A 288358-nucleotide genomic window follows, 5' to 3' on the forward strand; every position below is an offset into this window, starting at 1 on the left:
TGGAGCTTTATACCAGGGTTAGGGTCAATTCTAAATTGAGTTGAGAAATTGCTCTTTAATTCCAATTCAATTCTTGAATTTGAATTTAATAAAAATTGGCCACAGAATTTGAATTGAATTTGAGTTAAAGGAAGTAGAATTTAATCCAATGAAAGTCAAATGGCTTATTTATTCTACACATCACCATAATAATGTTTATTTGACCATCCTGTATGGTTAACACTACTATCTAGTTCAGTTTTAAAACTCATTCTCCTAAAACCATTTTAAATAATTACAGTGGTCTGGAAATATTCTAAGATTATGTTGTGGGTTGTCTATAATAATTCATAATCCTCTTAATGTTTTTTAACATCAGAAAAATACATTTCCGATAATGCATTAGATTCATTGTTTGAATTGAATTACATTCTGAAATTCTGAATTGACCCCAACCCTACTTTATACAGTACAGTATGTGTTCAGTGAAAGAACAACGGGGGTTTATTTACTCTGGGAACCAAACGGAAGCAAACAGGACAAAAAGGGGAGGCACTAACTGAATTTGTCCAATAAGAAACCCTTGTTTCAGTTGCAAAACATTTTTCTACAGTGTGCATTAATGAATATACTCCTGCTGTTGGTTCCTTAGGATTGACCTCCGGCCACACCATAGATTCTAATGTAGGTTCATTTATTTGATAGTGTGCACAGACATGGTGACATGCAATTCCAGGATCTCAGGACCAAATGATATGAATAAAGGTGCCTGGGGTCCCCTGAGGCCAGAGAGGACAGTACAACAGAGATTGGCTCACATTCATTTGGAATAGTTTGTGTCAAATCAAATCAAATCAAATTGTATTTGTCACATCCGCTGAATACAACAGGTGTAGAACTTACAGTGAAATGCTTACTTACAAGCCCTTAACCAATAATGCAGTTTTAAGAAAAATACCCCCCCAAAAAGATTTGTTTTATTTTTTTATTTATTAAAGAGCAGCAGTAAAATAACAGTAGCGAGGCTATATACAGGGGGTACCGGTACAGGTTAGTCGACGTAATTGAGGTCATATGTACATGTACAGTAGGTTCTAAAAAAGCTTAAATGAATCAGTTGATGGTTAGGGTTTTCGGATGATAATGACATGGTGATCATTTGAATTAGCTTAGCCTATCCTGGTTTATCTTGATTGCGTTATCTCTGCCTTGATTCTACTACAGTTATACTACATGTGCAACCTATTTCACTACTGCTTCCCTGTTTGGAATGAAAAGACACTAGTCAGAAATATACAGTAGCCCAACTTGTATCACTTTATTATTTTTTTCCCTTTAGTTTATTGAGTAAATATTTTCTTAACTCTATTTTCTTAAAACTGCTTTGTTGGTTAAGGGTTTGTAAGTAAGAATTTCACCAGAAGGTCTACACCTGTTAATATTCAGCGCATGTGACAAATAACATTTGATTTAATTTGATTAATGAGCTCACCAGCAGTAGTCTACAGAACATTGGTTCAACTTCAAACAGTAGAAGATGAACCCATAGAGTTTCACAGAAATACTCTGCCTCAAATGAGTGCTAGTTGAGATTGGAGCAAAAGATTGTGCCCAGAGCCTCTGAAGCGGAATAACCATGGGCCTCGTCCAAATGGCACCATATTGCCTATAAAGTGCACTACTTTTGACCAGATCCCTATGGACCCTGTTCCATATGTAGTGCACTACATATGGAATAAGGTGCCATTTGGGACATAGCCCATGACTCAGCATGCCAATAAACTGAGCTGGTATTAAAATCACACAGATCTCTTGGGGGATAGGAAGGAGGACGCACATATTGGGTAGTTTTGTTTCAGACCACCTCATTACAGTAGAGGCTGCCTAATGAAGTGTGAGGGGCCATTCTCATTATAACAAGGAGTGAGTCCCAATTATCGCTCCTTTCTCCCAAAGTGTGCAGCTGTTCGCGTCCCTTCACTGATTTGAAAGAAAATGACTGGTATAATTAATATGGTGGAAATTCCCCTAGCCAGCACCTTACCTAAACAGGTGTGTGTTTCCAATGCTTTTGGATTTGTGGGGAACAAGTAAACAAGTGCAAACTTTGGGAGAAAGGAGATATTATTGCAGGGATCATCAACTAGATTAAGCCGCGGACCGATTTCTTCTTGAGCCGACGGTCGGGGGGCCAGAACGTAATTACAAGTAATTTGTAGACTGTAAATTGACTGCAAGAAGCCCAAACAGATGTAATATTTGACTAAAACATAATAATTTCAAACCTTGCTTACATTTGTATATAATCATGTGTCTCTCTATTATGGAAATACTTAGAAACAGATTTAGCAAATTAAAATTACTTGGAGCTGATTTCCTGGTGTTTTTACAGTTTTTTATGTCCAACAATGAATTATTATTTTTTTGCTCAGAAAACTTGGGGGCCAAATAAAACCACCCGTGGGCCAAATTTGGGGAGCCCTGTATTATTGGGACACACGCTGAGGAACCTGTCTGCAGTTCTGTGTTGTTCTGAGTGTCCTTACTATTTAACGCTGTATGAAAAGGTTAAAAGATGGCTAGAGCTTTCCGTCAGAGACTTATGAGGACACAAATGGATCAGATTCTCACTAGTGTCCCTTTTAAAATGTGTTTGTGTGTGTGGCTGTGGAAGGGCGTCCTGATTCTCAGTCTTATAACAGCCTGGTATAGCTTCTTATCTGGGTCTCCTTAGCCATCCTGGGACTGAAAGCCGACATCACATGGTCGAGTCAGACCTCAGTCTAAATAGACATGCGTTTAATTGATCACATTTAGTGTGTTATTTTTGTAATAAAAAATATAATAAAAATAGGGGGTAGATCAGCTTCAATATTGCAGATAGAATCTGGCTTCCATCAATGTAATTGTCTGCATCATTTCCAATGCCCATATATATATTTGCCAATATATATGTATCATATATACACTAACGTTCAAAAGTTTGGGGTCACTTAGAAATGTCCTTGTTTTTGAAAGAAAAGCACATTGTTTTGTCCATTAAAATAACATCAAATTGATCAGAAATACAGTGTAGACATTGTTAGTGTTGTAAATGACTATTGTAGCTGGAAATGGCAGATTTGTTATGGAGTATCTACATAGGCGTACAGAAGCCCATTTTCCGCAGCCATCACTCCTGTGTTCCAATGGCACGTTGTGTTAGCTAATCCAAGTTTATAATTTTAAAAGGCTAATTGATCATTAGAAAACCCTTTTGCAATTATGTTAGCATAGTTGAAAACTGTTGTTCTGATTAAAGAAGCAATAAAACTGGCCTTCTTTAGACTAGTTGAGTATCTGGAACATCAGCATTTGGGGGTTTGATTACAGGCTCAAAATGGCCAGAAACAAAGAACTTTCTTCTGAAACTTGTCAGTCTATTCTTGTGTTCAGAAATGAAGGCTATTCCATGCGAGAAATTGCCAAGAAACTGAAGATCTTGTACAACACTGTGTATTACTCCCTTCCCAGAACAGCGCAAACTGGCTCTAACCAGAATAGAGAGAGGAGTGGGAGGCCCCGGTGCACAACTGAGCAAGAGGACAAGTACATTAGAGTGTCTAGTTTGAGAAACAGATGCCTTACAAGTCCTCAACTGACAGCTTCATTAAATAGTACCCGCAAAACACCAGTCTCAACGTCAACAGTGAAGAGGCGACTCCGGGATGCTGGCCTTCTAGGAGGAGCTGCAAAGAAAAAGCCATATCTCAGACTGGCCAATAAAAATAAAAGATTAAGATGGGAAAAAGAACACAGACACTGGACAGAGGAACTCTGTCTAGAATGCCAGCATCCCGGAGTCGCCTCTTCACTGTTAACATTGAGACTGGTGTTTTGCGGGTACTATTTGGTTATTTACGTTGTACACGGAGGATATTTTTGCAGAATTCTGCATGCAGAGTCTCAATTTGGTGTTTGTCCCATTTTGTGAATTCTTGGTTGGTGAGCGGACCCCAGACCTCACTACCATATCGGGCAATGTGCTCTATAAATGATTCAAGTATTTTTATCCAGATCCTAATTGATATGTCAAATTTTATGTTCCTATTGATGGCATAGAATGCCCTTCTTGCCTTGTCTCTCAGATTGTTCACAGCTTTTTGGAAGTTACCTGTGGTCTTATTGAGATTTACTGTCAGGGCCCAGGTCTGGCAGAATCTGTGCAGAAGATCTAGGTGCTGCTGTCGGCCCTCCTTGGTTGGTGACAGAAGCACCAGATCATCAGCAAACAGTAGACATTTGACTTCAGATTCTACTAGGGTGAGGCCGGGTGCTGCAGACTGTTCTAGTGCCCTCACCAATTTGTTGATATATACAGTGAGGGAAAAAAGTATTTGATCCCCTGCTGATTTTGTATGTTTGCCCACTGACAAAGAAATGATCAGTCTATAATTTTAATGGTAGGTTTATTTGAACAGTGAGAGACAGAATAACAACAAAAGAATCCATAAAAACGCATGTCAAAAATGTTATAAATTGATTTGCATTTTAATGAGGGAAATAAGTATTTGACCCCCTCTCAATCAGAAAGATTTCTGGCTCACAGGTGTCTTTTACACAGGTAACGAGCTGAGATTAGGAGCACACTCTTAAAGGGAGTGCTCCTAATCTCAGTTTGTTACCTGTATAAAAGACACCTGTCCACAGAAGCAATCAATCAGATTCCAAACTCTCCACCATGGCCAAGACCAAAGAGCTCTCCAAGGATGTCAGGGACAAGATTGTAGACCTACACAAGGCTGGAATGGGCTATAAGACCATCGGCAAGCAGCTTGGTGAGAAGGTGACAACAGTTGGTGCGATTATTCGCAAATGGAAGAAACACAAAAGAACTGTCAATCTCCCTCGGCCTGGGGCTCCATGCAAGATCTCACCTCGTGGAGTTGCAATGATCATGAGAACAGTGAGAAATCAGCCCAGAACTACACAGGAGGATCTTGTCAATGATCTCAAGGCAGCTGGGACCATAGTCACCAAGAAAACAATTGGTAACACACTACACCGTGAAGGACTAAAATCCTGCAGCGCCTGCAAGGTCCCCCTGCTCAAGAAAGCACATATACATGCCCATCTGAAGTTTGCCAATGAACATCTGAATGATTCAGAGGACAACTGGGTGAAAGTGTTGTGGTCAGATGAGACCAAAATGGAGCTCTTTGGCATCAACTCAACTCGCCGTGTTTGGAGGAGGAGGAATGCTGCCTATGACCCCAAGAACACCATCCCCACCGTCAAACATGGAGGTGGAAACATTATGCTTTTGGGGTGTTTTTCTGCTAAGGGGACAGGACAACTTCACCACATCAAAGGGACGATGGACGGGGCCATGTACAGTCAAATATTGGGTGAGAACCTCCTTCCCTCAGCCAGGGCATTGAAAATGGGTCGTGGATGGGTATTCCAGCATGACAATGACCCAAAACACATGGCCAAGGCAACAAAGGAGTGGCTGAAGAAGAAGCACATTAAAAAAGGCCCTAATGATTTATGCTATACAACGTTTGACATGTTTGAACGAACGTAAATATATTTTTTCCCCTCGTTCATGACGAGAAGTCCGGCTGGCTTAGATCATGTGCTAACAAGACGGCGATTTTTGGACATAAATGATGAGCTTTTTTGAACAAAACTACATTCGTTATGGACCTGTGATACCTGGAAGTGACATCTGATGAAGAGAATCAAAGGTAATGGATTATTTACATAGTATTTTCGATTTTAGATCTCCCCAACATGATTTTTAAGGTTTTGAAAATCGCGCCACAGGCTTCAAGTGGCTGTTACGTAGGTGGGACGAATTCGTCCCGCCTAGCCCATAGAGGTTAACCTGTTAGGGCTAGGGGGCAGTATTGACACGGCCGGATAAAAAACGTACCCGATTTAATCTGGTTACTACTCCTGACCAGTAACTAGAATATGCATATAATTATTGGCTTTGGATAGAAAACACCCTAAAGTTTCTAAAACTGTTTGAATGGTGTCTGTGAGTATAACAGAACTCATATGGCAGGCCAAAACCTGAGAAGATTCCATGCAGGAAGTGGCCTGTCTGACAAGTTGTTGTTCATCTTGGCTCTTTTTATTGAAGACTGAGGATCTTTGCTATAACGTGACACTTCCTACGGCTCCCATAGGCTCTCAGAGCCAGGGAAAAAGCTGAATGATATCGAGGCAGCCTCTGGCTGAAACACATTATCGCGTTTGGCAAGTGGCCGATCAGACTACTATGGGCTTAGGCGCGTGCACGAGTCGACCCCGTGCTTTATTTTCTTTCCTCTTTTTACCTAAACGCAGATTCCCGGTCGGAATATTATCGTTTTTTTATGAGACAAATGGCATAAAAATTTATTTTAAACAGCGGTTGACATGCTTCGAAGTACGGTAATGGAATATTTAGAATTTTTTTGTCACGAAATGCGCCATGCTCGTCACCCTTATTTACCCTTTCGGATAGTGTCTTGAACGCACGAACAAAACGCCGCTATTTGGATATAACAATGGATTATTTGGGACCAAACCAACATTTGTTATTAAAGTAGAAGTCCTGGGAGTGCATTCTGACGAAGAACAGCAAAGGTAATAACATTTTTCTTATAGTAAATCTGACTTTGGTGAGTGCTAAACTTGCTGGGTGTCTAAATAGCTAGCCCTGTGATGCCGGGCTATCTACTGAGAATATTGCAAAATGTGCTTTCACCAAAAAGCTATTTTAAAATCAGACATATCGAGTGCATAGAGGAGTTCTGTATCTATAATTCTTAAAATAATTGTTATGTTTTTTGTGAACGTTTATCGTGAGTAATTTAGTAAATTCACCGGCAGTGTTCGGTGGGAATGCTAGTCACATGCTAGTCACATGCTAATGTAAAAAGCTGGTTTTTGATATAAATATGAACTTGATTGAACAAAACATGCATGTATTGTATAACATAATGTCCTAGGGTTGTCATCTGATGAAGATCATCAAAGGTTAGTGCTGCATTTAGCTGTGGTTTGGGTTTATGTGACATTATATGCTAGCTTGAAAAATGGGTGTCTGATTATTTCTGGCTGGGTACTCTGCTGACATAATCTAATGTTTTGCTTTCGTTGTAAAGCCTTTTTGAAATCGGACAGTGTGGTTAGATTAACGAGAGTCTTGTCTTTAAAATGGTGTAAAATAGTCATATGTTTGAAAAATTGAAGTTTTTGCATTTTTGAGGTATCACGCCACGGGATTACACTGGCTGTTGAGTAGGCGTCCCACCTAGCCCATCGATGTTTAGGTTCTGGAGTGGCCTAGCCAGTTTCCAGACCTTAATCCCATAGAAAATCTGTGGAGCTGAAGGTTCGAGTTGCCAAACGTCAGCCTCAAAACCTTAATGACTTGGAGAAAATCTGCAAAGGAGTGGGACAAAATCCCTCCTGAGATGTATGCAAACCTGGTGGCCAACTACAAGAAACGTCTGACCTCTGTGATTGCCAACAAGGGTTTTGCCACCAAGTACTAAGTCATGTTTTGCAGAGGGGTCAAATACTTATTTCCTTCATTAAAATGCAAATCATTTTATAACATTTTTGACATGCGTTTTTCTGGATTTTTGTTGTTGTTATTCTGTCTCTCACTGTTCAAATAAACCTACCATTAAAATTATAGACTGATCATTTCTTTGTCAGTGGGCAAACGTACAAAATCAGCAGGGGATCTGATACTTTTTTCCCTTACTGTATGTTGAAGAGGGTGGGGCTTAAGCTGCACCCCTATCTCACCCCACAACCCTGTAGCAAGAAATGTGTGTGTTTTTGCCTATTTTAACCGCACACTTGTTGTTTGTATATATGGATTTTGTAATGTTGTATGTTTTTCCCCCAACACCACTTTCCATCAATTTGTATAGCAGACCCTCATGCCAAATTGTGTCAAAGGTCTTTTTAAATCAACAAAGCATGAGAAGACTTTGCCTTTGTTTTGGTTTGTTTGTTTGTCAATTAGTGAATACGTGGTCTGTTGTACGATTATTTGGTAAAAAGCCAGTTTGACATTTGCTTAGTACATTATTTTCATTGAGGAAATGTACGAGTCTGCTGTTAACAATAATGCAGAGGATTTTCTCAAGGTTGCTGTTGACGCATATCCCACGGTAGTTATTGGGGTCAAGTTTGTCTCCACTTTTGTGGATTGGGGTGATCAGTCCTTGGTTCCAAATATTGGGGAAGATGCCAGAGCTAAGGATGATGTTAAAGAGTTTTACTACAGCTAATTGGAATTTGTTGTCTGTATATTTTATCATTTCATTGAGGATACCAACACCACAGGACTTTTTGGGTTCGAGGGTTTGTATTTTGTCCTGTAGTTCATTCAAGGTAATTGGAGAATCCAGTGGGTTCTGGTAGTCTTTAATAGTTGATTCTAAGATTTGTATTTGTATTTGATCATGTATGTTCTTTGTTATAGAGCCAAACATTTTGGAGAAGTGGTTTCCCATACATCTCCAATTTGGATAGATAATTCTTTGTGTTGTAGTGATTTCCAATTTTCCCAGAAGTGGTTCGAGTCTATGGATTCTTCAATTACATTGAGCTGATTTCTGACGTGCTGTTCCTTCTTTTTCTGCTGTGCATTTCTGTATTGTTTTAGTCTCTCCCTCTCTCTCTCTCTCTCTCTCTCTCTCTTTCTCTCTCCCTTCCTTTCTCTCTTTCCCCATCTATCACCTTCTTTCTCTCTTGTTCATTTCTCCCTGTCTTTTGCTCTCCTCCCACCTTCCTGTCGTGTCCCTCTCATAATTCAAACCAATGACTAAAAATATGATCCTACTTCTAACAGACCACAGATACATTGAATGTGTGGTAAATTTGGACATTTGATAGACACAGTGACTAGCACCCCTGTTTACAGTGCCTTGCAAAAGTATTCATCCCCCTTGGTCTTTTCCTATTTTGTTGCACCTGTAACCTGTAATTTATATTTGGATTTCATGTAATGGACATACACAAAACATTCCAAATTGGTGAAGTGAAATGAAAAAAATAACTTGTTTAAAGAAATTCTAAAAATAAAAAAACTCAAAAGTGGTGCGTGCATATGTATGTCCCTTTGCAATGAAGCCCCTAAATAAGATATGGTGCAACCAATTACCTTCAGAAGTCACATCATTAGTTAAATAAAGTCTTCCTGTGTGCAATCTATTTGTCACATGATCTCAGTATATATACCCACCTGTTCTGAAAGGCCCCGGAGTCTGCAACACCACTAAGCAAGGGGCACCACCAAGCAAAAGGCACTATGAAGACTAGGGAGCTCTCCAAACAGGTCAGGGACAATGTTGTGGAGAATTACAGATCAGGGTTGGGTTATAAAAAAATATCCCAAACTTTGAACATCCCACGGAGCACCATTAAATCCATTATTAAAAAATGGAAAGAATATGGCACCACAACAAACCTGCCAAGTGAGGGCCGCCCACCAAAACTCACAGACTTGGCAAGGAGGGCATTAATCAGAGAGGCAACAAAGAGACCAAAGATAACCCTGAAGGAGCTACAAAGCTCCATAACGGAGATTGGACTATCTGTCCATAGGACCACTTTAAGCCGTACACTCCACAGAGCTGGGCTTTACGGAAGAGTGGCCAGAAAAAAGCCATTGCTTAAAGAAAATAATAAGCAAACACGTTTGATGTTCACCAAAAGACATGTGGGAAACTCCCCAAACATATGGAAGAAGGTACTCTGGTCAGATGAGACTAAAATTGAGCTTTTTGGCTGAGAAAACCTGAGAAAAAGATTTGTAGAATGGTTTGGCCATAATGACATTCGTTATGTTTGGAGGGAAAAGGCGGAGGCTTGCAAGCCCGAAGAACACCATCCCAAACGTGAAGCACGGGGGTGGCAGCATCATATTGTGGGGATGCTTTGCTGCAGGAGGGACTGGTGCACTTCACAAAATAGATGGCATCAAGAGGATGGAAAATTATGTGGATATATTGAAGCAACATCTCAAGACATCAGTCAGGAAGTTAAAGCTTGGTCGCAAATGGGTCTTCCAAATGGACAATTACCCCAAGCATACTTTTGTGACAAAATGGCTTAAGAACAACAAAGTCAAGGTCTTGGAGTGGCCATCACAAAGCCCTGACCTCAATCCTGTAGAAAGTTTGTGGGCAGAACTGAAAAAGCATGTGCGAGCAAGGAGGCCTACAAACCTGATTCAGTTACACCAGCTCTGTCAGGAGGAATGGGCCAAAATTCACTCAACTTATTGTGGGAAGCTTGTGGTAGGCTACCTGAAACATTTGACCCAAGTTAAACAATTTATAGGCAATGCTACCAAATACTAACTGAGTGTATGTAAACTTCTGACCCACTGGGAATGTGATGAAAGAAATAAAAGCTGAAATAAATCATTCTCTCTACTATTATTCTGACATTTCACATTCTTAAAATAAAGTGGTGATCCTAACTGACCTAAGACAGGGAATTTCTTACTAGGATTAAATGTCAGGAATTATGAAAAACTGAGTTTAAATGTATTTGGCTAAGGTGTATGTAAACTTCTGACTTCAACTGTATCTACCTCAAATACCTTATTAGTATCTATCCAGATACCTAGTCACTTTACCCTGCCTTCATGTACATATCTACCTCAAATACCTTATATGTATCTATCCTGATACCTAGTCACTTTACCCTGCCTTCATGTACATATCTACCTCAAATACCTTATTATTATTGATGCTGATACCTAGTCACTTTACCCTGCCTTCATGTACATATCTACCTCAAATACCTTATTATTATTGATGCTGATGCCTAGTCACTTTACCCTGCCTTCATGTACATATCTACCTCAAATACTTTATTATTATCTATCCTGATGCCTAGTCACTTTACCCTGCCTTCATGTACATATCTACCTCAAATACCTTATTATTATTGATGCTGATGCCTAGTCACTTTACCCTGCCTTCATGTACATATCTACCTCAAATACTTTATTATTATCTATCCTGATGCCTAGTCACTTTACCCTGCCTTCATGTACATATCTACCTCAAATACCTTATTATTATTGATGCTGATGCCTAGTCACTTTACCCTGCCTTCATGTACATATCTACCTCAAATACTTTATTATTATCTATCCTGATGCCTAGTCACTTTATCCTGCCTTCATGTACATATCTACCTCAAATACCTTATTATTATCTATCCTGATACCTAGTCACTTTACCCTGCCTTCATGTACATATCTACCTCAAATACCTTATTATTATTGATGCTGATGCCTAGTCACTTTACCCTGCCTTCATGTACATATCTACCTCAAATACTTTATTATTATCTATCCTGATGCCTAGTCACTTTACCCTGCCTTCATGTACATATCTACCTCAAATACCTTATTATTATTGATGCTGATGCCTAGTCACTTTACCCTGCCTTCATGTACATATCTACCTCAAATACTTTATTATTATCTATCCTGATGCCTAGTCACTTTACCCTGCCTTCATGTACATACCTACCTCAAATACCTTATTATTATTGATGCTGATGCCTAGTCACTTTACCCTGCCTTCATGTACATATCTACCTCAAATACCTTATTATTATCTGATCCTGATGCCTAGTCACTTTACCCTGCCTTCATGTACATATCTACCTCAAATACCTTATTATTATCTATCCTGATACCTAGTCACTTTACCCTGCCTTCATGTACATATCTACCTCAAATACCTTATTATTTCATCCTGATGCCTGCACTACCGCCTCAGCCCCCTCACTCCTGTGCCAGTCACCCTGCCTTCATGTACATATCTACCCTCCAAACTACCTGTACCTGTCACTTACCCGCCTCTGCCCCCATCCGGCTGATACCTAGTCACTTTACCCTGCCTTCATGTACATATCTACCTCAAATACCTTATTATTATTGATGCTGATGCCTAGTCACTTTACCCTGCCTTCATGTACATATCTACCTCAAATACCGTATTATTATCTATCCTGATACCTAGTCACTTTACCCTGCCTTCATGTACATATCTACCTCAAATACCTCGTACCTCTGCACATGGATCTGGTACTGGCACTCCCTGTATATAGCTCCACATTGATCTGGTACTGGTACTCCCTGTATATAGCTCCACATTGATCTGGTACTGGTACTCCCTGTATATAGCTCCACATTGATCTGGTACTGGTACTCCCTGTATATAGCTCCACATTGATCTGGTACTGGTACTCCCTGTATATAGCTCCACATTGATCTGGTGCTGGTACTCCCTGTATATAGCTCCACATTGATCTGGTACTGGTACTTCCTGTATATAGCTCCATTCTTGCGTATTTTATTTTATTTGTTGTGCTACTATTTCATTTGTATTATTATTTTGAAAATCTGCGTTGTTGGGAAGGACTAGTAAGCAAGCATTTCACAGTAAAGTCTACACCAGCTGTATTCGGCACGTGACAAATAACATGTGGTTTGATTTGATTTGATATTGAATGGATGCCTTGATGCGGATGCGTTAATAAAGACTGAGAGGTGCACAGGTTCCACGACAACCCATATGAAAGGGGCTGCGCTGAAGGAGGATATTTTTAGAACGGTCAAGTGGTTTGTTCTCCCTGGAAACCAGCCTGCTGCTGCTTCAGTGATTGGGTACTTGACGTCAGCCAAGCCAAGCCGTGGACCAAGGCATAGAGGCCTAACTAGCTCCTGGAAGGCTTATCACTATGGATGGGCTGGAACCCAAAGGTTTTTTTCAAGGCAGAGGTGTTGTACGTAGTAAATGCCCCTTCTGTTTCAGAGTAACCTGGGTTTGGTTCATTAAGCACCAAACAGAAGAAAACGGACTGAAACACGGAGGTTTTAGCTGGGCTTGTCGAATGAGAAATGCTTGTTTTCATTTTATTTATTTTTTGTATTTTTTTGTGCCGCAATGAACACAACCCAGGATGATGTTGTTAATCACAGCACAATCAACTCAGCATTATCCTAGTGTGTGGGGATGATTCACACTCATGAGACTTGGAAATCCCTTTGGTTGCATCCCAATAATCTCTTCTTCCTCCTGAAGTGTGCACTCGTTCACTACTCCCCACAAGGCTAAAAGCATTGGACCGACGAAGGCACGGGCTAGAAAGAAGGCCTTTTCATATACCGGTCAAGTGAACAAGTGCATACGTCGGGAGAATGGAGAGGTTATTGGTATGCAACCAGTGCTTCCCCTACCCCTCTGCTTCAAGCACAGCGGTTGACAGACCATATTCAGTACAGTTTATCATGTGATGCTCTTGGCTCTCACAGAGGATATAAAACAACACCAATTACACATCTGTATGAGAACTTACACTACCACTACACTATTTGGGGTCACTTAGAAATGTCCTTGTGTTTGAAAGAAAAGCACATTTTTTGTCCATTAAAATAACATCAAATTCATCAGAAATACAGTGTAAACATTGTTAATGTTGTAAATGACTATTGTAGCTGGAAATGGCTGATTTTTTTAATGGAATATCTACATATGTGTACAGAGGCCGATTATCAGCAATCATCACTCCTGTGTTCCAGTGGCACGTTGTTAGCTAATCCAAGTTTATTATTTTAAAAGGCTAATTGATCATTAGAAAACCCTTTTGCAATTATGTTAGCACAGCTGAAAACTGTTGTTCTAATTAAAGAAGCAATAAAACTGGCCTTCTTTAGACTAGTTGAGTATCTGGAGTATCAGCATTTGTGGGTTCAATTACAGGCTCAAAATGGCCAGAAACAAAGAACTTTCTTCTGAAACTCGTCAGTCTATTCTTGTTCTGAGAAAGGAAGGCTATTCCAATGCAAGAAATTGCCAAGTCATTTACAACATTAACAATGTATACACTGTATTCTGATCAATTTGATGTTATTTTAATTGACAAAAAATGTCCTTGTCTTTCATAAACAAGGACATTTCTAAGCGACCCCAAACTTTTGAACACGAGTGTACATTTCAACAAGGTTACTCGTAAATTTGATTTGAGACCTTACTTGTTGTAGTCTCAGTTGATTCAATCCAATACATTTACAGTAGAGTAGGCTATATGACATTGAATATCAGACAGATCCATTTAATATCAGACAGATCCATTTAACATCAGACAGACCCATTTGATATCAGCCAGACACATTTAATATCAGACAGACCCATTTAATATCAGACAGACCCATTTAATATCAGCCAGACCCGTTTAATATCAGCCATACCCGTTTAATATCAGACATACCTGTTTAATATCAGAAAGACCCAAGGTCGAAGTCACTTTGCCTGAGGAAAGAGAGAAAGAGAGAGAAAGAAATAGGTGAATCAACATGGATGTCCCTATCTAATAAAATGTGAAAAATGTGTCACTACATTTCCCTGATACAACCACCCCCCTCCCAAACACACACAAAACATCAGGTCTCTCGCATCATTGGTCACTGTCCCTCAGAAAGGAGGCTCTAGCATATAGGAAACACAATGCAGTATGTCATTCATCGGAGGACAGATAGCATCTTATCTGCAGGCTTCCTCCACAGTGCAAGGACAGCATAGGAAATATAATACAGGCTCCGGCCTCTGTTTATCCTGCAGATTAGCGGGCTTTTTATGCTGGTGGGGGAGTTATTGCCCTCTGTATTGGAAAAGTAGCCTACAGAGAGAAGCCCTTCGGTCGGCACAGTGATTTTAGAACAGACAGTACTAGCCGACCCACACACCACCAAACCTGGGTTCGAGTAGTGTTTGTTGTCGATCAAATACCCTGCTCAAAAAAATAAAGGGAACACTTAAACAACACAATGTAACTCCAAGTCAATCACACTTCTGTGAAATCAAACTGTCCACTTAGGAAGCAAAACTGATTGACAATAAATTTCACATGCTGTTGTGCAAATGGAATAGACAACAGGTGGAAATTATAGGCAATTAGCAAGACACCCCCAATAAAGGAGTGGTTCTGCAGGTGGGGACCACAGACCACTTCTCAGTTCCTATGCTTCCTGGCTGATGTTTTGGTCACTTTTGAATGCTGGCGGTGCTTTCACTCTAGTGGTAGCATGAGACGGAGTCTACAACCCACACAAGTGGCTCAGGTAGTGCAGCTCATCCAGGATGGCACATCAATGCGAGCTGTGGTAAGAAGGTTTGCTGTGTCTGTCAGCGTAGTGTCCAGAGCATGGAGGCGCTACCAGGAGACAGGCCAGTACATCGGGAGACGTGGAGGAGGACGTAGGAGGGCAACAACCCAGCAGCAGGACCGCTACCTCCGCCTTTGTGCAAGGAGGAGCAGGAGAAGCACTGCCAGAGCCCTGCAAAATGACCTCCAGCAGGCCACAAATGTGCATGTGTCTGCTCCAACGGTCAGAAACAGACTCCATGAGGGTGGTATGAGGGCCCGACGTCCACAGGTGGGGGTTGTGCTTACAGCCCAACACCGTGCAGGACGTTTGGCATTTGCCAGAGAACACCAAGATTGGCAAATTCGCCACTGGCGCCCTGTGCTCTTCACAGATGAAAGCAGGTTCACACTGAGCACATGTGACAGACGTGACAGAGTCTGGAGACGCCATGGAGAACGTTCTGCTGCCTGCAACATCCTCCAGCATGACCGGTTTGGCGGTGGGTCAGTCATGGTGTGGGGTAGCATTTCTTTGGGGGGCCGCACAGCCCTCCATGTGCTCGCCAGAGGTAGCCTGACTGCCATTAGGTACCGAGATGAGATCCTCAGACCCCTTGTGAGACCATATGCTGGTGCGGTTGGCCCTGGGTTCCTCCTAATGCAAGACAATGCTAGACCTCATGTGGCTGGAGTGTGTCAGCAGTTCCTGCAAGAGGAAGGCATTGATGCTATGGACTGGCCCGCCCGTTCCCCAGACCTGAATCCAATTGAGCACATCTGGGACATCATGTCTCGCTCCATCCACCAACGCCACGTTGCACCACAGACTGTCCAGGAGTTGGCGGATGCTTTAGTCCAGGTCTGGGAGGAGATCCCTCAGGAGACCATCCGCCACCTCATCAGGAGCATGCCCAGGCATTGTAGGGAGGTCATACAGGCACGTGGAGGCCACACACACTACTGAGCCTCATTTTGACTTGTTTTAAGGACATTACATCAAAGTTGGATCAGCCTGTAGTGTGGTTTTCCAATTTAATTTTGAGTGTGACTCCAAATCCAGACCTCCATGGGTTGATAAATTGGATTTCCATTGATTATTTTTGTGTGATTTTGTTGTCAGCACATTCAACTATGTAAAGAAAAAAGTATTTAATAAGATTATTTCTTTCATTCAGATCTAGGATGTGTTGTTTAAGTGTTCCCTTTATTTTTTTGAGCAGTATAGTTTAGCTGCTCTCAATTAAGCTTGCCTGGCTGGCCGAGCAGCTCCAAATGTGCAAATCGGCTAAATGGAACCAATAGAGTAGTCCCAAAGTGGCAAACCCCACCCATCTGGCATCACTCCAGACATATTTTATTAAACACTTAAAGTATTTGGAAGACAACAAATACTACTTGAACCCAGGTCTGGAACACTTACGTCACCCTGAGTTTGAGTTTCTATGAGAGTTGGAGGGTGTGTTTTGGCTATGTTTTGGTTGTGGAGCTCAGTGCTCATTCCTGCTCTGCCCTTGCCTGACGATTCAAACTGAATTCTTCCCCTGCTCTATGTTCGCTACATACTTCAGTCTGAGACTGCCATCATTGAAGTAATTTGTGGTGACGTCAAAATGAGGGATATTGTACAAAACAAAGTCATCAGCGATAGTATCATCTCTAACCAATCACAGTATCAAAGCCAATGACGAATTTGCTAGCTACAGTATATCACACACACACACACACACACACACACACACACACACACACACACACCACACACACACACACACACACACACACACACACACACACACACACACACACACACACACACACACACACACACACACACACACTCTCCAGAGAAAATTGGCTTGTATATTCCAGTCCAACACGCATCATAACATCTGTCACCGGCAATGGCGTCTGCCACTTAATTGGGCACACATTCGAAAATGCACCAAGTTCATTATACAAATGTCAGTGCCGTGCTGCCAGGGGATGGAGGGAGGGTGGAATGGAGGAGTGGGAGAGTGGAGCTGCTGGACTCTTACAGTTTTTTTACAATCACTTTGGCACTAATTTCGGAACCTTGATGTCATTTTTCAAAACTCTAGACACATAACTCACAACCAATGGTCAAAATGCAAATTTTTCAAAACTCTAACACTTTTTCCAATTGCTTGGATACAATACGCATAAAGCAAAGATAATTTGTTCATTGAACTAAAATCACCTGTTCAAAATGACACAACTTAACATCAAAGTATTACCATTTCAAAATGCAATTCACACATTACATCTGAGATGACTGTCTATTCATTTCATTACAATGATCTAACTATCAATTGATACAACTGCTCAAAATTATAATTAACGTTGCATTACTCTTAATGATAGTTTTATGGAAACTGACAAAGAATATTCCATGTTTAGATCATGAAAGTTTCAGGATAACGAGATCCATTGACACCAATTACCGTGGAACATGAACCAATTGGACTACATTATCTATGGATGTAATATTTCATCATCATTCTTTATCAGACACTGTTTCTATGGTCCCATGTACCACTTTTCCAGACCATGTTTTCAGATTTGACATTACTGTACACTCACCGGCCACTTATCTAGTACTGGGTAGGACCCCCTTTTGCCTCCACAACAGCCTGAATTATTCACGGTGTTGTACGTTAAGAGATGCCCTTCTGCACACCACTGTTTTAAATAGCTGTTATTTGAGCATTTGTGGCCTTTCTGTTAGTTTGAATGAGTCTGGACATTCTCCTCTGACCTCTCTCATTAACAAGGTGTTTTGCCCACAGAACTGCCGCTCACTGAATGTGTTTTGTTTATCGCGCCATTCTCTGTAAACTCTAGAGACTGTAGTGCGTAAAAATCCCAGGAAGGCAGCTGTTTCTGAGATGCTGGAATCACCATGTGTGGCATCAACAATCATACCACGGTCAGTTGCTTAGATTACGCATCTTGTCCGTTCTAATGTTTGGTCGAACAACATCTAAAGCTCTCTACTCTATATACTCTATATATTGAGTTGCAGGCAGCCACATGATTCGCTGTTCGAATGTAACCTTCCTTGATGAGCTAAATCAGGTCTGTAGAGCTGATGGCATGACCTATGTCATTGTGTGGGATAATGTCAGGTTCTACCATGCACAAATGGTGCCAGGCCCATCCACAATTTACCACCCTGTACTCACCCCCGTACTCTCCTTTCCTTAACCCGATTGAGGAATTTTTCTCCACATGGAGGTGGAAGGTATATGATAGGCGCCCTCACGAACAAGCCACCCTTCTCCAGGCCATGGATGACGCATGCAATGACATCACGGCAGACCAGTGTCAGGCCTGGATTCGCACGAAGATTCTTCCCAAGATGTTTGGCTAATGAAAACATCCATTGTGATGTGGATGAGAACCTGTGGCCAAATCCACAAGACAGGGTTGATGGAAATATAGAAGTACAGTAATCAATCTATTGTTTTGCTTTTTACAGTAAGCCAGGTGAGGAACACTGCAGTTGACCTTTAAATGTTTTTAATTTTTTGTAGCTAATTATTTTTGCTTTGATTCAAAGAAACCTATGTTGTAATTTTATTGTATTTCATCAATAAATTTCATATTTTGTTCAATGATTCCACTGTGTCTGTAGTATTCTCTCTACTAGTCCTTTGACAGTGATATATTTACGTGTAATAGCATAATGAAACATGTATCACATATTTTGAACTACAATATTTAATGATTGTACAAACAACTACACAGTGAAACTATCAGTATCTTGTGTGTGGGTGATCTAAATGAATTTTCCTACGGTATTTCATGATAAATTAGTTATTTGAACATATGATTCTGCAAGTGCAAGGTTTCTTTAAAGATATGAATGCACAATGCAATGTTTTGAGCATTGGACAGCCTGTGCTTCAAGTGAGGACCGTTATGAGTTTTGTGTCTAGGGTTTTGAAAAATGACCACAAGGTTCTGAAATTAGTGCCAAAGGAATTGTTAAAAACTGTAATGGAGGAGTGGGAGAGTGGAGCTGCTGGACTCTTAATGGAGGAGTGGGAGAGTGGAGCTGCTGGACTCTTAATGGAGGAGTGGGAGAGTGGAGCTGCTGGACTCTTAATGGAGGAGTGGGAGAGTGGAGCTGCTGGACTCTTAATGGAGGAGTGGGAGAGTGGAGCTGCTGGACTCTTAATGGAGGAGTGGGAGAGTGGAGCTGCTGGACTCTTAATGGAGGAGTGGGAGAGTGGAGCTGCTGGACTCTTAATGGAGGAGTGGGAGAGTGGAGCTGCTGGACTCTTAATGGAGGAGTGGGAGAGTGGAGCTGCTGGACTCTTAATGGAGGAGTGGGAGAGTGGAGCTGCTGGACTCTTAATGGAGGAGTGGGAGAGTGGAGCTGCTGGACTCTTAATGGAGGAGTGGGAGAGTGGAGCTGCTGGACTCTTAATGGAGGAGTGGGAGGGTGGAGCTGCTAATAGGATTTCATCCAGCCGAAAGGCTTCTCAGTCAGACCTCACGTCCAGTGTGTGTGGTGTGTGTGTGTGTGTGTGTGTGTGTGTGTGTGTGTGTGTGTGTGTGTGTGTGTGTGTGTGTGTGTGTGTGCGTGTGCGTGCGCGTGCGCGTGCGCATGTGCGTGTGCGTGTGTGTGAGCGCAGTGGTGGATTTAGGTATAGGTGACATGGGGCATGGGGGGTGGGGGTGGTTGAAGGGGGGGGGGTTCGCCCAGGGAGCCATACAAGCTAGAACTGTCACGACTTCTACGGAAGTTGATGCCCCTCCTTGTTCGGGCGGTGCTCGGCGATCGACGTCACCGGTCATCTAGCCACCATTGATCAGTTTTTCATTTTCCATTGGTTTTGTCTGGTCTCCTTACACACCTGTTTCTTATCCCAGTAATTACATGTTGTGTATTTAACCCTCTCTTTCCCCTCATATCCTTGTCGGTGATTGTTTGTTATGTTATGTATGTGTTGGTGATGTATCGGTGTGCGACGGGTTATTGTTTACCCGGATTATTTTTCTACGTTGGTTTTGGAGTTAGTTTTGTTATTAAATATTCAATGTTTTAACCACTCTGGTTTCTCCTGCGCCTGACTTCCCTGCCACCTACATACACAGATTATGACAAGAACCGCCACTGTGTGTGCGTGTGTGTGTGATTCTAGCTGCCTGGAGAGAACCCACTCACTCACCTCACCTAAACCGGCAGTTGCATATATCTAGTTTATGAGTAATGGAAATATCCACCATCACATGTAAACAGCGTGGTTGTGGACAATAAGGAGAAAAGGAGAAAACAGGGAAGTGAAATGGAGAGATACTACCTGAGCTTGTTCTCTAAGAACACCGATTTTCATCTTCTGATGCAAAATGGTTTGCAACAGTTTACCCTACTGAACACGACTCAGGTTTTGATTTGGGGTCGATTTATCTATATATTGAGGGCCATCACTGTCCTCACTGGTATGACAATCCGCTCCTCAATGCGACATTTCCTATGGACTTCATTTCCCATGCAAATCCGCCTGAAACCTACTTCCTGTTTATAGGGGGATTGTGTGATAGGTGTGATCCATAGGTGTGAACAGGAAATGACAGCTCTTGTCTGATTCCCCTGAGGCGAGAGGGAGACAGGGTAGCCTTTGGGCGCTTCCAGCAGATCACTTTTGTCAAGACGTTGACCAACGTTGGTCACCGCCTTTCCAAGTGTGCTGCATTATGGGTATAAAAATTGTCGACTGCATGACCTTTATAACAACCATGTGATCAAAGGTCATGAACTTTCAACTGCAATAGACTGGACATTTCTGCAGTTGCTCCTCACCAACTGAAACTTGAAGTCGGAACCAAAGCATTGTGGCAAAGATTTGTATAAATAAACCAAGATAGACCACAGTTTATCGTTTACAATGGGAATAAATGAGTCATAGTGGGCTGAACAAGCAAGGAGGTGGGCAGAGCCAAGCACGAGCTATCGAGATCCTATTGGCACATTCTAGTATATATCTGCATATTTCCATTAGGGAACGCAATAAAGAAAAAAAATGCAATGGGTAAAGTTGACAAACCTTAGTCCACTCTGTTCATAAAATATTCTAGTTTTTGGAAGAGAAAACTGTATTGAGATCAAATGTTTCATTGATGAGAAGATTTGCAGAATGTCTGCCAAAATCCATCTCGTTCCATCTTCTCCCACTGCAGGCTGTGGGCTTCCTCTCACTACCATATTTGGTAGTGAGTAGAAACGCCAAGCGGATACTTCACATTTATACATCCGGTGTAATGTCTGTCTCATTCTTCTATCTGTGACTGTGGGAGACGACCTTCATTTTTTTGGAAGTAAAAGGCACAACTGTACATGCTCATAAATGGTTGATGTCGCCACCTATCATTGGTTATTATCAATGCATGTTTACTGTTTTGGATAGATGACTATTTAGAGCTTAAATACATCTTTCTCCTTACACCCTTATGATCTAATTACATAGGAATACATGTGATCCAAATTTCTAACACAAATAAATGATATATCCTACTTACGACAATATAGCTATGTATTTATCCAGATGTTACTGTAATGTGGTGTCCCATGTTATAGCCTACAATTTGTCTTGTCTGTAATATTGTTGTCAACAAACAAACAAATATACATTTGTTGATTGTCTATTAAAATTGAAATCATATTGTAGACTACACATGGATTATTGTAGAAATTGTAGCTTAATCTGTGTCTGGAAAACCGTCCCTTAATGATCAAGTACCCTAGACACCAGTCGTGGGGTCAATACCAAGTCTATTTGACTGCTTGGCATATTTTTACATAGTCTAATTATTTTCATATTGTTTATCCAATAACTTATTTGAACTGATGTACACGTGTAGGCTAATTATTTTCTGGACAGCGAGTGTTTTGTCCTTCATGTGTCATGCCCTGACCTGAGAGGGACGTTTTATTTCTCTATTTTGTTGGGTCAGGGTGTGGGATGGGCATTCTATGTGTTATATTTCTATGTTGTTTTTTTCCTTTGATTGGCCTAGTATGGTTTCCAATCAGAGGCAGCTGTCTATTGTTGTCTCTGATTGGGAATCATACTTAGGCAGCCCTTTTTTCCCCCCCCTCCTTCAGTGTGGGATCTTGTTTTTGTACAGTTCAGTTAGCCTGTAGAACGTGACGGTTGTTTTCCGTTGTTTATCGTTTTGTTTTAGTGTTCTGAGTTACAATAAAGAAATATGAGCACTTAACACGCTGCACCTTGGTCTACTCCTTTTGACGACCGTCACATCATGTGATTGAGTTAAAAACAACATGAAGGTTGAGAATTAAAGCAATAGACCGTAGACTGTAGTGATGCTGACATCAATTAGTATACAGTAACACTCTTTGTGTTCTCCGTTTAATCACATCTGTTACAATTCCATGTTGCACAATCACAAATAATAATGAGGAAGGTAAAAGGGCATGAAGTAATGACAAACAACAGAGCTGCAAAACACCCATGTGTTCTCATTCTAGAAGCCTCTGCATTCACTAACTGGTAATATTTTGAGAAAAGCATCGCAAAAATACAATACAAGTCTTGTGAATGCTAGGAAGAGCTTAGGCTGGTATTTAATTTCCTTATCATCAGGATATTCATTCCTTGGACCATGTTGATCATGTTCTGCTTTGTGTAGGAGAAGTGGAATTCTGATTTACATCAACTTCCTTGGCAATAACAACGGTGAATGCCATGTCTACCATAGTTGTGTTTCCTAGAAACAGCAGAAGTTGTCTGACTGCTGTCGGTGCACATGTATTGTACCTCCCCCGACATTACTCGTCGACTTTCGTCAACAGTCGGCTACTTTCGGCTTACCACTCAAACGCACCCAATGTGTGTCTGAAAGCAATACCTCCTGGGTATGTGATTTGGGCAAACATTAGCCCTATTATTTGCCATGAAACAATAAGGGCACAATGCTATGCCAGGTGCTATGCCTGTCAGTTGTTGGAGGGTCTGTTAGTGTTGATATAGTGATGAGTGAGATATCTTTATCTCTGATGGAAGAAACCAGTATCTCAATGGTTTCTGAGACCTATAGTCATTGCAGCTGCTGTAAAGAGGTGTTTACGGTGAATACTTGAATGAGTCTTTGATACAGCGGCAGCTGGTGACTTAAAACATCATACATTTTTGAAGAGCGAAAACTTTGTTGTCAATGGTGTAAACAGATGCATCGTTTTAATTACATGGACGACATTTAGATATTTTAGTGTTTCATTGTTTGTATTGTTTATCATTTTCCCTTCCTGGAGGAGCCTCCTATGCTTTGGTATCCAACAATTACATCAGGAAAAATACATTTATACTCCAATGCTTGCTTGGTGGGTTTCATGTGTATGAGGAGTGAGGTGTGGTTCTACGCTGGAGAAGAGCAAGTGTCTCCTCTAGCTACAGGACCATGCAGAATGTCACATGGACCAGCCAATGATGCAGGACAGCCTGTGTCATGGACGTCTGAGATGAGAGCAGAGACTGAAGAAGGGGATAACAAAAAAAAATGATAGGAAGAGGGGGATGATGTGGATGATATAAGCCACTTCTGCACTTTATCACTCATTGTGGTTCTGCAAGAGTTTTCACATTCCCAAAATACTTTTTATTCTGAGAGCTGTAACTAAGGACAAGTGTTTTTATGACAATGTTGGACTGGGGCATTTCTGACGGAGTAGTGGGCTCTTGTTTGTGGATTGGGAGTTTGACTTATCTGATCAGTATTTTAATATTCATTTGCTTTATCAACACCTAGTGGCAGATTGATATAGGGAAAGAGAGACACTTCCTTTTCCTCAACCTGACCCACAATCCCATGGGCTGATCATACACAAACACACACCACCATACTGACAAAAACACTGACTTCATCCTTGCTGTGTTTTTGTTTATATACTGTAAATATTTGTTGGTATAGTTCAGAATAGTCAGGGTGCCATGCTGTTTTGTGAAAAATATATTTTCTGTCTGGAAACATGACATTTGTTATGTGGTATTTCAGTACTTGAAAATGTGGTTGATTGTTTATTCCAGGTCAGTAAACTTGTCATTTACAGTAATTAATTAATAATTTCTTATAATGAGGCAATATCATTTTCTACAGTATGAATGTATGTTTTATCCAAGTGTGCATGCCAGACTGGAGTGTGCTGTTTTGGGAGCTGTCCTTGACAGGTAAGGAGAGTTTTGGGAAACTTGTGTCATGTTTATTTTATCTTTATTTAACTAGGCAAGTCAGATAAGAACAAATTCTTATTTTCAATGACAGCCTAAGAACAGTGGGTTAACTGCCTTGTTCAGGGGCAGAACAACAGATTTTTACCTTGTCAGCTCAGGGATTCGGTCTTGCAACCTTTCAGTTACTAGTCCAACACTCTAACCACTAGGCTACTTGCCGCCCCATCTGACAGAAAATATTTTGCTACAGAAAATGGAAATGAGCATTTCTTATTGGACAAGTCCAGGTAGTCCCTCCCTGTTTCAGTCAGTTTTCTTCCTTTTGGTGTTTAATGAACACAACCCTGATGCCTGCAGATGGCGTCTGGTAGTCAACAGTCATTGTATTGAACAGTCATTGTACTCAAGTATTATCCACATATACTTTGTGGGTTTCTGGCTGAGCCAGCTTAAATATATCCTGGTTAAGCCAAACTGAACGCTTAGCTGGCCACTCACCATTGTTTCAAGAAGGCACAGCTTTCAGTCTGGTTTTGCCAGGCTATGGTAGCTCAAACGGCATCTTTCGCCACACTCCCCAGGCAGTAGACAGAGTGGGTGGAAGCTATTCTCAGCAGCAAACAGGTGGCTTCAGGTGGCATCAGGTGTCCTTTCAAAAGGTCAGGAATAGAAAAGAGATGAAGCCGGAGCTTGTCCTAGATATGCTGTTACTAGAACAGATGCTCTCAGAGGACAAGTGAGCAGTGGATCTGGGTTCAAATAGTATTCAAAATATTGAAAATACTTTGAGTGTTTGCTCTAGCCTGCCTTATGTGCCGTTTTGGGACTTTCATATTGGTCCATTAAGCCAGGCAAGCTCATTCAAGCATAGATAAAGTATTTGAAATGATTTCAAATAGTATTTGAAACCAGGTTTCGTCAGCAGGGTATAGAGGCACTTCGCACAGGATGGTAGCCATGGTGTAAATCTGGGATGGAAGCTGATTTGTTCATAAGAAATGAGGTTAGCCAAGTGGGTTTCATCACTCCTGTCATTTAACCCTCCCGCTGTCCTCGTGTCAAAATGACCCGCCACTGTGTTGAACCAATTTTCTTTTTTTGATTTATTCTGTTTTGTGAGAAGGAGGCAGTGAGTTTTGTGAGAAGGAGGCAACTTGAAATGTGATGACCTGTCCTAGACTGACCCCAGTAGTACAAAAGTGAACTGTTGCCTTTATTCATGTATCTATGTAAGCTGTAGGAAACAAAAGATACTAATATTGTCATGGGTTCACGTCCGTACATGTCCAGACATGTGGTCTTCCCCAAGGAGCTGAAGCCATTATTGTGTGGTTCACTGCTGAACAGGTTCTAGAACAGATTTTTTCAAATGTCCAGCAAGACTACTCTGATTCTGAAAAGGAAGTGGAGGATGTGTCAGAAGATGAAGATGGGGAGGAATACAACCCAGAGCACAATGCATCATCTTCAGAAGAAGAGGAAAAAGAAGAAATCCCTCAAGCTGAAAGCGAGACTTTCCTGTCAAAAACCGGCAAAATCAAATGGTCCTCAGTAACATATCACAACCAGGGCAGGATGGCAGAGCATAAGGGCCTGTAGATGACCCCGGGACCCACAACATATGCCGTTTCCCATGCCCATGACATGGCCTCGACATTCTACCTGTTCATCACACCAGCAATAGAAAAAATCCTCCTGGACATGACAAATCTGGAGGGGTTTCGAAAAAATTGAGACAGCTGGAAATGGATGGATGAGACTGACCTGCATGCCTACATAGGGCTGCTAATCTTAGTCTATGGGAGCTAGTCTATGGGATGCAGCGAGTGGAAGGGCGATTTTCCGTGCCACGATGCCACTCAAACTCTTTCACACTTACTCAAGACTGCTACGATTTGATGACTGTGAGTCGAGACCCACAAGACGTGCAACAGACAAACTGGCAGCCATAAGAGAGGTCTGGGACAAGTGGGTGGAGTGGCTGCCAGTCCTCTACAACCCAGGGCCTGACGTGACAGTGGATGAGCAACTGGCTCCATTCAGAGGTAGTGTATATAGGTTATCTAGGTATATCTGGGTTTCTTCCTAGGTTCTGTCCTTTCTAGACACCGTGCTTCTACACCTGCATTGCTTGCTGTTTGGGGTTTTAGGCTGGGTTTCTGTACATCACTTTGAGATATCAGCTGATGTAAGAAGGGCTTTATAAATAAATATCAATTGATATATATATAATAAAAGTGATTTTCACCACTGACTTCTGTGACTGTTTCTGTGTGACACCGATACTAATAATTACCGATGATGCTAATCTCTTCTTGCCAAAGGTCGTTGTCCTTTCTGGCAGTACATGCCCAGCAAGCCAGCAAAACATGGGATCAAGTCATGGGTGGCCTGTGACGCCAAATCCAGCTACGCTTGGAAGATGCAAGTCTACACCGGGAAGCCGACTAGTGGAGGCCCAGAGAAGAACCAGGGGATGCGGGTTGTGCTTGATGTGACAGAGGGACTGAGGGGTCACATGTCACATGTGACAATCCCTTCACCTCTTATGAACTCGGACGGCAGCTCCTGAAGAGGAACGTCACTATGGTTGGCACGGTTTGAAAGAACAAGTCTGAGCTCCCACCTGCACTGATTGGTTCAAAGGAAAGAGAGGTCTTCTCATCAAGGTTTTCCTTCACGCCCACCACCACTCTAGTTTCCTACCTCCCAAAGAAAAATAAGAATGTGTTACTTCTGAGCACACTGCACACAGAGGCTGAAATGAGCGATCGCCAGGACAGGAAGCCAGCCATCATCCTAGACTACAACTGCAACAAAGAAGGTGTGGACAACCTAGAATGGGTGATTGGAACATACACCTGCAGAAGGATGACTGCCCGCTGGCCCCTGGTCATCTTCCACAACATCATTGATGTTTCCTCCTACAATGCCTTTGTCATATGGAGAGAGATCAACCCTAGCTGGATGCCTCGTAAGCGGAACAAGAGGAGGGTGTTCCTGGAGCAGCTGGGAAAGGCACTTGTAATGCCATTCATCGAATGAAGGGAGCATCTCCCCCACACAGATGCATCTGCAGCAGTTGTGAAAGCTGTTCAGAGGGCTAGATCTCGTGATAAACCTGAGGAGCCAGCTGCCCTAGCCACTGCCCCAGCTACTGCCCCAGCTGGGGCAAGTAAGAGGAAGAGGTGTCAGATCTGCCCACCAAAGAAGGACTGTGAAACACATACTGTGTGCTGCAGGTGTAAGAAATATATCTGCAAAGGCTGTGCACATGCATACTGTCCCAAATATGCTCATTGGGGGTTTAGTGAAGGTGAGAGAGTTTGACCCGGAGGACATGGGGTGTATACAGAATATGAGGACAACGGGAAGGTTAAACAGGTCAGGGGGGGGGGGGGTGTGTGTGTGTGTGTGTGTGTGTGTGTGTGTGTGTGTGTGTGTGTGTGGTGTGTGTGTGTGTGTGTGTGTGTGTGTGTGTGTGTGTTTGTTTATCCATCAGAACATTACAGCCTTGTTGAAGCTGAAAGAGAAAAAGCAGGTGGAGAATTTAATATGGCGGTTAATTTTAATCAGTAGCCCCTGATCGTATGTATCCAACCAAACCAAATTGACATTGGAAAAATCCAAATGAGTTTTTCTTTATTTGAGAAAAACATCTTTTGTAGTTACATGGAAGGATTATATGTTATGATATGTGAGATGCTCTGGTCTGAGCTGAGGTAAAATACCCAGAGTCTCTCTGCTGTTTAACCCAGTGACACACACAGCCAATCCTGAGGCAGCTGTCTAGGATGGCCGCCTACAAATATTTCTCCTGTCTGGTCTCCATGGTGATAGCGGTTGCATGATGTGAATGAGAAAAATTGTTGGTGGTCGTAATGGAGCAGTTTAGAGTCATAGTTAGCAAAGAGTATGTGATTTTTGTGAGTTTTACAAGATTGAAAACTCTCCATCAAAAGTGCCTAATCCAGGAATAGGCTTCATCTGATTTTTGGGAAACTGTCCCTAAATGTCTACAGAGCAAAATCTATTGACAAGTGCACATCAAATCAAATCAAATCAAATCAACGTTTATTTGTCACGTGCGCCGAATACAACAGGTGTAGACCTTACAGTGAAATGTTTACTTACAGGCTCTAACCAATAGTGCGAAAAAAAAGGTGTGTGTGTGTGTGTGTGTGTGTGTGTGTGTGTGTGTGTGTGTTGGTAAGTAAAGAAATAAAACAACAGCAAAAAGACATTTGAAAATAAGACTAGCAAGGCTATATAGAGACACCGGTTAGTCAGGTTTATTGAGGTAGTATGTACATGAATGTATAGTTAAAGTGACTATGCACATATAAGATAAACAGAGAGTAGCAGCAGCGTAAAAGAGGGGTTGGGGGGCACACAATGCAAATAGTCTGGGTAACCTATTGTTCAGGAGTCTAATGGCTTGGGGGTAAAAACTGTTGAGAAGCCTTTTTGTCCTAGACCTGGCACTCCGGTACCGCTTGCCATGCGGTAGTAGAGACAACAGTCTATGACTGGGGTGGCTGGGGTCTTGACAATTTTTAGGGCCTTCCTCGGACACCGCCTGGTGTAGAGGTCCTCGATGGCAGGCAGCTTTGCCCCAGTGATGTACTGGGCCGTACACACTACCCTCTGAAGTGCCTTGCGGTTGGAGGCTGAGCAATTGCCGTACCAGGCAGTGATGCAACTGGTCAGGATGCTCTCGATGTTGCAGCTGTAGAACCTTTTGAGGATCTCAGGACCCATGCCAAATCTTTTTAGTTTCCTGAGGGGGAATAGGCTTTGTCGTGCCCTCTTTGCGACTGTCTTGGTGTGTTTGGACCATTCTAGTTTGTTGTTGATGTGGATACCAAGGAACTTGAACCTCTCAACCTGCTCCACTACAGCCCCATCGATGAGAATGGGGCCGTGCTCGGTGCTCCTTTTCCTGTAGTCCACAATCATCTCCTTAGTCTTGGTTACGTTGAGGGAGAGGTTGTTATTCTGCCACCACCCGGCTAGGTCTCTGATCTCCTCCCTATAGGCTGTCTCGTCATTGTCGGTGATCAGGCCTACCACTGTTGTGTCATCTGCAAACTTAATGATGGTGTTGGAGTCGTGCCTGGCCATGCAGTTGTGGGTGAACAGGGAGTACAGGAGGGGACTGAGCACGCACCCCTGGGGAGCTCCAGTGTTGAGGATCAGCGTGGCAGATGTGTTGCTACCTACCCTGTCCACCTGGGGGTGGCCCGTCAGGAAGTCCAGGATCCAGTTGCAGAGGGAGGTGTTTAGTCCCAGGTTCCTTAGCTTAGTGATGAGCTTTGAGGGCACTATGGTGTTGAACGCTAAGCTGCAGTCAACGAATAGCATTCTCACATAGGTGTTCCTTTTGTCCAGGTGTGAAAGGGCAGTGTGGCGTGCAATAGAGATTGCATCATCTGTGGATCTGTTTGGGCAGTATGCAAATTGGAGTGGGTCTAGGGTTTCTGGGATAATGGTGTTGATGTGAGCCATTACCAGCCTTTCAAAGCACTTCATAACTATGGACGTGAGTGCTACGGGTCTGTAGTCATTTAGGCAGGTTGCCTTTGTGTTCTTGGGCACAGGGACTATGGTGGTCTGCTTGAAACATGATGGTATTACAGACTCAATCAGGGACATGTTGAAAATGTCAGTGAAGACACCTGCCAGTTGGTCAGCACATGCCCGGAGTACACGTCCTGGTAATCCGTTTGGCCCCGGAGCCTTGTGTATGTTGACCTGTCACGTCAGCTACGGAGAGCGTGATCAAACAGTCGTCCGGAACAGCTGATGCTCTCATGCATGCCTCAGTGTTGCTTGCCTCGAAGCGAGCATAGAAGTGATTTAGCTCATCTGGTAGGCTCGTGTCACTGGGCAGCTCGTGGCTGTGCTTCCTTTTGTAGTCTGTAATAGTTTGCAAGCCCTGCCACATCCGACGAGCGTCGGAGCCGGTGTAGTATGATTCAATCTTAGCCCTGTATTAACACTTGCCTGTTTAATGGTTCGTCGCAGGGCATAGCGGGATTTCTTGTAAGCTTCCGGGTTAGAGTCCCGCACCTTAAAAGCGGCAGCTCTACCCTTTAACTCCGTGCGAATGTTGCCTGTAATCCATGGCTTCTGGTTGGGGTATGTACGTACAGTCACTGTGGGGACGACGTCCTCAATGCACTTATTGATAAAGCCAGTGACTGATGTGGTGTATTCCTCAATGTCATTGGAAGAATTCCGGAACATGTTCCAGTCTGTGATAGCAAAACAGTCCTGTAGTTTAGCTTCATTTGACCACTTTTGTATAGACCGAGTCACTGGTGCTTCCTGCTTTAATTTTTGCTTTGTAAGCAGGAATCAGGAGGATAGAGTTGTGGTCGGATTTACCAAATGGAGGGCGAGGGAGAGCTTTGTACGTGTCTCTATGTGTGGAGTACAGGTGATCTAGAATTGTTTTCACATGTATAGACATAGAGAATAAGGGGAAGCTTAGTCTGTCCAACAACAACAAGAACAGTTTTCTTAACAGGAGAGCAGCTAAAAACAACCGAATCAGTGAAAAGGCTCCAGCCATTTTGCAAGAAGTCCCCTTCAGCAATGCATTCTGGACCTTATCACTGAAAGATTTATGCTGTAATTCGTTCCCTCAACTTTCACTCAATGTTCCACCAACATTCAAGGAAGGCACCCATGATTCATAGACTATTTCCTCCCAACCTCTTACAATATAGCAACTGTAAACCCACCAATCAGCCTGACTACTGAAGTTCATGTTTACATTTAGTCATAGGTCACCATACAAAGTACAAGGGGGACATGTACGTCTGTCTGGCTGCTAGTCAGAGAAGAGTGAAGTTGGCCCTGGACGCTGATCTTGGTTAAGTTTAGCATTTTAGGATTGGGGACAGGAAGCTGATTTTAGATCTGTACCAAGAGGAAACTCCCCCCTTGTAGCACACAAAAAAGGTCATCCTCACAATGGAAAGTTTGCAAAACTATTGAGATCCTTGGGGATCTTTGCAAATCTTGGAGTCTGACATCTTGGAAATGTGTAAATCCATGCAAATCCAAAGTCCCCTGAGTCGGCTGTTGTGTTCGCAGAAGAAAACATGTTGTTTTTTATCTTTATTTGAATAGCTTTGTTTTTCCTACAAACAAACCAAATTAAACCTGGGGCCTGGTCTACCATTTGTCATGTACATGTTTAGTCATTAAGCAGACGCTCTTATCCAGAGAGACTTACAGTCAGTGCATTCATCTTAAGGTAGCTAGTTGAGATAATCACATATCACAGTCATCTTAAGTACATTTTTCCTCAATAAAGCAGCACTGTCAGTTTCATATCAGACTATCAAATGATTCATATCAGATGATTCAATTATATTTAATCTCATTGAAATGTTGAAATCATGCCAGTACTTTTACAGTTGCAATGTGATAAAAACAAAAGCAGAACAATTATTACAGAAACAATGTCAAATATTCGAAATCTATTTTGACACATTTTCTTTGGGAATAATAAATGACCAAAAATGTAATTGTGAAAAGTGATATATAATAAGACAAGAAGAAGCCCTGTCCACACGAATAACCTCATTCAACAACTGATTCTGGCTATTTTTCACAATGTTCACTACATCCAAGAATGAACCCTTATAATGGTTAAAGATGGTTATGTGGACATGTCTAAAGAATATTGTAGTGAGGATAATATCAATTGTTAGCATTTCCAATTTTTCCAACACCAATAACCAACACCAATACATTTTTGTTGTTGTAACACAATGCTCAGCCCTCCCCTACTGCTACATCACTGCCAGTGATGCTGACCTCCGTAATCACACACAGCATGGTGCATCGTTTACAGAGCAAACACAGTGATTGTTCTGTCTTCCTCTCCACCCTCCCCACAGCGCACCTATGACCAACCCCTAGGCTCTAGTCCTGTTGTAACGTTTTTTGTTTTGTTTAGGCAAATTAAGATAAGGGTCTAAATGGCTGATAAGTATTTGTTTTGTTTTGTGCTCTTATCTCCCCTGAATGGTGCTTTTGCCATATTTCCACTGAAGATTTACCCCATTGTTTTAGTCCAAAAGGCTCAGACTTTACTGTTTCTATCTACGCGGGCCTTCACTGTGGCACCAGTTGGCCTGCTCTGACTTGGAGCCAAAGCAAGGCTACTGGTACTTTTCAGCTGGTATTTGCATAACAACGGCTGACTGTGGACTTTAACACCTTCTCACAAAGCAACTATTGAGGTTACTTGATTCTGCTCATCTTAAGTGTCACACTCCTGATGGAAATACAACAATACTACAATCTTAGAAAAAAGGGTTCCAAACGGTTCTTTGGTTATCCCCATAAGATAAAAGTGTCAAACACATTCCAAGGAGGGCCGAGTGTCTGCGAGTTTTCGCTCCTCCCTTGTTCTTGAGTGTTGAATTAAGGTCACTAATTAGTAAGGAATTGGTTTTCTAGGCCTTAATTGAAAGGAAAAAACAAAACCCCACAGACACCAGACCCTCCATGGAATGAGTTTGACACTCCTGCCATATGAGAACCCTTTTTGGTTCCAGATAGAACACTTTTTTTTGGTTCCAGGTAGAACCTTTTGAGTTCCATGTAGAACCAACCCTCTGTGGAAAGGGATCTAGCAAACTTGTGGGAAAAATCATGTTTGACCAAATATAAATTTATTTTACAGAAAACGAATTAACAACAGACTTTCAGCATGCTTATAGAGACGGGCACTCAACATGTACTGCACTGTAACAAATGACTGATGATTGGTTGAAAGAAATAGATAACAAGAAGATTGTGGGAGCTGTACTGTTAGATTTCAGTTCAGTCTTTGATATGATTGACCATAACCTAGTTGTAAAGAATGTATGTGTTATGGCTTTTCAACCTCTGCCATATTGTGTCAACCTCTGCCATATTGTGGATGCAGAGCTACAGTATCTATCTAATAGAACTCAGTGGGTCTTCTTTAATGGAAACTTATCTAATGTCAAATATGTAAAGTGTGGTGTCCCGCAGGGCAGCTCTCTAGACCTTCTGCTCTTTTCTATTTTTACTATTGACCTTCCACTGGCATTAAACAAAGCCTGTGTGTCCATGTATGCTGATGATTCAACCATATACACAACAGCTAAGGAAGTCACTGAAACACTCAACAAAGAGTTGCAGTCTGTTTTGGAATGGGTGGCCAGTAATAAACTGTTCCTGAACATCTCTAAAACTAAGAGCATTGTATTTGGTACAAATCATTCCCTAAGTTCTAGACCTGGTAATACAGTTTACAATACAGTTTACAACCTGGTAATGAATGGTGTGGCTGTTGAACAAGTTGAGGAGACTAAGTTATCCTAGATTGTAAACTGTCATGGTCAAAACTTATAGATTCAATGGTTGTAAAGATAGGGAGAGGTCTGTCCGTAATAAGAGATGCTCTGCGCACACTCCACAAAGCAAGTCCTGCATGCTCTAGTTTTATCTTATCTTGATTATTGTCCAGTCATGTGGTCAAGTGCTGCAAAGAAACACCTAGTTAAGCTGCAGCTGGCCCAGAACAGAGCGACACATCTTGCTCTTCAACTAAGAGTTGAGGAAAGAATGACTGTCACTTCTTGTTTACATAAGAAACATTAATGTGTTGGAAAAGCACTGACACACACACACACACACACACACACACACACCACACACACACACACACACACACACACACACCACACACACACACACACACACACACACACACACACACACACACACACACACACACACACACACACACACACACACACACACACACACACACACACACACACTTCCCCGACCAGACATGCCACCAGGGGTCTTTTCACAGTGTCCAGGTCCAGAACAAATTCAGGGAAACGTATAGTATTATACAGAGCCATGAGTGCATGGAACTCCCTTCCATCTTATATAGCGCAAGTGAACAGCAAACCTGGTTTCAAAAAACAAATAAAGCAACACTTCAGGGCACAATGCCTCTTTCTCATGTCACCTACTTGTTAAGTGTATGTACTGACATGTATGTGTTAAGTCATTTGTCTGTAATGTCTTTTTCGTTATGTGTCGGACCCCAGCCATTGGCATCGGCTAATGATAATCAAATCAAATCATCAAAATGACAATGTCCCATTCAGATACTGTAGGGAAAATATATGGACATGGTTGTATTATTTAAAATTCTATTACAGTTTTTTGTTGACATTAAATTGAAGGAAATTGCTGTTTTGTGTTGTTGGTTTGTGGTATAAAAGTCTTCTCTAGTCTTTTCTAGACTCGCAGAGAAAGTACAGTGGATTTGTCGTTCGTTAAAAAATCAGACACCATTGAAGACTTGATCATTGGAACCATAGGGAGCCATCCCAAAGTGCACTACTTTAACCAGAGCCCAATAGTGAATAGGGTTCTATATGGGACGCATGCCATAAGTTAGCAGCTGTGCTTCACTGTAATTGTCAGATTTTTTGGAAACCTGTTCAAGCCTATTGGCCTCAGTATCCTTCAGCCTTGGGCCTTTCCTCCAATTCCTCCAACACAGAGGGGGAGCTTCCAGGTGCTAGGCAACAGACTATGCGTTGGGCAGGTGTGTGACACAGAGATACGTGGTAGACAAAGATATGTTCTGGATTATTCATGAGCCTAAACCTCACCTCATTACTGACTGACCTGCTGTTACCTGCACGTATCATAACCAAGTGCTTGGGTTACAAACCTACAAATTAACATATTTGTTGTGAAATTTTAAATAACATTTGAAGTACTATTTATGAGCTTACTTTTTTGATTGAACATGATTCCAGTTTACTTGAAGGTGAAATACCTGAAATAACTTTTCTGTTTCTATTCAGTGTACAGTACCAGTCAAAAGTTTGGACACACCTACTCATTCAAGGGATATTCTTTATTTTTTACTATTTTCTACGGTGTAGAATAATAGTGAAGTCATCAAAACTATGAAATAACATATATGGAATCATGTCATAACCAAAAAAGTGTTAAACAAATCAAAATATATTTTATATTTGAGATTCTTCAAAGTAGCCACCCTTTGCCTTGATGACAGCTTTGCACACTTGTAGCATTCTCACAACCTGCTTCATGAGGTAGTCACCTGGAATGCATTTCAATTAACAGGTGTGCCTTGTTAAAAGGTCTTTTGTGGTATTTCTTTCCTTCTTAATGAGTTTGAGCCAATTAGTTGTGTTGTGACAAGGTAGGGGTGGTATACAGAAGATAGCCCTATTTGGTAAAATACCAAGTCCATATTATCGCAAGAACAGTTCAAATAAGCAAAGAGAAACAACAGTCCATCGTTACTTTAAGACATGACGGTCAGTCAATCTGGATAATTTCAAGAACTTTTAAAGTTTTTTCAATTACAGTCGCAAAAACAATCAAGTGCTATGATGAAACTGGCTCTCATGAGAACCGCCACAGGAAAGGAAGACCCAGAGTTACCTCTGCTACAGAGGATAATGTCACACCCTGACCTGAGAGAGACGGTTTCATTTCGATGATCTACGGTCCGGTTCCTCCTCCTCCGATCCACGGTCCGGTGGCACAAAAGTGGAGGGATCAGTGGGCGGAGCGGGGGCTACGCCCCGAACCGGAGCCGCCACCATGGGTAGATGCCCACCCGGACCCTCCCCTATAGGTTCAGGTTTGCGGCCGGGAGTCCGCACCTTTGGGGGTTATTTTGGGGGGGTTGCATGTTTTGCATCTTATTTTGGCATTAATATATGTCACATATCACTTTGCAACAATGTAAAAAAATATATATAATCATTGCGTTAATAAAGCCGCATACAAACATGGTCTCTTTTTTGTGTTCTTGAGTAAGGAAGCTCCAAAATGTAGGTGTTTCAGCCTAGCTCAGTGCTTTCTGTGGTTGTTGTGGGGCAGCCAGTGGTAAATGCGGAGTGTAGGAGTTGATAATGTTCTCTACTTGCGCCGTGATTGGGTAATGTTCTCTAGTTGCGTCGTGATTCTGTCACTCATGGGGACACTAAGTCACTTATCTAAGGGTAGAGCTTGAAAATTCAAACTCCTTGGGTGCTGCCGTAGAGTTACATTAGAAGTGCCATCCAATAAATCTCAAGGTCATTGGCCACAGATAAAATGGAGTCAAATCACATTATATCTACAGTAGCTTTGATTGGACTGAGGATGATCAGTCAAATGAGGATAATGGCGCCGAAGGAAATGGCCACTGTTTTACGATCCCGTAACCAATTGTGTATATTTTTTCGTGTTATTTGAAACTTATTTTGTACATAATGTTTCTGCCACCGAGTCTTATGACCGAAAAGAGCTTCCTGATATCACGGCAGCGATTACTCACCCCATACTGGAGGAATTCTTCTTCTTCAACGAGTCAGACGAGAAGGATTTACTCCAGACACCCGACAAGGCCCTCATCCCCGTCCTTCACAGGAGGAAAAGACGGAGGTATAGTGGACGACGGTCCGGGTGCCTTGTAAGGATGCGTCGCTAAGAGGGTAATCTACCTTTACCATCGGTCCTATTAGCCAATTTACAATCAATTGATAATAAAATAAACAAACTACGAGCACGTATATCCTACCAACGGGACATTGAAAACTGTAATATCTTATGTTTCACAGAGTCGTCGCTGAATGACGACATGATTAACATACAGCTGGCGGGTTTTAAGCTTTTCGGCGGGATAGAACAGCATCCTCTGGTAAGACAAGGGGCGGTGCACAAATTCTGGTGCACGAAATCTAAGGAAGTCTCAAAGTTTTGCTCACCTGAGGTAGAGTAGCACATGGGGGCGGCAGGGTAGCCTGGTGGTTAGAGCGTTGGGCTAGTAACCGAAAGGTTGCAAGTTCGAATCCCTGAGCTTGATAAGGTACAAATCTGTCGTTCTGCCCCTGAAAAAGGCAGTTAACCCACTGTTCCTAGGCCGTCATTGAAAATAAGAATTTGTTCTTAACTGACTTGCCTAGTAAAATAAATAAATAAGCTATAGATCACACTATTTACCAAGAGAGTTTGCGTCTATATTTTTCATAGCTGTCTATATACCACCGCAGACCGATGCTGGCACTAAGACCGCACTCAATGAGCTGAATACGTCCATAAGCAAACAGGAAAACACTCATCCAGAGGCGGTGCTCCTAATGGCCAGGAACTTTAATGCAGGGAAACTCAAATCAGTTTTACCTCACATCTATCAGCATGTTAAATGTTGCAACCAGAGGGAAAAAAACTCTAGACCACCTTTACTCCACACACACACACCTCGCCCTTCATTTGGCAAATATGACCATAATTCTATCCTCCTGATTCCTGCTTACCAGAAAAAACTAAAGCAGGAAGCATCAGTGACTCGGTCAATAAGAAAGTGGTCAGATGAAGCAGATGCTAAGATACAGGACTGTTTTGCTACCACAGACTGGAATATGTTCTGGGATTCTTCCAATGCCATTGAGGAGTCCACCACATCAGTCACAGGCTTCATCAATAAGTGCATCGATAACGTCGTCCCCATAGTGACCGTACGTACATAGCCCAAACAGAAGCCATGGATTACAGGCAACATCCTCACTGAGCTAAAGGGTAGAGCTGCCACATTCAAATGGTGGGATTCCAACCAGGAAGCCAATAAGAAATCCCGCTATGCCCTCCAACGAACCGTCAAACAGGCAAAGCATCAACACAGGACTAAGAGTGAATCGTACTACACCGGCTCCGACGCTCGTCGGATGTGGCAGGGCTTGCAAACTATTACAGACTACAAAGGGAAGCACAGCCCAGTGACACAAACCTACCAGACAAGCTAAATCACTTCTGTGCTCGCTTCGAGGCAAGTAACACTGAAACATGCATGAGAGCACCAGCTGTTCCGGAAGACTGCAATCACGCACTCCGTGGCCGAGGTGAGTAAGACCTTTAAGCAGGTCAACATTCACAAGGCTGCAGGGCCAGATGGATTACCAGGACGTGTGCTCCGAGCAGGCGCTTACTAACTGGTAAGTGTCTTCACTGACATTTTCAACCTGTTCCTGACTGAGTCTGTAATACCAACATGTTTCAAGCAGACCACCATAGTCCCTAAAGTAACCTGCCTAAAGTAACCTGCCTAAATGACTACAGACCCGTAGCACTCACATCTGTAGCAATTAAGTGCTTTGAAAGGCTGGTCATGGCTCATATCAACACCATTATCCCAGAAACTCTAGACCCACTCCAATTTGCATACCGCCCAAACAGATCCACAGATGATGCAATCTCTATTGCACTCCACACTGCCTTTTCACACCTGGACAAAAGGAACACCTATGTGAGAATGCTATTCATTGACTACAGCTCAGCGTTCAACACCATAGTGCCCTCAAAGCTCATCACAAAGCTAAGGACCCTTACCTCCCTCTGCAACTGGATCCTGGACTTCCTGACGGGCCACCCCCAGGTGGTGAGGGTAGGGAACGACACATCCACCACACTGGTCCTCAACACAGGGGGCCCTCAGGGGTGCGTGCTCAGTCCCCTCCTGTGACTCCCTGTTCACTCATGACTGCATTGCCAGGCACAACTCCAACATCATCATCAAGTTTGCAGATGACACAACAGTGGTAGTAGGCCTGATCACAGACAACGATGAGACAGCCTATAGGGAGGAGGTCAGAGACCTCGTCGTGTGGTGCCAGGACAACAACCTCTCCCTCAATGTGATCAAGACAAAGGAGATGATTGTGGACTTCAGGAAAAGAAGGACCGAGCACGCCCCCATTCTCATCAACAGGGCTGTAGTGGAACAGGCTGAGAGCTTCAAGTTCCTTGGCGTCCACATCACCAACAAACTATCATGGTCCAAACACACTAAGACAGTCATGAAGAGGGCACGACAAAGTCTATTTACCCCCCATCGAGAGCATCCTGACGGGTTGCATCACTGCCTGGTTTGGCCTCCGACCACAAGGCACTACAGAGGGTAGTGCGTACGGCCCAGTACATCACTGCGGCCAAGCTTCCTGCCATCCAGGACCTCTATATCAGGCGGTGTCAGAGGAAGGCCTAAAAATTGTCAAAGACACCAGCCACCCTAGTCATAGACTGTTCTCTCTGCTACCACACGGTACCGGAGCGCCAAGTCGAGGTCCAAAAGGCTTCTTAACAGCTTCTACCCACAAGCCATAACACTCCTGAACAGCTAATCAAAGCGCTACCCAGACCCTTTTTTTACGCTGCTGCTACTCTCTGTTTATAATCCATGCATTGTCACTTTAACTCTACCTACATGTATTACCTCAATTACCTCAACTAACCGGTGCCCCCACACATTGACTCTGTACCGGTATATAGCCTTGTCGGTATATAGCCCCTGTATATAGCCTTGCTTGTTATTTTACTGCTGCTGTTGAATTATTTGTTACTTTTATTTTCAATTTTTTACTGATCTATTTTCTACTTAACACTTATTTGTTATTTTTTTCTTAACTTCTTAAAGCATTGTTGGTTAAGGGCTTGTAAGTAAGCATTTCACTATAAGGTGAACCGGCACATGGTCCTTTCCCGTCCAGGATTTCCTCCCAAGTCCACGAATCCTGAACGCTCCTCTCCTGGCGCTTCTCCTTCCTCCGCTGCTTGGTCCGTTGTTGGTGGGTAATTCTGTAAGGGCTGTCGTCGGAAGAAGACCAAGGTGCAGCGGAGTTAGTGTTCATCTTGACATTTAATTCAAACAAAGAGAACACTATATAAAAAAACAGGAAAACCGACAGCCAAACAGTACTGACAGGAAACACACTGAACAGAAACAATTACCCACAAAACCCAAAGGAAAAACATGCTCCTTATGTGTGACTCCCAATCAGCAACAACGAGCTTCAGCTGTGCCTGATTGGGAGCCACACACGGCCCAAAACAAAGAAATACAAAAACATAGAAAAAGGAACTTAGAACGCCCACCCAATGTAACACCCTGGCCTAACCAAAATAAAGAACAAAAACCCCTCTCTATGGCCAGGGCGTTACATGTATACTGTAACTAAGATAGTAATATTAAGTCTATGTTGTGTAGTAAGCTGTTAGTATCCAATGTGCCTCACCCTAATAATTTGGTATATTTTCCCCTCTTAATTTCACCTACTGTTCTGACTTGGTGGTTCACATGTAGCCTGTAACCTGTTTTAGAGAAATGTAATCATCGAATATTGTAAGAGCTTTCATTGTCTGCTTATATGCCCCCTTTATTTACCCTACAGTTCTGACTTGGTGTACAGGGAGAACACTCTAAGAACTATGTCGCTGTACATTTCAAAAGTGCTGAACAAATAGTTATATTAACTACGTCTGTCCTAGCTCGCTCATTAATGTCTTAATCGAAATTACGGATTGCCTCTTATCCGCGTGTTGTCCCCTTATGCCATAGTTTGTACATCTCAATTGTCAGTAGAAACCATTTTGTTTAAGCAAGTCAGCCATTTCAAGCGTTTTTTTGTTAAAGGCAGTAAATGAGGCTGAATGAACTGTTTCGCTGCCAGACAAGGCTCCACTGATAGCCATGTGTAGTTAGTAGTGGTAAGGTGTTGGGACTGCTGTTGTGAACCCCTGAAAAAATTATATTTTTCCCACCAAGATTTACATGTTAGGATTAGGGGAAAGCTAACATGCTAAGTAGTTGCACCCTCTTTTTGTTTTTGCCTTAAGTAACCATCTGTAACCATACCAAACATATCATACCAAATTTAGGGTTTTGAATTAACGTACAGAATAATCCAAAATGCTCTGAGACCAGGTTGCATACACACATCCATTGTCCACACTTCCACACACACACACCCACACGTGTGTCCGTGCGTGTGTCTGCACATGTGTGTCTGTGCGTTTGTGTGTCTGACATCATGGTCACAGGCCCTGTAACAGGAACACAAGCAGCGGCATGAATAATTCATGGTGCCAATCAATGATTAAAGGTATTCATGCATCATACCTCACACCACACAGGGCTGGCTTTAGTGGCATTCAATGAAGACATGGAGGCCTGAAGGCCTGGATGTCTGTGTTTGTGTGTGTGTGTGTGTGGGGGGGGGGGGGTTGAGGGTGGAGGGTTAGAAAGAGGTGTGGTGCGGCGGGGTGGGTGGGGGTTGAGGTAGGGGGTGGAAGAGCGGGGAGTGTGGTAGGGGGTGGAGGAGTGGGGGGTAAGGTAAGGGGTGGAGTACTACTCAACAAATTGGATGCAGTCTATCACAATGCCATCCGTTTTGTCACCAAAGCCCCATATACTACCCACCACCGCGACCTGTATGCTCTCGTTGGCTGGCCCTCGCTTCATACTCGTCGCCATACCCACTGGCTCCAGGTCATCTACAAGTCTCTGCTAGGTAAAGCTCCGCCTTATCTCAGCTCACTGGTCACCATAGCAGCACCCACTCGTAGCATGCGCTCCAGCAGGTATATCTCACTGGTCACCCCCAAAGCCAATTCATCCTTTGGCCGCCTTTCCTTCCAGTTCTCTGCTGCCAATGACTGGAACGAACTGCAAAAATCACTGAAGCTGGAGACTCATATCTCCCTCACTAGCTTTAAGCACCAGCTGTCAGAGCAGCTCACTGATCACTGCACCTGTACATAGCCAATCTGTAAACAGCCCATCCAACTACCTCATCCCCATACTGTATTTATTTATTTATTTATCTTGCTCCTTTGCACTCCATTATCTCTACTTGCACATGCATCATCTGCACATCTACCATTCAAGTGTTTATTGCTATATTGTAATTACTTCGCCACCATGGCCTATTTATTGCCTTAACTCCCGTATCTTCCCTCATTTGCACTCACTGTATATAGAATTTTTTTTCTTTTTTTTCTACTCTATTATTGACTGTATGTTTTGGTTATTCCATGTGTAACTCTGTGTTGTTGTATATGTCGAACTCCTATGCTTTATCTTGGCCAGGTCGCAGTTGTAAGTGAGAACTTGTTCTCAACTAGCCTACCTGGTTAAATAAAGGTGAAATAAAAAAAAATAAAAAAAATAAATGCTTCACCATAATACAATTCTACACTACACTACACTACTACACTACTATGCCACACTACACTACAATATACTACACTACTACACTAAACTACACTACTAAACAACACTACTACACTACAATACTCTACACAACACTACTACACTCTACTACACTACACCACAATACAGTACAACACTACACTATACTACACTACCACACTACTACACCACACTACTACACTATACTACACAACACTATACTACATTACACTACAAAATACTACACTACAAAATACTACACTAAACTACCATGCTACACTACACTATACTACACTACTATACTACACTACACTAAACTACATTACACTACACTATACTACACTACTACACTACACTAAACTAAATTACACTACGGGATTAAGGTCTGGGGAGTTTCCTGGCCATGGACCCAAAATATCCATGTTTTGTTCCCCACTTAGTTATCACTTTTGCGTTATGGCAAGGTGCTCCATCACGCTGGAAAAGGCATTGTTCGTCACCAAACTGTTCCTGGATGGTTTGGAGCAGTTGCTCTCAGAGGATGTGTTGGTACCATTCTTTATTCGTGACTGTGTTCTTAGGCAAAATTGTGAGTGAGCCCACTCCCTTGGCTGAGAAGCAACCTCACACGTGAATGGTCTCAGGATGCTTTACTGTTGGCATGACACAGGACTGATGGTGGCGCTCACCTTGACAAGCTTTTTTCCGGATGCCCGAAACAATCAGAAAGGAAAATGACTTATCCCCAGTCCTCAGCAGTCCAACCCGTGTACCTTTTGCAGAATATCAGTCTGTCCCTGATGTTTTTCCTGGAGAGAAGTGGCTTCTTTGCTGCCCTTCTTGACACCAGGCCATCCTCCAAAAGTCTTCGCCTCACTGTGTGTGCAGATGCACTCACACCTGCCTGCTACCATTCCTGAGCAAGCTCTGTACTGGTGGTGCCCTGATCCCACAGCTGAATCAACTTTAGGAGACGGTCCTGGCGCTTGCTGGACTTTCTTGGGCGCCCTGAAGTCTTGTTCACAACATTTGAACCGCTCTCCTTGAAGTTCTTGATGATCCGATAAATGGTTGATTTAGGTGCAATCTTACTGGCAGCAATATCCTTGCCTGTGAAGCCCTTTTTGTGCAAAGCAATGATGACGGTACGTGTTTCCTTGCAGGTAACCATGATTGACAGAGGAAGAACAACGATTCCAAGCACCACCCTCCTTTTGAAGCTTCCAGTCTGTTATTCGAACTCAATCAGCATGACAAAGTGATCTCCAGCCTTGTCCTCATCAACACTCACACCTGTGTTACCGAGAGAGAATCACTGACATGATGTCAGTTGGACCTTTTGTGGCAGGGCTGAAATGCAGTAGAAATGTTTTTGGGGGATTCAGTTCATTTGCATGGCAAAGAGGGACTTTGAAATTAATTGCAATTCATCTGATCACTCTTCATAACATTCTGGAGTATATGCAAGTTGCCATCATACAAACTGAGGCAGCAGACTTTGTGAAAATTAATATTTGTGTCATTCTCAAAACTTTTGGCCACGACTGTACACTACATTCTACACTACTATACCACACTACTAAATTGCACTGCACTACTTCACTACACTACTACACTACACTAAACTGCATTATACTACACTATACTACACTACTACACCACACCACACTACACTACTTCACCACACTACACTATACTACACCACACTATACTATACTACACTACACTACTACACTACACCACTACACAATAATATGCTATACTACACGATACCACACCATACTACTACACTGCACTATACTACGCCACTACACTACCACACTACACTATACTACACCACACTATACTACACTACTACACTATACTACTACACTACACTATTACACCACACTACACTACACCACTACATTATACTACTACATAATGCTACACTACTACACTATACTACACTACATTATACTACACTACACTATATAACACTACACTATACTGCCACACCACACTATATTACACTACTACACTATACTACCACACTACTACATAATGCTACACTACTACACTACTACACTATATTACACTACACTATACTACACTACATCACCCTACACTACACAACACTAAACTACTACACTACACTTCTACACTACACTACACTACTACCCTGAACTACACTGAAGTACACTGCACTACTCTACCACACTACACTACTACACTACAACGCTACACTAAACTATACCACACTACATTACACTAAACTACTACACTACACTATACCACCCTACACTACTACACTACACTACACCACACTACACTACTACACTACACTATACCACACTACTACACTACACAAAACTAAACTGTTAGACAGCCAGACAGAAAACAGGGGTCATATACAAGTGTTTGGTTTTATGGGTGAGTGGTGGTTGTTTTAGTGCTTACTGTATATTGATTCTAGGATGATTGAACTGGAGCTGGACTGCACTGTTAAAGTCTTCAAAATTGCTCTCTGTGGGGATTATATAATTGAGGGTGGGGCAGTGTGGAGAGAGGGGTCAGAGGGATGCAGCATATACTGTATATGTAGGGTGAAGTTGCCCCTAAAGGCTGATTTTGGGTAATTTTTGCATTTCCCCCACTAATTCTTAAGGTTAGGATTGGGGGAGGGGAGGGGAAACTGATCTTAAGGCACAGACAGACCAGTAGTGTCGGCCATAATTTGCAAACCAAGTTTAAACCGATTCTACATGTACAGAAGTAAGATCATAATTTTAGCCAGTTTGCTACAGCAGAAAAATAATCCTGCAGCAACAGGAAATGGGAATAATTATGTGGATTATAATGATTGGACATTTTTGTAGGAGTTGATATATTTTTGGTTTGGGAAAATCAAGTCTGAAATGGAAATTAAAAACTTTAGACGCCCTTTTAAAACTAAAAGACAGTACAAGGAAAATTCTCAGCAAAAAAGACTGATCAAATTAAGATCCTACATCTGTAGAAATGGTCGAAAATGACAGCCGTCTGACGCCCACTGGCAGGTGTTCCTTAAAACATACCGCGCCATCAACAAGTGAACGAACAGCAGACCACCAATTGATGCGGTGTCCCATCATACATATTGGGCCCATGTAGGCTGCCAACAATGCCCCCAAGGCATTTGCCCAGTGTGGCCCAGTGTGGACACCCCATATCTGGTGATGGCAGCCCTCAATTTTCCATGAAATAGGCCCCTCTTTTCCCAGAAAATATGCCCATATTGCCACATCCACTTATTTTCGTTTTTTTTAAAGACTTCATCATTGGCAGTGTACTAGATTTTAAAAAATGGGAAACACACAACAGAACATTTAAACTGTAACAACACGCTCAGTAATGGCTGCACAAAATCTTCCTGTGTGCAACCACGCCCCAAACCACGCTTCTAGCTGGGCTTGGGGTGGGTTTGATGTGGGCTAGCCCGTGCCCACTTTGCCCAACGAATACCAACATGGGGCCAATGGGGTTCTGTTTGATGGGGTATTTTCACCATTAGATCTGTACCTAGCGATACAGTAAGGGCTAGGGTTAGAGGAAACTTCCCTCTGGACTGATACAGTTAGAGTTAGGGTTAGAGGAAACTTCCCCCTGGAGTGATACAGTTAGGATTAGGGGAAACTTCTCCCTGGACTGATACAGTTAGAGTTAGGGTTAGAGGAAACTTCCCCCTGGAGTTATACAGTTAGGGTTAGAGGAAGCTTCCCCCTGGAGTGATACAGTTAGGGTTAGGGGAAACTTCACCCTGGACTGATACAGTTAGAGTTAGGGTTAGAGGAAACTTCCCCCTGGAGTGATACAATTAGGGTTAGGGTTAGAGGAAACTTCCACCTGGAGTGATACAGTTAGGGTTAGAGGAAGCTTCCCCCTGGAGTGATACAGTTAGGGTTAGAGGAAACTTCCCCCTGGAGTGATACAATTAGGGTTAGGGTTAGAGGAAACTTCCCCCTGGAGTGATACAGTTAGGGTTAGAGGAAACTTCCCCCTGGAGTGATACAGTTAGGGTTGGGGTTAGGGGAAACTTCAAACCTTGAGTGATACAGTTAGAGTTAGGGGAAACTTCCCCCTGGAGTGATACAGTTAGGGTTAGTGGAAACTTCCCCCTGGAGTGATACAGTTAGGATTAGGGGAAACTTCCCCCTGGAGTGATACAGTTAGGGTTAGTGGAAACTTCCCCCTGGAGTGATACAGTTAGGGTTAGGGGAAACATCCCCCTGGAGTGATACAGTTAGGGTTAGAGGAAACTTCCCCCTGGAGTGATACAGTTAGAGTTATGGTTAGGGGAAACATCCCCCTGGAGTGATACAGTTAGGATTAGGGGAAACATCCCCCTGGAGTGATACAGTTAGAGTTATGGTTAGAGGAAACTTCCCCCTGGACTGATACAGTTAGAGTTAGAGGAAACTTCCCCCTGGAGTGATACAGTTAGGGTTAGAGGAAACTTCCCCCTGGAGTGATACAGTTAGAGTTATGGTTAGGGGAAACATCCCCCTGGAGTGATACAGTTAGGGTTAGAGGAAACTTCCCCCTGGAGTGATACAGTTAGGATTAGGGGAAACATCCCCCTGGAGTGATACAGTTAGAGTTAGGGTTAGAGGAAACTTCCCCCTGGAGTGATACAGTTAGGGTTAGAGGAAACTTCCCCCTGGAGTGATACAGTTAGGGTTAGAGGAAACTTCCCCCTGGAGTGATACAGTTAGGGTTAGAGGAAACTTCCCCTTGGAGTGATACAGTTAGGGTTAGAGGAAACTTCCCCTTGGAGTGATACAGTTAGGGTTAGAGGAAACTTCCCCCTGGAGTGATACAGTTAGAGTTAGGGTTAGAGGAAACTTCCCCCTGGAGTGATACAGTTAGGGAAAGGTTTATATGTCAGGTGGTAGTGTCCTGAAAGTCTCCTTGCTGACGTTGTATGTTATTTTTCTCAACAATCCAGCCCCACCGCCACGAGAGAGTACAAAATTGATTGATGTGAGAAATACATTTGTATAATTGTTACTAAAAGGTTTGACGTCTAGCAATTTCACATTTGTTACCAACAATTATAAACATCTATATTTGATATAAATCTTCTTTGTGTGATGGAACAAAATTAGCCAAATTAAACAATTTGCTTTTCTACGAGTGGTGTAGCTCTGCTCGTTGGTGACTAGTTTTTCAGGAAACTCACCCCAGAGTGGCGGCTGGGATAATGGAAAAGTTTGTTATGTTTGAAATAAAGGAAGATTGAACTTAAAGTCAATTTGGGGGCTAGATGGAGGGAGAGGGGGAAAAATAAGTGAAGAGATAGAGGAGATAGGGACAGGAAGGGAGAGGGTTTTGGGATAAGTAGGAACAAATACTGTGTGTGGATGAGAGGGGGGTGAGAGAAGCTGGGCAGGGAGAGATTAATATGGTGCAGGGAGAACATGGGGGGACAATAGGCAGGTGTAATGGCTCCTAAAGCCTGGCTATAGTGTTGCAGAGAGGGACTTCTCTCTTTCTCCACTGACCGCAGCATCACACACCGTGCTTACTGCTTACTCACTGTATTAATCAGTTTCACAGCATCCCCCACCGTGCTTACTGCTTACTCACTGTATTAATCAGTTTCACAGCATCCCCCACCGTGCTTACTGCTTACTCACTGTATTAATCAGTTTCACAGCTGATGTCATTCCACTGCATGCACAACAGGATGCACATTTACAACACATAGTGGTGGGAACTAATGTACTGCAGGTTTCAACATTTATGTGCAATTTGCGTTTCCTGTTGAATGGTTGAAATTGATTGAATGTTGTGGATTTTAATGCTTCCTTATATTGTTATAGGGGGAATTTGTTAAAGGGGAAGTTTAACCTCATATTATCTCCATTCCAGCACCATGTCAGTGTCTACACATGTTAAAACAAAGCCTTTCTGCGTTCTGTAGTTAAAAAGATGAGAAGAAAGGTCCTAAGAAAGTACCATGAGAAGACGTCATGTTCAAACCATGGAAACAGGATTTCAGAAGATTCTGATCACATTTCCTCTTTAGTGTGGTGGGACTCCGACAAGAGCTGTCTGTATGACAAACACCGTGTTCACCTGAGGCTGTTGATCCCTTCATTTTGCATGACAACCTGAAAAACCCAAGAGAGAGAAAAAAGATTTGTTTGGCAAAGTTTTTGAAATTAACATAGCAAATCAATGGACAAGACCAGGGTGATGACGCTGGACAAGAAGATCAAACCAAAATAAATTAAAAAATTAAATAAATAAAAGAACGCACTCATTTTGAGTTTTTCTTGTCTCTAACTTGGTGTGTCGGTTAATGAAACTTTATCCAAATTTGAATCACGTTGCAACAACAAATGGTTGATTGAATTTGCAGCATTTATTGGGTGTAATTTAACCTAGATTTCAAGCAAAAATCAGCAATAGGGTTTTAAGGGTAGAATTCATATTTGTTGACATCTCATACAAATGGACGTTGGATGTTCGTCTGACATCTAACCATGAAGTGGCATCCTTTCTAGCATGAAATCAAAGACTAGACAGTGTTGGGTAGACTTCAGAGCAGAGAGACAGGTCTAGTTACCTAATCAAATATGAAATCATTCACCTTTAGGGGATCCTCCTTTCCAACTCTTGGCAAGTGGATAAAAAACATGTGCGTAGCGTTAAATTGAGAAATGTGGCATTTTTCTTCAAAGGAGAAAAAGTTTAGGACCCGAGTTTAAACCTCACATCTGTAGAACATAGAGGTCACAGCTTTGTTGTACCCGGTGTGTGTGTGTGTGTCTGTGTGTCACTGGACTAGAGCCAGAGGAGATCTAGGGGGCATCGTGAAATGCTGAGTCCAGCTCGGGCCCATGCAGCAAGCTCAGCAGCTGCTGTATGTCTAGACTCTATGGCAGCTCAATACCAATTAATCTGTCTGCTGCACTCCTATAGCAAACTACATTAGGATTATGTTATGGACCGAGATCGATGTGGATTTCCAGGAGATGAGAGATCAAAGTACAGGTGACATTGACCAAGAAGGACGGTTTTAGATGGCTGGATCAATAAACCACCAAACAAGTTTCTTAAAACAAGATTTGGTAGTTTGTCATTTCAAAGGTAGTGAAAGTAGTTAAGCCACCAAAAGAGAAACCTAAATAGTGAATCTTAAACCTACAAACTCATTGGGGCGGCAGGTAGCCTAGTTAGAGCGTTAGGCCAGTAACAAAAAGGTTGCTGGTTCGAATTCCCGAACTGACAAGGTAAAAATCTGTCGTTCTGCCCCTGAACAAGGCAGTTAACCCACTGTTCCCTGGTAGGCCGTCATTGTAAATAATATTTTTTTCTTAACTGACTTGCCTAGTTAAATGAAGGTTAAGTAAAAGTTAAATTAAAACAAATTAAAAAAGGCATCCAGTGACAGTATAGTATCAACCAATGAAACACCTTTAAAACAGTAAGGAGGAAACATACAAAATAAATATTTTTTAAGTATAATTTATTGTACATTGTCATTCCTTCCCATTATTTCAGAAGAGTTAACAAAAACTAACATTGTAACATTGCTATTTATACAAAATATAAACTATAAGGGGGAATATAAATTTAACATCAACCCTTCCCACATGGTTACAGTACAGTCATTTTGTTAGGACCAACCCAGGCATCAAAAGGGAGAGATGCAGTTATACCCTCCTTGTAAAAGACCAGAAACTCTTAGAAATCACAAGGCATACCGACTCAAGCCCAGTATCAAACTTATTATCTCTACATACAACACATCTTCTGGTACATTTCCAATAACAAAACTCAATGCCAAATCGTGACCATTTAAAATAGTTTCATTAAAAGAGGCTTGAGTTTCTCTATAATAATCTATGTGCAACCTTCACTTTAGGCAGGGCACATACAAAACAAATTTAGAATTATTTCCCAGCTGAAATTAAAACTACAATAAGAACTTCTGTACACTCAAGTGGTCCAAATTTTTTTTCAAGAGACCTGACATGACAACCACGTCCCTGTAGGCCTACATACCCCAGAATACCCCAGACTGATAACCAGGATGTTGGTTGTGTTACTATGGAAACGCAGGTCTTGAGGGTTGGCAGAGTACGGTGCTGGAGCAAGAAGCCATGTTGATGTTCCGTAAGGGGTTTCGAAAGGGGGGAGGGGTGAAAGGGGTAGATGGTGGCGGCTTCCTCTCCAACTAACGTCCCCCCCCCGGAGGAAAAAAGTCAGCACTAGGATTTTATTTTTTCTGTGGGGGCGAACGAGTGGGTGTGGGTGATGTAGAGTCCATTTTGGCTGCTGGATGTTAGGATTGTGGTCTTGGTTCAGTGCGGTTGAGGGGAGTGGTGGTGGTTGAGGTGGTAACAGGAGGGTGGATCAAGGGTTATGGGTTCAACAATAGCAGTGCAGGAGCCAAGTCGCCATGACGATGGGGAGCAGGAGGGAGAAGTGGCTGGACTGCAGTGACATGCCCACTCCGGTAGGGGAGGTGGAGTTGGCCGAGCTGCTGTACGTGCCCGTGACCATGGTGGTGGAGTTGTCGCTGGAACCTAAGCCGGTCGCGTTGCCCAATGTGGTTGCTGTGGTGTTCAGAGAGACCACCTGCAGGCAAACAGGAAGAGGCTTGGCTTAGCAACATCTCAAATTTTATTCCACTGAATTGAGAAACTGAGTTCTTCATTTTTGAACAACCACATTCTAGCCAAAACACACATTCACATTTTAGTCATTTAGCAGACGCTTTTATCCAGAGTGACATAAATATGAAGGCATATCTAGAGGACTTTACATTTTAGGGTAGAAAAGGAAGGCTGTGAAGAACTAGCAAAAGGTTAAAAACCAGCTATGGTGGCATGGGGATTCTAGGCCCAACCTGAAAACAATCAATGGATTGAGATTTAGAATGGATGGATGTTTTACAATTAAAATGGCCATCACGGTTTGGGGAGACATCTTATTGAACATCAATAGGGTAGTCCAACTTGTCATGCCATATCCAAAGGAAAATCCTAGACTAGACCAAATCACTAACCTAAGCAAATTTCCACTGAATGCTCTTCCAACTGGTAGCCTAGCTAGCTTATAGTGCAAAATAGCAAATCGTGCAAATTAAACACAATGCACTTTTCATTTATACATCCGCTACACTGGAAAGAAAACATGAACAGGAGGAAACTTTTATTTTTTCCCCTAAAGATGTAGATTGTTCGTGTCTCTGTTCGGGTCACACCCAGTTATCACGTAGGCCTGTACATGTAACACCACACATAGAATGGACGCTAGTCCAAACAGGCACGCGCAAACGGATGGTCTCCGCTATTCGTTTCAGGTATCGTTTGGTGCGCAGCACTGAAAGGAACTTTATACCTTTGGTAGACTCAGGTGTACGTGGCTTTAAATCATTAATTTACCGAGATGTTTTTAATAAATTAAAGAAACGTGCATCACAACTATTAGGATAATTGCCAACAAGACAAGATGATAGATAGATGTTTTGAGAAACGGTCCCAAAATGTGCGCACACGTTAAAGTAAGTGATTGGCACCAATGTGAGGCTTATGACTTGGATCAGATCATATAATTACATGATTTTACCTGATTGGATCAGATAATTGCATGATTTTACCTGATTACTACCCACTGGGCAAAAACTGGTTGAATCAACGTTGTTTCCACGTAATAAAAAAGCAATGTGATGACATGAATCAACATAGAAAACGGATTGGATTTTTAAAAAGTAACTAACATAAGGGAATTTGGCTTTTTTAAACTTTAAACCTAAATCCAATGACATGATGACATGGTGAAATGTTTTGTTGAATTCAGGTTAGTTGGCAAATCAACCAAATGTAAATAAAAACTGGACGAACTGACGTCTGTGCTCGATGGGCTACTTTAAGTCCTATCTGCCATAGCCATATAACGTTAAAACCATATCACAAACAATTCATTATAGACTATCGAAGAAATACCCTACAACAAAAACACCTCACGCAAATAAAATGCGAATTACTTTACAAAAAACATGATTTTTTTATAGGAAAAATACTTCATATTAATAATAAATGTATTTGGCATACCTGTGTCGATAAACATATAGCGAACACAATCACTCCGAGATGGACAACCATAATTTTTGACATCCTGATGATGATGATTTGGCCAGAACTTCAAGCACAGACGCAACCAGCAGCCACAGTCCTTCTGAAAATGTGATCACTGAAATAGTTGGACCTACCTTCTTTATACCAGCATCATGACTGACGTGTGACGTGAGACTTGTCACATACCTACAGTAAACAACCAGGAAACAAAATAACCAATCAATGTCAAATCTTGCGATAAACATATTCAATTTATATTGGACATATGGGTCGTTAAAATCCATATGCATTTTGTATATTTTATAAGGGTGTGTCATCAGTGGGAACGCTACATTCAGAGCTACATTCGGAAGCTTTTTGCGGAATAAAACAAAATGTGGCTTTGGAACGGCTCCCATTGAATGAAAAGGTCTGCTACAGGGGCAACTTCAATTCAGGTATTATTAGGTTTCAACGTCCAAATGAATCCATTTGCAACGAGTTGCTTGGCCGCTATCTTCTGCCTACAGTTCGCAATGCATCTCTTCGTCGTCATTTTACTTGCGTCTTTGGTCTTTGTAAAGTTTCTTATTATATATATATAATGGTAAATATATATATATATATTTACCATTGTAGGCTATGGTCTATGGATAGGTTCCTATGAACAATACAGGAATCTCTAGATTTTCTGTCCAAGACTTATCTGTATAGAAATCTAATGGGCCAAATACAAAATGGGTATCATCGCCTGAGGTGGCCTAATTCCATATGCAAAAGCATCCAACAGGTGAGCCACCACTGCCTCAACAGAAAACAGGCTACTGTCGCCCTCTGGTGGCAAGTCAAAGTATCGCAAAATAAAATATATCTTACACCAGCCCTTTACAAACTAATCGGCGAAACCTTTTGTTTGTACTGCACCAACGTTTTCAATCATTTTCAAAACTGCCAGGGGTATACCAAATTGCCCTTTTTATGATTGGATCCAGATGTGGAATTGTACATTTTGGCCTATAAATACCATCCCTAGTCTCTTCGCTTTCGGTTAAGTGGATTTCTGAGAGAATAGTGAGATGGTCTGATCCCCTCCAGAGGGAACCCAAAGAGACAGCACTCCTTCGCTGCCTGCGCTCCCTGCAGAGGCACCAGATGTGCTCTGTTATTGAGACGGGGAGAGAGTGGGGGCCTTTTGTAAAGGCATCAGATAAGCCCGTTTCCCAAAGCTCAGGCTGATCGTGTATCACCAGCGGGTTTATGAGTGGAGCCAAACCCCAGCAAGCGAGTGCACCAGGATCGGGTTCCTGTTTAAACGAGCCGTGGTCCTGGGGGGGCTGAGAGACATAACATATAACATGATATAACATATAACATAACATATAACATATACTATAATATATAACATATAATATATAACATATAACAACATATAACATATAATATGTAACATAACATATAATATATATATATTTTTTTTTATTTCACCTCATTTCACAAGGTAGGCTAGTTGAGAACAAGTTCTCATTTGCAACTGCGACCTGGCCAAGATAAAGCATAGCAGTTCGACACATACAACAACACAGAGTTACACATGGAATAAACAAACATACAATCAATAATACAGTAGAAAAATCTATATACAGCATGTGCAAATGAGGTAGGATAAGAGAGGTAAGGCAATAAATAGGCAATGGTATCGAAGGAATTACAATATAGCAATTAAACACTGGAATGGTAGGATGTGGAGAAGATGAATGTGCAAGTAGAGATACTGGGGTGCAAAGGAGCAAGATAAATAAATAAATACAGTATGGGGATGAGGTAGATTGGATGGGCTATTTACAGATGAGCTATGTACAGGTGCAGTGATCTGTGAGCTGCTCTGACAGCTGGTGCTTAAAGCTAGTGAGGGAGGTAAGAGTCTCCAGCTTCAGAGATTGTTGCAGTTCGTTCCAGTCATTGGCAACAGAGAACTGGAAGGAGAGGTGGCCAAAGGAAGAATTGGCTTTGGGGGTGACCAGTGAGATATACCTGCTGGAGCGCGTGCTATGGGTGGATGCTGCTATGGTGACCAGTGAGCTGAGATAAGGCGGGGCTTTACCTAGCAGAGACTTGTAGATGACCTGGAGCCAGTGGGTTTGGCGATGAGTATGAAACAAGGGCCAGCCAACGAGAGCATACAGGTCGCAGTGGTGGGTGGTATATGGGGCTTTGGTGACAAAACGGATGGCACTGTGATTGACTGCATCCAATTTGTTGAGTAGAGTGTTGGAGGCTATTTTGTAAATGACATCGCCGAAGTCGAGGATCGGTAAGATGGTCAGTTTTACGAGGGTATGTTTGGCAGCATGAGTGAAGGATGCTTTGTTGCGAAATAGGAAGCCGATTCTAGATTTAATTTTGGATTGGAGATGCTTAATGTGAGTCTGGAAGGAGAGTTTACAATCTAGCCAGACACCTAGGTATTTGTAGTTGTCCACATATTCTAAGTCAGAGCCGTCCAGAGTAGTGATGCTGGCGCGCAGGTGTGGACAGCGATCGGTTGAAGAGCATGCATTTAGTTTTACTTGCATTTAAGAGCAGTTGGAGGCCACAGAAGGAGAGTTGTATGGCATTGAAGATCATCTGGAGGTTAGTTAACACAGTGTCCAAAGAAGGGCCAGAAGTATACAGAATGGTGTCGTCTGCGTAGAGGTGGATCGGAGAATCATCATACAACATATAACATAACATGTAACATAACATATAATATATAACATAACATATACTATACTATAATATATAACATATAACAACATATAACATAACATATACTATAATATATAACATATAACAACATATAACATAACATATACTATAATATATAACATATAACATATAATATATAACATAACATATACTATACTATAATATATAACATATAACAACATATAACATAACATATACTATACTATAATATATAACATATAACAACATATAACATAACATATCATATATAACATAACATATACTATAATATATAACATATAATAACATATAACATAACATATACCATAATATATAACATAACATATAATATAACATATAACATATAACATATACTATAATATATTATATATAACATATAACAACATATAACATAACATATACTATAACTTATAACATATAACAACATATAACATAACATATACCATAATATATAACATAACATATACTATAATATATAACATATAACAACATATAACATAACATAGGCTACTACTTCTATGAGAAGGTCCTTTACATCAGCAGAAAAAAAAGGATTTCAGTTCCGACACCAATATCAACTGGTTCAAAGTCATATACTGGTCACAGACTTCTGAGAGGAACATTCCCAATAAAGTAGTGTTAAACATTCATTGAATAGACATAGTTTTGCTGCCTGTGGATTTCATCAGAGCAGAATGATAAGGCATATCGAGTCTGTGTGTGGTATCACTGACCTTAAAGGGATGGTGGGTTGTAAGCTACTTTCCTCTGTTATTCTGTGTCCAAGGCTGTTATCCCACTGGGCACAAACAGTCCAACGTCTTGTTTTGATTTACATTTGGTTGAGTTGTCAATTAACATGAATTCAACATGAAATCAATCAAAAATGTCACCATGTCATTAATTGTAGGTTAAAAGTTGGGTGGAAAAAAACAAAATTCCCTTAGTTGATGACTTTAAAAATCCAATCAGTTCTCCACCTTGATTGAATATCATCACTTTAATTTTTTTTATGAAGCGGAAACAACATTGATTCTTCCAGTTTTTTACCAGTGGGATGTCTCTCTCTCTCTCGCTCTCTGTCTCTATCTATCAATTTTCCATTTTCAATTTAAGGGGCTTTATTAGCATGGGAAACATATGTTTACATTGCCAAAGCAAGTGAAATATATAATAAACAAAAGTGAAATAAACCTTCTTTTTTTTACAGTAGACATTACACTCACAAAATAAATAAGGGTTGTATTTACAATGGTGTTTGTTCTTCACTAGTTGCCCTTTTCTTTCCGCAACAGGTCACAAATCTTAATTCTGTGATGGCACACTGTGGTATTTCATCCAATAGAAATGTGAGTTTATCAAAATTGGGTTTGTTTTTTAATTCTTTGTGGTTCTGTGTAATATGAGGGAAGTATGTGTCTTTAATATGGTCATACATTTAGCAGGAGGTTAGGAAGTGCAGCTCAGTTTCCACCTGATTTTGTGGGCAGTGTGCACATAGCCTGTCTTCTCTTGAGAGCCAGGTCTGCCTACGGCGGACTTTCTCAAAAGCAAGGCTACGCTCACTAAGTCTGTACACAGTCAAAGCTTTCCATAAGTTTTGGTCAGTCACAGTGGTCAGGTATTTTGCCACCGTGTACTCTCTGTTTAGGGCCAAATAGCATTCTAGTTTGCTATGTTTTTTGTTTATTCTTTCCAATGGGTCAAGTATTTATCTTTTTGTTTTCTCATGATTTGGTTGTGTTTAATTGTGTTGTTGTCCTGGGCTCTGTGGGGTCTGTGTTTGTGAACAGAGCCCCAGGACAAGCTTGCTTAGGGGACTCTGCACAACGGGCCCGGGCCAACTGCGCAATGCCATCTCCTTCCAAGAAGCCTCCATTGGTAGGGACGAGGAGCTGCTTCATGGTCTTATGGAGAGGGTCCAAACTTTGGCTGAGCGCCATGACCGGGTGTAGGACATGCTGCTGGAGCACTTTTGCGGGTTGTCTGGGGGGCAGCCTGCCATGGTGGTAACCCCACCGCCCCTCAGTAACTTGGCGGTTAGCAGCTCTGCCCCACTGGCCACTCCACCTTCCCGGGAGCCCCGTTTACCTCCCCCAGAACGCTTTAATGGAGAGCCGAGCACCTGTTGGGCGTTTTTAGCTCAGTGTGCCCTAATTTTCGAGCTTCAGCCCTTCTCCTTCCCCTCGGATCGCTCCAAGATAGCCTACCTCATCACGCTGATATCTGGGAGGGCTCTCACCTGGGCTACCGCTGTATGGGAACAACAGCCTGCCCTGTGCGTGAGTCTGGAGGGGTTCGTGGGAGAGGTGAGGAAGGTTTTTGATGCCCCGTTCTCCGGGAGAGAAGCTGCCCAGAAGCTAATCCAGCTCCGGCAGGACACCCGCGGAGTGGCCGCCTAGGCAGTGGATTTCCGCACGTTGGCAGTGGAGAGTAAGTGGAACCAGGAAGCACTGTTCGACATGTTCCTGCACGGCATCTCGGAGGAGGTTAAGGATGAGCTTGCTGCTCGGGATTTACCCACGGATCTTGACTCCCTCATCGACCATCTGTATTGATGGGCGATTGCGGGAACGATGGATGGAGAGGAAATTTGATTTTGCTCGCACGTCCAGGGATTCCACCTCGCCTCCGAGTCATCCCAGAAGTCCCCGACGGTCCTGTTGCCGAGAGCACCCAAGGTTTCCCAACCTTCATCGAGAGTCACCAAAGACGACCAAGGCACTGTGTCCTGACCCTATGCAACTAGGCAGAGCTGTACTGTCGCCAGCGGAACGGCAACACGGGATCAACGCAAGGAGCTGTCTGTATTGCAGGACTTTTGGTCATTTTATGTCCTCTTGCCCGGTAAAAGACCAGGCTTACCGGTAGGAGCGAGTACTCTGGTGGGCCATATGGATACCTTTTCTGCTTCCCTTACTTGCACCCCTTTTCATGTCATTCTGCTGTGGGGAAACCAGTCCAAATCTCTCCAGGTCCTCATAGACTCTGGAGCCGATGAGAGCTTTTTGGACGCCACACTGGCTTCCGAGCAGAACATCCCCACTGAGCCCCTCTCCATTCCCATGGATGTTAGAGCGCTGGACGGGCACTCTATAGGTCGGGTCACCCATAACACCACTCCCATCAACCTACGTGTGTCAGGGAATCACAGCAAGACCATTAAATTCCTGCTCATCAAGTCCCCCCAGATTCCCGTGGTTTTGGGGTTCTCCTGGCTCCAGTGAGACAATCCCCTCATCAACTGGTCTACGGGTGATATCATGGGCTGGAGTCCATTCTGCCACACCCACTGTCTGAAGTCAGCGCAACCTGCCCTGGGACATCTTCCTGGTGGCTCGGAAGTTTTTCTGGATCTCTCCGCCATTCCCGCGGAGTATCAGGACCTTCGGGAGGTGTTCAGTATGTTCCGGGCCACTTCCCTTCCACCGCACCGTCCCTATGACTGCGGGATTGACCTTCTCCCTAGCACCACGCCGCCCCGGGGACATCTGTACTCTCTGTCGGGACCAGAGACCAAGGCCATGGAAACCTACGTTGGGGATTCCCTAGCTACAAGATTTATCCGTCCCTCTTCCTATCCCGCTGGTGCAGGTTTCTTCTTTGTGGAGAAAAGAGACAAGACCCTGCGCCCATGCATTGACTACCGGGGACATTACAATGACATTACTGTGAAGAACCGTTATCTGCTACCACTCATTTCCTCGGCCTTCGAGCCTCTCCAGGGGGCCACTTTCTCCAAGCTGGATACACGAAACGCCTACCACCTGGTGCGGATACAAGAGGAGAACGAGTGGAAGACCGCCTTCAACACAGCCAGCGGTCACTACGAATATCTGGTCATGCCCTTTGGCCTCACCAACGCCCCTGCCGTCATCCAGGCTCAGGTGAATGATGTTCTCCACAACATGCTGAACCTGTTCGTCTTCGTCTACACTGATGACATCCTCGTCTTCCCCCGCTCCCCCCAAGAACACATACTCCACGTCTGACAGGTTCTCCAGAACCAGTTGTTTGTTAAGGCGGAAAAGTGCAAGTTCCATCGCTCCACCATTCTCTTTCTGGGCTACATCATCTCTGCTGGAAGTGTCCAGATTGATCCCGAGAAGGTGAGAGCGGTGGTGGGTTGGCGTCAGCCTACATCCAGGGTGCAGCTGCACCTCTTCCTGGGGTTCGCCAACTTTATCGCCACTTTATCTGGGGTTACAGCACCCTGGCCTCACCCCTGTCTGCACTCACCTCTACCAAGGTTCCATTCACGTGGTCCTCTGCCACTGACCGGGCATTCTGAGACCTTAAGCACCGCTTTACCACTGCTCCTATCCTGGTTCATCCTGACCCTTCCCGTCAGTTCATGGTGAAGGCCGATGCTTTGGATGTTGGAGTGGGGGCTGTTTTGTCCCAACGTTCTGCCCTGGACCTTAAGCTACATCCCCGCGCCTTCTTCTCCCACCACCTCAACGCCACGGAGAGGAACTACGATGTGAGGAATCTGGAGCTTCTCGCGGTGAAGATGGTGTTGGAGGAATGGAGGCACTGGCTACAAGGTACGGAACATCCGTTCATTGTGTGGACCGACCACAAAAAACACGCACTGCCAAGCGCCTCAACTCCAGGCAAGCAAGATGGGCCCTGCTGTTTACCCGGTTCAACTTTTCCTCTCCTACCGGCCGGGGTCCAAGAACGTCAAGCTGGATTCCCTGTCTCGCCGCTATAACCCCACGATTACCATCCCGAAGCCGGAGACCATCCTTCCCACCTCGTGCCTGGCGATGGCACTCAGCTCAGGTATAGAGAAACAGGTCCAGGAGGCGCAGCGGTCCCAGCCGAACCCCAGTGGGGGGGGGGGGGGGGGGCAGATAACTGGATGTTTGTGCCTGATGCTGTTGACTCCGTGGTCCTGGAGTGGGCCCATTCCTCCAGGCTTGCCTGTCACCCGGGATTTAGTCGAACCCTGGCCTTTGTGCGACAACGCTTATGGTGGCCTACTATGGTTCCAGTTGTTGCCGTGTTTGTCGCTGCCTGCATGGTCTGCGCACAGAACAAGACTCCTCGGCAAGCTCCAGCTGGTCTTCTCCAACCACTGCCTGTCCCTCACCGTCCCTGGTCCCACATATCTCTGGATTTCGTCATGGGTCTCCCCCCATCTGAGGGCAACACTGCCATCCTGACTGTGGTCGACCGGTTTTCCAACGCCGTCCACTTCATTCCTCTCCCCAAACTACCCTCGGCCAAGGAGACGGACCAGCTTATGGTGCAGCACGTCTTCCGGATCTACGGACTTCCGGTGAACATGGTCTCCAACCAGGGTCCGCAGTTCTCATCCCGGTTCTGGAAGGCGTTTTGCACGCTCATGGGGTCGTCGGTCAGCCTGTCCTCTGGATTCCACCCCCAGTCCAACGGCCAGTCGGAGCGAGCCAACCAGGACTTAGAGATGACTCTTCGCTGCCTAGTCTCCACCAACCCTACCACCTGGAGTCAGCAACTGTTATGGGTTGAGCACGCTCGCAACACCCTTCCTTGCTCTGCCACGTGTCTCTCGCCCTTTGAGTGTTTGGGCAGAGGGTATGGCTCTCCACCTGGGACCTGCCTCTCCAGGTTGAGTCCCGTAAACTTTCCCCCTGTTTCATGGCCTGTTCCCCATCTCTAGAGTCATTAGCCCCACTGCTGTTCCTCTTTTGTTACCCCGTACCCTCTGTATTCACCCTACGTTCCATGTGCCTAGGATTAAGCCCGTGTCTCACAGCCCTTTGACTTCTGTTTCCAGGCCCACCCCTTCTTCCCGTGTCATCGATGCCATCTGGCATACACGGTGAGAAGCCTCCTGAGTGTTCGACCACAGGGCAGGGGTTTTAAGTACCTGGTTGACTGGGAGGGTTATGGCCAGGAGGAGAGGTGCTGGGTCCCCGCTAGAGACAACCTGGACCAAGCCCTCATCGCCGACTTCCACCGCCGGTACCCCGGTCAACCAGGTATGGCCCAGGTAGGATGCCAGATGGAGCCCCAAGAGGGGGGTACTGTCACACCCTGATCTGTTTCACCTGTCTTTGTGATTGTCTCCACCCCCCTCCAGGTGTCGCCCATCTTCCCCATAATCCCCAGTGTATTTATACCTGTGTTCTCTATTGGTCTGTTGCCAATTCATCTTGTTCGTGAAGTCAACCAGAGTTTTTGTGTCTCAGCTCCTGCTTTTCCCAGTCTCTCCTTTTCTCGCCCTCCTGGTTTTGACCCTTGCCAGTCCTGACTCTGAGCCCGCCTGCCTGACCACTCTGCCTGCCCCTGAGCCTGCATGCTGACCTGTACTTTTGCCCCACCTCTGGATTATTGACCTCCGCCTACCCTTGTCTGCATCTGGGTCTTACCTTCATACCCGATAGGTGTTTCACGTTGTACACAGAGGATATGTTTGAAGAATTCTGCATGCAGTTTCAATTTGGTGTTTGTCCCATTTTGTGAATTATTGGTTGGTGAGTGGACCCAAGACCTCACAACCGTAAAGGGCAATGGGTTCTATAACTGATTCAAGTATTTTTTGCCAGATCCTAATTGGTATGTTGAATTAATTGATGTCATACAAGGTCCTTCTTGCCTTGTCTCTCAGATTGTTCACAGCTTTGTGGATGTTACCTGTGGTGTTGATGTTTAGGTATAGTTAGGTATAGTATGTATAGTTTTTTGTGTGCTGGATGGAATTTGTATTTGTGGTCCTGGCAACTGGACCATTTTTGGAGCACCATTACTTTTGTTTTATTGAGATTTACTGTCAGGGCCCAGGTCTGACAGAATCTGTGCAGAAGATCTAGGTGCTGCTGTAGGCCCTCCTTGGTTGAGGACAGAAGCACCAGATCATCAGCAAACAGTAGACATTTGACTTCAGATTCTTTTAGGGTGAGGCCGGGCACTGCAGACAGTTGTAGTACCCTCACCAATTTGTTGATATATATGTTGAAGAGGGTGGGGCTTAAGCTGCATTCCTGTCTCACCCTGTGGAGAGAAATGTGTGTGTTTTTTGCCAATTTTAACCACACACTTGTTGTTTGTGTACATGGATTTTATAATGTTTTATGTTTTCCCCCAACACTTTCCATCAATTTGTAAAGCAGCCCCTCATCCCAAATTGAGTCAAAAGCTTTTTTTAAATCAACAAAGCATGAGAAGACTTTGCCTTTGTTTTATTTTGTTTGTCAATTAGGGTGTGCAGGGTGAATACGTGGTCTTTCGTACAGTAATTTGGTAAAAAGCCAATTTTACATTTGCTCAGTACATTGCTTTCACTGAGGAAATGTACAAGTCTGCTGTAAATGATAATGCAGAGGATTTCCCCAAGGCTGCTGTTGATGCATATCCCACGGTAATTATTGGGTCAAATTTGTCCTTGGTTCCAAATATTGGGCAAGATGCCAGAGCTAAGGATGATGTTAAAGAGTTTCAACATAGCCACTGGAATTTGTGGTCTGTATATTTTATAATTTCATTTAGGATACTATCAACACCACAGGCCTTTTTGGGTTGGAGGGTTTATATTTTGTCCTGTAGTTCATGTAATACAAAAATCGAGTGTGTTCTGGTAGTTTCTAAGATTCTAAGATTTGTATTTGATCATGTATATGTTTTTGCTGTTTGTTCTTTGATATAGGGCCAAAAAAGATTGGAGAAGTGGTTTATCTATACATCTCCGTTTTGGATAGATAACTCTCCGTGTTGTTGATTGTTTAGTGTTTTCCAATTTTCCCAGAAGGGGTTAGAGTCTATGGATTCTTCAATTACGTTGAGCTGATTTCTGACGTGTTGTTCCTACTGTATTATTTTAGTGATTCACCATAGTGAAGGTGTAGACTCAGGTTTTCTGGGTCTCTATGTTTTTGGTTGGACAGGTTTCTCAGTTTCTTTCTTAGGTTTTTGCATTCTTCTTCAAACCATTTTGTCATTGTGAAATTGTTAGATTTGATAGGGAAGCTGTGGTCAAATATACTGTTTAGGTTTTCTACTGACAAATTTACATCTTCACTATTACAGTGAAAAGTTTTGTCCAGGAAGTTGTCTAAAAGATTGAAGAAGTGATTTATCCATACATGTTCCAAGTGGGCTCTCGAGTGGTGCAGTGGTCTAAGGCACTGCATCGCAGTGCAATAGGTGTCCCTGCAGTCCCTGGTTTGAATCTAGGCTGCATCACATCTGGCTGTGATTGGGAGTCCCATAGGGCGGCGCACAATTGGCCCAGTGTCGCCGGGGTAGGCTTTCATTGTAAATAAGAATTTGTTCTTAACTGACTTGCCTAGTTAAATTAAAAAGGATTGAATTTTTGTTGCCTAATTGTTTTTTGGTAGGTTTCCACAATACTTTCCTTCCATCTATATCATTTCTTAATTTTATTCAGTTCCTTTGGCTTTGATGCCTCATGATTGAGTATTGCTCTGTTTAAGTAGACTGTGGTTTTGCTGTGATCTGATAGGGATGTCAGTGGGATGACTATGAACGCTCTAAGAGACTCTGGGTTGAGGTCAGTGATAAAGTAGTCTACAGTACTACTGCCAAGAGATGAGCTATATGTCACAAAGTTCGTCGTCTGAGGAGGAGAAATCATTGGACCAATATGCAACGGTGAAATTGCTCATCTTCTTATTTATTAAAGAAAGGAAAAATACTCATACAAACAAACGACGAAAAACAGTCCTGTAAGGTGCTCAGACTATACACGGAAACAACCACCCACAAACACAAGAGAAAACTAACCAACTTAACAATATGGCCTCCAATTAGAGGAAACGACAACCAGCTGCCTCTAATTGGAGGTCGTTCCAAAACCCCAACATAGAAATACAAAAACTAGAAAAACCACATAGAAATAGAAAACATAGAACATCAACCAAAAACCCAGAAACACACTAAACAAACACTCCCTGCCACGCCCTGACCAAACTACATAACAAACAACCCCTTTTACTGGTCAGGACGTGACAGTACCCCCCCCCCCCCCCCCAAGGTGCAGACCCCGGATGCACCGAAACACAAAAACCCCACCAAATAACCCCAAACTTAAAGGGAGGGAAGGGAGGGTGGCTACCGTCACCGATGGCTCCCGTGCTACACACCCCCTCCCAAATCCTCCAACTACGGAGGTGGCTCAGACTCCGGCTTTAGTCTCCATCCTAACCTGCCCACCCCCCTTGAAGGCTCATGGCTGTAGACCACTGCTGAAGGCTCTGGGCTAAGGTGCGTCGCTGGAGACCTCGGGCTGAGGCGTGTCGCTGGAGACCTCGGGCTGAGGCGCGTCGCTGGAGACTCAGGGCTGAGGAGCGTCTCTGGAGACTCAGGGCTGAGGAGCCGTCTCTGCAGGCTCTGGACTGTGGGCCGTCTCTGCAGGCTCCGGACTGTGGGCCGTCTCTGCAGGCTCCGGACTGTGGGCCGTCTCTGCAGGCTCCGGACTGTGGGCCGTCTCTGCAGGCTCCGGACTGTGGACCGTCTCTGCCGGCTCTGGACTGTAGGACGTCGCCGGAAGCACTGGACGGGGAACTGTCGCCGGAAGCTCTGGACGAGGCACTGTCGCCGGAAGCTCTGGACGGGGCACTGTCGCCGGAAGCTCTGGACGGGGAACTGTCGATGATGGAGAGGATGAACCGATGGGAGAGGAGTGGTCTCCTCCCTTCACCTCCGGCTCACCCGACGAGTCCACCTACTCCACTCCCTCCCCGTCTGGATCTGGGGCACTGCGTCTTACGCCTCCGAGGGAGTACGATGGAGCAGCGGCAGGTGCCAGGGGTTTCTGTTACAACTAGAGTTATACCTGGCTACCGTGAGGCCGACTCCATTGGGGGAGGAGAGTGTGAGCCTCCTCATCTCCTGCCTGACGGGCCGAGCATTGGAGTGTGCCAACGCTGTTTGGAATGGCCCAGACTCAGCGAGGGATAACTACCCTGAGTTCACCCGCCGTTTCAGGGCCGTATTCGATCACCCCCCAGAAGGTCGAGCGGTGGGTGAGCGACTGTTTCACCTTAGGCAGGAGATGAGGAGCGCTCAAGACTTTGCCCTGGAGTTCCGGACCTTGGCTGCTGGGGCTGGGTGGAACGACAGGGCCCTAATGGACCACTACCGGTGTAGCCTCCGGGAGGACGTCCACAGGGAGCTAGCGTGTCGGGACACTACACTCTCCCTAGATTAACTGATCGACATGTCTACACGACTGGACAATCTGCTGGCTGCCCGCGGGCGTTCAGGATGGGTCCTGTCAGTTCCACCTCCTAGCCTGCCTGCACCCATTCCTATGGAGCTAGGGGGGGCTGCGTCAAGGGGAACCGGAGGAGGGCGCCTCTCCTGCACCAATTGTGGTCGTCGAGGACACACGGCCGACCGGTGCTGGGGGGGTCCCTCTGGGAGTCGAGAAGGCAGGCAGAACACTCCTCGTTCATCCCAGGTGAGTCAGCACCACACTCACCCAGAATCCTTTGTTGGTCACATTTTTGTCTTAATTTTTTTTGTTGATTTTGCTCCCTTTTCCCAGCATAAGGCGCTAGTCGATTCAGGCGCAGCTGGGAACTTTATGGATCGCGGACTCGCCCTTAAGTTGGGAATTCCGCTGGTACCGATAGATTCCCCTTTCCCCGTGCACTCCTTAGATAGCCGACCATTAGGGTCAGGGCTGGTCAGGGAGGCCACGGTGCCACTGGATATGGTAACGCAGGGGATACATAAGGAACGAATTAGTTACTTTCTTATCGATTCACCTGCGTTTCCAGTGGTGCTGGGGGTGCCCTGGCTAGCCAGTCACAATCCCAGGATTTTGTGGAAACAGGGGATTCTCCAGGGATGGCCAGAGGAGTGTTCAGGTAGGTGTCTGGGTGTTTCCATCGGTGCCACGTCGGTGGAGAGTCCAGACCAGGTTTCCACTGTGCGCATTCCCCCTGAGTATGCCGATTTGGCTCTCGCCTTCTGTAAGAAGAAGGCGACTAAATTACCACCTCATCGACAGGGGGATTGTGCGATAGACCTCCAGGGTAACACTGCGCTTCCCAAGAGTCACGTGTACCCATTGTCCCAGGAGGAGTCGTTGGCTATGGAGACATATGTCACGGAATCTCTGGGGCAGGGGTACATTCGGCCCTCCATTTCACCCGTCTCCTCAAGTTTCTTTTTCGTGAAGAAAAAGGGGGAGGTTTGCGTCCGTGCATTGATTATAGAGGTCTCAATTCCATTACAGTGGGGTTCAGTTACCCGCTATCTCTCATTGCTACGGCGGTGGAATCATTTCACGGAGCGTGTTTTTTCACGAAATTGGATCTCAGGAGCGAGTATAATCTGGTGCGTATTCGGGAGGGAGACAAGTGGAAAACCGCATTTAGTACCACATCGGGCCACTATGAGTACCTCGTCATGCCGTATGGGTTGAAGAATGCTCCAGCCGTCTTTCAATCTTTTGTGGATGAGATTCTCAGGGACCTGCACAGGCAGGGCGTGATTGTGTATATCGACGATATCCTGATTTACTCCTCCACACACGCCGAGCATGTGTCTCTAGTGAGCAAGGTGCTTGGTAGACTGCTGAAGCATGATCTATACGTCAAGGCTGAGAAGTGTGAGTTCTTCAAAAGAGCCGTCTCCTTCCTGGGTTATCGCATTTCCACCTCAGGGATGGTGATGGAGTGTGACCGCATTAATGCTGTGCGTAATTGGCCAACTCCAACCACGGTGAAGGAAGTGCAGCAGTTTTTGGGTTTTGCCAATTACTACCGGAGTTTTATCCGGGGTTTTGGCCAGGTGGCGGCTCCCATTACCTCACTACTGAAGGGGGGGCCGGTGCGTTTACGGTGGTCGACAGAGGCGGACTGAGCCTTCAACCAGTTGAAGACGCTGTTCACTGATGCGCCCGTGTTGGCGCACCCGGACCCCTCTTTGCCGTTCATAGTGGAGGTGGACGCGTCCGAGGCTGGGGTGGGTGCCGTTCTATCACAGCGCTCGGGTACGCCACCAAAACTCTGCCCCTGCGCTTTCTTTTCTAGGAAGCTCAGTCCGGCGGAGCGGAACTATGATGTTGGGGACCGTGAGTTGTTAGCTGTGGTCAAGGCTCTGACTGTGTGGAGACATTGGCTTGAGGGGGCTAGACACCCTTTTCTCATCTGGACTGACCACCGGAACCTGGAGTATATCCGGACAGCCCAAAGATTTAATCCGTGTCAGGCATGGTGGGCCATGTTTTTCACCCGATTTCAGTTCAGGATTTCATATAGACCAGGTTCCATGAACACCAAGGCTGACGCGCTGTCCCGCCTCTATGACACTGAGGATAGGCCCATCGATCCTACTCCCATCCTTCCAGCCTCTAAGCTGGTAGCACCAGTGGTATGGGAGGTGGACGCGGACATTGAGCGGGCGTTACAGGTGGAGCCTGCGCCTTCTAACTGTCCTACAGGCTGTAAGTACGTTCCGCTTGGTGTCCGTGATCAATTGATTCGATGGGCTCATACGCTACCCTCGTCGGGTCATCCTGGGGTGGCGAGGACAGTGCGAGGCCTTAGGGGGAAGTACTGGTGGTCCACCTTGGCGAAGGACGTGAGGTTTTATGTCACTTCCTGTTCGCTATGCGCCCAGAGCAAGGCTCCTAGGCACCTTCCTAGAGGGAAGTTACAACCCCTCCCCGTTCCACAAAGGCCGTGGTCTCACCTGTCGGTGGACTTTCTTTCCGATCTTCCCCCGTCTCAGGGGAATACCACGGTTCTGGTAGTTGTGGATCGGTTTTCTAAGTCCTGCCGTCTCCTCCCGCTGCCCGATCTCCCTACGGCCCTACAGACTGCGGAAGTTCTATTCACCCATGTCTTCCGGCATTACGGGGTGCCGGAGGACATCGTCTCTGATCGGGGTCCCCAGTTCACGTACCGTGTATGGAGGGCATTTATGGAGCGACTGGGGGTCTCGGTCAGCTTGACCTCCGGTTATCACCCCGAGAGCAATGGGCAGGTGGAGAGAGTGAACCAGGAGGTGGGTAGGTTTCTGCGGTCGTACTGCAAGGACCGGCCAGGTGAGTAGTCTAGGTACTTACCATGGGCTGAGCTGGCGCAAAACTCATTCCGCCACTCATCCACTAACATGTCGCCTTTCCAGTGTGTGTTAGGCTACCAGCCGTTCCTGGCACCATGGCATCAGAGTCAGACCAAGGCTCCTGCGGTGGAGGATTGGGTGCAGCGCTCCAAGGAAACCTGGAGGGCTGTCGAGGAATCCCTGAAGCAAGCAGGAGGACGGCAGAAGAGGAGCGCTGACCGCCACTGCAGTGAGGCCCCCGTATTCGCACCGGGGGACAGGGTCTGGCTCTCGACCCGAAACCTGCCCCTCCGCTTGCCCTGCCGGAAGCTGGGTCCGCAGCGTGTAGGGCCCTTCAAAGTCCTGAGGAGAATAAACAAGGTGTGTTATAGATTAAAACTCCCTTCTTATTATCGTATTAACCCCTCGTTTCATGTGTCTCTCCTCAGGCCGGTGGTAGCTGGTCCCCTACAAAACGGTGTCGTGTCTTTGGGCACCATTAAACTGAAGACAAATTTATCAAATATCTCCCTGTAATTATTATTAAGCGATTAAACTGATTAATCGTTTAACTGTAATTAACTAGGAGATCGGGGCACCAAGGAAAATATTCAGATTACAAAGTTATAATTTTCCTAATATAACTTTCCTATATTATAATATAGTATCTGACTGATTATCTTCTGGTTTAAATGGTGTATTTTACCTCGTCCAGTCTCATTCCAAACATCGTAAATTGTTGTATCTGCACGAACCCAGTCTTCACTAAGTCATCCATACATCAACTGTCTTAAAATCATTTATTTACTAAACAAAGTAATTCACAGAAAGCATACAAACAGTAGTTATCGTCACAAAGAATTGGTAGAGTAATGTGCCCTAGTGGGCTAAACCGGCATGGCGGCTTGTTAAACAAACAAGGGGTTGGGGGCAGCGGAGAAGGCACAACAGAGTTGATAAATATTAACAATTGATATGCTAAGCCTTTGCACATGAACGCTCACTCATTTGGGAACAATTGCAAAAAAATCTATATATATTTATGCTCAGTCTGTCGTCGGGATCCTTGTTGGAGAGTTTTTGTCCTGTTGGAGAGTTTTTGTCCGCGTTCTCTCTCTCTCGGTTAGAATGGATCTTTCAAAGCGACATTCATTAATGTCATTATAGAATGGATGTTTCGTCAGTCTTCGCGTTCGATGATATCGAATTTCTAGCTGCAGACTATTAATTAATATCAAAGACTTGTTATTATTCTGTCGGTATCGATAGTCTAAAAGTTTAACCACGTGGTATGCTTAAACTTCAGTAGAGGAATGCATGGTAAAACCTTGACTCTCTCTTCTGAGGTAAGCTGGTCTGGTGAAAGAAACCCTGGGTGGGGGTTTTATTCGGAATGACAGAAAAAGCCTGTCACATGACGCCTTGTTCTGTCTGTGTCCCTGGGGGCGTGCCGATGACTGAGTTAAGCTTTATACAGAAATACAATTCTATCACGTTAACATCAGTACATAGCCTCTCAACATATTCCAAATAGCTTTAATCTTATTAAATCATTGTATACAGCCATTTAGATGTAAGTCTCATAGCTGAGGCTATTATATAAACATTATTATGGTAATATGGCAATATTGTCTCTAATGAGTATCACAAAATTGTACCAAGCGGACCAGTTCGTAGCTGGATTCTTCACCGATCTTTTATACCTTCTCCAGAACATAAATGTTGTTCGGTTCTCCAATTCTGTGAGTTGGAAGAATTCCTTTGTCTCTCTATGAAACCCCTCTCTGTCTCAAAACTGGGCCATGAGGCAGGACATTCTCCTTTGGAATTTTTCGACCCCTCTCACCACAGCAGTGTCAGAAGTATAGAGGTCGGGGATGGTGCATAGAAAAGGCCTGGTGCAGAGGGAGGGGGTTCAACTGTGTTCTCTGTACCCAGAGAGAGGGCAACGTCATGACAACGGTGAGGTGCCGGAGGTCCCTCCGCCCCCTCTGGACATCGAAGGGTCCCCGGCGTATACAGTACGCACCATTCTGGACTCAAGACGCCGGGTGGGGGGCCTGCAGTACCTTGTGGACTGGGAGGGGTACGGTCCGGAGGAGAGGTGCTGGGTGCCGGTGGGGGACATACTGGATCCATCACTGTTAGAGGATTTCCATCGCCTCCATCCGGATCGCCCTGCGCCTCGCCCTCCGGGTCGACCCCGAGGCCGGTGTCGGCGCGCTGCGGGAGCCGCGCGTCGGGGGGGGGGGTACTGTCACGACTCCTACCGAGGGTGGGTCCTCTCCCTGTTCAGGTGGTGCTCGGCGGTCGTCGTCACCGGCCTACTAGCTGCCACCGATCCCCTTTTCCTTTTTGTGTTGGTTATGTCTTTATTAGTTGCACCTGTGTTCAGTTAGGTAATTAGTGGTGTTATTTAAGCCCGCCTCCCCACCTGTTCTGTGTGCGGGCTTGTTACGTTCAGTTTCACTGTGTTTGTGTAGTGGATCGTGTTTTGGACTTTGGGTTTTGTTACACCCTGTTGTTTTGGGCATATTCTCTTTTGTGGTACTTATTAAAGAAGTATTGTACCAAACATTTTTCTGCCTCCTGCGCCTGACTCCACACCCACGACGTCCAAGCGTTACACAAACAAACGACGAAAAACAGTCCTGTAAGGTGCTCAGACTATACACGGAAACAACCACCCACAAACACAAGAGAAAACTAACCCACTTAAATATGGCCTCCAATTACAGGCAACAACAACCAGCTGCCTCTAATTGGAAGTCGTTCCAAAACCCCAACATAGAAATAGAAAAACTTGAAAACCACATAGAAATAGAAAACATAGAACATCAATCAAAAACCCCGAAACACACTAAACAAACACCCCCTGCCACGCCCTGACCAAACTACAATAACAAACAACCCCTTTTACTGGTCAGGACGTGACACTATAGGTGTACCTACCGTAAGCGTCCCCTCGACGCCTACCATTGACTATGTACATACCCAGCATGCGACAGAACTGCAGAATTTGTGACCTGTTTTTGTTGGTTTTGTTGTCGTAATTGTGCCTAGGGGGAATATGGGGGAGGGAAGGCTGTCACCACCAGGTAGGTGTTTGTTCCCCTGTGTGCTGAGGGTGTCAGGTTCTTGTCCAGTTATGGAATTTATGTCACCACAGACTAGTACATGTACTTGGCCTGAAAATGATTAATTTCCCCCTCCAGGATGGAGAAGCTGTCATTGTTTAAGTATGGAGATTCTAGTGGGGGGATATAGGTAGCACAGGAAGACATTTTTCTCTGTTGAGATAATTTCCTTTTTAATTTCTAGCCAAATGTGAAATGTTCCTGTTTTGATTAATTTAATAGAGTGAGTTTGGTCTGCTCTATACCAAATTAGTTTACCCCCTGAGTCCTTTCCCTGTTTTACTCCTGGTAGTTTGGTGGATGGGATTACCAGCTCTCTGTAACCTAGAGGGCAACCATTTCCTCTATACCGTGTTTTACTTGTAGGATGACAATGTTTGTATTTCTGATTTATTTGGTAAAGTCCAGGTTCCTGCCCCTTAAGCCAAAGGCAGATGACCTCAGGCCTTGGATATCCCAGAATTAGATAATAGACTGCTGAACAATTAATCAAATGGCCACCCAGACTATTTGCATTTTTACACTACTGCTACTTGCTGTTTATTATCTATGCATAGTCATGTTACAAATTTCCTCTTTATTGTTATGTAATTTTCTTGTGTTTTCTTGTGTTTCTTTTTTATTTATTTACAATTTTTTACTTTAGTTTATTTAGTAAATATTTTCTTAACTCTATTTCTTGAACTGCATTGTTGGTTAAGGGCTTGTAAGTAAGCATTTCACAGTAAGGTCTACACCTGTTGTATTCGGCGCATGTGCCAAATACAATTTGATTTGAAGACTTTGTGTTCCTCTCGCTCTGATCAAACAGATGTAATTTGAGAAACCCCAAAACATTCTACGGTGGTATCGTTTACCCACGCGGGATTTTCATCTCTTTTATTTAAATCCTGGAATATCATAGACAGTGTTGGTTCTGTGTTCCCCGCAGATAAAACAGTCCTCGCATTCCTCATGAAATGTATCTGTTGAGATTCGGGAGGGGTGGGCGCCAGGTGTTGGGTTACAGCGCGGAGGCCCCTCCCTGATTTCTGGGATTTAGAGAGAGGGAATTGTTCGTCGGCGGCGGTAGGGCGGCAGCAGCAGCCCACAGCGCGCAGCACCCATGCTCAGTGGAGAGTCAGTGGAAGGAGCCCCCAGATGACCGACGCAGACGTCTGGGAATGACAGCCGCTGTCACCGAGAGTGACAGCTTTCGCTCTCTGTCGCCGCACCTTGACTAGCCTTGACTAGCCCCGGAGTGACGCGCTCTATCAGTCGCACGCCAAAGAAGTGACACGGAGCCAGTCAGAACTATGCCAGAGATGGAGAAAGGGAGACCGCCGGAAAATAAACGCAGTAGGAAACCCGCGCACCCCGTCAAGAGAGAGATCAACCAAGAGATGAAGGTAAGGGGAAATTCGTTTTTTGGCTATTTTTTTTAGCAGTGTTCTGTTTGTGAATAGTCTTAAGTCATGCCATGCTATGTTGTTGTCTTAGGTCTCTTTTTATGTAGTGTTGTGTTGTCTCTCTTGTCGTTATGTGTGTTTTGTCCTATATTTTTACTTAATTTATTTTGATTTTTAATCCCAGCCCTGGTCCCCGCAGGAGGCCTTTTGCCTTTTGGTAGGCCATCATTGTAAATTATAATTTGTTCTTAACTGACTTGCCTAGTTAAATAAAGGTGAGATAAAAATAAAAGTGCAGATTGAGACTTTTGAGACGTTGGGAGAGAGCTCCGTGCGCACAAATCACACAGTTGGAGACATTCACAGACGCCATGAAAACTTCGATTTGTTCCCATTGAAACAATTAAATTTGCTTATAATTTAATGCCGTTATATTATTGAATACTTCCGAAATAAAAGGGATAAAGCAATTGTGTAACATAACATTATTCCCATATGGTGAAATAAGACAGCTATATTATATTACCTGGCCTTGCCATAATAAACCGACTGTCAGGAAATATACTTTTCTGAGGGAATGAAAAAGTGTGACTGTTATGTTATCCAATATTTGATGTCGTGTCCACTGAATGGTAGGTAGCCCTTCTGTAGTGACGCCATGTCAGTCCATCGGTAGCCTCGCACAGCAAAGTCCAGCGGTGTTCCAGATGTGCGTCACCACCAAACCGCAAGAACACTTCACTTCTTCCCCGCTTCGGATGTGCGCGCACTTGTTGTAGTAGGCTAAGCCTACATGTTTACAACAATGTAACGTTATAAAAAATAAATACATTCGAACGAACATACGAACATACATAGTCACATCACTTGAGAATATCCGCTAGGGTGAAGGATCAGTCGGGTCTATCCTAAACAGGTAACCGTAGTAACTGTGCCCTTGGAAAGTGACTCAGAATCAGTTTCATGGAAACTATGTCTACTGTTTGATTTGGTTATTCCAATTCAAAACCAAATTGAATATGATGGTATTGGTTTCAGCCCTACTGCTAGAGTACAAGCCTTGTAGTAGGCTAGGCTACAAGCCCACAGTTTGTCTGCCTTCAGTTTTATGAGTTCTGACATTGGCCACTAGGCACAGATGTCAGTTCAAAGTCTAGTTTTGATTTACATTTGGTTGAGATGTCAACTAAAGTGAATTCAACATTAAATTAAATGTAAAAAATCGGCTTGTTTTGTGAGAGGAAATGTGCTCTTTTTGCATAAGTGGTTTGGATGGTAGCTTTTGATATCCAGGGAGTGGTGTAGAATTGCAACTCATTTGAATGAAAACATGCTAAATGCTATCTGTGCTTGATGTAAGTCAGCCCGGCCTGGATCTGAGCTGGATCTGGGGGTCGGCCCTGCGTTGTTGCCTTTGGTCAGGGTTCTTTCTGTGGTTTGGGATTTGGCTTGTCACTCTCACAAAGCAAATGTTTGTCTGAACTGCCAATAAGAAACAATAACAACATTGTGGGAAGTAAAGCACAGGGAGGAGAAAGAAAAAATGCCTGTCTCTCCCTAATGAGAAAATAGTGAGACAAAACAACACTGAATTCAATGTGATATTGGAGGACATGCCCTGATGGAACCGTTGATGTAAAGGCTAGTCCCACGGGAGGCAGGCAGCACAGGCAGAGTAATACTTTGTGATTCTCAGACTTACAGGGAGCCACGTGGATCTACAAAACAGGCCTTGGGTGACCGCGGTAATGAACTGTGGCTGTTGGGCCTGAAGGTCAGTGGTATAAGTGTGTGATTATGAAATAGAGAAGGGTAGATAAAGAAAGACAGATGGACAGACAAACACAATTGAACTCTCACACAGATCAGAGAGAGAGAGCGAGAGAGACAGACAGACAGACAGACAGACAGACACAGTCAGAGAGACAGACAAACAGATACACACACACACAGACAGACACACACAGTCAGAGAGACAGACAAACACACACACACAGTCAGAGAGACAAAAAATAGATCCCTTGACTAAGACAACACTGGACTGGACCGGAGCGGAGCAGCCCGCAGACAGACAGACAGATTCTGAAATCACAGTCTATGTGTCTGTCTGTCTGTCTGCGGGCTGCTCCGCTCCGGTCCAGTCCAGTGTTGTCTTAGTCAAGGGATCTATTTCAATACCACAGTCAAACCCACTCCTTCCATGCCAGACCGTAGCACAGCGCGGACACCAGATACCTGACTTTATTCATCGTTAGGCATATTTAGCTGGATATGATACCTCTACGTACACACAAACACACCCGCATAGACACACACACACACTTGGGGACACACACAATTCCTTTTCTTTGAGGCCCTGTCAGAGTGAGGAAAGCAGAGGGAAGAATGTGTAGTCAGTACTACAGCCCTGGTGTAACACTACAACAGGCAGACTGTCCACGCTGGAAAAGGCTGAAACCCGAGAGGGAGTGCAGTGTCGGGTATCAGGGCTGGAAGGTGCCGGGGTGGAGGGGGCAAGGGGAGAGGCAGAGGGAGGAGAGGGCAGGGGAGGGAGGGGACACACAAAGAGGGACTGGGTAGTGCTGGACACTTGGGAGAGGAGCAGGGGAGGGAGGGACTGGGTAGTGCTGGACACTTGGGAGAGGAGCAGGGGAGGGAGGGACTGGGGATTGCTGGACACTTGGGAGAGGAGCAGGGGAGGGAGGGACTGGGGATTGCTGGACACTTGGGAGAGGAGCAGGGGAGGGAGGGACTGGGGAGTGCTGGACACTTGGGAGAGGAGCAGGGGAGGGAGGGACTGGGTAGTGCTGGACACTTGGGAGAGGAGCAGGGGAGGGAGGGACTGGGGATTGCTGGACACTTGGGAGAGGAGCAGGGCATTTCCGAGAACCGTGGGACCTAGCGGTGGTGTAAGGTGTCCAGATCGGATTTCTGCTCCAATCCCCACTCGCCCCAAAGCCACAGAGGAGAAGAGGTGGGCGGATGAAAAGAGAGAGAGACCTTTGTGTTGTTTTCTTTCATATGGTCGGAATTTTAAAAAAGCCAGGATGTTCACTTCACAACACATCTGCTGAGAACTCTTCTTCTATATTTTGTCTGTCTCTTTTTTCCCCAATTAAAAGAGCTAAACAAAGAATGATTCATATATTTTACACTGGTATTAGGTTGGAAAACTTTTCCGTCTCCAATTTAGAAAGAGTAAACAAACTGCAATACATCATGGAAAAATAGTCATACTGTACTCCTCTGGGTTCCCTTGCTCATTTCATCCAGTCAGGGCTGGTCTGGAAGTCTAAAGAATCAGCACATTGATTCGGGACTGGAAGCTCTGGTTACATTTAAAGAGTGGGATAAAAAGTTCCACTAACAAACCTCGGATGTAAGGTCACTCACAACTGAACTTCACATTGGCATAGCGTAGGCAAGCAGTGGCTCGGTTGTCCCGTCTCCCGCCATGTCCCCTGACTGACATAACCTATAATGTTGCTCAGTGATTTATTTTCCATTTTTCCTTTTAGACGTTTGCAGAGAGCACCATGAATGAGCTCCTAGGCTGGTACGGCTATGACAAGTTGGAGCTCAGAGACTCCGAGGCCACCGAGATAAGGAACTACCCCAACCGTGAGAGACGCCAGCAGCACGTTTCAGTTCTTAAAGGTGAGGGAAGACCAGGGCCCTGTTCACTAGGCCACACCGTAGTAAAACGCTTTGCAATGGAGAGTGGAAATCTGTGTTTTAATTGGACAAGTTCAGGTAGTACCTCCTTTTTCAAAACGATTCCTGCCTACTGAACACGACCCAAGGTAATTTGTTCAGGTAGTATCCTTGTTTTACTTCCTTTCTAAACGTTTATTGCCTACTGAACACGGCATAATGTAATTAGTTCAGATAGTATCCTTGTTTCACTCACTTTCTAAACGTTTACTGCCTACTGAACATTTGCTTCCTGCTGGGCATCTGTACAATACAGGTAACATACTTAACAGAGGTCAGACGGTATTCACAGGTAACCCAGTAACAGAACATATAGGTTGTTCAATCCAGACATATTACTTCACCCTTCTTATGTTTCACTTACTATCATTACAGTAAACCTGTGTGGATGGAGTATTATCTTTCTACATTTTTCAGTGTCATTGTTTTCTGTCCACGCCCTTTAGGCTAAATCTATATCTGTATTTAAATTGTGTGTGTGGAGTGGAAGTGGTGCCAAGAGAAACTGACTGAATTCTGATTCCATTTTTGTTGGCACTTTACATGACTTTATGTGTATGTTAAGAACATAAATTCACTCTGAAGTGACCCTAGATATCCTGTGCCTTCCAGAAAACTCGGTGCCCAAATCCAAGAGCCTAGACAGCCCCGTGACACTGGCCATGAGGGTTGGAGAGAGAGAATCATCCAGAGTCCCCTCTTCCTCCCCCGGTTCCTCCTCTCTGACCGGGGAGCAAAAGAGTGCCCCCGTAATTGTCCCGCTTATAAAGCCATCTGCAGGTAGGGACAGGCCTGAACAAATCTCTCTCTCTCTCTCTCTCTCTCTCTCTCTCTCTCTCTCTCTCTCTCTCTCTCTCTCTCTCTCTCTCTCTCTCTCTCTCTCTCTCTCTCTCTCTCTCTCTCTCTCTCTCTCTCTCTCTCTCTCTCTCTCTCTCTCTCTCTCTCTCTCACACTCACATCTACTGAGCATATGCAAACACACACCCTTTGTGTGACCAACTGGGTTAGAACCCAGGTCTCCTGCACGTCACAAAAGTGTTTTAGCCTGCCTAGCTAAAGTCTAGACATTATTCAGGAAGCTAAAACAAGTATTCAGGTCTCAGGCAAGGTTCCTCATCACACAGGTGTGGTTCACTAAATCACCCCTGTTACACTCACACATTATCAGCATCATCATCATCACTACCATATGTAGCCTACAGTTCTTCAACACTCACAAGCTCCTTAAATGCTCATCTTCATCATCAAACACACTTCACATGTTGGTGTTGATTCCTCTCCCCTTTGGCTCTGTCCGCAGTGGAAGACGTGCAGAATGTTCAGATAGTGTGTGTGTGGTGTCAGAAGGAAGGGGTGAAGCGCTACTCTCTCTGTATGGGCACCGAACTGAAGAGCTTCTGTAGTGAGAAGTGCTTCGCCGCCTGCCGACGGGCCTACTTCAAACGCAACAAGGTGAGGGATTCAACCTTGGTTCAACCTTATTTCAACTTGGAATCAATGGGACAATTTTAGGTCAGACAAAACTGACTTGTCAACTGCAGCAGTTCAGAAGGAGAAAATGATGCACGCACGCACACGCTGTGTTTTTTTATAGACAGGCCAGTGTTTCGAGGGTGGGAAGGGGTCAAAGTTTGCAGAGGACACTTAGTATCAGTTACGGCTTAATGGAGGAAGGGCCAGTCATAATGCGGCTTGGGTTCGGAGGACCGGGAAGCAACAGGGAAGCAGTGCCTATACACAACTCCACTCCTATACACATTACCACCATTTTTCACCCTCCATCCAAGACATGGATACCCTCTCTTAGAGGCGCGGGGGTGTCAGGCAAGGCTATCCCCTTTCACCGTTCCTGTTGTTTTGCCAGACTAGGTTTTATTCACACGACAACAGACAGGGGGGAAAGGGTGGAGGAGGAGGAGGGGGAGTCGTCTGCTGCCTACCTGCCTGGCTGCAACAAACCCTCTAGTTGGTGGAAGTGGGGATGGAACTGTGGCCTTTGGCTTGTCCCTGCTTGTTACTTGGAGGGAGAAGGGCAGAGGGCCTGGGGGTGAGGTGTCCACTTTCAGTGCATACCTTACCTGCAGCTGCTTCATGTTTCGTAACTCGACACAACTCAATGGGTCACAAAGAAGGGACCATTGAGAATAAAATGAGGGTTCAGGCTTGTCATCTACTTTATCTTACCAAAACATTCCAAAATGTTACCAAAACGTTTTTAAAAACGGTCCCTTTGTTTCAGTGACCTCAAAGCCCATAGGTCAATGTACTCTGTTACTTTGAACCCCTATGACAAGGCAAATTATGCAGTGGTTATTTTGGGATTGGTTATGTAAGTTTGTTTTAATGACCAACCACGGGAGCCTTGATGATTTAAAGCAACTGCTACTTCATCAACACTTGATGCTTAAATCCCATAGTGGATACTACTGAATCCAGGCTCTACTCTGAAACAGCTTTAACACAATCCAGTGTCCTGTTCGTTAGGGCACACAATGTTTTGCAACAGAGATCGAAAATTAATGTTTTGTTATTGGACAAATCCAGCTAGTCCCTCCCAGATTTTTTTGTTTCGTTTGGTGCCTAATGAACATGACCCAGCTCTTGATAGTTTGTTTTAAGTGTATAATGATGCAGCTTTGCCCCCCTCCGTCAGGCCCGGGATGAGGACCTCCATGGAGGGGAGAGGTCCCCCCAACACACCCATGCCGATGACTCACCACGACTGGTGCTGAAGATGAACAGTGGAGGTGCCAGAGTAAGAACAAAACACAATCCACTTCGTAGAAATATATATTTTGTAAATATAGCTCAAAAACTAGTTATGCATTACATGTTTGTCTTTGAGAGCTACATCAAAACATGTAGGGGCAGTTTCCAGGACACAGATTAAGGGGCAGTTTCCAGGACACAGATTAAGGGGCAGTTTCCAGGACACAGATTAGGGGACAGTTTCTAAGACAGAGATCAAAGGGCAGTTTCCAGGACACAGATTAAGGGGCAGTTTCCATTACACAGATTAAGGGGCACTTTCTAGGACACAGATTAGGGGGCAGTTCCTAATACACAGATAAAGGGGCAGTTTCCAGGACACAGATTAGGGGACAGTTTCTAGGACAGAAATCAAGGGGCAGTTTCCAGGACACAGATTAAGGGGCAGTTTCCAGAACACAGATTAAGGGGCAGTTTCTTGGACACAGATTAAGGGGCAGTTTCTGGGACACAGATTAGGGGACAGTTCCTAAAACACAGATTAAGGGGCAGTTTCTAGGACACAGATTAAGGGGCAGTTTCTAGGACACAGATTAAGGGGCAGTTTCCAGGACACAGGTTAAGGGACAGTTTCTAGGATACAGATTAAACCTAGTCCTAGACTAAAAATAATTATTGATGGAGATTCTCCATTGAGTTTGCTTTTTAGTCTACGACTAGGCTTAACTCTGGGTCTGTGAAACCGCCCTTTAAAGGGATAGTTCAGGGATGTTACATACAGTATTTCCATATTTGTTTCCTTACCTTGCCAACATTAGCTATGTCATTTAATCTCGTCTGTTTAGCATGGATTATTTTTCATGCCCAAATCAGCTCAAAATAACACAATCAATTTAATATGATTTGGTCATGACATTTACACATGCTGAACGGGGGAGATTGATTTACATGGGGAATTTGTCCCAATATGAATAAAGCAACATTTCACCATACTATCATATAGAATATTCCATATTTTATATTCCCATCTCTACTACATATAGACACCAGTCATTTGCTTTTTCCTTTTCACATGTCACTTAAGTAACACTTCACAGTCTCTCTCGCCTGTACCGCAGGTGTGCAACTGGTGCAAGCACGTCCGCCACACCAAAGAGTACCTGGACTTTGGCACCGGTGAGGAGCGGCTCCAGTTTTGCAGCACCAAGTGTCTGAACCAGTACAAGATGGATGTGTTCTACAGAGAGGCCAGGGCCACTCTCACCAGCTCCAGCCCAGGAAGACCAGCCCAGGAGGGGAGACCCGAGTCCACCGGAGGGGTCCAGAACCAGAAGCTCCTGACCCCTGAATCGTGGAGCAGCGACGCTGGGGACCTGAGGGGGAGGACCAGGTCGCCCAAAGGGCAGACGCCGATCAATGGTACAGCGGCACCAAGGACTGTTTCTCCATCCGAGGCGTCATCTTCGTCATTGAAGGTTAACATTTCAGGACTGAGGCACCTGGAGAGGCACGTCCTGCCACCAACCGTGCAGGTAGCGAGCCACCACCCTGCCCCCGCCCCTCCTCACCCACCCATGGAGCACCACAAGGCCATGCCTCAGATCCCGCTGCCCTTCATCCGGCCCCCTCTCCATGCCCAGGGCCTGAAGAGCCCCCTGGCCAACGCCCCCAGGGGCCACCCCGGCCCCCCTTCCAGCCCCATCCACCAGCCTCCCCCTCACTCCCCCCATCACCCCCACCAACCCCACCTCCAGCCCCCATCGGCCACCTCCATGAACCCACCCGGAATACACCCCTACTCGGGGGCCTACTTCCCAGGCTTGCACTCCCCCCCTATCAACATGATGGGGCTCCGTGGCCCCGTGCCCATGCTCCCTATGATGAACTTCGGGGGATGGCCATCCTTAGGCCCCTTCTTCCCCCAGCCCACGGTCCTGGTGCCCTACCCCATCATTGTACCAATCCCAGTCCCCATTCCCATCCCTATCCCCATACCCATACCCCCTAAATCTGCTCCTCCAGAAGCCCTAGGTGTCCCCCACAGTGGGGTCATCCAGCCTGTGCCGGAGGGGATAGAGGGGGGACGCTCCAGGGGTGTCAATTTGCCTTCTCCCGGGAGCTTGGCAGCCAACAGATTGGGTAGAACCACCAACCAGGGTCTCCCCTCGCCCTCAGACCACGCCAGAAGGGACATCACAGATTGGGTGAAGTCGGAGAGGCAGGCTCAGTCACCCATGTCGACCCCCCACAGTGCAGCGTCCTCCCCCAGGGCTCGCTACGATGCTTCCCCATCTTCCACCTCAGTGATTGAGGGGCTGTCAGACTTTAAGCTGGGCCAGCAGCAGCAGCCAGAGAGGCAGGTCATCCAGAGAGTGCTCCAGAGGACCCCGGTCAAGCTGGAGCCCAACCCCCACGGAGTGGTGGACCTGTCGGGTTCGGGTGAGCCCGGAGTGGGGCATGGCACCAGGCTGGTGGATACCAGAGTGGACCACCACAACCACCACCATGACATTATCAAACCCACCCCTCCACTAACCCAGTCACCCCCTCCTCTGCACAACACTGCCTACCCCCAGTGCCCTAACATACGACCCCCCTCAGACACCCCACCAACTCCCAGAGGGGAATGCAGCAGCCCTTTCTGCGATACCGCCACCCCCTCAACGCCCCCGGACGTCCCCAACCAAACAACACCGTCTTCATCCCCCGACCCTCCTCCCAACCCAGACTCCTCCCAGTCTCAGAGAGAGGCCCCACCTCTTGGCCCTGACTCCGCCCTCAGTGAGCTGGAGGCAGTCAAAGAGAACAGCTGCTCCAATGGCCAGGTCCAGGAGAGGGACCAGGGCCAGGTTCCTTCCCTCCCTACCAGCCAATCAGAGGGGCCCTCAGCCGCTGGCGACTCCGAGGATCCCCACGTCCCAGATGAGGACCATGCCTATGCCCTGCCCACCCCCAACCTTACACCCACCAGAACGGGTGGTGCCCCCACCAACACCCCCACCACTCTCCTCCTGCCCAAGCTTAGGGACAAGGGTGTTCTACTATGCCCACCGAGTGTGGCTGGGCCTGGGGACATGGAGCCTGCTCTGAAGAGACGGTGCCTCCGCATCCGAGATCAGATCAAGTAGGGAAGGGAGGTAGGTGTCTCTTGTTACAACAGGTTTTTGGGACACTGTAACGCAATGGAGATGTTAGCATACCTAGAGAGGAATCTGAATGAGAAAGACAGAAGATGTGAAAATTAGGTAAAGGAACTTCCATAAAGATGAAATAAGATTAGAAGGCACAACACACACACACACACACACACACACACACACACACAGAACCCCGTAGGAAACAAGCCGACATCCAAATAAAGCACTGTCACTGTAACAGGCCCTGCCTGATGAGGCGATGCCTTTTCAAAGTGATTCTCACTTTCTCTCTGCTCTGCCCCTTCCTCTGGCCTAGCTATAACCCTAGAACTAACTGTCTGTCTGTCTGTCTGTCTGTCTGTCTGTCTGTCTGTCTGTCTGTCTGTCTGTCTGTCTGTCTGTCTGTCTGTCTGTCTGTCTGTCTCTTCCTCTGGCCTAGCTATAACCCTAGAACTGTTTGTCTGTCTGTCTGTCTGTCTGTCTGTCTCTTCCTCTGGCCTAGCTATAACCCTAGAACTGTTTGTCTGTCTGTCTGTCTGTCTGTCTGTCTGTCTGTCTGTCTGTCTGTCTGTCTGTCTGTCTGTCTGTCTGTCTCTTCCTCTGGCCTAGCTATAACCCTAGAACTGTCTGTCTGTCTGTCTGTCTGTCTGTCTGTCTGTCTGTCTGTCTGTCTGTCTGTCTGTCTGTCTGTCTGTCTGTCTCTTCCTCTGGCCTAGCTATAACCCTAGAACGGCTGCTGTCTGTCTGTCTGTCTGTCTGTCTGTCTGTCTCTTCCTCTGGCCTAGCTATAACCCTAGAACTGTCTGTCTGTCTGTCTGTCTGTCTGTCTGTCTGTCTGTCTGTCTGTCTGTCTGTCTGTCTGTCTGTCTGTCTCTCCTCTGGCCTAGCTATAACCCTAGAACTGTCTGTCTGTCTGTCTGTCTGTCTGTCTGTCTGTCTGTCTGTCTGTCTGTCTGTCTGTCTGTCTGTCTGTCTGTCTGTCTGTCTGTCTGTCTGCCCCTTCCTCTGGCCTAGCTATAACCCTAGAGCTGTCTGTCTGTCTGTCTGTCTGTCTGTCTGTCCCTTCCTCTGGCCTAGCTATAACCCAAGCTGTCTGTCTGTCTGTCTGTCTGTCTGTCTGTCTGTCTGTCTGTCTGTCTGTCTGCCTGTCTGCCCCTTCCTCTGGCCTAGCTGTAACCCTAGAGCTGTCTGTCTGTCTGCCCCTTCCTCCGGCCTAGCTGTAACCCTAGAGCTGTCTGTCTGTCTGCCTGCCCCTTCCTCTGGCCTAGCTGTAACCCTAGAGCTGTCTGTCTGTCTGCCCCTTCCTCTGGCCTAGCTGTAACCCTAGAGCTGTCTGTCTGTCTGCCCCTTCCTCTGGCCTAGCTGTAACCCTAGAGCTGTCTGTCTGTCTGCCCCTTCCTCTGGCCTAGCTGTAACCCTAGAGCTGTCTGTCTGTCTGTCCCTTCCTCTGGCCTAGCTGTAACCCTAGAGCTGTCTGTCTGTCTGCCCCTTCCTCTGGCCTAGCTGTAACCCTAGAGCTGTCTGTCTGGCTGCCCCTTCCTCTGGCCTAGCTGTAACCCTAGAGCTGTCTGTCTGTCTGCCCCTTCCTCTGGCCTAGCTGTAACCCTAGAGCTGTCTGTCTGTCTGCCCCTTCCTCTGGCCTAGCTGTAACCCTAGAGCTGTCTGTCTGTCTGCCCCTTCCTCTGGCCTAGCTGTAACCCTAGATCTGTCTGTCTGCCCCTTCCTCTGGCCTAGCTGTAACCCTAGATCTGTCTGTCTGCCCCTTCCTCTGGCCTAGCTGTAACCCTAGATCTGTCTGTCTGCCCCTTCCTCTGGCCTAGCTGTAACCCTAGATCTGTCTGTCTGCCCCTTCCTCTGGCCTAGCTGTAACCCTAGAGCTGTCTGTCTGTCTGCCCCTTCCTCTGGCCTAGCTGTAACCCTAGAGCTGTCTGTCTGTCTGCCCCTTCCTCTGGCCTAGCTGTAACCCTAGATCTGTCTGTCTGCCCCTTCCTCTGGCCTAGCTGTAACCCTAGATCTGTCTGTCTGCCCCTTCCTCTGGCCTAGCTGTAACCCTAGATCTGTCTGTCTGCCCCTTCCTCTGGCCTAGCTGTAACCCTAGATCTGTCTGTCTGCCCCTTCCTCTGGCCTAGCTGTAACCCTAGAGCTGTCTGTCTGTCTGTCCCTTCCTCTGGCCTAGCTGTAACCCTAGAGCTGTCTGTCTGTCTGCCCCTTCCTCTGGCCTAGCTGTAACCCTAGAGCTGTCTGTCTGGCTGCCCCTTCCTCTGGCCTAGCTGTAACCCTAGAGCTGTCTGTCTGTCTGCCCCTTCCTCTGGCCTAGCTGTAACCCTAGAGCTGTCTGTCTGTCTGCCCCTTCCTCTGGCCTAGCTGTAACCCTAGAGCTGTCTGTCTGTCTGCCCCTTCCTCTGGCCTAGCTGTAACCCTAGATCTGTCTGTCTGCCCCTTCCTCTGGCCTAGCTGTAACCCTAGATCTGTCTGTCTGCCCCTTCCTCTGGCCTAGCTGTAACCCTAGATCTGTCTGTCTGCCCCTTCCTCTGGCCTAGCTGTAACCCTAGATCTGTCTGCCTGCCCCTTCCTCTGGCCTAGCTGTAACCCTAGAGCTGTCTGTCTGTCTGCCCCTTCCTCTGGCCTAGCTGTAACCCTAGAGCTGTCTGTCTGTCTGCCCCTTCCTCTGGCCTAGCTGTAACCCTAGATCTGTCTGTCTGCCCCTTCCTCTGGCCTAGCTGTAACCCTAGATCTGTCTGTCTGCCCCTTCCTCTGGCCTAGCTGTAACCCTAGATCTGTCTGTCTGCCCCTTCCTCTGGCCTAGCTGTAACCCTAGATCTGTCTGTCTGCCCCTTCCTCTGGCCTAGCTGTAACCCTAGAGTAGTGAGGAGTGCCAGGTTACTGAAATTCTCTCTCTTTGGCGCCATTCTGTTTAGTGACCATGCGCATATTGTGTGACCCGTGTGTGTGTGTGTGTGTGTGTGTGTGTGTGTGTGTGTGTGTGTGTGTGTGTGTGTGTGTGTGTGCGCATGCGCTTTTGGTACTAATCCATTGTCTCCATTGCACCGGGCAAGTTCAATAAAACAGTGCTGTATTCAAATCCGTTTTGAACCCAGGTCTGGTGAGAAAGTATGTGTGTGTGTCTGTGAGTGAGGTCCACTGGTCAGCAGCTCACCAAACACACCACGCTGTGATATTAGGTTCTCGTATGAGCCTCCACTCTTCTGCCCCAGCCGTCGTTCTGGTGTTGTCGTGGAGACGGTGGCGATCGTCAGACTTGGCGGCGCTGTGGATTTGTGTGTGTTTGTGTGCTGTGAATATGAGAGCCAGCCCTCAGTGATAGAGCTCTGGGGCTTCAGAAAACGGAGCAGTAGAACCGGAGAGATCCGGTTCCGTGTGTCATCATAATGACTGGCCCAGGCCCCGGCTCTCGGTCTAGTGGTGTGGAATCTTCTCCTCTCATTAAGTAGCATTCTCTCATCTTCTCTCTCCTCTCCTCCCCTCTCCTCTCCTACCCTCTCATCTCTTCTCTCATCTCCCCTCTCCTCCCCTCTTCTCTCCGCTCTTCTTCTCTCCTCTCCTCTTCTCATTCTTTTCTCCTCTCCTCTCTTCTCTTCCCTCCTCTCCTCTCCTCTTCTCCTTTCCTCTTATCTCCCATTTCCTCTCATCTGCCATTTCCTTCTCTCTACTCACAGCTTCTTCTTCTTCTTCCTGTGAACCAGATGTTCTATGGAAGACATACAGTACATTACAGTAACAACCCTAACGACCAATCAGATTGGAACCCTCCTTACTTTCGACCAATCAGATTGTTCTCCGGTTTCCCCTTTCCAGATTGTTCATTCAAATGGTCCTGTTGCCACCCAGAGCTGTGTGTGATTATGTGCTCATGTTTCAGTTTTACATCCTGGGCTTAATGTACACATGATGACAGAAAAGGTTTTCATTTCCAGTTACCTCTACTTACTCCCTTTTCCCATCGCATATCAAAAACCTCGAAAGGTCAAGGGTCATCTTAATAAAAGATGGCTATTGGCAGAGAGTGATACATAACCCCATAACTGGTTTTAACTGGTTTAACGTATACTCCTAACAGTGACATGCCAGAAGTATTAAACGATTTGCTTTTGCAGAGAACGATGTCCCTGCTTCACCCTTTGTCATTTGTTGTGGTTTTGCGCGGTCCGCCGGTCCCCTTAGTAACCAATACATATGAAAATCACAGTGTGTTGCTAGCATTGCGCAGACGGATTTATTGCTTGGTGTTCTATGTAAGGGGAGCCGGTGTGTGTGTGTGTGTGTACATACGTGCACGCGTGCCCGTGTGTAATGGGAGCTGGGCTGCGTTCATAGTCGACTGATTTTAGTTTAGCACCTCACAGCGCCGAGGGGAATATGGTTATCTAGTTCCATTGTGTTCACTGCTAAAAGTCTTCTTAAAAAAACATTGAAGTATTTTAGCTCTGACAGAATCAACAGGCCAACTGGAGGATTGGAGGATTTCACCTCAGGAAATAGGCCGGTTTCGGCTCAGTTTTCCCTGCCTTTATTTGGGCTATTTTATTGCCATGCGGAAATGGATCCCTCCACATTGGTTTTTGCAGAGCGTTTGAAACTAAAACAGAGAGGGTCACAGGGAGTAGAGTTAGGGAGTACGGAGAGCAATGGCTTCTTGGCCCCTCGTATGTGTGCGTGTGTGTGTGTGTGTGTGTGTGTGTGTGTGTGTGTGTGTGTGCTCTTGTCCGCCTGTGCATTTTTACTCCCCAAAAAGTCCTGAAAATTCACGAAAACAGAGCTGTTTGTGTGTGTGTGGTGTGTCTGTGCATATATGTATGTGTGTGTGTGCATGTGTTCAGCACAGATGTTCTTGGTTTGATAGTGCCCTAAACCTCATTCTCACAGTGACTGGGTGGATTAAGGAAGGGAGGATTGATAGACGGCAGATCTAAGACTGTAATATGGATGTAAATGGAACTGAAATTGACATCTTTCTCGCTCTCATCCCTCCCTCCCTCTCTCCCTCTCCCTCCCCGTTTCTCTCCGTTTCTCTCTCTCTGTATGTGATGAACAGGCTCACTGTATAGCCGTGGCAGATCCAGTGCCCCGCCCTCTTGGGTACATCACCAGCACCAACGCCCTCCCTCCAACCCATTACTCAGCCAGTCAGCCACCTGGGAGATCAACCCCACCCTTTTGACCACGAGGTGCCAATCAAGGAAGCAGCCCAATGGGAGAAGCAGTCCAAGAGTTCAATGTGGACTTCCAGTACATTCACAGCACAAGAGTGAGTGTGTGTGTGTGTGTGTGTGTGTGTGTGTGTGTGTGTGTGTGTGTGTGTGTGTGTGTGTGTGTGTGTGTGTGTGTGTGTACGCTGTATGTACCTTTATGTGGCATTTCTGGACCTTCCCAAGGGACAGACAATTCCATCTCTGATCTCTCCCATAGTCCAGGAGCTTATGAAGCCAGCCCAAAGAGCCCACTCAGCCCAGTTCCCAGATAAAATCCTCAGCCATAGTCAGGGGCTCTACACTCCACTAGATGGTAGGCTGCTAGGCTACGATCATCAGCCTTGTGTGGTCTTCTCCAATGGAGCCTGAACCTGATCTCTTTCCTGGGGAAACGGTTTGTTTTCTCTGCCCGGCTCCACACAAAGAGCCACATTGTTCCTCTCCCCCATATCCCACACTGACTCTCCTACTCTGGTTTTGGGTTACCTGGCTAACAGGGGCTCAGGCTTCAGGAGGAGTTTGTCTTTTTAAATTGTTCTGTCTGACGGAGGGCCAGGAATATGTGTGTACCCTTCTCCTTCTTTCCTGTCCTTTCCACCCCGCAGTCCCCTCTCCAATAGTACACACACTAGTCCTAAAGTGCGACTCTGACACCAATTGCTTGTTAATGTCCTCTTCCCCTCCTATTTTCCCCCTCTAGGGATGGAGTCCCTTGGGGCAATGAAAAATAACTAACTGTAAACGATGTAATATGATAATGAAAGAGAGAGGGCGCAAGTCCCATATATCATGAAATCCACTATTTGTGACTTGCCTGAGACCGGAAGACTTGTGTCAGCTCCCCAAAACTAATGCCTAGGTTTTGGCTCAAAGGGCTAACACAGTCTTGTGGTGCGCCGGAGACCCAGCTTTCGAACCCAGTCATATGATTTACAACACTGACTCGGCCATGGGACAGAGGTAGAGCATTTCAGTGTCCAAACCCACCCACTCTGTTGACACTTTATTTTACTCAGATGACTCCTTTTGGTGGGTTTGGGCAGTCATGTTACCAGCCATGGTATTATTTTGAACTGTCAAAGGCTGCAAAAAGCAGCTATCAGTATTACAGTTTCCCCTAGCCTGGGGGTTCATAATGATGATACTAACTACAAGCCTGGTCTCAGATCTGTTCATGCTGTCTTGCCCACTCTTCTGGTCATTGTCATGCCAAACAGCACAAACAGATCTGGGATTAGCCTGAAAACGATCTAGTGGTAGCATCATCATCTGGAGGCCTTGCCAACACTCATCGTCACATTGTGATAATTCACTTTTAGTTTTTGCTTTACATAGACTTTGACTTTATATTAATTTATGAATGATGCCTTCGTAGATTTCCAGAAAGTGCTTTATTGATTTTTATTTTGATCCTGATTATTATACTGTATTTCTTTTGTGAAGATCTTACCAGTGTCCAAATGTTTTGTTTAAATTTGTCCACTAGAGTGCAGTGTCTGTCTTTGGAACATAGCAACTGCCTGTCTCATAAACCTTCTATCAATAACATAGACAATTGTTCATTCAACCATACATTTAGTGCCAATTATAAGTCTTGTCTTTTTTCATGACAGCCCAGTTTCAACAATGCCTCGATCTATGCCTCGATCCAGCCACAGAACATCACCTATTGCCATCACTATAGCCAAAGTAGAACATTGCCACAACCATAGAAATACAATTCCTAGAAGGATGTCCCCATTCAAGTCAATGAGGCCATAATGGGTCATTCTATTTCTATGGCCACAACAACATTGCCAAGTCATTGGCTGGAAAGTGGACTCCTTGCTGCGGGGGAGTGACCACACTGGCTTTCCAGGGTCTTTCTATAGTCATGACCTCGAATAGCCTCCTGACACACACACACTCCCCTCTCTCGCACACCCACACACACACACCCACCCACACACACACACACACACACACACACACACACACACTCCCCTCTCTCGCACACCCACACAAACACGCACACACATGCCTCTGCCATCTCAAAACTGCATTCCAAAAAGCACCTCAATCAGCATGTGTAACCATGGTGAAAAGTAGCTCATTCCAGTCAACATGCTCACCTTAGGTTATACCCTGTAGTGTCATTATAATCTTAGTCTGGCCAAGGGACTGTGTCAACAACTAGTATATGAGTCAGCGGTGGCGTCACCTGGCATCTCTCTATACTATCAGTCTTGTGATATCGGGGGTACTCCCCTAGCCATACCTTAGTGCAGTGTTTCCCAACCCTGGTCCTCCAGGACCCCCAACAGTACACAGTTTAGTTGTAGCCCTTGACAAACACACCTCATTCAACTCATTGAGGGCTTGATGATTAGTTGACAAATTAATCAGGTGTTCTTGTCCATGGTTACAATAAAAATGTGTACTGTTGGGGGTCCTGGAGGACCAGGGTGGGAAACACTGCTTTAGTGGCCAAGAAGTGAACAAAAAACTGCCATGCTATATTGCACATCTGCCTATAGTAACTAACTCAAACCCTAACCATATAGTATACTACACCTACAATTACTGTCCCTTACCTGTTTATTTAATACTTTGGGGGAAAATTGGGAAGAACAAAAAAATGCTAAGTTGTCTGAAACACATAGATTGTGGACTAGGGACACTCATTGAACATGTAGGGCACCATATAATTGACAATTCACAGATTGTTTGTATTTAGGCCTAAATGAATAGGATCAACTGGGAGCTGTTTGGTGGAAACCTATTTGTAAAGTGAATAAAGGCTATTCTGAGAACAACAACATCATGTGTTTTTCATGTCTGTTGTCATCGTTTACTTTGTATTACAGAACAAATATACTTTTCAATATAAAATGGTCCAAGTATAGCAACCAAGGTCAAAACTATTCACTGAAACGTTGTAACATCTGGATGTGGGATAGATAACATTCTCTCTGCCATACCTTGGTTGTATCCAAAATGTCACCTTATTCCCTATACAGTGCACAACTTTTGATCTGAGCCCTATGCCCTACTGTATATAGTGCATTGCTTTTGACCAGAGCCCACAATAGGGTTCAACTTGGGATGCAAGCCTTTATCTCAGTTAATGAAGTTGTTACAATTAAGCAATAACGCACGACGGGATGTGGTATATGGCCAATATACCACGGCTAAGGGCTGTTCATAGCACGACGCAAAGCGGAGTTGGCCATATACCACAAACGCCTGAGGTGCCTTATTGCTATTATAAACAGGTTACCAATGTAATTAGAGCAGTAAAAATAAATGCTTTGTCATTCCCATGGTATACGGTCTGATATACCACAGCTGTCAGCCAATCAGCATTCAGGGCTCGACCTCACCCAGTTTATACTTTAACACATTTGGCAGAATGACAGAATATCTGGTATGATTTATTATATAAATGTCTAGCATACTTTTACAACCTTTGTTTTGAATACAAATTCCAGCTTTGATTTGATAAAAATATACTGCTCAAAAAAATAAAGGGAACACTTAAACAACACATCCCAGATCTGAACGAAAGAAATAATCTTATTAAATACTTTTTTCTTTACATAGTTGAATGTGCTGCCAACAAAATCACACAAAAATAATCAATGGAAATCCAATTTATCAACCCATGGAGGTCTGGATTTGGAGTCACACTCAAAATTAAAGTGGAAAACCACACTACAGGCTGATCCAACTTTGATGTAATGTCCTTAAAACAAGTTAAAATGAGGCTCAGTAGTGTGTGTGGCCTCCACGTGCCTGTATGACCTCCCTACAATGCCTGGGCATGCTCCTGATGAGGTGGCGGATGGTCTCCTGAGGGATCTCCTCCCAGACCTGGACTAAAGCATCCGCCAACTCCTGGACGGTCTGTGGTGCAATGTGGCGTTGGTGGATGGAGCGAGACATGATGTCCCAGATGTGCTCAATTGGATTCAGGTTTGGGCCAGTCCATAGCATCAATGCATTCCTCTTGCAGGAACTGCTGACACACTCCAGCCACATGAGGTCTAGCATTGTCTTGCATTAGGAGGAACCCAGGGCCAACCGCACCAGCATATGGTCTCACAAGGGGTCTGAGGATCTCATCTCGGTACCTAATGACAGTCAGGCTACCTCTGGCGAGCACATGGAGGGCTGTGCGGCCCCCCAAAGAAATGCCACCCCACACCATGACTGACCCACCGCCAAACCGGTCATGCTGGAGGATGTTACAGGCAGCAAAACATTCTCCACGGCGTCTCCAGACTCTGTCACGTCTGTCACGTGCTCAGTGTGAACCTGCTTTCATCTGTGAAGAGCACAGGGCGCCAGTGGCGAATTTGCCAATCTTGGTGTTCTCTGGCAAATGCCAAACGTCCTGCACGGTGTTGGGCTGTAAGCACAACCCCCACCTGTGGACATCGGGCCCTCATACCACCCTCATGGAGTCTGTTTCTGACCGTTTGAGCAGACACATGCACATTTGTGGCCTGCTGGAGGTCATTTTGCAGGGCTCTGGCAGTGCTCCTCCTGCTCCTCCTTGCACAAAGGCGGAGGTAGCGGTCCTGCTGCTGGGTTTTTGCCCTCCTACGGCCTCCTCCACGTCTCCTGATGTACTGGCCTGTCTCCTGGTAGCGCCTCCATGCTCTGGACACTACGCTGACAGACACAGCAAACCTTCTTGCCACAGCTCGCATTGATGTGCCATCCTGGATGAGCTGCACTACCTGAGCCACTTGTGTGGGTTGTAGACTCCGTCTCAAGCTACCACTAGAGTGAAAGCACCGCCATCATTCAAAAGTGACCAAAACATCAGCCAGGAAGCATAGGAACTGAGAAGTGGTCTGTGGTCACCACCTGCAGAACCACTCCTTTATTGGGGGTGTCTTGCTAATTGCCTATAATTTCCACCTGTTGTCTATTCCATTTGCACAACAGCATGTGAAATTTATTGTCAATTAGTGTTGCTTCGTAAGTGGACAGTTTGATTTCACAGAAGTGTGATTGACTTGGAGTTACATTGTGTTGTTTAAGTGTTCCCTTTATTTTTTTGAGCAGTGTATATAAAATCTATAGAATGCCATTAAAAGCGGTATAAATCAATAACTAATTCAAAGTTTGTCACAGAAACATAAAACTAGGTATGATTTATTCTATAAATGTCTAGTAAACTTTTACAACATTTTATTTGAGTAAACATTCTAGTTCTGATTTGATAGAAATACATAAAATCTATAAAATGTCATTTAAAGCTATATAAATCAATAACCTTTTCACAGATTTTGACAGAAGAATCAAACTAGGTATGATTTATTCTATAAATGTATAGCATACTTTTACAACCTTTTGTTTTGAGTAAACATTACAGTTTTGATTTGATAGAAATACATACAATCTATAAAATGCCATTAAAAGCGGTATAAATCAATAACTAATTCAATGTTTTTCACAGAAACATCAAACAAGGTATGATTTATTCTATAAATGTCTAGCATACTTTTACAACCTTTAGTTTTGAGGAAAAAAATTACATTTAGGATTTTATGGAAATACATAAAATCTATAAGATCGCCATTTAAAGCGGTATAAAGTGGCTGCTGCCAACATACTGACTCAACTCCAGCCACTTTAATAATGGAAAAATGGATGTAATAAATGTATCACGAGCCACTTTAAACAATGCCACTTCATATAATGTTTACATACCCTACATTACTCATCTCATATGTACATACTGTACTCTATACCATCTACTGCATCTTGCCATCTTGATGTAATGTATCACTAGCCACTTTAAACAATGCCACTTTTATATGTTTACATAACCTACATTACTCATCTCATATGTATATACTGTACTCTATACCATTTACTGCATCTTGATGTAATGTATCACTAGCCACTTTAAACAATGCCACTTTTATATGTTTACATATCCTACATTACTCATCTATGTATATACTGTACTCTATACCATCCACTGCATCTTGCCTATGCCGTTCTATTCCATCACTCATTCATATATTTTTTTTAATGTACATATTCTTATTCATTCCTTTACACTTGTGTGTATAAGGTAGTTGTTGTGAAATTGTTAGGTTAGATTACTCGTTCGATATTACTGCATTGTCGGAACTAGAAGCACAAGCATTTCGCTACACTCACATTAACATCTGCTAACCATGTGTATGTGACAAATAAAATTTGATTTCATTTGAAATCAATAACTAATTCACTGTTTGACACAGAAACATCAAACTTCATATGATTTATTCTATAAATGTCTAGCATACTTTTACAACCTTTGTTTTGAGTAAACATTACAGTTTTGAATTGATATAAATACATACAATCTATAAGATGCCATTTAAAGCGATATAAATCAATAACTAATTCGCTGTTTGACACAGAAACATCGTATGACTTATTCTATAAATGTCTAGCATACTTTTACAACCTTTTGTTTTGAGTAAACATTCCAGTTTTGATTTGATAGAGGGCATGTGGTCAAAGTTCTAACCAGTCTGTTGTACCCTATTAGAAGGGGCCTGGCATAAAATTCTGCATCTTCAGTCATATCAAATTAAATTACAGGAAAAAACTACGGGACGAAGGGGTCAGGCCTGACTAACAAAAAAGACAGGTGGATGGATTAACATGAACCTTCCACAGTGGAGATGAGGAAAACTAAGAGTGAACCACAACATACACTACCATTCAAAAGTTTGGGCTCACTGTTTTTGAAAGAAAAGCACATTTTTTTGGTCCATGAAAGTAACATCAAATTGATCATAAAGTGTAGACAATGTTAATGTTGTAAATGACTATTGTAGCTGGAAACGTCAGATTTTTGGGGGAATATCTACATATGCATACAGAGGGCCATTATCAGCAACCATCACGCCTGTGTTGCAATGGCACGTTGTGTTAGCTAATCCAAGTTTATCATTTTAAAAGGCTAATTGATCATTATAAAACCCTTCTGGACGAAATAATTCTGCCAATGTGAGCCTATGAGGACCTTGTGGATCAGATTTACCATTGTACCCACTGATCAAACATATAACAGACAGACACTGCTAAAAAGGGGTTGTTTGTGATATCTACACTCAGTTGCCACTTTATTAGGTTCGCCATCCTATTCCCGAAAAATAAATTGCTCCTACATACAGTTGAAGTGGGAAGTTTACATACACCTTAGCCAAATACATTTAAACTCAGTTTTTCACAATTCCTGACATTTAATCCTGGAAAAAATCCCTGTCTTCGGTCAATTAGGATCACCACTTTATTTTAAGAATGTGAAATGTCAGAACAATAGTAGAGAGAATGATTTATTTCAGCTTTTATTTCTTTCATCACATTCCCAGTGGGTCAAACGTTTACATACACTCAATTAGTATTTGGTAGCATTGCCTTTAAATTGTATAACTTTGGTAAAACATTTTGGGTAGCCTTCCACAAGCTTCCCATAATAAGTTGGGTGAATTTTGGCCCATATCTCCTGACACAGCTGGTGTAACTGAGTCAGGTTTGAAGGCCTCCTTGCTCCCACAACCTTTTTCAGTTCTGCCCACACATTTTCTATAGGAATGAGGTCAGGGCTTTGTGATGGCCACTCCAAGACCTTGACTTTGTTGTTCTTAAGCCATTTTGCCACAACTTTGGAAGTATGCTTGGTGTCATTGTCCATTTGGAAAACCCATTTGCGATCAAGCTTTAACTTCCTGACTGATGTCTTGAGATGTTGCTTCAATATATCCACACAATTTTCCATCCTCATGATGCCATCTACTGTATAAAGTGCACCAGTCCCTATTGCAGCAAAGCACCCCCACATCATGATGCTGTCACCCCCGTGCTTCACCGTTGGGATGGTGTTCTTCGGCTTGCAAGCCTCCCCCTTTTTCCTCCAAACATAACGATGGTCATTATGGCCAAACAGTTCTATTTTTGTTTCATCAGACCAGAGGACATTTCTCCAAAAAGTATGATCTTTGTCCCCATGTGCAGTTGCAAACCATAGTCTAACTTTTTATAGACGGTTTTGGAGCAGTGGCTTCTTCCTTGCTGAGCGGCCTTTCGGGTTATCTCGTTATAGGACTCGTTTTACTGTGGATATAAATGCTTTTATACTTGTTTCCTCCAGAATCTTCACAAGGTCCTTTGCTGTTGTTGTGGGATTGATTTGCACTCTTTGCACCAAAGTACGTTCATCTCTAGGAGACAGAACGCATCTCCTTCCTGAGCGGTATGACAGCTGCGTGGTCCCATGGTGTTTATACTTGCGTACTACTGGCTGTACAGATGAACGTGGTACCTTCAGGTGTTTGGAAATTGCTCCCAAGGATGAACCAGACTTGTGGAGGTCTACCATTTTTTTCTGAGGTCTTGGCTGATTTCTTTTGATTTTCCCATGATGTCAAGCAAAGAGGCACTGAGTTTGAAGGTGAGCCTTGAAATACATCCACAGGTACACCTCCAATTGACTCAAATTATGTCAATTAGCCTATCAGAAGCTTCTAAAGCCATGACATAATTTTATGGAATTTTCCAAGTAGTTTAAAGGCACAGTCAACTTAGCGTTGACTGTGGTCATCCCGCTCTTCAAAGGGGGAGACACTCTAGACCCAAACTGCTACAGACCTATATCTATCCTACCCTGCCTTTCTAAGTCCTTCAAAAGCCAAGTTAACAAACAGATTACCGACCATTTCGAATCCCACCGTACCTTATCCGCTATGCAATCTGGTTTCAGAGCTGGTCATGGGTGCACCTCAGCCACGCTAAAGGTCCTAAACAATATCATAACCGCCATCGATAAGAGACGCCACTACAGCCTGGGGTTTGATCTCAGGCTGTGTCATGGACGTGACCGGAAGTCTCATAGGGCGGCGCACAATTGGCAGTTAGGTGAGGGTTTGGATGGTGGGGCTTTCCTTGGATCATCGCGCTCTAGCAACTCCTTGTGGCGGGCCAGGTACCTGCAAGCTGACTTCAGTCGAACGATGTTTCCTCCGACACATTGGAGCAGCTGGCTTCCGGGTTAAGCAAGCAGCGTGACTTTGGTGGCTCCTATTTCGGAGGACGCATGTTTCGGAAGGACAGTACTGTGCAGCCGTATTCATCGACCTGGCCAAGGCTTTCGACTCTGTCAATCACCACATTCTTATCGGCAGACTCAACAGCCTTGGTTTCTCAAATGATTGCCTTGCCTGGTTCACCAACTACCTCTCTGATAGAGTTCAGTGTGTCAAATCGGAGGGCCTGTTGTCCGGACCTCTGGCAGTCTCAATGGGGGTGCCACGGGTTCAATTCTCAGGCCAACTCTCTTCTCTGTATACATCAATGATGTCACTCTAGCTGCTGGTGATTCTCTGATACACCTCTATGCAGACGACACCATTCTGTATAACTCTGGCCCTTCTTAGGACACTGTGTTAACTAACCTCCAGACGAGCTTCAATGCCATACAACTCTCCTTCCGTGGCCTCCAACTGCTCTTAAATGCAAGTAAAACTAAATGCATGCTCTTCAACCAATCGCTGCCCGCACATGCCTGCCCGTCCAGCATCACTACTCTGGACGGTTCTGACTTAGAATATGTGGACAACTACAAATACCTAGGTGTCTGGTTAGACTGTAAACTCTCCTTCCAGACTCACATTAAGCATCTCCAATCCAAAATTAAATCTAGAATCGGCGTCCTATTTCGCAAAAAAGCATCCTTCACTCATGCTGCCAAACATACCCTCGTAAAACTGACTATCCTACCGATCCTCGACTTCGGCGATGTCATTTACAAAATAGCCTCCAACACTCTACTCAACACATTGGATGCAGTCTATCACAGTGCCATCCGTTTTGTCACCAAAGCCCCATATACAACCCACCACTGCGACCTGTATGCTCTCGTTGGCTGGCCCTCACTTCATACTCATCGCCAAACCCACTGGCTCCAGGTCATCTACAAGTCTCTGCTAGGTAAAGCCCCACCTTAATTCAGCTCACTGGTCACCATAGCAGCACCCACCTGTAGCACGCACTCCAGCAGGTATATCTCACTGGTCACCCACAAACCTTTCCTTCCAGTTCTCTGCTGCCAATGACTGGAACAAACTGCAAAAATCACTGAAGCTGGAGACTCATATCTCCCTCACTAGCTTTAAGCACCAGCTGTCAGAACAGCCCACAGATCACTGCACCTGTACACAGCCCATCTGTAAATAGCCCATCCAGCAACCTCATCCCCATACTGTATTTATTTATTTATCGTGCTCCTTTGCACCCCAGTATCTCTACTTGCACATTCATCTTCTGCACATGTCAGGTGTGTGCATACTGGTAGCGAAGTCAGGTGCAGGAGAGCAGAGATTTGTGAACAGGCAACCTGGTGGGTGAGGCGCAGGGCGATCCGGCCGGCGAAACTCACGCAGCAGTTCAGGGTCCAATACATCAGCCACCGGAACCCAACACCTCTCCTCCGGACCGTACCCCTCCCACTCCCCGAGGTACTGAAGGCCCCTCGCCCGACGCCTCGAATCCAGGATGGAACGGACGGAGTACGCCGGGGCCCCCTCGATGTCCAGAGGGGGCGGAGGAACCTCCCGCACCGCAGACTCCTGGAGTGGACCAGCCACCACCGACCTGAGGGGAGACACATGGAACGAGGGGTTAATATGGTAATCGGGGGGAAGCTGTAACCTGTAATATACCTCGTTCAGTCTCCTCAGGACTTTGAATGGCCCCACAAACCGCGGGCCCAGCTTCCGGCAGGGCAGGCGGAGGGGCAGGTTTCGGGTCGAGAGCCAGACCCTGTCTGGACCGCAGAAACCTGCCCACATCCTGGTTCACTCTCTCCACCTGCCCATTACTCTCGGGGTGGAAACCTGAGGTGAGGCTGATCGAGACCCCCAAACGTTCCATGAACGCCCTCCAGACTCTCGAAATGAACAGGGGACCTCGATCAGACACTATATCCTCAGGCACCCCGTAGTGCCGGAAGACGTGTGTTAACAGGGCCTCCGCAGTTTGTAGGGCCGTAGGGAGACCGGGCAGAGGGAAGAGACGACAGGACTTAGAGAAGCGATCCACAACGACCAGGATTGTGGCGTTCATCCACCTCTGGCCTGCTCGCCTCCCTACCTCTGCGGAAGCACAGTTCCCGCTCAGCCCAGTCAAAACTGTTCGCTGCTCTGGCACCCCAATGGTGGAACAAGCTCCCTCACGACGCCAGGACAGCGGAGTCAATCACCACCTTCCAGAGACACCTGAAACCCCACCTCTTTAAGGAATACCTGGGATAGGATTATGTAATCCTTCTAACCGCCCACCCTCCTCCCCAAAAAAGATATAGATGTACTATTGTAAAGTGGTTGTTCCACTGTATATCATAAGGTGAATGCACCAATTTGTAAGTCGCTCTGGATAAGAGCGTCTGCTAAATGACGTAAATGTGAAAATGTAAACACAACAATAACGTCTAATGTAACTGGCCCCTCTAACTGTACAACTGGCCCCAGCTTGCCCCCCCCCCCCCCCCCCCCAGTTGAAATGGTCTAGAACCGCCACTGGTGCCGAACTGTTTTGCTTTATCTTGGCCAGGTCGCAGTTGTAAATGAGAACTTGTTCTCAACTAGCCTACCTGGTTAAATAAAGGTGAAATTATTTGTATTTTTTTTTAAAGTGTATGTAATCTTCTGACCCACTGGAATTGTGATACAGTGAATTATAAGTGAAATAATCTGTCTGTAAACAATTGTTGGAAAAATTACTTGTGTCATGCACAAAGTAGATGTCCTTACCGACTTGCCAAAACTATAGTTTGTTAACAAGAAATTTGTGGAGGGGTTGAAAAACGAGTTTAATGACTCCAAACTATGTGTATGTAAACTTCTGACTTCAACTGTATACCAAATCCATAAAGGTTATGTATTTCTATCAAGTCAAAACTGGAATTTTTCCCAAAACAAAGGTTGTAAAAGTATGCTAGACATTTATAGAATAAATCATACCTAGTTTGATGTTTCTGTGACAAACGGTGAATTAGTTAATGATTTATACAGCTTGAAATTGCAGTTGATAGATTGTATGTATTTCTATCAAATCAAAACTGAAATTTGTATTCAAAACAAATGTTGGAAAAGTATGATAGACATTTATATAATAAATCATATCTAGTTTGATGATTCTATGACAAACGGTGAATTAGTTATTGATTTTTACATTTGTAAATGTTTTTTGGCGAATGTCTGTTGAATGTCCGAATGTGTGAATATAAAACCAACTTTACCTCGGGTCTTTATGAGAACGAGCTGATCCAGTAGTCTAAAGCCAATAGCTACTAAAGACTATTATTATAGTCACCAATAAGACAGTGACTATAATAATTCGTTTGCACCGCAAATGTGTCATCGGCTATGTATAGGTTCGTCAGAGAAGACACAGGCTAGTTACATGGCGACATCAGCATTCCAAAAATACTGGAAGTTGTGGCGAGCTCGGGCTGCGACTGTAAAAGAGATCAATGAGATAAGAGGAGAGGAATTCATGTTTCACTGAGTGCTTGTGGGTAACGATGTTCTGGGTTGTTCAGAGGACTGAATGTATGTGACGGGTGAAGACACCGAATAGAAGTTCTCGGTGAGCCTATTTCAATGAAGAAACTTGACATTTACAGCGACAAAATCCACGAGTCATGCTAGCGGAGTTCAGGAGTTTGAGATCCGACGATTTGGAACAGCGCGCCTAACCTGGGATCTGGATGAGTCCGTTTTAACTGGGAGATTCTGTCGGCATTTGAGTAGGAAGACGCTCTTTAATGTCGAATAATATGCAGCGAAAACTCTGGCAATAAATTATTAACCAATTCATACCGTCAAAACAACGCTTGTTCAGCTTAGTTATCAGTTTATCGTTCAGCCAACCAGCAGCAAAATAGCGAGCGCTGCCCTACGGTGTTAAAGGGACACCGCAGGTATTGACCAAGTTGTTGTGACATTTAAAGTTACCGTCACATGCCATTGTCGGACCTGGACTGACGAAATTGCCATCATGTCGTCCGGAGCGGAGAAGAGGCTGGACACCCGGCTGAAAAAGTTGGAATCGCTGATCAGAGACCCGAAGTCGGCATTAAACTTGGAGATTTTACTGGTAAGTTTTTAACAACAGGACAACACAACTGTCAGAGAGGAGCAGCATGGATTTGCAGTAGCATATCGGCCATCTATGAGTAGCTGATCAGTCAAACGTCCAACTAATCTATTAGATGATGGTGGACATTTTTCCTCTTTATCTTGGCTATTCAGGGATTTTGCCCCCAGGGTTAATTCACTCTTATAACATCTTGTGGGTGTGTAAAGCACATGTCAATACTTTAGTCCAATACAGTACACAACCGTCACAAATGTTTTGCTATCAACCGATACAACTATAGTGATTTAGATTGAACAGAGCCTGAAGAAATAAGGTTCCCATCATCTTGCTCTCCCCTCATACTAGAGGGAAGATTGCACTTCGTTGCATCAGATGTATGGGACACAGATCTGAAAATCTGGATCCAAGAGTAGGCCTATTTGCTAAATCACCCTGTAGTAGGCTCAGGTGTTAAAGTACAAGAGGTGAGCAACCACCCATGTTTGTCTCCCTGACAGCTAGCAACCTCCTCTGCTTGGACAAGCCCCTTGTGACCACCTGGCTGGCGGCCATTTTAGAACTTGACCTATCAAGGAATGCACCGCCAATCTCTCAGAAAGCAACCTTGTGTGGATGCAGCTCATTGTTAGCTGTTGTCAGGCGATAGGGGAGTCCCTAGGTTTTTGTTCTAGCGTGTTATCAGTGCATTCATTTGATTTAACCTCAGCACACACCCCTTAGCCTCAGGCAGTGGCCTAATGCCCTGAATCTATGGTATTTTCAGGGTTTTGGATCATAAAAAACATGCTCAGTAGGCCTCTATAACGTCTCGACTATAATTTACCTATAATACAGTCAGGCATTTTTTTGTTTGTTGTTGGCACACTTCATTTGCTAACCAATGAAGCGCTTTAAAATAATTCACAGAAAAATGTCTAGACTGGATGAACATGTTTTTCTAGATGAACATGTACTCACTATCCATTCCCATCATTCCATGTCTATTTCAGTTCACAGATGTGACGCTTTACTTGAGGAAATGGTTTAGGAATACACCTCCGTTTTGGATTCAACCCCCCCCCCATAACTCCCATGAGCGGATTTAACAGGTTTTGAATAAACAGATTATGTGTAGGCAGATTACGGAAGAAACAGATTAGCTGTTGAATAAGACCTGATCCTAGATCAGCACTTCTACATAGAGTCCCCAGAGGATCTACTCTTGAGTGGTTGGTTGAGGTTGGTTGTAATTCAAAAAGTGTCATGTGCTGCCCAGACACTGATAACAAACCCATACTTTATCCACAACATCAGCATACTGCAAGTAGAGGGATTGGCAGTTTGTTGTGGTACACCCAGCACATATGATGATATAGTGTATGACCTTAGTAGCTACATGATAATGGAAGCTACCAGAAAGTATATCAGAGGAAGCTATTGAATGGATATGCCTATAAATCTTCTTCCATTTTAAAGGGACACGTCAGGATTTTTGCAATGAAGCCATTTATCTACTTCCCCAGAGTCAGTTAGCAACTTTGAAGGAAGCTTAATAAGGGAAAGGGGGATACCTAGTCAGTTGTCCAACTGAATGTATTCAACGGAAATATGTCTTCCGCATTTAACCCCAACCCCTCTGAATCAATGCGGTGCTAAGTGGTAGCATGCTAGGCATCCACTATAGGTTTCAATCATTGTGTAACTGCTGATGATGGAGATGCGGAGAAGAAACCACATTAGGCTATTTGAGAGTGACGCAACCTAATGGTCTTTTGTGAAAATGAGGACACATCCAAAAGTACCTGCTTAAGGGAATAATTGTGTTGTTATTTTGGGTTGTCATGAGTCACCGTGAGAGGAAGGCCAATTGAAACCCTCACAATAGACCAATAGTGTGAGCTCACTAGATCGTAATCTAGGACTGTCATGGATCCAAATATGGGCATTGTATTTTACACTATAGGCTTGTTGCTATTCCAACTATGCTAAGCCTCTCTTATTCAACCATTCCTAAATGAAGTTGTTTTTTTACAATGATAATACATGTTTATTGTGATCAATTAATCAATTATCCCTCAATCCGCCTCACTTAGTTAAAGGAATAGGTTGGGATTTTGGCAATTAAGCCAATGCTAGCTGATCCCTTAGACTTTCAGTCATTGTTTGGGGACCAGCATGCCTCATTGTTAGCCCTACAGAGCTGGGTCCTTTTCAATAAGGCACAGCATAGCAAAACATTTCACAACAGAACACTAAAATCGTTGTTCTTATTGGACAAGTTCAGATAGCAGTACATCCCAGTTTCATTCTTTATCAAAACGTTTTCACCCAACTAGCCTAAACACTAACCTGTTTTTGTATCGTCCAGTGCCCTCATATCACTAAGTTTACCCAACTGATAGCTTACCGCTCTTGTGATTTTAAAAAGATAGTTAGAAATTAAACTTCCTTCAAACTGCACGCAGAGACCTATAAATCGTATCCATGAGTTCATCTGACTCTGCCAAAATCTCAAACTATCCCTTTAAATCACAAGAGCGGTAGGCTATCAGCTGATTCAACTTAGTGATATGAGGGCACTGGATGATACCAAAACAGGCTAGTGTCTACGCTAGTTGGCTGACAACCTTTTGTTGAAAAGTGAAACTGGGATGCACTGCTATCTGAACTTGTCCAATAAGACCGCAAAATGTTTTGCTAATGTTTTGCTATGCTGTGCCTTACTGAACAAGTCTCTGTAGAAGGCCTAAAAGTGAGTCATGCTGGCCCCCGCTGCAGGGCACCACACCTCAGGAAGCTGAAAGCACATCCTGGCATTGAGCATGGAGATAACCCACCCTGACCACACAGTACTATTTCCTGTTTGTTTACGCTTGTTTTGGTGTAGTCGCTGGCACTCATCGTTTGTGAGGAAAACAAGCAGGAATACATTTCAATGAGATGTGTGTCTCCTGAGTAAGTTTACAAGTCTGCTTGTCCCTGTATTTGTTTTATATATTCATCTTGCATTCAGTCAAAATGTACAGACAGGCCTGGAAGGAGGTTTGTGAGGGAAATGTGATAGCGATAAAACTTGAAGGGTCAAATCCTAAAGCATGAAACGCACAGAGAATCTGACTGCCGATAGGTACTACCACAGAGACCTTTCCTTCTCTTGCTAGAACAAAAGACGTACCTGCTGCAAATCAGAGAGCACTTCAACCTCTACTTGGGGGAGATGACAAGAATGACAAGAAAAAGGAAGAGGGCACTTTTTCCGGTCTAAACCACCCACCTTTTCATCAGAATTATAAAACTATAAAGCTGCATAATGCATTTATTTTTTCTAGAACAAGTCTTTACATCTTTTTTACATATAGCTAAGGAGTTTTGTGCTCAAATAGTTTTTTTTTGTTAGCTTTGATAATGTGCCCTAGCTTATTAGTTAGCTAGCTAATGCTAGCTTGTTAACAGGCAGTCGCGCAGACTTTATATGAAACAAATGGGGTGGTAAGTGCAGCACATTGCAAACAATACTAAATGCTTTACCAAGCTAGCTATCTGGCCACTGTAGTAATATTATGATTAAATCTCAATGGATTTCCATGAAGCAGCTGCCCGTAGCCGGCTGCCGAGAGTCAATGAGGGGCGGCAGGTAGCCTAATGGTTAGAGCATTGGCCAGTAACCGAAAGGTTGCTAGATCGAATCCCCGAGCTGACAAGGTAAAAATCTGTCGTTCTGCCCCTGAACAAGGCAGTTAACCCACTGTTCCTAGGCCGTCATTGTAAATAAGAATTTGTTCTTAACTGACTTGCCTAGTTAAATAAAGATAAAATAAAAAATGCAGTGTCTTTTACTTTACCTAGCTAGCACATTAACCATTTAGCTAATGTTAGCCTGCTAGCTAAAAATGTATCTATGTGATGATGGAAGGTGAGATTGTTTGTCATCTTGCTAGCTAGTTACAGTGCCTTCGGAAAGTATTCAGACCCCTTCACTTTTTCCACATTTTGATACGTGCCTTATTCTAAAATTCATTAAATAAAACAATGTTCTCATCCATCTACACACAATACCCCATAATGACAAAGCAAAAACAGGTTTTTAGAAATTAACACATTTATTAAAAGCAAAAAACAGAAAAGCCTTATTTACATAAGTATTCAAACCCTTTGCTATGAGACTGGGAATTGAGCTCAGATTCATCATGTTTCCATTGATCATCCTTGATGTTTCTACAACTTGAGTGCAGTCCACCTGTGGTAAATTCAATTGTTTGGACATGATTTGGAAAGGCACACACCTGTCTATATAAGGTCCCACAGTTGACAGTGCATGTCAGAGCAAAAACCAAGCTATGAGATCAAAGGATTTGTCCGTTGAGCTCAGAGACAGGATTGTGTCGAGGCACAGATCTGGGGAAGGGTACCAAAGCATTTCTGCTGCATTTGAAGGTCCCCAAGAACACAGTGGCCTCCATCATTCTTAAACCTCTTCAGCGTCTGATCCCGTTAGCGGGATCAAAATCCAGCGAAAAATCATATCGCCAATTAGCATTAAAAAAAATCATAATTTAAAAAAAAATATATATATATATTTTTTTTTTATAGATACACCTCTCCTGAATCGACCCACGTCGTCCGATTTCAAAAAGGTTTTACAGGAAAAGCAAATCATTAGATTATATTAGATGAGTCCATCGTAAAAAGCAGCTTCATAGCCATTTTCCGACCAACCACTTGCATCACATATAATCAAAAAACAGCTAAATGCAGCACTAACCTTTTACAAACTTCATCAGATGGCACCCCTAGGACATCATGTTATACAATGCATGCATTCTTTTGTTCAATAAAGGTCATATTTATATATAAAAACAGCATTTTACATCTCTGTCTGAGGTTGACTACATAATTTCCCCTCAAAAGCGTCCCGGTAAACAATGCTACATTTCCCTAAATTACTATCCTATAACGATTTTTTAAATGTATATTGTCAATCTAACATTTATAGATGAATATCTCTTGAGAACACCCGTCATACCAGATTTTAAATTAACTTTACTGGGTAATCACACTTTGCGATAAAAGGAGATGCGATACTCAGAAAATTAGCCATCTTGGAAAGAATCGCATGTCACATCTCATCTTGTATAATATTGTCAATAATCGCCTACCTTTAGTTGTCTTCATCAGAAAGCATCCCAGGTCCACAACAGATGTATTTTTGGTCAAAAAGTCCATACTTCACGTTCCATTAGCCTGATGTTGGTAGCGCGTCCTATGGCTCTCTCCAAGCTCAGGTCTGAAGTTCAGAATAAATGCAATGCTCGCGCATGTAGGTTCGTTCAAACATGTCAAACGTTGTATAAAATAAATCTTCAGGGCCTCTAACACCAAGAGAGCCAATAAGATTCGAGGGGGATGATGTCATGGCCTTTAAAACCGTATCCAAAGGTGGGGGCAGACATGGCCGCCGGCGTCATAATGGTGATGGCCCATCCCCTGTGACCAATTTCAAACTCGTGTCATTCACTGAGTTTTGACTCTATAAGGCTCAAACCACTGTGAAAGGACTGGCGACATCTAGTGGAAGCAATAGGAAGTGCTCAATGAACCATTGTTAACGGTGTGATTAATAAGGAAAGATGAGAAGTCGAGTCCACAATTCAGAATTCCACTTCCTGTTTCAATCGGTCTCGGGGTTTTGACTGCCATTTGAGTTCTGTTATACTCACAGACACCATTCAAACAGTTTTAGAAACTTTAGAGTGTTTTCTATCCATATATAATAAGTATATGCATGCCCTATCTTCTGAGTTTGATTAGTAGGCCGTTGAAAATGGGAACGATTTTTTTTCAAAATGCGCTGTGGCGCCCCCTATCCTACGGTATCCTCAAGAGGTTTTAACCTGGAAGAAGTTTGGAACCAAGTTTGGAACCACCAAGAGTCTTCCTAGAGCTGGTCAAACTGAGCAATCGGGGGAGAAGGGCCTTGGTCAGGGAGGTGAGCAAGAACCCGACGATCACTCTGACAGAGCTCTAGAGTTCCTCTGTGGCGATAGGAGAACCTTCCAGAAGGACAACCATCTCTGCAGTACTCCACCAATCAGGCCTTTATGGTAGAATGGTCAGACAGAAGCCACTCCTCAGTAAAAGGCACATGACAGCCCGCTTGGAGTTTGCCAAAAGGCACCTAAAGGACTCTCAGACCATGAGAAACAAGATTCTCTGGTCTGATGAAACCAAGATTAAACTCTTTGGCCTAAATGCCAAGCATCACGTCTGGAGGAAACCTGGCACCATCCCTACGGTGATGCTTGGTGGTGGCAGCATGCTGTGGGGATGTTTTTCAGCGGCAGGGACTGGGAGACTAGTCAGGATCCAGGCAAAGATGAACTGAGCAAAGTACAGAGATCCTTGATGAAAACCTGCTCCAGAGTGCTCAGGACCTCAGACTGGGGCGACACTTCACCTTCCAACAGGACAACGACCCTAAGCACACAGCCAAGACAACACAGGAGTGGCTTCAGGACAAATGTTTGAATGTCCTTGAGTGTCCCAGCCCAAGTCAGGACTTGAACCCGATCGAACATCTCTGGAGAGGCCTGAAAATATTTGTGCAATAACGCTCCCCATCCAACCTGACCGAGCTTGAGAGGATCTGTAGAGAAGAATGGGAGAAACTCCCCAAATACAGGTATGCCAAGCTTGTAGCGTCATACCCAAGAATACTCGAGGCTATAATCGCTGCCAAATGTGCTTCAACAAAGTACTGAGTAAAGGGGGTCTGAATACTTATGTAAATGTTATATTTCAGTTTTTTTATGTATAATAAATGACCAAAAATGTCAAGCAGTTTTTGCATTGTCATTATGGGGTATTGTGTGTTGTGATGGGGGGGGGGGGGGGGGGGAAACAATGTAATACTTTTTCAAATAAGGCTGTAACCTAACAAAGTGGAAAAAGTCAAGGGGTCTGAATAGTTTCCGAAGGCACTGTATATATTTTATTTATTTAACCAGGTAAGCTAGTTGAGAAGAAGTTCTCATTTACAACTGCGACCTGGCCAAGATAAAGCAAAGCAGTGCGACACAAACAACAACAGAGTTACACATGGAATAAACGAGCGTACAGTCAATAACAAAATAGAAAAAGTGTGTGTATGTGTGTGTGTGTGTGTGTGTGTGTGTGTATATATATATATACACACACACACACACGTGTGCAAAGTAATTACAATTTAGCAGATTCACTCTGGAGTGATAGATGAGCAGATGATAATGTGCAAGTAGTGATATTGGTGTTCAAAAGAGCAGAAAAAGAAATAAAAACAATATGGGGATGAGGTCGGTGGATTGGGTGGGCTATTTACAGATGGACTATGTACAACTGCAGCGATCGGTTAGCTGCTCAGATAGCTCATGTTTAAAGTTAGTGACAGAAATGTATGTCTCCAGCTTCAGCAATTTCTGCAATTCGTTCCAGTCAGTGGCAGCAGAGAACTGGAAGGAAAGGCGGCCAAAGGAGGTGCTGGATTTGGGGATGACCAGTGATATACCAGCTGGAGCGCATGCTACGGGTGGGTGTTGTTATCGTGACCAGTGAGCTGAGGTAAGGCGGAGCTTTACCTAGCATAGATTTATAGATGACCTGGAGCCAGTGGGTCTGGCGACGAATTTGTAGCGAGGGCCTGCCGGCTAGAGCATATAGGTGGCAGTGGTGGGTGGTATAAGGTGCTTTGGTAACAAAACGGATGACACTGTGATAGATTGCATCTAATTTGCTGAGTAGAGTATTGGAAGCTATTTTGTAGATCACATCGCCGAAGTCGAGGATCGGTAGGATCATCAGTTGTACGAGGGTATGTTTGGCGGCGTGAGTGAAGGAGGCTTTGTTGCGAAGTAGAAAGCCGATTCTAGATTAGATTTGATTTTGGATTGGAGATGTTTGATATGAGTCTGGAAGGAGAGTTTACAGTCTAGCCAGACACCTAGGTATTTGTAGTTCTACACATATTCTAGGTCAGAACCGTCCAAAGTAGTGATGCTAGTCGGGCGGGCGGGTGCGGGCAGCGAACGGTTGAAAAGCATGCATTTGGTTTCACTAGCGTTTAAGAGCAGTTGGAGGCCACGGAAGGAGAGTTGTATGGCATTGAAGCTTGTTTGGAGGTTAGTTAACAGTGTCCAAAGAAGGGCCAGATGTATTCAGAATGGTGTTGTCTGCGTAGAGGTGGATCAGAGAATCACCCTCAGCAAGAGCGGCATCGTTGATATATACAGAGGAAAGAGTCGGCCCGAGAATTGAACCCTGTGGTACCCCCATAGAGACTGCCAGAGCTCCGGACAACAGGCCCTCCGATTTGACACACTGAACTGTCTGCGAAGTAGTTGGTGAGGCAGTCATTTGAGAAACCAAGGCTATTGAGTCTGCCAATAAGAATACGGTGATTGACCGAGTCGAAAGCCTTGGCCAGGTCGCTGAAGACGACTGCACAGTACTGTCTTTTATCGATGGCGGTTATGATATCGTTTAGTACCTTGAGCGTGGCTGAGGTGCACCCGTGACCAGCTCGGAAAACGGATTGCACAGCGGAGAAGGTACGGTGGGATTCGAAATGGTCAGTGATCTGTTTATTAACTTGGCTTTCAAAGACTTTAGAAAGGCAGGGCAGGATGGATATAGGTCTGTAACAGTTTGGGTCTAGAGTGTCACCCCCTTTGAAGAGGGGGATGATCGCGGCAGGTTTCCAATCTTTTGGGATCTCGGACAAAATTAAAGAGAGGTTGAATAGACTGGTAATAGTGGTTGCAACAATGACGGCAGATAATTTTAAAAAGAGCGTGTCCAGATTGTATAGCCCAGCTGATATGTACGGGTCCAGGTTTTGCAGCTCTTTCAGAACATCTGCGATTTGGGTGAAGGAGAAGCTGGGGAGGCTCGGGCAAGTAGCTGCGAGGGGTGTGGAGCTGTTGGCCGGGGTTGGGGTAGCCAGGAGGAAAGCATGGCCAGCCGTAGAGAAATGCTTATTGAAATTCTCAATTATCATGGATTTATCCGGTGGTGACCGTGTCGCCTAGCCTCAGTGCAGTGGGCAGCTGGGAGGAGATGCTCTTGTTCTCCATGGACTTTACCGTGTCTCAAAACTTTTTGGAGTTAGAGCTACAGGATACAAATTTCTGTTTGAAAAAGCTAGACTTTGCTTTCCTGACTGACTGTGTGTATTGGTTCCTGACTTCCCTGACCAGTTGCATATCACGGGGACTATTCAATGCTATTGCAGTCAGCCACAGGATGTTTTTGTGCTGGTCGAGGGCAGTCAGGTCTGGAGTGAACCAAGGGCTATATCTGTTCTTAGTTCTACATTTTTTGAAAGGGGCATGCTTATTTAAGATGGATAGGAAATTACTTTTAATGAACGACCCGGCATCCTCGACTGACGGGATGAGGTCAATATCCTTCCAGGATACCTGGGCCAAGTCGATTAGAAAGGCCTGCTCGCAGAAGTGTTTTAGGGAGCGTTTGACAGTGATGAGGGGTGGTCGTTTGACCGCGGATCCATAGCGGATGCAGGCAATGAGGCAGTGATTGCTGAGATCCTGATTGAAAACAGCAGAGGTGTATTTGTGAGGGCAAGTTGGTCAGGATAATATCTATGAGGGTGCCCATGTTTACGGATTTAGGGTTGTACCTGGTGGTTTCCTTGATAATTTGTGTGAGATTGAGGGCATCTAGTTTAGATTGTAGGACTGCTGGGGTGTTAAGAATTTCTCAGTTTAGGTCATCTAACAGAACGAACTCTGAAGATAGATGGGGGGCAATCAATTCACATATGGTGTCCAGGGCACAGCTGGAAGCTGAGGGCGGTCTATAACAGGCGGCAACAGTGAAATACTTATTTCTGGAGAGATTCATTTTTAAAATTAGAAGCTTGAACTGTTTTGGCATAGACCTGGAAAGTATGACAGAACTTTGCAGGCTATCTCTGCAGTAGATTGCAACTCCTCCCCCTTTAGCAGTTCTATCTTTTTCTTACCCCCTTTTTCTCCCCAATTTCGTGGTATCCAATTGTTAGTGTTACTGTCTTGTCTCATCGCTACAACTCCCGCACGGACTCGGGAGAGGAGAAAGTCGAGAGCCATGCGTCCTCCGAAACACAACCCAACCAAGCCGCACTGCTTCTTAACCTGTCTGGGAACCTGGGACACTTGCGTCCCACCCTAGTCAACAGCCAGTGGAATCGCGTCGCACGAAATACAAATACCTCATAAATGCTATAACTTCAATTTCTCAAACATATGACTATTTTACACAATTTTATAGATACATCTCTCCTGAATCGAACCACGTTGTCCGATTTCAAAAAGGCTTTACAGCAAAATCAAAACATTAGATTATGTTAGGAGAGTACCCAGCCCAAAAAAAATCACACTGCCATTTTCAAAGCAACTAGCATGCATCACAAATACCCAAAACACAGCTAAATGCAGCACTAACCTTTGACAATCTTCATCAGATGACACTCCTAGGACATCATGTTACACAATACATGCATTTTTTGTTCGATAAAGTTCATATTTATATATCAAAAGAGCATTTTACATCGGCGCATGACGTTCAGAAAATATTTTCCCTCAAATGCTTCCGGTGAATCAGCGCTACAATTTACAAAATTACTATTCGAAAACATTGTTAAAATTTAATATTGTCATTCAAAGAATTATAGATTAACATCTCGTGAATGCAACCGCATTGCCAGATTTAAAAATAACTTTTCTGGGAAATCACACATTGCAATAAACGAGGTGGTATGCTCAGAAAAATAGGCTAGGCGATACAGATTAGCGCCATCTTGGAACCATCTAAAATCAAATATACTATTGTAAATATTCCCTTTGATTATCTTCATCAGAAGGCAGGAATCCCAGGTCCACAAAAAATTTAGTTTTGTTCGAAAAAGTTAATAATTTATGTCCCAATAGCTCCTTCTTGTTAGCGCGTTCCGAAGGCTACTCATAATGTACTGTAGCGCGCGGGACTTGTCGCCACGAAAGAGCAAAACATATATATTTACGTTCGTTCAAACATGTCAAACGTTGTATTACATAAATCTTTAGGGCCTTTTTCAACCAGAGCTTCAATAATATTCAAGGCGGACGATTGCATTGTCTTACTAAACGTTTCGGAATGAGAGGCTTCCCATGGGCGCCCGCGTCATAGTAGTAATGGCCCTCCCCCTGTGACCAACTTTCCAAGCCTCTCTTTCGGTCGGTTTCTACCATAGAAGACTCAAACCACTTTGTAAAGACTGTTGACATCTAGTGGAAGCCTTAGGAAGTGCTAAATGAATCCTAACTCACGGTGTGTTTCATAGGCAAAGTGTTGAAGGTGATTCCACAAATCAGATTTCCACTTCCTGCATGGAATCTTCTCAGGTTTTTGCCTGCCATATGAGTTCTGTTATACTCACAGACACCATTCAAACAGTTTTAGAAACCTTAGTGTTTGCTATCCAAATCTACTAATTATATGCATATTCTAGTTACTGGGCAGGAGTAGTAGCCAGATTAAATCGGGTACATTTTTTATCCGGCCGTGCAAATACTGCCCCCTATCCCCAACAGGTTATTAACACAGCGCCCATCCAACCCGGAAGCCAGCCGCACCAATGTGTCGGAGGAAACACCGTACACCTAGCGACCTGGTCACGTGCACTGCGCCCGGCCCGCCACAGGAGTCGCTAGTGCGCGATGAGCCATCCCTAACCCGGACGACGCTAGGCCAATTGTGCGCCACCCCATGGGCCTCCCGGTCGCGGCCAGCTGCAACAGAGCCTGGGCTCGAACCCAGAGTCTCTGGTGGCACAGCTAACAATGCGATGCAGTGCGCTCTGGATAAGAGCGTCTGCTAAATGACGTAAATGTAAATGTAGACCACTGTGCCACCCGGGAGGCCCCTGGCAGTTCTATCTTGATGGAACATGTTGTAGTTGGGTATGGAAATCTCAGAATTTTTGGTGGCCTTCCTAAGCCAGGATTCAGACACGGCAAGGACATCGGGGTTGGCGGAGTGTGCTTAGCAGTGAGTAAAACAAACTTAGGGAGGAAGCTTCTGATGATAACATGCATTAAACCAAGGCTTTTTCAATTACAGAAGTCAATAAACGAGAGTGCCTGGGGACACGCAGGGCCTGGGTTAGCCTCCTCATCACCCGAGGAACAGAGGAGGAGAAGGATGAGGGTACGGCTAAAGGTTAGCAAAACTGGTCTTCTAGAGCGTTGGGGACAGAGAATAAAAGGAGCAGATTTCTGGGCGTGGTAGAATGGATTCAGGGCATAATGTGCGGACAGGGGTATGTTGGGTGCGGGTACAGTGGAGGTAAGCCCAGGCACTGAGGGATGATAAGAGAGGTTGCATCTCTGGACATGCTGGTTATACTGGGTGAGGTCACTGCATGTGTGGGAGTTGGGACAAAGGAGGTATCTAAGGCATGTAGAGTGGGACTAGGGGCTCCACAGTAAACTAAAACAATGATAATTATCCTAAACATCAGTATACAAGGCATATTGACATTTGAGAGAGGCATAAAGTGAGGCATAAAGCAATCACAGGTGTTGATTGGGAGAGCTAGCTAAGACAACAACGGGTAAGACAACAACAGCTAATCAGCTAAGACAACAACAACAGATAAAATGGCGATGAATGGGCAGAGAGGGTCGGTTAACTACACACAGGGCCTGAGTTCGGGGCTAGGGTCGACAGATAAACAAAGGTAAACAAAGTGGAGTGCCGTGATATATGAACAGATCAGCAGGCATCAGCCATGTAGCCAAGTGATCATAGGGTCCAGTGAACAGCAATAGATGGAACAGGGAAGCCGCGTGGTAGTCGTTGCTATGCTAGCACGCGGGAGACACAGCGTTTTAAAGTTAGCAGGCTGGGGTAAGGAGAAGCGTCTGCTCCGACGTCGGGCACAGCAGATGGAATTACGTCTCCGGATCAGTCTTGGTGGTACGGCGGGGCACCTTGTCGACAAAGGGACCGGGCCAGATGGCGAAGAGGTGTTGTAGTAATTTTGTTTGCTAGCCGGGAGATGCACCTGGCTCAGGGCTAGCTTCGGGGCTGGGTCACTCGGTAGCAGCTAGTTAGCTGTGATGATCAGGAGTAATGGTCCAGGGTTTATGGCAGGAATCCGGCATTGTAGTGGAGAAAAACAGTCCGATGCTGGCAGGTATTATCCTGGCTAAAAAACGTCTGGTGCCTGTGCAGAGGGTAAAGGCCGCTAACAATTACTAAATAGCTAGAAGCTAATTAGCTGCTTAGCTTCTGATGGCTAGCAACTGATGGAGGTTCTGGCTATAAGGTCTAAAAAAGAAAATAGCGGATCCGTGTCACATTGAGTGAGGCAGGTTACCGGGAGGTGTATTTAATTAAAAAATGTAAAAGAGATTGAAATATATATGAAAAAATACAAAAAGTAACGAGAGGACGACAAACCACGTCTGCACTGCTACGCCATCTTGGAATTTGGCTGTATTGGAATATAGCTGTGGCCATCTGGCTAGTATCAACAAGGGTTTTCTACAACAATAGCAACATTAGCGCAGCTACAGTAACTAGTAGGGCTGCAGGATTTGGACAAAATGTCTAATTGTGATATTTTTGGGGGGGGGGCATATATTGCAATTGCAATTTTTAAACACTTGAGTGTAAACTTGTTAATTCCATCAGACATGGTTAAAACAACTGTCACTTCTAAAATGAGATCATATTCTGAATACATACGGCTGCTAACCGAGTGAAAAATATTTTACATTTACATTTTAGTAATTTAGCAGACGCTCTTATCCAGAGCGACTTACAGTAGTGAATGCATACATTTCATTTAATTAGATTTTTTTTCTGTGCTGGCCCCCCGTGGGAATCGAACCCACAACCCTGGCGTTGCAAACACCATGCTCTACCAACTGAGCTACAGGGAAGGCCTATAACATTGTTATAGGCTGCATATGATAGCATTATTACACCTACATATTAACAAACATAAATGTTTAACATGATTATCAAAATATAGTGTGCTATAAGCGCAGTACTTATTAATTAATAACATTGAGTTCATATTTTATCATTAGGCCTATGATTTCTTAAATTAAGTTCATTATTTATTCAGGCAGCCATAGGCTGAAGATGGAATAGGAAGCTTATGATTGTGTATAAGTAAGCTCAGTCATTATTATAATTGAATTATAAGTCAAAGTGCCTTAACCTACCAGTTGCAAGGTGCAGCCAGTGTCCAAAACATTGTAGTCTGGTCCAGTCATTCAACGCTACATTCAATGTTTCAACTTCTCCCTTCATTTTGTTATACAGTGTTGGGATGGCGACTTGGGAGAAATATCTGCGAGATGGAATCTTGTATCTCCTGTCAGCTTGTTTTATCTTCTTCTTGAAGCTGACTGTGTAGATAGGAGCCATGTCTTTGGTTATGTTATAGGGATAGCCTCTGTGATTTCTATGTGTCTGTGGGATGTTTTATATTCAAATTATATAATACATTTGTAGTGTTGTCGCCGCAACTCTGAGGCACTTTTTGCACAACACCTGCATTTGGTCGCTTTGCCTATAGCCAAAATACTGCCATACTCCGTAGCAGTGTGTGGGTAAAATCACCAGGGAAGCCAAGCCACGTGGAAAAAATACATATTACAACCTATGTGTTGTGATAATTGCGTTGTTTGCTCTATAACCTGTTAGTTCAGTCATATGTTACAACAAACAGTTACATGACCTACAGCATGGCCAAGCAAGTTAACGTTTCCCACATTTTTGGACCATAAAAACAACTATTGAGTTACCGCAAGTCATAAAGAAAACAAGCACTGACTACATTATCCAACACCATTTCAACTTCAACATCATCTAGTCAACTATGCTTAGTCTCATACAGTAACAACTAAAAGATAACATGATTTAGTCCAATCAAAGTAAGCGGAATATGATGTGGAGTAATACATCTAGCTACATTTTGAAACTTCCATCCTCTCAGGCCAGGGGCACAATGTATGAATTTATGTTTGGATCAGAATTGCTGTTATAATCATTGGCCAGTACAGACAATTAAGTAAAACCACAAATCCCTATCTCCATCCATGGCTAGTTTAGGAAAGAGATGATTTTAGCTAGTTGTCCTCCGGTGGCTAGCCAGCAACGCAACGATTCAATGATGTTTGTCTTCTGATGTGATTGGTGTGAAGCCAAATCCAAACTGGCTTCCCTTCCCTTGTGCCAGGACCGTTCACAGCAGAGCTCACTCAGTTTAGGCACGCTACGGGCGGCAACAATGTCATACTCTTTTTGACCAGACCGCATCAGATACACATACTGAGACACGGGCGCTGTTTCGTTCGCTAGGATGCTTTTTCCAGTGAGATACATTCAGTATTGCCAATTGAGGGACATTTATGAAACCCTGAGAGACAAAATGATTTACCCTTTTATATATTTTTTTCCATGGTACATTTTTTGGGGAAGCCTGGCTCACTTTAGCATCCATGAATACATGCCACTGGCCATACCACTGAAGATGCGCCCTTCTTTAGCACTATATCAACGGTCTTGTTAGCACTAGCAGCACTCTTGTTTCCGACAAGCACTCTGAGGTATAGCCGCTCTCTCCTCACCAGCATCTAACTGCGCGCTCTAAGCAGGGACACTTGTAATGGGACAGCATGTGCATGCCATGCAGAGAGTGAGAGAAACCGCTTGTGATTGGTCAGCATCCTCTGCATGTAGAGAGGGAATGATGGGGTCTAGTTTATCTCATTGGAGGAGGTACCGTAGTCTAGTTTTTGTTGTTGTATTAACGGAGTGTCTAAAAAAAAAAAAAGGAGAAAATCACAGCCTACAGGAGGGTAGCTCTCCACGAACAGGCTCTCCGACCATCAAGTAACAGACAGACATGCATTGCCAAACAACACTACTGCCACCTTCTGGTTTGGAGTATTTTAACAAGGCTGAGTGGCTATTGACTTTAAGGTCATTGCTGTGTGAACACGAGATTAGCTGCCGAAACGGTTCAGAGTTGCTAAGTAGCCAAACGTTTGACAGTCCTACTGGTGTGTCTGAGCCATTTGATGAGTACTCTGGATGTAGATTTCGGATTCGTCACTATTACAAATAGAATACATGCCTTCAATGACAAAATGTACTCCGTCACAGCCGCTAAAATGAAATGGACCCTGAGCTCCTAGAAATGCTGGGTCAAGTCAGAGAACTGTTCAATAAACCATTATAGCCTCTGAGCCTCGGGTCTATTTCCACACACCCGGCCTGCACCAGGGGACATCTCTCTCGCTCCCTTTTTCTTTCTCTCACTCTATCTTTAGCTCTCTCTCTCTCTCTCTCTCTCTCTCTCTCTTTGTGTCTCTCTCTGTCTGTCTGTGTCTCTCTCTTTCCTCTCCCTCTCTTTAAGCCCCCCTCTCTCTCTCTCTTTAAGCCCCCCTCCCTCTCTATTTAAAGGCTAGGAATTGTTCCACATGCCAGGGAGAGCCATCCTAGACCTGGCCACTCACATGGCTGGAGTTAAGGGGGGACAGATGACGCTGTGAGGACACCCTCCCTTCCCCCTAGTTGACTCCACTTGACCCTCCCTCCACATTCCTGGGGGTAATAACTTGAAATGTTTCAAAACTTTTTTTTCCTACTAAACCCATGGTCTTAAGTAGCATGGAGTCCCTCACCACCCACACATCCCCCGTGTGTGTGGGTGTGGTATTTATAAACTACCCTCTCTCAATATACTACCAGCCGGCTGTGGTGGAGTGTAGACAGGGCCTGGAAAGGATAGGCAGGAGGTCTGCCTTATATCACTGTGACTTGTTTTGGAAGGAGATGTTGAATGACCATGCCCAGAAGGCCATCCCTCTGGGAGGTTGTTGAAATGTCATGCCCAGAAGGCCATCCCTCTGGGAGGTTGTTGAAATGTCATGCCCAGAAGGCCATCCCTCTGGGAGGTTGTTGAAATGTCATGCCCAGAAGGCCATCCCTCTGGGAGGTTGTTGAAATGTCATGCCCAGAAGGCCATCCCTCTGGGAGGTTGTTGAAATGTCATGCCCAGAAGGCCATCCCTCTGAGAGGTTGTTGAAATGTCATGCCCAGAAGGCCATCCCTCTGGGAGGTTGTTCAAATGTCATACCCAGAAGGCCATCCCTCTGGGAGGTTGTTCAAATGTCATACCCAGAAGGCCATCCCTCTGGGAGGTTGTTCAAATGTCATACCCAGAAGGCCAACCCTCTGGGAGGTTGTTGAATGACCATGCCCAGAAGGCCATCCCTCTGAGAGGTTGTTGAAATGTCATACCCAGAAGGCCAACCCTCTGAGAGGTTGTTGAAATGTCATGCCCAGAAGGCCATCCCTGTTACCCTCTACATCAAAGGCAGAACTCCACTAGTCATTGTGTCATTTGTTTGTTATTCTGTCTATTAGCAGACTCATCTTCTCTCCCAGCTGTGTTGCATTTGGGAGAACGCTGCTATGGAGGGCAATAAGAGATGTTGATTTCATTAGCCTTTTGACCTTTCCCTTTCATTATTATTATTTAATTTGATGGTATAAATCATTGGGTTGTTTGCTGGAGATCAGAAAGAAGACAGAGGCTATGTTCCATTGTCCATGCTAGCGTACGACTTAGAATGCATGCCCAGCCCAATACATTGCTTCATTCTAAGTAGTATGACTATTTGGATATCGGAACACAGACCGTTTTGGTTAAAAAGATTTTAAAACTGAAAGGGATATTTCAGCAATTTGACATATTTTGATCATGAGCTTTCAAGGTAAGTAAACAAATGTCTAAACATTTAATCACTGAACTTTCCCTTTAATCTTGTATTTAGCAGGTGAACTGAATTCTTGGCTTAATTAGATTCTATAATAACGCATGAAAACCATTTCAAACACATTCAATTGATTGGATTTCTTTGACTTTTTCCGCAGGATTCCATGAATGCCTTGGCCCTGGATTTGGACTACCCGGCGCTACGGAAAAACAAAAACATAGATGCCTTCTTAAACAGATGTAAGATATAGAATTGCTTTGAGGCAGACCTTGGTAATAAGATGCTTTGCATTATCTGAGGTAGCAAGAAAGAAGGAGATGGCAAAAGCAAGCAAGCGTGATGTATGCGTTGCTATGGTGATTCAGAAACAGTGCAAATCAACATCCAGTAGAAAACAACGCTACGTCAAAAGATTACAACTCAGGCGCCAAGTCCCATTGTACCGTGGCGGCTGATGGCATTCGATGCCAGGTTCAACGGCATTTACCTTCGTGCTCTCATTTACCTTGGTGCTCCATCTCGTACCATCTAAACGCAGCTGAAGCATAGAGATATCCAGGGCACATGAATGTTGCTATATGAGTTGGGACTGGTAAACTGAAGTGGTATAGAGTTAGCTCGACTTCACATCTCCTTAATTCCTGGCTACTTTCAACATCATAATCCATTGTCATCCTTAGGGTGCATTTGTAAATTCACTCGGCTGTGTCAGTGCGCTCTGGGCCATACATAATTCAGTGCGTTGTCAGATAGTCCTTGTGTAAAATCAGAGCGTTTCGCTCTCAGGAGTGTTCGGAGGAAAACATTGGACGCTCTGGCTGAGGAGTAGGGTTTATCCGAGCATTCTGACCTTACAGCAGCAGTCAAGTACCCAAGCTAACTGGCTAAAGTTGCTTAGCTTCAAGCAAACGTCAAGCAAATCAAATGGTATTTGTCACATAGAACAGGTGTAGACCTTACAGTGAAATGCTTACTTACAAGCCCTTAAACAACAATGCAGTTTAAGAAAAATAAGTAAAAAAAATTTAAAAAATAATTAAAGAGCAGCAGTAAAATAACAGTAGCGAGGCTATATACAGGGGGTACCGGTACAGAGTCAATGTGCGGGGGCACCGGTTAGTCAATGTAATTGAGATAATATGTACATATAGGTAGAGTTAAAGTGACTATGCATAGTAATAAACAGAGAGGAGCAGCAGCATAAAAGAGGGGGGCAATGCAAGTAGTCCGGGTAGTCATTTGATTAGCTGGTCAGGAGTCTTATGGTTTGTGGGTAGAAGCTGTTAAGAAGCCTTTTGGACCTCGACTCGGCGCTCTAGTTCCGCTTGTCGTGCGGTAGCAGAGAGAACAGTCTATGACTGGGGTGGCTGGAGTCTTTGACAATTTTTAGGGCCTTCCTCTGACACCGCCTGGTGTAGAGGTCCTGGATTGCAGGAAGCTTGGCCCTAGTGACGCACTGGGCCGTTCGCACTACCCTCTGTAGTGTCTTGCGGTCGGAGGCCAAGCAGTTGCCATACCAAGCAGTGATGCAAACAGTCAGGATGCTCTCGATGGGGCAGCTGTAGAACTTTTTGAGGATCTGAGGACTCATGCCAATCTTTTCAGTCTCCTGAGGGGGAATAGGCTTTGTCATGGCCTCTTCACGACTGTCTTGGTGTGTTTCGACCATGATAGTTTGTTGGTGATGTGGACACCAAGGAACTTGAAGCTCTCAACCTGCTCCACTGCAGCCCCATCGATGAGAATGGGGGCGTACTCGGTCCTACTTTTCCTGTAGTCCACAATCATCTCGTTTGTCTTATTTACATTGAGGGAGAGGTTGTTGTCCTGGCACCACACGGCCAGGTCTCTGACCTCCTCCCTGTATGCTGTGTCATCATTGTCAGTGATCAGGCCTACCACTGTTGTGTCATCGGTAAACTTAACCCTGAGGGGCCCCCGTGTTGAGGATCAGCGTGGCGGATGTGTTGTTACCTACCCTTACCACCTGGGTGTGGCCCATCAGGAAGTCCAGGAGCTTGTTTAGTCCCAGGGTCCTTAGCTTAGTGATTAGCTTTGAGGGCACTATAGTGTTGAACGCAGAGCTGTATGAGCTGTCGATGAATAGCATTCTCACATAGGTGTTCCTTTTGTCCAGGTGGGAAAGTGCAGTGTGGAGTGCAATAGAGATGGCATCATCTGTGGATCTGTTTGGGCGGTATGCAAATTGGAGTGGGTCTAGGGTTTCTGGGATAATGGTGTTGATATGAGCCATGACCAGCCTTTCAAAGCACTTCATGGCTACAGATGTGAGCGCTACAGGTCGGTAGTCATTTAGGTAGGTTACCTTAGTGTTCTTGGGCACAGGGACTATGGTGTTCTGCTTGAAACATGTTGGTATTACAGACTCAGTCAGGGAGAGGTTGAAAATGTCATTGAAGACACTTGCCAGTTGGTCAGCGCATGCTCTGAGTACACGTCCTGGTAATCCGTCTGGCCCTGCGGCCTTGTGAATGTTGACCTGTTTAGGTCTTACTTACATCGGCTAAGGAGAGCGTGATCACACATTTGTCCAGAACAGGTGGTGCTCGCATGCATGTTTCACTGTTAGTTGCTTCGAAGGAAGCATAGAAGTAATGTAACTCATCTGGCTCGTGTCACTGGGCAGCTCGCGGCTGTGCTTCCCTTTGTAGTCTGTAATAGTTTGCAAGCCCTGCCACATCCGATGAGCGTCGGAGCCAGTGTAGTACGATTCGATCTTAGTCCTGTATTGATGCTTTGCCTGTTTGATTGATTGTTCGTTGGAGGGCGTAGCGGGATTTCTTCTAAGCTTTTGGGTTAGTGTCCCGCTCCTTAAAAGCGACAGCTCTACCCTTTAGCTCAGTGCGGATGTTGCCTGTAATCAATGGCTACTGGTTGGGGTATGTACGTAGGGTCACTGTGGGGGACGACGTCATTGATGCACCTATTGATGAAGCCAGTGACTGATGTGGTTTACTACTCAATGCCATCAGAATAATCCCAGAACATATTCCAGTCTGCTAGCAAACAGATTGGCACAAATTCCAGACACAAATCGAAAGCTTGGGACTAAAATGGTGTTCTGCATTTTTGTCAATTTAATTATTGACATAGCTTTGTTCTGTTTAATGTTCTCAAACTATATAGTACTCTAAATACCCCAATTCATCTTAAGTTCAAAAGAATGCAAGATCAAAATTGCTGACTGGGGGAATGGACTCTACAAGGTGTCTAAAGCATTCCAAAGGGATGCTGGCCCATGTTTACTCCAATAATGTGTCAAGTTGGCTGGATGTCCTTCTTGATACACACTGGAAACTGTTGAGTGTGGAAAAACCCAGCAGCGTTGCAGTTCTTGACACAAACTGGTGCGCCTGGCACCTACTATCATACCCTGTTCAAAGGATCTTTTGTCTTGTCCATTCACCTTCTGAATGGCAGACACAATCCATATCTCAATTGTCTCAAGGCTTAAAAATCCTTCTTTAACCTGTCTCCTCCCCTTCATCTACACTGATTTTAAAGTGACAAGTGACATCAATAAGGGGTCATAGCGTTCATCCAGATTCGCCTGGTCAGTCGATGTCATGGAAAGAGCCTGTGTCCTTAATGTTTTGTACACTCAGTGTAGTTCCAAGCTCTCGTAATGAGAGAAGGACATAGTCTGCTCATTTTACTCACCTAGTGACTGTAACCATGCTACTGGCAACAATTTCATTCTGTTTTTACTGCTGTTTACTGACACCTGTCATTACAGAATTAAGTGCGTTCGTAAATTGATCAATTATTCTGCACTCGGGTGCACTGTCGAACAAGAGTGTTCTGCCATTGGATTGTTTTGCCAGTGTGAATGTACAACCTCTCCTTTGGTTTATAACAATTAACTACAGTTTCTGTATCAACCCTGCCTTGCACTATTTCATATCAGAAGACTATATAATAACCAGTATGAAACCCAACCCAAAACATATCACCCTTACTGTAGCAATTGGTGACACAACACAGGTAGACGAGCAAGTTAATGTAAAGTTTTACCAACCTCGCCTCTAACTAGCATCCACATGGAGGTAACTTACGACTGGTACAACTGTGAAGGTATTTGACCTCTGAGGCCCTTGCTGACCTCTCCTTTGAATGCAACCATTTGCGTGGGCCTCTGTTACCATGGTAACCCATTTGACCTCTGACCTCTCTGTCCTGTAGATGAGAAGGCCATGGTTAAGATGCGGGACCTGCAGTTGAAACCGGAGGACTTTGACAAGGTCAAGATGATCGGCAGAGGAGCCTATGGAGTGGTGCAACTGGTGAGAAACTCCCTCCGTGTGTTTGTGTGTTTGCGCCGCAAAGATACAATGATATACAAACAGATTAAGAACATTTAGATTCCTCACTGCCTGTGTGAGCTCTTGCGTTTGTGTCTCCCCCTTCCAGGTGCCTGCCTGTCTGTATGTTTTTCTTTGTGTATTTTTCAGGTTCTGTGTACCTTGTAATAAAGGCATGTTTAGACAGGTTGTGTGTGTTGGAAAGATTCATTTTGTGTCTTAAGTCTTGTGTGAAGAGGGGGGGCTGGTCGATCTGTGTGTACATGTTGTCCTGTGGGTGTATCTTATGTTTTGTGTGTGTGTTGTCTTGTTGTTTGCAGGACATTATGTTATCAAGGGCCTTCAATGGCATTATCTGCAACTTTGTGTCAAAGTGACATTGTATCTTGTGTCTACTGGTGACTGTTTTATGTTGTGAATGTGTGTTTATACTGCTTTCTTTTGGCGGTTTCCCTCGTAAAAGAAATCTTGTATCTCAGTAGCGTCTACTACTTGTATAAATAAAGTGTGTGGCCGCGTGTGTGTGTGGCCGCGTGTGTGTGTGGCCGCGTGTGTGTGTGGCCGCGTGTGTGTGTGGCCGCGTGTGTGTGTGGCCGCGTGTGTGTGTGTGGCCGCGTGTGTGTGTGTGGCCGCGTGTGTGTGTGTGGCCGCGTGTGTGTGTGTGTGGCCGCGTGTGTGTGTGTGGCCGCGTGTGTGTGTGTGGCCGCGTGTGTGTGTGGCCGCGTGTGTGTGTGGCCGCGTGTGTGTGTGGCCGCGTGTGTGTGTGGCCGCGTGTGTGTGTGGCCGCGTGTGTGTGTGTGGCCGCGTGTGGCCGCGTGTGTGTGTGTGGCCGCGTGTGTGTGTGTGGCCGCGTGTGTGTGCGTGGCCGCGTGTGTGTGTGCGTGTGTGTGTGCGTGGCCGCGTGTGTGTGCGTGGCCGCGTGTGTGTGTGTGTGTGGCCGCGTGTGTGTGTGTGGCCGCGTGCGTGTGTGTGTGTGTGTGTGTGGCCGCGTGTGTGTGTTTGTGTGTGTTTGTGTGTGTGTGGCCGCGTGGGTGTGTGTGTGTGTGGCCGCGTGGGTGTGTGTGTGTGTGTGGCCGCGTGTGTGTGTTTGTGTGTGTTTGTGTGTGTGTGGCCGCGTGGGTGTGTGTGTGTGTGGCCGCGTGGGTGTGTGTGTGTGTGTGGCCGCGTGGGTGTGTGTGTGTGTGTGGCCGCGTGTGTGTGTGTGTGTGTGTGTGTGTGTGTGTGTGTGTGTGTGTGTGGCCGCGCGCGTGTGTGTGGCCGCGCGCGCGCGTGTGTGTGTGTGTGTGTGTGTGGCCGCGCGCGTGTGTGTGTGTGTGTGGCCGCGCGTGTGTGTGTGTGTGTGGCCGCGCGTGCGTGTGTGTGTGTGTGTGGCCGCGCGTGCGTGTGTGTGTGTGTGTGTGTGTGTGTGGCCGCGCGTGCGTGTGTGGCCGCGCGTGCGTGCGTGTGTGTGTGTGTGTAATCTTATACCTCGTCATCTCAATCTCTTCATTTAAAGACTCAATCATGGACACTCTTACTGACAGTTGTGGCTGCTTTGCGTGATGTATTGTTGTCTCTACCTTCTTGCCCTTTGTGCTGTTGTCTGTGCCCAATAATGTTTGAACCATGTTTTGTGCTGCTACCATGTTGTTGTCATGTTGTGTTGCTACCATGCTGTGTTATGTGTTGCTGCCATGTTGTGTTGTTGCTTTGCTATGTATTTGTCTTATGTCTCTCTATGTAGTGTTGTCTCTTCATAATGTGTGTTTTGTCCTTTTAATCCCCGCCCCCGTCCCCGCAGGAAGCCTTTTTGGTAGGCCGTCATTGTAAATAAGAATTTGTTCTTAACTGACTTGCGTAGTGAAATAAAGGTGAGATAAAGAATGACTTAATAAAATGTACCTCCCCTCCAGGTCCGTCACAAGGCGTCTCAGAAGGTGTACGCCATGAAACAGCTCAGCAAGTTTGAGATGATCAAACGCTCTGACTCCGCCTTCTTCTGGGAGGAGAGAGACATCATGGCCTTCTCCAACAGCCCCTGGGTCGTCCAGGTGAGAGAGGGAGGGAGAGAGACGTACACACACACACACTCATACACGTACAGTACACACACCTCTCACATACTCCAAATGTCAATCAAGCTGTTATTGTTGTGATATGTGTGTTTTCCAGCTGTGCTGTGCTTTCCAAGACGACCACCACCTCTACATGGTGATGGAGTATATGCCTGGTGGAGATCTGGTCACCCTGACCATGAACTACGACATGCCAGAGAAGTGGGTCCGTTTCTACACTGCCGAGGTGGTGCTGGCTCTAGATGCCATTCACTCCATGGGTTTCATCCACCGCGATGTGAAACCGGACAACATACTACTGGACCAAAATGGCCACCTCAAGCTGGCTGACTTTGGCACCTGCATGAAGATGGACTCTGTGAGTTTGCAGGGGAGTTGGAGAATTGGCTGATGGTCTAGGGCAGTGCAACCCAGTCCTGGTCCTGGGGAGCCAAAGGGGTTCGCATTTAGTTTTTTGCACTAACACAGCTGGTTCAAGAATCAACTCGTCATCAAGCCTTCACTTGAATCAGGTGTGTGCACCCCTTTAGGTCCCCAGGACTGGGAAGCATTGGTCCATGGCCTAGACTGGGCTGTGGGGGTTTTCTGAGTGAGACTCCATCCTAATCTGAAATGGTCTTGTTATGGGAATTCTGTCTGAAACACCAAACTCAAGCCCTAGAGCTGACTTTTTTTTCTGCTTTCTTCTGTAACTTAATGCTAACATGAGCTAATTTTAGACTATTTCCAAGGCGATGAACTGTCTACTGCTAAAATCTGGGTTTGGGGAAATTTCACTGCTCCAGTGCACCACCATGTGGTCAGATTTAGAATTGTTTAGTGTCGATTTCCATGTAGAAAGTCCATCAGGTTAAGTTGCTGAATCATGACTTACAGGACAGGTAAGGTGTGCCAAAAAGCTCTTTGACAAATTTAATGGGCCGGTTTCCCAGACACAATTTCCTCAAAATCTGTAACCATGGGCACCCTCTTAGATATCATCCTGACCAACCTTCCCTCTAAATACACCTCTGCTGTCTTCAACCAGGATCTCAGTGATCTGCCTCATTGCCTGCGTGCGTACTGGGTCTGCAGTCAAACGACCTCCCCTCATCACTGTCAAACGCTCCCTAAAACACTTCAGCGAGCAGGCCTTTCTAATCGACTTGGCCCGGGTATCCTGGAAGGATAGTGACCTCATCCCATCAGTAGAGGATGCCTGGTTGCTCTTCAAAAGTGCCTTCCTCTCCATCTTAAATAAGCATGCCCCATTCAAAAAATGTAGAACTAAGAACAGATATAGCCCTTGGTTCACCCCAGACTTGACTTCCCTTGACCAGCACAAAAACATCCTGTGGCGTTCTGCATTTGCATCAAATAGCCCCCGTGATATGCAACTTTTCAGGGTTGTCAGGAACCAAAAAACTCAGTCAGTTAGGAAGCTAAGACTAGCTTTTTCATACAGAAATTTGCTTCCTGTAGCACTAATTTCAAAAAGTTTTGGGACACTGTAAAGCCCATGGAGAATAAGAGCACCTCCTCCCAGCTGCCCACTGCTCTGAGGCTAGGAAACACTGTTACCACCGATAAATCTACGATAATCGATCATTTCAATAAGCATTTTTCCATGGCCATGTTTTCCACCTGGCTACCCCTACCCTGGCCAACATCTCAGCACCCCCTGCAGCAAAGCACCCCCTGCAGCCAACACCTCCTTTGGCCGCCTTTCCTTCCAGTTCTCTGCCTGTACCTGTACATAGCCAACACCCGACTACCTCATCCCCATATTATTACTTACACTCTTGCTCTTTTGCACCCAAGTATCTCTACTTGCACATCATCATCTGCACATCTATCACTCCAGTATTAATGCTAAATTGTAATTATTTTTGCCTCTATGGCCTATTTATTGCCTTAACTCCCTACTCTTCTACATTTGCACACACTGTACATAGATTTTTCTATTTTTCTTTTTGTGTTATTGACTGTATGTTTGTTTGTGTAACTGTTGTTTTTGTCGCACTGCTTTGCTTTATCTTGGCCAGGTTGCAGTTGTAAATGAGAACTTGTTCTCAACTGGCCTACCTGGTTAAATAAAGGTGAAATAAATAAGTAAAAATAAAACACAGATTGGGCTTAGTCCTGGACTAAAAATCATGTAGAGTCACCATTAAAAGTGCTTCTTACTCAAGGACTTGGCTTAATCTGTGTCTGGCACACTGTCCCAATATGTTTCACTGTTTAGGTTATCTGCTTTAACGATGTCTCTGTCTGCCTGTTTCCCCGCCTGCCTCTCCGTCTGTCTCTCTCATTCCAGACGGGCATGGTCCACTGTGACACAGCGGTGGGGACTCCGGACTACATCTCCCCTGAGGTGCTCAAGTCCCAGGGGGGGGATGGCAACTACGGCCGCGAGTGTGACTGGTGGTCCGTGGGGGTGTTCATCTTTGAGATGCTGGTCGGTGAGTGAGTTTGTCTGATCCTGAATCAGAACGGTGTGCAGGATCTCAATCGGACCGTTGACATGCTAATGTTAATTCTCTTAGTTTTGTCATATGGATTGGCGCAAAGCTACTGAAGATGGTTTGATAAATCCCGCTCGGGTGATATGTAACCTTGCCTGAGACCTCAAGACTTGTGTTAGCTCCCTAAGCTAATGTCTTGGATTTAGCTCAGCGGGCTAACAGTCTTGTGGCATGCCGAACACCAAGGTTTGAATCCAGTGGTCACACTACTAGGCTATTTGTGTTTATTGAAGCTAGTTTAACCTCCCCTGTAAAGCCAAACAAAAGCCCCAAAACATTTAAATTTCACCTCTCTTTTTAGGCGAAACCCCATTTTATGCCGAGTCACTAGTAGGAACCTATGGGAAGATCATGGATCACAAGAATAACCTCAACTTCCCTGATGATGTGCAGATGTCCAATGATGCCAAGGACCTCATCTGTGCCTTCCTGTCTGACAGGTACAGTATGTTTGACCTACGTAACAAAGCCCCCATGACCTACCTGACCTCTCGGCTCTTTCAAAGTGTGATCTCTCTTTTTTTCACACTTTCCTGTGGAGGCTGTTACTGCCTTTTAAAATGAGAGGAGCGTGAGGAGGGAGAAGAGGGCTATGTGGGAGAAAAGCTGTCCCACTCTAAACCTTCATAATCCCTTAATAAGACCTATATGCTTCAGCACTCTTTAGCTTGAGCTAATGTCGTGCTACGCCACATAAAGGGAGGCAAACCGGTCATGCCACATTTTGCATCGCACCAGACGTAAGGTTATGTAGCCTAGTGTGACAGGTAGCCTAGTGGATAGCGTTGGGCCAGTAACCGAAAGGTTGCTAGATCTAATCCCCAAACTGACAAGGTAAAAATCTGTCGTTCTGCCCCTCAACAAGGCACTGTTCCTAGGCTGTCATTGTAAATAAGAATTTGTTCTTAATTGACTTGCCTAGTTAAATGAAGGTTAAACAATAAATTAATAAAATATGTACAGTTGAAGTCGGGAAGTTTTACATTCCTCCTGACACAGCTAGTGTAACTGAGTCAGGTTTGTAGGCCTCCTTGCTCGCACACGCTTTTTCAGTTCTGCCCACACATTTTCTATGGGATTGAGGTCAGGGCTTTGTGATGGCCACTCCAATACCTTGACTTTGTTGTCCTTAAGCCTTTTTGCCACAACTTTGGAAGTATGCTTGGGGTCATTGTCCATTTGGAAGACCCATTTGCGACCAAGCTTTAACTTCCTGACTGATGTCTTGAGATATTGCTTCAATATATCCACATAATTTTCCTCCTCATGATGTCATCTATTTTGTGAAGTGCACCAGTCCCTCCTGCAGCAAAGCACCCCCACAACATGATGCTGCCACCCCCGTGCTTCACGGTTGGGACGGTGTTCTTTGGCTTGCAAGCCTCTCCCTTTTTCCTCCAAACATAACGATGGTCATTATGGCCAAACAGTTCTATTTTTGTTTCATCAGACCAGAGGACATTTCTCCAAAAAGTACGATATTTTTTATGGCGGTTTTGGAGAAATGGCTTCTTCCTTGCTGAGTGGCCTTTCAGGTTATGTTGATATAGGACTCTTTACTGTGGCTATAGATACTTTTGTACCTGTTTCCTTCAGCATCTTCACAAGGTCCTTTGCTGTTGTCCTGGGATTGATTCGCACTTTTCACACCAAAGTACGTTCATCTCTAGGAGACAGAACGTGATTTTCCCATGATGTCAAGCAAAGAGGCACTGAGTTTGAAGGTAGGCCTTGAAATACACCCACAGGTACACTTCCAATTGACTCAAATGATGTCAATTAGCCTATCAGAAGCTTCTAAAGCCATGACATCATGTTCTGGAATTTTCCAAGCTGTTTAAAGGCACAGTCAACTTAGTGTATGTAAACTTCTGACCCACAGGAATTGGGATACAGTGAATTATAAGTTAAATAATCTGTCTAAACAATTGTTTGGAAAATTACTTGTGTCATGCACAAAGTAGATGTCCTAACCGACTTGCCAAAGCTATAGTTTGTTAACAAGACATTTGTGGAGTGGTTGAAAAACGAGTTTTAATGACTCCAACCTAAGTGTATGTAAACTTCCGACTTCAACTGTATTATGAATTTGCTTAAATGATTTGTGAAGTATCAATGTAGTGCTTATGAACACTATAAATATTGTTATTAAGCCTTGAACAACAAACAAAGTTGTTCTTAGTTTAAACTGGGACCAGAAAAGATGGGAATGACACCTGAGTGAGCGATTCTTTGTTAATGGCTATTAGATACTTAGCATCGTAGTAGTAGTTGATGGGAGTAGAGGTTAATGAGGATACTTAGCATCGTAGTAGTAGTTGATGGGAGTAGAGGTTAATGATTATACTTAGCATCGTAGTAGTAGTAGTTGATGGGAGTAGAGGTTAATGATTATACTTAGCGTAGTAGTAGTAGTAGTAGTAATAGTAGTAGTTGATGGGAGTAGAGGTTAATGATTATACTTAGCGTAGTAGTAGTAGTAGTAGTAGTAGTAGTAGTAGTAGTAGTAGTTGTTGTTGGGAGTAGAGGTTAATGATTATACTTAGCGTAGTAGTAGTAGTAATAGTTGTAGTTGATGGGAGTAGAGGTTAATGATTATACTTAGCATCGTAGTAGTAGTAGAGATTAATGATTATACTTAGCATTGTAGTAGTAGTAGAGATTAATGATTATACTTAGCATCGTAGTAGTAGTAGAGATTAATGATTATATTTAGCATCGTTGTAGTTGATGGGAATAGAGGTTAATGATTATACTTAGTATCGTCGTAGTAGTAGTTGATAGGAGTAGAGGTTAATGATTATACTTAGCATCGTAGTAGTAGTTGATGGAATAGAGGTTAATGAGGATACTTAGCATCGTAGAAGTAGTTGATGGGAGTAGAGGTTAATGAGGATACTTAGCATCGTAGTAGTAGTTGATGGGAGTAGAGGTTAATGATTATACTTAGCATCGTAGTACTAGTACTAGTTGATAGGAGGAGAGGTTAATGATTATACTTAGCATCGTAGTAGTAGTAGTAGTAGTTGATGGGAGTAGAGGTTAATGATTATACTTAGCGTAGTAATAGTAGTAGTTGATGGGAGTAGAGGTTAATGATTATACTTAGCGTAGTAGTAGTAGTAGTAATAGTTGTAGTTGATGGGAGTAGAGGTTAATGATTATACTTAGCATCGTAGTAGTAGTTGATGGGAGTAGAGGTTAATGACTATACTTAGCATCGTAGTAGTAGTTGATGGGAGTAGAGGTTAATGATTATACTTAGCATCGTAGTAGTAGTAGAGATTAATGATTATGCTTAGCATCGTAGTAGTAGAGGTTAATGATTATATTTAGCATCGTTGTAGTTGATGGGAATAGAGGTTAATGATTATACTTAGTATCGTCGTCGTCGTAGTAGTAGTTGATAGGAGTAGAGGTTAATGATTATACTTAGCATCGTTGTAGTTGATAGGAGTAGAGGTTAATGATTATACTTAGCATCATAGTAGTAGTAGTTGATGGGAGTAGAGGTTAATGATTATACTTAGCATCGTAGTAGTAGTAGTTGGAGTAGAGGTTAATGATTATACTTAGCATCGTAGTAGTAGTTGGTGGTAGTAGTAGTAGTAGTAGTAGTAGTAGTAGAGGTTAATGATTATACTTAGCATCATAGTAGTAGTTGATGGGAGTAGAGGTTAATGATTATACTTTGCATCGTAGTAGTAGAGGTTAATGATTATACTTTGCATCATAGTAGTAGAGGTTAATGATTATACTTAGCATCGTAGTAGTAGTAGTAGTAGTAGTTGATAGGAGTAGAGGTTAATGATTATACTTAGCATCATAGTAGTAGTTGATGGGAGTAGAGGTTAATGATTATACTTAGCATTGTAGTAGTAGTAGTAGTAGTAGAGATTAATTATTATACTTAGCATCGTAGTAGTAGTAGTTGATGGGAGTAGAGGTTAATGATTATACTTTGCATCGTAGTAGTAGAGGTTAATGATTATACTTTGCATCGTAGTAGTAGAGGTTAATGATTATACTTAGCATCATAGTAGTAGTTGATGGGAGTAGAGGTTAATGATTATACTTTGCATCGTAGTAGTAGTAGTAGTAGTAGTTGATAGGAGTAGAGGTTAATGATTATACTTAGCATCATAGTAGTAGTTGATGGGAGTAGAGGTTAATGATTATACTTAGCATTGTAGTAGTAGTAGTAGTAGTAGTAGAGATTAATTATTATACTTAGCATCGTAGTAGTAGTAGTTGATGGGAGTAGAGGTTAATGATTATACTTTGCATCGTAGTAGTAGAGGTTAATGATTATACTTTGCATCGTAGTAGTAGAGGTTAATGATTATACTTAGCATCGTAGTAGTTGATGGGAGTAGAGGTTAATGATTATACTTAGCATCGTAGTAGTAGTAGTAGTAGTAGTTGATAGGAGTAGAGGTTAATGATTATACTTAGCATCATAGTAGTAGTTGATGGGAGTAGAGGTTAATGATTATACTTAGCATTGTAGTAGTAGTAGTAGTAGTAGTAGTAGAGATTAATTATTATACTTAGCATCGTAGTAGTAGTAGTTGATGGGAGTAGAGGTTAATGATTATACTTAGCATCGTAGTAGTAGTAGAGGTTAATGATTATACTTAGCATCATAGTAGTTGATGGGGGTAGAGATTAATGATTATACTTAGCATCATTGTAGTAGTTGATGGGAGTAGAGGTTAATGATTATACTTAGCAGCGTAGTGGTAGTTGATGGGAGTAGAGGTTAATGATTATACTTGCATCATTGTAGTAGTTGATGGGAGTAGAGGTTAATGATTATACTTAGCATCGTTGTAGTTGATGGGAGTAGAGGTTAATGATTATACTTAGCATTGTAGTAGTAGAGGTTAATTATTATACTTAGCATCGTAGTAGTAGTAGAGGTTCATTATTATACTTAGCATCGTAGTAGTAGTTGATGGGAGTAGAGGTTAATGATTATACTTAGCATCATAGTAGTTGATGGGGGTAGAGATTAATGATTATACTTAGCATCATTGTAGTAGTTGATGGGAGTAGAGGTTAATGATTATACTTAGCAGCGTAGTGGTAGTTGATGGGAGTAGAGGTTAATGATTATACTTAGCATCGTTGTAGTTGATGGGAATAGAGGTTAATGATTATACTTAGCATCGTAGTAGTAGTTGATGGGAGTAGAGGTTAATGATTATACTTAGCATCGTAGTAGTTGATAGGAGTAGAGGTTAATGATTATACTTAGCAGCGTAGTAGTAGTTGATAGGAGTAGAGGTTAATGATTATACTTAGCATCGTAGTAGTAGTTGATAGAAGTTGAGGTTAATGATTATACTTAGCATCATACTAGTAGTTGATAGGAGTTGAGGTTAATGATTATACTTAGCATCGTAGTAGTAGTTGATGGGAATAGAGGTTAATGATTATACTTAGCATCGTACTAGTAGTTGATAGGAGTTGAGGTTAATGAGAGGCTGGGACATTAGAGGTATAGTAGACATGAAACACTAGCCCTTTCTGCTGCCGCACAATGCCTGTCTTCTACTCCCCTTCCCCTCTGTTTATTTTCTCTCTCACTCACTCTGCAGTCTCTCTCTCACACCACACTCACATACACACAGAGATACACACACACACACACACACACACACACACACACACACACACACGCCCTACACAAACTAAGGTTATTATAGTAAACTAAAACTGAAACTAAAATATAAACTACTTAGTTTCAGTATAGTTTTATTTCAGTTTACTATCTTCTTTGACTGCAAAACCACGTAAAATAAAAACCATCATTAATTTTGAGTTTTTTTTCTTCTAAAAATCAATTGGAATTTGATTTTTATTTTTTTCAAATGGGTTTTTAAGCTTCTGACTGAGTAAATGCTGCCAGTAGATGGCGATGTTTCAAATAGGCCTAGCATGTGCATCAGTATCACTAACTATCAGTAATAACAGGGTGAGCACGGACTGGACTGGGCCAAGGTAGAACAGCTTGTAAAGTTGCTGTAGCCGTTCGCAATCCACACTGAGCAGCTTCAAACTGACAGTCACTGTCTGCCGTGAAGGTGGGCATGTTTACAGTCACCTCTCCAGTTCTGGCAGGCAAGGATGGCTGTTTATCCAAAGCTGTGCCCTGTGGCACTGGGTCTGGTTTCTGCCCCTGCATCCCAAGCGTTCGTGGAGAGAATATTCAGCCTGTCGTCAGGCTTGAGAAACCGAACGACTACCTCCTCTGGAACGCAGTGTCTTCTTGAAGATAAACCAGACAATCTTGTTTGGTTGAACACACACACACACACCACACACACACACACACACACACGCTGGCTGTGAACAGATAGATTTCTGAAGAAGTGTTGTATTATGTTTTTACTGTTGATGTTTTTATTAACCCAATTTGAAGAAGGTAGTCAGTGATGCATGTTTAATATTACATAAACACAACATGTCACATGTGCTATGACTTCATTTGTTGTTTTTCTCTCTCTCTCTCTCTCTCTCTCTCTCTCTCTCTCTCTCTCTCTCTCTCTCTCTCTCTCTGTCAGATAAAGGTACTTGGTTCTTACATCTACTACTAAAGAACATAAAAAGCATTGGATTCATATAAACATGGTTAAGAGTTTCCTTGCACCTTATTTCTTCCACCAGTTCTTCCACCAGCGCTTGTCCTTTAAATCCAAGTCGTATTAGGATTGTTTGACATTTGGGTACTTTGCCCCTACTGTACTGTACCATTTTCATCCATTATGTGTAAGTACAATAGCTTTGTGCTCATTAAATTGTTGCTGATGGTTGTACTAAATTATCCTCTAATTACACAAGTTGCAAGCTAGCTAGGACGTGTAGCTTCTTGACTTCGTAAATGTTAGTTAAATAACCAGTGTTGTATAGTTGAGGCCATATGCAACCAAAAGGAAGCATTTCCTCAACAGCTGATCGCTAATGGCAATGCTGAACGCCCGATGGCTATAGTGTAGCAGGGCCGTTACACACTGTAGTTCACTGACTCACTCACTCCATCAGTCAGTAAGGACCAGTCCCACCAACTCTCTCTACTCACCAGCTCAGTCAGTCAGTAAGGACCAGTCTCCACCAACTCTCTCTACTCACCAGCTCAGTCAGTCAGGTAAAGACCAGTCCCACCAACTCTCTCTACTACCAGCTCAGTCAGTCAGTAAAGACCAGTCCCACCAACTCTCTCTACTCACCAGCTCAGTCAGTCAGTAAGGACCAGTCTCACCAACTCTCTCTACTCACCAGCTCAGTCAGTCAGTCAGTAAAGACCAGTCCCACCAACTCTCTCTACTCACCAGCTCAGTCAGTCAGTCAGTAAAGACCAGTCCCGTCAACTCTCTCTACTCACCAGCTCAGTCAGTCAGTAAGGACCAGTCTCACCAACTCTCTCTACTCACCAGCTCAGTCAGTCAGTCAGTAAAGACCAGTCCCACCAACTCTCTCTACTCACCAGCTCAGTCAGTCAGTCAGTAAAGACCAGTCCCGTCAACTCTCTCTACTCACCAGCTCAGTCAGTCAGTCAGTAAAGACCAGTCCCGTCAACTCTCTCTACTCACCAGCTCAGTCAGTCAGTCAGTAAAGACCAGTCCCGTCAACTCTCTCTACTCACCAGCTCAGTCAGTCAGTAAAGACCAGTCCCACCAACTCTCTCTACTCACCAGCTCAGTCAGTCAGTAAAGACCAGTCCCACCAACTCTCTCTACTCACCAGCTCAGTCAGTCAGTAAAGACCAGTCCCATCAACTCTCTCTACTCACCAGCTCAGTCAGTCAGTAAAGACCAGTCCCATCAACTCTCTCTACTCACCAGCTCAGTCAGTCAGTAAGGACCAGTCCCACCAACTCTCTCTACTCACCAGCTCAGTCAGTCAGTAAGGACCAGTCCCACCAACTCTCTCTACTCACCAGCTCAGTCAGTCAGTAAAGACCAGTCCCACCAACTCTCTCTACTCACCAGCTCAGTCAGTCAGTCAGTAAAGACCAGTCCCACCAACTCTCTCTACTCACCAGCTCAGTCAGTCAGTCAGTAAAGACCAGTCCCACCAACTCTCTCTACTCACCAGCTCAGTCAGTCAGTAAAGACCAGTCCCACCAACTCTCTCTACTCACCAGCTCAGTCAGTCAGTCAGTAAAGACCAGTCCCACCAACTCTCTCTACTCACCAGCTCAGTCAGTCAGTAAGGACCAGTCCCACCAACTCTCTCTACTCACCAGCTCAGTCAGTCAGTAAAGACCAGTCCCACCAACTCTCTCTACTCACCAGCTCAGTCAGTCAGTCAGTCAGTAAAGACCAGTCCCACCAACTCTCTCTACTCACCAGCTCAGTCAGTCAGTAAAGGACCAGTCCTCACCAACTCTCTCTACTCACCAGCTCAGTCAGTCAGTAAAGGACCAGTCCTCACCAACTCTCTCTACTCACCAGCTCAGTCAGTCAGTAAGGACCAGTCCTCACCAACTCTCTCTACTCACCAGCTCAGTCAGTCAGTCAGTAAAGACCAGTCCCACCAACTCTCTCTACTCACCAGCTCAGTCAGTCAGTCAGTCAGTAAAGACCAGTCCCATCAACTCTCTCTACTCACCAGCTCAGTCAGTCAGTAAGGACCAGTCCCACCAACTCTCTCTACTCACCAGCTCAGTCAGTCAGTAAAGACCAGTCCCACCAACTCTCTCTACTCACCAGCTCAGTCAGTCAGTAAAGACCAGTCCCATCAACCTCTCTACTCACCAGCTCAGTCAGTCAGTAAAGACCAGTCCCACTCAACTCTCTCTACTCACCAGCTCAGTCAGTCAGTAAAGACCAGTCCCACCAACTCTCTCTACTCACCAGCTCAGTCAGTCAGTGACCAGTCCCACACCCCACGCCCAGCCAGTCGCGTGCCAGCCCCAACTCTCTCTACTCACCAGCTCAGTCAGTCAGTAAGCAGACCAGTCTCCACCAACTCTCTCTACTCACCAGCCGTCAGTCAGTCAGTCAGTAGCAGAGACCAGTCCCACCAACTCTCTCTACTCACCAGCTCGTCAGTCAGTGCCAGCCCCCCCCCCTCGCAGTCAGTCAGTAAAGACCAGCCTCCCACTCACCACTCTCTCTACTCACCATCTCAGTCAGTCAGTCAGTCAGTAAAGACCAGTCCCATCAACTCTCTCTACTCACCAGCTCAGTCAGTCAGTCAGTAAAGACCAGTCCCACCAACTCTCTCTACTCACCAGCTCAGTCAGTCAGTCAGTCAGTAAGGACCAGTCCCACCAACTCTCTCTACTCACCAGCTCAGTCAGTCAGTAAGGACCAGTCTCACCAACTCTCTCTACTCACCATCTCAGTCAGTCAGTCAGTAAAGACCAGTCCCACCAACTCTCTCTACTCACCAGCTCAGTCAGTCAGTAAAGACCAGTCCCACCAACTCTCACTACTCACCAGCTCAGTCAGTCAGTAAGGACCAGTCCCACCAACTCTCTCTACTCACCAGCTCAGTCAGTCAGTAAGGACCAGTCTCACCAACTCTCTCTACTCACCAGCTCAGTCAGTCAGTAAAGACCAGTCCCACCAACTCTCTCTACTCACCAGCTCAGTCAGTCAGTAAAGACCAGTCCCATCAACTCTCTCTACTCACCAGCTCAGTCAGTCAGTAAGGACCAGTCTCACCAACTCTCTCTACTCACCAGCTCAGTCAGTCAGTAAAGACCAGTCCCATCAACTCTCTCTACTCACCAGCTCAGTCAGTCAGTCAGTAAAGACCAGTCCCACCAACTCTCTCTACTCACCAGCTCAGTCAGTCAGTAAAGACCAGTCCCACCAACTCTCTCTACTCACCAGCTCAGTCAGTCAGTAAAGACCAGTCCCACCAACTCTCTCTACTCACCAGCTCAGTCAGTCAACTCTCTCTCTCTCTTAATCCTGTCTCTCTCCATCTCTCTTTTTTTTCCCACATTTCTATTTTTCTCTCTATTTGGCATTCGGCCCTCTTGTTGTTTTGATATTCTCTCCCTCTTCTCTCCATATTTCTCTTTCTGTATTACCCTATATCTCTTTCTTGCTCACTCTCTCTCCTCAGTATTCTGAGCTTCGGGACATGCTCTGTGTGTCTGCCATGGTCTTTCCCATCATATTTTCTAGTGGGGCACGCCCCTTCCTTGCTCTGTTCCTTTTGGCTGAGTCTGGAATGTCCCACACGTGGCAGCCCAAACTGCCGCACCCCTCCGGCCCTGCACCCTGTGGCAGAGGAGGGAGGGAGGCCAGAGGGGAAGAGGAAGGAGGGAGGGAGGCCAGAGGGGAAGAGGAGGGAGGGAGGGAGGGAGGGAGGCCAGAGGGGAAGAGGAGGGAGGGAGGGAGGCCAGAGGGGAAGAGGAGGGAGGGAATTGCAGCAGTAGATATAGCAGTGGTATGTCAGTAGTGTTGTTGACTAGTCTGGTCCCTACTTTGCTCCTGTGTAACTTCCTGGATCTACATTCTCTCCGTATCACTACTCTTACTGGCTGCGCTAAGACTCTTGTTCTACTGGCCGTTACTGACCGCTGCAGTGGTCGTGAGGCATTCCAGCCTGGCCAATCAGTGGACTGTGGTCAGTGCCTAGTGGGCTACTGGTCACTCCAGCTGTGTGGAGGAAAGTGGCGCTTTGCTTTGTGTTGCGGTCAATTTGCACGTTTGAGTGAGTGACCGCTCTCTGACCGCTACGTCCCATTGGCTATGTACAGGGAGGTGCGTCTGGGGAGGAACGGCGTGGAGGAGATCAAGAGACACCCCTTCTTCACGAACGACCAGTGGACCTTCAACACCATCCGAGAGAGTAAGTGTGTGTTTGTTCAGTCGAACCGTGTGTATTTGTGCGTGTATGTCTTCAGTCATACTGCGTGTGTGTGTGGTTATTTGTGTGTGTGCCTGTCTGCCCCTGTCTCTCTGTCACCCAACTTATTGTCATGACTTGACACTACAGTTCATTCCCATCAGTTCATTCTCTATCAGCAGAACAGTCACGTGTCTGTCATCAGCACTGCAGCACAACCCTGCACGGCCAGAGGTCGTGTGTTCACTATCACTCGTCTCAGAGTAGGAATGTTGATCTAGGATCAGCTCTTTCCTGCTGTCCATGGGATCTTGTTCATTGTCATCTAAAAGTCAAAACAGATCCTGGATCAGCACTCCTACTCTTGACGTATACTGAACTGTTACTAATCGTTCATTACAGCATACTACACTGTACAATGCTGCACAGAGGTTCATGCTTGGTCAGGATTATGTACTTCATGTCCTCAACCCTTCCATCCTCACTGATTTTGATATCATGTGACAAATCTATTGAAAGTACTACGGTGGGATCACACACACACACACACACACACACACACACACACACACACACACACACACAGAGAGAAACGTTGGAACGGCTGCTTGCAGTTATCCAGTGCCGCCAGATCAAACAAGTCACTAAGTAAGGAAGGAAGGAAGGATGGATGGGAATAAGGATGGATGGGAATAAGGATGGAAGGGAATATGGAAGGGAATATGGAAGGGAATAAGGAAGGAGGCATATTAGTACATATCATGGCTTCTGTCTCTGTTTTGTAATTGTATTCAGTTGTGCCTGTTTCATCTGGCTCTGATTTAAACAGAGACATAACTCCTGATCATAGCCCAGGCAGTCTGTAACACGAAACCAGAACGAGACACTACTGCACTACTGAACCCGCTGTGTGTGTCTCTCATCCATACCCAACCAAAGGGGGGGTGTGTGTGTGTGTGTGTGTGTGTGTGTGTGTGTGTGTGTGTGTGTGTGTGTGTGTGTGTGTCTCATCCATACCCAACCAAAGGGGTGTGTGTGTGTGTGTGTGTCTCATCCATACCCAACCAAAGGGGGGTGTGTGTGTGTGTGTCTCTCATCCATACCCAACCAAAGGGGTGTGTGTGTCATCCTTACCCAACCAAAGGGGGGTGTGTGTGTGTCATCCTTACCCAACCAAAGGGGTGTGTGTGTGGGAAACCCACTGTTTGCCTCTAATCCTAAGATCTCCATTCAACCCATTGGTGCTTCGTCCACAGCACATGACACACTGATCAGTGTTCTTCTGTTGGGCTCCCCCATGCTATAGTATCAAACTTTATTAGTCACATGCCCGAATACAAAACAAAAACAAAACGGATAAGAATAAGAGAGAAAAGTAGTAACAAGTAATTAACCTGTTGAGGACAGACGTTCCGCTAGCGGAACCCCTAGCCAACAGCCAATGGCATCGCACGGCGTGAAATACAAAATCAACTAAAATACCACAATTCAATTTTCTCAAACAATCAACTATTTTACACCATTTGAAAGATAAGACTCTCGTTAATCTAACCACATTGTCCAATTTCAAAAAGGCTTTACAGTGAAAGCAAAACATTAGATTATGTTAGGAGAGTACATAGACACAAATAATCACACAGCCATTTTCCAAGCAAGCATATATGTCACATAAACCCAAACCACAGCTAAATGCAGCACTAACCTTTGATCTTCATCAGATGACACTCCTAGGACATTATGTTATACAATACATGCATGTTTTGTTCAATCAAATTCATATTTATATTTAAAAAAAAAAGCTTTTTACATTAGCATGTGATGTTCAGAACTAGCATACCCACCGAAAACTTCCGGTGAATTTACTAAATTACTCATGATAAACGTTGACAAAATACATAACAATTATTTTAAGAATTATAGATACAGAACTTCTTTATGCAATTGCTATGTCCGATTTTAAAATAGCTTTTCGGCGAAAGCACGTTTTGCAATATTCTGAGTACATAGCTCGGCCATCACGGCTAGCTATTTTCACATCCGCCAACTTCGGGGTCACCTAAACTCAGAATTACTATTAGAAAAATGAGATTACCTATGCTGTTCTTCGTCAGAATGCACTCCCAGGACTTCTACTTCAACAACAAATGTTGTTTTGGTTCCAAATAATCCATAGTTATATCCAAATACCTCAGTTTTGTTTGTGCGTTCAGGTCACTATCCGAAGGGTGACACGCGAGCGCATTTCGTGACAGAAAAATTCAAAATATTCCATTACAGTACTTAGAAGCATGTCAAACGCTGTTTAAAATCAATTTTTATGCTATTTTTCTCGTAAAATAGCGATAATATTCCAACCGGGCAACGTTGTATTCATTCAAAGGCTGAAATAAAAAAATGGAGAAGTCTCGTGAACGCGCATCTCCAGTCTCACTGTCCCCAGGCTGACCACTCACAAACAGAGCTGCTGTACTTTGCCCAGAGACAGCAGACACCCCATTCCACTTTCTGGCGGCTTTAGAGAGCAAATGGAAGCCTTAGAAAGTGTCACGTTACAGCACAGATGCGGTAATGTTGATAGAGATGCAACAGAAGGACAACAAATTGTCAGACAGGGCACTTCCTGTATGGAATCTTCTCAGGTTTTGGCCTGCCATATGAGTTCTGTTATACTCACAGACACCATTCAAACAGTTTTAGAAACTTTAGAGTGTTTTCTATCCAAATCTACTAATTATATGCATATTCTAGTTTCTGGGCAGGAGTAGTAACCAGATTAAATCGGGTACGTTTTTTATCCGGCCGTGAAAATACTGCCCCCTATCCCAAAGAAGTTAAAGAGCAGCAGTAAAATAACAATGGAGAGACTATATACAGGGGGTACCGATACGGAGTCAATGTGCAGGGGCACCGGTTAGTTGAGGTAGTATGTACATGTAGGTAGAGTCATTAAATTGACTATGCATAGATGACAACAGAGAGTAGCAGTGGTGTGGAGAGGGGGGGGGGCAAAGCAAATAGTCTGGGTAGCCATTTGACTAGATGTTCAGTAGTCTTATGGCTTGGGGGTAGAAGTTTAGATGTTTAGATGCCTCTTGGACCTAGACTTGGCGCTCCGGTACCGCTTGCCGTGCGGTAGCAGAGGACCTTCCCTTGACACTCCCTGATATAGAGGTCCTGGATGGCAGGAAGCTTGGCCCTAGTGACGTACTGGGCCGTTTGCACTACCCTCTGTAGTGCCTTGCGGTCGGAAGCCGAGCAGTTGCCATACCAAGCAGTGATGCAAACAGTCAGGATGCTCTCGATGGTGCAGCTGTATAATCTTTTGAGGATCTGAGGACCCATGCCAAATCTTTTCAGTCTCCTGAGGGGGAATAGGCTTTGTCATGGCCTCTTCACGACTGTCTTGGTGTGCTTGGACCATGTTAGTTTGTTGGTGATGTGGACGCCAAGGAACTTGAAGCTCTCAACCTGCTCCACTGCAGCCCCATCGATGAGAATGGGGGCGTACTCGGTCCTACTTTTCCTATAGTCCACAATCATCTTCTTTGTCTTGATCACATTGAGGGAGAGGTTGTTGTCCTGGCACCACACGGCCAGGTCTCTGACCTCCTCCCTATAGGTTGTCTTGTCGGTGATCAGGCCTAACACTGTTGTGTCATCGGCAAACTTAATGATGGTGTTGGAGTCGTGCCTGGCCGTGCAGTCATGAGTGAACGGGGAGTACAGGAGGGGACTGAGCACACAGTGTTCTTCTATTGGGTTCCCCCACGCTATAGTATCAGTGTTGTTCTATTGGGTTCCCCCACGCTATAGTATCTGTGTTGTTCTATTGGGTTCCCCCACGCTATAGTATCTGTGTTGTTCTATTGGGTTCCCCCACGCTATAGTATCTGTGTTGTTCTATTGGGTTCCCCCACGCTATAGTATCAGTGTTGTTCTATTGGGTTCCCCCACGCTATAGTATCAGTGTTGTTCTATTGGGTTCCCCCACGCTATAGTATCAGTGTTGTTCTATTGGGTTCCCCCACGCTATAGTCAGCCCATTGTCTCCTGTTACCATAGGTGTGCAGTTACACACTCCCCATCATGGATTTAAAAGCGCAGGATTTGTGTAAGCATTGGCTGGGGAAAGTTTCCACCATTTGCCAAATCAATGGGAGAAAGTTTGCAGGTGGATAAGGGTGGAGAATGGGAAGGCAGCCTCACTCTCTAGTTTGCTCATTAGCTAGCATGCTGAAGCCCCATTTCTGACTGTTGCCTGAAATAAAGCTGTAAAACTCTCGGATGTGGGAGACTGGGTCAGCCTCTCAAATGGCACTCTATTCCCTACATAGTGCACTACTTTTGACCAGAGCACTATGGGATTCCTTATTGGCCCTGGTCAAAGGTAGTGCCCTATATAGGAATGGAGTGACATTTGGGACACAGCCTGGGTGCTAGTAAGCACCCTGTCCTATGATGGAGCAAGGGAGGGGGCAGAGGTAGCCCCCTATGGGCTTGCAGGAGTAATGAGAGGGGCGCCCCAGAACCACTGCACCAGCCCCAGATCAGATTTGAGGGCGGTCGCTCCCTCCTCTCTCCACTCTCACTGTGGCCACAGCTGCCTGTCATTAGCCTACCCACTATCAGGGAGCATGCTGGGAAAGCCGCGCCGCAATTGGCCTCCCGGGAGCCGGGACCGTGTCTGTCTCTCTCCAGTCTCACCGCACAGCTCTTGCCTTTCGCTTTTTCTTTTTCTTTCATTCCCTCTTTTATTGCTCGCTTTCTAATTTTTCTCTCTCTCCCACTTGTCCACCATCTATTGATCTCTCCCTACTGAGGGTTCTGTCTTGACTTGGTTCTCTTTGCCTGGAGCCAGAATGGATCCCGTTGAAGAAATAAGATCCAACATGGCCACTTAGTTTCCTAGCCAGTAGTGACATCTTTATAGGTTGTCGAGCAACTGGGCTCGCCTCAGCTTTCGCCTCCTGGCCCCTTAACACATTTCTGTCCGCCTACTGTACAGATGGAGGCCTTTAATAGAGCAGAAGGGGAGTTAGTTCTCTCTCCTAGAGTGTGTTTAGGTGTGTGAAAGGCAACAGTGTGTGTTGGGGCACAAAGAGGGCACTGTAGGGGGAGAGAGGAGTGGTGGGTTTGGCGTCCGCCCCACGCCAGCTCGCTCCTACCGCGTGTGCCCAGGGTGGCTCGGTGTACTACACACACACACGTAGACTACACACACCTAGAACATCACCGTATAGTGTAAAATGTATCTCTTATTGAGAATCGGAGGAGCCGACGGTTATCTCTGTGTTGGCGTCTCTTGATTGAGACCAATGTTAGCACTGAGTTAATTGATTTTAGACATATTTTAACCATCTGTCTCCTTCCTCTGCCCAAACCCACACTATTTCCACCCCTTCCTGTTCTCTCGCTCGCTCTCACACTCTTTGCTTCTTTCTGACTGCATCTCTCTCTCACTTTGCCTCTCTCCTCCCTCTCTGTCCCCTCTCTGCTTCTCCCACTCCTGCTCTGCATCCCTCTCTCACTCTCTGCCCGTCCCTCGTTCAGCCGTGGCCCCAGTAGTGCCGGAGTTGAGCAGTGACATAGACACCAGTAACTTTGACGAGATCGAGGATGAAAAGGGCGACGTGGAGGCCTTTCCCACACCAAAGGCCTTTGTGGGCAACCAGCTGCCATTTGTGGGTTTCACCTACTTCAAAGAAGACCAGTAAGGCTAATTGTTTTCTACCTATACTAAGAGTGAAGTTTGGCATCTATACAGTGTCTGTATTCAGTTATTATTGTTATATTTAGCTTCAGCACGCTAGCCAATTATCCAGGAATCGGGTTTGGTTTACTACATTTAAATTGGAACGAATTGATGTACTGTATGTTTTAAGGGAGTTTTTGTATTTAACGGTCTGTCTTTATTCACAGGGTATTTGTTTTTTTTTAAGGTTCTCTGTGCTCTGCAGGAAATGTGCTTAGTCAGCTCTGCCTGTAACTAGAGAGGGATGGAGGGAGGGAGGGAGAGGGATGGAGGGAGGGAGAGGGATGGATGGAGGGAGGGAGGGTGAGTGAGGGATGGAGGGACGGAGGGTGAGTAAGGGATGGAGGGAGGGTGAGTGAGGGATGGAGGGAGGGTGAGGAATGGAGGGAGGGTGAGGGATGGAGGGAGGGTGAGTGAGGGATGGATGGAGGGAGGGTGAGTGAGGGATGGAGGGAGGGTGAGGAATGGAGGGAGGGTGAGGGATGGAGGGAGGGTGAGTGAGGGATGGATGGAGGGAGGGTGAGTGAGGGATGGAGGGAGGGTGAGGGATGGAGGGAGAGATTGTTTCATACGTGTAGAACTGTAAAACCGTTTTAAGCCAGTCATACACTGTGCGTCTGTTCCTGCTTTACACTGCCTCCTTGTTCCAACAGCCCTTGTAGAAAATCCACTAGGCTCATGATAAAGGTCTGATCTTATGATCACGATCAGTGAATGGGGATTGTAGCGCTGGAGTAGGAAGTGGGTGGGTTCTGGGTTGGGCAGGATGTGTTATGGGGCGGGACACTGGCATGGAGGTTGGCATGGTTGGTAGGGCACCTCAGGTAAAGCCAGTTTAAAGACCCATGTCCTCTCTCCTCTACCAGATTGCTAAGCGGTGTGAATAAAGTGATCTCTGTGGAGGAATCTGAGGACTGTGTGGATAGCTGTGAGGAAAAACAGGACGGCATCAAAGGAGAGGTAGGATGTTGAATTGTTGCATACATACATGTGTTTGGGTTTGTTTGCTTGTTTTTAAAGCACAGCTGGGAGCAGAGGGGAAGATGTGTACTCAGATGGCACAAGACTACATTTGAGCCCAAATTTAAAATTGAAATGTTCGATGCAATGTAGTAGCTCTGAAGACTAATCAGTAAAATAGAACACTCGCATAGACAGACATAACTCTTAGACAGACTGATTGAATAGAACACAGACATACTCAGGGTGTGTTTGGAAATTGAATCTGGAGTGCCAGTGCCCTCTGGGCGTTCTTAAATTCAGAGCGTTTCATTCACGGAGCATTCAGAGCGCACACTGGACACTCTGACTGAGGAGTAGGGTTGATCCCAGCGTTCTGGCCTCACAACAGCAGTCAAACACCCAAACTAATTGGCTAAAGTTGGCTAGCTTGCTAGCTACATCCAGACACAAATGAGAGAACGCCCCACTCTGACCATTTTACTCCCCCTAGCAGAGCTGGTTAGGCTGTTTTCATGTTATCCAGAGCGTTGGTGACTGTAACTGTGCTGCTGGCAACAATTTAATTACGCTTCTTTGCTGACATTTACCGACACCGGCCATATTGAACAGGTGTTGAGTGTTCGTCAATTTGTCAGTTACTCTGCGCTCTGACGCACTCAGACGAGAGTGCTCTGAAATAGCCAGAGCGAATTTACGAACGCACCCTCAATTATCAGACGGACACAATAGAATTCTATCTGACAGACATACAACAACTGACAGAACTGTGTGATTACCAGACAGAACAGTCAGAACTCAGAGCTGTGTGATTACCAGACAGAACAGTCAGAACTCAGAGCTGTGTGATTACCAGACAGAACTGTCAGAACTCAGAGCTGTGTGATTACCAGACAGAACTGTCAGAACTCAGAGCTGTGTGATTACCAGACAGAACTGTCAGAACTCAGAGCTGTGTGATTACCAGACAGAACTGTCAGAACTCAGAGCTGTGTGATTACCAGACACAACAGTCAGAACTCAGAGCTGTGTGATTACCAGACAGAACTGTCAGAACTCAGAGCTGTGTGATTACCAGACACAACAGTCAGAACTCAGAGCTGTGTGATTACCAGACACAACAGTCAGAACTCAGAGCTGTGTGATTACCAGACAGAACTGTCAGAACTCAGAACTGTGTGATTACCAGACACAACAGTCAGAACTCAGAGCTGTGTGATTACCAGACAGAACTGTCAGAACTCAGAGCTGTGTGATTACCAGACAGAACTGTCAGAACTCAGAGCTGTGTGGTTACCAGACACAACAGTCAGAACTCAGAGCTGTGTGGTTACCAGACAGAACTGTCAGAACTCAGAGCTGTGTGGTTACCAGACACAACAGTCAGAACTCAGAGCTGTGTGATTACCAGACAGAACAGTCAGAACTCAGAGCTGTGTGATTACCAGACAGAACAGTCAGAACTCAGAGCTGTGTGATTACCAGACAGAACTGTCAGAACTCAGAGCTGTGTGGTTACCAGACACAACAGTCAGAACTCAGAGCTGTGTGATTACCAGACAGAACTGTCAGAACTCAGAGCTGTGTGGTTACCAGACAGAACTGTCAGAACTCAGAGCTGTGTGATTACCAGACAGAACTGTCAGAACTCAGAGCTGTGTGGTTACCAGACAGAACTGTCAGAACTCAGAGCTGTGTGGTTACCAGACAGAACTGTCAGAACTCAGAGCTGTGTGGTTACCAGACAGAACTGTCAGAACTCTGAGCTGTGTGATTACAAGACAGTGGCGTCAGAACTCAGAGCTGTGTGGTTACCAGACAGAACTGTCAGAACTCTGAGCTGTGTGATTACAAGACAGTGGCGTCAGAACTCAGAGCTGTGTGATTACCAGACAGAACTGTCAGAACTCAGAGCTGTGTGATTACCAGACACAACAGTCAGAACTCAGAGCTGTGTGATTACCAGACAGAACTGTCAGAACTCAGAGCTGTGTGATTACCAGACACAACAGTCAGAACTCAGAGCTGTGTGATTACCAGACAGAACAGTCAGAACTCAGAGCTGTGTGATTACCAGACACAACAGTCAGAACTCAGAGCTGTGTGATTACCAGACACAACAGTCAGAACTCAGAACTGTGTGATTACCAGACAGAACTGTCAGAACTCAGAGCTGTGTGGTTACCAGACACAACAGTCAGAACTCAGAGCTGTGTGGTTACCAGACACAACAGTCAGAACTCAGAGCTGTGTGATTACCAGACACAACAGTCAGAACTCAGAGCTGTGTGGTTACCAGACAGAACTGTCAGAACTCAGAGCTGTGTGATTACCAGACAGAACAGTCAGAACTCAGAGCTGTGTGATTACCAGACACAACTGTCAGAACTCAGAGCTGTGTGATTACCAGACACAACAGTCAGAACTCAGAACTGTGTGATTACCAGACAGAACTGTCAGAACTCAGAGCTGTGTGATTACCAGACACAACAGTCAGAACTCAGAGCTGTGTGATTACCAGACAGAACTGTCAGAACTCAGAGCTGTGTGATTACCAGACACAACAGTCAGAACTCTGAGCTGTGTGATTACAAGACAGTGGCGTCAGAACTCAGAGCTGTGTGATTACCAGACAGAACTGTCAGAACTCAGAGCTGTGTGATTACCAGACACAACTGTCAGAACTCAGAGCTGTGTGATTACCAGACAGAACTGTCAGAACTCAGAGCTGTGTGATTACCAGACAGAACTGTCAGAACTCAGAGCTGTGTGATTACCAGACACAACAGTCAGAACTCAGAGCTGTGTGATTACCAGACAGAACTGTCAGAACTCAGAGCTGTGTGGTTACCAGACAGAACTGTCAGAACTCAGAGCTGTGTGATTACCAGACAGAACTGTCAGAACTCAGAGCTGTGTGGTTACCAGACAGAACTGTCAGAACTCAGAGCTGTGTGGTTACCAGACAGAACTGTCAGAACTCAGAGCTGTGTGGTTACCAGACAGAACTGTCAGAACTCTGAGCTGTGTGATTACAAGACAGTGGCGTCAGAACTCAGAGCTGTGTGGTTACCAGACAGAACTGTCAGAACTCTGAGCTGTGTGATTACAAGACAGTGGCGTCAGAACTCAGAACTGTGTGATTACCAGACAGAACTGTCAGAACTCAGAGCTGTGTGATTACCAGACACAACAGTCAGAACTCAGAGCTGTGTGATTACCAGACAGAACTGTCAGAACTCAGAGCTGTGTGATTACCAGACACAACAGTCAGAACTCAGAGCTGTGTGGTTACCAGACAGAACAGTCAGAACTCAGAGCTGTGTGGTTACCAGACACAACTGCCAGACATGTTGATACCTGAGTGTGCATCTGGTGAGCTCCATGTTAGCGTGCGTACCTGTTAACTCTCCTTCCCTGTCTTCTTCAGTCAGATCAGCTGCAGAAGAAGTTCCATTGTCTTGAGGAGCAGCTCAACCATGAGATGCAGGCCAAAGACCACCTGGAAAACAAATACAAGTAGGGCTCACCACAGAACACACACACACACACACTCTCTCACACACACACACACACACACACACACACACACACTCTTACTCCCACATGTTCCTCTCTCCCCAGGACTACCACTAGTCATCTAGAGAAGCTGGTCAAAGAACTGGAGGAAGAGGTGAGACTGGGTGATGTGCAGTATGTAGAGTTGGTCAGTAATGTTTTGGCACATCACACATGACCCTGTCCCTGTAGATGAGCAGCAGGCAGAGAGTGGAGTCTTCTCTGAGGCAGCTGGAGAGAGAGAGGGCCCTGCTGCAGTACCAGAGTGCAGAGAACCTCCGCAAGGTGGAGCTGGAGGCGGACAGGAAACGCAGCCTGGAGAACGACCGTAAGCCCACGCTGTGTGACGTGTACACATGGAACCATAGAAATAGAATCCCTTGAACAGATCTCCCCATTCAAGGGTTAGCAGGGTTTCCCAAACTCTGTCCTCGGGACTCGACGGAGGGCACGGTTTTTTTTTTTGCTCTAATGCTACACAGCTAATTCAAATGATCAAAGCTTGATGATTACTTGATTATTTTAATCAGTTGTGTAGTGCTAGTGCAAAAAAACAAAATGTGCACCCACTGAGGTCCCAAGGACAGAGTTTGGGAAAACTGGGTTAGAGGTTCCAAGCCTTTTCAATGGATGCTATGTCTATGTATGGAACATTATCTAATCATCTCAACATTATGTCAATGAAACAGTTGCTGAAACCCAAATCAACCCCCGGCCCCTACTGCCCGGCCCCTACTCTCCGGCCCCTACTCTCCGGCCCCTACTGCCCGGCCCCTACTGCCCGGCCCCTACTGCCCGGCCCCTACTCCCCGACCCCTACTGCCCAGCCACTCCTTTACATCTGAGAGGATTGGCTTGGTGGAAGCAACACCTCGACATCATTCTCCACCCAGCCAATCAGAAGGCAATGTGAATCTATTTACTATAATGCTTAGATCTGTCCAATCCTCTCAGATCTATAATGCCTAGGGTGTAAGGGCTAGGGGTTGATTTGGAATTCAGCAATTAAGTTAGGATTTTGTCCCTACACACACTCCAGTTACCTTTACAGGAAGAGTAGCGGCTGCCTCGGGGATCCATAATAAATCCTCCTGTCCATCTATGTCACCTGTACATGTTCACACTCTCCTAAACACAGATACACTGATTGATCTGTCCACCTGATTGTCCTTGTCTAGTGAACAGCCTGCGGGACCAGCTGGAAGAGCTGAAGAGGAGGAACCAGACCTCTCAGATGTCCAGTGACAAGAACATCCACCTGCAGAGACAGGTGAGGCGGAACAGTCCATCTCTCTACCTTCTCTGTCGCGCTCTCGCTCACTCCACACCAATTCTGCATTCCTGAATTGACTAAGAAAGATAAACTCCAACCACTCCACCACCACATGTCTTCCTTCTCAGCTGGATGAGGCGACAGCGGTGCTGGCAGAGGAGCAGGAGGCGGCAGGGCGACTGCGGAGGAGCCAGGTGGAGGCCCAGAAGCATGCCCAGGCCCTGGAGCTCAGCCTCAGGGAGATGGTGGACAAGTGCACCCAGCTGGAGAACGCCAAGATGGGCATAGAGCAGCAGCTGATGAGCCTTCAGGCCGACCTGGAGGCCGAGAGGAGGAACCACAGTCTGGGGACAGAGACTATAGTTGACCTGCAGGGTGAGTTTGCACGTTTTTAACCATTCCATTGGTTACATATTGACATGAGGGGCAGGGTTTGCACTTTAGGAACCATTTCATTAGTTATATTGTGCCAGGCAAGCTCATCCCCGCACAGCTAGGACCCAGGTCTGCCTGAGAGTACGTCACTCTTACAGAGACCCTGTGTTTTGGAAACTTTGGGACATTGGTCATTGCATCCATTCAGTTCAGACGGGACAGTTTGGAACAGGCAGGACATGTCTCATAGTTTTCCCTCTTTCAAAGTCTCCACTTGGGTGGAGTCAGGAGCAACAAGGAAAATAAACATTGACATATGTTATTTTTACACATTAAAGAAGGGAATGAGTGAATACAGGTAGATGATGTAATGTCTCCTAGAACTCTGTGTGAAGCCATGACTGAACCGGTGTGTGTTCTCCTTAGCTTGGTGCCCTCATAGATATCTCTACCTCTATACTAATATCTCTACCTCTATACTAATATCTCTACCTCTATACTAAGGTCTCTACCTCTATACTAATATCTCTACCTCTATACTAATATCTCTACCTCTATACTAAGGTCTCTACCTCTATACTAATATCTCTACCTCTATACTAAGGCCCCCCTCTCTACCCGTCTACCTACCCTACATATCTCTACCCTCTGGCCCCCCCCCCCCTACCTACCCGACTAGGCCTCCTCGTACCTCTACCCGTACTAATATCTCTACCTCTATACTAATATCTCTACCTCTATACTAATATCTCTACCTCTATACTAATATCTCTACCTCTATACTAAGGTCTCTACCTCTATACTAATATCTCTACCTCTGTACTAATATCTATACCTCTATACTAATATCTATACCTCTATACTAATATCTCTACCTCTATACTAATATCTCTACCTCTATACTAATATCTCTACCTCTATACTAATATCTCTACCTCTATACTAATATCTCTACCTCTATACTAATATCTCTACCTCTATACTAAGGTCTCTACCTCTGTACTAAGGTCTCTACCTCTGTACTAATGTCTCTACCTCTATACTAAGGTCTCTACCTCTGTACTAAGGTCTCTACCTCTGTACTAAGGTCTCTACCTCTGTACTAAGGTCTCTACCTCTGTACTAAGGTCTCTACCTCTGTACTAAGGTCTCTACCTCTGTACTAAGGTCTCTACCTCTGTACTAAGGTCTCTACCTCTGTACTAAGGTCTCTACCTCTGTACTAAGGTCTCTACCTCTGTACTAAGGTCTCTACCTCTGTACTAAGCTCTCTACCTCTGTACTAAGGCCTCTACCTCTGTACTAAGGCTCTCTACCTCTGTACTAAGCTCTCTACCTCTGTACTAAGCTCTCTACCTCTGTACTAAGCTCTCTACCTCTGTACTAAGGCCTCTACCTCTGTACTAAGCTCTCTACCTCTGTACTAAGCTCTCTACCTCTGTACTAAGCTCTCTACCTCTGTACTAAGCTCTCTACCTCTGTACTAAGGTCTCTACCTCTGTACTAAGGCCTCTACCTCTGTACTAAGCTCTCTACCTCTGTACTAAGCTCTCTACCTCTGTACTAATGTCTCTACCTCTGTACTAAGGCCTCTACCTCTGTACTAAGCTCTCTACCTCTGTACTAAGCTCTCTACCTCTGTACTAAGCTCTCTACCTCTGTACTAAGCTCTCTACCTCTGTACTAAGCTCTCTACCTCTGTACTAAGCTCTCTACCTCTGTACTAAGCTCTCTACCTCTGTACTAAGGCCTCTACCTCTGTACTAAGCTCTCTACCTCTGTACTAAGCTCTCTACCTCTGTACTAATGTCTCTACCTCTGTACTAAGGTCTCTACCTCTGTACTAAGGTCTCTACCTCTGTACTAAGGTCTCTACCTCTGTACTAAGGTCTCTACCTCTGTACTAAGGTCTCTACCTCTGTACTAAGGTCTCTACCTCTGTACTAAGCTCTCTACCTCTGTACTAAGCTCTCTACCTCTGTACTAAGGCCTCTACCTCTGTACTAAGGCCTCTACCTCTGTACTAAGGCCTCTACCTCTGTACTAAGGTCTCTACCTCTGTACTAAGGCCTCTACCTCTGTACTAAGGTCTCTACCTCTGTACTAATGTCTCTACCTCTGTACTAAGGCCTCTACCTCTTTTCCCCTTTCTTTTTGCCTTTCTATCTATTTTCCACACACTCTCATTCTCAATCTTATTTTCTCTCTGTCAGGACATATCCTGGGCCTGGAGGAGGAGGTGAAGCAGATGAAGGGTTTTCTCTCTGGAACACAGACAGAGAAGAGGCAGCTGCAGCAGAGACTCACTGACATGGAGAAGGTAAGAGGCCTGGGTGGTGTTCATTAGACACCAAATGGAAGAAAACGGACTAAAACAAGTGTTTGTTTTTTAAAATGTGCCATGATGAACACAACCCTCCACTCCACTGGTAAGACTTACTGTAGATGGCACTCGGGCTCCATGGGATTTTCCCAAGCCCAAATTGGCCTCTAGCCCCTCCCCCTTTCTTGTGGAGATCTGAGAGGATTGGATAGGTGTGAGCAACATGATAAAAATGTCCCTATCAGAGAGGGAGAAGTATCTTCTATTTCTTTAATCATCTCAAGTCCTCTCAGGTCTCACAGGGGCAGATGTCCCCTCTTTGTCCTGTGGATGTACACAGATTACAGCCACAAATAAACAAACACACAGCTGACCTTTGACCTCTGGTTGGGCCCATTAGGAGAAGAGCAACCAGGAGATTGACCTGACGTTCAAGCTCAAGTCGTTGCAACAGAGTTTTGACATAGAGGAGGCCGAGCACAAGGCCACCAAGACACGCCTTGCTGACAAGAACCAGGTCTATAAGTCCATTGAGGAGGCCAAGTCTGAGGCCCTGAAAGGTGAGAGGGAGGAAGAAAAAGGAGAGGTGATTTGGGGAAAGGGGGATACCTAGTCAGTTGTACAACAGAATGCCTTCAACTGAAATGTGTCTTCCACATTTAACCCCACCCCTCTGAATCAATGAGGTGTGGGGGGGCTGCTTTAATCGACATCCCTGTCTTTCGGCGCCCGGGGAACAGTGGGTTAACTGCCTTGCTCAGTGGCAGAATGACAGATTTTTACCTTGTCAGCTCGGGGATTCGATCCAGGAACCTGGGATGGATAGAAATGTAGCATATTAGAGAAAAATGTATGTGGGGAAAAAAGAGAGGTCAATAATGACAGTTTGGATAAAGGTGTTGGCTAATGGACCACATTATACAATTATCTATTATTCTAATAGTTATGGTAGCATTGTGTCCTTGTGTTTGTCAGGGATGGAGCGGACGCTGCAGGAGGAGCGGAGCTCCAAGCTGCAGCTGGAGTCCAGACTGCTGCAGCTGGAGAAGGAGCACTCCATGCTGGACTGTGACTACAAGCAGGCCCAACAAAAAGTGGATGAGCTGAACACGCACAAGGACAAACTCGCCGAGGAGGTGTGTGTTAGGGTTTGTGTATGTGTGTCTGGACAAGCCTGTGCATGTCTGTACATGCCGTGTGTGTGTGTGTGTGTGTGTGTGTGTGTGTGTGTGTGTGTGTGTAAGGAGTTGTGTGTGTGTGTGTGTGTGTGTGTGTAAGGAGTTGTGTGTGTGTGTGTGTGTGTGTAAGGAGTTGTGTGTGTGTAAGGAGTTGAATGTGTGAGAGAGTGTGTGTGTAAGGAGTTGAATGTGTGAGAGAGTGTGTGTGTAAGGAGTTGAATGTGTGAGAGAGTGTGTGTGTGTAAGGAGTTGAATGTGTGAGAGAGTGTGTGTGTGTAAGGAGTTGAATGTGTGAGAGAGTGTGTGTGTAAGGAGTTGAATGTGTGAGAGAGTGTGTGTGTAAGGAGTTGAATGTGTGAGAGTGTGTGTGTAAGGAGTTGAATGTGTGAGAGAGTGTGTGTGTGTGTGTGTGTAAGGAGTTGAATGTGTGAGAGAGTGTGTGTGTGTGTGTGTAAGGAGTTGAATGTGTGAGAGAGTGTGTGTGTGTGTGTGTGTGTAAGGAGTTGAATGTGTGAGAGAGAGTGTGTGTGTGTGTGTGTGTGTGTGTGTAAGGAGTTGAATGTGTGAGAGAGTGTGTGTGTGTGTGTGTAAGGAGTTGAATGTGTGAGAGAGTGTGTGTGTGTGTGTGTAAGGAGTTGAATGTGTGAGAGAGTGTGTGTGTGTGTGTGTGTAAGGAGTTGAATGTGTGAGAGTGTGTGTGTGTAAGGAGTTGAGTGTGTGTGTAAGGAGTTGAATGTGTGAGAGAGTGTGTGTGTGTGTGTGTGTGTAAGGAGTTGAATGTGTGAGAGAGTGTGTGTGTGTGTGTAAGGAGTTGAATGTGTGAGAGAGTGTGTGTGTGTGTGTGTGTAAGGAGTTGAATGTGTGAGAGAGTGTGTGTGTGTGTGTGTAAGGAGTTGAATGTGTGAGAGAGTGTGTGTGTGTGTGTGTAAGGAGTTGAATGTGTGAGAGAGTGTGTGTGTGTGTGTGTGTGTAAGGAGTTGAATGTGTGAGAGAGTGTGTGTGTGTGTGTGTAAGGAGTTGAATGTGTGAGAGAGTGTGTGTGTGTGTGTGTGTAAGGAGTTGAATGTGTGAGAGAGTGTGTGTGTGTGTGTGTGTGTGTAAGGAGTTGAATGTGTGAGAGAGTGTGTGTGTGTGTGTGTGTGTGTAAGGAGTTGAATGTGTGAGAGAGTGTGTGTGTGTGTAAGGAGTTGAATGTGTGAGAGAGTGTGTGTGTGTGTAAGGAGTTGAATGTGTGAGAGAGTGTGTGTGAAGGAGTTGAATGTGTGAGAGAGTGTGTGTGTGTGTGTAAGGAGTTGAATGTGTGAGAGAGTGTGTGTGTGTGTGTAAGGAGTTGAATGTGTGAGAGAGTGGGTGTGTGTGTGTGTGTGTGTGTAGGAGTTGAATGTGTGAGAGAGTGTGTGTGTGTGTGTAAGGAGTTGAATGTGTGAGAGAGTGTGTGTTAGGGTTTGTGTAAGGAGTTGAATGTGTGAGAGTGTGTGTGTGTAAGGAGTTGAATGTGTGAGAGAGTGTGTGTGTAAGGAGTTGAATGTGTGAGAGAGTGTGTGTGTGTGTGTGTGTAAGGAGTTGAATGTGTGAGAGAGTGTGTGTGTGTGTGTAAGGAGTTGAATGTGTGAGAGAGTGTGTGTGTGTGTAAGGAGTTGAATGTGTGAGAGAGTGTGTGGGTGTGTGTAAGGAGTTGAATGTGTGAGAGAGTGTGTGTGTAAGGAGTTGAATGTGTGAGAGAGTGTGTGTGTAAGGAGTTGAATGTGTGAGAGAGTGTGTGTGTAAGGAGTTGAATGTGTGAGAGAGTGTGTGTGTAAGGAGTTGAATGTGTGAGAGAGTGTGTGTGTAAGGAGTTGAATGTGTGAGAGAGTGTGTGTGTAAGGAGTTGAATGTGTGAGAGAGTGTGTGTGTGTGTGTAAGGAGTTGAATGTGTGAGAGAGTGTGTGTGTGTGTGTGTGTGTAAGGAGTTGAATGTGTGAGAGAGTGTGTGTGTGTGTGTGTAAGGAGTTGAATGTGTGAGAGAGTGTGTGTGTAAGGAGTTGAATGTGTGAGAGAGTGTGTGTGTAAGGAGTTGAATGTGTGAGAGAGTGTGTGTGTAAGGAGTTGAATGTGTGAGAGAGTGTGTGTGTAAGGAGTTGAATGTGTGAGAGAGTGTGTGTGTAAGGAGTTGAATGTGTGAGAGAGTGTGTGTGTGTGTAAGGAGTTGAATGTGTGAGAGAGTGTGTGTGTAAGGAGTTGAATGTGTGAGAGAGTGTGTGTGTAAGGAGTTGAATGTGTGAGAGAGTGTGTGTGTAAGGAGTTGAATGTGTGAGAGAGTGTGTGTGTGTAAGGAGTTGAATGTGTGAGAGAGTGTGTGTGTAAGGAGTTGAATGTGTGAGAGAGTGTGTAAGGAGTTGAATGTGTGAGAGAGTGTGTGTGTAAGGAGTTGAATGTGTGAGAGAGTGTGTGTGTAAGGAGTTGAATGTGTGAGAGAGTGTGTAAGGAGTTGAATGTGTGAGAGAGTGTGTGTGTGTGAAGGAGTTGAATGTGTGAGAGAGTGTGTAAAGATTTGTGTTTCGTGGAGACTTCTCTCTGTTTCATCAGCTGCAAAGATCCAGGAACCAGCCAAAATAAAGGAAACAGCAACATAGTGTCTTAATAGGGCGTTGGGCCACTATGAGCCAGAACAGCTTCAATGCACTCTGGCATAGATTCTACAAGTGTCTGGAACTCTATTGGAGGGATGCTCCATTCTTCCACAAGAAAATCCACCATTTGGTGTTTTGCTGTTGGTGGTGGAAAACGCTGTCTCAGCCGCCGAATCTCCCATAAGTGTTCTATTTGGTTGAGATCTGGCCACAGGCGACAATGGCATATGGTTTACATCGTTTTCGTGCTCATCAAACCATTCGGTGACCACTCGTGCCCTGTGGATGGGGGCATTGTCATTCTATGGGGGTATAGCCATAGCAGCCAAAATAATGGCCTGCCCAGCATTTCTATACATGACCCTAAGCATGATGGGATGTTAATTGCTTAATGAACTCGGGAACCTCACCTGTGTGGAAGCACCTGCTTTCAATATACTTTGTATCCCTCATTTACTTCTTTTGGCAGTTAGCTGTAGGTCTTGGTGCTGTCTTTACCCTGACTAACCTCACCATCTTGCTCTCTTTCGCTCTCTCCCTCTTTATCTCCCCTCCTTCCTTCCACCTCTAGGTGAAGAACCTGAGCCTGGGCATGGAGCAGGAGGAGCAGAAGCGCAGGCTGAGCAAGAACGACCTGAAGGCCCAGACCCAGCAGGTGACCGCCCTGCGTTCCTCAGAGAAGCAGCTGAAGCAGGAGCTCAACCACCTGCTAGACATGAAGCAGAGCCTGGAGAAACAGAACCAGGAGCTACGCAGGTAGAGGGACACACACACACACACACCTGCTAGACATGAAGCAGAGCCTGGAGAAACAGAACCAGGAGCTACGCAGGTAGAGGGACACACACACACACACACACACACACCTGCTAGACATGAAGCAGAGCCTGGAGAAACAGAACCAGGAGCTACGCAGGTAGAGGGACACACACACACACACACACACACACACACACACCTGCTAGACATGAAGCAGAGCCTGGAGAAACAGAACCAGGAGCTACGCAGGTAGAGGGACACACACACACACACACCTGCTAGACATGAAGCAGAGCCTGGAGAAACAGAACCAGGAGCTACGCAGGTAGAGGGACACACACACACACACACACACACACCTGCTAGACATGAAGCAGAGCCTGGAGAAACAGAACCAGGAACTACGCAGGTAGAGGGACACACACACACACACACACACACACACACACACCTGCTAGACATGAAGCAGAGCCTGGAGAAACAGAACCAGGAGCTACGCAGGTAGAGGGACACACACACACACACACCTGCTAGACATGAAGCAGAGCCTGGAGAAACAGAACCAGGAGCTACGCAGGTAGAGGGACACACACACACACACACCTGCTAGACATGAAGCAGAGCCTGGAGAAACAGAACCAGGAGCTACGCAGGTAGAGGGACACACACACACACACACACACACACCTGCTAGACATGAAGCAGAGCCTGGAGAAACAGAACCAGGAGCTACGCAGGTAGAGGGACACACACACACACACACACACACACCTGCTAGACATGAAGCAGAGCCTGGAGAAACAGAACCAGGAGCTACGCAGGTAGAGGGACACACACACACACACACACACACACACACACCTGCTAGACATGAAGCAGAGCCTGGAGAAACAGAACCAGGAGCTACGCAGGTAGAGGGACACACACACACACACACCTGCTAGACATGAAGCAGAGCCTGGAGAAACAGAACCAGGAGCTACGCAGGTAGAGGGACACACACACACACACACACACACACCTGCTAGACATGAAGCAGAGCCTGGAGAAACAGAACCAGGAACTACGCAGGTAGAGGGACACACACACACACACACACACACACACACACACCTGCTAGACATGAAGCAGAGCCTGGAGAAACAGAACCAGGAGCTACGCAGGTAGAGGGACACACACACACACACACCTGCTAGACATGAAGCAGAGCCTGGAGAAACAGAACCAGGAGCTACGCAGGTAGAGGGACACACACACACACACACACACACACCTGCTAGACATGAAGCAGAGCCTGGAGAAACAGAACCAGGAGCTACGCAGGTAGAGGGACACACACACACACACACACACACACACACACACCTGCTAGACATGAAGCAGAGCCTGGAGAAACAGAACCAGGAGCTACGCAGGTAGAGGGACACACACACACACACACCTGCTAGACATGAAGCAGAGCCTGGAGAAACAGAACCAGGAGCTACGCAGGTAGAGGGACACACACACACACACACACACACACCTGCTAGACATGAAGCAGAGCCTGGAGAAACAGAACCAGGAACTACGCAGGTAGAGGGACACACACACACACACACACACACACACACACACCTGCTAGACATGAAGCAGAGCCTGGAGAAACAGAACCAGGAGCTACGCAGGTAGAGGGACACACACACACACACACCTGCTAGACATGAAGCAGAGCCTGGAGAAACAGAACCAGGAGCTACGCAGGTAGAGGGACACACACACACACACACACACACACCTGCTAGACATGAAGCAGAGCCTGGAGAAACAGAACCAGGAGCTACGCAGGTAGAGGGACACACACACACACACACCTGCTAGACATGAAGCAGAGCCTGGAGAAACAGAACCAGGAGCTACGCAGGTAGAGGGACACACACACACACACACACACACACACACACGCGCGCGCACAGTGCGGCTGGCTTGGACATGAGTGTGTGAGAGAGAGGATGTGATGACCAATGGATGTTAGATATCATGTCTGCCTTTCCCATACCCTAAGTGGTGGGAGGTGTGTGTCACTTGTTTCAGATTGACATGTGATTTGACATGGCAGTGATTGACAGTGATTTTGCCCAATCACAGGGAGAGACAGGAGGCTGAAGGACAGCTGAAGGAGTTGAAGGACCAGCTGGAGGCGGAGCAGTATTTCACGGTACTGTTGATTTCTCGACACTCCCAACGTGTGGAAAGTCTGGGTCGCAAAATTCTTGCAATTTTCCCAAAATTCCCAGGTTTTCCAGAAATCCTGGTTGGAATACTCCTGGGTATTTTGGGAAAGTGACTGGAATTTTGCACCCCCTAAGAAAGACTATTAGCTCTTTTCTGTCTATTCATTCTGCTTACCAGTGTAGTGTTTTGTCCCAAATGGCACGCTATCCCCTATGTAGCGCACTACTTTTGGCCAGATCCCTATGGACCCTGGTCAAAAGTAGTGCACTACATATGGAATATGGTGCCATTTGGGATGTCTCATAGTTGTTGTGTGTTGACCGTTTCCTCTGTGCCAGACCCTGTACAAGACCCAGAACCGGGAGCTGAAGGAGGAGTGTGACGAGAGGAACAAGCTGTATAAGGACATTCAGCAGAGACTGGAGGAGTACCAGGAGGAGAGGTACTGGAACATTAGTTCCAACCAGGAACTGTTCCTTGACACTAAGGTTGCAACATTCTGGTAACTTTTCCCAAAATTCCCATGTTTTCCAGAAATCTTCCAGTAATCTTACAACCAGGATTTCTGGAAAACCTGGGAACTTTGGGGAAAGTTAACAGAATTTTGCAACCCTACCTGACACTATTTGTTCACACTACTGAGCCAAGCCAAACTGAGCCCAGATGTACTGTGCTGGCCTGGTTACGCATCTACTGTAGGTGCTGGGCCGGACCATTTTGAAAGGAAAATATCATTTTGACCCTCTGAGCACCTCTAACAAACTGTTGGAGATTAGAGTCATGAGCACACTTAGTCTCTCTCGGACTGTCTGTCCCTGAAAGATGATCTGTAGCCTAACCTCAACATGCTTTCCACCCTTAGCACTCAGTCAATTGCGAGATGATAGCCTGACAATACTGCAGGTAACATGATCAGAGTGTACCTAACCTCCAGTCTACAGGTGATGTGCCATCAATCACCATATCACCAACACAATAAGCTTTGAGCATCTGACAAAATGACGCAAGATTTTAGTTCTGAGTTAACCGAGATTAACACGCACTGTAAAGCCACACAGACAGACTTTTAACGTGTAGACTCCTGTAACAACAAGCCCGTAGGACTATGGGTAAGTGTTTCATAGAAATGGCTATGGAGCTCATTGATTGGCCTGAACATAACATTTACTGACTTTGAGAGATGAATGTTGGCCTTGGTCGTGTGAATGCCCTGACAAACATGACACTAATGTTATCTGTTCCTCTTTCCCCTATTGTAGTGGAAAATCTCACACACTGATTTTCCTGGTATTACGGGATTTCCTTTCCGGCCTTCCAGTGACTGCTCTGCCATACAGTACTGGACTAGATTAGGTTTCATTCACTTTATTTTCCCATACAGTAGTGTGAGAATTTCCCCACATTCCTAATTTCCAGGGGTCTCTACTTCCCTACCCAGGGATTCTCTGATGGCTGTAACAGTACTGGGCACAGATTTGGTCTCGTTAACATTTCCCAGGTTATAGTGTCCAATTCCCCAATGTTCCCACATTCCCTGACATTCTGGATCTTCTTTCCCTCAGGGATTCCCTGGCGGCCCAGCTGGAGGTGAGCCTGACCAAGACGGACTCGGAGCAGCTGGCGCGCTCCATCGCCGAAGAGCAGTACTCCGACCTGGAGAAGGAGAAGATCATGAAGGAGCTGGAGGTGAAGGACATGATGGCCAGACACAGGCAGGAGCTAGGAGACAAGGAGGCTACCATTGGCTCGGTGAGAGGGGGGAGATGGAGAGGGGGGCAGAGAGAGAGGGAAGGAGTGGGAGAGAGGGAAGGAGTGGGAGGGGGAGGAGGGAGAGGAGACATGATGGCCCAACACAGGCAGGAGCTAGTAGACAACAGGGAGGGGATAGAGAGAGACAGAGGGAGGAAGAGAGACTGACAGAGCGAGGGAGGAAGAGAGACTGACAGAGCGAGGGAGGACGAGAGGGAGGAAGAGAGCGATACAGTGAAACTGAGACCTGAATTCAATCAATCAGTTAAGAATATTGTCAAAGAGAGGGTTTCTGAAGCTAGGTTTCACTAGCTAGGTTTCCATCCAATAGCCAACTGTCTTTCATGCAAATATTCTAGAATCCGCATAAAAATATGCATTTTCCTTCCAGAGATGTTTCCATCAAATTAAAAATAACTTCCATGTACCAAATAAAAAATAGAATTTAAATCTGTTTCCATCGCATTTTCAATTCTGCTGATGGTTTTGTCACAAAAGATTTTGCGTTATATAGCGAATGTGCCCACTCTGGTCTTGGCACATGCAGCTCACAGCTACAGTGCTGGTATAGCCTACATGATGAGACTATTATAGACAAAATAGCAAGATTACATTTTATTTGTCAAACAGCAGCCAATCATCGATCATCATGTCACCAGAATAAGACCCTGGATATTTATTGGAAAGGAGCATGAAGCTCATCTCCTTGCACTTTCACCCCCCTGTGAAGTTCATTATAACTTATTTCATCTGTAGCATAATAAACTGCATGGTTTCCTGACGAGTCGCAGTGGGAGGACCCCACACCACGTCATCGCGTTAGTCCAACTTTACTTTGATATGTTGTTATATCAACATTTGCCCATAAAGGCGTTTCCACCGCCATTTCTCGCATTACTAATTTTATAGACACAAAAAGTTCCCACTTTGTCTTGTGTATTTAGATTTTGCTGACATTTGGAAAGTTTACCGGAAAATGTGCTTTTTCCATCAGGCTTGTTGTGACTTTTCTATCCGGCATGTACTTTACTCGCATTAAAAGACCCCCCCCACACACACACACACACACACACACACACACACACACACACACACACACACACACACAGTACTTGGAGTGTCTGTAACGCCGACTTGTCCTCTGCTGCCTCCTACAGCTGGAGGAGTCCAACCGCACCCTGACAGTGGACGTGGCCAACCTGGCCAATGAGAAGGAGGAGCTCAATAACCAACTGAAGGAGATGCAGCAACGTGAGTCGCCCCTCCTCTCATTGTCTAGAGCCCTCGCCCCTCCTCTCATTGTCTAGAGCCCTCGCCCCTCCTCTCATTGTCTAGAGCCCTCGCCCCTCCTCTCATTGTCTTGAGCCCTCGCCCCTCCTCTCATTGTCTAGAGCCCTCGCCCCTCCTCTCATTGTCTAGAGCCCTCGCCCCTCCTCTCATTGTCTTGAGCCCTCGCCCCTCCTCTCATTGTCTAGAGCCCTCGCCCCTCCTCTCATTGTCTAGAGCCCTCGCCCCTCCTCTCATTGTCTAGAGCCCTCGCCCCTCCTCTCATTGTCTAGAGCCCTCGCCCCTCCTCTCATTGTCTAGAGCCCTCGCCCCTCCTCTCATTGTCTTGAGCCCTCGCCCCTCCTCTCATTGTCTTGAGCCCTCGCCCCTCCTCTCATTGTCTAGAGCCCTCGCCCCTCCTCTCATTGTCTTGAGCCCTCGCCCCTCCTCTCATTGTCTAGAGCCCTCGCCCCTCCTCTCATTGTCTAGAGCCCTCGCCCCTCCTCTCATTGTCTAGAGCCCTCGCCCCTCCTCTCATTGTCTAGAGCCCTCGCCCCTCCTCTCATTGTCTAGAGCCCTCGCCCCTCCTCTCATTGTCTAGAGCCCTCGCCCCTCCTCTCATTGTCTAGAGCCCTCGCCCCTCCTCTCATTGTCTAGAGCCCTCGCCCCTCCTCTCATTGTCTAGAGCCCTCGCCCCTCCTCTCATTGTCTAGAGCCCTCGCCCCTCCTCTCATTGTCTAGAGCCCTCGCCCCTCCTCTCATTGTCTAGAGCCCTCGCCCCTCCTCTCATTGTCTAGAGCCCTCGCCCCTCCTCTCATTGTCTAGAGCCCTCGCCCCTCCTCTCATTGTCTAGAGCCCTCGCCCCTCCTCTCATTGTCTAGAGCCCTCGCCCCTCCTCTCATTGTCTTGAGCCCTCGCCCCTCCTCTCATTGTCTAGAGCCCTCGCCCCTCCTCTCATTGTCTAGAGCCCTCGCCCCTCCTCTCATTGTCTAGAGCCCTCGCCCCGTGTGCTCTGAGCCCCGGTTCTCAGTGGCCAGAATGTAACAGAGATGTTATGAGAATGTTTGGTATTGGTTTGGTGATGCTGTGTGTTGTCCAAAACGTTCCAGGGGTGTTGTGAGAATGTTTGGTGATGCTGTGTGTTGTCCAAAACGTTCCAGGGGTGTTGTGAGAATGTTTGGTATTGGTTTGGTGATGCTGTGTGTTGTCCAAAACGTTCCAGGGGTGTTGTGAGAATGTTTGGTATTGGTTTGGTGATGCTGTGTGTTGTCCAAAACGTTCCAGGGATGTTGTGAGAATGTTTGGTATTGGTTTGGTGATGCTGTGTGTTGTCCAAAACGTTCCAGGGGTGTTGTGAGAATGTTTGGTATTGGTTTGGTCCACAGAGCTGCAGAAGGCCAGAGAGGAGGAGAGACAGATGAACTGTGTAAAGATGTCCTTCGAGAAGCAGCTGCAGACGGAGAGAACGCTCAAGATTCAGGTGACAGACTTGACGGATGAGACTGAACTGTGTCACGTGTGAACTAGCTGGCTAGTTAGCGCTAGCGGCCATCTTGCGGTGACATCGCCTGCCCTGAGACCTGGAGTAGCGCCACCCTAGCCCTACTAAGACGATGGCTGTGTCTGAAGTCTGTCTTGTCTACTACTTACTAAAACTACATCTGTACATGTTAGTCATTTAGCAGACGATCTTATCCAGAGCGCGTTACAGTAGTAAGTTACATACTGTGTACTAATAGTACTACATACTATTTAGAATGTACTGTTTAGTAGAAACAGATGAGGTATGCAACAAATATCAACATACTAGGCTCATCCATACTGAGAATGCGCAATTACATTGATTCCCGCCAATAGTTAATTTGGGTGCATATCTGATTATCAGCTGTTCGTCCTCAATAGTGTGCAGTGAATTCTACTAGATGAAAATGAGTATATGACATCCTGGCATTTTTAAAGCATCATCTTTTCTCAATGTCACTTTCTATAAAATGTTACATTTTCACATACCCAAAATGCTTACTATTTAGACAGAAAGTATAGGTATTTGAACACTGCCCATGTTATTGGTAGGGTATTGGTTAGCATAAAACGCTAGCACCTGGAATACAAATTATGGTTGTGTTTATGTCCTGGGATCAGCAGGACAGCGACAGAACTCCAATGTTACATAGTATGCATCCATCGGTTGATTTAATATATAGGGTCAGATGCCTAGTCCCGGACTAAAAGGGATACTCAATAGAGAATCTCCATTAAATGCGATTTGTTTTGTTCCAGAACTAGGCTGAATTGTGTCAGAGAAACCAGCCCATAACGTGTTTTTCATTGAGAATATATATTGCAGTGTGCTGTCCATTTCCATAGTATATTGTGGACTGTATATGTACATGTCCACCAGGCGATCAACAAGCTGTCCGAGATCATGAACCGCAGGGAGACGTTGCGTACCGGTCACAACCGCGACGACACGCTGGACGTGCGCAGGAAGGAGAAGGAGAACAGGAAGCTGCAGCTGGAGCTGAGGTCAGAGAAGGAGAAACTCAACTCCACCATCATCAAGTACCAGAAAGAGATCAACGACATGCAGGCGGTTAGTCTAAAACACAACCTTATGCTAACCATCACACAACCACTGACAGGCAGTCAGTACAACCAAAACACAACCACAACTTTATACTAACCATCACACAACTTTATACTAACCAAACCACAACCTTATACTAACCATAGCCAGGTAGGCTAGTTGAGAACAAGTTCTCATTTACAACTGCGACCTGGCCAAGATAAAGCAAAGCAGTGCGACACAAACAAGAACACAGAGTTACACATGGAATAAAAAAACATACAATAGAAAAAGTCTATATACAGGTGTGTGCAAATGAGGTAGGATAAGGGAGGTAAGGCAATAAATAGGCCATAGTGGTGAAATAATTACAATATAGCAATTAAACACTGGGAGTGATAGATGTGCAGAAGATGAGTGTGCAAGTAGAAATACTGGGGTGCAAAGGAGCAAAATAAATAAAATAAAATAAATAACAGTATGGGGATGAGGTAGTTGGATGGGCTATTTACAGATGGGCTATGTACAGGTGCAGTGGTCTGTGAGCTGCTCTGACAGCTGGTGCTTAAAGCTAGTGAGGGAGATATGAGTCTCCAGCTTCAGGGATTTTTGCAGTTCGTTCCAGTCATTGGCAGCAGAGATCTGGAAGGAAAGGCAGCCGAAAGAGGAATTGGCTTTGGGGGTGACCAGTGCAATATACCTGCTGGAGCGCATGCTACGGGTGGGTGCTGCTATGGTGACCAGTGAGCTGAGATAAGGCGGGGGCTTTACCTAGCAAAGACTTATAGATGACCTGGAGCCAGTGGGTTCTGCGACGGGTATGAAGCGAGGGCCAGCCAACGAGAGTGTACAGGTCGCAGTGGTGGGTTGTATATGGGGCTTTGGTGACAAAACGGATGGCACTGTGATAGACTGCATCCAATTTGTTGAGTAGAGCGTTGGAGGCTATTTTGTAAATGACATCGCCGAAGTCGAGGATCGGTAGGATAGTCAGTTTTACGAGGGTATGTTTGGCAGCATGAGTGAAGGATGCTTTGTTGCGAAATAGGAAGCTTATTCTAGATTTAATTTTGGATTGGAGATGCTTAATGTGAGTCTGTAAGGAGAGTTTACAGTCTAACCAGACACCTAGGTATCTGTAGTTGTCCACATATTCTGTCAGAACCGTCCAGAGTAGTGATGCTGGACGGGCGGGCAGGTGTGGGCAGCGATCGGTTGAAGAGCATGCATTTAGTTTTACTATACTTATACTAACCATCACACAACCACTTTAACAGGCAGGCAGTCAGTCTAACCTAGTGCTGAGCAATGTTTTGTTTTTTTGTGAGTCCAAAGCAGCGTTTGTCTAGAGAGAATTCAATATAATTCACGAGAGAAATCAAGTCAAGAACTTTGTGGGACGCTGAGCTGAAGGGAGTTGTAGTTTTCATTAAGCCAAATATTCAATCTAGTTCAGCGTAGAAACATGGTAATTAACTACAATGACGATAATCTGCCTATTTTTTCCGTCTCGGACAAGAGACAAATGTCCAAAATAAACCCAATGTGTTTCTATGGGTTTAATTTGGACCTAAGCTTGTTGCCTGCCTTCCCGCCTTTGGTACAACGACTCCCATTGTTAAGGTGGAAACATGAGCATGTCATCATTATATACAGATCTCTGGACGAATACACTTTTACGCCTGCAACATTAGGTTAGATACACACAACTGAGGGAGGAATGTACACAACACAACAACGAGAGGGACAGAGACAGTTTGTGAAAGTATGTCGTGTCTACTTTGAAGAACTGGTCAAATGATTTTGTCAGACAGCTCTGCAGCATGCTTAGGCAGGCTAGCTAAAGACAGTACAGTATGGGGAACACAGAAAACTGGCTGGCTGACTGCTACTGTCTGAGCAGCGATGAGATGATGACTGAGGAATGAAAAATAATCAAGTTGTTAATATAGTAATATACACAACTGAACTGTTTTATTATTTCATAGTAATTTCCTATTTTTCTATTGATGTCTACTCAATGTGGACCTGATGGAGACAATGGAATATTTTCAATGTTTTGGCAATTGAATGTTCACTATTTGTGGCTTTGGAATTTCCATTACAAAGCTCTAAAATCATTGTCATGTCATTATTTGAAATGCATTTAATGTTTTTTTAAATTTTTTATTGAAATCGAAAACCGTGATACTTTTTTAATGACGGAAACCACCTCAAAAAGCACTAATCGCTCAGTACTAGTCCGACCAAAACGCAATCACAACGTTAAACTCAGCATCACACAACCACTTGCTGCTGTGAACATTTCACTATGAGAGCATCTCACATGTTGTTATTATTACTAGGTAATGCTGTGGGGAATGAGGCCAGTTGGCTGTAATGGCCTCCCACAATTACATCCATATGAAGACACCAGGAAATCCAAGCTAACTGACATTCTTTCGGCTAAATTCAAGTGTGTGTGTGTGTGTGTGTATTTCCACCTCCAGGTGATATTGGACGAGAGCCAGGTGCACATGGAGCTGCAGATGGCCTTGGACAGTAAGGACAGTGACATCGAGCAGCTGCGTTGTCAGCTAATCTCTCTGAGCGTCACCTCCATGGACTCCACCAGTATCAGCAGTGGTAACGACCTGGACATGGACGACAGTGGTTACCCAGGTAACAACACTTTCAACACCCCTCACTTTAACACTCGAGTCAAAACACTGAGCACTCGAGTCAAAACACTGAGCACGTAGTAATTTAACCCCTGTGCGGCCGGACATCCAGCGAAAAATCATATCTCCATTAGCATAACAAAATTTAATAATTAAAAAAATAAATAAAATGTTTTCAAATTATATCGTTTTATAGATACACCTCTCCTGAATCGAACCACGTTGTCCGATTTCAAAAAGGCTTTACAGCAAAAGCAAAACATTAGATTATGTTAGAGGATTATATCGTAAAAGTAGCCACATAGCCATTTTCCGACCAACCACATGCATCACAAATAACCAAAAAACAGCTAAATGCAGCACTAACCTTTGACAATCTTCATCAGATGACACACCTAGGACATCATGTTACACAATACATGCATACTTTTGTTCGATAAAGTTCATATTTATATATAAAAACAGCATTTTACATCGGTGCGTAACGTTGACTAACTATTTTCCCTCAAATGCATCCGATGAAACAGAGCTACAATTTACTAAATTACTATTCGAAAAAACATTTTTAAAATGTAATATTGTCATTCTAAGATTTATAGATGAATATCTCTTGAAAGCACCTGTAATGCCAGATTTAAAATGAACTTTACTGGGTAATCATACTTTGCGATGAAAGGGGATGCGATACTCTGAAAAATAGGCTAACGTTACAGGTCAGTGCCATCTTGGAACAATCGCATATCACATCTAGTCTTGTATACTATTGTCAATAATCCCTTACCTTTGGTTGTCTTCATCAGAAAGCACTTCCAGGAATCCCAGGTCCACAACAAATGTATTTTCGTTCGAAAAAAATACTCCTTTATGTTCCAAGAGCTTGTTCTTGTTAGCGCGTCTGAAGGCTGCTCCAAAACTTCCGTCGGCCACGGGACAGCCATTTCGAGAAAATGCATTTTTTTCCCATTTAGGTTCGTTCAAACATGTCAAACGTTGTATAACATAAATCTTCAGGGCGTTTTTCAACAAGAGAGCCAATAAGATTCGAGGGGGACGATTGCATTGTGTTTCGAAAGGGGAGGGTAACCAGGGGCGTCGGCGTCATAATGGTGATGGCCCTCTCCGTGTGACCACGTTCCACAGTGTCTCATTCATTCAGTTTTAACAGTAGGAGACTCAAACCACTTTGTAAAGACTGGGGACATCTAGTGGAAGCAATAGGAAGTGCTCAATGAACCATAGCTCACGGTGTGATTAATAGGCAACGGGATGAAGTTGAGTTCGCAATTCAGAATTCCACTTCCTGTTTCGATCTGTCTCGGGGTTTTGACTGCCATATGAGTTCTGTTATACTCACAGACACCATTCAAACAGTTTTAGAAACTTTAGGGTGTTTCCTATCCACAAGTATTAATTATATGCATATCCTAGCTTCTGAGTTTGAGTAGGAGGCCGTTTAAAATGGGCACGAATTTTTTTCAAAAATCGCTTTAGCGCCCCCTATCCTAGGGGAACGCCAAGAGGTTTTAACACTAATTGTTAGTCAATCGGCCCCCATCTCTGTGCTGTCTTTTCCACAGTATTTCTTCTCCTCTATCCTCCCCTGTCTCAGCACAATGTCCCTCACACGTTTATTTTCCCCCGTCACTCCTTTATGGCCTTTCCCACCCCTTGTTTCACTATTCCTAAACCTCTGCTTTAAGATACACCTGTTATTCCTTATTCCTGCCTGTTTTCCCTTCATCCTTTTTCTCTACATCTCTCTCTACCTCTCTCTCTCTCTCTCTGTTGTGGCTGCGTAGTGCACATCACTCACTCCCAGACCTCTGAGTCCATGTCCTTCCACTACCAGCGCACGCAGAAATCTGTCAGCGTTGCGACCCGGCCCTCCTTCAGAGTATCTCACCCTCTCTTTGAGGAGGAGGAGGAAGAAGAGTATGAAGGAAATGACGGGCTGTTAGAACATGGCTGCCAACCTTTGGCCCTCACCTATGAGCAGCCGCCCCCAGAGCCTGACCGCAGTGGTGCAGGTGAACCCGCATGCTGGTTCAAAGTTCAAACACAATGCAGCTAGTAGCCAAAGATACGCACCTTCTCTCTCCCGCCTCATCTGTCTAACACGACAGACAGACAGACAGACAGACAGACAGACAGACAGACAGACAGACAGACAGACAGACAGACAGACAGACAGACAGACAGACAGACAGACAGACAGACGAGTAAAGCCACTAACACTACTGACAGTGGCTTTACAGTGCTACTAATACTGCCTGGTGTTCTGTAGCTGTGTGCGGAAAGTGGCAGCCTAACATTTTGTGGCCCCTGTTAACCTTGACTTGACTCAAACTATAGTATGAGGACTGTCCAGACTTTTTTTCTGTTGGAATGGATCCAGTGTAGGGTTCCTGAGCTGTATCTGAAATGGCCCCCTATTCCTTATATAGTGCACTTCTTTGACCCATAATGAGTGCACAATATATGGGGTGTCATTTCGAAGCAGCCCTGCTTTGTTTCAAGCACAATTGGTAGATGATACCAAAATACAATTGCAAGGAAGTCATGTAAAAAAAATGTATAGAGAGAAATTAATTGGCTAAAGGGCATAATATGATGCACGCAATGTGTTTGTTTTGACAACAGGGGTTTAACTTGTTGAGACAACGAAGTGTGCCGTGTGGATTGGTTCCTAACCTCCGCTGCTTCCGCCGAATCTACTGGAATAGTCTATTTTTTTATTATTATTATTATTATTATTTTTTTTTACCTTTTATTTAACTAGGCAAGTCAGTTAAGAACAAATTCTTATTTTCAATGACAGCCTAGGAACAGTGGGTTAACTGCCTTGTTCAGGAGCAGAACGACAGATTTGTACCTTGTCAGCTCAGGGATTCGAACTTGCAACCTTTCGGTTACTAGCCCAACACTCTAACCACTAGGCTACCTGCTAATGTAATTCCTTTTTCCTGTATGCAAAACAGATACCAGGCTGGAGGGCTGGCTGTCACTTCCTGCCAAGAATACCAAGAGGTTTGGATGGGATAGAAAGGTATGGTGCTCCCTCTGGCTCCGCCTATCCTTCTGCTAATGCAGTCCTGGGTACTAATAGTATTTGAAATGCTTTATCTGCGATCGATTGAGCTCCCCTGGCTCAATGGGAACAAGTGGAATAGTCCCAAAAGTGTAAACGATGCCCATTTAGCACTCAATCAAACACTCCAAAGTATTCAAAAGAAAACAAATACTAGTTGAACCCATGTCTACAGACATTGATATTTCCCCAGCCATTGAGATGATAAAGTGTGGCTGTTCTCTCTCTTTCTGACAGTATGTGGTAGTGAGCAGTAAGAAGATTCTGTTCTACAACAGTGAGATGGACCGAGAGCAGTCCAACCCCTTCATGATCCTAGACATCGAGTGAGTGAAGACATCCACATTCTTATGTGGCTCTGTCTGCTCCCAAATGGTACCCTATTCCCTATATATTGAACTACTTTCAACTAGGGCCCATAGTGCACTAGTTTTAACCAGAGCCCTATGTAGCTAATAGGGTGCTATTTGAGACGAAGCCTCTCTGTTTTCGTACCATGAATTCCTATGGCCGATAAAGACCAACTGCTTGTATTGAGATGCCCATCATAACCTTGTTCATAACCTTGTTCTTTCCTCCTTCCAGTAAGCTGTTCCACATCCGACCGGTCACTCAGACAGACGTGTACCGCGCTGACGTCAAAGAAATCCCCCGGATATTCCAGGTAACATAACTCAGACACAAAGTTGAGCCAAGCTGTCCTGGACTGGTTTTACATTCCTCTATGTTTTGAGCAGTAGAAAAACTGTTAATGGTGAATTTCACTTCTCTCATCCCTCTTTTCTCTCTTCCCTTTCTTCCCCCTCACAGATTCTGTACGCCAACGAGGGTGAGAGCAAGCGGGAGCAGGAGTTTGCGGTGGATCCCCTGACGCTGACAGGCGAGCGCTCGTCCTTCGTCAGGCACAAGGGTCACGAGTTCATCCCCACGTTCTACCACCTGCCGTCGAGCTGCGAGGCGTGCACGCGGCCCCTGTGGAACGTGTTCAAGCCGCCGCCTGCGCTGGAGTGCCGTCGCTGCCACACCAAGTGCCATAAGGACCACCTAGACCGGAAGGAGGAGGTCATCGCCCCCTGCAGGGGTCAGTAGAGGGCAAAGGTCACATCTTGTAGGGCCGTGGTTCAAATACTGTTTGAAATCTTTCAACAATAAAAAAATCTTAATAATTTGCCCTATCCTGCTTTGAGGGCCAGATGGGTGGAGTTTGCACTTTTGGGACAATTCCATTGGTCCCATACCGCCAGGCAAGCTCAATAAAACAATGATTTCAAATATTATTTTAACCCTGGTCTGCTAGGTTTAGAGGGAAGGGTTGAATTTCATGTCACAGGAATTTTTGAAAAACAGTCTTTAGAATGTTAGTCCCCGCTTGTATTGTTAACCAATGTACAGCACAGTTCATAATGGTACCTATTTTTATGGGTTTTCTACCTGTTTTAGAGTGTATTGACTAACCTTAACCCTCGTCCCTCCTCAGTAAACTATGACATGTCCACTGCCAAAGACCTACTCCTATTGGCCGGCTCTCAGACAGAGCAGAAGAGATGGGTCAGCCAGCTAATCAAACGCATCCCCCGGAAACACCCCACCCCTAGCCCCGCCCCCACTGCAGCCTCCGCTGCCCAAGCCCCCGAGCCACCCTCTCGCTCCTCCCCACAAGCCTCACCACAAGCCTCCCCCCGCAACATCCCACAACGCTCCCCCCCCCGCAACTCCCCAAGCCTTTCCTACCGTGGAGCCATCAAGGTCCAGCCCAGCCGCCAGAAGACTCAGCTTGAAGGGAAGCCCAGGTGAGACGATGGGTGGGGTTTGACTAGGAACTGGAAATCTTTCAAGTGTTGTGTTGTGTAGGAGTGTACTTGTCAGACTCTTCATTCTAGGAACTTTCCACAGTAATCACATAATGGTTTATGTTACTTGTCTTTTAGACCAGAGTTATCTTGCTTAGCTTCATGCCAGTTTATGAGCTAATGAGTAACTTATCTTATAAACGAATCTGCAATCATGGCATAATGTTCTTGCTGTTGCTTGAGTCTTTTATGGATAATACTTATTACAAACTGTCACATATGTGCCGGTTTCCCAGACAAAGATTATGCCTAGTCCTGGACTTACACACACTTTCAATGGAGAATGTCAACACTATACCTTCACAAATAACCAAAGCCAAGTTGGTGTCATCAGTGTGAGGTCCATCATTCACCTTAGCAATGAATACGAAGGGTGTAGAAAGCTTCAGAATGCTGGAAAAGTCATTTACTCACATGCTCAGCTAGCTCCTAACTCACTCTCTTCCACTGGCCACTTCCCTTAGTGCTGGCCCCATGCTCAGAATCATCCTCCACTGACACTTGACTCCTCACCTTTGAACCCCCATCATACTAGTGCTAATCACTCTGCTAGACTGTAAGTAGCAGACCCCAGGCAGTATTATGTGACTGTCTGTCTGCTGCACTGCCTGTCATGTCATCTCTACTAACCACTACCTCTCCCAACCACTCATCCATGTCATCTCTAACCACTACCTCTCCCAACCACTCACCCATGTCATCTCTACTAACCACTACCTCTCCCAACCACTCATCCATGTCATCTCTACTAACCACTACCTCTCTCAGCCGCTCCTCCACCCTCTGCCTCATGTCACCTCTACTAACCACTACCTCTCTCAGCCGCTCCTCCACCCTCTGCCTCATGTCACCTCTACTAACCACTACCTCTCTCAGCCGCTCCTCCACCCTCTGCCTCATGTCACCTCTACTAACCACTACCTCTCTCAGCCGCTCCTCCACCCTCTGCCTCATGTCATCTCTACTAACCACTACCTCTCTCAGCCGCTCCTCCACCCTCTGCCTCATGTCATGCATCTCAAGTAACTGTACAGGGCTGACCCCATGTCCCAATTCTCTACCGTTCTCTATCTAGGAGTGAACTGGATTGGTGTGTGTATGGGCTGGACTAGGGAGTTTGGACCATATTTCTTACCAGTCTTTTTCAATCCATGAAAGTGTACAGTTAGGGCAGAAAGGTAGAGAATCAGGAATTGCTCACTGAAGTGTCTGACTAAAACATGGTGCCTCAGTGCTGCCATGGACTGCAAAGTCCCTTCCAGGCCATGGGTTGACACCAGGGGGACTCCCTCTACCGTTTCAGATTGCTTGTTGATTTTGAAAGCCTGAAGGACTGGAGTTGGTCGTTGGAGGATGTCGATGATGATGATGATGATGATGATGATGATATGTTCGGCTTCTGAGGAAGTGAGGGGTAACTTCAGCAGTGGCTGCTGGGAAATTGAGTTTTTGTTGGAGGCGTTGAGTCCTGATGCATGTGTGGCTCCATTGGTAAGAGCATGGCGCCTCAGTCGTAGGTTCAATTCTGGGAGGGATAACAGACTAAAAATGTATGCACTCACTGTACTGTAAGTTGCTTTGGATACAATTGTCTACTAAATATCATACCGGTATTATCACTGATATGCACGTTTTGTGTGATTTCAATAGGGGCATTATACAGAATAGATTGCCAGTAATGGTTGGGTTGTGTAGAGCTTTCTGATGGCAGTCACTGAGTTGGACATTCACTGTTATATGATATCTGCTGTAGAACCCACCACAGTCAGTGTTCTGCTGTAGAACCCACCACAGTCAGTGTTCTGCTGTAGAACCCACCACAGTCGGTGTCCTGCTGAAGAACCCACCACAGTCGGTGTCCTGCTGAAGAACCCACCACAGTCAGTGTCCTGCTGTAGAACCCACCACAGTCGGTGTTCTGCTGTAGAACCCACCACAGTCGGTGTCCTGCTGTAGAACCCACCACAGTCGGTGTCCTGCTGTAGAACCCACCACAGTCGGTGTCCTGCTGTAGAACCCACCACAGTCGGTGTCCTGCTGTAGAACCCACCACAGTCGGTGTCCTGTAGAACCCACCACAGTCGGTGTCCTGTAGAACCCACCACAGTCGGTGTCCTGTAGAACCCACCACAGTCGGTGTCCTGCTGTAGAACCCACCACAGTCGGTGTCCTGCTGTAGAACCCACCACAGTCGGTGTTCTGCTGTAGAACCCACCACAGTCGGTGTTCTGCTGTAGAACCCACCACAGTCGGTGTCCTGCTGTAGAACCCACCACAGTCGGTGTCCTGCTGTAGAACCCACCACAGTCGGTGTCCTGCTGTAGAACCCACCACAGTCGGTGTCCTGCTGTAGAACCCACCACAGTCGGTGTTCTGCTGTAGAACCCACCACAGTCGGTGTTCTGCTGTAGAACCCACCACAGTCGGTGTTCTGCTGTAGAACCCACCACAGTCGGTGTTCTGCTGTAGAACCCACCACAGTCGGTGTTCTGCTGTAGAACCCACCACAGTCGGTGTTCTGCTGTAGAACCCACCACAGTCGGTGTTCTGCTGTAGAACCCACCACAGTCGGTGTTCTGCTGTAGAACCCACCACAGTCGGTGTTCTGCTGTAGAACCCACCACAGTCAGTGTTAATGTGTGTTTGATTTGTCAGAGTTCTCAACAAATCTTTGTTTAGTTGCATGCTGTGTGCTGCTAGTTTGTGGTGTTGATGGCTGGTGTTTAGTTAGCTGTTTGGTGTGTGTGTGGTGTTGATGGCTGGTGTTTTGTTAGCTGTTTGGTGTGTGTGTGGTGTTGATGGCTGGTGTTTAGTTAGCTGTTTTGTATGTGTTTTTACACGCACTCTTATGTGAATAATCCGACTTCATCTAGCAAAATGCCATATGAATTAATTTATTTTCTCTCTTCACAGTTTACCTCTATGATACAAAGATGTGCTGACTCCTCTCACATAATGTGGACTTTGACTGGAGCCTGAACACAGTGGAACCTATACATCTACTTTGCCTTTTCAGAGACAAAGCAGTGTCTCAAATGGGGCCCTATTCCCTATATAGTGCACAACTTTTGACCAGGGCGCATAGGGTTATGGTCAAAAGTAGTTGCACTATATAGGGAATAAGGTGCCATTTTGGATGCAACCAAAGACTGCAAAACGCCATATATTTTAGGAAAGAGGGTCAGGTTAACGTTGCATTCATGTAAGGACTGCAGTCGGACTTGCATATGTCTCAGTAAACCAAATGGTTTCACCTTCTGCCTTCTACAGTATAGCCTGGTGCCAGATCCGTTTGTGCCGTCTTGCCAACTCCATTGCTGTGCTGTTGTCATGCCAATGGCAAGACAGCACAAACAGATCTGGCACCAGGCTTCATACACTATGCGTGTGCAAGTTTGTACAATTCCATGATTTCATGGATCGAGAAAATGAAATACTTTGCAGGTCACTCTAAAACTGCCTTATTTTATAAATGTCATGATGAAATATATACAGACCTAGCCATATACATGCCTGGGTGATCCTCATAAGCTATATAATTAGATGGGTCTGTATTAGGTATGTTAGTGTATGTGTATATATATAGGAATACATGTTCTGTCAGTGTATTATTGCCACAAAGATACATTACCAGTCAAAAGTTTGGACACACCTACTTATTCAAGGGTTTTAATTTATTTTTTACTATTTTCTACATCGTAGAATAATAGTGAAGACATCAAAACTATGAAATAACACATGGAATCATGTAGTAACCAAAAAAGTGTCAAAAAAATGTAAATATATTTAAGATTCTTCAAAGTAGCCACACTTTGCCTTAATGACAGCTTTGCACAATCTTGGGCATTCTCTCAACCAGTTTCACCTGGAATGCTTTTCCAACAGTCTTGAAGGAGTTCCCACAATCTGAGCACTTCTGCAGTCCAACTCATCCCAAACCATCTCAATTGGGTTGAGGTCGGGTGATTGTGGAGGCCAGGTCATCTGATGCAGTACTCCATCACTCTCCTTCTTGGTCAAATAGACCTTACACAACCTGGAGGTGTGTTGGGTCATTGTCCTGTTGAAAAAAAATTTATAATCCCACTAGGCGCAAACCGGATGGGATGGCGTATCACTGCAGAATGCTGTGGTAGCCATGCTGGTTAAATGTGCCTTGAATTCTAAATAAATCACTGACAGTGTCACCAGCAAAGCACCATCACACCACCTCCTCCATGCTTCGTGGTGGGAACCACACATGCGGAGATCGCAAAATTTGGACTTATCAGACAAAAGGACAGATTTCCACCGGACTAATGTCCATTGCTCGTGTCTCATGGCCCAAGCAAGTTTCTTTTTCTTATTGGTGTCCTTTAGTAGTGATTTATTTGCAGCAATTCAACCATGAAGGCCTGATTCACGTAGTCTCCTCTGAACAGTTGATGTTGAGATGTGTCTGTTACTTGAACTCTGAAGCATTTATTTGGGCTGCAATTTCTGAGGCTGGTAACTCTAAGGAACTTAGTTACCAGGTAACTCTGGGTCTTCCTTTCCTGTGGCGGTCCTCATGAGAGCCAGTTTCATCATAGCGCTTGATGGTTTTTGCGACTGCACTTGAAGATTCTTTAAAAGTTCTTGAAATTTTCTGGATTGACTGACCTTCATGTCTTAAAGTAATGATGGACTGTCATTTCTCTTTGCTTATTTGAGCTGTTCTTGCCATAATATGGACTTGGTCTTTTACTAAATAGGGCTATCTTTTCTATACCACCCCTACCTTGTCACAACACAAATGATTGGCTCAAACGCATTAAGGAAAGACATTCCGCAAATTAACTTTTAACAAGGCACACCTGTTAATTGAAATGCATTCCAGGTGACTACCTCATGAAGCTGGTTGAGAGAATGCCAAGAGTGTGCAAAGCTGTCATCAAGGCAAAGGGTGGCTACTTTGAAGAATCTCAAATATAAAATATATTTTCATTTGTTTAACACTTTCTTTGTTACTACTTGATTCCATGTGTTATTTCATAGTTTTGTTGTCTTCACTATTATTCTACAATGTATGAGCATTTTTAATATGAATTAAAACCCTTGAATGAGTAGGTGTGTCCAAACTTTTGACTGGTACTGTATGTGATAGTTTTATTTTTACGAAAACTAAATATTTCACTGCACATATTTTTCCCTGTAATGTTACAATATAGGCTATGTATAAAAAATATAATTTTAAAGTGTGAAATCTGAGTTTAGTCTACAATTGATACTTAGATGAGTGTATTACTTCATTCAAATCATGTTACATTATCAGAGTAAAGTGTTTGTAGCCTAGTCCCAGGTCTGTTTGTGCTGCCTTGTCAACAACACCAACCAAAGGGGCAAAACGGCACAAACGGATCTGGAAACAGGCTAAAGTGTTTGTCTTTATGACCGAATAAGGTGAACCATGAAGTACAATATGGGAATATTCTTCCGCAGTCGCCCCAATGGACGCTGATCGTGGGTCAGTTTTGTATTTACCCCACTAATGGTTAAGGTTAGGATTGGGGAAGCTAATCCTAGATCTGTACCTAGAGGAGACTTCACCCCTGGAGTTTCTCGCCATCAGGCTTCAGTAAACAATGCTGACCATCAGACAGAACTGGAACAATATTTCATATTTCTGTTCTGTATCACTGCCTGACTACTACATGGCTTGTTGGAAAAAATCGGAATAAATACTGTACTCGATAAGACGGAGAATATTCTTTATTGTGTGTTTTACTTGTATTGCTCATCATTTTGGAAAAGTGAAGAATTTTTTTCTAAGGGTTGCTTGAATACCATGTTCTGGGACCAAAAGACCAGTGGAAGCTAAAATGCTAGTTTTCTTTATTGGACAGTCCAGTTTTAAGTCGTTAGTCCCTCCATGTGTCATTCTGTTTGCTGCCTGAAGAACATGATTCAGGTGACTGACAGACTCATCTCCAAAGCTCATTCCACCTTTTTGACATCTCTTCTGTAGTGGAATATCATGGCCAGCACAAATCCATTGAGCGATGACAAGACAGCGAACCGGGTGAGAACTGGAAGAATCAAAGAACCAAAGGCCACAAACTGATCACTGTGAGCTCACTTCCTAATGTTTAACTTCTGTTGAACTTTCAGAAAGTGATCTATTGCATTGATCAGACTAAGCCATAGAGTTGGGTAGAGGATGCACTTGGTCCAAAACCCTGCTTCAGCGAAAGTATGAGATGAGCTCAAGTACATCTCTATGGACTAAGATCACATGGTGATTGCCAAGTCTCTACAAGGTAGGCAGTAGATACTGACCTTGTATGTCTGCTGTTGTCATGATTGTAGTGAACATCCTCGCTGAAACAGAGGATTTGAGTGTAAAAACACAGATGCACAAACAAACCCTCAAAACAGTCAACGATATCTCCATTACTGTATTAAAGGGACAGTTCACCCAAATTACAAAAGGGTGAACTATCCCTTTAAGCATTCAGACCCCCACAATACAAAATGACCAATGGAAGAGGCCTACTGTTCTAGTACCAAACTGGTGGTCAGATTCTCTACTCTTCATCCTGAAGTGTACACCTGTTCACTCCTCATGGATTTAAAAACAGTGGATTGGATGTAAGTACTGGGAGTTTCCATTTCCTTACACCAATCCATTCTTTGTAAATACATGAAGGGGTGTGAACAAGTGCACACTTTGAATGGTAGAGGAATTGGACCACAGTCTCTCCCCCTCCCTTGACTTGGTACTCACCCAAGCAGGTGTAGCAGGATATGCTCCAGGCGAGGGCACTGACCCCGGAGGAGTCCTTGGACTGGTACAGGCACTGTGCGGAGGCAAACTTACTGCTGGCACTGATTAAGGTACAGAGGCTCTGCAGGGGTAGAAACAGGACCAAGAACAGACATGAAGATTATTTGATTTGTTTTACCTTTATTTTACCAGGCAGGTCAATTAAGAACAAATTTGTATTTACAATGACAGCCTGATTTAAGCCCCACTGGGTAAGAACGGAGGGCAGATCCGTACTAACGCACCTGATTCAACTAAGGGCTTGATGATTGGATGATTCAAGTGTGTTGGTCTGGAACAAAAGCCTGCACACCCACTGTGGGCCCTCAGAAACAGGATTAAGGCCTATACACAAGTCACCTAACAGCTGAATGATTTCTGGGGCATCTATATAGGCCTTATAAACAGTTTATGAATCCTTCACTAAGCCTTACAAGTTGTTTATTTAAAGTGGGACCTAACATGCTGTACTTACCATAGCCAGATCAATGATCCAATCTTGTAGTGTGACAAGTTTCCATCCCCCTACAAATCTAGAGTGGGAACATTAAAGACTACAACAGCTGACAGTGAGCATTTCTCAGTATTTGTCATTTCAAAGTGATTGGTTAGGATTGTCCAAGTCAGCCGCTTGTACTCAGTGATTGGTTACGGTTGTCATGCGAGTCAGCCGCTCGTACTGACTCCCTCCCCTTCGATTAAAACGTAATTACCCTCATCAACACACACACAGCATACACGCTCTCACATAGCTCACCCCTCTCAGTGGTCTTTCATGTATAATTGTGTCTGTGAAAGATTGTAATCGGTCAAATCTACCTGGGCATCTGCATTCTGATTGGGTGGAGGATACAGTGCAATGTAGATCAAGCTGTGCTTGGCTTTCCCATTGTAATAGAGGATGAGCAGAAGCAGGACGGTGTCTAAAACAAAAATACAGTGTGCTTCAATTTACACCTCTTAGTTAATGCAACAGACTTGTTAAAGGGGGATTTCAGTAGTTAATGTTAGATGATTCTTCACCCTGTAAGTAGTCTATGGGAAGGATAAAAAGTAATCCATGGTTCAGATTTCATTAAACTGCCACTACAAACTTCTGCGAACTTTAGCCACTTCTAGCTGGCTATCAATGGTATAGTGTCAACCATGACATTTTCTAAATATAATGGCCAAACCAACTGAATTATTTGACATTACTTAAAGATGATTTAACTATGTTTGTAACGTTGCACAGTTGCCCGTATTACTCCCGTAGAGTTTTAGCTAGCTGTGGCTAAAGTTAGCTTAAGTTTGTATTGGCTGGACCCTTGTATTGGATCGGACCCTTTTTTTAAATTTTTGACTAAAATGACATACCCAAATCTAACTGCCTGTAGCTCAGGACCTGAAGCAAAGATATGCATATTCTTGATAAGTTTGTGGAAATGTGAAATTAATGTATGGATAATATTATTTTTTTCATCATCTTTGAAATGCAAGAGAAAGGCCACAATGTATTATTCCAGTTTAGGCGCAGTTAGATTTTGGCAACTAGATGGCAGCAGTGTATGTGCAAATTTGTAGACTGATTCAATGAACCATTGCATTTCTGTTCAAAATCTTGTATCAAGTTTGCCCAAATGTGCCTAATTGGTTTATTAATATATTTTCAAGTTCATAACTGTGCACTCTCCTCAAACAATAGCATGGTATTATTTCACTGTAATAGATACTGTAAATTTGACAGTGCAATTAGATTAACAACAATTTAAGCTTCTGCCCATATCAGATATGTCTATGTCCTAGGAAATGTTCTTGTTACTTACAACCGCATGCTAATCACATTAGCGCACATTAGCTCAACCGTCCCGCGGGGGGTCCTGTAGAGGTTAAAGAAAAACTAACCATGGATTACAGTTTCTCCTGGTCCATATACTTTCAAGATGAAGAAACATCTAACATCAAGTTGTAAAATACTGAAGTTCACCTTTAAGGATCTTCTCTGTCACACACACAATGCTCTATTTTTATATATACTGCTCAAAAAAATAAAGGGAACACTAAAATAACACATCCTAGATCTGAATGAATGAAATAATCTTATTAAATACTTTTTTCTTTACATAGTTGAATGTGCTGACAACAAAATCACACAAAAATAATCAATGGAAATCCAATTTATCAACCCATGGAGGTCTGGATTTGGAGTCACACTCAAAATTAAAGTGGAAAATCACACTACAGGCTGATCCAACTTTGATGTAATGTCCTTAAAACAAGTCAAAATGAGGCTCAGTAGTGTGTGTGGCCTCCACGTGCCTGTATGACCTCCCTACAACGCCTGGGCATGCTCCTGATGAGGTGGCGGATGGTCTCCTGAGGGATCTCCTCCCAGACCTGGACTAAAGCATCCGCCAACTCCTGGACAGTCTGTGGTGCAACGTGGCATTGGTGGATGGAGCGAGACATGATGTCCCAGATGTGCTCAATTGGATTCAGGTCTAGGGAACGGGCGGGCCAGTCCATAGCATCAATGCCTTCCTCTTGCAGGAACTGCTGACACACTCCAGCCACATGAGGTCTAGCATTGTCTTGCATTAGGAGGAACCCAGGGCCAACCGCACCAGCATATGGTCTCACAAGGGGTCTGAGGATCTCATCTCGGTACCTAATGGCAGTCAGGCTACCTCTGGCGAGCACATGGAGGGCTGTGCGGCCCCCCAAAGAAATACCACCCCACACCATGACTGCCCCACCGCCAAACCGGTCATGCTGGAGGATGTTGCAGGCAGCAGAACGTTCTCCACGGCGTCTCCAGACTCTGTCACGTCTGTCACGTGCTCAGTGTGAACCTGCTTTCATCTGTGAAGAGCACAGGGCGCCAGTGGCGAATTTGCCAATCTTGGTGTTCTCTGGCAAATGCCAAACGTCCTGCACGGTGTTGGGCTGCAAGCACAACCCCCACCTGTGGACGTCGGGCCGTCATACCACCCTCATGGAGTCTGTTTCTGACCGTTTGAGTAGACACATGCACATTTGTGGCCTGCTGGAGGTCATTTTGCAGGGCTCTGGCAGTGCTCCTCCTGCTCCTCCTTGCACAAAGGCGGAGGTAGCGGTCCTGCTGCTGGGTTGTTGCCCTCCTACGGCCTCCTCCACGTCTCCTGATGTACTGGCCTGTCTCCTGGTAGCACCTCCATGCTCTGGACACTACGTTGACAGACACAGCAAACCTTCTTGCCAAAGCTCGCATTGATGTGCCATCCTGGATGAGCTGCACTACCTGAGCCACTTGTGTGGGTTGTAGACTCCGTCTCAAGCTACCACTAGAGTGAAAGCACCGCCAGCATTCAAAAGTGACCAAAACATCAGCCAGGAAGCATAGGAACTGAGAAGTGGTCTGTTGTTCCCACCTGCAGAACCACTCCTTTATTGGCGGTGTCTTGCTAATTGCCTCTAATTTCCACCTGTTGTCTATTCCATTTGCACAACAGCATGTGAAATGTATTGTCAATCAGTGTTGCTTCCTAAGTGGACAGTTTGATTTCACAGAAGTGTGATTGACTTGGAGTTACATTGTGTTGTTTAAGTGTTCCCTTTATTTTTTTGAGCAGTGTATTTCACTCAGACACACACACACACACACACACACACACACACACACACACACACACACAAGGAAGAACACCCTTTCATGACTCGTGCCATGATGGGGACATAGCACGAGTCATTGGACATGATAGCATCATCTTGTGCAACATCACCTTGGGCAATGAGTATCGGGTACTCCAGGAACGTGGAAGATGGTGCAGCATGGTGAATCTGGTAGGTGACAAACACGACATATCTGGAATGAAAGGACATGCAGACAGACAGGCAGACAGACGGAGGGAGAAACAGACAGACAGAGACAGGACAGAGACAGACAGACACAGAAGGACAGACGGGCAGACAGACAGACAGACGGGCAGACAGACAGACGGACAGACGGGCAGACAGACAGACAGACAGACAGACAGACAGACAGACAGACACAGAAGGACAGACGGGCAGACAGACAGACGGGCAGACAGACAGACAGACAGACGGGCAGACAGACAGACGGACAGACGGGCAGACAGACAGACGGGCAGACAGACAGACGGGCAGACAGACAGACGGGCAGACAGACAGACAGACGGGCAGACGGACAGACGGGCAGACAGGCAGACAGACAGACAGGCAGACAGACAGACAGACAGACAGACAGACAGACAGACAGACAGACAGACGGGCAGACAGACAGACGGACAGACGGGCAGACAGACAGACGGGCAGACAGACAGACGGGCAGACGGGCAGACAGACAGACAGACGGGCAGACAGACAGACAGACAGACAGACAGACAGACAGTGGATTCGTTTAGATGCCAGTACCAGCAGAGTGACCAGACACACAGGCTGCCTGTATGCCAACACACTAAATCACCAAACTGTACTGCAGGGAATTAGGGGAGTCCGATTTCTGTAGAGCAGTATGTTGTACTGTAGTGAAGTCAGGAGGTAGTCCCGACCTGGCCTTGAACCCGGGACATTTACACTGTCAACCCAACACCTTAGCTATTACATCTGAATCCGAATCTCTTGACGAGGTAGCTAGGTGTTGGGTTAGGAGTCGCCCTTGCCTTTCCCCTTGCCTTTACCATGCTACCAACTGACACCCTGGTTCCCCACACCCCTTTCTCCCAAAGTCAGACGCCCCATCAGTCTGTACCCCATCCATTTCCAGTTGACATTTACCAGTGGGTCGAGTGACAGTGTAATGGGGCACCACAGCTGCAGCCGAGCTATACTGAGACCAGTACAGTATAGAATGCCTCGTTTAAGCCCCTCTTCCCCTACATGAAAGCTGAGGAAGAGTTCAGGGTTGATCAAAGTTATTTCAGAAGGTAGACAGGACTGTAGGTATAGCATCCGGAAACGTTATCGGAAATGCCTCTTTGATGGGTTATAGGCCTATCTAATGAAGTATGCTTTAGATGAAATACTAAATACATTGAATGTCATATGCTGTTCCTACTCAGAGGAGATGAGATGTTTCAAACCACTTGACATTAATTTAGTCGTTGATGGTGTAACCTGTTTTATACATCATTAATGCTTCCTAGTTATTACAACCCCCCCCCCCCCCCCCCAACAAAAATAAAACCCGTTGTTTTTATGTCTCAATTTATCCGTGCAAATTAGACTATGTATGCTTAAGTTGTACATAAATGTACCAATAGGCTAGTCTGAAACACAGCTATGTGAGTAAAGACGTGTGGAGATGTCCCTTAACTTACCCAGTCAACTCCAACAGCAAGCCCTTCAGGCTGAATCCCTTGGAAGACTTCGCTCTTGCTACGAGAACAATCGACGGGATTTTAGACACTAAGCACAAGCAAAATGTACTATAATTTAACAAGTGTAACAAAATGTTCGAGTCGTCTACGGGTGACGTTAGCATATTGTCTTGGTATTGGGTAAAAATAATGATACTTGTAGTCTCCAATCACTCCCGTTAGTTGCCGGATTGACCTGACAGCGTGTAGTCAGTCTACCCTTGAGAATTGGACAGGTGGCTGAGCATTTTTCCAGTATATTACTTTAAGCAATAACCTTTTGGTCATCTCAAAGTGAGCTAGGAAGTGCGCCCCCGAATTTGCATGGCTTGTATTTCAAAGAAGCGTTATATTACATTACATTGATGACAAATTATACAGTTACAACAACAGTAGCCTATCTACTGTATGTTTAGTTATAGTTGTGCCTGCCTATATGATGATCAACGAGTTTGAAAAACGTGAGAGAATTATGACACAGATTAGGCCTATTTCCCCAGAGGTTCGTGATTCACTTTTGGAACTGTTTGTTCCCGCCAGGTGCTGATCGCTCATTATTTACTCAATGATGAATGATTGTAGGGCAGGCTATCCACCTTCCTAATTCCCGTCTACAATGTTGCAACCATTCTGACTGGACGATACAAAACAGGAGCTGGTATAATTTACAGCATCATTTTAGACATATTGTAAAACCAGGGTAAGTGAAGTTTCAAAGATCTTTTTATTGATCAAAATGCTCATAGTTTTGGACAGAAACCTAAGGACATGTCTTTAGCCTATACTAGAGATCTAAGCACTGAGAAATGTAGCCTACTGTAGTTGAAAATATCAACATTTAATGTAATCAAATCAATTATTTTACGCTAGTAATAACATTATAGGCACAGCACTTTAGCAATTGCATTTTAATTGCAAAGCGATTTTTGTTTCAGAAAGGAGAATAACTAACATTTATGAGCATTCCTCTCTCTTTTCCCTTGCTCAGTGCCTTAGTGATGAAGAGCTGGTTTCTCCTTCCTCTCCTGTTTCTGGCATGTTGTTGCCATGGCACCTTCTCTTGCCCAGCCCTTTGCAAATGCTACATATCCCCAAGAAAAACAGAGGTGGTCTGTAATGAAGTCCCCCTCACCCAGTTCCCCTCCTACGGTCTTCCTAGCAACACCACCTCCCTCACCATCCAGTTCACCAACATCAGCTCCATCTCAGAACAGCACCTGAGAGCTACACCCCTTTTACAGGAGCTCTACCTGTACAACAACAACCTGAGCACCCTTCCCTCAGATCTCTTCAGGGGTGTCCCTCACCTGTTCTCGGTGGCTCTCTCGGATAACACATTGGATCAGCTTCCCGCCAATGTCTTCAGCCACGCTCCGCTGCGTGACCTGGTGCTGAAGAACAACCTGATCAGCGGTGTGGATGCTGATTGGCTCCCTGACAACAGTAACCTCACCTGGCTGGACCTTTCAGGGAACCGTTTGACGGGCGTACCCACAGCCCTGTTCCAGAAACTACGCCACCTGAAGAACCTTGACCTCTCCCATAACCACCTGGAGAAGCTCCCGCCAAATTCGTTACACCCTCTGACCAAACTGGAGAGGCTGACGCTGGAGGGGAACAAACTCAGCACCCTGGACGTGTCTACCTTCAGTAACAACCTCAACCTGACACACCTGTTTCTTCTGGAGAACCGGCTTGGACAACTGCCCCCAACCCTGTTCCATGGCCTCCCGAACCTGGCGCACCTGAGTCTGAATGATAACCTGCTGAGCCACATCCCTCCTGGTCTGTTGGACCAGCTTCACTCCATTGATGAGCAGGGGTTGGACCTCACGGTGAACCCCTGGGTATGCGATGGCAAGGTGGAGTACCTGTGGAGGTGGCTGCAGAAGAACCAGAAAAAAGTATTCCTGGCCGATGACATCATGTGTGCCAGCCCTGAGTCTCTGAAGCAACGGTCAGTGATGTCGCTAACTGACAGTGAGCTAGGACTCTGATCCATCCAACCTTTTTCACTCAGATTCTGAATTATCACAGTAACCTATCTCATACTGTGGTCTATTGAACTCCTATCTCAAATGAATCTAAGGTAATGTTAGTCTATTGCATGTTGTGTATTTTCATCCTAATTATACACACATCCACGTAAATAAAAAAGTGACCTGAATTGGAATTTTAAATTAATTCTCTTGGTGTCCTATCCTTGCTTTCTAGCACCTTAGTCTGTCAGAGAGGGGTATAAATACTCCGCCAACTGGCCCCATATCTTGACTGAATAATATACCTATTAAGTAATTATGTATTAAGTCAAATTTGGTAAAAGTAGTCAGATGTTAAAGGCTTAAACACGTGCTGATATTAATCTCTGAACATAACTGAAGGAAATGCAAACAACAGGCCACCGCAGTCTCTTTGTACACATCAAAGATTTATATTTGACCTCTAAAAAAATTACAGAAATAGCTGTAATTCAACTGCTACTGTACATGGCATTTTGTCGTTGTTGTGTAGAGTGTCCATGTCATGTTTTCAACTGCCCCAAAAATGGTTACAGCAAAACAATAAGCGTATGATGAATGACTAAGAATGGAAATTCCCCAGTTGCCCAGGTTTCTATTTCTTTGTTTACCTTTTGCAATAAATCCACAAAAACAGGTTGTGGACTTTATCTAAACCCACTCATTATTTACTCTGTCTGGTGCATAGCTTGACCCACACAAACAAACACAGCACACACACACACACACACACACACACACACACACACACACACACACACACACACACACATTTCATATAAGGAGCATTGAAATAGTCGTAAGAGCAGATGAAACAAGCAAGCCAATGAAGGCAACAAAACACGAATGACAGCAAGATTTCAGGTAAGGTGAACTAAAGGACTTTGATTTAATCACTGTGTCTTAATCCTCTTGACAAACAATACTTTTATCTGTATCTGAAAAAAACTATAACTCAAGTTATTTGTTATGTATTATTTATGACATGTTTATATCGAACATTGAAAGATACCGATCATAATAGTTTCATCCATTAAATAAATTGCATGTATGATGGACTTGACGTTACAGAGCATTAAGGAATTCCTTATGATTTATGAGTCACCTATGTCTTTTGCGTTAACAACCACTTCTGCAAATATTAAATCATGTATGTTTTGAGGCCCAACTATCTCTTTGTTTCACAGTTTTAGAAAGATGAGCACCTGGTTCCTCCTTTCTCTGTGTGTGCTGACCTGTTGTTGCGGCCGCAGCAATGGCGCCCTCTCTTGCCCAGACATGTGCACCTGCCATTTCTCTTTCAGCGACACCAAGGTGGTCTGCAGCGAAGCCTCCCTCTCCCAATTCCCCTGCGATGGTCTCCCAGGCAACACTACCTTCCTGTCCATCCAATCCACCAACCTCAGCACGATTACTGCCAACCACTTACAGGCCACGCCCCTTCTGAAAGAGCTCCAACTGTATTACAACAACCTGAGCACACTTCTTTCATATCTCCTCAGAGCTGTTCCTCACCTGCACACGTTGGATCTCACAGGGAACCACCTGCACTTCCTGCCACCATATGTCTTCAGCCACGCTCCGCTGCGTGACCTGGTGCTGAAGAACAACCTGATCAGCGGTGTGGATGCTGATTGGCTCCCTGACAACAGTAACCTCACCTGGCTGGACCTATCAGGGAACCGTTTGACGGGCGTACCCACAGCCCTGTTCCAGAAACTACGCCACCTGAAGAACCTTGACCTCTCCCATAACCACCTGGAGAAGCTCCTGGCAGGGGCACTGAATCCTCTGAGCAGCCTAGAGAGGCTCAACCTGGAGGGGAACCAACTCAGCGCCCTGGACCCTTCCGCCTTCAGGAACACCCCAAACCTGACGCACCTCTTCCTCCAGGAGAACCAACTGGAGAGGCTTCCCCCGACTCTCCTCCAGGGGCTCCATCGCCTCGATTTCCTGTTTCTCAACTCCAACCGGCTTGGTCACATCTCCAACACCCTGCTGGAGCAGCTCTCCTCCCCACAGACAAGCAACCATCTCTGGGTGGCCTTCAGCCAGAACCCCTGGGTGTGTGATAAGAAGGTGGAGGATCTGTGGAGGTGGCTGCAGAAGAACCAGAAGAAAGCTTTCCTGGCCGATGACATCAGGTGTGCCAGCCCTGAGTCTCTGAAGGAACGATCAGTTATGTCGCTAACTGACAGTGAGCTAGGACTCTGATTTATTTAATATTTTTCACTTAAACAATAAGACGATGGGGGAGCTGTGGAGGTGTCTCAGTATGACCCAGGGGAGAGTGTTCTTTCTGGTGGAGGTGAAATGTGCCAGCCCTGGTTGTTAAGGACCAGGCGGTTGTGTCTCTGACAGAGAAAAAGCTAGGCCTCAAAACTGACAAATAAAACAGGCCCACTGTTCAGGTAATAACTGCAAATTATTCTGTGTTTTGATAGGCTAAAAGGTCTCTCTCGGGGGGGTGTATGTATGTATGTATGTATGTATGTATGTATGTATGTATGTATGTATGTATGTATGTATGTATGTATGTATGTATGTATGTATGTATGTATGTATGTATGTATGTACACAAACACTGTATATTTGAGACAAAAACCTCTTGCATTTCAATTAAGGCTTCTGTATATTTGTGGATACTCTTAGGATGGTCTTAGAAGATCCACTGGCACTAGGTGGCATCATATTCAATGTTTTTGCACGATAAACTCCCTAGTAGATTATTGAGGGACCTGTCCTGAACAGTTGTTATAATGTATAATACATGGTTGACAACAACTATGCATGAATAGAAAATGGACACCTTTGTGACAGCTGCTTTTCTACAGGTCAATCAGCCTGGTAGATCTAGGCTCTGGTGGTGTTAATACTAATATAGCCTCATTATTTTCAGAACTTTGTGGTTTCCCCTCTCTGCAGTGTCTCACTTTGATATGCACTTCATTCTTCTTCTCCTGTTTTTTAATGGCATTGGAATCAATGGAGAGAGAGAGAGAGAGAGAGAGAGAGAGAGAGAGAGAGAGAGAGAGAGAGAGAGAGAGAGAATCAGAGAGTTTGTCCTCTGCGGATGTGGCACAGGCCTCTCTGTCCTCAGGAGGCCTTGATCACAGTAAGTGAGAGACCCAATAATTTATGACTCTTGTAAAGCAGCACCCACGTCTCCAGAGGTGGTTACTTATGAAAATTAAACCCTGATCATAAATATTTGCGGAACAAAACATGGCTTCCTGAAACGGCAGCGGACGTCGGAGCGTTTCCCCCCGGCATCGTACGATAGAGTTGGATAGAGGGCGCCAAAGCCCGTTTTAACATGGACAGCGCCATTGAGGGCTTTAACAATTATGAAGTAGCCAACTGGGTGGGACTTGCTATAGGTTAAGGATTAAATAATTCCATCCACATCAGCAGGAGGGGTCAGCCAATGAATTATACTCCTGAGTAAACATTCCATAATTAAATCACCAACTTTGACTTGTTGCGACTATACACACTCCAGCACAGTAGGTGGTGGTACGCACCTATGTACTGCCAAGACAATCATAGTAGGAGAAGAAATTGACCACTTTAAAAGAGAAAAAGCCCTCAATAGCTCCGCCCATGCTGTCACAGACAAAGATTGCAAAGATAAGAGATCTCTAGTGCATCTTTATGCGTCCTACTCATCCTCGCTCGTTCTGCCGACAAACAGGTGACCTTTCTCTCTGATCAGGATGGACGAGACGGAGTGTGTGTTCTGGCATCGCGCCGCACTGTAATGACTGACTGACAGTGATTTAAAAAAAAAAAGGTTATTGGCAAGGCTTTTAAAAGGTTATTAACAGGGCTTTTCATGCATTTGTAAATCATTTTGGCCATCTTGATTTTACACCAAACAAACATGGTTCATTACAAGATGAAGAGTTAAAATGTAATTCATCTTTCAAATGAGGGTGATGTGATATGAGTATGACTAGTAGGTGCTCAATAACTGCCCTATAAAATAAATACTAATAATAACTTAATATTCTACATTTGAAAAACTGAAATGTATTTTTTTTTTTTATGAAATGTATTGCCAACCTAAATATTTCAATCAAAATCATTTGGATAGAAAATGGCATCTCAAAATGTGAATGCTATAGTGTGAATGCTATAGTGCTTTATAGTAATAGACTGAAAACAAGTTGTGGCTAAAAATGCTTTATGGAATTGCTGTGATTTACAGTGTTTGATTGAATAGAACATTGTGTTCATCCAAAATGGCAGCCTATTCCCTATATAGTGCACTACTTTTCACCAGAGCCCTATGGGCACTATAAAGGGAATAAGGTGCCATTTGGGACACATTAAATGTTTGATTGATATACACCCTATCATGATTCATAGCACCTGATAAAGAGGTTATCATCTTCCATCTCTGAACTACAGTGCCTTATATAAATACTCTCTCCATTAAGGTCTTGTCTGATTCCTGGCACCCTTTTGATACCATGTGCCATTGTGGTAAAGCAATGATCATGGCTCACAACTATGGACCTTAACCCTGCTGTTACGAGAGAGCAGTGTAAGGTCAATTCTATTTCAATTCAGCCAATTCAGAAAGTTAACTGAAATTCCCCCCAAAAATGTGTGATGTTTTTTTACATAGATATTTGGGAATTGGAATTTCAATTTAATTCCTGAACTGACTAAATGTAAATTGAATTTATCCCAATCCTGTAAGACACTGCACAAAATACAATTTGTTTTATCTAAAGGGCCAAACTGATCCTAGATCAGCACTCAGACTCTTTCTGTATATGGCCCAGGAATTACTGAGTCAGCCTCCCAAATGGCATCCTATTCCCTACATAGTGACCTACTTTTGATCAGAGCCATATTGGTCCTAGTAAAATGTAGTGCACTATAAAGGGAATAGGGTGCAATTTGGGAAAGGAAAACAGTATTGTTTCCCACTATAATTTTTTTATTTAACTAGTAAGAACAAATTGTTATTTACAATGACGGCCTATCAATGTACTTGAAGACTTAATTTTTCTTTACTCAAAGCATTGAACAGTTTATTTTCAATAGACCCCACCACTAGCGGCTCTGGGGGGGGGGGGCTACTGCCCCTGTGACAACAATTTTGGACCCCCTTGTGGCCCCCCTAAATGTGGAGTATGAAATCATTTTTACATAACTAATTTTTGCTATCGTTCTTTTTTTACATCCGTTATTAGAAAGTGGCAACGCGGAACACTAATTTAACCCACACATTTTCTAGAGGGACGGCTTTAGGCGGAACACAACAGTATCGTACCATATGCAAAACGATATGACAACAATAACGTCTAATGTAACTGGCCCCTCTAACAGTACAACTGGCCCCCCAGTTGAAATGGTCTAGAACCTCCACTGGACCCCACAGGTCAGATTTCTTACGTCAGCGCCCTTGAAATCCCACAGTTCATGGTCATTTTATTTGTTGTAGATGTTCAAAGCTCTATCAAAAGTGAGAGGAGGTAGCGACGTGCTCCTTAAATACCTACCTGCAGCTGGGTGAGAGGAATCGCAGCTGTCTTCAGGAGCTTTGCTGCATTACTATGCTAGGAGATGGCGACGCTTACGCACACACACACACAGAGAGGTGGTTTAAAGGCGCTACATGGTCAATCTGCCGTCTGCGTTGGCTGTGCAGCACTTATGGTGATACGGCTGCTGCAGAAGCTAGGGAATTCATACTTCTTGCGCTTCGCGGGACAGCGCAGAGTTGTTGTGAAGGAAGTTGTCAAGGAAGAGAGTTTGTGTTTATACAGGACCTTCCACCCCCACCTACCGTCAACAAATCTTGTCATTATAGATCTATACCTCCTCACGGTTACAAAATGTGGCCTCTGGATGCCTCTGGAGGCTACGCAATTGCGTCTGACTACATTTTCAGATCAAGCATAAATTGTAAGGATGAATCTAATCATACTTCAATGATAGCATCAATTGTAGGATCTTAATTTGCTACAGCATGAAAATAGACCTGTAGCAATCGGAAATGTGAATTATTATGTGGATTATAATTAATGGCCATTGCTGTCTGACTCAGGGTTGGGGTCAATTCTGTTTTCAATTCAGGCAGTGAATGGACATTCAGTTCATTAAGGGGCCGATTCATACTTAGGAAATGTACACCTTTCCTACGCCGTTCTCAGTATTTTGTATTCAGACTTAACTTATTCAGTCACCAGCTCTGCAGGTGTGGCTACTTTGCGTGCTCTGAATAGATTTCATTCAACAGTTGAAAACCCTCCCACTTGCACTTCCAACAGATTTTCTCATTGAGTTTTCATTCAATAGGGTTTTCAGTACATGTACATTATCTTAAGCCATCCCTTAAAAATGGTGTACCTTTAAATTAGAATTTTATCGACAGACTCACTAGAATATATTGAGAGAACGGGTTCAGAATATTACAGATACATTTAAAAAATATATATTTTATTTAACCTTTATTTAACTAGGCATGTCAGTTAAGAACAAATTCTTATTTAAAATGACGGCCAAACCCGGACGACTCTGGGACAATTTTGCGCTGCTCTATGGGACTCCCAATCACGGCCAGTTGTGATACAGCCTGGAATTGAACCAGTGACGCCTCAAGCACTGAGATGTAGTGCCTTAGACCGCTGCACCACTCGGGAGCCATCTAAATATATGCATATTTGTCTCCAGTTCAGCATCAATTCTAGATTATATAGGTTTAGGAAAGTATTTATAAATCAATAAAAAAAACAGGTTTGGAGTGTCTTTGTGCATGACAGAAAGAAAACGGTGAAAAAGATGAATGTACATTTATTTATTTCACCTTTATTTAACCAGGTAGGCCAGTTGAGAACAAGTTCTCATTTACAACTGCGACCTGACCAAGATAAAGCAAAGCAGTGCGACACAAACAACAACAGAGTTACACATGGAATAAACAAGCGTACAGTCAATAACACAATAGAAAAAAAGGATATATAAACAGTGTGTGCAAATGGCGTGAGGAGGTAAGGCAATAAATAGGCTATAGTAGCAAAGTAATTACAATTTAGCAGATTCACTCTGGAGTGATAGATGTGCAGATGATGATGTGCAAGTAGAAATACTGGTGTGCAAAAGAGCAAAAAAAGTAAATAAAAACAATATGGGGATGAGTGATTGAATGGGCTATTTACAGATGAGCTGTGTACAGCTGCAGTGATCGGTTAGCTGCTCAGATAGCTGATTTTTAAAGTTAGTGAGGGAGATATAAGTCTCCAACTTCAGCGATTTTTGCTATTCGTTCCAATCATTGGCAGCAGAGAACTGGAAGGAAAGGCGGCCAAAGGAGGTGTTGGCTTTGGGGATGACCAGTGAGATATACCTGCTGGAGCGCGTGCTATGGGTGGGTGTTGTTATCGTGACCAGTGAGCTGAGATAAGGCGGAGCTTTACCTAGCAAAGACTTATAGATGACCTGGAGCCAGTGGGTCTGGTGACGAATATGTAGCGAGGGCCAGCCGACGAGAGCATACAGGTCGCAGTGGTGGGAGGTATATGGGGCATTGGTGACAAAACGGATGGCACTGTGATAGACTGCATCCAGTTTGCTGAGTAGAGTGTTGGAGGCTATTTTGTAAATGACATCGCCTAAGTCGAGGATCGGTAGGATGGTCAGTTTTACGAGGGTATGCTTGGTAGCATAAGTGAAGGATGCTTTGTTGCGAAATAGGAAGCCGATTGTAGATTTCATTTTGGATTGGAGATGTTTAATATGAGTCTGGAAGGAGAGTTTACAGTCTAGCCAGACACCTAGATATTTGTAGTTGTCCACATATTCTAAGTCAGAACCGTCCAGAGTAGTGATGTTAGACGTGCGGGCGGGAGCGGGCAGTGATCGGTTGAAGAGCATGCATTTAGTTTTACTAGCGTTTAAGAGCAGTTGGAGGCCACGGAAGGAGTGTTGTATGGCATTGAAGCTCGTTTGGAGGTTCGTTAACACAGTGTCCAAAGAAGGGCCAGATGTATACAGAATGGTGTTGTCTGCGTAGAGGTGGATCAGGGAATCACCTGCAGCAAGAGAGACATCGTTGATATATACAGAAAAAAGAGTCAGCCCGAGAATTGAACCCTGTGGTACCCCCATAGAGACTGCCAGAGGTCCGGACAACAGGCCCTCCGATTTGACACATAAAAGAGAGGTTGAACAGACTGGTAATAGGGGTTGCAACAATGGCGGCGGATAACTTTAGAAAGAGAGGGTCCAGATTGTCTAGCCCAGCTGATTTGTACGGGTCCAGGTTTTGCAGCTCTTTCAGAACATCTGCTATCTGGATTTTGGTGAAGGAGAAGCTGGGGAGGCTTGGGCAAGTAGCTGTGGGGGGTGCGGAGCTGTTAATTATATAGCATTATAATAGGGAGAATAGTTTATAATAGTAGGCTATACCCTCGGCTTTTGCCTGCTTTAACCATGGAACTGTGTGATGAAGCGGCCAAGTATTGCACCATGCGTCGCGTTCAAGCTGTTATGGCTTGGTCTGCGCTCCGCTCAATAACGATTTAATGAGCCGACAGGTCTTTAAAAAATATATATAATCAAATGTTACTAATGATCCTCAGCAAAAACCACACAGCCGTGACAGCGTTTACAAAGGAAGCAACCCACTGTGCACACACTGGTTGAATCAACATTGTTTCCACCTCATTTCAATGACATTACGTTGAACCAATGTGAAATAGATATTGAATTGACGTCAGTGCCCAGTGGGATATGAAGGTAAACGAAAAACAATGTAAATAAATGGAATGATAATGCAGACTATACCAACTGAAGGGAACTAAAAGTAAATTGTCAGTGTAATATATGTGGTTATTAGGTCTACTGACGGTCGATACTGATAGTGACTAATATTTAACATGATAGAAATGGGAAACAGAGAAAGCCGGGGTAGCCTATAATTAAGACATTCGAGAGTGCCCATCCCTGAAAATTAAAAGTCTGTACATTAAAAATTCAGCATAACGGCAAAGCATTTCATAAACATTTCTGTGGGAAAGTTGATAAGTTGATATGCTTCAGATTGTTGCCATATGACTGGTTTCACATTTGTCTCCAGCGATTATAAGGTAAACTAGATCTAAAACAAGTGTCATTTATATTTACAATCCCCTTCTGCAAACAGATTACTCATTTAGCTGTTAACAATAGCTCTTATCAAGTTGTATATTACAGTGCATGGAGAATGGTGTTATTTCTGTCTTAAAAAATAAAGTAGATGCTTTTTCCACTTGGAACCGGTAGGTTCGCTAGACTTTATTCATGTTGGAATTATTAGGGAATAAGGTCAATGTCGGAATACGGTGTATCTGTACACAGACCTTCATTTATTTGTGCTCCACCCCAAAGAAATAGAGGGTGAATAGGATGCTATTCTCCTGCTTAAGTTCAAGGTCAGAATAAGCATAGAGAGAAAAGTGAATAAAAAGGGATTTACGTTCCATTTACACACGCTTAACTCGGGTCAGAATTCCCCCCTAACTGAAAACAACTGATTTTTTTGTTGTTGCCATTTTCAGATCATTAAATTCTATTTCAACTTGCTTCCTGGAATTGGCTCAATTGAAAATCTAATTGACCCTAGCCAACTTTGACTCTCATCCAAACTCTATTGCTCTCACAAAACAAGAAAGTCTGAGTGCGAATGTTGGGACAACTTAAATTGAACACACCGTTGGTTTACATTTCTCTTAGAGCCATGATAGAGAGCAGTACAGCCCAGGCATCCATCTCATTGACCTTGCAGAACTAAACGCAGCCAAAACAATCACCTGACGAGACGAGATGACAGACTAAGAATTTAACACCGGCCGCAACCAGGCAGAGACGTGCTTTGGCTAATGAGAGAGAGTAGTAGTGAGGGAAACTGGCAGGTTTCACCTTTCTGTTGAAGTACTAAACAGTAGTGCTGTTGGCCCCCGAGCCTCTTTAGTCCCGACTGTAGATCTGAGCGGTTTGGACAGGTGGAAGCTAGTTAGAGTGCCTATAGTTATAGACTGGCAGGTCTCACTTTCTCCCTTTGGCACGCTGAAGTCTGCCTGCAATGGGGGAAATACTGGCGAACCTTTTCCTCCTCCCTGACCATGCGCATTGCAATTAGACCACACACCTTCATGCTGTGGCTTTTGGTTAAGATATCTTTGTCCTCTCGTCTAAGCTGCCATCTAAATATATACTACACAGCAACACCTTCTCTGCCCTCTTACACTATAATTAAGTCTTATAAGTTCAAAGAAAATAACATTTCAACTTCATTAGCTGTCATAGATAAAATGTGAGGGGACATATAAAGTGCACTTATAATCTCTTCTAAAGAGAGTGTGTGTGTGTGTGTGTGTGTGTGTGTGTGTGTGTGCGTGCGTGCGGGGGGCGGTTGTGTGTGTGACTGGAAGATTTTTTATGGCTCCGTCTATCCTGGTGGGATTTAACCTGTCGTCTATTACGGAGCGCTCAGCTGTTGTTGATACAGGTTTAGTGGGGTCCAGTTCTGGGCCCCTGACTGACGTGTCTACTGCTCTTCAACCCTGTTTGTTTTGAAGCATGAGCTTCAAAGAATCAGGAGACACAGGGTCAAGGTGATGACATCAGAACAGGGTCCAGGTGATGACATCAGAACAGGGTCAAGGTGGTGACATCAGAACAGGGTCCAGGTGATGACATCAGAACAGGGTCCAGGTGATGACATCAGAACAGGGTCAAGGTGGTGACATCAGAACAGGGTCCAGGTGATGACATCAGAACAGGGTCCAGGTGATGACATCAGAACCGGGTCCAGGTGGTGACATCAGAACAGGGTCCAGGTGGTGACATCAGAACAGGGTCAAGGTGATGACATCAGAACAGGGTCCGGGTGATGACATCAGAACAGGGTCCAGGTGATGACATCAGAACAGGGTCAAGGTGATGACATCAGAACAGGGTCCAGGTGATGACAACAGAACAGGGTCAAGGTGATGACATCAGAACAGGGTCAAGGTGATGACAACAGAACAGACTCAAGGTGATGACATCAGAACAGGCTCAAGGTCATGACATCAGAACAAGGTCCAGGTGATGACATCAGAACAGGGTCCAGGTGACGACATCAGAACAGGGTCAAGGTGATGACATCAGAACAGGCTCAAGGTGATGACATCAGAACAGGCTCAAGGTGATGACATCAGAACAGGCTCAAGGTGATGACATCAGAACTTTCTAAAGGACCTTGGAGTGTCCGAGAGGTTTGGACTTTCCTGCGATGCCCCCCAATGGACAAGAATTCAGACAGGAATTCGGGAATGGGAATTTATCATGAGCTGTATAGTAAGTACTTGCTTACTCAACGTACAGATTCATGTACAGTATTTACATCTATGCTTGTAGACTGAAGCACTTCATCCATCTGAATTGACAACTTTAGGTCCATCCGTCCATGTACATTTGTGCTTGTTTTATTGCTATTTGCACAGTATTTCCATCAACATCGCACAAGTGGGAGTGTTACATTACCCCAAGGTATTAGTCAAGGCGCATTCATTGTCATTATGCAGACTTTGCTGTCACATAATGATTCATGGTAAATGCATATCTGAGTAAATCTAACGTGTGAAATAAATATTAAGCCCCAGAGGAACCATGGGCCTACTACGCTTAACGAAACAGTCACTCAATAATGTTTTTTGTTTTTTTACTTCAATACCAAATCATTTGTGATCATTGGACGAGACCACTTGAGAAGAAGGTTGTTCCGGTTCATAAAATATAATTGTCTCTCGCGATGAGAAAATCAGTCGTGGAGGGAATCACCAGCAACTTGCCTGAAGCAGTTCTATCTATCTTTATGGTCTCAGCCTGTTGTGAAACCACTTCTATCTCTCTTTATGGTCTCAGCCTCTTGTGAAACCACTTCTATCTATCTCTATGGTCTCAGTCTCTTGTGAAACCACTTCTATCTATCTTTATGGTCTCAGCCTCTTGTGAAACCACTGCTATCTATCTCTATGGTCTCAGCCTCTTGTGAAACCACTGCTATCTATCTCTATGGTCTCAGCCTCTTGTGAAACCACTTCTATCTATCTCTATGGTCTCAGTCTCTTGTGAAACCACTGCTATCTATCTCTATGGTCTCAACCTCTTGTGGAACCACTTATTTTTTTATTTATTTTACCTTTATTTAATTAGACAACTCAGTTAAGAACAAATTCTTATTTACAATGACGGCCTAGGAACAGTGGGTTAACTGCCTTGTTCAGGGGCAGAACGACAGATTTTTACCTTGTCAGCTCGGGGATTCGATCTAGCAACCTTTTAGGTTACTGGCCCAATGCTATCCACTAGGCAACCTGCCGCCCCTATCTATCTCTATAGTCTCGACCTCTTGTGAAGTCACTTCTATCTATCTCTATAGTCTCTGACTCTTGTGAAACCACTTCTATCTATCTCTATAGTCTCTGACTCTTGTGAAACCACTTCTATCTATCTCTATGGTCTCAACCTCTTGTAAAGTCACTTCTATCTATGGTCTCGGTCTCTTGTGACCAATTTTCTTAATGAGTATTCTGTAAATTTATCAACTGAAATGAGATAGCGCTAAAATAACATGGCTGGCGCTGTGTGCCCTCCGTAAAACATTTTTGCGCCTGGCCCGTCTGTCAGCAAAGGGCACGAACTGAGACACTGCTAGAGAGGGGTACGTGCCTCAGAGAGACGGGGGGAGGGTGTGTGGGTATTCACTGTCTTGTCATGTGCTCAGTCATTTATTTTGGTCAGACGCTCATTTTCGTAGTCTGTCCACAAGAGATTATTTGACCAGCAATGAATGTAATTTGCATCATTGTTAGAAAATGAACCTGGGTCTGGGAAACCATCCCTCCAAGCAGTCCACCCTAGGCCTGCTCATAGCCAAGACATTGCCATATGGCTTGGCCTGTTTAACCTTCAACCGGAGGGTATGCGATTATATTACAACGTCCTTCAGCTAGCATTTATTGATATTCTCCTTCACACACCAACCACCGTCCTCTCCTCATCCTACACTGTTGTCCCGGACACCCGCGAAACACGTGTGTTTTTTCCCCCGGGGCCAGGAGCAAAGATGTGGCATCACGCCATGTTCCCATTAGCTCTACCATCTCCAATGCTGCTGAAAGGTTATTATGTACATGCAATCATAAAGTTTCAACGAGCCCTATAAGAAAATACATCAAGAGATTTATATTTATATTCTTTATATTCTCTCTCCGTGTTAATTACAGAAAGAGGTTTTAATTGTTATGGGCCCTAATTATATTGATTGATTTCTATCTGATGAAGATTTTGCATTTTGTCTAATTTCTGTGGCCCCTGGGGTTTAATCAATTGTTGATGTTGTTGGAAATGATAGTATATAAGCTATAGGCCTGGGTAAATGAGTCATTCCTTATCATTCTTCGTTAAATGGAATTGTGCTCGTTCTGTAGGCTACATTCCATCAGCGTCATATTGAACATTTGCCCAACAGGGCCCTGGGGCCCCATACAGTGCGTTTGAGGGGGAAATTTCTCTTTACTATATATATATATATATATATATATATATATATATATAGAGAGAGAGAGAGAGAGGGGAGAGAGAGAGAGAGAGAGAGAGAGAGAGGAGAGAGAGAGAGAGAGGAGAGAGAGAGAGAGAGAGAGAGAGAGAGAGAGAGAGAGAGAGAGAGAGAGAGAGAGAGAGAGAGAGAGAGAGAGAGAGAGAGAGAGAGAGAGAGAGAGAGAGAGAGAGAGAGAGAGAGAGAGAGAGAGAGAGGAGGGTGTGGGAGATGGAGAGATTTCAGAAAAGTACAAAATTGTGTCTAGTTGTTTTTCAGAAGTCATATCCATTTTAATCTTTTCGCTTAGAGAAAGGTCCGATTTAATCTTTGTGATGATTTTTTTTTGCATTTTCACGGATCTCTATGAATCAAGCTGCCTTCTGAGTGCACATTTGCGTGCTTTTCAACTTTTCTGTTCAGGAAAAAAATATACATTTTCTGAAAATTATAATGGTTTTGTAGTCGGTTTCCATTCCTCCTAAATCTGCAGTCATTTAGGAGATTACCTTACCCATTCCCCGCATCTGAAAATATCTCTCCTGCCAGGTGGGGAATATGTCTCTTTGAGCCTGGGCTTTACCTTCCAGCATCCTCATTCAAATGAACGCTACTACTGACTATTTCATGCAGAATTCGATACCTCGACATCATTTACATGCAGGGACACGACTTTGGTTTTACAAGTGGGGGGGACATCATTTTTATTTAAAATATCCAGTGAGATAAACACTCCAAACAGCCTACCCGACTGCTCGGTGGCGTCCGCATGGTCCTAAAGCACACCATTGCCTCGTTTTGTATCACATTCCAATTATAAAACTGAAGGAAACAAAAATGCAATTTCAGAATATGTGGGGGTGACGACATGTCCCCCGTCCCCATCCCCAGTGAAATTTGCGCCCCTGTTTCAGGGGCGAAAATCTGATATCAACTTTGAGGGGGACAATTACATTAAATTTTCTCAAGAGCAATTCCTGAGGGGGACACCAAAAGTAGTGCTGTAACACATAGCCTACATTGTAATATGGTAAATGTATATTGAGGAACCAAAGAAATAAGGTGTTTGCCGTACTCCTAACTACCGGTACCCAAAACTACACAACTACTCACAACAGCAATAACATTGCCTTTAACAAATCTTAGTTCAGTCACCAGTTTAAGTTGAGAGTGGGGGTATCCATGGCATTTTCCAATTATGTTCCTATTTTACAAGTCAAAAAAATTGAGAACCTTTCATAATGTTGCCAAACAAAGACTCAACAAACTTACCTGAGACTCCGTCTCTGCCAGTCTGTCCCTGCATATCTGTCCCCAACTCTGCTGTCTGTGTGCCATCTGTTGCCTGCTCTGCCTAATGACATCATTGTGAAACATTTCCATTAGAATTTCATTTCTTTCTTATGAACATTTTATCAACTAGTCTTTGAGATATTAGGCTACTAGGGTTCTTACTTTGCGCTTTGGTGTACTGAAAAATACTCTGATGTCCGTCTTTTATTTTTCTGCCATTTTTCTACCTGGCTGGCTGGCTACACACACACACAGTGTGTAGGTTATTTACAGTAGGAGATGGGCTTCTATCATCTTATCTTTTATCATTCTATTTGGGCTTCGATCTAAAAGGTAGCTAGCAAATGTGAAACGGATTAAAATGACAAGAGTTGACAGCTGTATGAGTTCACCATTTACACAACATATGCTGCAACCTTTTGTAATTTTAATAGTTTGTTTCATATTGGCTGGCTTCCAACAATAGCTGAATTTGCAAAGCAAGCGAGCACCAATTCCGTTTCAGTGGTGTTTGCTATAATCTTTGCTACCCGGGTTAAATAAAATAAATAAATAAAAGTTCCCTTGCGACAATTTAGCTTTTGCAACGAGACCATTAAATATATTTAAGACAATGGTAGAAGAAGAGTGTAGTTCTGTTCAGTTTGGACTTCAGTTTATCGCTAACCTTATCACAGGGACTTTGAAACACTAACTTACATCATCTGCATGCTGATCTCAGAATAAATTGACGATAGCAAAGATTCCATCTTTGACAAGGCCACATAAATGGAATGGGTACTAGCTAGCTTAATAGTTAATATTTGCGCGCTAGCTCTGCATATTCAGCTAGTGTGTGTGCGCAATTGACTGGATTAACTTTACGTCAGTTACGTTCATTGAGTGCCTTTCAGACAGTAGACACGACCCCTCTGTTACCTTGCCAGTGGATCAAACCATTGTGAGGAAAAGGGTGGGGGGGTCGCAATCTTTTGAAACTTAAAAACGCGCTATTAAGTGTCTATAATCAGCACAATTGCTTTCATTGCGTATTATTAATATTATTTAAATTACATAGTTATGTTTCAGTGATATATTGAGGGGGACAAATCATATTTTTCCCAGGATGGGGGGGTCGTGTCACCCCCGTCCCCCCCGGGATTTCCGCCCCTGCCCTGTTTGCATATACCACATACCACCCTCGGTCTGCCCTTAGGTAATAGATACATTTCTAACTTCTATCCAGAGCTCAACAATGGCAGCAGTCATCACCAGCATTGCTGAGGGAATGTTTTAAAGAAGCTGTTCAATTTCAATCATTTTAGATGTCACCTGAAATTTGTTTTACTTAATGGGATAGTTCACTCAAGCTATCATTTAGTATTATGTTCTTTTGTCCACTAGTTTTTGAGTAATCCTTTAAGATTCTTGAATAGTATTGGATCCGTTTAGCAAAATTGATTTGCAATGAAGTATTCAGTTCAAGGTCAAATATAATATCAGTTACACATCTGAATTGATGACACTGAACAAGTGGGTCAGTCTAGGTCTCGTTCTTCCTTTAGTTCTATTTTTAGACAGGGACATTAGTTAAAAACCCAAATCCTAAAATGACAAAGGGAAAGAGAGGTGGCTGGGACAGGAATGGTATCTCTATTTGTTTATAATCACAATCGTCGCTGCTGTTTAACTCAACACTGATCCATGTAATTGATTCAAAAGAAAACATTCAGACTCAGTGAGTCAGCTGCATGTGACGTGTATGTGTCTGTGTGTGTGTGTGTGTGTGTGTGTGTGTGTGTGTGTGTGTGTGTGTGTGTGTGTGTGTGTGTGGGTGGACAGCCTGATGAGCTGTTGCTAACTTGCATCCACCCCTGTCCTCCCCCCATTCTCTCCCTACCCACAGCAGCTTAAAAGCATCAGCATGCGGTCAGTTCCTTCAGTTCGGCTAGTACCTAGCCAAAGTCGGCTAGCTGAATCAAACGAGTGTGCTCCCATACTCCCTTAAAAGACTTTCACTTGAAAAACAAGAAAAAAGTGGCAATAGTAGGCCTACCGTTTGTCAATTTTGAGATGCCATAGCCAGTATACACTTCCTCAGAATAGACAGAATTCATCTAAGAAAACTCAAGAAATCTGTCATTCAGGACTCGTTTTTGCCGAAGTGAAAACGAGTCCTCTCTCGTTGAATGACAACAGACTTTATTGAAGAATCCCTACTGTTGACCAATCACCGATGAAGGGGCTTAGACTTCGGCTCCGAACATTGGCTTGTCTCAAGAAAAAAAATGTAACATGCACTAACAGCTGAAAAAACCGTCACCGAAGTCCAAAACTAACAAAAACGTCACAAAATGTGTCATAATATATGCACAAATATTTCCGAACTGTTTCGGCTGGGAAGCATGTGGACGCCTTTACTCAGCGATCAAGTATGCCACACAGGGGCGCAACTTTGGTTTTAGAAGTTGAGGGGGACATAATGTATTTTTTATTTGTATTATTATAATTTGGGGGGGGGGGATAAACACTCAAAACAGCCTACCCGACCGCTCGGAGGCGTCCGCATGTTGCCTCATTTTGTATCACATTCCAATTATAAAACTGGGGGGGACAAAAATGCAATTTCAGAATGTGGGGGGGACATGTCCCCTCCGTCCCCAGTGAAAGTTGCACCCCTGATGCCACACACCCTCAGAGGAGACCTCGGGGGCTGCTGCAGAATTTAAACCCATTACTGAAATGTCCTAGAGCCAAGGAATGTTCTCTATCTGGCATTGGAAGGTTGACCTCACCCCACTTTAAATAGACACAGTGTATAAAGACAGTGTTTGCCTGTAAGTATCTCAGGCTGAAATGAATGAAGAATTTACAGGAAAACTGAACTTGAGAAGATTTAATGAACTAAACATAAACTTAAATTGAATGGGTAAAGTTGTACCAAAGCCTGCTTGCAAACCAATGCAGATGAAATGGTGGGATACCCTGCATGCTCTTTTCTTTGAGGCATGATGACTTTAGTTAGATGAGTACAGAGTCACAGCTGACAAGTCTGCTCTTACTGTATCTCATTGTATTAGGTTACATATTATACCATCCCACTGAGCAAAAATGTGTTCAATCAACATTGTTTCCAAGTCTCATTTCATCCCCCCAAAAATGTCATGTGATGAGTTCAATGAAATGTCAACCAAATGTAAATCAAAACTAGATGGTGAACTGATGTCTGTGCCCAGTGGGATATATACATGTATATCTGTAGAGATAGGAGCATCTAGTGCCTATAGAAAAAAATGCAATAGAGAATAGACATTCATAGTTAAATCACTTTTAATACACCTATGAGTAGCTCACCAAACAATTCTGAAAGTACATGCAATTTTGAAGTGTTCCACCGCAAACTGTCAAAAATAAATCTCACAATTATCAGACACCGTAAGCTCCCAGCTACTACGCAATCAAAGCAACACTGACATTATCCCACTTGTGGGTTGACAGAAATACTTTTCCCAAAACCTTATCAATTAAATGTTAACTGCAAATTAAAGTACCTGGCAGAAGTATATCATGAGTAAGTATATAATTTGTATATATTATTTGTTATTTTCTAACTTTGCCATGAAATGAGCAGAAGCAGTACAGAACAATCACTACACCAGCACATTCCTCACTTGCAGATGAGCAATTAAAGGGCCAGATGCGCAATTAAAGGGGAAATACACTCAAAAATCTAAATGTGTTCGTTATCTTCCAGACCTAAAAAAGAAAATATTTTGATGTGATTTAAGCATTGACATGGGCTCAGAACATCCAATTTCGATTGTTTCTCCATGAACAACTGTAATTTTGAGAGTGAACGAAAAATAATAAGATCTAAAACCAGAAAAAATCTAACTGAGAATACATAATTTAGGAGTTTGGGGAAGAAATCACAGATTTTATAGGGCTCCCCTTAGAGTTGTTTATTAAAAATATTTGACCAGGTATACTGAGAGTGAAAACAGTGCAATACTTTCTCTTCAAGCACCAGAGGAAGAGATGCAGGGGAGAGGAGAAGAGAAGAATGTGCCTATTTGAAAGCTAGAAAAAAATCTGTAACTAGCCACATGTTTCGTTTTTTTAAAGTAGGTCTCAAGCTAGAAAAGGTTGGAGACTCCTGGTTGGAGACTCCTGGTTGGAGACTCCTGGCCTACACCAATGGTCCAGCGTGAACATTAACCAACCACTTTGGTCTACATTTACAATAACCACATTGTAAAAGTTCCTACTATATTATTTACACTATTCCATCACACATATACTTGTATTGTCTTTTCTTTCTATGTTTTTTCAAATTAAGTGTTCATGTATTTTGGAAAGTGACATTATTACACTAATGAACTTATATTTTGAGACATTTTACAACGGGTCACTAAGTTTTTATGGTGATTTTATTATCTTTTGTGATCTCGCAATGGATGTTTTTGGGCATACACTGTAGGTCCACTAAAGCAGTGCGCTGTGAAGAGGGTTGATTTGACTCAGCTATCAACTGTCAAAGCTTCTGTCCAAGCTTGGGGTTTGTACTCCTGCTCTGGGGTCTTTCAGCAGGGGAATGTCGGTGTCACTGTGACAGGAGTGCATGGCATTGTCCCACACTCCGGCCGCGACACCGACGGATCTGCGCTGTATCTGGGGCCCGCTCTCCTCTGCACCTGCCTCTCTGGAACGCAGCGCCATCAGTTCGATCTCGTGTTTGGCCGCGGTCTCCAGCACCTGCTGCTTATTGTAGAATATTACGAAGTTGTTGATGATAGGGTGTATGGGCAGCGCGATGGCAATCACCCCGCAGAGGAAGCTGACGGCCGCGTTGCACCGACCCAGCGTGGTCTTAGGGTAGATGTCTCCATAGCCCACGGTGGTCATGGTGATGACAGCCCACCAAAAGGACTGCGGGATGCTGGTGAACATGGTCTCCGGATGGCTCTGCTCCAAGGTGTAGGCCAGTGCCGAGAACAAGAAGACGCCCACGCCCATGTACATGAGCAGCATCCCCAGCTCGCTGAAGCTGCTTTTCAGGGCGGAGGTGAGAGTCTGCAGCCCAGAGGAGTGGCGCGCCAGCTTGAAGATGCGCGCAATGCGCATGATGCGCAACGCCTGCACCGCCTGCTGCACATTAGCCAGCTCCATCATAGCCGTGCCCAGAGACGTCAAAGTCAGCACCACGTAAAAGGGCATGATGGCCATGAAATCTATGATGTTCATGAAGGACAGGACGAATTTCACTTTATTTGGGGACGATATCAAGCGCAGGACGTATTCAACGGTGAACCAGCCGATACACACGGTCTCGATGGCCTCCAAGATCGGGTGTTCCATGTGATTGCCCTCAGCGTCCTCCACCTGCAGGTCAGGGATGGTGCCTACGCACATCACCACCGAGGAGATGAGGATGAAGAGGAAAGACACTATGGCGATGACGCGCGCGGACAGCGACGACTCCGGCTTCTCCATAAGCTTCCACAAGCACATTTGGAAACATTGCCAGCCCCTGGCAGAGGGGTCCCCTTCCCGGTCGACCAGAATAGTTTGAACCTTCTCGGCAATCTCTGCAAGCTCGTCCTCCGCCTCCTGTAGGTCGCCTTTACAGCAATCGTCCAGGAAATATAAGTCGATTTTCCAGAACTCCATCTCCTTTACGAAACAAATTGGACAGATGCCCCGTTTAATATGTATCTCCCCGTAGTAATACAGCTCAATTATACACTTAAACGCGTCCGGGTCTCTGTCAAAATAAAATTCACCTTTCCCGGAGTCATAGTCGTCACAAAGCGAGGATAAGTCCTCCAAACACCCCTTGGACGTGTTCCACAGTTCCGCTAGTCGGGTCTCTGGAAAACGGTTCAGCACATCCCCACATAACACATGTTTTACTCCACCGATGTTCAGGACAATCCCGGTCTCCTCACTGGCCTCCGAGCCATTGCAATCTGCATATCGCGTCCTCGTTATTCCCCACATACTTGTCCGTGTAGCCTATATTGTTGATTTACTCCAAGAAAATCTGAATGAATATAGTTGGCCAGTATTAATGCAACTAGTCTACGCTAGGATACTTGCGTAGGAAACTGCGTGCGTAAAAGACTGCAGAACATCAAAGGAAAACAACACGTTTTCAGATCTTCTTAAATGTTTGACACAAATGTATAGGCCTATAGGCTAAGTTTCATTCGAACCTGGAAAAAAAATCCACATGTATCTTTTGCGTAGAGCTGTAGCAAGCAATGAGGAATGAACAGGCTTCTCTTCTCCCACTAGTCCGTCACCAGAAAATTAGAGAGCGCCTCTGTGCCTGCTGTTAAAAGTTGGACTACTGTGCATCAGTGCGCAGTCTTGCAGAATACGCCTCACAACAAATATAAATATGTGAGGCTGCTAATGAATAGTGGAGTAACTAGAGGCAAAGCGACAGGGAAGTGTGGGGGAACTGGGAGGAGAGCTGTAATACATTGTGTTTTATGGTAAAGAGACGACATTAGCCAGGAAACGGACATATATCACATGGCAGAAGATATTGTCCCCACTACCAGTCTAACACCATTTGTCTATTTCCTCATGGAGGTAGCCTACCACAAGGGTAAAACAACAAGCAAATCTGTCTCAGGCTTGCTCTTGAAAAAATGTTTTGCTTTGTGTGCACAAGCCGAAACAGAAAATAAATATGTTGCCTGTCAAGAAAGGTAAATCTCTGTTGTCAACGAATACATTTCAACAAGATATGTTGTAGTGAAAAAGGAGATCTTTAATGGCCATATTATGGAACGATGTTAGGTTACCCAAGTGTGCGTAATTGCGCAGAGGCATAAGGCAACAGTCTTGCCTAGTATCTCCATCTAGCGACAATGAGTTCACGTTGCAATCACGAACCACATAAATTGGTTTGTTGAATCAATATTAGCCTATATATTCTCAGTATTGGGAAGTAATAAACTACACGTCGTTCAACTAAACTAGATTTTGCAGTAGCTTGGTGGTAGTTGAACTAAATTCAAATATTGGTGGTGTTTTCAGTAGTTATTTACTTTTTTTGACATGTAGCATGTAGCTAACTACTCGAACTCTACTCTACTACTCGAAAAATAAAACGGGTGTAGGCAAGAATTTCATTTGTTCCAGCATCAGACTGGCCTAACTATCACTTGAAACATTGTTTTTGTGTAGGCTAAATTACAAATTCTGTTAACACCTGACTCCAGAGTGATCTGTTCTTGCAATTTGTAGTCTATGACATTTCAGATTTAGACATGACAATTTCTACTAAGTAGTTTGGATGTAGTGAATGGTGTGCTTTTCCATAGTAACTTTAGTGAAGTAAACTATATATTTCTTAAGGGTAGCTTTAGTGTAGCTTAAGTTCTTCCAGTGTGAAGTAATTGGTAGTTTGGTCAACTATATTTTCAGAGTAGCTTCCCCAACACTGTATAATTTATTGATTTAAGCAACAAACAAAGTCCAACCTACTATAAGCCTAAAAGCAAAACTGGCTCATCTGGCCAGTTGTTTTACACTAAGAAATGTGTAGGTTACAGACAAGGAGCAGCCCTATTTCAACTTGAATAGCATAACCTACACATTTTAGGCAATCAATCATTCCACATCATAAGAACTCAAGTGGAGGGTTTTCTAAGAACACATCCAAATATTGGATAACTTTAGCCATATGGGAACCTTAAGCGTATGCATCAAACAAAGCAAAATCATTGTAAGAAATCACATGAAAAAAAAAATCACTTTTAGATTTTAATCTATGGTGTTAAGACTAATGAACTTCATTGTGGTCATAGAAAAAAACCTTGGAGTGAAAGCAGGGCCGGTCCTTGGTGTTCTACCGCCATAGGCAAAACCAAAAAATACGGCCCCCTCAAAAATGCGGCCCGCAAAATTAAGTTGAAGTTAAGAGGTTGAAGTTAAGTTCAATTTAGGTTCTGAATGGAAGGCTGAAAAGGTATTTTCCGTATGTTTAAAATACATATTTTCCAGGATGTTGAAAAAGCATTTTTATGGGACGTAAAAAAACACATATTTTCTGTATGTTGAAATCAAGTTAATTTTCAGTTCTGAACCAAAGTTGAAAATACTTATTTTCCAGATGTTGAAAATACATATTTTACAGATGCTGAAAATATATGTTTTCCGGGTGTTGAAATCAGGCTCATTTTTGGTTTTCAATGAAAGTTCAACATAAGTAATTGATAGACTTCTATGTTTGGACCAAAAATCAATGTCCGTGGCTGTGGAAATCAAGGCCGGTGGGGAACTGCACCAAAAAAGGCGTCGGTCCGTGCTTACTGAGGTGTAGCCTACAGTGTTGCCTGACATTGAATTTTATGAATGCCTATCTGTGGCAAGCCTACCGTTGTAAAACACCAAAAAAACGACGTCTGGACAAGATTTTTTTAAAAGATGTCGGCTCGTGCTTACTGGGGTGTAGCCTACGATGTCGGCCACAATGGAATTTTATGAATGCCCATCCATCTGGTAGACCCACCTTTTTTAAACAGGTCATTGCATTGGCTTTATTAGTACTGATTCCTGTGACTAATCAATTTGGCTATTTAAGCTCTGAATATCAGCTACCCAACTTCATCTGGAGTTATAGCGAGGCCTAGTTGCAATGTGTTTACACAGTGGGAAATGCAGAAGTAATATATTTTTGCTATGATCAGCTTGTCAATAATTGACAGATACAAACTTCAAACCACTGATCATGACAATGGGGTGAAACTCCTGGACAACAGATGTGATTGTCCATTCCTGATTGTCCATTTTACATTGACCTGTCCTGTTTTTTTAGGATATGTTATTTGTTAACATGACAGCTGCATTTTTTAGTTCATAGAGCGCAATTTAGGTTAGGCTTGATTGGAGAAACTTGCGTGATGTAAAAAGTGTCCGTCTCATTACATTGTCATACATTGTATCTCTAGCCTGTAGGCTACAGAAAAGGACACATACTCTGTCTACCATATCCTATATCTGCTACATGATTTCTATTAGATCATTTTTTTGATGGAACGTTGGTGGAGTGCTGCAGTGATGCATCTCTCCAACAGAACCCTGGAGAAGTGCGCTGGGAATGGGCAAGCAAAGTATTTTGTGCCCTGCCTTTGACAAAGTGGGCACTGCTTATCAAAGGGCGGCATCAGCGCTCACCTAAAAAATCCCATATGGCACTGGTTGACAGAAATTGTCATTATTTTGGAGCAGAATTATGTAAGGTGTTATGTGTTGTTGTTGGAGGTGCGTCTCGGTCAGTTTAGCTCAGAAAATTCCGCCCTCGTCAATCTTTCGCCATAGGCGGTCGCCTAATACTGCCTAATGAGCGGGCCGATCGTGACTTAAAGCATCTTGGCTCTCCACCATAGCTTTAACTCTCCACACATCTTCCTGTGATTCTTTTACACGCCATCCTGTACTGGCTGGGAAAACTACACGTCGAGTCCTGATTGGACGTGGCGCGGCACCGCCGGCAGGGAGCCAATCAGCGTGGGCCACGGTAAAACATTTTCGCCCTCTCTTTTGTAGCGCTGGTCTTTTCTGCAACAGAGCTGTTCAGGACAATTACATTGGACTGGTGCACAGAGATCCACTGGAATCATGAGAGGGCTTTTACTTGGTAAGAAAGTCTAAACAGCTTGTTCAGATTTACTAGTATTATATTGGTTTGTAGTTAATGCCGTTGTAAAAAAAAAAGAACAGAGCTATTTAGCTAAGGTTCGGTCATGGTGGCCATAAGATGTATCCAAGATTGCTAGCTATCTGAAGTTAATGCTACTGAATCAGATTGTATTTTGATTCACTCTGGCAATATTAATAATTCATGACCTAGACTAGTTAACTAGTGACAACGACAAGATGGCTAAAAGGCGACAAGCTGAATTCAAACCTGAAGTAGGTTCTGGATTGTAAACTAGTTAACCATTTTAACCATAGGTAGCTATCTGGAGTTTGGCTTGATGTGCCAACTTTAAAAAAATATATTTATTCTGCTCAACTGTAGCCTATTCCCTACTTAATTGAACGTTTGTATGTGTTAGCAAGCTAACAGCTAACTCACTGGTATGTATCATTTCAAACTACAAACATGGTCTTGGACAGTGTTTGTTTGCATATGCAATATGACAATGTCCATCCACCTCCCACTCAGCTCCTCCTTTCCTCTGCCTCTTTCCCACCAGGTGTTCTGGGTTGTTCCCTGGTGTTGATGGCCCAGGGCTTCTACTCTGCTAATGATGATGTCGTTGAACTCAACCCCTCCAACTTCAACCGGGAGGTTCTTCAGAGCGACAGCCTCTGGCTCATCGAGTTTTACGCTCCTTGGTGAGTGGTTGAATCTGATGGGGGCCCAATGAGATACTGAGAACTTACCCACAAGGGTTAAGTTGCCACCAAGCAGCTAGCATTGTATGAAATCTCTTTATCCCAATAACCTGCCAAGGAGGGGGACACAAAATAGTTTGTAGACCTGGGGCGCATTCAGGAGGTTGTAGCGTTACAGAAAGCTCGGATAGAGATGTATTGTGAAGAACAGAACATTTACTGTCAAGAAGAATAGGAAATTGTCAATATTTCTGCAGTGTTCTAATCACTGAATACACAATGATATAGAAGTTCAAATAGTAGCTAGTAAACACATCGTCCCTTTGGCATAAACTTGAAGCAAATGCTCGCACCCTGACTGAAAAACATCTGTGGCAGGTCTATGTAAAACCAGAGTTGCTCATTATCACTCAGTGATTGTATTTGTGTAGCCTCCACTCTGCTAATGCAGATGGATGTAAGGCTGTGTGATGTCTGGTGCCTGGAACAGGAAGACTAACTGTTTGTCTCCACAGGTGTGGACACTGCCAGAGCCTGACTGCTGACTGGAAGAAAACAGCCACAGCCTTGAAGGTAAAACTCTAGAACTAGTGTTATGTCACTTATATTACACCAATATTAATTCAACTTAAGATGTTGTAATTCAACTTTAGTTGTTTTATTAAAGCGTTATGTCACTAGCTACATAAAGTGCACATTACTACAGTGCACTCCCCATGTAGCCATCACATCCCTGCAGGATAATTGGATAACTATAAGCAGCTGATCACTATACCGCATTCACTATAAGCAGCTGATCACTATACCGCATTCACTATAAGCAGCTGATCACTATACCGCATTCACTATAAGCAGCTGATCACTATACCGCATTCACTATAAGCAGCTGATCACTATACCGCATTCACTATAAGCAGCTGATCACTATACCGCATTCACTATAAGCAGCTGCATCTTTTACTGCTTATCAGTGTCATGTCCTGGGTGTATATCTTTCTAGTACAAAACAAATAGAGATCACCAGCACTCTATGAGCTATACTAATGAGGGATGCAATGACTATTTCTGGCAACAGTAATGATGATAGTGGTGACATTGACTGTAACCTCTCGCTGTTCTCTCCCCCCTCAGGGCATCGTTAAGGTCGGTGCAGTGGACGCCGACCAGCACAAGTCCCTGGGCGGTCAGTACGGTGTCAAAGGCTTCCCTTCCATCAAGATCTTTGGGGCCAATAAGAGCAAGCCTGATGATTACCAAGGTACGTCTAGTAGCTGGGCCTTTCCCTGACTTTAAAGGGAGACTCAGAGATATGACATCGTAAAGCTAACAGCGTCATCCTCAGGCTCAATTCCTACCACATGTAGAGCCGCCTGCTGAATGGCATATACTGTATTATGATGTCATATTGAAGTTACCTTTAACATGGACCAGGGTTGTGTTCATTAGGGCACGCAATGGGAAACATTTTAAAATGCTTTTCAATTGAAAAGGAAAATCAGCGTTTCTTATTGGATCAGGTAGTCCCTCCCTGTTTCAGTCCATTTTCTTTTCTTGGTGCCTAATAAACACAACCCTGGGTCGTATTCATTAGTGCACACCAAGAGCGAAACATTTTTGCAACGGAAAACAAAAACAAGCATTTCTAATTTGACACGTTCAGGTTATCCCTTTCTATTTTTTGGTTTGTTTTCTTCCGTTTGGTGTTTAGTGAATACAACCCATGTGACTTTCTGGAAATATTTTGTATTTATTGAACCTTTATCTAACTAGGCAAGACAATTCAGAACAGATTCTTATTTACAATGATGGCCTACCAAGAGGCAAAAGGCCTCCTGCGGGGACGGGGATAAAAAAAGAAATGTAGGACAAAACAACCATCACGACAAGAGACATCACAACACTACATGGAGATCTAAGACAACAACACAACATGGCAGCAACACATGACAACACAGCATGGCAGCAACACATGGCAGCAACACATGGCAGCAACACATGGCAGCAACACATGACAACACAGCATGGTAGCAACACATGGCAGCAACACATGACAACACAGCATGGTAGCAACACATGGCAGCAACACATGACAACACAGCATGGTAGAAACACATGGCAGCAACACATGACAACACAGCATGGTAGCAACACATGGCAGCAACACATGACAACACAGCATGGTAGCAACATAACATGGCAGTAGCACAACATGGTAGGAGCACAAACATGGTACAAACAGTTAGGCACAGACAACAGCACAAAGGATGATAAGGTCAAGACAACAATACATCAATGTGTTCGGATTGCTGGGCTTTAATGGTGTTAATAATCTCCCTCCCTCAGGTGGGCGTAGTAGCCAGGCCATAGTGGACGCAGCCCTGAATACTCTCCGTACTCTAGTGAAGGACAGGATGAGTGGCAGGTCAGGTGGTTCTGACTACAGCAGACAGGTAACTACTACTGACGCCTTGGCTGGGTCATGTTCAGTATGGACAAAACGTTTAAAGTGAAATATGGAGGTACTACCTGTCCAACAAGAACACTAGTTATTTTCCGTCACAAAATGTTTTGCTACGTTGTACCCTATTGAACGTGAGTCCTGTGTCCTACAACATAAATCTAGCAACGTGTTGAAATAATTAAATAAAATTACAGGGTTTTCAGAATCGTGTCAAGTCTTCTTGTTTAAACATTTTGCGCAGAGTGTAAGCGGTATGTCTAAGTAAACATACTCTTTCTCCAGAGTGGTGGTGGTGGTGGTGGAAGTAAGAAGAATGTTGTGGAGCTGACTGATGACAACTTTGACCGGCTGGTTCTGGACAGTGGTGAAGTGTGGTTGGTGGAGTTCTTCGCCCCCTGGTGTGGCCACTGCAAGAGCCTGGAGCCTGAGTGGGCGGCTGCAGCCTCTGCCGTCAAGGAGCAGACCAAGGACAAGGTCCACCTGGGAGCCGTGGACGCCACTGTGCACCAGGGTCTGGCCAGCCGCTACGGGGTGAGCAGGAACACCCACCAGTCAGATACTATCAGTGTAGCATCACCACTGATGTCTGTCTGCCTGCACACAACAGCAGAACAGTCAGATTGTTCTACATTATATATTTCTAACACTCTGATTTATATAGAAATACAGGAATCGCGTCTGCTCTATTCAGGACATTTCTACCAGCAACGTTCCACAACATTTTCCTACCGAGTGTGGCCGAGGACTGAGGTTTTTCCCGTTTCTCTTCCCGTGTCTGCAGGTCCGTGGATTCCCCACAATTAAGATCTTCAAGAAGGGGGAGGAGCCTGAGGACTACCAGGGGGGGAGGACCCGAGGTGACATCATCGCCCGCGCTCTGGACCTGTTCTCTGACAATGCCGCTCCTCCGGAACTGCTCGAGGTAGGTGTCGGTCTGGGGGTGTGTGTGTGTGTCAGTCTGGGGGTGTGTGTGTGTCTGGGTGTTTGAGAGCATTAAAACAATAAAATTGTAACCCACAAGGTTCCAAGATATTGTTTTTATGCTCTCCATCAAAGTTAATCATAATAAAAAAAAATATATTTGAACGAGAAGATAATCTTTCTTTTGAAGTTTAGTGTTCCTCTTAAGACAGACTGTTTGATTCTGAATGGTGTGTGTGTGACTCTCTCAGATCCTTAACGCAGATGTCCTGAAGAAGACCTGCGATGACTACCAGCTCTGTGTCATCGCTGTGCTGCCCCACATCCTGGACACAGGTTAGATGGAACTACTCTATGCCAGTTTGGACCAGTTCTGACCAGTTTACTATGCTAACTTCTATTATATCAATTTATGCTTATATTCTCAGGCTATTTGATATGGCATTTAGTCATTGTACCTCATGATGGTGCATTGATCGGCCATTTTGGATCTGTACAAGACTGACCTGTCCCTTTCCTTCCTCTTGCCTTGTTACAGGTGCAGCAGGCAGGAACAGCTACCTGGAGGTGATGATGAAGATGGCAGAGAAGTACAAGAAGAAAATGTGGGGGTCAGTATATAGAAAGAGGCTGTGTTTGAGCGCATCGCCGACTCAGCAGAATGACTGATTTTACAAATGATTGTATCCTAAAGAAGTACTCAATAGGATTTGTAGCTTATTCGGAGCAGTCGATTTCAAACTGTCTGGCTGAATGAATTTGATCTCAGACTGTGGATGCATGAATTCAACCCAATAGAATTTATTTAGTGTAATTTGATTCTCTCTCTAGCTGGCTGTGGACTGAGGCTGGTGCTCAGATGGAGCTGGAGGCGTCGCTGGGCATCGGAGGGTTCGGCTACCCCGCCATGACAGCCATCAACGCCCGCAAGATGAAGTTCGCCCTGCTCAAGGGCTCTTTCAGCGAGACCGGCATTCACGAGTTCCTCAGGTAGGGGGGGGGGGTGCTGTCTGCTCATTTTGTGCTTTACACAGTATAGAGTAGCTCATGGATGCATCCCAATTGCACCCTATTCCCCCTGGTCAAAAGTAGTGCATTATAAAGGGAATAGGGTGCCATTTGGGACTTGCCCATGCCCAACTCTCTTCCTGGTGAGATACTGGATCTGACTGCTTCTGCTCCAAGATGATTTTAAAGTCCTTGTGAACAGCCAATCAGTATACAGTATGTCCACAGTAGCATTCTGAGGTGTATCTTGTCTCTCCTAGGGATCTATCTGTTGGCCGCGGCTCCACTGCTACCGTTGGGGGCGGGGCTTTGCCTAAGATCAACTCAGTTGATGCCTGGGACGGCAAAGATGGAGAGGTGAGTGAGAAGGGTCAAAGGTCACGGGGTGGATGGGATGCGGACGTCTTCCTACCATAATACAGTTTTGGCTGAACGAGGTGACTTGAGCTTCTTTTGAAATGGTGAAGAATGGCTTTGGACAAGTCTTGCCTGGGGCCTGTTCAGGAGGATGTAACGTTACAGAACATTACCAAACGTCCAGATATAAATGTACAGTGTAGAACAGATATGTCAGGGAGAATAGACTCATTGAATACATCACAGGGCAGTATTGACTAGAAACCAAACGGACTGAAATGGCATCATCTGATATTGTTTTCTTTCAAAAACTTTTTTTCTGTTGCAAAATGTTTTGCTGTAGTTTGCAACTGTTTACACTAATGACTATGACCCATATTTTGTATTGTCTGGCCAGTTCTTACATCTTTTATCCTCAGCTTCCCGTGGAGGATGACTACGACCTGAGTGACGTGGACTTGGACGACGACATTGGGAAGGAAGAGTTGTGAGAGCCCAGCTTTCCGGGCAGGCCGATCCAGACGGATACGGTTGGGCGCCATCTTGTCTGTCTGGTCTAACTTGGCGCGACCCATCTCTTCTCTCCCATGGAACAATGTGTAGATTGGGTCGCCCAGTTATTGAAGTACTCCAGAAGAGGAACGAAATTAAGAGCATAGCCCTGTTTGAATAATTTAGAAAAGTATCCTTCCTTTGTTACCTTGATAGAGCACAGATCTATAAGTGATAGGAGAGGTGCAAGCAAGGTTACCAGACAATTTGACCAATCCAACCAATTCAGATCTGTGATTATTTAAAGGAAGGTAGAAGGGAAGGAAATAAGTATACATTTCTGAAGTATTTGAACAGGGCCAGAGAAATGCAGCTTCTCACATCATCTCCGTCTGTTTGTCAAGTGGGGAGGCGTGGCCTGCAGTAGACTTCGCCCATTGAGAATGATAGAGATATTATCTTTTATATATGTCCCATTATGGCGTCTGAGTGCACAGGCAGCGCCATTGAGGCAATCTCCATTTTGAAGTAGTCCATTTTCTTCTAGAAGTTGGCAAGCAAACTGAAAGGTGCACTGCCACCTAGTGTTATGTTTGAACCGGTAAAAAGCCAAAGTTGGCGATTTTACTGGCAACTGCAGTTATGGAATGTTTGCTCAAGAGTGTGTCATTCATTGGCTGATCCCTCCTGATGACCTGGATGGAATCATGGGATCCTTCCTTATCCCATAGGAATCCCCACCCAGTTGACTACTTTAAAATGGTGGAAGCCCTCAATGTCCATGCCAAAACAGGTTATATCCATCTCTAACTCTATGACTTCGCCTTACAGACCTGCTGAACATTATATTTTCTGATTTAGTATATTTTTTTTTTTCTCTCGTTGAGAACACCAGTGATTTTACATTGTCTGTGCAGGACAAAGGGGAATGTGGGACTTCTTGTGTAGATTCTTCTTACACAACTTTATTTTGATTGTGTGAAAACAATGACATTTTTGTTAAAAATAAATAAACAGAATAAAAAGTCACTGTCATTATTCATGTAAACTGCTGAGAATGACAAGCAGAGCTCAGGCACAGCTATGACCTAATTGGACTAGGGAACCTCTAACCCTTTCACTAGACTGCAAGTGTGTATCTGTATTTTTAATCTTTGTCACCCGCAATTGGAACCAACCCACTGTACTCATGACATCCTAGCTACACAAACTGTAAAAGCAGCATATTAGTGAAGCAAGGCTTGTGTTGTAGAACTTTTTTTTTACCATAAAGAAGTCTGAAGTAAACAACTGAAAGTTGCATTTAAAAAAAATCTGATGTTCTTCTGGAGCAGCAGGCTAAAAACAACGCTAAGGGAACACACGTTTGCGGTGTAGTTTTCGGGGTCAGGGTCCCCAAAGTGTGTTCTTATTGAGAACTCAGATAATCCACTCTGTTGGCAAGCCCTGTGGAGCTAAACAAACCAGTGACTGCAAAATATTACAAGATACTGGTTTTAATACAACATCACTGGAACTTTCTGTACAGTTGGGTATTAAAACATTCATTTTCAAAATTCCTGTGCTGCAGAAACGGTATATAGTTAAAGTGAAAAACATTTTTCAATGCCTAACTAATATTACATTTAGAGCAAAGGTCGCAATGGGATGACCCATGGTTTTTAAGTGTTAGTAATTTAGCAGATAATTAGGGTTAAGTGTCTTGCTCAATGGTACATCAACAGATTTTTCACCTAGTCAGCTCAGGGATTCAAACCAGCAACCCTTCAGTTACTGTCCCAACGCTCTTAATTGTTAGGCTACCTGCTGCCCCGGTTGACGTACAAAATATTGGTTTTGGTTGATTTCTTACCGTGACAGGTCAGGGGAAAAAAGTGAATACTTACTAGTGTAATAATACATTCAGTACAAATATTAAGATATGGCACTTCACTTTGACTAAAGTAAGGCAAGCAAAAATAAAACATTAAGTAAAACATTTGCAAGGAAATGTCATAAGAGTCTATCAGTGGTACTGTGGGTGTAGAATTTGATGTTTCATGATGCAAAACATATCGCTGTAGAATGCATTTTGAAACCGCTGCATTGGGATATTGGAAACTGCTATCCTGGTCCCAGATCTGTTTGTGCTGTCTTGCCCACTCCATGCAATAGAGAGAACAAACAGATCTGGGATCAGGCTAGGGAACTACTGATGATGTAAACAAGACCTGGAATGAGAGAATATAAAATGGCTGCCTGATATGGATGTTGTAATGACAACTGTGCCTCTTCCACCTCTTTCTTGTGTGTTGGATGGGGGGTGATACAGCGATCTCTCCACTTTCCTTTCTTCAGAACTGTGTGTGTATCGGTCTTTAGAACTGGCGAGAGGTCCCCTGGTCAGATTGCAGGAGCCGGACGATGGAAGGGTCACTCTTGGCACCTTTGATGAACTCCTCCAGAGAGAGTTTACCTATAGTCCAGAAGAAACCCCAGGTTAGCAACACACACTACACTATAAACACCAGAAATCACATTATTTGCACAGCAAGGGGGGAAAACCTCTGAACGAGGTCACCAGAAATCCATACTGTTTCAATACACAGACATGGCACATAAGAGCTCAAGTGAAATACCCATTCAAGACAATGTAGGCTCAGGTTTTGTGGACTCAAGTTTGCACTGTAAATGATTGTCACTAGAACAAGTCAAAGAACGAGATGTTTAAAAGCAAAGAAAAACTCACCGTCTTTGTCTACGTCCATCTGTCTGAAGATTTTATCTGTTCGTTTCTCTGGCGTCGACTCATCTTCTGGCATCTTCATCACTGAGGACACCATCTTGTAGATCGCCTGCGGAAGGAAGAGCAATGTATCTTGGGCAAAACAGTTTCATTAAGCTCGTAAGGTATTAAAAAGTTACATTCTTCAAGAATCAATGTGTACACAGTTTGACCATTAAACAACAGGGTAAATCGCAAATAGTGCCTTTAAAAAATTATTCAATGTTCTCTGTCAGAATGGAACTATTCTGCAGTCAGGTTACCACCTGGAAAAATCATCACGGGGTCTCTGGCTTTATAAAAACATCACTGAGACAGGAGCATATGGTCTGAGGACACTTTAACAAGGGAATTTGTTTATTCAGGTTTGTTTGTATCAGCACCACACACACAATTGCCTGAGCCAACACTGATACAGGACAGGCTGCTCAGGCCACGATGGTGGGGAGAGCAAATATCACCATGTTGATAAAGGATAATAAAAGGAGAACAAGTAGCAGCCAATGTTCATGACTTGTGGTAAAAATATGTTTACGATATCACGGGTGTGAGTAATAAAGAACATATCACTCAGATATATACAGTAAAAGAAAAGTCGTCAATAGGAGAGACAGATCCTGTCGGAGGTCTTTAGAATCCACAGTGAAAAGTATGGCAATTTAAAGGTAGACGCAGCAAGATGACGTTGCAACGAGCAGCACCGCAGATATTGAGATGAGCGCGATGCAAGACTTTGCTCTCACATGGTCACACAGAGTATCTGCACTTCACGCTACAGTGTGGTAGCTATGGGATAAATCTGGAGGCGAAAGAAACGCACACCTGTTTAGGCGAGGTGCTGGCTAGCAGAGTAGAACACTTGATTAAGAAAAGAAGCTCAGATCCAGACAGCTTGTCTGTCAAAACCTTGGTTATTAAATTATTGCATCTGAGCTCCTAGAGTGAGGCTTTCCTTTTCTTTTTCAAGCTATGGGATCAAAACATCAAAGAAGTTTGGCCTCGTCATTAGTTATTGCGAAAATTTACCGGATATTGTCCTTACTTCATGCATGCAACATCATATCGCTGAGTCTACCATTAATATGGCCATCTATCAGTCATTTTTATCCAAAGCAACGGACAAAACATTGACAATGACACATATTCAGAATATGTGGTGCATGCAGGAGTCACACCCACAACCCTGGTACTGTTAGCACCATGTACTGCTAGCACCATGTACTGTTAGAATAAAAGGTGCTTCCTAGAACTAGAAATAGTTCTTTGGCTATTCCTGTTGGGACACTCAATGGAAAACCCTCAGAGGTTTATTGAAAAAGGTTCACTGAGCCATCAGAACCACCTCACCTCATTGGTAGACTACATCTCACCTGTACAATCTCCAGCATCTCAGCCCGGCTGATGTAACCGTTCCCGTCCAGGTCATACATACTGAAGGCCCAGCGCAGCTTCTGCTCCAGGCCTCCGCGCGACGTAACGCTCAGCGCAATGATGAACTCCCGGAAGTCAATGGTGGCGTCGCCGTTGGTGTCGAATGTCCGGAAGACGTGCTCGGCGAACTTGGAAGCGTCGCCATACGGGAAGAAGTTGGCGTAGATCTTCTTGAACTCTTCGACGGTCAGGTGGCCCGTGGGGCAGTCTTTGAGGAAGCCTCTGTACCATTCCTGAAGCTCGTAGTCAGAAAACTCTGTGTTCTCGCGCAGGTCGTTCAGCACTTCGGGACGCAGTTTGCTGTTCTGTTTCCCCATGACTGCCTCTCTGCAACAAAGTTTAGAACCTCAAGGGTCTTTCCTGGTTAAATTACGGTGAAATGTAATGTGGAGCCTCTTTCACAGTCTACTGGGCTGCTAGTCTTGGTATCTGATCTCCACCACACAGGACTGCAGGTCCCCCTTCTGCTCTCCTCAAGATGTCTGTCTGTTGGCTGGCTGCTCGATCAATGTCCTCTTCCTCTGTTCCTACGGGAGATGGAACACTCTCATTAGGAACATCAAGTGAAACACGAGTGATAGTGCGGTTTTGATTAAACCCATTTGTCTGGATGTTGTGTAATAACTTGTGAGGTTGAAGAACCACCTCAAACAGCCCAATGTTGATTCATACTGAATGATGGTTATTATAAACTGGGTGGTTCGAGCCCTGAATGCTGATTGGATGACAACCGTGGTATATCAGACCGTATACCACGGGTATGACAAAACATTTATTTTTACTACTCTAATTACATTGGTAACCAGTTATAATAGCAATAAGGCACCTCGGGGGTTTGTGATATATGGCCAATATACTGCTTTTAAGGGCTGTATCCAGGCACTCCGCGTTGCGTCGTGCTTAAGAACACCCCTTAGCCGTGGTTATATACCACACCCACTCGTGCCTTATTGCTTAATTATAACGTTTGACCGAAGAGGCTTTGAACAGCCTATGAGCAGTGGCAGAGTGATACTGATAAGATGACAACTGAGATGCTCCGAGTGCCACTCGGGAGGGCGAGACCTGGTCTCCGAGGCAACCACTTGAATGCCCTCACGCGGTGAGAATTTATCGACCGTTTGCCATGCGATGGAAGGAGAGTGGCTGGGAGCATTCTAGGATTCAATACGTCAGTCTTGTCTCTCAAAAAGGTCAGCACGGCACAAGAAGCTGTTGTTACCTCAGAAGCCAACCATTCGATAATCCAGGTAACTAGGTTAGGCCACGTGGGAGGCGGTTACAGACACAGGCAGGGGTTTTCAGTTGTATGTGTGTCTATGTGCAAGAGAGCGTGAGGGAGAGAAAGAAAGAATGTGTGAAAAAGAGGGGAATAACAGGGAATCTGGCATCACAGCATATTGGTCATTTTTTAACACAGATTCACAAGAGAACGCATCTAATTGGCCTACTGGGAAAATTGAAGGAAATTTGCCACTGCAGGGGGCTTCTTGGGCCTTTTTGAGGGCATTATTGTAAAAGTGTGTGTGTGCACGTGTGTGTGGTGTCCGTGTGTGTGAGAGAGAGAAAGAGAACTTGCAATAGAAAAAGTAACACGTATCAAAGGAAAACCCTAATTTCTAGGTAGGCTATACCATGGAAGCTGCGGTGACTGCACACACATGGCACACATTTAATGACACATTATATAACACTTCCTCTCCCTCCACTTTACCAACAAAGCTTTTATTGGCCAGAGAGAGAAAAGGTCATATGATCCTGTTCTCTCTTTACCTCTCTCTTTCTCCGTTTACCTCTCTTTCTCTCTGTCCTCTGAGGCACAGGACAGATTATACCAGAGACAGTAGCAGAGGACAGAAACTAATTGGGCTTGTGACTGTGCTCTAACACGCTTCTCGAAAGGCCTCTCATCTCGGAAAGAATCATGTGTCCACACTCCACAGTCCTTAATGTAATTTCCTGCAGTTTCCTCGATCTGAGTCGCAATGTAAACGGAGCTCTAAGGGGGTGAGTGGATTGGGAGTAGCCTGAACCTCTCCCTGTCACACCACCACTAACCCTAGCTTGGTTTACAGCTGTGCAAAGCTGGGAATGAAACATCACAGACACACACACCCATCCAGAGCCCGACCGCACCCCCTGGCCCCAGTGTAACACCCCCAGGATGCAACAGGCAGCGCCTCCTCTGCACTGGGTCACATGGATGGTTTTCCACGCCAGCTCACTGTGCTTGGCAGGGCTAGGTCAGTCATAAACACAGGCGTTGCTATTTATTCCCTCCTTGCACACAAACCCACAAGACATCCAAAAAGATTCCATTCCAGATAGAAATGGCTGTTCTTTTTTTACTTCTAATTTTAAAGTTTTTAAAAACGCTTAGTAGCCTACACTCCAATAGATGCCCATGAAGTAACCACTTTATCAAACAGTTGTATGATAATGCATTATATAGCACAACACTATAGCAACAATGTCATGTAGTAATTTTTTAAGATGAAGATTTTGCTGGATAGCAATTCAAGTTTACACACAGTGAAGGATGGGCATATGTTTGTTAAAAGCAATGTCTTCCTTTGCGGATGTCTCACTGAAAAAGAGCTAGATAGGGAAGAACTGTAAGCTATGTGGATCTCCTCACAGACCTAGAACAATAAGCTCTACAAAATGGCAGTCACGCACATACCGTGTCAGTGGCTGATATCTACCCAGTCTGGTACTTGGCAGGTTACACAGCATTACATTTGACAGGTGTTTTCACAGCTAGAACCTTAGCCTAATACTGCCAATTCAAATGATGTATTCAGTGCCATGAACAGAAGTTGGGATGGCAATCTAGCCCTGTTTTCTTGTGTATAGAAAGTATTTGGCTGTGATTCAAACAAACTGCAACGTTCACCTAACAGATTATTAATGTTTGAGCCAACATCTGCAGCTTTTACCACAAAACACTGTGTCTAGAGTGGTACCACGTCAGCACGTTGCAGTTTGTCTTTGTCTGTTTTTATGGCATGAAGGTGGCAGTATAATGACGTTTCCCTTCCTCCTTGTAGACTATATCATGGTGGAAAATGTAACTGACTGGTGCTATTTGGATTGCTGTCATACCTTGACCATAGACTGCTTACAGGGTAAGCAAACCAATATGCCATTTGGGTGAACAATCCCTTTGTTATTTTCCCCCCATTGCGTTCCAACAGGTATTCAAGCAGGTGGCGTCACTCCTATGTGAAGTGCAGACGACTGATTGTGCCATCTGTTGTAAGATGCTTTTTTTTACCAACCCCAAAAAATGGTTTAGTTTGCGTGTTTTCATATGCTGATAGAACCACTTTTGATTTGTTTGTGGGAAAAGAACAGGCCTCACTAAATTCACATATGAACTCCAGTGACATCCATTAGGTCTATGTTCTGAGATTGTGAAACTGGTTGTCCCCTATTAAACCTAGATTCCTTCCACAGCACGTTCACACCATGAGCAGCCCCGTGAGATTATTATTTCACATTCAATGCTTGCGTCCCAAAAGGCACCCTATTCCTTATTTAGGCCTAGTGCACTCCTTTGACCACAGCCCTATGGAACCTGGTCAAAAGTAACATTGGAATAGGGTGCACTATTCACTACATTGGAATAGGGTGCCATTTTGGACACAACCAATGTCTGCCTTTTCTCTCTCAGTAACACGGCAACAGTCTTTCTCTTGTTGCTCTGGCTCTACCACTTACTGTAGTCTGTAGAAGCCCCCCCATCCCGATCAACCCTTTACCCAATAACCATGGCTGCCGTTGTTCCACTTTTTCCACTGGCTAATGAAAATATTTTTGCACGGCTTCCAGATTCCACACACACACACGGCATGAGTCCTGTCCCACCTCTGACCCCCCGAAAGTTCCACTCTCTGACTTACAAACACACTTCCATTTCTAACGGTATGTAGCAAATCATCAGGTCCAGTAAATCACACATTAAACATGACTCTAGTAACCCCTAACCCCAGTGTCGGTGACCGTTGCCGTGGAGCTCGTTACCTTACACATGGCCTACAGGCAGGCTTAGTGACATCATCACATGCCGGGGGAGACCCCATTCCCTACAGGCAGGCTTAGTGACATCATCACATGCCGGGGGAGACCCCATTCCCTACAGGCAGGCTTAGTGACATCATCACATGCCAGGGGAGACCCTGACTGGTGTCAAAAGATTCCCCCCAACACAAAGCACCATCTCTCTCCGGCTGCAGTGAACCAGACGATCACAGTCAAAACAAACAGCAGGCTGTTAACCATTTGGAGAATTCCCAGTATCCCCCCAGAATAGCATTGTTGGCAATGGTGCTCCGTTTAATGATGCCTGTCAGGGGGCGTCAACATGCACATTTCCCATTGCTGACTACTGCTCCAGAGATGGATTGGACAGAGAAAATATTATTTGGTCCGTCTGTATTTATCATAGCGTTTTGCTGGGAATGCAAATGGCCAATCCATCACGTGATATGCTTGGGGAGAGAGAACCCAGCTAGACAGCGTACTGGCATTGAGAATCTCATTACCGTAGCATGCTGTGAAGCTGACTGGGCTTCAATTAAATATGTACTTGTGAACTGAAGTCTTTATGGAGGATTACCGTTAAAGTCACTCATTCACACCTCTCTGTCAAAGTTGGCTGTGATGAGACTTTTGAGAAAAGCTAGGTCAGGAGATGACCCAGTATTTGATCGAGGAGGGGAAAAGACATTTCCAAACCATTCTCACTTCCATCTGTGAGTGTGAGGTTTACTGAGGCAGTGTCAGAAAAGCATGAACTGTAGCAGACATTAATAGTCCCTTGACACACCTGTCTCCACGGCAACACCATGGTGCTGACTTATGCAAGGGAGGAGGCAGTAACTAGCCAACTGGGGCACATCTCCAACTGGGCACAGCATTCAAAGCATTGCAGATATAACTGGAGCACATAGAACCGCAGACACACGTCTGTATTCAACTTGTTAGAAAAGAGGGTTCATTCTAGTAGTAGTTGGACCTGATACATTCTGAACATCCTGTTCTGTTATCTCCAAATAAATGAGTGACTTGAGAGAAAAAAAATATTATTGTGTAGAATATGACACAATGTGATAATATCTGCTGGGGAAAAAATGATTAAATGTCTTCAACCATAATCCTCTCAATGTTTCTATAAATCCTTTTATATTTCAAAAAAAAAAAAAAAGCTACGACATCGACTTTGACTATTGCCACACCTTACATAAATCATATAATATGCCATTCTATTTTCCCAGTCCACAATAACCCCCATATGAGCTTCTCTCTGCTGCAGAAAACACCACTGTGACAACATGTACATACGCATGATCAGATATCTACCCATGGCAAGAAAGTTGCCGATGTTAAACTACAGTCTGAAGGACGCAAGATTATGCACATAAATGCATCGCCATATTGAGCCAACATCGAGCATATAAAACGATTAAAATAAATATTGAACTGTCCACAAACTCAACGTTTTATACTTAGTCCTGGCTTACGATGTTGTGCTGTCCGCTGAAGATGGGTAGGCCTATCCAGTCCGGTTGTGTCCAAGTTGCGGCTCAATACCGTTAACTTTTATTTCTAACGCTTCAATAGAAAAACTAAACTCAAGTAAATTAAGGTTACAATTACCTTGAGATGGTATAAGCAACCGTATTCAGTCTGAACATTAAACTATTGAAAGGACTACACAACTAAAAACTATTTTTGAAGGAAGTTCTGTTTGAAAATATATTCAGAGATCAGGATAAACAACTTCTTCATGCAACGCTGGTTCCTCATTTTGCATGATATACGACACATCCACGGCTGCTCTGCTTTACACGGACTCGCCCAATTCTCTCGTGGGGGATGTCTTTTCCATCTATTAGCAGTCGTTTTACTTTTATACTGCCTCATAATGGCATTTGATAGACTACTTTAATAAAAAAAATAACCCTTTCCCGCAATGGAATGTATGTATTTTTGTATGAAGTCCTTCGGTAATAAATTCCAAATAATATTACTGCCAATAGGCCCCTCCTACTAGGATATAGAACAATCCACACTCGCTACCACAAGATTTGCTCAGCTGATACAGTAGCGGGAACGTAACAGTAACTGTAACTGGTGGGTCACGTACAATCTGCAGGTCCAATGGAAGGATATCTGATCGGTGTGGGTATTTAATTGCACATTCTGGATTTGTTTAAACGTTTGGTGTTAGTCTTGCAACCGTATCATATTACACTCATTATTTATTTTATAAGAAGTTTGGACTAGGTTACTATAGTAAATACTGTACTAATATAAATTCATAGTAACATTGCATTCTATGTGTCAATTCCGTTGTTATGAAGTCAGTTAATGGACCCCTGTTCAATATAAAAGGCCTAGGCCGATAGAATTTACATTTACGTCATTTAGCAGACGCTCTTATCCAGAGCGACTTACACATTTACTTTAAGAATGCTCAATAAGTTATACAGTCGTGGCCAAAAGTTTTGAAAATTACACAAATATTAATTTCCTCAAAGTTTGCTGCTTCAGTGTCTTTATATATTTTTGTCAGATGTTACTATGGAATACTGAAGTATAATTGCAAGCATTTCATAAGTGTCAAAGGCTTTTATTGACAATTACATGAAGTTGATGCAAAGAGTCAATATTTGCAGTGTTGACCCTTCTTTTTCAAGACCTCTGCAATCCGCCCTGGCATGCTGTCAATTAACTTCTGGGCCACATCCTGACTGATGGCAGCCCATTCTTGCATAATCAATGCTTGGAGTGTGTCAGAATTTGTGGGTTTTTGTTTGTCCACCCGCCTCTTGAGGATTGACCACAGGTTCTCAATGGGATTAAGGTCTGGGGAGTTTCCTGGCCATGGACCCAAAATATCGATGTTTTGTTCCCGGAGCCACTTAGTTATCACTTTTGCCTTATGGCAAGGTGCTCCATCATGCTGGAAAAGGCATTGTTCATCAAACTGTTCCTGGATGGTTGGGAGAAGTTGCTCTCAGAGGATGTGTTGGTACCATTCTTTATTCATGGCTGTGTTCTTAGGCAAAATTGTGAGTGTGTCCACTCCCTTGGCTGAGAAGCAACCCCACACATGAATGGTCTCAGGATGCTTTACTGTTGGCATGACACAGGACTGATGGTAGCGCTCACCTTGTCTTCTCCGGACAAGCTTTTTTCCAGATGCCCCAAACAATCGGAAAGGGGATTCATCAGAGAAAATGACTTTACCCCAGTCCTCAGCAGTCCAATCCCTGTACCTTTTGCAGAATATCAGTCTGTCCCTGATGTTTTTCCTGGAGAGAAGTGGCTTCTTTGCTGCCCTTCTTGACACCAGGCCATCCTCCAAAAGTCTTCGCCTCACTGTGCGTGCAAATGCACTCACACCTGCCTGCTGTAGTTTTCCTTAACATGTCCAATTAAGTACTTTTGACATGTACTCAAATTAATATTGCAGAATGATCAGTGTCCATCAAGTTTAATTAAGATGTGACAATGTGTTAGTGTTGCAATAGGCTTTGAGACAGCATGAACAGGAGAGATATTATCTACAGTGTTTCAGAACACCAGTCCTTTGATCTAAAGGCACTGTTTATCTACCATCAAAGTTATAATGAAGGATGATTTGATATTTGTACTGAAATATACACTACATGGCCAAAGGTATGTGGACACCTGCTCGTCAAAAATAGCACTACAAAATCATGGGCATTAATATGGAGTTGGTCCCCCCTTTGCTGCTACAACAGCCTCCACTCTTCTGGGAAGGCTTTCCACTAGATGTTGGAACATTGCTGCAGGACTTGCTTCTATTCAGCCACGAGCGTTAGTGAGGTCGGGCATTGATGTTGGGCGATTAGGCCTGGCTCGCAGTCGGCGTTCCAATTCATCCCAAAGGTGTTCGATGGGGTTGAGGTAAGGGCTCTGTGCAGGCCAGTCAAGTTCTTCCACACCGAATATCGATAAACCATTTCTGTATTGACCTCTCTTTGTGCACAGGGGCATTGTCATGCTGAAACAGGAAAGGGCCTTCCCAAAACTGTTGCCACAAAGTTGGAAGCACAGAATTGTGTAGAATGTCATTGTATGCTGTAGCGTTACGAAAAAAATAGCCCCAGACTATTATTCCTCATCCACCAAATTTTACAGTTGGCACTATGCATTGGGGCAGGTAGCGTTCTCCTGGCATCCGCCAAACCCAGATTTGTCCGTCGGACTGCCAGATGGTGAAGCATGATTCATCACTCCAGAGAAAGCGTTTCCACTGCTCCAGAGTCCAATGTCGGCTAGCTTTACACCACTCCAGCCGACTCTTGGCTTTGTGCATGGTGATCTTAGGCTTGTGTGCGGCTGCTCGGCCATGGAAACCCATTTCATGAAGCTCCCGACTAACAGTTATTGTCCTGACGTTGCTTCCAGAGGCAAGTTGGGACTCAGTAGTGAGTGTTGCAACCAAGGACAGATAATTTTTACGCACTTCAAGACTCGACGGGGCCGTTCTGTGAGCTTGTGTGGCCTACCACTTCGTGGCCGAGCCGTTGTTGCTCCTAGACGTTGCCACTTCACAATAACAACGCTTACTATTGACTGGGGCAGCTCTAACAGGGCAGATATTTGACTAACTGATTGTTGGAAAGGTGGCATCCTATGACAGTGCCGTGTTGAAAGTCACTGAGCTCTGCAGTACGGGCCATTCTACTGCAAATGTTTGTCTATGGAGATTACATGTCTGTGTGCTCAATTTTATACACCTGTCAGCAACGGTTTGGCTGAAATCGCCAAATCCACTAATTTGAAGGGTTGTCCAGTTACTTTTGGCCATGTAGTGTAGCTTCAAAATACTGTAAGTTAATCATGCCAATCTCATGGACTAGCCGTCCTTGAATAAGTCTACATTATATCTCTGTAGAAGAATTAGAGAATAATTCAATTTCCCCAGCCCCTTCACGCAGGATGAGTAACATGCCTGAGATCTTGCTGCAGCTCCCATATCAGTTACACATGTACAGTGCATTTGGAAAGTATTGAGACTCCTTGACTTTTTTGGTACCGTTCCCCAGATCTGAAACTCTACAAAATCCTGTCTCGGAGCTCTACGGACAATTCCTTCGACCTCATGGCTTGGTTTTTGCTCTGACATGCACTGTCAACTGATGTGATCAATTTCGAAAATAGTAAAAATAAAGAAAAACCCTTGAATGAGTAGGTGGTCTAAAACTTTTGACCAGCAGTGTATTGTTGTAAAGTCTTTTGTATGTAATGTCTTTTTCATTATGTGTCAGACCCCAGTTAGACTAGATGTCTCCATTGGCGTCGGCTAATGGGAATCCTAATAAATCAAATCCCGAACTAATGCCTAGATTTTAGCTCAGTAGGCTAAAACAACTTGTTGCACACAGATAACCTGGTTACAAACCCAATTGACCCGGATACGAACCATTGATGTCTATCAGATGCAGGGGTTGTTGTGGAGAAATTCCGCCCATTGATGATTATCAGATGTAGGGGTTGTTGTGGAGAATAGTAGGAGGTCAATAAGGAGCTGAAGTGTAACAGACAGAGATGGTTCAGAGAACCATGCTCCTATGGTGACCATGAATAGGCTGACCTAGCCTAAGACCTGGAGACTAGTGTTAGCTCCCTGGCGTAATAGCTAGCAGCACACCACACTGCATCCCACTGCTGGCTTGCCTCTGAAGCTAAGCAATGTTGGTCCTGGATGGGAGACCAGATGATGCTGGAAATAATGTTGGAGGGGCAGTAGGAGGCACCCTTTGCTCTGGTCTGAAAAAAAGATCCCGATGCCCCAGAGCAGTGATTGGGGACATTGCCGTGTGTAGGGTGCCGTCTTTCGGATGGGACGTTAGAACGGCTGTCCTGACTCTCTGTAGTCACTAAAGATCTCATGGCACTTACTGTAAGAGTAGGGGTGTTAACCCTGGTGTCCTAGATACATTCCCAATGTGGCCCTGATGTACACTCACCACTCTGACGTTTTTGCATGCCAACCAAATTCAATCGCTTATCTCTTGTACAAAGCACAGAAAAAAGAAAAAACAGACTTAAACTTGAGCTCTACCCAGTAAATGTACATTGCTTGGATCCTCACCTTTACAGCACAGAGTAAAAGACTTCAGTGTTGGTCAGTTGCTAGTCAGAATATCAATGTCACAATGCCGTACCCAAGACCTCAGTGTGCTGAAGACCTGACGTTGTAAAGAGGGTGGTGTACATGTCAGCACTTTAAATAAATAATTAATACCATAGTGAGTGCATCACTGTCGCTCTAGGCCAACACCTGTTACTAAGCAAATTGGCTGTTTATGATTGTCAAAGAATGGGCTAGACTCATGACAATTAACATTTTTGCTGACACTTTCAATGGGTGCCCCCTGATTATTTTCTCTGCGTTAGGCTACTACCCAGTGTCTTTACTGAACCTTTATTTAACCCTTGTGTGGTGTTCGGGTCTGTGGGACCCATTTTCAATGTTTACTAAAATAATACCGCAGAGTCATTGGCGTGTTTGGAGAGAGATGGTAGGAGATGGACCAAACTCATTTACATGCGTGCTTTGGGGTTCTTATCCTTGCTGGTGTTTTCAGATCCAATGGGAAATCCACAGAATCCCTGTGGGATGCAGAAACTGGCAGAAAACTTTCCAGTGCAACAATATCTCTGGAAAACTTCCACATTATTTCCAGGATTATCCGCTTCTATAACCGAGACACCAGACCAGCTCGGCGGCAGAGAGACAAGCTAGCTGCAATCAGGTCAGTGTGGGACAAGTGGGTGGACCGCCTTCCCCTGTTTACCAACCCTGGGCCCAATGTTACTGTTGATGAGCAGTTTATGTCATTTAGGGGCTGCTGCCCCTACAGGCAGTACATCATGTTTAAACCCACAAAATATGGAATCAAGATCTGTGATGCTGCTTCATCAAATGCGTGGATCTTGCAAGTGTATATGGGGAAGGCAGATGGAGGAGCCCTTGAGAAGAACCAAGGGAAGCAGGTAGTCCTGGACGTGATAAAGGGACTCTGTGGCCACAACATCACATTCGATAACTTTTTTACTTTGCCCAAGCTGGGACAGGAACTCCTCAAGAGGAAGCTGACGATGGTAGGAACACACACACTTGGAAGGCACCTCCCCCCTAGATATTTGTTAATTTTATGTTAGAAATAGTTGAAGCTGTTGCAGTTGTTGAGGTGGTCCAGGAGACTGTTCCAAAAAAAAACTGGCCTCTGTAAGAGATGGAAAATGTACATAATCTTGTGCATAAAAAAGGGCTGTGGACATCGGTAGCAGTTCTTGTAGAGTAGTGATGAACCTGAGTATTGAATTTGAATAGCGATATTAAAGATAAGATTAATTTTGAATTGGTATAAGAACACACAGACCTGAAGTTTGTTGAGTACATTAATATTGAGGATTTCAAGGCGATGAAAGAGTGGTGAGGAAATGTCTGAGTGAGTTGCCATCCTCACAAAACGTTTTGGAGTTATGTTGCTGAGATCCAGACAGAATTGGGATCATAAATAAGGCAACACGCTGAAGGATGGCCTACATGGAAAAGCAAGCAGGATCACTTCCCAGGAACTTTACTCTATAATCCACAAGAGGTCGCTAAAAGCCAAATATATCACCCATTACATCTTTGCATATATCTTGCTTGTCAAGCTTCAAGACACACAGCTGGGAAAAGGAGACTAGTACAGATGTAAACATGTTATTGGCAACCATGATGTGTTTAATTAACACTTTACTTGAAGTCTTGTTCATGACACATCCATAAGTGTCATAAAGCGCATCCTAAAGTGTTTATAGTTCTCTTCTATGAAAATGATTAATTTCATCAACAGCTGAAGTTTCAGTTAACTTTGCAATCAGTAGACAACAGTAAACTAAGCTAATAGTATGTTTACATTTTATTCAGCAGACACTCTTATCCAGAGCGATTTACCCATTTATCTTAATAAAGGCCCAATGCAGACGTTTTCACATCAATATCAAATAATTTCTGGGTAACAATTAAGCACCTTACTGTAATAGCTTTTTACCCCAAAACATTTTTGTCAAGCAAGAATTTTGCTAGGACTGTCTGGGAGTGGTCTGAATGAGGAGGGGAAAACTATTAACCAATATACCACCTGGTGATGTCACCAGGCAAGCCAAAACTCCCACCCATGCAAACAGGCTGATTAGAAGGTCCTGTGTAGATTGTATTTTCAACCAGCAACTATCAGGAAATAATACAGATCACATTTTTTTCACACTTTTACAGTGTTCATTTCATCAGCTGTTGTACAATATGATACAAAACACAGGGGGAAAAAAACTGATTTTTGACTGCACTGGGCCTTTAAAGTAGCTAGCTACAGTAAGAGAGACAACTGCACATCACAGTCATAGTAAGCAAAACTTTTCTTAATATGTAGAGTGTAATTGTTCCATATAATCAGGTTAATAGAGTTCAATTGCTGTTGTCACAGACTGAATGAATATTAGAGCAAACAGCCAATGTGTCTATTTGAGGTTACATTCTTTCAATCAAGAGTTGCGTTATGTTCAGGGTTATCAGGACTTGTTTTTGTTATAGAAAGATAGGGCTCAGAGTAAGAAGAATTTAACATTATTGTTTGGTATGATCACTGGTCAGAGTAAGAATTTAACAAATATACAGGATAAATTGCAAAATGCATAAACAGTATTGATCAAACACGGAGATCATGCATTACTATTGCATGTCTGTAAGGCATGAGACAGGTTAGCAAACCCACCGGGCAAAGATGACAACATAAAATAAGCAATAATTGTGGTTGATATGTGATTGAGTTGTCTACAACTGTGAATTCAACTTGAAATAAAACCAAACATTGCAACCCTGATGTGTGGTTGAGATCTATAGGTTAAAATTAGATAAAAACTCGATTGCATATTCAAACATATTAACTGATGTTCGAAGTCGAGTACGTTGATAGAGTCCGGTACACAGTACGCTGAAGTTACTCTCATAATACTGCAATCAGTGTATGTGAGCGTTGTAATGCCCAGGCTTTTGTGGTACAGTTGGTTAGGCACTCGCCTCTGCATTGTAGAAGCTATGTTTCAAATCCCAGATACAGTTCTTACTCTCTCTTGCTATATTGGTGGCGGCAGTGAGATTCATCCTCCTCATGCATCTCATGGGTATATGATGACACTTCTCTAAAGAGTGGGGGAATACTGTGTAACCAATATATGTCAGCGTTGTACTGCCTCTTCCCATAGGTCCTAGCTCAAACATTCGCCTTTGTACCTACAGATTGAGTCCTCACGCTCTCCTGTTACACAACTATTGTTGTTGATTCATATATTTTATTCGTAGTGGAAAGTAGCGATCAGGTAGGTATGAGCTGTTCCTGAACTGTCACAATACTGACATTATCCAGCTAGTGCCATGTCTTCAAGGTATTTCTTTATAAATTGATGACCAACGTTAGGGGCTAGACTCAATCCGTTGTGGTGAAGATCGGCGCTCTAGCGTGATTGAAATTTAAAGGCAATGTACACATGTTCGTGGAGACTGTATTCACAGTTAACGCTGCATATGTCGTCTCAATTGGAAATTACCTTTCAATTTCAATCGTGCTACAGCCCGGATCTTCAGTGCTACGGATTGAACCCTATGTCTGCCTCTGATAAACTTGTCTGGGTTAAAGATAGGAAGTCTGATCAATGCAGTCGTAGTCTGACAACTGTACCCTACTTGTATGGTTTGCAGTGTGCACATGTAAATACTCTCACGTGTTTTCAAAGTGCATGATTAACCAATAAGCACACATAACACCTATTTTAAAGTCCCTGCATTGGTTGCCTATCAGTTTTAGAATTGATTTTCAAAGCATTATGTGGCCCTGCACACAAAACTATGTCTGACATGCTTTTAAGATAAAGTACCAGTCGATCCGTCAGCTCCTCTTAGTCCGTTAGTTCCTCCCTTTAGTTGTTCCAAAAATCAGAACCAAAAGTTTGGTGAGGCTTCCTTCAGCCACTATGGTCCTGGCCTTGGAACAGCCTGTCGGAGGATCTGAGGGCCTCAGACACTGTAGACATTTTAAAAAAAGATCTTAAGACACCTTTTTTTGTGCTTTTAGTCATACTATCTATTTTACTGATTTTATCCCATTTTATTTATCTTATTTATTTTTATGCATTAGTCTCTCAGATCCACTGTTATTTTATTGTTTTGCAATTAAAATGTTTTTGTTTTACCATTTTTATGAAACAGAGAAAAAAACAGTAGTGGACATTCAACTTGTTTTGTAATTGCTGAATTCTTTTGATTGACCTTCTTGAATATGCTAAATAAATGTGGACACATTTGTCTTCTTAATCAAGACTCAGCCATTGTCAGTGAAACAAACATCATTGGGGGGCATGGAAATGGGTGATAACTACCCAAGTACAACTGCGTGATGGTGCAGATCAGAATTTCTAGTACAGTACAGTAGCCTGATTGAGCTATGTCAATGTGCTCCAATGTTCAATATATGCTCCAAATAAAGATAAACATTTTAAAATTGATAGTTTTCCAATCCAAGTGGCTTTTTGTCTGCAGCCATACCTTCCCCCATTCCTCTGATGGCTTTCATCTGAAGATAAGTAGCTAGGTTCCCTCTGATGGCTTTCATCTGAAGATAAGTAGCTAGGTTCCCTCTGATAGCTTTTATCTGAGAAGATAAGTAGCTAGGTTCCCTCTGATGGCTTTTATCTGAGAAGATAAGTAGCTAGGTTCCCTCTGATGTCTTTCATCTGAAGATAAGTAGCTAGGTTCCCTCTGATAGCTTTTATCTGAGAAGATAAGTAGCTAGGTTCCCTCTGATGGCTTTTATCTGAGAAGATAAGTAGCTAGGTTCCCTCTGATACTTTTATCTGAGAAGATAAGTAGCTAGGTTCCCTCTGATGGCTTTTATCTGAGAAGATAAGTAGCTAGGTTCCCTCTGATAGCTTTCATCTGAAGATAAGTAGCTAGGTTCCCTCTGATGTCTTTTATCTGAAGATAAGTAGCTAGGTTCCCTCTGATGTCTTTTATCTGAGAAGATAAGTAGCTAGGTTCCCTCTGATAGCTTTCATCTGAAGATAAGTAGCTAGGTTCCCTCTGATGTCTTTCATCTGAAGATAAGTAGCTAGGTTCCCTCTGATGGCTTTTATCTGAGAAGATAAGTAGCTAGGTTCCCTCTGATGTCTTTCATCTGAAGATAAGTAGCTAGGTTCCCTCTGATGGCTTTTATCTGAGAAGATAAGTAGCTAGGTTCCCTCTGATGGCTTTTATCTGAAGATAAGTAGCTAGGTTCCCTCTGATGTCTTTCATCTGAAGATAAGTAGCTAGGTTCCCTCTGATGGCTTTTATCTGAGAAGATAAGTAGCTAGGTTCCCTCTGATGTCTTTCATCTGAAGATAAGTAGCTAGGTTCCCTCTGATGGCTTTTATCTGAGAAGATAAGTAGCTAGGTTCCCTCTGATAGCTTTCATCTGAAGATAAGTAGCTAGGTTCCCTCTGATGTCTTTCATCTGAAGATAAGTAGCTAGGTTCCCTCTGATGTCTTTCATCTGAAGATAAGTAGCTAGGTTCCCTCTGATAGCTTTCATCTGAAGATAAGTAGCTAGGTTCCCTCTGATGGCTTTCATCTCAAATCAAATCAAATGTTATTTCTCACATGCGCCGAATACAACAGGTGTAGACCTTACAGGGAAATGCTTACTTACAAGCCCTTAACCAACAATGCAGTTTTAAGAAAATTCCCAAAAAAAAGTAAGAGATAAGAAAAACAAATAATTAAAAAGCAGCAGTAAATAACAATAGAGAGGCTATAGACAGGGGGTACCGATACAGAGTCAATGTGTCAATGTGAGGTGTCGAGGTAATTGAGGTAATTATGTATGTGTAGGTAGAATTATTAAAGTGGCTATGCATAGATAATAACAGAGAGTAGCATCAGCGTGGGGGGGGGGGGGGGGGGGGGGGGCAATGCAAATAGTCTGGGTAGCCATTTGATTAGCTGGGGGGGCAATGCAAATAGTCTGGGTAGCCATTTGATTAGCTGTTCAGGAGTCTTATGGCTTGGGGGTAGAAGCTGTTTAGAAGCCTCTTGGACCTAGACTTGGCGCTCCGGTACCGATTGCCGTGCAGTAGCAGAGAGAACAATCTATGACTAGGGTGGCTGGAGTCTTTATACATTTTCTAGGGCCTTCCTCTGACACCGCCTGGTATAGAGGTCCTGGATGGCAGGAAGCTTTGCCCCGGTGATGTACTGGGCCGTACGCACATCCTCTGTAGTGCCTTGCGGTCGGAGGCCAAGCAGTTGCCATACCAGGCAGTGATGAAATTCGTCAGGATGCTCTCGATGGTGCAGCTGTAAAACCTTTTGAGGATTTGAGGACCCATGCCAAATATTTTCTGTCTCCTGAGGGGGAATAGGTTTAGTCGTGCCCTCTCTACGACTGTCTTGGTGTGCTTGGACCATGTTAGATTGTTGGTGATGTGGACGCCAAGGAACTTGAAGCTCTCAACATGCTCCACTACAGCTCGACAATGAGAATGGGGGCGTGCTCGGTCTTTCTTTTCCTGTAGTCCACAATCATCTCCTTTGTATTGATCACATTGAGGGAGAGGTTGTTGTCCTTGCACCACACAGTCAGGTCTCTGACCACCTCCCTATAGGCTGTCTCATCGTTGTCGGTGATCAGGCCTACCACTGTTGTGTCATCAGCAAACTTAATGATGGTGTTGGAGTCGTGCCTAGCCATGCAGTCATGAGTGAACAGGGAGTAAAGGAGGGGACTGAGCACGCACCCCTGAGGGGCCCCCGTGTTGAGGATCGGCGTGGTGGATGTGTTGTTACCTACCCTTACCACCTGGGGGCGGCCCATCAGGAAGTCCAGGATACACTTGCAGAGGGAGGTGTTTAGTTTGAAGATAAGTAGCTAGGTTCCCTCTGATAGCTTTCATCTGAAGATAAGTAGCTAGGTTCCCTCTGATAGCTTTCATCTTAAGATAAGTAGCTAGGTTCCCTCTGATGTCTTTCATCTGAAGATAAGTAGCTAGGTTCACTCTGATGGCTTTCATCTGAAGATAAGTAGCTAGGTTCCCTCTGATGGCTTTTATCTGAAGATAAGTAGCTAGGTTCCCTCTGATGGCTTTCATCTGAAGATAAGTAGCTAGGTTCCCTCTGATGGCTTTCATCTGAAGATAAGTAGCTAGGTTCCCTCTGATGGCGTTCGTCTGAAGATAAGTAGGTAGGTTTTGGCTTGATACCTGGATGGGCAATAGGGGGCACTTTTCCCTCTTAGCTAAGTAGACCCCAAACCCTTTCCCCTTGCGACCCAAATCCTTGACAGTCAACTTATCAGAATAGGTATGATATTGATATTCTAGGTATGTGTATTTTTCTTGTTATATTGTCATTGTGATAACTGGTCTAGTAAGAATATCATGATCTATACAAATACTATTCAATACTTGCTTTATTGGTCCATTTGCAGGGATATTCTTAATGTTTTGCAGTCCCAGTACCCAACCTGACACACATCACAGACTGGGAGCAGCACAGGGACTACTGTAGAGCAGCACACAACACCCATCACAGACTGGGTGTCACGTCCTGACCATAGTAAGATGTTATTTTCTATGGTAGAGTAGGTCAGGGCGTGACAGGGGGTGTTTTGTGTTTTTCTATGTTTTGTATATCTATGTTTAGGATCTAGTTTTCTATTTCTATGTTTTTTTGGGGGGGATGATCTCCAATTAGAGGCAGCTGGTCCTCGTTGTCTCTAATTGGAGATCATACTTAAGTAGGTTTTTTTTTCCCACCTGTGTTTGTGGATAGTTGTCTTTCGTTTTTCTCTTTGTTAACTATCCTTTAGTGTTTTGAGTTAGAATAAATATTCATCATGAGCAATCAACACGCTGCACTTTGGTCCCCTCTCTATGTCAGCCGTTACACTGGGAGCAGCACAGGGACTGCTGTAGAGCAGCACCACTGCATCAATTAGGGGTAACGTGCCTTGCTAAAGGGCACAATGGCAGTAGGTAGTATATTGGATTTTGAAGCCGGTAAAACCTCTGGCTGCCTTCTTAGTCCCTGCAGATTTCCCCCAATCATCTCGTTGATTAATACCGCATCTCTAATCTTGAGGCAATTTTGTTCATATCATATTATTTCCCGTTCTCTAAAACCTGGGATAACTAGGCCAACAGTACTTTGCTACTACTGTGACTCAATACCAATTTTCCGCCCTAGACATGATTCTAGTCTAGTGTCACGACTCTTGACCATGAGACGACTCCTGGAACATTTATCAAGGAGTGATTTCCTGGGGCTTTCTTCCCTGCATGTGTCATGGCTGTGTGCACAGGAGATGCACTGACTGAGCACATCAGCGAGAGAGCAAAGGTAGGATCCAACACAAATGTGCTGAACAAAGTCCAGTAATGTGTGTGTGTGTGTGTGTGTGTGTGTGTGTGTGTGTGTGTGTGTGTGTGTGTGTGTGTGTGTGTGTGTGTGTGTGTGTGTGTGTGTGTGTGTGTGTGTGTGTGTGTGTGTGTGTGTGTGTGTGTGTGTGTGTGTGGTCGGTCAGGGCATGTATGTACAAGGTTAGTCTGCTTGTTTGTGTTAGTGTATGGATACATACAGTGTAGAATATGTTTCTAAACACTTCTACATTCATGTGGATGCTACCATGAACACAGATAATCATGAATGAATAATGTTGAGTGAGAAAGATACAAAGGCATAAATATCATACCCCCCCCCCAAAAAAATGCTAATCTCCCCTGTTATAGGTAATGGTGAGAGGTTAGCATGTTTAGGGGAGTATGATATAAAATGCTAATCTCCCCTGTTATTGGTAATGGTGAGAGGTTAGCATGTTTAGGGGAGTATGATATAAAATGCTAATCTCCCCTGTTATAGGTAATGGTGAGAGGTTAGCATGTTTAGGTGAGTATGATATAAAATGCTAATCTCCCCTGTTATAGGTAATGGTGAGAGGTTAGCATGTTTAGGGGAGTATGATATAAAATGCTAATCTCCCCTGTTATTGGTAATGGTGAGAGGTTAGCATGTTTAGGGGAGTATGATATAAAATGCTAATCTCCCCTGTTATTGGTAATGGTGAGAGGTTAGCATGTTTAGGGGAGTATGATATAAAATGCTAATCTCCCCTGTTATAGGTAATGGTGAGAGGTTAGCATGTCTTGGGGGTATGATCGTTGTGCCTCTTTAACGTTCTCACTCATTATTCATGATTCATTTAGGATTATCTGTATTCATGGTAGCATCCACATGAATGTAGAAGTGTTTAGAAACATATTCAATTCTTATTTACAATAAAATTGACTCCAAAATGCATTATTTACCATTCATTTATTTTGGGCACAATATAAATGAATGGTACATTCATTAAATGCTAGGAATATGGGACCAAATACTAAACCTTTGACTACTTTAATAGTCATATAAGTTAATTTGTCCCAATACTTTTGGTTCCCTAAAATGGGGGGACTGTGTACACTATGTTCTAAACGGTTCACCCGATATGGATGAAAATACGCTCAAATGAAAGCTGACAGTCTGCACTTTAACCTCACAGTCATTGCATCATTTCAAACCCAAAGTGCTGGAGTACAGAGCCATAACAACAAATACTTTTGGACCTCACTGTATACCCATTGATTCTTGAAGAATATAACTTATAAATGTCGCATGAGCTTAGTTCAACTGTCATACCCGTTCAGAACCCCAAAATGTAAGCTTGTTTTACTCTGTTGGTAAACATTGTAAATGTAAACACCCACTGTATAGCCTCATAACATTGTTAAAACTATAATTTTGATATCATGGATGGTCAGTTCTTGCATCCATAGCTCTGTCTATGAATTTGAGAGTGGTTACATTTCTCCAGGCCCATGCCGCAGCTTTTTACCAAAACAGAGGAAGGGCGATACTTTGTTATTGTTTCAACCGCAGATTGGCCCTTTAATAGTTATTTTACCTCGAGAAGTCATATGAACACTTTTGACAGCAATTCACCATTTTGATATCTTAGACCTAGGTTGTCATGTTAGCGGGTTGGTATGTTAGCATCCAATTTGTTTTCATTGGTTTGCTATGCTACTCTAAAAAAAACATTGCAAAATAGCTTACAAATACTTCCATGTAACTTATATCTTGATGACATCACTCCAAAATATTTGTTTATTAGTCTCACAACTGTTTTCAACCATTATCAAAAGTTAGACATGATTTCTGTGTTACTTTCCGTACAGGCTCTACAGATGTAAAAATTAATACAAGTATGAAAACTTTAATTCAAATCATTGGAAGAAGTTCTATTTGAAAAATATGAATTCTATGATGATTACAAATCTTCTGGATGGGTGATGTAAATTTGGTTGAAGTATGTGTGAGCGATTTAAAAAATGTTTTTATAGAAATGTAGCGAAGTTGGAAGCGAACATTAGAAACAGCTAATATGACAAACTAGGAAATTAAATCGGTGGATTTCTGTGACAAGTCGTCAAAGTACTTCTCTTGAAGTAAGAAAAATACTAAAATTGGGGGGGAAAAAAACCAGAAAACTATTCTATATTTATGAGACTTATTCTTTTTTACAGTTCAACAAAGTACAGTTTCTAACTAACCATTTCAATGTATGAATCTATCACCTTTACACACAAGGACAGTTTTGGTCATGTGTAAGGCAGTCTCAGACAGACCTTTTGAACTTCATGCTTTGCTTTCTCTGGGGCAGTGGCACTGATGTGATAACGTTAAGCCCTGTGTAAATGTATTGGCTAATCCAACTTGCTGTGATAAAGATACTTGATCATATGTCACTGACAGAGTTGGTCACAAAGGTTTTTCTTCATCAGTTAAAGTAGAGGCCTAAATATATCTTTGAGAGGAGAAGAAAGCAATCGAATCATTGGTTAGAATAATAATAATAATAATAATAATAATAATAATAATATGTATTACATTTGTAAAGCGCTTTTCATTATACAAGAATAATCTCTAAGTGCATAAAATAAAATAAAAAAAAATAGTAAAATGTAAATAGTTAAAAAAAATATAATGACAAAATATTTCTAACCGTATCATGAAAATATATCAATTAGAAGGATAATAGGTGACTTGCACAAATGTTAGTAACTTTTTCTGGGCTAATAATGGTTAAGGAAAGAGACTGAATACAGCATTGAGCTCTCTCGTTGGCTGAAGAGGATTCTGGAAGCACTCCAGCAAAGAACATGGTGTACAATTTTAAACAAATCTTTCGTAATAAAGATTATGTAAGACACACTGAACTGTTGTAATATTGTATGGCACTGTATCTAGGACAGTGGGCAAAAGCTAGCATATTATAACATCATAAGTGACATTTCATACAATATTGAGACCAAATCCTTATCTAATGCTGTTCAAGACCCTTTGTAACACTACATGATGTTACATCACTACACTTCTGCGAGCAGGCCTTTCTAATCGACCTGGCCCGGGGATCCTGGAAGGATATTGACCTCATCCCGTCAGTAGAGGATGCCTGGTTGTTCTTCAAAAGTGCCTTTCTCACCATCTTAAATAAGCATGCCCCTTTCAAAAAATGTTGTACTAAGAAGAGATATGGCCCTTGGTTCACTCCAGACTTGACTGCCCTTGACCAGCACAAAAACATCCTGTGGCGCACTGCACTAGCTTCGAATAGTCCCTGCGATATGCAACTTTTCAGGGAAGTCAGGAACCAATATACACAGTCAGTTAGGAAAGCAAAGCCTAGCTTTTTCAAACAGAAATATGCATCCTGCAGCACTAATTCCAAAAAGTTTTGGGACACTGTAAAGTCCATGGAGAATAAGAGCACCTCCTCCCAGCTGCCCACTGCACTGAGGCTAGGAAACATTGTCACCACCGATAAATCCACGATAATCGAGAATTTCAATAAGCATTTTTCTACGGCTGGCCACGCTTTCCACCTGGCTACCTCAACACCGGCCAAAAGCTCTGCACCCCCAGCAGCAACTGGCCCAAGCCCCGCCCGCATCTCCTTCACCCAAATCCAGACAGCTGATATCCGGAAAGAGCTACAGAATCTGGATCCCTACAAATCAGCTGGGCTCTCTCTTCCTAAAATTATCCGCCGCCATTGTCGCAACCTCTTTTACTAGTCTGTTCAACCTCTCTTTCGTATCGTCTGAGATTCCTAAAGATTGGAAAGCGGACGCGGTCATGCCCCTCTTCAAAGGGGGAGACACTCTAGACCCAAACTCTTACAGACCTATATCCATCCTGCCCTGCCTTTCTAAAGTCTTTGAAAGCCAATTGAACAAACAGATCACTGACCATCTCGAATCCCACCGTACCTTCTCCGCTATGCAATTCGGTTTCGGAGCTGGTCACGGGTGCACCTCAGCCACGCTCAAGGTACTAAACGATATCATAACCACCATCAATAAAAAACAGTACTGTGCAGTCGTCTTCATCGACCTGGCCAAGGCTTTCGACTCTGTCAATCACCGTATTCTTATCGGCAGACTCAACAGCCTTGGATTCTCTAATGACTGCCTCGCCTGGTTCACCAACTACTTCTCAGATAGAGTTCAGTGTGTCAAATCGGAGGGCCTGTTGTTTGGACCTCTGGCAGTCTCTATGGGGGTGCCACAGGGTTCAATTCTCGGGCAGACTCTTTTCTCTGTATATATCAATGATGTCGCTCATGCTGCGGGTGATTCTTTGATCCACCTCTACGCAGACGACACCATTCTGTATACATCTGGCCCTTCTTTGGACACAGTGTCAACAAACCTCCAAACGAGCTTCAATGCCATACAACACTCCTTCTGTGGCCTCCAACTGCTCTTAAATACAAGTAAAACTAAATGCATGCTCTTCAACCTATCCCTGCCCGCACCCACCCGCCCAGCATCACTACTCTGGAGGGTTCTGACTTAGAATATGTGGACAACTACAAATACCTAGGTGTCTGGCTAGACTGTAAACTCTCCTTCCAGACTCACATTAAACATGTCCAATCCAAAATTCAATCTAGAATCGGCTTCCTATTTCGCAACAAAGCCTCCTTCACTCATGCTGCCAAACATACCCTCGTATGTTTGGCAGCATGAGTGAAGGAGGCTTTGTTGCGAAATAGGAAGCCGATTCTAGATTTAATTTTGGATTGGAGATGCTTAATATGAGTCTGGAAGGAGAGTTTACAGTCGTAAAACTGACTATCCTGCCAATCCTTGCCTTCGGCGATGTAATTTACAAAATTGCCTCCAACACTCTACTCAGCAAATTGGATGCAGTCTATCACAGTTCCATCCGTTTTGTCACCAAAGCCTCATATACTACCCACCATTGCGACCTGTATGATCTCGTTGGCTGGTCCTCGCTACATATTCGTCGCCAAACCTACTGGTCATCTATAAGTCTGCTAGGTAAAGCTCCGCCTTATCTCAGCTCACTGGTCACCATAGCAACACCCAACCGTAGCACATGCTCCAGCAGGTATATTTCACTGGTCATCCCCAAAGCCAATACCTCCTTTGGCTGCCTTTCCTACCAGTTCTTTGTTGCCAATGACTGGAACGAATTGCAAACATCCCTGAAGTTGGAGACTTACAGTTGAAGTCGGAAGTTTACATACACCTTAGCCAAATACATTTAAACTCCGTTTTTCACAATTCCTGACATTTAATCCTAGTAAAAATTCCCTGTCTTATGTCAGTTAGGATCACCACTTTATTTTAAGATTGTGAAATGTCAGAATGATAGAGAGAATGATTTATTTCAGCTTTAATTTCATTCCCAGTGGGTTAGAAGTTTACATACACTCAATAAGTATTTGGTAACATTGTCTTTCATCACATTCCCAGTGGGTCAGAAGTTTACATACACTCAATCAGTATTTGGTAACATTGTCTTTAAATTATTTAACTTCGGTCAAATGTTTTGGGTAGCCTTCCACAAGCTTCCCACAATAAGTTGGGTGAATTTTGGCCCATTCCTCCTGACAGAGCTGGCGTAACTGAGTCAGGTTTGAAGGCCTCCTTGCTCGCACACAGTTTTTCAGTTCTGCCCACACATTTTCTATAGGATTGAGGTCATGGCTTTGTGATGGACATTTCAATACATTGACTTTGTTGTCCTTAAGCCATTTTGCCACAACTTTGGAAGTATGCTTGGGGTCATTGTCCATTTGGAAGACCCATTTGCGACCAAGCTTTAACTTCCTGACAGATGTCTTGATGTCTTCAATATATGCACATAATTTTCCTACCTCATCATGCCATCTATTTTGTGAAGTGCACCAGTCCCTCCTGCAGCAAAGCACCCCCACAACATGATGCTGCCACCCCCGTGCTTCACGGTTGGGATGGTGATCTTTGGCTTGCAAGCCTCACCCTTTTTCCTCCAAACATAACAATGGTCATTATGGCCAAACAGTTCTATTTTTGTTTCATCAGACCAGAGGATATTTCTCCAAAAAGTATGATCTTTGTCCCCATGTGCAGTTGCAAACCGTAGTCTGGCTTTTTGATGGCGGTTTTGAGCAGTGGCTTCTTCCTTGCTGAGTGGCCTTTCAGGTTATGTCGATATAGGACTTGTTTTACTGTGGATATAGATACTTTTGTACCTGTTTCCACCAGCATCTTCACAAGGTCCTTTGCTGTTGTTCTGGGATTGATTTGCACTTTTCGCACCAAAGTACGTTCATCTCTAGGAGACAGAACGCGTCTCCTTCCTGAGCGGTATGACAGCTGCGTGGTCCTATGGGGTTTATACTTGCATACTAGTGTTTGTACAGGTGAACGTGGTACCTTGAGGCGTTTGGAAATTGCTCCCAAGAATGAACCAGATTTGTGGAGGTCTACAATTTTGGCTAATTTCTTTTGATTTTCCCATGATGTCAAGCAAAGAGGCACTGAGTTTGAAGGTAGGCCTTGAAATACATCCACAGGTACACCTCCAATTGACTCAAATGATGTCAATTAGCCTATCAGAAGCTTCTAAATCCATGACATCATTTTCGGGAATTTTCCAAGCTGTTTAAAGGCACAGTCAACTTAGTGTATGTAAACTTCTGACCCACTGTGATTGTGATACTGTGAATTATAAGGGAAATAACCTGTCTGTAAACAACTGTTGGAAAAATTACTTGTCATGCACAAAGTAGATGTCCTAACCGACTTGCCAAAACTATAGTTTGTTAACAAGAAATTTGTGGAGTGGTTGAAAAACGAGTTTCAATGACTCCAAGCTTAGTATATGTAAACTTCCGACTTCAACTGTATATCTACCTCACTAACTTCAAGCCTCGGCTGTCAGAGCAGCTTACCGATCGCTGCAGTTGTAAACAGCCCATCTGTAAATAGCCCATCCAACCAACTACCTACCTCATCCCCATATTTGTTTTATTGTTTTTTTCTGGTCTTTTGCACACCAGTATTTCTACTTGCACATCCTCATCTGCACATCTATCACTCCAGTGTTAATTGCTATATTGTAATTACTTCACCACTATGGCCTATTTATTGCCTTACCTCCTTACTTCATTTGCACACACTGTATACAGATTTTCTATTGTGTTATTGACTGTACATTTGTTTATCCCATGTGTAACTCAGTGTTGTTTTTGTCGCACTGCTTTGCTTTATCTTGGCCAGGTCGCAGTTGTAAATGAGAACTTGTTCCAAACTGGCCTACCTGGTTAAATAAAGGTGAAATAAAATAAATAAATGTGTGGAACTAAATCAGAATCAAGTCTTTAGGTTTACTAATGTTTGGTTTGCCTGTGCAAGAAGAAGCATGTACCTATATTATTTCACAAGATAGTGCCGATCTTCTGGGTATCTTCCCTCACCTCCTCCCTGTAGGCCTTGTATACTGTTGTTTAGGTTAGTTACCATTGTTTTAGTTTACAATGGAGCCCCTAGTTCCACTCATCATACCTCTGATACCTCCTTTGTCCCACCTCCCACACATGCGGTGACCTCACCCATTATAACCAGCATGTCCAGAGATGCAACCTCTCTTATCATCACTCAGTGCCTGGGCTTACCGCCGCTGTACCCGCAACCTACCATACCCCTGTCTGCACATTATGCCCTGAATCTATTCTACCACGCCCAGAAATCTGCTCCTTTTATTCTCTGTCCCCAACGCTCCAGAAGACCAGTTTTTGCTAGCCTTTAGCCGTACCCTCATCCTACTCCTCCTCTGTTCCTCGCGTGATGTGGAGGTAAACCCAGGCCCTGCATGTCCTCAGGCACCCTCATTTGTTGACTTCTGTGATCAAAAAAGCCTTGGTTTCATGCATGTTAACATCAGAAGCCTCCTCCCTAAGTTTGTTTTACTCACTGCTTTAGCACACTCCGCCAACCCTGATGTCCTTCCCGTGTCTGAATCCTGGCTTAGGATGGCCACCAAAAATTCTGAGATTTCCATACCCAACTACAACATTTTCCATCAACATAGAACTGCCAAAGGGGGAGGAGTTAGCCTGCAAAGTTCTGTCATACTTTAGGTCTATACCCAAACAGTTCGAACTTCTAATTTTAAAAATGAATCTCTCCAGAAATAAGTCTCTCACTGTTGCTGCCCGTTACCAACCCCCCCCCTGCTTCCAGCTGTGCCCTGGACACCATATGTGAATTGATCGCTCCCCATCTAGCTTCAGAGTTCGTTCTGTTAGGTGACCTTAACTGGGATATGCTAAACACCACGGCAGTCCTACAATCTAAGCTAGATGCCCTCAATCTCACACAAATCATCAAGGAACCCACCAGGTACAACCCTAAATCCGTAAACATGGGCACCCTCATAGACATTATCCTGACCAACTTGCCCTCCAAATACACCTCTGCTGTTTTCAATCAGGATCTCAGCGATCACTGCCTCATTGCCTGTATCCGCGGTCAAACGACCACCTCTCATCACTGTCAAACGCTCCCTAAAACACTTCTGCGAGCAGGCCTTTCTAATCAACCTGGCCCGGTATCCTGGAAAGATATTGACCTCATCCCGTCAGTCGACGATGCCTGGTCGTTCTTTAAAAGTAATTTCCTCTCCATCTTAGATAAGCATGCCCCCTTTCAAAAAATGATGAACTAAGAACAGATATAGCCCTTGGTTCACTCCAGACCTGACTGCCCTTGACCAGCACAAAAACATCCTGTGGCAGACTGCAATAGCATCGAATAGTCCCCGCGATATGCAACTGTTCAGGGAAGTCAGGAACCAATACACGCAGTCAGTCAGGAAAGCAAAGTCTAGCTTTTTCAAACAGAAATTTGCATCCTGTAGCTCTAACTCCAAAAAGTTTTGAGACACTGTAAAGTCCATGGAGAACAAGAGCACCTCCTCCCAATTGCCCACTGCACTGAGGCTAGGTAACACGGTCACCACCAATAAATCCATGATAATCTAAAATTTCAATAAGCATTTCTCTATGGCTGGCCTTGCCTTCCTCCTGGCTACTCCAACACCGGCCAACAGCTCCGCCCACCGACAGCTACTTGCCGGAGCCTCCCCAGCTTCTCCTTCACCGAAATCCAGATAGCAGATGTTCTGAAAGAGCTGCAAAATCTGGACATGTACAAATCAGCTGGGCTAGACAATCTGGACCCTCTCTTCTAAAACTATCCGCCGCCATTGTTGTAACCCCTATTACCAGCCTGTTCAACTTGTCTTTCGTATCGTCCGAGATCCCTGAAGACTGTAAAGCTGCAGTGGTCATCCCCCTCTTCAAAGGGGGTGACACTCTAGACCCAAACTGCTATAGACCTATGTCTATCCTGCCCTGCCTCTCTAAAGTCTTCGAAAGCCAAGTTAATAAACAGTTCACTGACCATTTCGAATCCCACCGTACCTTCTCCGCTGTGCAATCCGGTTTCCGAGCCGTTCACTGGTGCACCTCAGCCACGCTCAAGGTACTAAATGATATCATAACCACCATCGATAAAAGACAGTACTGTGCAGCCGTCTTCATCGACCTGGCCAAGGCTTTCGACTCTGTCAATCACCGTATTCTTATCGGCAGACTCAACAGCCTTGGTTTCTCTAAGTTCTCTGCTGCCAGTGACTGGAACGAATTGCAAAAATCGCTGAAGCTGGAACTTTTATTTCCCTCACCAACTTTAAACATCAGCTATCTGAGCAGCTAACCGATCGCTGCAGCTGTACATAGTCCATCTGTAAATAGCCCACCCAATCTACCTACCTCATCCCCACACTGTTTTTATTTACTTTTCTGCTCTTTTGCACACCAGTATCTCTACTTGCACATCATCATCTGCTCATTTATCACTCCAGTGTTAATCTGCTAAATTGTAGTTCTTCGCTACTATGGCCTATTTATTGCCTACCTCATGCCTTTTGCACACATTGTATATAGACTTTCTTTTTTTTCTACTGTGTCGTAGACTTGCTTATTGTGTTACTGGCTTGTTTATTGTTTATTCCATGTGTAACTCTGTGTTGTCTGTGTCACACTGCTTTGCTTTATCTTGGCCAGGTCGCAGTTGTAAATGAGAACTTGTTCTCAACTAGCCTACCTGGTTAAATAAAGGTGAAATAAAAATAAATATGACATCAGAGCAGAATGCATTCATCAGTGAGCTCATACACTCTATAAGCATAATGGTTTAAAATATGTCATAGTAGTGTCAGAAATCCCAGGCCTAAGGCTGAAACACTAGGTCTGGGTTTTCTAAGCAAACTTCAAAAGGGGAGAAAAAACATATTCCGTGCAGGGTGCTCTTCAGACAGACAACTCTCCCAACAAATCAAAAGTTTAGGTATGCAGAGCTTAGAATGCAGGCGTGAATTGTGCTATTCAAAAATAATCCCCTTGGAAACATCACAGAGTTATTGCAAAGTTATTAAAAGTAAACACTGAAATATCACATTTACATAAGTTTTCAGACCCTTTACTCAGTACTTTCTTGAAGCACCTTTGGCAGCTATTAAAGCCTTGATTCTTCTTGGGTATGACGCTACAAGCTTGGCACACCAGTATTTGGGGAGTTTCTCCCATTCTTCTCTGTAGATCCTCTCAAGCTCTGTCAGGTTGGATGGGGAACGTAGCTGCACAGCTATTTTCAGGTCTCTCCAGAGATGTTCGATCGGGTTCAAGTCCGGGCTCTGGCTGAGCCACTCAAGGACATTCAGAGATTTGTCCCGGAGCCACTTCTGTGTTGCCTTGTCCTGTTGGAAGGTGAACCTTCGCCCCAGTCAGAAGTCCTGAGCGTTCTGGAGCAGGTTTTCATCAAGGATCTCTCTGTACTTTGCTCCATTCGTCTGCCAGCTTGATCGTCACTAGTCTCCTAGTCCCTGTCGTTGAAAAACATTGCCACAGCATAATGCCAAGGACAATTCCTTCAACCTCATGGCTTGATTTTTGCTCTGACATGCACTGTCAACTGTGGGACCTTATATAGACAGATGTGTGCCTTTCCAAATCATGTCCAATCAATTGAATTTACCACAGCTGGACTTCAAGTTGTAGAAACATCTCAAGGATGATCAATGAAACAGGATGCACTTGAGCTTAATTGCAAGTCTCATAGCAAAGGGTCTGAATACTTATGTAAATTAGGTATTTCTATTTTTACTTTTAATACATTTGCAAAAATGTCTAAACCTGTTTTCACTTTATCAATATGTGGTACTGTGTGTAGATTGATGAGAAGAAGAAAATGTTTTAATCAATTTTACTTTCAGAATGCACTGTACATTAATTGAAAATATCCTCCATGATCTCCATATAGTTAGCTACCAATTTTGTGTCTGGTGAAGATGTTTACACCAGGCAACAAGCGGATAAGGCTCTGGACGGATTTACTGTGCATCCATTTTCGACTATATCAATTGGATGTTCGTGTCTGTGCAGATGTGTATGTCAGAACATTGTTAATGTGGAAGGCAACAGGTCTGCCTAGGGAGACTAATGTCATAGTTTTAATGCACCAGTCTACAGTAAAATCCCTTTGAAGCATCCTGTACCTATTTCCTGTATATCTATGTGCTGTCAATATTGGGTGAATTTTGTAGCATCTGCAGACATCCTCTCTAAATGCACATGCAAAATCTGAGGTTTTTCGTTGTCTTTTGTTGAAGATAAAGTTGACTGTCAACTTGCCAGGCTGTAAAACAATGCCCTGAGGTCACGCCTTATGTTTTACAGCGATCTTAGTCCTGCCAAATCATCATTTTAATTACAAATATGCTTTCTTTTGGCTTCAAGTCAAGTATGTCAGACCGTCCCTCCAAAAGCAAAAAGCAATGCGTTGTGATGTTGTTTTTTCAAATGGCTCTACGTACTGTAGGTTTCTCAGACTGGAACTAAATCCTACATTTGCATCTCACACACATTTTCACCAGAATAAGGAAGTAAAACTACTGCTGACAAAGGCCTGTGAGATGTACTGTGTATAGGGGAAACAAAATCTACATTACTTATTTTAATTTGTATTTAATATTAACCCTCAAACTAATGGCATGGATGTGAGTGTTTGTTTTATGATCTGTGATGATGACATGCTTGTTTTAAAGTGGTTGCTTGTGCTGCCCTGTATTTGAACACATTTTCGTATAGTTTACAACTAAACCTAATTTTATTTGTTTTCTGATGAAATTATGGTAGCAAGTGTATAAAAATGACAACCATTAAATCTATAATCTCAACTGGCAAATGTATTATGGTTGGCTAACCAGCTAACCAGCCAACCAGTTAACCATTGATATCCCTAATATGAATAATCTGACTGGGCAAAAACTGGTTGAATCAACATTGATATCGGTGGGTATGAGCTCAGTGATATCAGTGGTTTGTATCAGTTCAGTGGTATCGGTGGGTTGCATCAGTTGAGTGGTAGCTGTCTCTCTAGCGACGTTCAGTAATTTTCTTCAGGACTGGTAAGAGTCTTCCTGAGCTGGCAGTTCGCCAAAGCTCTCAAGATAAATGTAATGACCAATTGATCAGCTAGTGAATAAATGACATGCCTGTATCACAACAAGCAACAATCAAGCAATGCACGTGGACATGAAACATTGGGCTGCTGCTGCTACTTTGCTCATTTTGCAGTAATGCCTTGAATCCTATATATACTGAACAAAAATATCAACGAAACATGTAAAGTGTTGGTCCCATATTTCATGAGCTGAAATAAAAGATCCCAGAAATGTTCCATAAGCACAAAAACTTATTTCTCAAAAATGTTGGGCACAAATTTGTTTACATCCCTGTTAGTGAGCATTTATTATTTGCCAAGATAATTCATCCACCTGACAGGTGTGGCATATCAAGAAGCTGATCAAACCGCATGATCATTACACAGGTGCATCTTGTGCTGAGGAACATAAAAGACCACTCTCAAATTTGCAATTTTGTCACACGGCACAATGCCACAGATGTCTAAAGTTTTGAGAGCACGTGCAATTGACATGCTGACTGCAGGAATGTCCACCAGAGCTGTTGCCAGAAAATGGAATGTTTATTTCTCTACCATAAGCCGTCTCCAACGTTGTTTTATAGAATTTGGCAGTACGTCTGTAACGATCGTCTGACAGAGGGGACCAAGATGCAGCGTGGTAAGTGCTCATATTAATTTTAATGACACTTTAAATAAAACAAGAAAACGAAAGCCAACAGTTCTGCCAGGTGAACACACAAGACAGAAAACAACTACCCACAAAACCCCAAAGGAAAACAGGCTGCCTAAGTATGGCTCCCAATCAGCGACAACGATGTACAGCTGTCCCTGATTGAGAGCCATACCAGGCCAAAACAAAGAAATACAAAAACATAGAAAAAAGGACATAGAATGCCCACCCTAGTCACACCCTGGCCTAACCAAAATAGAGAACAAAAACCTATCTATGGCCAGGGCGTGACAACGTCGAACCGGCCTCACAACCACAGACTATGTGTAACCACGCAGGCCCAGGACCCACACATCCGTCTTTGTCACATCCTGACCATGGTAAGCTGTTATTTTCTATGGTAGAGTAGGTCAGGGCGGTTTATTCTATGTGTTCTATTTCTATGTTCTTAGGTTCTAGTTTTTGTATTTCTATGTTGGTTTGTTTGGGATGATCTCCAATTAGAGGCAGTTGGTCCTCGCTGTCTCTAATTGGAGATCATACTTAAGTAGGGGTTTTTCTTCCTGGGTTTTGTGGGTGATTATTTTTGAGTAGTGTTTGTTTCTCCCTCTGCGGCACGGTTTGTAGTTTTGTCAATTCAGTTATTTGATGTTTTGCATAGTTTCACAGAGTAAATAAAATGTGGAACTACACACACGCTGCACCTTGGTCCTCTCCTTTTGACAGCCGTGACAGTCTTTTCACCTCTGGGATTGTCTGAGAACAGCCACCCGGACAGCTGATGAAACAGTTTGCACAACCGAAGAATGTCTGCACAAACTGTCAGAGACAGTCTCAGGGAAGCTCATCTGCGTGCTCGTCGTCCTCACCAGGGTCTTGACCTGACTGCAGTTCGGTGTCATAACTGACTTCAGTGGGAAAATGCTCACCTATGATGGCGACTGGCACATTGGAGAAGTGTGCTCTTCATGGATTAATCCCGTTTTCAACTGTACCAGGCAGATGGCAGACGTTGTGAACAGAGTGCCCTGTGGTGGTGGGGTTATGTTATGGGCAGGCATAAGCTATGGATAACGAACACAATTACATTTTATCAATGGCAATTTGAATGCATAGAGATACCGTGATAAGATCCTGAGTCCCATTGTGGTGCCATTCATCTGCCGTCATCACCTCATGTTTCAGCATGATAATGCACGGCCCCATGTTGCAAGGATCTGCACACAATTCCCGGAAGCTGAAAATATCCCAGTTCGTCCATGGCCTGCATACTCACCAGACATGTCACCCATTGAGCAAGCTTGGGATGCTCTGGATCGATGTGTATGGCAGCTTGTTCCAATATCCAGCAACTTTGCACAGCCATTGAAAAGGAGTGGAAAAACATTTCACAGGCCACAATCAACAGCCTGATGAACTCTATGCGAAGGACGTGTGTCGCGCTGCATGTGGCAAATGGTTGTCACACCAGATACTGACTGATTTTCTGATTCACGCTCCTACCTTTTTTTTAAAGGTATCTGTGACCAACAGATGCATATCTGTATTCCCAATCATGTAACATCCATAGATTAGGGCCTAATGAATTAATTTCAATTAACTGCTTTCCTTATATGAACTATAAAATCGTAGAAATTGTTGCATTTATATTTTTGTTCAGTGTATGTGTTCCCTCTTGGCATGTGTTGGGAAACTGACTGTATGCACAATAGAGTTGAAAAGATAGTGATCTGATATTGAGTTTGTTCATCCCTCCATCTAAATATAACCTGCAAATAAACCCATTGGCAGAGACTGGACACATGTTGCAATTCATTAACAAATAGAAACTCTATGGCATGATTGGATGGGTGTACGTTGTGTGTTATCAAACCTCTCCTTCCATTTGATGATTCAAAGTACGTACAAAAGGTACTTAATGTCATCATACTGGTGTTCTGTTGACCCTTTGTAGTCAAGGATCCATTTGGAGACTCTTTGGAAATGCATGCATCAGCATAACGATCTCCACCTTTGACCCTTGCTTATAAAGTTCTCTCTCCATCAGGCACTCAAAGATCAATGACCGTACTCAGTGAGCATGCACTGATCCCTTCCTGTACCTTGGTCGAGAACAACTGGGCTCTAGTTAAATGAGTCGGAGGTTGACTATCAGTCAGCAATGTAGCAATCAGTGGAGGCTGCTTAGGGGAGGACGGCTCATAAAGGCTGGAATGGAGTCTATGGAATGGCATCAGACACATGGAAACCATGTGTTGTATTTAATACCATTCCACTAATTCCGCTCCAGCCATTACCACGAGCCCGTTCTCCCCAATTAAGGTGCCACCAACCTCCTGTGGTAACAATGTGCTGGGGAGGCAATCCTCAGCACAAATAGAAACTTTGAGGAGACTTTTCTACCTGGCAGACAGGTTTCTGAGATTTGATGATGCAGTAATTTAGCAATATAATTGATGGTAATGTAATTTTACTTTTCAAGAACATTGACATTATTTTTCTATGCAGGACTAGCGTAGCACAGCAGGTCATTTCTATCATTTTGTATGTTTAAAGCATGATGCAGATATTGGTTGGGTATACATGTTCAATTAGAATATTGATCCCATCTGGACTTGTAACGTACAGAAATGAGATTAAAAAACATGCCTCATAAGATATTCTAGTGTTTTGAAGGGCTGAATTTGATAGGGAAAGGGGAATACCTAGTCAGTTGTACAACTGAATGCATTCAACCAAAACGTGTCTCCTGCATTTAACCCCAACCCCTCTGAATCAGAGAGGTACAAAAACCTCTGAAACAAAAACCTCTGAGATATTGTCCTAAATATGCTTCATCTTTTGGTCCTGTCCTTGAGTCAATTAGTTATACACCTTTACCCATTCTCAACATCCATGTGAAGTGTGTTTGTATGGACTGGTAAACTTTCCATTAGGTCTTTATCAAACCATGTCCTTTAATCAATGTTAATTGATGAAATGTAGAGTTATTTATTTAATCAAAATATAAATGACAAACATACCAAACAGAAGAAAATAAAAGCATAGTTATTTATTGTTTTTGCTACTGTATGTGTTGTCCCCAGCCCTGTTGTCCCCAATCAATTGTTGCATGAACTGTATCACCTGGGGTTCATTGTCTCACCTAGTTCAGAGTTTGGCAAAGATACCAAATATTGGCAAGTGTCCTGGCACTGAAGCCAATCAGACATCAATTCATTTTGATGATTTACAACTTCACGTGAACTTCATAATGATACACATGGCTCGTTGTTGATAACTTTTGTTCATTAAAGAATGGGAGCATACAGGAGAAGTCAGCCTGTCTTTATACGGGATACAATAACTTTGTTGCAGCAAGGAATCTTTACTACCACTGTACAGTATATATGTAAGTAAAATTCATTGATAGCTGTGTAACTAAGGCAACAAAATGATCTGCTCCTACTTTTTTACATGTTGTGTTAGAAATGTGTACAGATTTATTGCATGAATCAAATTAAGAATTGATAATGCATAAATATTCATAAATGTATATTTAGAAAGAGAGAATTATGATTGCACAGCTTGTTTCTATTAAATATATGTTTTATTTATATATATATATATATATATATATATATATATATATATTACAGTACCAGTCAAAAGTTAGGACACCTACTCATTCCAGGGTTCTTCTTTATTTTTAGTATTTTCTACATTGTAGAATAATATTGAAGACATAAACTATGGAATCATGTTGTAACCAAAAAAGTGTTAAACAAATCAAAATATATTTTATATTTCAGATTCCTCAAATAGCCATCCTTTGCCTTGATGACAGATTTGCACACTCTTGGCATTCTCTTAACAAGCTTAACAAGCTTCATGAGGAATGCATTTCAATTAACAGGTGTGCCTTGTTAAAAGTTCATTTCCATCATAATGCATTTGAGCCAGTCAGTTGTGTTGTGAAAAGGTATGGGTGTTTACAGAAGATTCAAGCTGGACTCTGGACAGATGGCGCCAACAGATATGGCAGCTCTGCTTCTAGCACCTAAGCAGCTTTGCAATATATTTTTGTTTGTGTTATTTCTTATATTATTAGCCCAGAATTTTTTTGTTTTATTACATACAGCCGGAAAGAACTTTTGGATATCAGAGTGGCGGTAACTCACAAGCATCACAACCAGGAATACGACTTACCCGAATTGGATCCTTTGTTCGTAACCCCCAGGGCAATTGAATTTATTCCAGAGGCTGCTACATAACACCACCGGCAGAGAAGAGGTATTCAGAGTGGACTATCTAGTCCGACTCAGGAGGCGTACACACCATCCACCACTTCCAAGTATATTACTCGCTAATGTTCAGTCTCTGGATAATAAACTAGACGAGCTCAGGGCGAGGATCTCCTTCCAGAGAGACATCAGGGATTATAACATACTCTGTTTAACGGAAACATGTCTCTCTCGGGATATACTGTCCCCGTCCATACAACGAGCTGGGTTCTCAGTGCTTCGCGCAGACAGGAATAAAGAACTCTCAGTGAGGAAGAAAGGTGGAGATGTATGATTCATGATTAACTACTCATTTGTTAACCCAACCTAGAATACCTCACGATCAAATGCAGACCGTATTACCTCCCAAGATAATTATCTTTGGTTATAGTCACAGCTGTGTATATTCCCCCTCAAGCCAATACCACGATGGCCCTCAAACTGGAAACCACATATCCTGAGGCCGCATTCATTGTAGCTGGGGATTTTAACAAAGCAAATTTGAGGAAAACGCTACAGAAGTTCTACAAACACATTGACTGTAGAACTCACTTTGGAAAAACATTGGACCACTAGTACTCAACTTTTCGAAATACCTACAAGGCCCTCCCCCGCCCTCCCTTCGGCAAATCTGATCCGGACTCCATTTTGCTCCTCCCTTCCTATAGACAGAAACTCAAACAGGAAGTACCCATGCTAAGGTCCATTCAACGCTGGTCTGACCAATCGGAATCAATGCTTCAAGATTGTTTTGATCACGCGGACTGGGATATGTTCCGGGTGGCCTCTGAGAATAACATCGATGAATACACGGATATGGTGACTGAGTTCATCAGGAAGTGTATAGGAGATGTTGTACCCATTGTGACTATTAAAACCAGAAACCGTGGATAGATGGCAGAATATCCGCAAAACTGAAAGCGCAAACCGTTGCATTTAACCATGGCAAGGTGACTGGCAATATGGCCGAATACAAACAGTGTGGTTATTCTCTCCGTAAGGCAATCAAACAGGCAAAATGCCAGTACAGAGACAAAGTGGAGTCGCAATTCAACAGCTCAGACACGAAACGCATGTGACAGGGTCTATAGACAATTACGGACTACAAAGGGAAAACCAGCCACTTCGCTGATACCGACGTCTTGCTTCCGGACAAGCTAAACACTTTTTTCGCCCACTTTGAGGATAATACAGTGCCACCGACGCGGCCAACTACCAAGGACAGTGGGCTCTCCTCTGTGGCCGACATGAGTAAGACATTTAAGCGTGTTAATCCTCGGAAGGCTGCCGGCCCAGATGGCATCCCTAGCCGTGTCCTCAGAGCATGCGCAGACCAGCTGGCTGGAATGTTTACGGACATTCAATCTCTCCCTATCCCAGTCTGCTGTCCCCACTAGCTTCAAGATGTTCGCAATTGTTCCTGTACCCAAGAAAGCAAAGTTAACATAACTCAATGACTATTGCCCCGTAGCACTCACTTTTGTCATCATGAAGTGCTTTAAGAGGCTAGTTAAGGATCATATCACCTCTACCTTACCTGTCACCCTAGACCCATTCAATTTGCTTACTGCCCCAATAGATCCACAGATGATGCAATCACACTGCACACTGCCCTATCCCATCTGGACAAGAGGAATACCTATGTAAGAATGATGAATGCTGACGGAATAGTCAATGAATAACACCATAGTACCCTCCAAGCTCATCATTAAGCTCGGGGCCCTGGGTCTGAACCCCCCCCCGTGCAACTGGGTCCTGGACTTCCTGATGGGCTGCCCCCAGGTGGTGAAGGTAGGAAATAACACCTCCACTTCGCTGATCCTGAACACAGGGGCCCCACAAGGGTGCATGCTCAGCCCCCTCCTGTAGTCCCTGTTCACCCATGACTGCGTGGCCACGCATGCCTCCAACTCAATCATCAAGTTTGCATACGACACAACAGTAGTAGGCATGATTACCAACAATGACGAGACAGCCTACAGGGAGGAGGTGAGGGCCCCGGGAGAGTGGTGCCAGGAAAAGAACCTCTCACTCAACAAAACAAAGGAGCCGATCGTGGACTTCAGGAAACGGCAAAGGGAGCACGCCACCTATCCACATCGACAGGACCACAATGGAGAAGGTGGAAAGCTTCAAGTTCCTCGGTGTACACATCACTGACGATCTGAAATGGTCCTCCCACACAGACAGAGTGGTGAAGGCGCAACAGCGCCTCTTCAACCTCAGGAGGCTGAAGAAGTTTGGCTTGGCCCCTAAAACCCTCACAAAGTTTTACAGATGCAGAATTGAGAGCATCCTATCGGGCTGTATCACCGCCTGGTACGTCAACTGCACCCCCGCAACCGCAGGGCTCTCCAGAGGGTGGTGCGGTCTGCCCAACGCATCACCGGAGGCAAACTACCTGCCCTCCAGGACACCTACAGCACCCGATGTCACAGGAAGGCCAAAAAGATCATTAAGGACATCAACAACCCTGGCCACGGCATGTTCACCCCGCTATCATCAAGAAGGCAAGGTCAGTACAGGTACATCAAAGTGGGGACCGAGAGACTGAAAAACAGCTTCTATCTCAAGGCCATCAGACTGTGGCTTCCCTGTGGCTCAGTTGGTAGAGCATGGTGTTTGCAACGCCAGCATGGTGTGTGCAACGCCAGGGTTGTGGGTTCGATTCCAACGGGGGGCCAGTACAAAAAAAAGAAGAAAAAAGACTAAAATGAAATGAAATGTATGAAATGTATGCATTCACTACTGTAAGTCGCTCTGGATAAGAGCGTCTGCTAAATGACTAAAATGTAAATGTAATGTTAAATAGCCATCACTAGCCGGCTTTCACCCGGTTATGCAACCCTGCACCTTAGAGGCTGCTGCCCTATATACATAGACTTGGAATCACTGGCCACTTTAATAATGGAAAACTAGTCACTTTAATAATGTTTACATACTGCATTACTCAGCTCATATGTATATACTGTTTTCTATTCTAATGTATTACAGTTAATGCCAACCGACATTGCTCAATCTAATATTGATATATTTCTTATTTCCATTCTTTTACTTTTAGATGTGTGTATTGTTGTGAATTGTTTGATACTACTGCACTGTTGGAGCTAGGAACACAAGCATTTAGCTACACCCTCTAACATCTGCTAAATATGTTGTGGCAGATGGCAGGGAGAGGAGAGGGGAGTGGTGATTGAAGGAAGATATCTTGCAGTGGAGGATTACTGCCGCAGTTGCCCGGAGTGCCAGTAGGTGGCGCAAAAATCACACTTTCGCAGGCCCTTAATACCCCTACCCATCATTTCAGTCCATTTCAGCAGGATCGCAATGGACCTAGTGGGACCTCTACCCAAGAGCAACAATACATCCTGGTGATTCTGGCACCCCCGAGTCGGCATCCCCGACGAGATATTAACCGACCAGGGAACCCCGTTCATGTCGCGAATCATGAAGGATCTCTGCAAACTAATGAAAATAACCCAGTGGATTGGTGGAAAGATTCAATAGAACCCTAAAGTAGATGCTAAAGAAGGTGATGGAGGCGGACGGAAGGAATTGGGATCAGCTAGTACCCTACCCGGGAAAAGGGTGAAGTTGAAACCCTACCGCATACCAGAAGCAAGGAGAAAGGCAGTTAGGACCAAGGTAAAAGCTATGTTGGAAGCTGGAATCATCAAAGAGTCGAATAGTGAGTGGTTTAGCCCCATAGTGTTGATGCCAAAACCAGATGGCACCATTCACTTCTGTAATGATTTTAGAAAGTTAAATGAAATCTCAAAGTTCAACGCCTACCCCATGCCCCGAATTGATGAACTAATAGAATGGCTAGGGACTGCCCGATTTATCAGCACACTCAACCTGACGAAGGGTTATTGGCAGGTACCCTTAGCTACCGAGGCTAGGGAGAAAACTGCTAACCTGAGGAAATGTCGGCTCGGCCTGCGGGAGGCTGAGTACCTGGGGTACATGATCAGGAGGGAATGTGTAAAACCCCAGGTGAAGAAAGTTGAGGCGATTTTGAGACTGGCCCCGCCCCCTCACCAAGAAGCAGGTACGCACGTTCGTGGGGTTGACTAGTTACTACCGGAGATTTATCCCCCACTTTGCCTCCCTAGCCAGCCCCCTGACAGATCTGACCAGGAGCCGTCTGCCCGCCCAGGTGACGTGGATCGCGGAGACGGAGAAAGCCTTCCAGGAACTAAAGGGAGCCCTGTGTTCTGGACCCATGCTGGTGACCCCGGACTTCTCCAAACCACTGGTGGTACAGACCAATGCATCCAAAACAGGGATGGGTGCCGTCCTATCACAGCTACAAGAAGGTGAGGAACACCCAGTCGTATACATTAGCTGGAAGCTGTTGCTGCGGGAACAAAGATATTCCACTGTGGAGAAAGAATGCCTAGCGATCAACTGGGTGGTGGTGACGCTGAAATATTACTTATTGGGACAGCACTTTACCCTCGTAACGGACCATGCACCACTGGTTTTGATGTCACAAAATAAGGACAGTAACACCCGGGTCACCTGCTGGTTCTTATCCTTACAGCCCTTTGCTTTCTCTGTCGTCCACAGATCAGGTGCAGCCCATGGAAATGCCGATGCCCTCTCCAGGAGGGATACTCTAGGGAGCTGGACCGCCCCTCCCTCCGTCGGAGCTGAGGGGGGGCAGATGGCAGGGAGAGGTGAGGGGAGTGGTGGTTGAAGGAGGATATCTTGCAGCCTGCTGGCTCCTCCCCCGAGCCTTATGGACTTCCTGCCCCAACGAGGCAAGCTGGTGGATCATTAACCACTCTGGGACATGTGGGACGCCACCCGCGGGACACACTGCCAACAGCCAGTGAAATAGAAAAAACTACAAACCACTTCCTGGTTGGATTTTTTTCTCAGGATTTTGCATGCCATATGAGTTCTGTTATACTCACAGACATCATTCAAACAGTTTTAGAAACAGAGTGTTTTCTATCCAAATCTACTAATAATATGCATATCCTACCTTCTGGGCCCGAGTAGCAGGCAGTTTAATTTGGGCACATCATTCAGCTGAATTTCCGAATACTGCCCCCTTTCACTAAAAAGTTAAGCCGTTGAGTGCTTGGGGATAAAAGAAGAAGCAGGCTGCACAAAGAGGGGGAGAGTGTGAGAAGCGGGAGAATTATCTGTATGATTACCCGTTGTGAACTGGTGGCTGGACCCCCCCCCTTTTCCACCGTGTGCAAATATCCCTAATATATTCCGAATTTGCATTCTGGTTATTGAACTTGGTGGCGTGGAAACGCCACACCCTTGAGCCTGCTACAATGTGTACTGTATGTGACCAATAAAATTTGAAGATGGCCCTATTTGGTAAAAGAGCAAGTCCATGTTATGGCAAAAAGCTCAAATAAGCAAAGAGAAACGACAGTCCATCATTGTTTTAAAAAATTAAGGTCAGTATATTCGGAAAACTTTGAACGTTTCTTCAAGTACAGTCGCAAAAACCATCAAGCACTATGACGAAACTGGCTCTCATGACGACCACCACAGGAAAGGAAGATCCAGAGTTACCTCTGCTGGCCTTCTAGGCAGAGTTGCAAAGAAAAAGCCATATCTCAGACTGGTCAATAAATAGAAACGATTAAGATGGGCAAAAGAACACAGACACTGGACAGAGGAACTCTGCCTATAAGGCCAGCATCCCGGAGTCGCCTCTTCAATGTTAACATTGAGACTGGTGTTTTGCAGGTACTATTTAATGAAGCTGCCAGTTGAAGACTTGTGACGCGTCTTTCTCAAACTAGACATTCTAATGTACTTGTCCTCTTGCTCAGTTGTGCACCGGGGCCTCCCACTCCTCTTTCGATTCTGGTTAGAGCCAGTTTGCACTGTTCTGTGACGAGAGTAGTACACAATGTTGTACGAGATCTTCAGTTTCTTGCATGGAATAGCCTTCATTTCTCAGAACAAGAATCAACGGACGTGTTTCAGAAGAAAGTACTTTTGAAGAAAGCCATTTTGAGCCTGTAATCAAACTCAAATGCCGATGCTCCAGATACTCAACTAGTCTAAAGAAGGCCAGTTGTATTGCTTCTTTAATCAGTACAACTATAAGGGCACAAGGTGAGACCCAGATGCAGACACGGGAGGCAGATGGTTTGAGTCTTGATATTTATTAAACAATCCAAAAGGGGTAGGCAAGAGAATGGTCGTGGACAGGCAAAAGGTCAAAACCAGTTCAGAGTCCAGGAGGTACAGAGTGGCAGGCAGGCTCGAGGTCAGGGCAGGCAGAATGGTCAGGCAGGCGGGTACAGAGTCCAGAAAACAGGCAAGGGTCAAAAACCAGGAGGACTAGCAAAAGAGAATATAAGCAGGAGTACAGGAAACCCGCTGGTTGACTTGAAAGGCATACAAGACAAACTGGCACAGAGAGACAGGAAACACAGGGATATATACACCATGGAAATAAGCAACACCTGGAGGGGGTGGAGACAATCACAAGACAGGTGAAACAGATCAGGGTGTGACAACAGTTTTCAGCAGTGCTAACATAATTGCAAAGGGTTTTCTAATGATCAATTAGCCTTTTAAAATGATAAACTTGGATTAGCTAACACAACGTGCCATTGGAACACAGGAGTGATGGTTGTTGACAATGGGCCTCTGTACGCCTATGTAGATATTCCATTAAAAATCAGCTGTTTCCAGCTACAATAGTCATTTACAACATTAACAATGTCTACACTGTATTTCTGATCAATTTTATGTTATTTTAATGGACAAAAAAATGTGCTTTTCTTTCAAAAACAAGGACATTTCTAAGTGACCCCAAACTTTTGAACGGTGGTGTATATAAAAAAGCACAGAATACAAAAAGATTGAATAAAAACAAGTTCAATGTGGCTATATACCAGTATGTACTTAAAAACATAGGTAGTATGTTGTGGAAATAAGTTGTGTCCGTGTGTGTGTGTTGAGGGGGGAACGAACAAAAGAAATGTCTTGTTAGTGTATCATATCTGCTTAAATCTATATGATTAACAAAATATATATGACTAATAGATCATGTTTACAGATGCTTGGAATCCATGAACAGCCACTCGCCTGTGTCCCTCCAAAGGGATGGGTGGGATGGACTTTGGAGCATGGACATCAGTACTGTCTGTGACTCCCACCAACCCCTCCCGTCTCTCGGGGTATAAAAACATTGTGCTGGGGTTAAGGAATCAGTCTCGACTGAGTACTCTCAAACCTTAAGGAAAAGAGCTTCAACGAACCCATCATGGGGGACGCAAAGCTCTGCCTTTTGCTACTTCTGAGCACCCTTGCCTTGGCCTGTAAGTACCTTTCTGACCTTTCCCTGCTTCTGGAAAACGTGGTTGTTTAACTGTCTATAGAAAAAGGTTTTTGTAACACTTATCATATGTTTTAATTTGGAGAGGTTTATAGTTTTCAACAGATGCCAAAATGATGTCAAATAAACCTATTTTGTATGAAAAGTTGTATGTATTGAAATGTTAATATATCACGTCACAAAGTAGAAGCATCTTACATTACCCTATATCAGGGGTAGGCACCTATATTCAGCCGCAGGACGTTTTTTGTCAGAGCGGATGGTCAGGAACACAGTTATAATAATTTGTACACTGCAAATTGACCACAACTAAGGCCAAAAAGATATTGTATTTGCAAAATAACAATACATTTTATATCTTGATTACATTGAGTTGATCACATACGTCTCTTTTTTTTATTTGTGGGAATACTTGGGAACAGATTTCCTAAATTTAACTCATTTTTCTCTGAATTCCTGTTGATTTTACAGGCTTTTATGACAAAACAACAACAATTTAACAACAAAAACTTTGGGGGGACAAAAGTAATCCCCGCTGTTGCCGCCCCCTGCCCAATATAAATCCCTTTCCAACTTTCCTCATCTTTCGCCCCTCTTCCCAATCCCAACATTTTACACCACACATTTAAGAAAGATGTATTACATTCTTTTACAGAAATGTGCATCAAATATTGTACATTTTAAAGGTTAAAGGTGTGGTAGCACCTTGGAATTGTCTGCCTTTAAAATGATCAGGTCAATATCTCGTTTAACATTTTTCATAGACTAATAAGCAAGACAGTCGCTAGTCACATTTTCAAATACATTGTATTTCAAAAGAAACGTACTTATGCATCTTTCCCTTAAAGATGCCCAAGACAATGCTGAAGAAGAAAATCCAACATGCTTACGTAAGTGAAAAATCACAAAGGCTTTGTTTTAGCTCTAACAGAAAGCAGGCTATTTATTGCCATCGGACGCACACCCAACAATTACTACCAAGATCAATAAAGAGTCCAATTCTATGTGTTAAGCAGTAGTAGATGAGCTTGTTTGGAATATAATTAACTATCTGTGTTAACTTTGCAATATATTTCTGTCCTCCACCCTAGTGGCAAAAAGGTATAAGAGCCTTCACAAATATGAATACCAATATGAAGCAGAGTCCCTGAATGCCATGAATGGAGCTTCCAGCCTCAGGAACGGACCAAAGGGCTCTTGCAAGGTAAGCCCATCAATATTACAGTAACATAAAAGTTATGCTGTGTACATACTGGTGACTCATAAAAAAACTGAATGTCATTGTTTGCAATGAGAGAACGACAGCAATTTCTAGCAAATTTGAACGCAAGCTAGCATGTTATAATTACAAAGGGTAGCCCACAAGTTCTCATGCTGTCATGCTGTCCGGTCTCCTATATTTGCAGAATTAGTAAACATTGTGACCTCTTTGTCTCCACCTACAGGTTGAGATTGAAGTTCCTCAGTCTTGCAGCTACATCCTGCGTACCACAGGCTGTAGCTTGAGTGAGGTTGTCAATATGGACGCAGAGGGCAACCCTGTGTTCGGACCTGCACCTGGATCTGATGCCTTCGCTGCTGCCATGGAGAAGTAAGCCCCCAAGGCTGTCACACATGCCCTAACCCAACCCTTGTCCCCAATATTTGTTAAAAATTCCTTGTCCTCTCTTCTATTAAGCACATTGTAATTTGGAGTTAACAACTGGTAACCAACCTTTCACCTCTCTCTCCCTGCTCAGACATCCTCTGAAGGTTGTGGTTGAGGGAGTGTACGATGTGAAACTGTACCCTGAGGAGGATGAGTCCATGACCATCCTGAACATCAAGAGAGGTATCGTCTCTGCCCTTGCAGTGCCCCTGCTGGAAGAGGAGAACAACAAGAAAATGGTATGTTGATCTTCTCAGAAAACACCCTAATCATAACTACACACTTTGTATTACAGTGTAGTTTCAGTGATATGAGCAAGTCATTTCTTATTGAGTACTTTATTACTCTAATGGGTACTTTATTACTAACAGTGTGTACCTTATTAATCCATATTATTCAATACAATTGGAAACTACCTGGTAGACAATGGTACATATTGGTGCTTGTTTTAGTGAATCCAAGAAACAAAAATGTAATTATTGTGTAATAAAGAAATAATAAATGAAAGTACTGTTGGCACGCCGACGTGATGCACTACAAGGTACAAGACTAGCCAAGAAAATTATGTTCATGGCTCTGCAGAGAGCAATATGTCCCATTCAGTTTTTCAGAAAACATAAATCAGTATTTATATTTATTTAAATATGACAAGGATCATTGACTTTCCCCTCAGCCCACCATCCACGGCATGTGCAAGACCAACTACATAGTCAACGCCATGGAGGACATCGCTACTGACATCACTCTCAACAGGGACTTGTCCAAATGTGACCACTTCATCCCCCAGAGGGACCACACCAGCCCCCTGGCCCTCATCTCTGGCATGGTAAGACTGCAAGAAAGTAGAAGTTGCTGGTTAGATCATGAAATAAACCCAAAATAATTTATTAATCCTAATTCACTTTTTAACTCCTTTACAAAAACCCTTCAAAGTAATTATCTTTCTCCGCTCCAGTAGCTGAAATGACAACTAATATTACTCCTTATTCACTTTTGAACTTTACAAAAAACCGTAAACAATAATAATTTCTCCTCCTACAGCACTATCCTCTTGCTCAGCTGATCAGAAGCTCCCAGACCTGCAACTACAAGTTTGACAATGACAAGAAGCACATGATCTCTGGTGCCTGCACTGAGAAGCACATCCTGGTGCCTTTCTCTCACAAGTGTGTAAAACATTATGCCTGTAATGTTTTATGAAATACGTACCTGCAATGTTAAGAGATGTTGCATAAGTCTTTATCATCTCTTTGGCTTTCCACAGGGGAGAGTATGGAGTTACCAACGTTGGCAAGCAGTTCCTGACTCTGCTGGAGGTTTCCACATACAATGAGAGAGTTTTTGACCACAGTAAGTATCCCTTACATTGCATTCTAATTATGAAGATGACTGAAAAAGGATTTCACCCACTCAGTGTCAAAACTGACTTTATCTTCTTGCAGATGTGGCCAACCTCAAGGGTCTGCCAATGGAGGCTGCTGAGGACAAGAGCGTTGTTCAGGACAAGGATGCTCCTCTGGCCGTCCTGAGGGAACTGGCCACTCTGTCCAACGGTGAGAAGAGAGCCCACCTCTTCCAGCAGCTTGTGAGCATGGTCCGTGGAATGAAGGCTGAGACCCTGAGCCCTGCTATCCCCGAGGCCCTGAAGGTGTCCGGACCCTTGACCTACCAGGTTCTGGCCCAGTGCGGTACCCCAGAGTGCAGCAGTGCCATCATGCAGATCCTCAGGACCTTTGACAACTCTGCCTTTGAGGTTGATGCCGTCGTGTTCGCTATGGGACTGGTCCCCAACCCCTCTGCCCTCCTGGTCAACGACATGCTGGCTATGGCACGGTACAAGCAGAGCAAGCCTATCCTGTATGCCCTGAGCAATGTTGTCAAGAGGTAAACAGACATTTTAAAGCAACATATTTTCTAAATGGAACTAAGCAGATGCAGACAATGAAATTCTGACAATGTGTTCCTCTTCAGATTCTACAAGGCCGAGGGCAAAGTGACCCCTGAGATCGAGGCTGTGGCTGAGTTTGCTGTTGCCCAGCTGGGTGACTGCACCGGTGACAAGGAGCAGAACTTCCTGGCCCTGAGGGTGAGTGTTCCATCGCTCCCCATAGCTTTTTCAGGTTTACTCACACAGCAACAATTTGAATCAGAATAATTCATGTTTGCTTCCTTCTGCTCCACAGGTTATTGGTAACATGGCTGCAGCCATGGGAGCCGCCAGTCCTGCCCTGAAGTCTGCTGTGATCCAGTGTGTAAATGAGCCCGGCGCTTCCCTGGAAGTCCAACAGGCTGCCATTCAGGCATTCAGACAGACCCCTGTCCCTGAGGAGGTAACTCACTCTTTTCCTATTAGCTTTAAAAAATGTATATGGAAACCATCAACTCTTCGTTCACTGCAGAACTGTTATACACATTCTCCTGTTTACAGGGCAGAGAGGTGCTCATGCAGGTTCTTTTGAGTGGTGCTAGCCCCCTGCAGAAGCGTGTTGCTGCCTACCTGGTGCTGATGAAGGACCCCCAGCCTGCTGAACTGGCTCAGCTGGCCGCCGCTCTGCCCATCGAAGAAGACCAGCAGGCCAAGAGCTTTGTCATCTCCCACCTGACTAATATACTGGCATCCACAGCAGCCGAGACCCAGGAGTACGTGAGAGATATCATCTGCAGTATTTACTGCCTCAGCTAACAGAAATATTCTGTTCGGTTGTTCCCTCCTCATCATAGGTTTGACCATGTAATAAATTATTCCTTCCATTAAAGGCTGAGACAGAAGATTCTTGATGCCCTGCAGGGAAATGAGGTTGGAACTGTCATGGATCCCACCAAGTTCTCCCGCAACTACATGATTGGATCTGTGCAAGGAAATATGCTCTTCGAGGGCACCAGCTATCTGCCCAAGGAAGTCATGCTGGAGATGACCCTGAAGGCCTTTGGCTACAGTGTTGACATGGTGGAGGTAAAAAATACAATATAAATTGTTTCCCTAAGCCTCTTATTGGGATGATGTTTTTTTTTTTACAGAATATACACTTCTTTTTCTATCAGTCTCATGGTGAACATTCTCTTTACTTGTAAGGTTGGCATGGAAGGCAAAGGACTTGAGCCAACTGTTGAGGCTTTGTTCGGAGAGAACGGATTCTTCCCTGACACAGTTCTAAAGACCGTCTACTTCGTTTCTGACAAGATGCCCCTGCAGGTCAATGAGGTCATGAAGAGGATGATGCCCGCTCTGAAGAAAGACAGAATGAAGAGACAGGTATTCAAAACCGTTCTTTCTCTTTCCTTACTGAACATTTTAATTTGTGCGATTTTGATGCTAATTATTTCATTGTAGCATAAGCTAACTGCTTCTTTCCTCGTAAAAAAATATTCTGTAGGCTTCCCAGAACATCATGAGAGAAATCGGCCGCAACCTCAACAAACTGGTCAGGGATCTGAGGACTCAGGAGTCCCCTGAGGCTATGGTTTACCTGAGACTGCTGGGAAATGAACTTGGATACCTGAAGACCAATGAGATGGAGAAGATGGCCTACTCTGCTGGTCTGATGATTGACAACGTACTCAAGATGTTCCCCACAGATGTATGTACAAGATACATAAAAGTGAAACTATCAATTCACATAGACATTAATGATAGTTTTTGAGTCTATAGGTTAATTAATCTGACAAGAATGACATTTAATGATCAAAAATGTAAACTACCCTAACCCTGAAATCTACAGTTGAAGTCGGAAGTTTACATACACTTTGGTTGGAGACATTAAAACTCGTTTTTCAACCACTCCACAACTTTCTTGTTAACAAACTTTAGTTTTGGCAAGTCGGTTAGGACATCTACTTTGTGCATGACACAAGTAATTTTTCTAACAATTGTTTACAGACAGATTATTTAACTTATAATTCACTGTATCACAATTCCAGTGGGTCAGAAGTTTACATACACTAAGTTGACCGTGCCTTTAAACTGCTTGTAAAATTCCAGAAAATGATGTCATGGCTTTAGAAGCTTCTGATAGGCTAATTGACATCATTTGAGTCAATTGGAGGTGTACCTGTGGATGTATTTCAAGGCCTACCTTCAAACTCAGTGCGTCTTTGCTTGACATCATGGGAAAATCAAAAGAAATCATCCAAGACCTCATAAAAAAAAATTGTAGACCTCCGCAAGTCTGGTTCATCCTTGGGACCAATTTTCAAACGCCTGAAGGTACCACGTTCATCTGTACAAACAATAGTACGCAAGTATAAACACCATGGGACCATGCAGCCGTCACACTGCTAAGGAATGAGACGCGTTCTGTCTCCTAGAAATTTTTGGGGAATTTTTATTCGGATTAAATGTCAGGAATTGTGAAAATCCGAGTTTAAATGTATTTGGCTAAGGTGTATGTCAACTTCTGACTTCAACTGTACGTGTTCCACAGCTTATGAAGGGACTGATGACCAACACTGACAATGAAGTCTTCGCCCATTACATCTTCATGGATAACGAATTCTTCCTGCCAACTGCCACTGGTGTGCCACTGAAGATTGCCCTGTCTGGTACCTTCACCCCTGGCATCAAGGGAGGACTACACATTACACCCGACATGGTAAACTTCTATATTTATTTTCACTGATCTGTTTTCTATTTGTAGTAACCCTAATACATGTGAAGTCCGTCAGTCTTTTTGCATATCTATATAATATACTTTGACTGATCCCTTTCCCACAGAGCGAGGTCTCCTTCATGCCCTCCGCTGGAATTGAGTTTGTGGCCCGGGTTGGTTCCCACATTCCTGAGTACCTTCTCTCTGGCCTGGAGATGCACACCAGCCTATACCACGAGAGTGGGCTCAGCGCTAAGATCGCCATGGCCGACAACCAGGTCAAGCTGACCATCCCTGCTCCTCAGGGTCCTGCCAAGCTCATCAGCATCACGTAAGTGTCAGAGTGTCATTCAGATAATACTTGATGACCAATATTTATCAGAGCCTAAACATTTCCTTTCCACGACCCCTATTATAGCAACAAGCTGTTCGAAGTGACTTCTGCTGGAGTGAAACCCATCCCGTCTCTGGTAGAGGACAGAATTGATGTGTCTGAGTGCACTCCATTCTTAGCTGGTATGAAGTACTGCACCACCCTTCAGTACTCTGATGCTAGCTCCCATGACACAGCACCCTATTTCCCCTTTACCGGAGATAGCAAGTAAGTACTAGTTCGATGCAAATACATTTTAACATATGCTCCATTTATGTTTTCCTATTTTCAGGTAGAAATTGATCTCAGCCATAACTTTTGGAAATTAAACATTTTCTATAGGCTTGCTGTGGAGCTCCACCCCACTGGTGAGGTCACTGAATACACGGCCACCATCGGCTACGAAATCGTCAGGGAGGGAGAAGAAGGTCGTCAGAAAGTTGACACTGTAAAGATGGTCCTGAAGGCAGAAGGTATAGCTAGCTCTAAGTTACAAAAGCCCTCTTTTAGAGTAACACAGTCCTTCCATTTCTACCGTACAACCTTTTCCTTGGTGACTAACTTATTCAGTTTATCCTGGACACAGGTGCTGACCCCACTGAGGCCACAGCCACTGTGAAGTACAACAGGAGGAAGAATGTCATCACCACCGACATCCAGATCCCTGACTTTGACTTAGAGGCTGGAATCAGACTGGGCGTTGTGGATGGCAACACCAAGGGCAAAGGAATACACTCCATCTCCATTGACCTCATCAACAAGAACATCCCTCAGCTGTCCCTGGTTGGCCGCGCTAAGTAAGCTGACAATGCTACCCCACAAAGTACTTCCCTGTTTTGGTTTCTTCTGTTTTCCCTTTCTTCCAAATTCCAACTGACTCATGGTTTTCTATGCAGAATTGAGGCCATGAAGGATGCTATGCTGCAGGTGCAGCTGCTTGTCCCTTCAATCAAGGCTGATGCCACAGTTACAGCCAACGTGAAGCGTGGTGAGGAACTGGAACTTGAGCTTGAGAGTGACATCAAGCTCCCAGAGACCACCTCAGTGCAAAAGATCACCCTAAAATATGGTATGCAGGCTTTCAATATCGACCAACCTTTGTACGATGAATTGTTTTGCTTCTTGATCAACTTTAACTTTACATTTCTGAGAGCTTTGCCAGGCTTTAAATGTCAAGTAATCATGGGAAAGTTATTAAAATGTAATTTAATTTACAATGAATTACTCCTACTTTGTAGATGACGAGAAGATTGTGGCTGAGGTCAAGTCTGACATGAATTCTGAGATCCAGAACATCCTACCTCATGCCGAGGCAATCCAGAAGACAGTCAGTGATGTTCTTGATCAGCAGGTGGGCCAGACCGACATGAAGGTCCGTCACATCCTCACCAAGTCCGTGGAGGTAATACTTAAACAAAAATACTTTAATCGTCTGATCAATATTTTGTCCTCTCTAAACTTAATATATGACTATATATTTATATTACAGGCAACCAACAACTACCTGGAGAAATATGCTGCTGATATCCCATACCTGCAGAACCTGAGAGTCCCTGGGATGCCAGAGATGACTCTGCCTGAGAAACTGTTCCTGAATGCGTAAGTTACATCAATCAACTTCCATAAGAATAATTTTCTATCAATACATTAACTGATTTTTTTTGGATTCCATGATTAATTCATGATTAAATATAATTTTCTTAAACAGCGAGGCCACAGCTGCTTACCACTTCAACAATGAGCATATCTTCATCGCCATTCCCCTCCCTCTTGGTGGAAAATCATCTGAGGAGCTGAACTTCCCAGCTGCACTGACCACACCACACCTGGCTCTGCCCCAACTTGGCTTGGACATTGCATCCATGGCGATCCCCATCCCTGAGCTTTTCATCCCAGAGACCCTTGATGTGTTTGTGCCCCTCTTTGGAAAAGCTCAGCTGTCCACAAAGGTGAAGAGCAACTTCTACAACTTGGAGGGCTCAGTGTCTGCTGGCAAAGATGCCGTTGAGACACCAAGCTATTCTGCCAAGTTTGATGTGACAGGCAGCTGCTCAATGGAACTCCTGTGCATCAAGATTGAAGGTAGTGTACCACCTCCAGACATTTTCTAATGCCTTTGTATTTAATTGAGAATTACACCATCTGGAACATGTTTAGTTGTGCAATAATCAATAATTGTTCCTTCTGTGTTGTAAATAGGATCTGGATTGCTTGCCACCACTCCTGCTGATTCCATCAAGGCCCATGTGAAGACCTCCGTGAGCCACAAGCTCATTGATGCCAGCATTAGCATAAGGGAAGTTGGCACTGTTACAGACAACAAGATCAATGTGAAATCCAGCAGCAAAATCGAAGCAACAAGCCCCATGGGTCTGAATGTAAATCTAGAGCACACCGGCCAAGTTGGCTTCAATACTGAAGTGTCAATACTGACTCCAACACTGAAGATCTCTGGTGATAGCAACTTGGAGGGAACAGTCAAAGCAGGACCTGTCTATGGCACCACAATCACCACCCAGTCTTTTACCATCTTCCCATTCAGACCAGAGGCAGTGATTGAATCTTCCCTGATAATTGATTCAACAATTCTTAAGGCCCAGAACACCATTGCTGCATCCTTTGCCAATGGCGAGCTGTCTGTTGTATCTAACACGAATGCATTCGAAGACATCCTGACCCATGCTGCTGAACTTGTGTTCAAGGATAACATGCTGTCCCTGAAATGTGACACCAATGCCCTTGGCATGAATATCCACAACCAGGTTGATGGTTCTGTTGGCTCTGGAGCAGTCACAATCAAGATGGAGACCAACACTGAATACTCAACGAATCGCATATACTCTCTTCTCACTGCCTCCCTGGATGTCAATGGCCTGGCTGTAAACAGTGATGCCACTGTAAAGCTGCTTGAGAACAAAGCTGCACACAAAGCTACCCTGACAATGAACAAGGATGGCCTGGCCACAAGCGGAACAACCACCCTGCAGGGCCCGTTCACCATGGAGAACACCTTCAACGGTGGAATTGATTCCTCCAAGGCTACTCTGTCCATTGAGACCAAGAGTGCATTGAATGACATGAAGGTTGAGAATGCCAACGCACTGACCATCACTCTCTTCACCCTTGCCTTCACCTCAAAGGCTGAGGCCATTGTCAGCGAGAGCACTTCCTATACACATGACATCACCATTGACCTTCAGGACTACACTGCCTCTGTAAATGTGAACAATGACCTGAAACTGCTGGAAGCCAACCTAGTCAACAAGGCTCAGCTAAAGGCAGTGGTCTACAAAATTGACTTTACTGGAAGCCTAAAGGCAGCCTATGGTGAGGAAGAGCTCAAACACACCTATGAGATCAACTATGCAGACTTGACCGCTAATGCTAAGTGCAGCACTACTGGAAAGCTCCTTGGTGCTCACATGAGCCACAACACTGAGCTTGAAATTGTTGGCCTTGCTGCAAGGATTCAAAATGATGCCCGCTTCAACTCCCAGCCTTTCCGCTTCGACAACACCATCCGTGCCAGCATTATTCCTTTTGACTTCAATCTTGACGCCATCTTCAATGCTGATGGTGACCTGACCTTGTATGGCAAGCAGAGTGCTCAGCTCTATGGAAAGTTCCTTCTTAAAGCACAGCCCCTGGCTTTTGCCAGCTCTCATGAATGCAGAGCCTCCATAACTCAGCAGCTGGACAATGGCTTCTCCCTGGAGACCACACTGGACAACAAGATGGACACACTTTTGACTCCCCAGGAGCAGAAAGCCACACTCGGGGTGAAGTCCAAGGTGAACAACCATGCTCTCAATCAGGAAGTGAGTGCCTACAACAATGCTGAAAGGCTTGGACTGGAGCTGTCTGCAACCCTCCTCACCGGCCTCCTGAACACAGCTGCCAGTGAAGAGCAGGAATTCACAATTTCTGGTTTCCTGAAATATGATAAGAACACTGACAGTCACTTGATTAACCTGCCCTTCCTTGAAAGTTTGCCTGCAATCCTGGAAAACATCAAGATCACTATTGTGAGCATGGCAGAGAAACTGCAGAATTACATTAACAGTGAAGAGGTCAAGGCTAAGCTTGAGGCACTGCCCCAGCATGTGAGTGACTTTGTTACCAAACTGAATCTTGAAGGCAAGGCTGTCCAGCTCAAACAGGACCTGATTACCCTCACCCAGGTGTATGCCGTCTCTCTGGAAGACCTAGAGGCCTTTCTGGTGAACCTCAAGACAGCTTTTGAAAACCTGCTGATTGATCTGTCATCCCGCATTCAGGGAATTGTTGATGTTACCAAGGATATGATTGCGAGTGGCAGCCTATCTGAAACTGTCATCCAGAGGCTCAACCAGGAGCTGAATGCCATCAACAAGGAGTATGAATTAACTACAATTATCATAGCTGTCATTGATGCCATTGAAGAGCTGATCAAGCAGATAGACATGCAGAAACTGAAGGACAGCAGCATTGCACTCCTGCACGACATTGATGCACAGTTTGAAATCAAGGCTAAGCTTGAAAACGCAGTGAGTGAATTGAAGCAGTTCATTGAGAACTTTGACAGAACCCAATTTGTTGAGGATCTGAGGAACTGCATTACCTCCCTCAACTTGGAAGCTTATGTTGAGCAGCTGATAGATCAGTTTCAGCAAGATTGGCAAAGATTCAGCAAGGCTATTGAGCCTGTCAAGGAAGTGATTCAGGATTTCGACATCTTTGGTAAGTTGAATGCTTTCCATGCCAAGTTGACAGAACTGATTGTCAAATATGATGTTGACAAGAAGGTTGAAGCAGTCCTGGAGAAGGTTGTGGACCTCATTAAGCAGTTAAAAATTGGTGAAACAATTCAGGTCCTTGTTAACAAGCTGAAGGCCATCGATATCCCAGGGAAGGTAATGCAGATGCTGGAAGAAGCCATCAACTACTTGAAAGCTACTGAGATCAAACAGGTGATTGACCAGCTGAACAAGTATCTTGACTCTGTTATCCAGAAGCTGAAGTCATTTGATTACAATGCCTATGTGGATGAAGTCAACAAGATTATTGCTGAATACACCGCTCATGTAAACGAGCTGATCAAGGCACTTGAGATCCCACAGAAACTTCAGGCTTCAAGAGAGTTTGTCAACTTTGTTGTGTCATCTGCACTTAACTTCATTGAACATCTGAGGGAAATCAAGGTTGCAGACATGATCAAAACAGTGAAGGACATAGCTGACCATGCCATCCTTAATGACGTTAAGGCAATTTCTGACAGCCTGAAGCAGAGAATTACCAATATGGACCTCAGACATTATATCATCTCATTCCTGCAGCAGCTGAGCGAACACTACACCATGGTCACCACCATCATCAATGAGGTGTTCGGCAATGTGTTTGAGGTGATCCAGAAGTATGCTGGTGAACAACAAATTGTCAGTGAGGTCAAGCAGATCATTGAGGGAGTAATTACTGGACTGAAGACAGCTGAGCTGGACTTCCCTTCATTCACCATCCCTCTCACAGACCTGGCCATGCCCTCCATGAAGATCAGCCTGGAGAAGATTCAGGAGATTGAAATTCCAACACAGCTGGATATCCCTGAGTTCACTATCCTGGGTTTCCACACAGTGCCAGCCACCACCATTTCCTTTGATGATATCAAGCAGAAGGTCACAGAGCTCATCGACTTCATTGTCAACTTTGAGATCCAGATGCTTGATTTGGATGCTTTCTTTGGAGACCTGACCATGAGCTACCTGCCAACCCTACCTGACATTACTCTCCCAGAGATCACATTCCCAGAGTTCTCCTTCCCTGCCCTCCCTAAGGTGGCCACAGAAAAGCTCCTAGAGATTACAACTCTCCAGATCCCTGAGATCAAGCTCCCTGCCATTCCCAGTGAGATCAGTGTCCCTTGCTTTGGCAAGCTCTATGGTAAGATCAGTGTCATCACCCCAGTCTACAGCATCAGGAGCTCTGCTGAGCTCTGGAACAACACTGAAAATGAGATGACTCCTCAGTTCACTGCTTTCTTGGCCACCCAGGCCACATCACCCAGTATTGAGATCCTCAATTTCAACCTGAACTCCAGTGTTCGTGTTGCCATCCCCAAAATGAGACGCATGATTGTTGCAGAGACCTTTAAGTTCATTCACAATGCACTTGCAGTTGAACATCAGGCATCGGTGATCATCTACGGATTCTCATCCCAGGCCTCAGCTAAGACTACAGTCAAGGCAACCACTGCACACTACACGACTGACATTGTCAATAATGCCTTCTTTGCTATGGAGGGTGGAATATCTGCCTCTGTGGACACCACCTACAGCCACCAGATCAATATCCCAATCCTTCGCTTCACCAATGGAGCCTTTGTGACCCAAAAGGCTGTTGCCCGCCTGGAGGACACAACAATCACTCTGACCGTTGGAAATGATGGTGCTATGATGTTCAACTTTCACGAGGTCACACACAAGTGTGACCTTCACTTCGCCATCAGTCCCAGCACTGCTAAGCTGAAAATCTCCGCTGAAACTGACACTGTCCCTCTGAAGATGAAGCAGACCATAAACGCTGATGCAGTCATGTACAGTCACATCGCATTTGATGCCCGGTTTGAAGCAGAAGGCCCAGAGATCAAGAACAGCCTTCTGGTGGCATCTGGAAATGCTAACTATGGATATTTGAAAATTGAACTGAAGGCAAACCATGACACAGAGCTTGTTGGAGATCTCAGTGGAATCCTGTCCAACTCACTCAACATTGTGATAGATCCAATTGAGGTTGTCTTTGACTTCCAGAACAAGGGAAACACCAAGCTCCGCTTCAACGAGGCACTGGTGGCCAAGATTGATCTCCAGAACGACTACTTTGCCATCATCAAGCCTGAAACTCAACAGATCAACACTGTGGCTCTTGCCCGTTTCAACCAGTACAAATACTCCTACAACTTCACAGTTGACAACAACGAAAAGGAGGCTGGTATATTTGCTACTGTCAACAGTGAGGCTAATCTTGAATTCTTGACAACCCCTATCAGCATCCCTGAGATTAAGCTATCCTTCCTTAAAATGCGCATCCCAGCCATCAATGATCTGAACCTGTATGAGCATACTGGCTTGAAGAACATCTTGACCACCACAGAGCAGTCTCTTGATGTTGATTCCAAGATCCTGTACCAGAAGAGTCAGTTTCACTCTCTGGGCAACCTGATCGCCGAACTCTCCCTGAAGTCACCCATCTTCAATCTGAATGCCAATGCCGGACTTTACACTGAGGACGACCTTGTGTTCCGCCTGGGAGCTACCACAGCCTCCATTTTTGAGGCTCTTAAATCCAAGCTTGATGGCACCAGCAGCCTGACCACGAAAAGAGGACTTAAGCTGGCCACATCCCTGTCTCTGGAGAATCCCCACATTGAGGGAAACCATGACAGCACAATCAGCCTGAACACTGACAGACTGGAAGCTGCGGTGTCTGTGGCTACCATTGCAAAGATTACCCTGCCCATCTTCAACCTGGAAGCCAACCAGCAACTTGTTGCAGACACCAAGACCAAGCCAAATGCTGCCTCTACATTGAAGCTGAAAGGTGATTTCAACCTGCCCCTTATCAAAGCAATTGGCAAGGCAGAGGCTGACCACAGCCTGAAGCTAGAGGGAACCCTTGAGTACATCTCTGTGGAGTCATCCATCAAGGGCAACATTGATGGCACAATCCTGGAATACAATGCTGTTTTGGGAGCTCTGGACAATGAAGCTAACATCTACCTGAATGCTGATGGCCTACGCTCCACCTCAAAGATCATTGCCAATGCCAAACTCGGCAACGGTGAAACAACTATCCTGGAGATGGATGTGGACAAGAACCTGGCTGTTGAGGCATCTGTGAGCCGTGTGTATGCAGTGCTGAAATTTGTGAGCAACAACGAGGCCAATGTGCTTACCTTCAACACCAATGGAAAGCATATAGCCCAGGCTACTATTGACTTTTCACCATTAACATCACTGACTGCTGATGTTGAGATTGACATGTCTCAGCCAAGCAACGTGGGTGACATTTCCCTCTTTGAGAAGACTGCTGTCGAGATGACAGGTACCAAGCAGAAAATCTCTACCACTGCCAAGATTGACACTCCTGTGTACACCACAGATATGGCAGCTGAGTTGGAGGGTGACTCCCCTGTTTTCAAAGCCACACTCAAGTCATCTGCTACCTCTGCCATTGTTCTCCTGGATTATGACATGGATGGTAAATTTCTTTGAAATTGGCATTATTTTAAAGTAATAGATGAAAAACGAATCATATTGTCACTGATCTTTTACTGTAAATTGTTATTCAAATGATTTGTAACTCTAACTACTTTCAAAAGCTTCCATCAAAGCAAATGTTGATAATGAAGCCCTGGGCTTGACTGGCAAGATTATCCTGACCCATGCTGACCTGACCATGGACATTCAGAATGTGATTACCCACTCTATGAGGTAATACTTTCTTTTTAATTAACAGACCCCTTCTCAATGTATAATACCCATTGGGACATTATTTAGTCTCACAATGTTAATCATATTAACAGACATGTAGATTTGAAGATATTTCAATATCAGTTAACACAGTTGGTTTTATTTGATTTGTGAATACCAGGAAGAAACGCCAAGATGAGGGAAGGTAAATATTGTAAAAAGTATCTTAACTTCATTATCTCAATGTCTGAAATAAATCAAGGGCTGAGCTTTACTATTATAAATACCTTAACCACACAAGTATAAATTAAGATGATAACTGATTATGCTTATCATGTTTTTCTTCAACTTCTTAGTGTCTCCCGTCACACCCTGAATGTGGACATCACCAGCCCAACCTTCACTGATGTGAACTTCCGCTATGCTGCCCGCAGAGATGGAGTCAGTGCTTCCATCTCTACTCCATCCACTGGGTTATTGGGTCTTGAACTCCAGGGCAGGATCCCATCTCAGCTGAGCGCTAGACTCTACAGCCGTTATGCTGTGAGTGTCTTTCATATCTTAAAATATTTATTGTGCGCCTATTTACACGTCAGATACGTCACCCTATTGCTAAAGTATTTTGAAATTGTTATTTACTCTTATGTTTCTCCTATATCCAACAGTCTGCCCCAGAGGATGATGTTGACATCTTGGTCATCAGAGTTACTACCAAGGACGCCGGTAATCTAAAACTACAGGTTGCTGACAACAAGGAGGTCCTCCACGACATGTTCCTGGGCCTGAAGGAGAGACTCCCTGCCATCACATCCACCCTGAACAGCTTTGCAGACAAGTACGGGATCTTCATGCACCTCATCACTTCAGGCAAACACATTGAGGAAGCCTTCGATGCTGTCGGCCAGCATGTTTTCGTGCTGTCAATCTACTTCTGGGACACCGTCCAGTTCTTCCTGGATGGTGCCACTAAGTTCCTGAAGGAAACCCAGTTGAAGCTGCATGACTATGAGGAGATAACCACCCTGCCTGTGCTCCTCAAACAGCTGACCAGCGCCATTGCCTCCATTCTTGAGCAGGCCATCCAGATGATCATTGGAAACTTGGAGTCATGGAGATGAGCATGTCTGTGGTGAACCAGCTCAATCTCACCATCACTGGTCTTCTGCAGCAGGCTTCTGATGAGGCTTTCGTGAAAGTTAGTGGAAGGCTTGAGAACAACCTTCCCTTTCCCTTCCACCAGTGAGATACCCACAGACTAAACCCTGAGTGTATTAAACACTACCATCTGTTAAACACATATGCTCGCTTGGGAGGGAAAAAATTGACACTTAGCTCAATAAGTGTTTCAGCATGTATTTATAGCAGTCAAGTTAACATGTACAACTTGATAAAAATATGTTTTATTATTTTGTGTAAATGACTACTGATGAACCAACATGGAAATGCAATACTTTGTTGTGTTCCACTTCCCTTGTCTTTACTATTCAAGATGTAAAGAGAGAAGTGTATCAATAAAGTCTATTATAAACTGGGTGGTTCGAGCCCTGAATGCTGATTGGCTGACGAGTATGACAAAACATTTATTTGAACTGCTCTAATTACATTGGTAACCAGTTTATAATAGCAATAAGGCACTTCTGGGGTTTGTGGTATATGGCCAATATATCCAGGCACTCTGCGTTGCATCGTGTTTAAGAACAGCCCTTAGCCGTGGTATATTGGCCATATACCACACCCCCCCTTATTGCTTAATTATACCATACAGCATTAATAATTTTTAAGCATGGGGTAAAACATTACAAACCTCACTTTGTGGTATTTGTATATTTTAGGCTTTCAAGCATGTGTTTAAACGCAGATGTTGCTCATGATGTTTGATTGCATTGACACACATTAGCTATATGTGGTCACTGTTTGTTTGTGTATGCTCTGTTGAAGGTCTTGAAAGCTAATTAAATGAAATTTGTGCATTGATTCTGAGACTTTATTCCATTATTATGTACACTACCATTCAAAAGTTTGGTCACTTAGAAATGTCCTTGTTTTTGAAAGAAAAGCTACTTTTTTTGTCTAATATAAAATCAAATTGATCAGAAATACAGTGTACACATTGTTAATGTTGTAAATGACTATTGTAGCTGGAAACGGCAGATTTGTATGGAATATCTACAGTTGAACTCAAAAGTTTACATACACTTAGGTTGGAGTCATTAAAACTCATTTTTCAACAACTCCACAAATTTCTTGTTAACAAACTATAGTTTTGGTAAGTTGGTTTGCACTTTGCATGACAAGTAATTTTTTCGAACAATTGGTTTATAGACAGATTATTTCACTTATAATTCACTGTATCACAATTCCAGTGGATCAGAAGTTTACATACACTAAAGTGACTGTGCCTTTAAACAGCTTGGAAAAATCCAGAAAATTATGTCATGGCATTAGAAGCTTCAGATAGGCTAATTGACATAATTTGAGTCAATTGTAGGGGTACCTGTGAATCTATTACAAGGCACACCTTCAAACTCAGTGCCTCTTTGCTTGACATCATGGGAAAATCAAAAGAAATCAGCCAAGCCCTCAGAAAAATGGTAGACCTCCACAAGTCTGGTTCCTCCTTGGGAGCAATTTTCAAACGCTTGAAGGTACCATGTTCATCTGTACAAACAATAGTACGCAAGTATAAACACCATGGGACCACGCAGCCGTCATACCGCTCAGGAAGGAGACCCGTTCTGTCTCCTAGAGATAAACGTACTTTGGTGCGAAAAGTGCAAATCAATCCCAGAACAACAGCAAAGGACCTTGTGAAGATGCTGGAGGAAACAGGTACAAACGTATCTAAATCCACAGTAAAACGAGTCCTATATCAAGATAACCTGAAAGGCCGCTCAGCAAGGAAGAAGCCACTGCTCCAAAACCGCCATCAAAAAGCCAGACTATGGTTTGCAACTGCACATGGGGACAAAGATTGTACTTTTTGGAGAAATGTCCTCTGGTCTGATGAAACAAAAATAGAACTGTTTGGCCATAATGACCTTCGTTATGTTTGGAGGAAATAGGGTGAGGCTTGCAAGCCAAAGAACACCATCCCAACCATGAAGCACGGGGGTGGCAGCATCATGTTCTGGTGGTGCTTTGCTGCAGGAGGGACTGGTGCACTTCACAAAATAGATGGCATCATGAGGTAGGAAAATTATGTGCATATATCGAAGCAACATCTCAAGACATCAGTCAGGAAGTTAAAGCTTGGTCTTCCAAATGGACAATGACCCCAAGCATACTGCCAAAGTTGTGGCAGGATGGCTTAAGGACAACAAAGTCAAGGTATTGGAGTGGCCATCACAAAGGCCTGACCACAACCCTACATAAGATTTGTGGCAGAACTGAAAAACCGTGTGCGAGCAAGGATGCCTACAAACCTGACTCAGTTACAAAAGCTCTGTCAAGAGGAATGGGCCAAAATTTAACCAACTTATTGTGGGAAGCTTGTGGAAGGCTACCCAAAATATTTGACCCAAGTTAAACAATTTAAAGGCAATGCTACCAAATACTAATTGAGTGTATGTGAACTTCCGATCCAATGGAATGTGATGAAATAAATAATAGCTGAATAAATCATTCTCTCTACTTTTATTCTGACATTTCACATACTTAAAATAAAGTGGTGATCCTAACTGACCTATGAAAGGAATTCTTTACTTGGATTAAATGTTAGGAATTGTGAAACACTGAGTATAAATGTATTTGGTTAAGGTGTATGTAAACTTCTGACTTCAACTGTACATTTTATAAGAGATGTATTTCTGCATAGAGCATGGCCATGTGAAACCCAACATAATTCCACTGCTCATAAAATTAGATAATAGTAGAAAATCATGACATCATCCAGCACATTATATGAATAACTTTCGAAACACACCTTAAAAGGTCCTTGGACCTATGGTCAAGTACAGTATGTTGCAAAAACATGTTTGTTGGATCAAGAAACATAGAAATTGAGTTTACTGTGTTAAACAACACTGTCACTGTCATTTATACATAAAATACCAATACCCTAGAAGGGTTTAAATAGAGGAGATAATACATTATTTTAAAAGTCCCAAAATGGATGTACAAATCCCAGATAAAAAAAATTCCATTCCTTCTGGGAATCACTACAGCAGAGCTCTTTACGAAAACATGGAATGATAAACATGGACTTAAGGACACGTCCAAGGTATAAAATTGTCTGACAAAGTAGATATTGAGGTGTACATACGCAAAGCTGTATGTAAAATATTTTTGACTACCAACTCCATAGCTGCAGAAATCAACCCCTCCTTCCAATATGTGTTGTTGCAGTAACTACATTTCAAGCATAATCTGTTCACTGTGTAACGCCTGGTCCCGCTCCTACTCTCTGGTGCTCGAGTGTGCCAGACGGCCCATCATTACGCACACCGGTCACCATCATTACGTGCAATATTGGACTCATCTGGACTCCATTATTTTGTTGATTGCCCCTATATATCTGTCTGCTCCTCAGTTTGTTCCCCGGGTCAGCGTTGATGTCATTATTTTTCCCCTGCCCAGACACTGTCCGTGTTCTGTTTAATGTCTGTTGTTTATTAAATGTTCACTCCCTGTACTTGCTTCTCGTCTCCCATCGTCTGTCCTTACACAATGGTAATTTCAAATAAATATACAGTATTATACCCATTGACCTTACTAAAAAATAAAGCCTTATTAGCTTACTACACCAGTCTTACCCTATCATAATCCAAAAATAAGTTACATTTTAGTAATTTAGCAGACACTCTTATCCAGAACAACTTAACAGTAGTGAGTCCAAACATTTCCTTACTAGTCCCCACCATAGGAATGCGAACCCACAACGCTGGCGTTGCAGGTCCCATGCTCTACCAACTGAGCCATACCAAGTTTGTAAAACTCCATTGTTCAGTGTTTTTGTAAGGTGAGTCTTTGTTTTGAACATAATTTGAAAATAAAATGTTTACAATCTCTTGGACTATCAGTCCTTCCATCGAAAGCTCTGTCTATACATTTGAGAGTGGTCAAATTTTGCCAGACCCATCTCTCAGCTTTATACTAAACAAAGTGGAGGGTGCTGGTGGGCTGAAACACAGATTCATGTTTTTATTTTTTATATTTTTTTATAATTATCTATTACAAAAAAACACAAGGAAGGGGTAACATAAAAGTATTAGAACATGAAGGACAAACAATACAGCATCAAGACACTATCAAACATGTATCAGTCTTTCCGCAACAGAGCCATCCTGTGAGGGTGCGTGTGCATGATAGTGATATAAAATATATGTCATAGTTTCCTTTTTCATGATCACAATCTTGTGAAACCCGAACCCTCCAAGATCCCCCCACAGTTCCCCAATAGCTGTCCCTCAACCATTCGAGACCCCTCCCACAGTCCCCCTCCCCCGGAAGAAAAAAAATAAAAATACAATGAATTCCATTCCCCACCCCCAAGAACCCCCCAATGCACCAACAACCAAGAGAATGAACTAAAGAGAAAAAAGTAAAAGACGGAAGAAAACAGCAAACAACAATACAAAATAAATGTAAAACAAAGGACATCAAGGAGAACTAAAACTATAACAGTAATGCCAACTGTATATGTGTGTGTGTGTGCATGTCTGGCACTATTACACGTATGTGTGTGTTCTTATATGTGTTTATTTGAATGAGAGTGTGTGTATATGCATGTGTACAAACACCTGCACGGCATTAGCCTCAGGCAAACCGGCATTAATTGTAAAAACACTGCCACTTAGTGTCATTCAAATGTACTTTTATTATGTTTTATTGAGACTTTTCCCCCCTTTATCTTTGGACCATCATTCTCTCTCACACACAGCAACTCCACTCCCACTTGTCTCCAATTCCACATACCAACCCTCAGCTTCCCTCAGCCCATCCCATCTATCTCTGCTGGCCACCCACTTCGTATTTCTACGCAACACATATCTTTCAACTATGCTATGATTGTAACGCCCTGGCCATAGAGAGGGGTTTTTTGTTCTTTATTTTGGTTAGGGCAGGGTGTTACATTGGGTGGGCGTTCTATGTTCCTTTCTCTATGTTTTTGTATTTCTTTGTTTTGGGCCGTGTGTGTGTGTGGTGTGTGTGTGGTGTGTGTGTGTGTGTGTGTGTGTGTGTGTGTGTGTGTGTGTGTGTGTGTGTGTGTGTGTGTGTGTGTGTGTGTGTGTGTGGCTCCCAATCAGGCACAGCTGAAGCTGGTTGTTGCTGATTGGGAGTCACACATAAGGAGCATGTTTTGCCTTTGGGTTTTGTGGGTAATTGTTTTCTGTTTAGTGTGTTCCTAACAGAACTGTTGCTAGTCGTTTTTTTTGTTTCTTTTGTATAGTGTTTGTTGATCATTAAAACCTTTTATGATGAACACTAACTCCGCTGCACTTTGGTCTTCTTTCGACGACAATGACGTTACAATGATGTTTAACGTACAATTTCAATTTATCTAATTGAATAGAATCTACAGATTGCGTGTGGAAGATAAATACTTTTACTAAGTGTATTAGTATATTAGTAATTGACTGACCCAGTCTCTCCAAATCTCCTAACAGTACTATTTCTAGGGTCAATTTTAGATCAATGCTATGCATTTTCAGCCATTCCTGAACCTGAGACCAGAAACAGGCTACCTGAGGGCAAAACCAAAATAAATGGTCTATTGATTCTGTATCCTCACAACAAAATCTGCAGAGTTTCGATGATTTTATGCCCTAAATATTCAACGTTTTGTTGGTGGCAAGAATTCTATATAATTTTAGCTGAAAAGCACAAAGTCTTGAATCTTACGTTGTTTTACATCAAAAATCTCTTCCCAACTATTTTGCAATCTGTATGGCACAGTTGTGAACATCCTGGTCCTCAAATGAAACTGGTATACTTTCCTATTTATGCTATTTTTATTTCTCTGCCAGTTTTGATCCTTTATATTGGGCAGACAGACCAGTTCCCTACCTCCTCCCGTTGCCACCCGCCTCCTCCATTTTTTGGGGTAATGCTGTAATCAATTGGTTGTACTCTTGGATTGAGCAGACCTTCCCATACAATTCTGATAACTCCATGAAGGACATAACTCTACCATTACAATTTACAATATCATTTAATATCAAAATACCCTTTAAAACATCTTTCCCATAAATACAGGTATTTTATCAACCAGCACATTTGAGTTCAGCCATAATATTTGTTGTAATATTTGTTCTATCTTTCAGGGGGATGAAATTGAAATTGTAGCCAGCTCTGCAATGCTTGTTTGAAAAAGACAGATACTTTGAAAAAGTATCATTTTCAATTAATCGAAAATGAGACATGGCAATCTGCACAAAGGCAAAAAGGCAATTTTTAAACAATGAATGAGCTTTTCTTATTAATCTACTTGAGAACCATTTAGGGTTCAAATAAAACTTTTATATGAGTGAAGCTTTTAGATAGAGGTTTAGTGCTTTTATATTTAATAATCTCAATCCACCCAATTCATATTCATTATATAGATAGGCTCATTTTATTTTGTCTGGTTTAGCGTCCCAGATAAAGCAAAATATTTTTTGCTCATATGATTTGAAAAACGAATCATCAGGTGTAGGCAGCGCCATAAGTAAGTGAGTGTCACGTCCTGACCAGTAGAAGGGGTTATTTGTTATTGTAGTTTGGTCAGGACGTGACAGGGGGTATTTGTTTTATGTGGTTCGGGGTGGTTGTGTGTTTGATTTAGTATTCCGGGGTTTTGGGCACTGTTCTATGTTAATGTTTAGTCTAGTTCTTTGTATTTCTATGTTTAGTTTATTGGGGGTTGAACCCTCAATTGGAGGCAGGTGTTTTCTCCTTGCCTCTGATTGAGGGTTCTATAAATAGGTATGTGTTTGTTTTAGTATTTGTGGGAGATTGTGCTGTGTATAGCTCTGTGCCTTATGGGCTTGGTATTTGTTATTATGTATTTTGGTTTACCGTCTTTGTCCGTTGAAATAAAAGAAGATGAGTGCACATTTCCCTGCTGCGTCTTGGTCCGCTTTACCCTACGACAACCGTGACAGAATCTCCCACCAACCAAGGACCAAGCAGGAGCAATGGAGGAGCAGGAGCAATGGAAAAATTATATGGACAATAATGGAAATTGGACCAGTCGGGGTAAAATTAGAGGTGAGCGACGCAGACTATTAAAGAGTTGATGGGAAAATTGGAGATGGAAACTATTTTTTTTACATTTTAGTCATTTATGAGAGAGCTACTGTGTTGGTGTATTAGGCACGACATTCGCTCTACAGAGCGTGTCCGTAAATTGATGTCACCTGAGTCAGCTCTACATGCGTGTCCTGAGGTGCGTGCTAGCCGGCTGGTGAAGACAGTACCAGCACCACGCACTAGGCTTCCAGTGCATCAGCCCAGTACAGTACGTCCTGTTCCTGCTCCCCGCACTAGCCCTGAGGTGCATGTCCCCAGTCTGGTACCTCCACTACCAGCCCCACGCATCAGGCTTCCAGTGCGTCAGCCCAGTCCTGAGCTTCCGGCGACAGTGCCTCGTCCAGAACTTCCGGCGACAGTGCCTCGTCCAGAACTTCCGGAACCAGGAGAGTCTGCCCTACGGTCCGGCGCTCCCAGAGTCTGCCCTACGGTCCGGAACCGAGTGAGTCTGCCTACAGTCCGGAGCTCCCAGAGACGTTCTACAGCCCTGAGCATTCAGCAGGGGTGGACAGGTTGGGTGGGGGAAGTAGACCTGAGCCTGAGCCACCTCTAGTTAGGTTGGTTGGGGAGGGGGGGGTGTAGCACAGGAGCCGTCGTTGACGGCAGCCACCCTCCCTTTAGTTTAGGGGATTTATT

At 44.2% G+C, this 288358-nt stretch overlaps 9 protein-coding genes and 1 long non-coding RNA gene across 20 annotated transcripts; 6 read left to right on the plus strand and 4 right to left on the minus strand.

The window, feature by feature from the left end:
• The first annotated feature begins 72469 nt into the window (after window positions 1-72469).
• LOC106571170 (sine oculis-binding protein homolog) lies at window positions 72470-90372 on the plus strand. Its single transcript, XM_014143921.3, has 7 exons — window positions 72470-72804; window positions 76323-76461; window positions 77131-77298; window positions 77819-77970; window positions 79172-79273; window positions 80325-82364; window positions 87418-90372. The coding sequence occupies exons 1-6, from the start codon at window positions 72712-72714 to the stop codon at window positions 82353-82355; spliced, it is 2685 nt and encodes an 894-aa protein (XP_013999396.3). The 5' UTR covers window positions 72470-72711; the 3' UTR covers window positions 82356-82364; window positions 87418-90372.
• A 3452-nt stretch (window positions 90373-93824) lies between these two features.
• Window positions 93825-100070, minus strand: LOC145860867 (uncharacterized). Its single transcript, XR_014380600.1, has 2 exons — window positions 99864-100070; window positions 93825-98218 (listed from the first exon to the last, which is right to left on the minus strand). It is a non-coding gene; the product is annotated as an uncharacterized LOC145860867 (long non-coding RNA).
• A 365-nt stretch (window positions 100071-100435) lies between these two features.
• On the plus strand, window positions 100436-178111 carry LOC106571171 (rho-associated protein kinase 2). Of its 6 annotated transcripts, none has more exons than XR_001320866.3 (34): window positions 100436-100723; window positions 118679-118760; window positions 122725-122825; window positions 124736-124873; window positions 124995-125255; window positions 127194-127338; window positions 127703-127841; window positions 138128-138219; window positions 143767-143926; window positions 144835-144928; window positions 148359-148447; window positions 148553-148601; window positions 148679-148814; window positions 149665-149756; window positions 149888-150134; window positions 152348-152454; window positions 152858-153017; window positions 153433-153593; window positions 156816-157000; window positions 159131-159200; window positions 159556-159659; window positions 160780-160966; window positions 162124-162217; window positions 163618-163712; window positions 164634-164825; window positions 167288-167459; window positions 169258-169485; window positions 170437-170504; window positions 170784-170872; window positions 171132-171210; window positions 171357-171627; window positions 172024-172336; window positions 172861-172952; window positions 175310-178111. XR_001320866.3 is itself a non-coding variant. In XM_014143923.3 (34 exons), exons 1-33 carry the CDS (start codon window positions 100625-100627, stop codon window positions 173797-173799), a joined length of 4599 nt encoding a protein of 1532 aa, XP_013999398.2. In that variant the 5' UTR covers window positions 100436-100624; the 3' UTR covers window positions 173800-173803; window positions 175310-178111. The 6 variants fall into 6 exon arrangements, 5 of the variants coding, with proteins under 5 accessions (XP_013999398.2, XP_045551551.2, XP_013999400.2 ...); XM_014143923.3 differs by lacking the exon at window positions 172861-172952 and adding an exon at window positions 173700-173803; XM_045695595.2 differs by lacking the exon at window positions 172861-172952 and having other exon boundaries at window positions 173700-178111.
• LOC106571175 (solute carrier family 66 member 3) lies at window positions 178112-203587 on the minus strand. 2 transcript variants are annotated; one of them, XM_014143931.3, is made up of 8 exons: window positions 203442-203587; window positions 201386-201467; window positions 182921-183003; window positions 180034-180103; window positions 179656-179713; window positions 179142-179262; window positions 178694-178735; window positions 178112-178443 (listed from the first exon to the last, which is right to left on the minus strand). In XM_014143931.3, the coding sequence occupies exons 1-8, from the start codon at window positions 203500-203502 to the stop codon at window positions 178352-178354; spliced, it is 609 nt and encodes a 202-aa protein (XP_013999406.1). In that variant the 5' UTR covers window positions 203503-203587; the 3' UTR covers window positions 178112-178351. The 2 variants fall into 2 exon arrangements, with proteins under 2 accessions (XP_013999406.1, XP_013999404.1); XM_014143929.3 differs by lacking the exons at window positions 201386-201467; window positions 203442-203587 and adding an exon at window positions 184478-184998.
• LOC106571173 (uncharacterized) lies at window positions 185061-186700 on the plus strand. Its single transcript, XM_014143927.3, has 2 exons — window positions 185061-185216; window positions 185505-186700. Exons 1-2 carry the CDS (start codon window positions 185089-185091, stop codon window positions 186511-186513), a joined length of 1137 nt encoding a protein of 378 aa, XP_013999402.3. The 5' UTR covers window positions 185061-185088; the 3' UTR covers window positions 186514-186700.
• On the plus strand, window positions 187253-190975 carry LOC145850158 (uncharacterized). Its single transcript, XM_014143928.3, has 2 exons — window positions 187253-187398; window positions 187722-190975. Exon 2 carries the CDS (start codon window positions 187732-187734, stop codon window positions 188746-188748), a length of 1017 nt encoding a protein of 338 aa, XP_013999403.2. The 5' UTR covers window positions 187253-187398; window positions 187722-187731; the 3' UTR covers window positions 188749-190975.
• Window positions 203588-204697: 1110 nt separating the features above from the next.
• LOC106571176 (voltage-gated potassium channel regulatory subunit KCNF1) lies at window positions 204698-208091 on the minus strand. The gene has a single exon (XM_014143932.3). The coding sequence runs from the start codon at window positions 207383-207385 to the stop codon at window positions 205913-205915; it is 1473 nt and encodes a 490-aa protein (XP_013999407.1). The 5' UTR covers window positions 207386-208091; the 3' UTR covers window positions 204698-205912.
• Window positions 208092-210858: 2767 nt separating this feature from the next.
• LOC106571177 (protein disulfide-isomerase A6) lies at window positions 210859-218012 on the plus strand. The gene is made up of 12 exons (XM_014143933.3): window positions 210859-211040; window positions 211603-211744; window positions 212260-212317; window positions 212876-213002; window positions 214088-214194; window positions 214488-214736; window positions 214987-215127; window positions 215378-215462; window positions 215665-215737; window positions 215958-216116; window positions 216395-216491; window positions 216911-218012. The coding sequence occupies exons 1-12, from the start codon at window positions 211022-211024 to the stop codon at window positions 216980-216982; spliced, it is 1329 nt and encodes a 442-aa protein (XP_013999408.1). The 5' UTR covers window positions 210859-211021; the 3' UTR covers window positions 216983-218012.
• Window positions 218013-218463: 451 nt separating this feature from the next.
• Window positions 218464-227021, minus strand: hpcl1 (Hippocalcin-like protein 1). Of its 4 annotated transcripts, none has more exon segments than NM_001173876.1 (4): window positions 218464-219438; window positions 219712-219817; window positions 221118-221705; window positions 226704-226981. In NM_001173876.1, coding segments are annotated over 3 exon segments (582 nt in total). In that variant the 5' UTR covers window positions 221496-221705; window positions 226704-226981; the 3' UTR covers window positions 218464-219340.
• A 37248-nt stretch (window positions 227022-264269) lies between these two features.
• On the plus strand, window positions 264270-281467 carry apobb.1 (apolipoprotein Bb, tandem duplicate 1). 2 transcript variants are annotated; one of them, XM_014143936.3, is made up of 29 exons: window positions 264271-264425; window positions 265291-265332; window positions 265534-265646; window positions 265888-266033; window positions 266182-266329; window positions 266764-266916; window positions 267132-267256; window positions 267355-267440; window positions 267533-267974; window positions 268062-268176; window positions 268274-268420; window positions 268519-268730; window positions 268848-269043; window positions 269164-269343; window positions 269465-269668; window positions 270512-270679; window positions 270802-271007; window positions 271095-271277; window positions 271392-271522; window positions 271636-271846; window positions 271946-272118; window positions 272288-272451; window positions 272539-272648; window positions 272758-273131; window positions 273249-279281; window positions 279403-279514; window positions 279675-279698; window positions 279850-280036; window positions 280159-281467. In XM_014143936.3, exons 1-29 carry the CDS (start codon window positions 264371-264373, stop codon window positions 280609-280611), a joined length of 10893 nt encoding a protein of 3630 aa, XP_013999411.3. In that variant the 5' UTR covers window positions 264271-264370; the 3' UTR covers window positions 280612-281467. The 2 variants fall into 2 exon arrangements, with proteins under 2 accessions (XP_013999412.3, XP_013999411.3); XM_014143937.3 differs by lacking the exon at window positions 279675-279698 and having other exon boundaries at window positions 264270-264425.
• The last annotated feature ends 6891 nt before the right edge of the window (window positions 281468-288358 follow it).

Source organism: Salmo salar, chromosome 15 (assembly GCF_965601325.2).
Source record: "Salmo salar chromosome 15, fSalSal1, whole genome shotgun sequence".
Classification (NCBI taxonomy): domain Eukaryota; kingdom Metazoa; phylum Chordata; class Actinopteri; order Salmoniformes; family Salmonidae; genus Salmo; species Salmo salar.

Excerpts from the sequence above, each read along its gene's own strand:
- LOC106571170 (XM_014143921.3), top strand. The coding sequence starts at position 72,712 with ATGCCAGAGATGGAGAAAGGGAGACCGCCGGAAAATAAACGCAGTAGG. Across the intron at positions 72,805-76,322 it reads AGATCAACCAAGAGATGAAG|ACGTTTGCAGAGAGCACCAT; the intron begins GTAAGGGGAAAT and ends TTTTCCTTTTAG. Across the intron at positions 77,299-77,818 it reads GCTTATAAAGCCATCTGCAG|TGGAAGACGTGCAGAATGTT; the intron begins GTAGGGACAGGC and ends CTCTGTCCGCAG.
- LOC106571171 (XM_045695595.2), top strand. The coding sequence starts at position 100,625 with ATGTCGTCCGGAGCGGAGAAGAGGCTGGACACCCGGCTGAAAAAGTTG. Across the intron at positions 149,757-149,887 it reads ACATCCACCTGCAGAGACAG|CTGGATGAGGCGACAGCGGT; the intron begins GTGAGGCGGAAC and ends CTTCCTTCTCAG. Across the intron at positions 153,018-153,432 it reads CAAGTCTGAGGCCCTGAAAG|GGATGGAGCGGACGCTGCAG; the intron begins GTGAGAGGGAGG and ends TGTGTTTGTCAG.
- LOC106571175 (XM_014143929.3), bottom strand. The coding sequence starts at position 184,641 with ATGCTAACGTCACCCGTAGACGACTCGAACATTTTGTTACACTTGTTA. Across the intron at positions 180,104-182,920 it reads CCCGATACTCATTGCCCAAG|ACACCGTCCTGCTTCTGCTC; the intron begins GTGATGTTGCAC and ends TTTTTGTTTTAG. Across the intron at positions 179,263-179,655 it reads GGATCATTGATCTGGCTATG|AGCCTCTGTACCTTAATCAG; the intron begins GTAAGTACAGCA and ends CTACCCCTGCAG.
- LOC106571173 (XM_014143927.3), top strand. The coding sequence starts at position 185,089 with ATGATTGTAGGGCAGGCTATCCACCTTCCTAATTCCCGTCTACAATGT. Across the intron at positions 185,217-185,504 it reads AGACATATTGTAAAACCAGG|TGCCTTAGTGATGAAGAGCT; the intron begins GTAAGTGAAGTT and ends TCCCTTGCTCAG.
- LOC145850158 (XM_014143928.3), top strand. The coding sequence starts at position 187,732 with ATGAGCACCTGGTTCCTCCTTTCTCTGTGTGTGCTGACCTGTTGTTGC.
- LOC106571176 (XM_014143932.3), bottom strand. The coding sequence starts at position 207,385 with ATGTGGGGAATAACGAGGACGCGATATGCAGATTGCAATGGCTCGGAG.
- LOC106571177 (XM_014143933.3), top strand. Across the intron at positions 211,745-212,259 it reads ATCGAGTTTTACGCTCCTTG|GTGTGGACACTGCCAGAGCC; the intron begins GTGAGTGGTTGA and ends TTGTCTCCACAG. Across the intron at positions 215,128-215,377 it reads CTCCTCCGGAACTGCTCGAG|ATCCTTAACGCAGATGTCCT; the intron begins GTAGGTGTCGGT and ends TGACTCTCTCAG.
- hpcl1 (XM_014143914.3), bottom strand. The coding sequence starts at position 221,495 with ATGGGGAAACAGAACAGCAAACTGCGTCCCGAAGTGCTGAACGACCTG. Across the intron at positions 219,818-221,117 it reads AGATGCTGGAGATTGTACAG|GCGATCTACAAGATGGTGTC; the intron begins GTGAGATGTAGT and ends TTCCTTCCGCAG. Across the intron at positions 219,439-219,711 it reads GATGGACGTAGACAAAGACG|GTAAACTCTCTCTGGAGGAG; the intron begins GTGAGTTTTTCT and ends TCTGGACTATAG.
- apobb.1 (XM_014143936.3), top strand. The coding sequence starts at position 264,371 with ATGGGGGACGCAAAGCTCTGCCTTTTGCTACTTCTGAGCACCCTTGCC. Across the intron at positions 279,282-279,402 it reads CCTGGATTATGACATGGATG|CTTCCATCAAAGCAAATGTT; the intron begins GTAAATTTCTTT and ends TACTTTCAAAAG. Across the intron at positions 279,699-279,849 it reads AAACGCCAAGATGAGGGAAG|TGTCTCCCGTCACACCCTGA; the intron begins GTAAATATTGTA and ends TCAACTTCTTAG.